Below are 262587 nucleotides of genomic sequence, written 5' to 3'. Positions count from 1 at the left end.
CAAAGAGCTTGTTAGCCAATAAATTGGGTGGAGCCCAGAGCTCTGGGCCGTGAGCAAGCAAGCCTCCAACGCTCTGGTCCCCTGGACCCACCTTTTAAACATTTATTCTGTCTCTTTCTAACTCCTTTGTCTCCGCCGGACTCGGGGTACCCGCTGGGTGGTGTGGGGCTGGTTTCCCCAACAGCTTTCTCTCCACCCAGCTTCATAGATGACACCCTGACTGCTAGGCCAGATGTTCTCCGGCCAAGAACACTATTATAGCTGCCTGGCTTCTCCCTGAGCAGCGTCAGGTGTGAGGAGTGCGCATGGCAGCTGCCCAGTGACAGGTAAGTCACCTGGACACACCTTGTACTGTCTCAGAAGTCAGAAGAATGCTTGCTCCTGCAGGTAGCTCAGGCTGCCTGGGTGAGAGGCTTTTCTCTATATATGTTTGTTTGATGTTTAATGTTCTCTCTCCCTGGAAAAACCACCTGGGAGACTCTGATAGGGCATGTAAGGTCTGGTCCTGTGGGTATAAGAAGGGGATAAATAGGATGAAGAAGAAATCACGAAGCAAGAAGTCTCTGTACACTTAGATCCTTGCTTTTTTGGAGAGCCGGGATCTAATATGTCTTTTTACCTAACTCTACAGGGTTTTGGACATAGTAGGTGTGCAACAAATGCTTGTCCCACACACTTAAGGAGAGACTTTCTTGCTAGTTCCTAGGACTTCACTGTCTAGAAGCAGGTGGAGAAGAGCTGGAGGCGGTGCCCGGGGTTGAGCCTCAGGGGATGACTCCGATTCACTGGTCTCTGTCCTTTGCTTGTCCTCTGCACAACTTCATACACTGGGCTTCTGCCCTGCCCCAGCTTCCAGTAACTCCTTTGCCTCCACACGTCACACTTATAATATGTTTTGGACAAATCACCAGTGATCATCATTGTAGAATAAACACTTAAAATTATTCCCCAAGGCTAAAAGTTCAAAGTTCTCAGTCTACTGTCAATCCCGTCAAAATCACAGCTTCCACCCCAGCCTGGCTCGTTGGACTATTTACTACGTCCCAAACACAGCACATGGTGACATGTGCTGAGGCGGACAGGTGGATTAAAGGAAAGTAATGTGGCTTTAGGAAAAACAGGATGAAAACGAACAAAATGAAAAGGAATTGAAAAGAGCCGGGCGCATTCCTCAGCCCCGGGCTCAAAACAAACAAGCCCAGTACAAACACCACCAGGAAAGTCTCCGATAAGGGGACAGATGAGGGGACAGCCGTTCAAAGTTTTACTGAAAGAGCGGGAACCAAAAGAATTCCTTTGTTCCCCTGTAACTTTCAGGCTATAAAAAGCAAACACTCGCATTGTTCAGGGCCCTCTTGTATGCTGTGGAATGGAGGGACCAGGTTCGAACTTGTAGTAAAGATCCTTGCCGCTTGGCTTTGACTCTGGACTCTGGTGGTCTTCTTTGGGGAACAAACGGTCTGGGCATAACAGAATCACTTCTTCTGTTTCACAGGGATAGAAAATGTCTCCCAGCCTCCCACTTGCAAATTAGACTCAAAACATAAAAAACGCATGATCCGGCCAGGCGCAGTGGCTCACGCCTGTAATCCCAGCACTTTGGGAGGCCGAGGCAGGTGGATCACCTGAGGTCAGGAATTCAAGACCAGCCTGGCCAACATGGCGAAATGCCATCTCTACTAAAAATAACAAAATTAGCTGGGCATGGTGGCAGGCACCTGTAATCCCAGCGACTTGGGAGGCGGAGGCAGGAAAATCGCTTGAACCCAGGAGGCGGAGGTTGCAGTGAGTCGAGATCACGCCACTGCACTCCAGCCTGGGCAACAAGAACAAAACTCCATCTCAAACAACAACAACAACTACAAAAAACAAAACAAAACAAAACAAAAAAAACGCATAACCCTTCTGCTTCTGGGACAAGAAGAAATACCTACATTTATCTTCTCTATTCCTTCCCACCAGGGCAAGTAAAAAGTACACATGATATGTAAAACAAACCTAAGAAGACTCTGAAAGGTAGAGAGAACAGGGCAGGCTGACTAGAGATCTCCAGATATCCTAGCTATTGTAGGAAATAGATTCCAAGTTGCTGGATGCTGGAGCAGTCAATAACTTGGAAATGCAATGGGCAGAGACAATAGAAGCCCCAAGAAAAAGCTGCTTTCTCTAACCAAAGAAACAGGAAATGGGAAGCCTAGCAAGACAGAAAATGTTTAGACAACAACTGCCCTACTCCAGCCAAATGCCAGTGAAAACCTTGCAATGCCATGCCCACCACATCCACAGAGGCCTCGTGGGGAGCCTAGACTTCCAACCTCACCCCAGCTGTGAGGGTTTGCCCCTGCATCCCCCACCTTCCCCTCCAGGGTGTGTCAGTGAAGGTCTCTTGGGGAGCCGGCATTTTTGGCATTGTCCCCACATGATATCAGTAAAGGAATAGTGGCCCTCCCCTTTTCAGCCAGTGTGGTGTCAGCAGAGGGCTAGTGGGGAACCTGAACTCCCTCCCTCACCCATCAGTAATGAGGCAGCCCTCCCCACCAGGTGTCAGTGGAGGCCAAGCATGGAACCTGGGCTTCCTCTCCCACCTGGCAGCGATGACATGAAATCTCCCTCTCCCCACCAGAACAGTGTATGAGGGGCCTGCTAAAACAGATTTACATAGGATCCAGAGTCTCATAAAGTTATATTCAGAATGGCCAAGATGCAATAGAAAATCACTTGTCATATCAACAACCAGGAAAATCTCAACTTGGAAGAGCCTATCAACAGACACCAACACCAGCCGGGCATGGTGGCTCATGCCTGCAATCACAGCACTTTGGGAGGCTGAGGCAGGAGGAGGATGGCTTGATTCCCAGGAGTTTGAGAGCAGCTTGGGCAACATAGTGAGACCCCGTTTTTACTAAAAAATAAACTTTTTTTAAAATTGGCATGGCATGGTGGCTCACACCTGTAATCCCAGCACCTTGGGAGGCTGAGGCAGGCAGATCACTTAAGCCCAGGAGTTCAAGACCAGCCTGAGCAACATGGTAAAACCCCATCTCTACAAAAAATTTTAAAAAATCAGTCAGGCATGGTGGCACATGCCTGTGGCCCAAACTACTCAGGATGCTAAGGTGGGAGGATCACCTGAGCCCAGGAGGTTGAAGCTGCAGCGAGCCATGATCGTGCCATTGCACTCCAGCCTGGGTGACAGAGTGAGACCATGTCTCAAAAAAAAAAAAAAAATTAAAGCAGATACCAGCACCAAGATAACACAGATGCTGGAATTGTCTGACAAGCATTTAAAAGCAGCTATAGTAACATTGCTTGAACGACTGATTATGAACATGCTTGAAACAAATGAAGAAACAGTCAGCAAGGAAATCAAATGTTACAGCAAAGATACAGAAACGTCAGGAAAGAAATTGAAGACATAAAGAAGAAACAAATGGAAATTTTATAAGTGAAAAATACAATAAACAAAATTTAAAAATCACTGGGTAGGCCTCAACTGTAGAATAAGGACAGAGAAAAGAATCAGTGAACTTGAAGATGGAATAACAGAAAATGCTCAATCTGAAAAACAGAGAGAAAGTAGACTAAAAAAATTAAACCTCAAGGACCGGCGAGATTACAACCACAGATCTAATATTCATGACATCGGAGCCTTAGAAGGAAAAGACAAAATGTGGGGCTAAATAAGAATGTAAAGAAATAAGGGCTGGCTGGGCACGGTGGCTCAGGCCTGTGATCCCAACACTTTGGGAGGCTGAGGCAGGTGGATCACCTAAAGTCAGGAGTTCGAGACTGCGGGGCCACAGCCTGACCAACATGGTGAAACCCCATCTCTACTAAAATTACAAAAAATTAGCTGGCCGTGGTGGTGCACACCTGTAATCCCAGCTATGGGAGGCTGAAGCAGGGGAATCACTTGAACCCAGGAGGTGGAGGTTGCAGTGAGCCGAGATCACGCCACTGCACTCCAACCTGGGCAAGAAGATCGAAACTCTGTCTCAAAAAAAAAAGAAAAGAAAAGAAAAGAAAAGAAAAAAGAAATTTCCAAAAGTTGGCAAAAGACACAAACCTACAGATTCAAGATGCTGAGCAAACCCCAAATAGGACAAACTCAAAGAAATTCATGATCATCTGATGCCCAGATGCATTATAATCAAACTTCTAAAAACTAAAGACAAATAAAAATTCTTAAAAGTAGCAAGAGAAAAATGACACTTATAGGGGAAAAACAATTCAAATGATAGAGCTCTCATCAGAAATCAAGAAGACCTGAAGAAAGTATCACAACTTTTCAAGTGCTGGAAGAAAAGAATGGTCAATCCTGAATCCTGTATCCAACAAAAATACCCTTCAGGAATGGAGAAGAAATCAAGACATCTTCAGATAAGAAAACTAGTAGAATTTGTTTCCAGCAGACTTACCTCAAAAGGATGACTACAGAAATTGTTCTAAGTAAAGAAATGACAAAAGAAAGAATCTTGGAACAAGAAAAACAAAAGAACAATGTTAAAATCTGAGTAAATACAAAAGACTTTCCTTTTCCTCTTGAGTTTTCTAAATTACGTTTGGCAACCAAAAATCATAACATTGTCTGCTGTGGTCTGAAAATATATGAAAGAGATATTTAAGACAATTATACTATATATGGAGGAGGGCAAATTAGGGACTTAAATAAGGTAACGTTTCTTCATTTCACGTGGACTGGTAAAATGGCAACACCAGTAGACTGTGTTATGTATATACAATGGTGATTACAGAGTTCTAAAGTATCTTGAGTGACAGTGTTTGCATGTCTACATGTAATATCTACATGTGATAAAATAGCATAGAACTATATACACACAGTATCAATGTCAATTTTCTGCTTTTGCTATTGCACTATAGTTACATAACTACATATATAATATAGGAGTGTCATCAGCTTCTTCGCTATTGCACTATAGTTACAAATGCAGTTAGATATCTTCGTTCTGGGAATACTAGGTGCCCTCTCATGCGTCCAATCACTGCTCAGTTATATAGTTATATATACAGTTATATAAATATAATATAATTGTAGTCATCGGGAAAAACTGGGTGTAAGAGGTATACAGAACTGCTCTGTACAATTCTTGCAAATTTTGTGAATCTGTAATTATTTCAAAATTGTTTTCTTTTAAAACAAAAAGATTCCTACCCTGTATAAAGTGACTGCTGAAGTAGATCACTTTCTAAAATTACAAAGTCTTTATTAAAAACACCACAAAAATCGTGGCTACCTCTAGAGTCGGCAGGCATTGGAGGACTGAGGGCTAGAGGTGGGAGGAGACTGCTTTCACTGTGTAATTTTTTTAATATATTCTACATTTTGTGTCTTATTACATGAATTATCCATTAAAAATAAATAAAATAATTTGATCAAACATTGCACCATAATCGGTGCCATTTTACTGCTGTCTAGAATAGGTCAAAGTTCACTCAGCTAAAGAGGCCAGCAAATACTCCTCTGTAGTCTTGCGTGCACTTGTCCTTCTCCACTAAGACGCTGACGAGACCCCTCTTTCTGGGAACACTGGGTGCCCTCTCATGCATCCAATCACTGATCAGAACACTGGGGCAGTGTTCTTCCAGTGTTTACTTCATAAAATTCACCTGGGTAGCTTGGTAAAAATGCAGATGTCCAGGTTCTAAGCCAAAAGATCCTATTCTGTAGGTCATTAGGAGACCCGGACGCCTGCACTTTTAACAAATCCCTTAAATGAACAGGTTTACACTCTGACCCGAAGGCGCCCACAAATCCATGGGAGAGGGGCTGATTTACAGTTAGAGTCAATGTGCTTACTACCCTGTAGGAGGCCCCAACTTGCACCAAGGGTCACGAAAGGGCAAGTGACCAATCTGCCTAGGGATGTGGCATCTTGAAAGATTTAGCGTGTGCATGTGTGTGTATGTGTGTGTGTGTCAGTTCCTCCAGCAAAGGGAGCATGTGTAAGGAAGGTTATGGGGACAAGAAAGTACAAATTTTTTTTTATTATTTAAAAAATAGTAGGGGCCAGGCACGGTGGTTCACACCTGTAATCCCAGCACTTTGGGAGGCTGAGGAGGGCGGATCACAAGGTCAGGAGACTGAGACCATCCTGGCTAACACGGTGATACCCCATTTCTACTAAAAATACAAAAAATTAGCCAGGCATAGGGGCACATGCCTGTTGTCCCTGCTACTCAGGAGGCTAAGGCAGGAGAATTGCTTGGACCTGAGAGGCAGAGGTTGCAGTGAGCCAAGATCGCACCATTGCACTCCAGCCTGGGCAACAGAGCAAGACTCCGTCTCCAAAAAAAAAATAAAAAACAGAAAATAGGGCTGGGATCTCACTTTATTGCCCAGGCTGGTCTCAAGCTCCTGAGCTCAAGCAATCTGCCTGCCGCAACCTCCCAAATAGCTGGGATTACAGGCATGAGCTACCACTCCCGGCCACAAATTATTTTAATGAAGATCAAAATGGATAAAAGCAGTCAGAACGTGGAGGCGGAGGCGGGGACTGCAATAAGATGATGATAAGAGCTGTCTACCTCATTTTCGTTTATCATAGCAAATAATAATAAGCTGACCTAAAGTTTCCAACCGCAAGTGAATAGTTAAATAATTAACAGTGCGTAATAGTTAAGTAAATTATGCCATCTCCACTCCACAGAATATTAGAATATTACGGACAGCAAGGAGATACTGTTGGAAAAAGTATAGATTTTAGAGCGAGGTAATAATTCTATTACTTACTAGCCAGGTAAACTAAGACAAGTTATTTCACGTCTCTGAACCTAATATACCTTATGTGCAATATGGGGATATATAATACTCTTCTTTGAAGAGCTGTTATGGGATATGGGATAACCTTTGTAACTTGTCTGGCATATTCAATAAACATTAGGTAATTTTCTAAAATTACAAACTCTTTATTAAAAACACACACGAAGTCAGGCAAGATGGTTCATGCCTGTAATCCCTGCACTTTGAGAGGCTGAGATAGGTGGATCCCTTGAGCTCACGAGTTCGAGACTAGCCTAGACAACATGACAAAAACCCATCTCTAAAAAAAAAAATACAAAAATGAGCTGGGTGGGAGGAGGTGGAGGGCACCTGTAGTCCCAGCTACTCGGGAAGCTGAGGTGGGAAGACGGCTTGAGCCCAGGAGGTAGACGTTGTGGTGAGCTGAGATTAAACCACTGCACTCCAGCCTGGAGCCAGACGTTGTCTCAAAACACATACACACACACACACACACACACACACACATACACACACACACGCATGCAAACACAAAGATAGTGGTTACCTCTAGAGTTGGCGGGGATTGGAGAACTGAGAGATAGAGGTAGGAGGAGACTAATTTTCACTGTGCAATATCACTGATTTTCACTGTGCACTCATTGCTGTGGTTTTTGTTTTAAAATTTTGAAAGCCATATTGCAACATGGAAAACAGCTTATAATAAAATGCTAAGTGAACAAAAAAAGGCTAGAAAATTGTTGAGCTTTCCAAATGGGGACTTACAGGAGTCCTAAACAGTGTCACAGTGCCACTAACAGCCCAAATTTATTGTACCCTTACCACATCTGCTGACATAGGATTCCAAGCTTCTGCAAAGTCTCCTCAAGTACTTCTCAAGGTCCTCAGAGGGGTCTCTGAAGGGGCCCAGCAAGGCTCCAGGTAGCATCTTACAGCTTTCTTTCTCAAGTTCCTCAGCAGTCTTGCCTAAGTTGTCTCTCCACCAAACCCTGCAGCCACTCACAGCCCATTCCTCTGTGGAATACCCAGGCCCCTACTGCCTCAGAGAACGGGCATCTTAGAAGTGCTCAAAACAATGAGACTGTCTATGACAAAGCTGGAAAAGCTCACCCTACTTTTCATGCTCCACGCAGTTGAGGGTGATAAGCGGCAAAGTCAATGTATCTTATAGTCCATTATCTTACAGTATGTAGTGAAAATGACTTTGAGTGTTTACCCACAGACAGCCATTTTGCTCCCTAGAACACAAACCCAACAGAGAATGGCAGAAATGTTAAGTCAGAGATCATCCAAATGTCACCTGCCACATCTAGTCAGAATCACTTTTCGCTCGGGGGATGAGGACATCGTATTTGACCACACTTGTCTGCCTGATTCCTTTCCTTAGCTTGTTTCTTTCCCAGGAGGCTCCCTAGGTCTTAGTAGACTCCTGGTTGCCTACCCTACCACCCTGCCAGTTGTGCCCATAGATGACTAAGCCCAAGCAATAAGCATAGCTTAGAAACCAGATGGAAACCTCACTCCCACTTCAATGCAAGACTGTGATTACAGCCATGTGTAAAAGAAAACCCAATGCCCAGATTCTTCAATACAAGGAACCAGTGTAACTTTGGAAACATGATTGATTCTAAAATCTGAAGCAGGCAAAATACAAGATGAACCCAAAGCATTTCATAGTACCAGAAAGTAAGGAAAAGCTCAAAAAGCTAAGAGGTGGTGTTGGGGGAAGAGAGACGAAAAAGGAAAGAAAACTAAAACAAGAAAACCAAACAGAAATACAATTTCTAAAAAGACTAGAAGGAAATATGTTGAAATTGCAAGAATGGTCGTCTTATGGTAGTTAGACTATAGGCAATTAATTTTCTTTTTCTATTTTTTATTATTCTGACATGGTCCTATCAGCTTTATAACGGAAACCATTTATAAATTAGTGATATTTTAAAGTAGAATCACTATTCGTGGTAGCCATTTGAAAACAGACAGAGGGGAAAGAAGTGATGAAGGAGGAACCGAAGGTCCAGCTTTTGCACCTGTGTGCTTGGTAGTGCCCGTAACAGAGGGAGAGAACAAAGGGGAAGAAGAGAGACGAGAGGAAACACCTAGGTCAACTAGGCACATGTTTCATCGGAAGGCCTCTGAAGATCAGATGTGTCCTGTAAGCAAATGGAAATTTGAGTCTCAAGCACTGGAAAGACACCAAGGACAGGGTAGAAAATTTCCTCAGAGGAAATGAATATAGTTGTGAGAGTAGAAGTGTACTGGAATTAAACATAACAATGGAACATTCAATAACAATGGAAAATTTTATGTTTATGTTGTCTTAAATCCTATTAGGGAAAAAATGGTGATTCGACCATTAATAATGCCTTTCTTTTCTCTCCCTTGCCGCAAAAGCCTCTAGTCAGACAGGAGACGTTTCAGAAAGGATTACTTTTGTTGATCATTATTCTGACCTTTTGTGGGAGAAACTCCTCCTTCATATTTCATCACTAAAATTTCTGCACATTCTATTCTTATTTGGGGATAAGATGTTCTCAAGAGATTAAGCTGTATTCTTACTAAATCAGTTATAAATATCTGTACAGAGCCGGGTGTGATGGCAGTCACCCATAGTCCCACCTACTTAGGAAGCTGAGGTAGAAGGAGTTCAAGACCAACCTAGGCAAAATAGCAAGACCCCATCTCTAAAAAATAAAAATTTAAAAAAGACAAGTATTTGTTCAACTTCAGAAGATTCATTCATTTTACAACGAGTAAGATTGATAATGATCGCTAAAAAAAAGCTTATTTATAGATTGTGAGCATCTGATGGAGGGGAAAAAAAGAAATAAATATTTTGTAAGCATCTTCTGAGGGCCATCCAGTGTTAGGTATATCGCACATGTGATTTCATTTGATCTTTATGATCGCCCTGTGATGCAGGAATTATTATTTCATTCCATAGGTAAGGAAACTGAGGGCAAGAAGGTTCAATAATATTCACTCTAGATCAGATTGCATCCTTATCTTTTTAGTGTTTTAGGTCATATTTCTTGGGGCTTAGTACAGACAGCCTGCATGTCATTTTTCTTTTTCATATAAATCCACTTCCTAGTGTCCTTCCTGATCACCTGGGTTGGTTGCCTATATATTTATCATTGTGCTGCTCTATACATGACACAGATGTAAGTGTTTTGACCCCAACTGCTCATCCAGGAGGGGAAAAAGAGATAATATGACCCAGGAAGAAATCATAAGTAAGTTTCCTGAGTAAAAAAGCTTTCAGGCATAACTCAGTTTAAACATGGTCTTTTCCACAAAAATCAAGAGGCTTTGACAAATCTCTCCAACCATACCAACAGAGGAAAAATAATCATACCGCAGAATTGGACAGCATGATAATACATAATGCAGCTGCACGTAAAGTATAAAGAGGAAGAACCAATGGTGTAGTCAATATTGTTGCTAAATATTTAACTTTGAGCAATGGCAGAGTGACAGAATTCTTTGTAATTAATGAATCATCCCACAGTACTGATTTTTGAAAAAGGGAATTGACCCAAGGAAAAAGATTATCCTGGAAAATAGGCCAATATAGATTGCAGAACAAGGCAACAGAAGATAACTGGGACCAGAACTAAAATATGGGGTCTGCATTATTTGTCTTGCTGTTGCTTTTGCTGTTGTTGTTGTGTTGTTGTGTTGTTGTTTACCATGCCTGCTTATGGGTTTCATTAATGACCTAGCAAGGAAGACTTGGCCAGTAGCATCAGAACTACTTTAGAGTAGATACAATTTTTATACAGCCCATACGTGTCCATGTAATTCAGTTTCATAAGCCTCAGTTCTTCGCATGTTATCTGATGGATAATGATTTGAAGCACTGCCTTACCTACCAGCTGCCACCTGCCAGCCAACAGCCCAGTTTCCATTTCATTGAGGCATTCTAGTGAGACGTTAAATAATTCAAGGTAGAACTAATCAGTTTACACAAAAATTGGAAGAAGCACTTAGGGAAAGATACTTTGGAATTTCAGGCAAGTAAAGGAAAAGTGTTTCTATTCTGTTCCATTTACCTATTTGTCTTTTCTTTTGTCAATACCACACTGCCTTGGTCATTGTAGCTTCATAAGAAGTCTGAAGGCCAGGCATGGTGGCTCACACCTATAATTCCAGCACTTTGGGACGCTGAGGTGGGCGGATCACTTAAGGTCAGGAATTCAAGCCCAGCCTGGCCAACATGGAGAAACCCTGTCTCTACTTAAAAAAATACAAAAAAATTTAGCTGGGTGTGGTTGCACACACTTGTAATCCCAGTTACTGGGGAGGCTGATGCAAGAGAATTGCTTGAACTTGTGGGGCGGAGGCTGCAGTGAGCTGAGATTGCACCATTGCACTCTAGCCTGGGCGACAGGGCAAGACTCCATCTCAAACAAAAGGAGTCTGGAATTCAGGTAGTCTGAGCCCTTCCATTTTTTTTTCTCCTTAAGTATTGTGTTAGCTAGTCTGGATCTTTTGCTTCTCCATATAAACTTTAGAATTAATTTCTCGATATTCACAAAATAAATTGCTGGGATTTTTATTGGGATTGCATTAAATCTATAGATCAAGTTGGAAAGAATGCAAATCTTGACAGTACTGAATCTTCGTATCCATTAACTTAAAATATCTCTCCATTTATTTAGTTGTTCTTTGATTTGTTTCATCAGAGGTTGTAGTTTCCCTCACATAGATCTTCTATGTATTTCACTGGATTTATACCTAAGTATTTCTTTCTTGGGGTGTGATAACATAAATGGTGTTATGATTTCAAATTCCAATTGTTCATTGCTGATATATAGGAAAGTGGTTTTGTATATTAACCTTGTATCCTACAAACTTGCTATAATCACTTCTTTTTTTTAATTCTATTTTATTATTTTTAAGAGTACTGTAAAAGTCCAATTGGATTAGAGAATGTTAGGGAAAAATTGTGTGTTTTTTTTTTACTTTTTTTATTATTATTATTATACTTTAAGTTTTAGGGTACATGTGCACAATGTGCAGGTTAGTTACATATGTATACATGTGCCATGCTGGTGTGCTGCACCCATTAACTCGTCATTTAGCATTAGGTATATCTCCTAATGCCATCCGTCCCCCCTCCCCTCCCCCCTCCCCACTCCCCCGACCCCACAACAGTCCCCAGAGTGTATAATCACTTCTTAGTTCCAAGAGGTTTCTGTTGGTTCTTTGGGATTTTTCTACAAAGACAGCTATACCATCTGTGAGCAAAGACAATTTTATTTCCCCTTTCCTGTGCTCCTTTTATTTCTTGCTCTTTTTTATTGCTTTACTTCCAGTACAATGTTAAAAAGAAGTGGTGAGAGGAGACATCCTTTTCTTGTTTCTGATCTCAATTGAAAACCTTCTAGTTTCTCGCCAGTAGGTATAATGTTAGCTGTAGTTTTTTGGAGACGTTCTTTATTAAGTTGAGGAAGTTCCCCTCTAATCACAGTTTGGTAAGTGCTCTTAGCATGAATGAGTGTTGGAATTTTGTCAAATGCTCTTTCTGTATCTATCAATATGATCATGTGATTTTTCTGCTTTAACCAGTTGATGTGATGGATTATATTACTGATTTCCTAACGCTGAGCCAGCCTTGCATACCGGGAATAAATCCCGTTTGGTTGTAGTGTTTAATTCTCTTCTTACATTGTTGGCTTCAATATCCTAATATTTTGCTGAGAATTTTTGCATTTATGTTCATGAGAGATATTGGTCTGTACTTTTCTTATAAAGTCTTTGTCTGCTTTTGGTATTAAAGTAATGCTAGCTGCAAATAATAAGTTAGGAAGTATTTCGTCTGCTTCTGTCTTCTGAAAGAGACTATGGAGAATTAGCATAATTTCTTCCTTTAATTTTTGGTAGAATTCACCAGCAAATTGATCTGAGCCTTGTGCTTTCTATTTTAGAAGAATATTGATTATGGATTCCATTTCTTAGATATAGGCTTATTCAGATTGTCTGTTTCTTCTTGTATGTTTTTGCAGATTGTGTTTTTCAAAAACTTGGTCATTGAAAGCTCATTGTTGTTTGTATTATAAAAACAACTGTGCGCTATTTGGAAGTGTTTTGTTTAATCTCCACGTTTTTAGATTTTGCAGATACCCTTCTAGCTTAATTTTATTGTGGTCTGAGAGCGTATATTTTATGATTTCCATTCTTTCAAACTTGTTAAGGTGGGTTTTATTGTCCAGAATGTGGTCTACCTTGGTGAATGTTCCATGTGAGCTTGAAAAGAATCTGTATCTTCTGTTCTTGGATGAAGTGTTCTATACATGTCAACTACATTCAGTTGGTTGATGGTATTATTGAGTTCAACTTATGTCCTGACTGATTGCCTGCTGAATCTATTACTGATAGAGTGATGCAGAAGTCTCCAACTATAACAGTGAATACATCTGTGTCCTCTTTCAGTTCTTTCAGTTTTTGTCTCACATATTTGATGCTGTGTAATTAGGTGCATATATAGTAAGCATTGTTACATCTTCTTAAAGTATCGACCTCTTTATCATGCCCCCTGTTATCAAAATACTCCCTTCATTTTTGTTTGTCTGAGAAAGTATTTATTTCTCCTTTACTTTTGAAGGACAGTTTCACAAAATACAGAATTCTAGGCAGATGGGTTTTTTTTTTTCTCTCAACACATTAAATATTTCACTTCACTCTCTTCTTGCCTCCATGACCTCTGAGGTGAAGTCAAATGTAATTCTTATGTTTGCCCTTCTATAAATAAGGTCTTTTTTAATCCTCCTGGCTTGTTTCAATATTTTTTCTTTATCTTTGATTTTCTGGAGATTAAGTATGAAATACCTAGGTGTAGATTTTGGCTCTTATCCTGCTTTGTACTCTCTGAGTATCCTGAATCTGTGGTTTGGTGTCTGACATTAATTTGGGGATATTCCAAGTTATTATTGCTTCAGGCATTTCTTCTATTCCATTCTCTCTTTATTCTCATTCTGGTATGTTCGTTACACATACATTACGCCTTTTATAAATGTCCCAAAATTTTTGAATATCCTGTTTTTTAAAATCTTTTTCTCTTTGTCTTTTAGTTATAGAAGTTTCTATTGATATATCCTGAAGCTCAGGTTTTTTTCTCATCCAAGTCCAGTCTACTAATAACCCCCTCAAAGGCATTATTCATTTCTGTAACAGTGTTTTTGATCTATAGCATATCTTTTTATTCTTTCTTAGAATTTTGATCTCTCTGTTTATATATTAGTCATCTATTTTTGCAAGCTGTCTACTTTGATCATTAGTGAAATTACCATATTAATCATAGTTATTTTAAATTCCTAGTCTGAAAATTTCAACATCCTTGCCATACCTCAGTCTGGTGCTAATGTTTGCCTTCTCACCTCAAACTGTGTTTTTTGCCTTTTTAAATTTAATTTTATTTTACCCCATAGGTGGGACAGGATGACTAGAGGTGTCTGGAGTTGGATATCTCTCTCCCTCCAGGTCTGACAAAACTCCTGGGTCAGGTTAGGGTCAGGCTTGTTAAGAAGAATAGAGTGGTCTAGCTTACTTCAAAATGTCTACTTTTCTCCCACTCTGGCCAGAGCATAAGGGGATGTTTGAGATTCACTGTGAGAACCTGGTTCAGCTCCTGGAGGTAAAACTCATAAAAGTGTAAGTGGCCCCCTAATACCTGACAGCCCTGGAGATTTTAACTCTCAGACTTGTCCACACTGAGTCTCTAGCAATTCATCCACTGCAGTTTAGGTTTTCCTATCCCTGCACAGGCCCCCTCATAGTTTTCTGCTTGTGGGTTTCTATTCTGATAAGTCGTGATCCTCTGTACCTGCCTGTCTCTCCCATTTTGGGGCAGTGGTTTGCCCTATGGCCTCAAATTTCTGAGAGATCTAAGAAGAGCTGTTGATTTTCAGTTTCCAGTTTGTTCAGTTTTTTTTTTTTTTTTTTTTTTTTGAGATGGAGTCTTGCTCATGTCACCCATGCTGGAGTGCAGTGGCACGATCTTGGCTCACTGCAACCTCTGCCTCCCGGGTTCAAGGGCTTCTCCTGCCTCAGCCTCCCGAGTAGCTGGGATTACAGGCGCCCACCACCACACCAGGCTAATTTTTGTATTTTTAGTAGAGATGGGGTTTTGCCATGTTGCCCAGGCTGGTCTCGAACTCCTGACCTCATGATCCGCCCACCTCGGCCTCCCAAAGTGCTGGGATTACAGACATGAGCCACCGCGCCTGGCCTGTTCAGCTTTTTACTGATTGTTAGGATAGGGTGATGACCCTTAAGCTTCTTACATGTTGAACCAGAAATTACACATCCAATCTGTTTTGGAAAATAAAATTTTGTTGGAATACATAAATGAATGAGTAGTTGTGACAGAGTCCTTCTGACCCACGAAGCCGAAAATATTTACTATCTGGTCTGCCACAGAAAACGTTTGCTCACCCCTGGGCTACATTAGATAAAAAGGCAAGGCTCAACTATATTCTGCTTACAATAGACTTTTTTTAATTTTATCTTTTCTTTCCAACTTTCATTTCAGGTTCGAGGGTGCATGTGCAGGTTTGTAATATGGGTAAATTGCATGTCACAGGGGTTGGTGTGCAGATTATTTTGTCACCCAGATAATAAGCATGGTACCCAATAGGTAGTACTTTGATCCTCACCAAGAGACTCATCTTAAATATAAGACACAAGTGTGTCAAAAGTAAAAGATTTGAAAAAGAAATACCAAAAAAAAACAAACAAACTCACTAAGGATAAGAAAATTGGTGTGGTTATATTAACATCAGACAAGAAAGACTTCAAACAAGGAGTATTATCAGAGATAAAGAAGTAATTTTTATAATTATAAAAGGACCAATTAGTCAATAGGACATAAAAATCTTAAATGTATACATACCTTGATAACCTTCAGGCCACATTTGACAATTTACTTAAAAGAGTCTCTCTCTTTTTTTTTTTTTTTTTTTCAGATGGAATCTCCCTCTGTCACCCAGGCTGGAGTGCAATGGCACAATCAGCTCACTGCAACCTCCGCCTCCCGGGTTCAAGTGATTCTTCTGCCTCAGCCTCCCGAGTAGCTGGGACTACAGGTGTGCACCACCACGCCCAGCTAATTTTTGTATTCTTAGTAGAGACGGGGTTTCACCATATTGGCCAGGCTGGTCTCGAACTCCTGACCTCACGATCTGCCCTCCTCAGCCTCGCAAAGTGCTGGGATTACAGGGGTGAGCCACCATGCTCGGCCAACAGTCTTTCAAAGTAACCGACCTTGGGAAGGTCTTACGGTGACATTCTGTCCTTGAATAAAGAATCTTACTATGAGTTCCTCAAATTATTGATGCACTGATTGATACATAACCTACTGGCATTGAAAAGGATGCTGATTTATTGCTGAATCATGAAGTTTTACTGATGGTCTTGCATGTAGACATTTTAACCTGTATGTTGTAATGTGTATTCGATGATTGTAATCTTTGTATTGAACCCTCCAATGAAAAAGGACAAGTTTGGTATAAGGAGTCCCCCTCCCTGCTCCTAAACTTTTCTATAAAAGCCTTCCAATTTGTAACAGACTCCAGAACATGAGCAACTTTGTTGGTGTGTTTTCCCAAGTCAGTCCTCACATTTGGCTTCCAATAAACCTTTATCAAATTATTTCTGCTGGCTAGGCACAGTGGCCCATGCCTGTAATCCCAGCACTTTGGGAGGCTGGGGCAGGAAGACTGCTTGAGCCCACGGGTTTGAGATCAGCCTGGACGACATAGTGAGACCCCATCTCTATTAAAAATAAAAAATAAAATAAATAAAATAATTTCTGTCTCAACAGCCTTCATTTCAGTCAACAACCACATAACAGATCATCAAAATACATAAAGCAAAAACTGACAGAACTAAAGTTAAATATACATATCTACAATTGTGGAGAGAATAACAAACAAAAAAATAGAACAAAAAGTAAGTATATTTATTAGTTTCCTATTGCTGAGTAACAAATCATCAGACAGTTGGTGGCTTAAAACAACACAGTTTTGAATGTCAGAAGTCTGGGCAGTCTCAGCTGGGTTCTCTGCTGAATGTTTATGGAGGCCAGAATCAAGGTGTCAGCTAGCCTGGGGTTTTATCTGTAGTTCCGGGAAAGAATTTGCTTACAACGTCATTCAGGTTGTTGGCAGAATGTAGTTCCTTGCAGTTATAGAACTGAGGTCCCCAGTTCCTTGCTGGTTGTCAGCCAGGGCTGCTCTCAGCTCCTAGAAGCTACCTGCATTCCTTGCCACCTGGCCCCCTCCCTCATCAAAGTCTGCAACTGTACATTACATCCTCCTCATGCTCAGGGCCCCTCTGACTTCCTCTTCAGCTACTAGTCAGAGAAAACTATTTGCTTTTAAAGGGCTCATACGAATGTAGCAAGTCTACTCAGACAATCTACTTATCTTAGGGTCAACTTAGTAATCTTAATTGTATCTGCAAAACCCTATTTTGCCATATAACATAATATAATCATGAGAGTAACATCAGGGAGTGGGGATCATAAGGCCCATCTTAGAATTCTGTCTACCACAGTGATGATATAGAAGATCTGAACAACATAATCAACATGGCTTAACTGGTGTTTCCAGAACAGTCATTCATAAAGTTAAGCATAGACCTACACTATGATCCAGCTATTCCTCTCCTAAATAATAAAGACTTTTATATGAATATTAGTAAGATTGCATAATTAACAAAATAGAAGATTCTAATGATACAATTAAAGCATGTGTCTTTTCAGAATGAGAAAAATAAAGGCAATGAGAAACTCCAGAAAAAAAAAAGTCCTTTTCTGAAATCACTGAAGAAATGCGAGAGAGCCGGAGAGGCTGCTAAATAAATGAAACAATTTCCTGGTGTTTGCCTTCTCTTTCTCCTTCCTTGGAACCCTGAGCTCTTAGCTATAGACTTTGGACCAGGGATAGCCCAGATAGGACTCCAGTTTCATCCAATGCTGGGATGGTGTATATCATCAGGGCAGGAAGAGGAATTGTGAGAGCAGCATCCACAGATAACAAGGGGCTCCATGCATGTGCAGTGGTGGTGGTGGTGGTGGTGGTGGTGGTGGTGGTGGTGGTGGTGGTGGTGGTGGTGGTGGAGTGAGTGAAGATTGCTATTTCTGTGAAGGGCTGGAGGCAGCCTGGGCTGTGGATGCTTCTGCGGCAGCTGTTGCTATTGCTGTGACTTCTGTTAGACATTCCTAATGTTGCCACAATGATCTCATTTGGGAGGCAGGGAGAGAAATGTGTTCAAAAGCTTATTTTGAGGTTTTATCATACTTCTGTCTCTCTGGGAATAGACTCCCATCCATGCCTCTGAGGCTTTAACATATACATTTTCTCACACCTTCTCAGGACGATAGCCAAAGTAAGAAACAGCCCATCATGCATATTTGTTAGGCGTGTGTGTATATGTACAGAGTTGGTATCTTGGCTTGATTGCGAAGGTAGCTGATTTATTCAGACAAGTGATGGCATGACCCTCCAAACTGGTGGAGTGGCTCTGCTAAAGGTTCTCTGCTTCAGGGCTGAGGCGGATCCTGGGAAAGAGCCTGACCCTCCTTCCCAGTGTTCCTTCTCCCACCCCAACACAGCTGCAGATGAAGGCTTTCTGGCCATCCTTCCCTTTCCTGGGCAGTTTGCCATTAGGAAACTCTGCTGCCAGTAACTAAGACTAGTTCTACCTTTCCAAGGAGCTTGGCTTTTTATCCCCAGTGCTCTAAGCCAGTGGTTTTTCCCATCATGCTCTGAGAAGCTCTAAGGACTCCATACGGATGCAGTGGGGATGATGTAAGGGTCAGAAGGAGAACAAGGAGTCAGCAGAGCACTAAGGCTAACGTTCGAAATGTTTATTAACTAATATGCTACATAGGAAAAAAAATCCCTTATTGTCATTTAAATTTGCACTCTTTGGTCACTAATTAGGTTTGCCTTTTTCAAACTTATTAGTCAAATACCTTTCTGCTTTTTGAATATTTCCATGTTCCACAGGTACCCTCAAAGTTTTGATTTTATCTTCTTCCCCTTGTAAATCTGCTTCTTCTCCAGTGTTCCACGCCTTGGTCAATGGTACCACCAGCCAGCAAGGTTCCCAAGCCAAGAACTTCGGAAGCATCCGTGATTCTTCATCTTCCACATCCACTTTATCACCAGAAGCACGCATTCAACTTTCTAAATATCCCTCAAACTGATCCACATCTTTCTATCCACTTTTCACGTCTTGCTTGAATGACTTCCCCAGACCCAGCCAGTCTCCCGCCTCCAGCTCTGCCCCCTTCTGACTCCCTTTACATGGTACAATCAGAGAGATCTTCCCAAAACACAAATCTGCTATCACTGCTTTGCTTCAAGCCCTTTAGTGGCTCCTATTTCCAGCTGGATGAGGTCCAAGCCTCTTAACATGCTGTACGCGTACATGCCTGACCCCCGCTACTTGACCAGCCAAGTTTCTTCATAGCGCTGTGTCTTTGTTCCTCCTGCCTAGAATGTCCTTCCCCTTTTCTCTCGCTTCATGGTGTGCCAAACTCCTATCCTGTGAGATCCAGCTTACACGTCAGCTTCCCTGTGATGCTTTTCCTAACTCCCTATTCAGCCAGTGAAGTGCTCCCTGCGTTCCCATGTGGCTTGTATCTCTGTAAAAGCTCCACAGAGCTGTTTTAATTTATCCGTTAATGTACATGTCTTCCCCACTAGACTTTTGCTCCTTAAAGTATCTCCTTCATCTCTGCTTTGCATAACCTAACAGAGTTCAACACATAGGAGTGTCTTAATAAATGCTGAATAAAATAATTAATAAATAAATGAAACAATACAGCAAACTGTTGATTCTCCAAAATGTTTTCTTGAAGAAAATGTGTTCTTCCTTTCTGAGCCCAATTCTATGACTTCTCACTTCATCCAAGATCTTGATCCACCAGGTACCAAGGTAGATTTTAGGTGTACAACACTGGACATTAAAAACACTATAAAGCTACAATAATTAAAATAGAATTCAACTTGACACAAAGTAGTCAGTGAAACAGTAGAGCTCCAAACCAGACCTAAATAGTGATAAAATTAGGTACATAACAATAGCCAACATATATGTGGCATTTAGTCATGTTTCAGGCATGCTTCAAAGTGCTCTAGATACATTATTTCATTCAATTCTCACAACCATCGTGTGAGTAGACACTATTAAAACCATTTTACAGATAAGCAAACTGAGGCACAGAGGGGTTAAGAAAAACTTGCCCAAGATCACCAATCCAGCAGTTGTTGAAGTTAGGATTTAAAACCAGGCAGGCTGCTTCCAGAATTCATGCATTTAACCTTTCTCCTATGACATAGATGGTATCATACATTATTGACTAAAGAAAAGGTTATTTGGTAAGCAACAGAAAAAGGACAGGAAGTCACAGATTCACTATATACTCTGTCCTGAAATAAAATTCAGATGTTTTAGAGTTAAACATTAAAAAAATAAGAAAATATGAGTAAGTATTAACTTGATATTGGAAAAGAGAAGAATACTGGAAGAATCCACAAATGAAAATCTTTAATAGATACATCTTTAATAGATTTCAACAGATAAAAATGTAAACTTCTATATATTAAAAATCAAGTAATCACCTAGAAAAAAAGTGTAACAAAAGTGTGATATTGTAAAATATATATTAATATTTGGTCTTTGGATTTATTTCCTGGCCTATAACTCCTAAAATCCTCAGAATCTTCAAAGCGATGTTTTTTTTGTGTTTGTTTGTTTGTTTTTGAGACAAGGTCTGGCTCTGTCACCCAGGTTGAAGTGCAGTGGCATGATCTCGGCTCACTGCAACCTCCTCCCTCTCAGCCTCCCAAGTAGCTGGGACTACAGGCGCACACCAGCATGCCCGCGTAATTTTTAGTAGAGACAGAGTTTTGCTATGTTGCCCAAGCTGGTCTTGAACTCTTGAGCTCAAGCAATCTGCCTATCTCGGCCTCCTAAAGTGCTGGGATTGCAGGCATGAGCCACTGCACCTGGCACAAAGTGATGTCTTTTTGTGTGCTCATGAGTTGACTGAGGGTTGGCATCCCCTGGGTGGCTTCAGGCTGGGGGCTGGTCACTGAAAACACCAAGTAGGATTAGAGGGTTAGAGTTTTAGCCCCATCCCTTGATCGCCGACGAAGGAAAAGGGGTTTAAGGTTAAATTGATAACTAATGGCCCATGACTTAATCAATCATGCCTATGTAATGAAGTCCCTATAAAAATGCGAAAAGACATGGTTCAGAGAGTTTTCTGGCGTAAACCAAAATGTATCTGAGACAGGTCTCAATCCATTTAGAAGTTTATTTTGCCAAAGGTAAGGACATGCCCAGAAAAAAGGAACACAAATCCACAGAAACAATCTGTGGTCCATGCCTTTTTCCAAAGACGATTTTGAAGCCTTCAATATTTAAAGGAGAAAAGCAGGCTGAAGAGGAAAGAGGGAAGGTATGATCACATTACTGAATCCACATGTTGTAAGAGAAACGGTACAGGTAGGGGAATAGTCAATTATGTATTTGTCTCACATTCAGTCAATCGGCACTTAAGGTGAACACAGAGTAGCTACCTGTGGAGATATTTAACATTTTATCTGTAGCTATCTGCTTAGAAACAAAAGGAAAGACAGTTTTTGCACAATCAGGTTTTAGCTTTTTTCCTTTTTGCATAGGGAATTGGGGTCCTGAGATTTTCTTTTCTTTTTTTTTTTTTCTTTTGAGATGGAGTCTCGCTTTGTTGCTCAGGCTGGAGTGCAGTGGCGCGATCTTGGCTCAATGCAAGCTCCACCTCCCAAATTCACGCCGTTCTCCTGCCTTAGCCTCCCGAGTAGCTGGGACTACAGGTACCCGCCACCACGCCCGGCTAATTTTTTTGTATTTTTAGTAGAGACGGGGTTTCACCGTGTTAGCCAGGATGATCTCGATCTCATGACCTCGTGATCCGCCCGCCTCAGCCTCCCAAAGTGCCAGGATCACAGGTGTGAGTCACTGCACCCGGCCTGAGATTTTATTTTCTTTTCATATTGGATTGCTGAACATGTGGAGGTTCCTGGAGGGTGGCACATCCAGAGAGAGCATGGACACTGCGCATCTCTTCCCCCATACCTTACCCTATGCATCTCCATCTGTATCCTTTGCAGTTTCTTGTATAATAAACTGGTAAAAGTGTTTCCCTGAGTTCTTTGAGCTGCTCTAGCAAATTAAACGAACTCATGGAGAAGGTCGTGGGATCCCCGATTTGTAGCCAATCGGTCAGGAGCACAGATAGAAAAACTTAGGGCTTGGGATGGACACTGGAAGTGGGGGGCAGTCTTATGGGACTGAGCCCTCAATCTGTGGGATCTTACGCTATCTCAGGTGGATAGTGTCAGAATTAAATTGAAGGACACCCAGCTGGTGTCCACCGCAGAATGTCCCCAACCCCGACACACACACACACACACACACACACAAATTTAATCACAGAGGTCTTATGTGTTGATTGTTGTGGTGTGAAAGCAGTCTAAATTCTTCCACATTCAATATGTCATAGGATTAATAGTTTTGCTATGTAAAATGTCACATGCCAGTTAAAGAAAGATGATCATCTCAATAAGAAAATATGCAAATAATCTTTATAAGAAGTATAATGACCAATAAACATAAGAAAGTTAATCATTCATGATCAAAGTAAGGCATATTGAATAAAAAATAAAATGTCCTTTACACCCTATTAAATAGAAAAAAAATTTAAAGGAATATATTTAGCAGTAGCAATGATGGGCTGCAATTGACAGGTATATACATTATCCAATCTTTCTTGAGGCCAGTTTCTCAGTGGTTAACTAGAACCTTAAAGATGTTAACTCCCTTTAACCCAGTAATTCCATTCCTTGAGGAAATAATCACAAATCTGGGCAAAGTGTACAGCATGTCCTTTGCAGAATTACTTATGGTGTTGAGAAAACACTGTTTGTCACACCATGCTGGATCATCTTCTCCAAACTGGGCAAAAGTAATTTGAAGATTTATATCATGCTAATTTACCTGCTTTCCTGGAACAAATTTTTATCCAGGAGTGGGAATAATTTATACCACTTGTGTTCAGGTCCTGGGGACCTTGATGCAGTACAGATGGTCCTGAACTTACTATATGGTTCGACTCACAATTGTTCACAATTTACAATGGTGCAAAAGCAATATGCATTCAGTAGAAGCTGTACTTCGAGTACTCATACAACCATTCTGGTGTTCACTTTCAGTGCAGTATTCAATGAATTACACGAGATGTTTAACACTTTATGATAAAACAGGCTTTGTGCTGGTAATTTTGCCCAGCAGTAGGGTAATGTAAGTGTTCTGAGCATGTTTAAGGTACACTAGGCCAAGCAATTATGTTCTGTAGGCTAAGCATATTAAGTGCATTCTCAACTTACAATATTTTCAATTTCTGATGGATTTACTGGGACATAACCCCATTGTAAGTCAGGGGAGCATTTGTATTAATTTTGCCATTTTCTTCAAAAGCAAAGGAACCAAGTGGCCTCATGCAGAAAGGATTTGAGGTGGCCATGCCAAGACCCTGGAGCCCTGAGAATTTCTAGATTATTCTCCAACATCCTCAGCATATCTCTACTTGTATCCCGTTTCAAGGGCTCTTCTTTCCCCTTGGACTCAGCATTGATGGTCTCCAAATCTGTACCTTCAGAACTAACTTTAGCCACAATGCCAGCTGTGAACTTTGAAACCCCTCCTCTCTGATTCCCCAGAATCACAAGTCCACATGTCTAAAATGAACATCATTATCCCTATTGAACTAAATTCCCTTTCTGATCCTCATTCCAACTCTGGCCCTGCTCAGGAGTTTTTACTTTATTATGAGAGAATCATTTAGCATTTTTAAATAAGGAAATAAAAATTCAAGCTCTTATGTTAAGGAGAAAATTCAGACAATGATGAGAGTCAGAATGAGTAGAGATCAAGGTAAAGAGACCAATTAGGAGGTCTTCTCTGGAGTAGTGTCAATTTCTTAATTAGCTTGGAATCCCCAACACCTAACACAACATCTAAAATGTCATGAGAGTTCACCAAAGTGAATCAAATAGGAAATTCTGCAATAATCAATGAAGGCAATTGAACCGGCATCGCAGAAAGATTTATCAGTGATTAGCATGTAATATAGTCTTCTTTTTTATTTCAGAGCATATAATTATGAGCACCACAAGACATACCGTTTAGAGCTCTGGACTTTGATGTTTTGCCACATATCAGCTATGCAACTGTAGGTAAATCTACCAACTTCTCCTTACCTGTAAGGATATATTTGGCAGGAGGTCAACAATTTTTTAGATAAAGGAAGGAATGCTTCATGTCATTAAACATATTAAGGAAGCTCAAGAGTGTGGAAGCTCTGTTTTTTGTCCACCCTCTGATTCCACCAGCTTTCCTAATAATTTATTTGTGGTGTTTTTTTTTTTTTTTTTTTTTTTTTGAGACAGAGTTTTGATCTTGTTGCCCAGGCTGGAGTGCAATGGCGCAATCTCTGCTCACCCCAACCTCCACCTCCCAGGTTCAAGTGATTCTCCTGCCTCAGCCTTCCCAAGTAGCTGGGATTATAGGCATGCGCCACCAAGCCCGGCTAATTTTGTACTTCTAGTAGAGATGGGGTTTCTCCGTGTGGGTCAGGCTGGTCTCAAACTCCTGACCTCAGGTGATCTGCCCACCTTGGCCTCCCAAAGTGCTGGGATTACAGGCATGAGCCACCATGCCCGGCCTCATGGTTTTGTTTTTATTTTGGTTTACAACCATTAGATTCAGACTCTCCCAGAGAAAGAATCTAAGTATTAGGCTTCAAAACCTAGTAATCACTGATAAAAGTCATTTGGATGAGAAAGAAAAGAAACTTTTATCTGAGGAATGTGAGCCTCCTCTAAATTACCTGGCTCAGAGGGCCCTTGAAATGAGACAGCAGTCATGTCCCACTCACCCACCTTGAGCTAAGTAATCACCTCTTGAAGCTGCCTGCTGTATGGACTCTAGACTGACTAACACAAGTAGCTCATACCCTGTAATTCAACAATGCATAGCCAATCACTAACCAATGTTATTTCTATAAACCAATGAGAATTCCTGACAAACAACTTTGTATCAGCTCACTCTTTGTTCCCCATTTTGCCTTTAAAAAGCCTGCTTTGAAAAAAAAAGCCAAATGGAGCTCACACCCAAGGTTACTTGGAGAACGTGGCGGGTTATGGAAGCTTCTTTGTAAATCCACCCATCCCACTCCGTTAAAGGATCTCCCAACTCACATTTCTTGTGACCTCCCATGGCTCGGATGTGGACTGGCTCCAGGCAACATTGTAAAGCAAGCCCTTTAGATGCCTCCTCCACCTCTCACCGCTCTCAGCAAAACTGCACTGGACAGTAAATCTGGGTCAGGTCCTGCTGTTGCCATTTACTCTCTGACACTTGGCATATGTGTGGCTGTCCTGTAAAATGGCATGACAATATCTACCTCACAAGGCTGTGGTGAGAATGAGAAAATACACGAGGAGTACTTGGTCCACTTCAGGTCAGCATACAGCACTTCTTAGATCCAGATGCCCTGTTTCCCTGACCCAACAAGGTGGCCAATGGAACAGATCCCACCACAGGTGAGTTTTCTTAGGCACGCTTCTTTTTTTTTTCAATTAGTTGCCAATATTGAAACATAAAGAAGTTTCACATATTGACAAAAATGAGATTTTTCAGCTTCCCTTGAAAAACTGGAGATCTGGCAACACTGGCCAGCGCCCTCCCCTGGTAACAACCACCTGGAGTGGGCAGCTCCGGCTGCCTAGTTCACCACCGTCCCTTTGGTTAAAGGATAATTTTGAAACGAAGGTAAAAATGCAGCTCTCAAACAGATGCAAAAGAAGAGCACATGCCAAAAATTTTATTTCATTTTTCAGTGAGGAATGTCCAAGGAGAATCCAAAGATCAAAATTACTGAAATAAATGTGCTAATAGAAGCAAAACTGGGGAAGGAGGTCGGGTGAATCTACGCTAAGACACAATGTACACGTCTATAGACAATAATTATTTTGCTCTGCTATCAGTTACCTACAGCTTACAGAGTTGCAAGATAGCTCCCATAGAATCAAAATCAAACAGCCATGAAGGAAGGGTCTTTGTCCAGAGTCTAGATTCCAGACAATGCATAGTTTTCCACTGAAGTACAATGGGATCTCCCCCTACACTTCCATTTCCAAGTCCTATTTATGGACTGTCTAGCCCCAGAAAAGATGTGTTTTTCCCCAATCAGATGCTATAAAGCTGTCACTTCTCTTGTTTTTTATTGTTTATTCAGTTATAAAATGTCGAGGGGAAACTAGATAATCTCGATTCCCTTACGATTCCTTAATTCAAATTTCTTACTACTGCTTCCACCCAATTCCCCCCTACATCCATAAATCATTCATCATTATTTAGCCATTCAGGTCCTTATCAGTGAGGTATAGCTAGTTTTAATTTGTGCTAAGGTGTTAATGGGCAATGTTTTATTAATATGATACTTCATCCTCAACATCTACTTCTACAACTTCAGTTACCATCTCAAACCATCACTCTCCTGAAAGTAGAACCAGATTCAGCTTTAAACACCTGCTGTCAAGAAGGCCCAGACATCTGTCAGCAAAGACCCTTGCCTGGTAAGACTGCCCTTCTCACCCCTGGCCCAGTCTTGGAGAGAGGATAACCACTGCTGGTAAACTGGGGGTGGAGATAAATGAAAATACAGGAGAGTAGCCAGCCACAGGGTCTTCTTGGACCCCAGCTGTGGGGCAGAGAGGAAATTTAACGCTTTAATTATTACACAACACTGGGCATCCTAATTATCAAATTGAGCTTATTATAACTTGAGATTTTATTATAGAATTAAAATTATTACCTGAACAAGACCAGAACAATTTGGGGTCCGATGGAGTTTTCATCTAAGTGTAAAGAAAGACTTCCCACCTCATTCATTCATTTATTCAACAGATGTCTGGGACTGTTTTAGGTGCTGTGGACATAGCAGCGATTATGACAGATAAAAAGTTCTGCTTCAAGTGCTTTATTTTTTTAAAGAGATGGGGTTTCACTCTGTTGCCCAGGCTGGTCTCAAACTCCTGGGCTCAAGTGATCCTCCCACCTCAGCCTCCCAAAGTGCTGGGATTACAGGCGCGAGCCACTGCACCCGGCCTAGTACAGAGGTTTTAAAGGAAAGCCTAGTCACTAAAAATAAAATTCTGGCCGGGCGTGGTGGCTCATGCCAAGCAGTTGTTAGTGCCATGCTTGTACAGCCTACAGAACAGTGAGCCAAATAAACCCCTTTTCTTTATTAATTACCCAGCTTCAGGTATTCCTTTATGGCAATACAAAATGGACTCACACACATGCTATCGTATACTATTGCTATCATATACTATGCTATCATATACTATTACTTGTCAGCCCACACAATCCCACCTATGCTCTGGATTCTGGCCCTTCCATTCCCTCTAGGGCTAGGCACCACAAGTTATACCCTCCCTCTCTGCCAACAACATCATCATCTGCTCGCATTAGGGTACTAAAAGATTTCCCCCATCAAGATGGCCTTCATGCTCCCCTCAGCCTGACTGCACTTCAGACAGGCTTCTTCCTAACACGATTAGGCCATTCTTGTATTGCTATAAAGAAATATCTGAGTCTAGGTAATCTATAAAGAAAAGAGGTTTAATTGGCTCATGGTTCTGCAGGCTGTACAGGAAGCGTCACATAGGCATCTGCTTCTGGGGAGGCTTCAAGAAGCTTCCAGTCATGGCAGTAGGTGAAAAGGGAGCAAGCACCTCACATGGCAGGAGTAGGAACAAGGGGTGGGGAGAGTTGCCTCACACTTTTAAATGACCAGATCTTGTAAGAACTCACTATCTTGAGGATTGTACCAAGAGAATGGTACTAAATCATTCATGATAAATCTACTCCATGATCTAATCGCCTCCCACTAGGCCCCAACTCCAACACTGGAGATTACATTTCAACATGAGATTTGGGTGGGGACATCCAAACCACATCACCAATATTAGGCACCTTCCCTTAGAGCATCAGAAAACTTAAAATTATAAATTATTTGAGTTCCCCTTTGAGACATACATCTTCCCTCAGCCTCTTGCCAGTTTTACAACCCAGGAATGTCTTTCTCAAGGACCCAGGGGAACCATTCTCTGAAATGTAACCTCAAAAGGAGATAGCACTCCTTTCTCCCACTTTCTGTGGGATGTGCCTAACTTTGGTGGGCACCTTGCTCCAAGCTGCAGGACTATTTCCTGTCATAAGGATGAGATGTTTACTCTTCCTTTGGATAAAGCCAATCAGCAAACACAGATGACCCATGACCCCCCCTCATCCTGGCCCTCACAGGATCCACATGGCTTCTTGTTCTCAGTACTTCTACACTCTCACACAGCCCTCAAAAACCCCACCACCCTCTGCTTCCAGGGAGGTGAGTTCAGACTTTCTTCTAGTCTCTTCTCTATTGTAAATAGCCCCTTTCCTTCTCTCACAAGAATCTTTTCAAGTTTAAGTCTCTCCTTACTTCATTCTCTTGGATTTTCCTTCACAGGAAGGGTTTCTTCAAATACGCCCTCCATTCCACTATACCTCCCATTCACTCCATGACCTTCTAGAGTGTAACTCTGGGAATGTCTTCCTCCTGAGCATCCTTAAATCCTTTCTGGAACAAGGCATCAGTTTTGTAGCCAGAAAGATCCAGGTTGGAAAACCAATTCAGCTACATACTAATGGGGCAATTTACCTTCTATAAGTCCCTGTTTCCAGCATTTGGGAAATAGGAATCCCTCCCTCTCAGGAACGGCAGCTATTTTATTAAGTCAGGAAACAAATGTATGGACTCAGATGGGCATGATATTCCCTACTTAAATGATAATGGCTCACATTTACTTAGTTCTTATTATGTGCAGGGCTCAGCATTTTACATGCATGATCTCATTTAATTCCTCATCACAATCCCATCATGTAGTTATTACTATCACCCCCATTTTATAAACAAGAAAACTGAGGCTGACAAAGAGAGGTCAAGTGACTTGTCCAATCTCACAACTAAGAAGTAGTGGAACACATATTCGAAGCCAAATCTGTATGGAACTCAACTGCTCTGCATCACCTCCAAGGTAAAGGTTAAACTCGCTTGTGCCCCTCCCAACTCACTGACTCTGCCTCCCACTCATAACCACCCACTCACTCATGCCCCACTGCAATTGCTCATGCTGTTCTCTTCCACAGCATGAATGACTGCTTCCTCCTCACCCCGGTCCAACACACACATTTCAGCAGGTTAACATCAAGATGCAGCTTTAAAAATCCGTTTTCTATGGAGTTTTTGCTAATCCTTCCAGAGACCTTTCTTTACCTTCTCAGAGATCTTTGCATATATTCCCATATATGCTTCCATCATGTACCTTTATTATTATTATTATTATTTATTTTAGACAGAGTCTCCCTCTGTCTCCCAGGCTGGAGTGCAGTGGTGTGATCTCAGCTCACTGCAACCTCTGCCTCCCAGGTTTCAGTGATTCTCCTGCCTCAGTCTCCCTCCTGGGCTGGGACTATATACAGGTGGACCCCACCATGCCTGGCTGATTTTTTGTATTTTTTAGTAGAGACAGGGTTTCACCATATTGGCCAGGCTGGTCTTGAACTCCTAACCTCATGATCCACCCCCATCGGCCTCCCAAAGTGCTGGGATTACAGGCAAGAGCCACCGCGCCCAGCCCATAGAACTTATTTTTGTCATTAGGATGAAGAATGTGAGATGATCTTAAGGCCTAGCAAAGCTGTGGGAAATACACAGGAGGGCCAAGGAAGAACATGAACGGAATTTAAAGTAGAATCAGAAGGTAAACAGATTTGCTGAATCACAAAGGTTTAATGATAAATGTAGGTAAATGAGGAAGAAAACATGATAATGGGATGGGTTTACAGTCTTGCAGGCTCAAATCAACTGTGAGAATCAGGTAATGTACAACCTGAATCCCTAGAAAAGTGTGGCTTGAAGTCTCTATGGGGACAGCCCCTATAAATGGAGACTCAGCCCATGCCTCCTTATGAAGAGAATCACCCTGGATATGAGTGTCCTAGATCTTATGCCCAGCTCCCAGTTACTTGTCATATGCAACCTCCATACACTGAGAGGGTGACATCCACTAGCTTAGGATGGTAAAATTGTTTCCTTAGTCAATGCTACGGCTTCAGCGTTTGTGTGGGGAGCGCCTCCGCCCAGCCAGCCGACCAGTCCGGGAGGTGGGTGGGCGCCTCTGCCCGGCCGCCCCTACTGGGAAGTGAGGAGCCCCTCTGCCCGGCCACCACCCCGTCTGGGAGGTGTACCCAACAGCTCATTGAGAACGGGCCATGATGACGATGGCGGTTTTGCGGAATAGAAAAGGGGGAAATGTGGGGAAAAGATAGAGAAATCACATTGTTGCTGTGTCTGTGTAGAAAGAAGTAGACATGGGAGACTTCACTTTGTTCTGTACTAAGAAAAATTCTTCTGCCTTGGGATGCTGTTGATCTATGACCTTACCCCCAACCCTGTGCTCTCTGAAACATGTGCTATGTCCACTCAGGGTTAAATGGATTAAGGGCGGTGCAAGATGTACTTTGTTAAACAGATGCTTGAAGGCAGCATGCTCGTTAAGAGTCATCACCACTCCCTAATCTCAAGTACCCAGGGACACAAACACTGCGGAAGGCCGCAGGGTCCTCTGCCTAGGAAAACCAGAGACCTTTGTTCACTTGTTTATCTGCTGACCTTCCCTCCACTATTGTCCTATGACCCTGCCAAATCCCCCTCTGCGAGAAACACCCAAGAATGATCAATAAAAATAAAAAATAAAAAAATAAAAAAAAAAAAGAAGTATACAGCATCCTGAGATGATACAAGTTAGAGATGAGAAATAGCATTGCTAGAAAATGAAGATAATTACAGTTAAGACAGAAGAAGTAAGACCTGGTGTTCAATAGATCAGTAGGGTAACTAGAGTTAATACTAATCTACTGTACATTTCAAAATAGCTAGAAGAGAGTAATTCGAATGTTACTAGCATAAAGGTAAATGTTTAAGGTGATGGATATCCCAATTACACTGATTGATTATATGAATATATCAAATTACCACATATACCCTGACAATATTTACATCTATTATGTATCAACGTTTTTTTTTAAGAATCAAAAAAAGGAAAGAAAGTGTAGATATTCTAAGAGAAGACACTGTGCATTATAGAATTATAGTTCCTTTTCAAATTAAATCCACCCATCTCTGTGCCTACTGGCTGGCTTATGGCCAGGAGGGGTGTCATCCAAAATAACAGACAGCATCTGAAGAAAAAACGTGAAGTTGGGTTTGTGTTCCTTTCCCTAGTACGCTGATTCTGACATACTAGTGTACAGGAGAATAAACTAGAATGTTTAATAAAACTAAAATTCCTGGGCCCTCCTTCCTGAGACTCTGATTCAGTAGGTCTGGGGTGGGGTCAGCAACCTGGATTAATAACAGGAATCACACTGAACTCTGATACAGCTCTTCTGTATGGCAGTGTTTCTCATACTGTAATGTGCATACAAATCTCCTGGAGACCTTGCTAAAATGCAGATTCTGATTCAACACGCCTGGGACAGGACAAAACCTAGGATTCTGCCTTTTTTTTTTTTTTTTTTTTCTGAGACAGGATCTTCAGTCCAAGCTGAAGTGCAGTGGCACTATCAGAGCTCACTGTAACCTTGAACTCCCAGGCTCAAGCAATCATCATACCTTAGCCTCCCAAATAACTGAGACTACAGGTGCGTGCCACCATGCCCTACTAACTTTTTGAAATTTTTCTGTAGAGACAAGGTCTTGCCATATTGCCTAGGCTGGTCTCAAACTCCTGGCCTCAAGCGACCGTCCCACCACAGCAACTCAAAAGCGTTGGCATTACAGGTGTGAGCCACTGTGCCCAGCCTGGGTTCTGCATTTCTAACAAGCCCCAAGATGATCCCAATGCTGGTGATCTATGGACCACACTTGGAGTAGCTCACTGTTGACCATTTTGGGATAAAAAGATTCTGATGCAGGCAGAAAGGGCAGGTGGAGAACTTACCTTCAACAGTGATATACCTTTCTCTCTGTAAGGAGACGGGCATTCCCTCATCAAACAGCGTTTTTACTGACATCCCTGTCCCAAATATAGATCAGGAGGCTGAAGTCCAGTGAAACACAATGACCAACCCTGGGTCACCTAGGATGGTGGTATGTTGGCTTCACCACAAATTGTGGGAGTTTTAAATCACACTGTACTGGTGGGATTTGCCAACACTAAACCAATTGTTCATCTGGGTCTTGGCTGCAATTTTAAGAACTTCATTAGAAGGTCCTAATTCCTAAGTGCTGGCACCGCTGGCATAGAAGCTGAAGCATCTCCTTTGCATGGGAACAGAATCTATCTCCACCTATGTGTCTGAAATAATCCAGATGTGGTACTAAGGGCATCGGGCTGGCCTCAGATAGCTCAGATCCAAGAAGACTGTGGAATTACTGCAAGGGGTTTGAGAATCTATGGACAATGTTTTTCTATATATGTACTACTATTTTTAAAAGGCATATGGACATTATTAAAATAAATTTTAAAAACACCTTCGGTGTAAACACATTCAGGTTAGGGGATACTGTATGCTCTCTCATTTAATGGAAATTTAAAAACAATCACATATCACTTGGGGTCTTTACAATACTTTGACATTAAAAAGGGTCCTTGTCTTCTAGAACGTATGCTAGAAGTGGTTTGTCATAGGAAAATTCAAACTCTCTGGCATTTCAGAGAATAAATAGTATATATATCATTATTAAATATGTTTAACAAAAATCATGCTCAAGTTCTAAGTGACTACATTTCTCATTTTGTAAATCAAGGAAGAAAATACTGCAGAATTCAACCTGAAATGTTTTAATAGTGGAACTGTGTACAGGATCCTCTAAAGAGACCGCCTGGCTGGGTGCTCAAACCACATGGGCCGACCCAAAAGACGCCAAAACCAAGAGCTGCTCAGGAGGCACTAAATGTTGACGGTCTTGGCCGGCTTCACATCCTCAATTTCAGCAGACAGCCAGCGGTAAGTGCGATGACGCCGCAGCACCTCAATGGCCTTGAGTTCCAGTGGTGTTGCCTGAATACCAAGGTCTTCTAAGCCAGGCAGGTGAGGCAATTTCATGTCTGTGATGTGCATCTTTGGATAAACAAAGGACCGCAGACAATGCTGAAAACTGGCTGAGAACAAAGTGCTATCCTAGCAGGCACTTAAACATTCAAGCTGGCATGAGTCCTATTATTGAGACTTAATTGCTTTCAAAGAATATGTGGCAATTTTCGATTCATGCAAATCACTATAAAAGCAGAACACACAAAGAGGGCTTAAGACAAAAGAGGGCGAGATCACCAAGTATCAGATCGAGGTCCCCAGTGGCAGCCGCGAGCACAGGATGTTGGCACTACATGAGCCATTCTATATACAGATTTCAACAGAAATAAATCTAGGGCAGGGAAGCACAAGTCATCACACTTGCCAGGGGAGGCTGAACAGGAGGGTTTAGGAATAAAATCAGGGCTTAAGCAGAGCTGGTCCATTCCTCAGTCCTCTCACGCCCCTGTTTTCTGAGCACGGGCGTTCTGACTCAGTTTTAACTTTGAATTTAGGAGATAACACAATATTTGTTCCTTGCCCATTAAAAAAAAAAAAAAAACAAGTAACTTTTTTTGCTCCGGCTGTACTCAACCTGGTTGACTAATGCTCACTGTAGAGCTAGAAAACCAAACCCATCTTGTTTATAGGGAAAGATAATGAACTGTAAAGTTTGCAAACATCCCAGATTATTATTCAAAACCACATAAATAGAATCCATTTGCACCTAGAGCAGCAGCAATCCCTCATCCTACCCACCTGAAAGTCTGCAATTCTTTTACCAGAGGGCTGTAAGCCAGTCTGCAAACCAAATCCAAAACCTACTCAGGCCACTGTATCAACACTTTCTCAAGTATAAATGTAAGAGACACTTTAGTGTAAGATAAACTGAAGTGTCTGACAACCAGCGATCCTGCCTGATCTTTCATAGACCATGTCTGAAGAAAGTATGTGAGTTGCCCACTTCCACATGTTCCCTAAGCACTACTTTCTCATCTTCTCTACACTTTAGCTTTCAGGCAGCATTCAGGGGACAATTTGGCTACTTCTTGCCAATATATGGTCCATAGGTCTTCCAAGGTAGATGTGGTATTGGTATAGTATTTTTATTTTATTTTGCATCCTCCCTAGAAGCAAATGCACAGGCACATGACATGAGGTCTGAGAACTGACCATTGGATGTGGCAGCAAGGAGATTGGAGATTGTGGATAACCTTGAAAAGAGCAATTTTAGGGGAGAAATGGGAATAAAAGCCTGACTGGAGTAGGTTAAAGAAAGAATGAAGAAACTGTCAACAGTTTCTTCAGGATGTTAGGAGGAAGTTAGGAGGAGTTAGGATGTGAAGGGACACAACAGGAAAGTAGCTAGAAGAGTGATGGGAGGAAGAGAGGCTTTGGCAGGGGAGCTATTAGGCAATTTTGTGTGTTGACAGGAATGATCAAGCAGAGAAAGAAACACTGATAATGACGGACAGAAGGTATGGAGGAGCCGCCCCCTGGAGCAGGGCAGGTGGATGAGCTTCAGTGCTAGTAGAGGGGCTGACTGCAGACAGCAAGAACAGCAAACAGACAAGAGCCGGGAAACAAGCAAGCAGGCAAACCAAAATAAGTCTAACGTCTCATCATCGGCCCAGGCAGATGCTTTCCACACATATACTCACCCGCTCCACTTTATCCCTTGTTATCCAGGGCTCAAATGGGCTTATTTCAAAGACTCTTGCTACCCATCTGGAAAAAGAAATATATATAGCACATGTGATAAGCATCTCTCTGCCCAAGATGTAAGCTAGCCTATAAGAACTACAGGAAGACAGACCGCTGTAGAGCAGTCTGAACTGATTTTTTTTTTTAAGAAAATAACCACCTCGACCTGTGAGGCTACCTCTGCTTTTTGGTCCATCTCCTCTCAAGCCAACCCAGTTGGCTGCTGTAACTGCTGGTACACTTTGTTCTCCTCCAAAGAAACAACAGATCTTAAACTTAAAATGAAATAAAACCAACAAACAACAAAGCAAACAGAAAAACTCCAATATTCAATCAAGTCTGTGAAATTCAATTTAATCTAAACCTCAGATATTCAAATATGCTGCCTTTACAGAAGCAGGGCAAGCTGAATGGTGTGTAAAATATACAACGTAACCCCTGAAAGCTGGGGCCCTTGAGGAAAAAAAAGATATCCAAAAGCAAGGAGAAGGCTAAAATCTACGGTTCAAATCAGGACGACAATATAAAACCCAAAACGGAAAAGGCCACCTATCTTCATTACTGCCATCTCTTCACTGCTAATGAAAATTGAAGGGCTCCTTACGTGCCACTTGAGCTCCCATCATCAGTTACCTCAGGGCAGTGACTTTTTCTTTTCTTTCCTTGTTTTTGTTCCACAGACAGGGTCTCACTATGTTGTCCAGGCCGGACTCACACTCCCAGGCTCAAGTGATCCTCCCACCTCAGCCTCCCAAGTAGCTGGGACTACAGGTGTACACCACTGTGCCCAGTAGCCGTGGGTTTTCAACTAGCATCTGAGGAACACTAGGAATTTGCTGGGGCCCCACAGAGTCCTGGGGGGCCAAGGGTTTGGGAGTACATGCGTTGAGTATCACCCATCACTGCAACCAGACCAGCTCTTTTATTGGATTTACCCAGCAGGACTTGACGTAAAACTTCAGTGAGCACAGGGTTCCACAGCTGTTTAAAGGCTTGAAAAACACCATTCTAATGCATAGTATAAATAAATGAAAAAGGAAGCTGGCTGGAATTTCTCCAGCAACATATAAAGCCTCAGATTCCTCAATGGCAGAAAAAAATAATTTATTGGGGCTAACATAGCTTAATAAAAACACTCATTACAAACCTCTAACTCTCTGTGCCCTCATTCTATGCTAACAGATTACTTCAGGTCTCTATTCTAGTGTCCTCAGTGGGCCATGTCATGGGCATACATAAGCCAACTCTAACTCAATTTTATATACAACCATGAAAGTGCCTCACCGCAATCTGGCTTATATCCCTTTCACGGCACTGAAGCCACGGTCACAATGGTCATTTGTAGACATTTTTTGGTCCTTTATCTTATTTGACTTTTCTGTAAGACTTCATTCTACCAATATTAACAGAGTGCCTAATGTGTACCAGGCATTGTTCTAGGGGCTTGAGATACATGTGAATGAACAGCAATGTTCCCCTTCTTAAAACATCGATTCTCTCCTGAAAACACTCCATTCCCTTTGGTATCTAGAATTCCAAACTCTCATTTCCCACTTAAATGTCTGATCACTTTTTGGCCTTCTTGTAAGTTTCTCTTACTCTGTGGCCTCCTCTTCCACTCACTCCACATACTCTCCTTACTTACTTTATAGATAACTGAGTATTAAAGGAGACAAAGTGAATAGTCTGAAAGGTGTAACACTCAATAAATATTGTTATCACCCTGCATTCTAGTGGTCTATTTTTCTGGTACCCCTGTTAGACCATAAGATTTTTAAGTTTTTGTTGTAACATTCTGACCATAAGATTTTTGAGTGTTTGTTGTAACCTTCTGAGTACCTAGTACATTATCTAAGACATAGTAGGCATTCAATAAACATTTGTTGAATGAATGGATGAAAACCCAAATGAAGATCAGTTTGTGGCACAATGGATGTGACAGTCTCCTTAACCAGACCACTAGGGTGTGACATGGTAAGTTCAAGATTTTATTTTATTTGGCTCAAATCAGGACAATATAAAACCCAGGACGAGAAAGGAGCTCCCATCAACAGTTACCTCAGGGCAGTAGGTTTTTCTTTTCTTTCTTTCTTTTTTTTTTTTTTTTTTTGTTCCAGAGACAGGGTCTCACTATGTTGTCCAGGCTGGATTCAAACTCCTGAGCTCAAGTGATCCTCCCACCTCAGCCTCCCAAGTAGCTGGGACTATAGGTGTGCACCACTGTGTGCAGTAGCAGTCACCTAGGCTGGAGTGCAGTGGCACAATCTCAGCTCACTGGAAGCCTTGAACTCCCGAGCTCAAGCAATTCTCTTGCATCACCCCACCTCCACCCCAGTAGGTGGGACTACAGGCAGATGCCACCACATCCAGCTAATTTGGTATGTTTTGTAGAGATGGGGCTTCGCTATATTGCCCAGGCTGGTCTCGAACTCCTGGGCTCAAGCAATCTGCCCTCCTTGGCCTCCCAAAGTGCTGGGATTATAGGCATGAGCCACCACTCCCAGCCAAGTCAAAGATATTTAACCCACAAAGAGAGGAAGTAAACTAAGAAGCAGGGAAAGAAGAGAAGGCAACCACAAATCCAAGTCTGAATTAGCCTGACTCCTTTCCCCAATAGCATGATCAGGTTGATTTAATAATGAGCGACATGAAACACAGGGGAACCTGCCTGCCCCTTACATATGTGCCTAGCAAGATATTTCTCCAAAATTAAACTCGATGGTTTTAAATTGGAGAAAGTGAAGAATTGCATCTTCACTTTTGGGAAGTGGGAAGATTCACTTTTGGGAATTGGGAAGATTTAATGTTCCAACACATTTTTTTTAACCGACACTAATCTATTTCTGCTTCTTCTCTATGCTAATGTCATTAACACTAGGAGATCTGGAGACCAGCCCTTCACACACCCTATAACCCTAAGGGAGAACATTAGGAACAAGTGTGTGGAGCTAGCTTTTTCAGAAGTCACACAAAAGGAGCACTCTACTTACCGATAGGCAAAAAGTGGCAAGGGGAATGGGAGGAACAATCTGTGAGCCACAGCAAAGATGTACTTCACCAGGTGGAAAAGGAGGTACCGACTGGGACTATAAAGAGACGATACACAGTTCTTTCAATTACACGCTTCTCACAAATTTTCCTTTATAACAAAATAACATTTTTCTTATAAAAAAGGAAACATATATGCACTGTAGTAGATACAGAATAGCACAAAGAAAAATCACCCATAATCCCATTAGGAAAGGTAGTTAATATATTTGATCTATATCCTTCTCATCCCCTTACATATATACATTATTGTGCTTTTAATAAATACACAATCCATTCTATTCCGTAATGTCTTTTTCATTTAACATTACATCATAATCGTCTTTCCACATCATTATTTTATTGCATGTTTCATGACAACATATTACACTGCATGTAATCACAATTATTTTATCAATTGCCAGTTTTGAGATATTTATGCTATTAAAAACTTTTTTCTTTTATAATGTTTTAATGAACATTCTTGTAATAAATATTTGTACTTATCCATGATTACGCATTTAGAATATATTTGTAGAAGTGGAACTGGGTCAATGTAGACTTTAAAATTTTAAGGCTTTTATTGAATACTTCTAAACTGCTTTTCAAAATGGTTCTATCAATTTATATAAAATGTTAAGTATATAACATTTTAGATAATTATACAAATTACAATTATATATATGTAATTATATATAAGAATGCCCCCTCCACCCGAAATGAGTTGTCATAAGAAAATAAAATTTTTGCCAATCTGCTAGGTTAAAAAAAAAAAGGTATCTCATGTTTTAATTATTATGTCTTTAATATGAGAGATTATTTCTTCACGAATTTTTGGTCATTTATACATCTATCTTTTCTTTCCTCCTGGAGTCCCTGTCTATAAAAATAATTTGTAAGAATTCTCTATATTTTAGTGATATTGTTGGAAATACCTTTTATTGTTTGTATTTTAACTTTTAGTGTTATTTACAGTGTTTTGTGCACATAAAATTTTAACTGTTTAATTTAACCAAAACTACTGATTTTCTTTATGGCTTGGATTCATAGTTAGAAAATTCCTCTGTAGTGACATAAATTTCCACATATTTTGTCTAAACCTTATAAAAAAGATTTTTTTTTACTATAAAGTTCCTTCTGTGACGTATTTTTGTACATTATATAAGGTAAACATGTAATTATATTTTTCCCAAGATGTAAGCCAATTGCTTCAATGCTACTTACAGAATCATTTACTGTACTGCCTCTTTCCCTATACTGAAATGTCACCCTTATCACATACTATATCCTTACATATAATGGGACTGTTTCTGAATGTTCCACTCTATTCCATTAATCTGAATAGTTCTGTACGATTTTAACCTAGCATTAATAAGTATCAGTGCTTATAATGCATTTTAATATTTCTTTACCCATTTCCTAATTCATTTGCATGCTTCATGACAGTAAATCTGTGACAACCAAGAGCTGAGTGAAGGTAATTCAGTGAGAACCTCATTATTCTGACATACTTTACTAAAAAACATGAAACTATCAGCCAGGAGAAATATCAGACAAAGGCCTTAGCAGGGTTCTTCAAATTCCAGAGGGATTTGTAAGGATCATTACAGGACATATAATACATGCTACACCAAGAGCAACTTGAATTTTTACGATGACAAACAAAACTGGTATCATGGGTTAACTAACTCTACATAATAGGTTTCCTCTTCAGCTGTTCTGAAGCACTTTGTGTTCCATCAAGTGCAACCGGAACACTAGTTTAAGTGCCCTTGCTCACAGCCAAAGGTACATTGAAGCCCGCGTCCTCCCAGCTTAGATTTCAAGGCTCAGCATCACAGTTATTCCTCTGCAAATATCCTCAGCAAAATCTTGTCTCCCAGGCCCCTACCCACTATACTTGCTAAGCAAAACTCACTCTGGTTGACCCAAACATGTGCCTTCTCTGAGCCTGAAACCCCAGAAGGACAAAACTGTAGACGAAATACAATTGAACTGATTGACTTCACCTTATTTTTTTATCAGTAATTTCCAATGGAACACTCAGTTCTGCTTGGCAATCCCACATGTTCTCCTAGGAAATGCTCTTTCCTGTTCTCCCAGGGCATACTTTCTATCTTCTCTGTCCTCAAATTTTCCACACACTTTTCTGACCCACTCCATCCTGCCTTTTAGCTAACCTCACATTCCAACAAGAAAAGATACTCCTAACATTCCCACAGCCAAACCTACCTGCATCTGCATATATCCTTGAATTCTTTTCCTTGTTAAAGTTGAATGTTTGCCTTTTACAAAGGTCAAACCCTCATTTGCACTCTGTATCCAACTCCTCTCAATTCCTGAAGGACTTTGCTCCTTTTCTGTCGGCCTCATCTCCTGAGTCATGAAGTGACATCTCTTTCCTGGACCATTCTTACCAATTTATAAACAAGATGTACCATCTTCCAAATCCAGGGTGGTACCTCCCTTGACAAGACATTCATGTTTCATAGCCTTCTCTTCACCCGTTTCCTTTGCTCCCTTTTACAGGGAAACTTCTCCAAATAGTTACCTAACTGTTGCCTCCACTTCCTATCCTGCCATTCAAATCTCACTGCAATCCAATCTGCCCTTTGCCTAATGTTCAAATGAGGTCATTAAGGTGACCATGAATCTCTATGCTGTCACTCACTCAACCTCCTGGCCGCATCCAATATAGTTGCCAACTTCCTCCTTCTGGTTTTCTTTCCAATTCACTGGACTTTCCTTTTCGGTCATTTATTTTAATTATTTTGCTTAATTATTACTTATGCATCTCATCACTAATCTATAAGCTCCACAAAGGCAGAAATCTTACCCATGCTATTCACTATTGTGGTATAATTTACATACATTAAAATTCATCCATTTTAAGCATATAATTCAATGATTTTTCATACATTTACCAAGTTGTACAATCATTACCATAATCCAGTTTTAGAATATTTTTCCTTACTCTAGTAAGATCCTCCACAGCCATTTAATCCTGGATTTTACTCCCAGGCTCAGGCAATCACTAATCTACTTACATTTGCCTTTTATAGATACTTCATATAAACGGAATCATACAACATGTGATCTTCTGTATCTAGCTTCTTTCATTTACTATGTTTTTGAGGTTCATACATGTAACATGTCAATATTTCATTCCTTTTATTGTTGAACTTCTATTATATGAGAATGCTACTATATTTTATTTCTCCTTTCATCAGTTAATGAATATGTGGGATGTTTCCAATTTTTAGCATTTATGATAACGCTGCTATGAAAATTCAAGTGCAAATCTTTGTGTAGACACATTTTCATTTCTTTTGGGTAAATATCTAGGAGTAAAATCGATAGGCCATATGGTAAATTTATGCTAACTTTTTAAGAAGATGCCAAACTGTTTTCTAAAGTGGCTATACAATTTTACACCCCTACCAGCAATGTATGAAGGTTCTCATTACTCCATGTCTTCCTCAACATTTGTTATTTTCTCTCTGTGAACTGGTATCTCATAATGGTTTTGATTTGCATTTTCTGTAATGACTAATGATATGGAGCATCTTTTCATATGTTTTTTAGTGATTAAGTACATCTGCTGGGCTGATATGCCTATTCATGTCTTTTGCTCATATTAAAAAATGGATCATCTTCTCATTGAGTTCTAAGATTTCTTTGTATATTCTAGATAGTAGTCCTCTATCAGATACGTAATTAACAAATATTTTCCCCCAATCTGTGACTTGTTTTTTCATTTTCTTAATGGTGTCTTTTGAAACACAAGAGCTTTAATTTTGGTGAAGTCTAATGTATCCATTTATTTTTTATTTTATGAAATAGGCTTTTGATGCCATAGCTAAAAATCTTCTAGAATCCAAGGTCTAGAAGATTTTCTATTTTCCTTCCAAAATTATTATAGTTTTATAACCCTTTTATTTTTTTACATTTTTACCAATTGAAATTTTTTTTTTAAATTATACTTTAACTTCTGGGGTACATGTGCAGAACGTACAGGTTTGTTACATAGGTATACATGTGCCATGGTGGTTTGCTGCACCCATCAACCTGCCATCTACATTAGGTATTTCTCCTAATGCTATCCCTCCTCTAGCCTCCCACCCCCAGCACGCCCCAGTGTGTGATGTTCACCTCCCTGTTTCCATGTGTTCAACTCCCACTTATAAGTGAGAACATATGGTGTTTGGTTTTCTGTTCTTGTGTTAGTTTGCTGAGAATGATGGTTTCCAGCTTCATCCATGTCCCTGTAAAGGACATGAACTCATCCTTTTCTGTATACTGGCTGCATAGTATTCCATGGTGTATATGTGGCACATTTTCTTAATCCAGTCTATCATTGATGGGCATCTGGGTTGGTTCCAAGTCTTTGCTATTGTGAACAGTGCCGTAATAAACATACGTGTGCATGTGGCTTTATACTAGAATAATTTATAATCCTTTGGGTATATATACTCAGTAATGGGATTACTGGGTCAAATGGTATTTCTACTTCGAGATCCTTGAGGAATTGCCACACTGTCTTCCACAATGGTTTACACTTCCACCAACAGTGTAAAAGCGTCACTATTTCTCCACATCCTCTCCAGCATCTGTTGTTTCCTGACATTTTAATGATTGCCATCCTAACTGGCATGAGATGGTATCTCACTGTGGTTTTGATTTGCATTTCTCTAATGACCAGTGACAATGAGCTTTTTTCATATGTTTGTTGAGCTGCATAAATGTCTTCTTTTGAGAAGTGTCTGTTCATATCTTTCGCTCACTTTTTGATGGAGTTTTTTTCTTGTAAATCTGTTTAAGTTCTTTGTAGATTCCGGATATTAGCCCTTTTTCAGAAGGATAGATTGCAAAAATTTTCTCCCATTCTGTAGGTTGCCTGTTCACCTGATGATAGTTTCTTTTGCTGTGCAGAAGCTCTTTAGATTAATTAGATCCCATTTGTCTATTTTGGCTTTTGTTGCCATTGCTTTTGGTGTTTTAATTACGAAGTCTTTGCCCATGCCTATGTCCTGAATGGTATTGCCTAGCTTTTCTTCTAAGGTTTTTATGGTTTTAGGTCTTACGTTTAAGTCTTTAATCCATCTTGAGTTAATTTTTGTATCAGGTGTAAGGAAAGGATCCAGTTTCAGCTTTCTGCATATGGCTAGCCAGTTTTCCCAACACCATTTATTAAATGGAGAATCATTTCCTCATTGCTTGTTTTTGTCAGATTTGTCAAAGATCAGATGGTTGTAAATGTGTGGCATTATTTCTGAGCCCTCTGTTCTGTCCCATTGGTCTATATACCTGTTTTGGTACCAGTACCGTGCTGTTTTGGTTACTGTAGCCTTGTAGTATAGTTTGAAGTCAGGTAGCATGATGCCTCCAGCTTTGTTCTTTTTGCTTAGGATTGTCTTGGCTATGTGGGCTCTTTTTTGGTTCCATATGAAATTTAAAGTAGTATTTTTCCAATTCTGTGAAGAAAGTCAACGGAAGTTTGATGGGGATAGCACTGAATCTATAAATTACTTTGGGCAATATGGCCATTTTCATTGTATTGATTCTTTCTATCCATGATCATGGAATGTTTTTCCATTTGTTTGTTTGTGTCCTCTCTTATTTACTCGAGCAGTGGTTGGTAGTTCTCCTTGAACAGGTCCTTCACATCTCTTGTTAAGTTGGATTCCTGGGTATTTTATTCTCTTTGTAGCAATTGTGAATGGAAGTTCACTCATGATTTGGTTCACTCATGGTTTGTCTGTTATTGGTGTATGGGAATGCTTGTGATTTTTGCACATTGATTTTGTATCCTGATACTTTGCTGAGGTTGCTTACCAGCTAAGGAGATTTGGGGCTGAGACAATGGGGTTTTCTAAATATACAATCATGTCATCTGCAAACAGAGACAATTTGACTTCCTCTTTTCCTAATTGAATACCCTTTATTTCTTTCTCTTGCCTAATTGTCCCAGCCAGAACTTCCAACACTACGTTGAACACGAGTGGTGACAGAGGGCATCCTTGTCTTGTGCCGGTTTTCAAAGGGAATGCTTCCAGTTTTCGCCCATTCAGTATGATATTGGCTGTGGGTTTGTCATAAATAGCTCTTATTATTTTGAGATATATTCCATCAATACCTAGTTTATTGAGGGTCCTTAGCATGAAGGGCTGTTGAATTTTGTCGAAGGCCTTTTCTGCATCTATTGAAATATTCATGTAGTTTTTGTCATTGGTTCTGTTTATGTGATGGATTACATTTATTGATTTGCATATGTTGAACCAGCCTTTTATCCCCGGATGAAGCCAACTTTATCGTGCTGGATAAGTTTTTTGATGTGCTGCTGGATTTTATTGAGGATTTTCGATTCAATGTTCATCAGGGACATTGGCCTGAAATTTTCTTTTTTTGTTGTCTCTGCCAGGTTTTGGTATTAGGATGATGCTGGCCTCATAAAATGAATTAGGGAGGATTCCCTCTTTTTCTATTGATTGGAATAGTTTCAGAAGGAATGGTACCAGCTCCTCTTTGTACCTCTGGAATAATTCAGCTGTGAATCCATCTGGTCCTGGACTTTTTTTGGTTGATAAGCTATTAATTGCTGCCTCAATTTCAGAACTTGCTATAGGTCTATTAAGGGATTCAATTTCTTCCTGGTTTAGTCTTGGGAGCGGGTATGTGTCCAGGAACCTATCCATTTCTTCTAGATTTTCTAGTTTACTGGTATAGAGGTGTTTATAGTATTCTCTGATGGTACTTAGTATTTCTGTGGGATCAGTGGTGATATCCCCTTTATCATTTTTTATTGCATCTATTTGATTCTTCTCTCTTTTCTTCTTTATTAGTCTGGCTAGCAGTCTATCTATGTTGTTGAAAAAAACCAGCTCCTGGATTCATTGATTTTTTGAAGGGTTTTTCCTGTCTCTATCTCCTTCGGTTCTGCTCTGATCTTAGCTATTTCTTGCCTTCTGCTAGCTTTTAAATTTGTTTGTTCCTGCTTCTCTAGTTCTTTTAAATGTGATGTTAGAGTGTCAATTTTAGATCATTCCTGCTTTCTCTTGTGGGCATTTAGTGCTATAAATTTCCCTCTACACACTGTTTTAAATGTGTCCCAGAGATTCTGGAATGTTGTGTCTTTGTTCTCATCGGTTTCAAAGAACATCTTTATTTCTGCCTTCATTTCATTATTTAGCCCGTAGTCATTCAGGAGCAGGTTGTTCAGTTTCCATGTAGTTGTGCAGTTTTGAGTGAGTTTCTTAATCCTGAGTTCTAATTTGATTGTCCTGTGGTCTGAGAGACTGTTATGATTTCTGTTCTTTCGCATTTGCTGAGAAGTGTTTTACTTTCAATTATGTGGTCAATTTTAGAAGAAGTGCAATGTGGTGCTGAGAAGAAATTATATTCTGTTGATTTGGGGTGGAGAGTTCTGTAGATGTCTATTAGATCCACTTGGTCCAGAGCTGAGTTCAAGTCCTGGATATCCTTGTTAATTTTCTGTCTCGTTGATCTTTCTAATATTGACAGTGGGGTGTTAAAGTCTCCCACTATTATTGTGTGGGAGTCTAAGTCTCTTTGTAGGTCTCCAAGAACTTGCTTTTTGAATCTGGGTGCTCCTGTATTGAGAGCATATATATTCAGGATAGTTAGCTCTTCTTGTTGCATTGATCCCTTTACCATTATGTAATGCCCTTGTCTCTTTTGATCTTTATTGGTTTAAAGTCTGTTTTATCAGAGTAGGATTGCAACTCCTGCTTTTTTTTTGCTTTCCATTTGCTTGGTAAATATTCCTCCATCCCTTTATTTTGAGCCTATGTGTGTCTTTGCATGTGAAATGGGTCTCCTGAATACAGCAAACTGATAAGTCTTGACCCTTTCTCCAATTTGCCAGTCTGTGTCTTTTAATTGGAGCATTTAGCCAATGCAAGGAAGCCATTTAAGGTTAATATTGTTATGTGTGAATTTGATCCTGCCATTATGATGCTAGCTGGTTATTTTGCCCGTTAGTTGATGCAGTTTCTTCATAGCGTCAATGGTCTTAAGAATTTGGTATGTTTTTGCAGTGGCTGGTATCAGTTGATCCTTTCCATGTTTAGTGCTTCCTTCAGGAGCTCTTGTAAGGCAGGCCTGGTGGTGATGCAATAGCTCAGCATTTGCTTGTCTGTAAAGGATTTTATTTCTCCTCCACTTATGAAGCTTAGTTTGGCCGGATGTGAAATTCTGGGTTGAAAATTCTTTTCTTTAAGAATGTTGAATATTGGCCCCCATTCTCTTCTGGCTTGTAGGGTTTCTGCTGAGAGATCCACTGTTAGTCTGATGGGCTTCCCTTTGTGGGTAACCTGACCTTTTTCTCTGGCTGCCCTTAATATTTTTTCCTTCATTTCAGCCTTGGTGAATGTGACAATTATGTGTCTTGTGGTTGCTCTTCTCGAGGAGTATCTTTGCGGTGTTCTCTGTATTTCCTGAATTTGAATGTTGGCCTGCCTTGCTAGTTGGGGAAGTTCTCCTGGAGTTTTCCAACTTGGCTCCTGGTTCCATTCTCCCCATCACTTTCAGTTACACCAACCAAATGTAGATTTGGTCTTTTTACACAGGCCCATATTTCTTGGAGGTTTTGTTCATTTCTTTTCACTCTTTTATCTCTTATCTTGTCTTTTCACTTTATTTCGTTGAGTTGATCTTCAATCTCTGATATGCTTTCTTCCACCTGATCGATTCGGCTATTGATACTTGTGTATGCTTCACAAAGTTCTTGTGCTGTGTTTTTCAGCTCCATCAGGTCATTTATGTTGTTCTCTAAACTGGTTATTCTAGTTAGCAATTCATCTAACCTTTTCTCAAGGTTCTTAGCTTCCCTGCATTGGGTTAGAACATGCCTACTTCTGTCAAATCGTCAAACTCATTCTCCATCCAGTTTTGTTTCCTTGCTGGCAAGGAGTTGTAATCCTTTGGAGGAAAAGAGGCTTTCTGGTTTTTGGAATTTTCAGCCTTTCTGCACTAGTTTCTCCCCATCTTCATGGATTTATCTACCTTTGGTCTTTGAAGTCAGTGACCTTCGGCTGGGGTCTCTGAGTGGACGTCCTTTTTGTTGATGTTGATACTATTCTTTCTGTTTGTTAGTTTTCCTTCTAACAGGCCCCTCTGCTGCAGGTCTGCTGGAGGTCCACTCCAGACCCTGTTTGCCTGGGTATCACTAGCAGAGGCTGCAGAACAGCAAAGATTGTTGCCTGTTCCTTCCTCTGGAAGGTTCGTCCCAGAGGGGCACCTGCCAGATGCCAACCAGATCTCCCTTGTATGAGGTGTCTGTTGGCCCCTACAGGGATGTATCTCCCAGTCAGGATACACAGGGGCAGGGATCCACTTGAGGAGGCAGTCTGCCCCTTATCAGAGCTCAAATGCTGTGCTGGGAGATCTGCTGCTTTCTTCAGAGCTGCCAGGCAGAGATGTTAAAAGTCTGCTGAAGCTACACCCCCAACTGCCCCTTCCCCCAGATGCTCTGTCCCAGGATGGTGGGGGTTTTATCTATAAGTCCCTGACTTGGGCTACTGCCTTTTTTTCAGAGATGCCTGGCCCAGAGAGGAGGGAATCTGGAGAGGCAGTCTGGCCACAGTGGTCTTGCTGAGCTGCAGTGGGCTCTGCCCAGTTTGAACTTCCTGGTGGCTTTGTTTACTGTGAGGGGAAAACCACCTACTCAAATCTCAGCAATGGTGGACGCCCCTCCCTCCCAAGCTCATACGTCCCAGGTTGAACTCAGACTGCTGAGCTAGGAGCAAGAATTTCAAGCCAGTAGATCTTAGCTTGCTGGGCTCTGTGGGGGTGGGACCCACTGAGCCAGATCACTTGGCTCCCTGGCTTCAGCCCACTTTCCAGGGGAGTGAAAGGTTCTGTCTCACTGGCGTTCCAGGTGCCACTGGGATATGGAAAAAAAACTCCTGCGGCTAGCCCAGTGTCTGCCCAAACGGCTGCCCAGTTTTGTGCTGGAAACCCAGGGCCCTGGTGGCATGGGCACCTTAGTGAATCTCCTGGTCTGCGGATTGCAAAGACCATGGGAAAAGCACAGTATCTGGGCCAGAGTGCATGGTACAGTCCCTAATGGCTTCCCTTGGCTAGGAGAGGGAGTTCCCCGAGCCCTTATGCTTCCCGGGTGAAGCGACACCCCACCCTGTTTTGGCTCACCCTCCTTGGGCTGCACCCACCGTCCAACCAGTCCCAATGAGATGAACCAGGCACCTCAGTTGGGAATGCAGAAATCACTCACCTTCTGTGTCAATCTTACTGGCAGCTGCAGACTGCAGCTGTTCCTATTCAGCCATCTTGCCAGCAATCCTTGTTTTATAACTCTTACACTGAAGTCTCTGAATTATTTTAATTTTTTCATGTACAGTGCAAGGTAGGAGTCGAAGTTCATCTTTTTTTTAATGTGGATATCCCAAAACCATTTGTTGAAAAGACTATCCTTTCCCCTTTGAAATGCCATAGCACCTTTTTCAAAAATCAATTGTCCATAAAGATTTATTTCTGAACTATCAATTCTGATTAATTCATCTATGTCAATTCTTATGTCAGTACCATACTATCTTGATAATTATAGCTATTAAGTTTTGAAATTATGAAACTTAATGGTTTTGTCTATTGTGGGTCTTTGCATTACCATATAAATTTAGAATCAATTTATCAACTTCTGCGAAAAAGTCTGTTGGAATTTCGATAGAATTAAGTTGAATTTGTCAATCAATTTGAAGGAAATTATCATTTTAATCATACTGACTCATTCAATCCATGAACATGGTATGTCTTATTACTTATTAGGTATAATATAATAAATTTAATTGTTAAATTTATACTTAAATATTCTATTATTTTTTATGCTGCTGTGAATAAAATTCTTAATTTTATTTTCACATTGTTCATTTACTAGTATATATTGATTTTTCTATGCTGATCTTATACATCGTGATTTTGCTGAATGTGTTTATTCATCATCACAGTTGTGTGTAATGTTGTATGAGTGTGTATCAATAGGTATTTTATGAATGAATGGCAAATAGAATGGACCAACATAATATAATTCATAATTACAAAAAACCTAGGAGCAAAATTATAGTCTTATGCCACTGCCTTAGCCTCAAAATATCAGAGAAAGAAGCAAAGTTTTTTCCTGGGGCTGAAGAGATGAGAAATGTGTAGATACATATCTACAATTTCAAGAGGAAAAATATCTACACTGCAATGTCTAGTATTATTTTTCCCATCATTACGCCGAACAAGAATGACTTACTGGAGCCCAGACAAAAGGATAATGGCTGGGCAAAGGTAAAAAGGAAAATGTGCAACTCATCCAGAGCTAGAGCAAGTAAAGTTCACAAAGCCATTTCCGCTCATTTATTCCCTGAAATCCTAGTCCATGTACCTCTTCACTGGAACTAATGTCTTTTGTGTAGTATTTTATGAAACCTGTATTGAATATATTGAATTGTAATTCTTATCTAGACTATAACTGACTGCATGCTAATGTACCAAACTGGGAACTGAAAAGGAGAAATATATTTTGCAGCTGCTAGTTGACATGGAAAACCAAGACTTTCACACTGAAAAAAATTATGTATTAAATAATAATAGTGGAACATAACAATGTATAGATTCAGAATTCTGGGAATATATTCTATGCCTCTTGGCTTAAAGAGAACAGTGTCATTTTCCTCTAGAGGCAAACATTTCTTATGAATTAGGCTATCCCTTAATTACTGAGCCAGATCCTTAACTTTCATAGATGTCAAGTGTCACTAGTTTGCTTCACAGAATCACAGGGTTATGAACCACTTGCCAGGTGAATTTGATACCTCTCAACTTGGCAAATGAAGTCTTAGTTTTTGACTTTTAGTTAATTCAGCAAAAAAATTCCTAAGCTTAGCTGTCATATGATTTAGTAATTTCAGGTAAGTCACATAGCTTAACTGTACCCCTTTTTTTCTGAAAGCAAATTTTAGCAAAGAGCATAAAAGAAATAATCAATCTCGCACAGCACTAGTAATTGTGCTATAAACCACCCGTTTTTCAGCCTCTGGGGGCATTGTGATACTCCATCAAAATTAATGTGGTTTTATAACCATACTCACTCCCTAAAAGTGTTTTGTTTGTGTTTTAGAATTTACAGCAATATCCTTTTATATATTAAAAACATCACTGGAGTAGTACAAAACCATCCCTAAGGGTGATTGGACTAAGTATATGTAATAGTCTAGGGCAGTGGTTCTCAGACTTTGGTAACAGAAGAATCATTCATTAAAGTAGATTCCAGGTTCCCTTAAATTCTGATTTAATGCAAGCAATGAGGAGATTTTGATATTGTAAAAGTGCAACAAATAAATCTGTTAGTAACTAATTTAGATATTGATTCCTTCATTATAATAGCACAATTTAAAATTCAAACTCTAAGCACTTACCCAACGAAAGCAAAGGATTTCCCGTTGGCATCAGGATCCTTAACTGCATTAACAATTCCTTTGGATACATCTACGACCTATAAGAAATTATAATATATGTTTAAGTAATTGTTGAAAAAGAGAGAGAATGGGAGATGGAGAGATAGAAAGAAAGGAAAGAAGATAAAAAGGAAGGAAGGAAGGAGAAAGGAAGAAGCCCACACTGATCTCAACAAAGAAAATGTGAAGTTAAAATAATGGCATTATCTATTCCCAGAAAGCTTCTTAAAAGAATGAGCCTTCTCAAGAGCTCAAATAATCACTGCTATCCAAGTATTTTCCAAGTACGCATAATCCAAGGCTCATCCAAGTATTTTCTGTAGTAGGAATGCACTTACCTTCAGATAGCTTGAGGCCCTTCTGATTTGCTTTTGCCCACAACTTGCCAAGCTCATCTCTTACCACTCCCAACTCTCTTATTAACCATCACAAGCTATTAGGCTTAACCACATGGAATTGCTAATATTCTACCATTTTGATTTTCAAAAACAGTAATAGTAATAGTGATTTTGGCCCCCAGGGGACATTTGACAACTGTCTAGAATCATTTTCAGTTGTCACAACTGAAGGGTGGTGTGACTGGCGTCTAGTGGCTAGAGGCCAGGAATGCTGCCAAACACCCTTTAACAACCCCCATAACGAAGAATTATCTGGCTCAAAATGTCAATAGTGCCACTACTGAGAAAACTTGGTTCAATCTAACATGGAATCCAACATGCTCTTTCACCTCTGGGCCCCTGTATATACTGTTCCCTCTGCACGCAATACTCTTCCCCAACTCCCTTCATCAGGCTTACCTTTAGTCATCTTTAAGGTTTTACCCTAAATGCCCTTCCTTTTGAAATGCCCAAGTCTAGATTAGGTGCCCTTCTGATGTAATTACATAAAACCCTCTCCTTATCATAGCACTCATCACGTTGTACAATAACTGCTTTATTTATCTGCCTCAGACTGAAAGCAATTTGAGAACAGCAATTTGTGTCTATCTAGTTAATATCTTTATTTCCCTAGTGACATGTGACATGTATGATGTGTCTAGCACATTATGAGTTCAATAACTTTTTCTTAAATGAACAAGTGAAAACACAGAGAAGGCATGTACCTCTTAAGTAAACTGAGAGGCAGCTAGCTGACACAAGTTGACAAAGAAAATGACAGAGTTACTAAATTAGGACAAAACCAGAAACTTGATCACTCAAATCTGAATTCATCAAAAATCCCTTTCTGACCCCCTTCATCCAAGTACTTACATATACTGGTTGTTTAACTGTCTTCCAGCCCAAGGAACCAAGGGGTATAGGACCAAATCGATGCATACCTAGCGGAAGAAAGAATAAGAACTATACTGAGAAGGCTTAAATTGCTGTAAGATCCAACAGTCTTAAGATTAACATAATTATTGTGCATAATAGAAATAATATAATGAATGTAGCTGACTCTGAGGAAGTGAATGCACTTACAAAAGGCAGTCATTAGTTTTTCAGATAATAAACTCGGAAAATAAAAAGGCCAAATGTTTAAAACCATGAAGAGCAAAGAAAAGAGGTCAAATGGCTTGACAACTAGTCTGCTCTGCAATGCTAAATGCATCGCTATGCCCAAGACTGGACTCTAGCTGCACCCATTCTAAGGAGAAACACAGAACTCTTCCTCCTTATGATACTCATCTGTTGATATGGCAACAGAACAGATGAGCTGTCTATCTAGTTAATATCTAGATGAGTTCTGCTGCTGTATCAACAGATGAGTGATACAGCACAGATAACCCAGAAAAAGGGCCTGATGGAAATATTAGTTGATATATGGTGCTGGCACAATTATTCTGCTATTTGGAAAAAAGGTGAGATAATGTCTTAGTTCTCACCATAAACTAAAACAAATCCCAAGTAGTTTAAATGTTAGGTTAAAAAAGTTTTTTTGTTTTGTTTGTTTTTTTTTTTTTTTTAAACCATTTAAGAGTAGAAATTAGGCCAGGCACAGTGGCTCATGCCTATAATCCCAGCACTTTGGGAGGCCAAGACGGGCGGATCACAAGGTCAGGAGTTTGAGACCAGCCTGACCAATGTGGTGAAACCCCATCTCTACCAAAAATACAAAAATTAGCTGGGCGTGGTGGAACACACCTGTAGTCCCAGCTACTTGGGAGGCTGAGGCCGGAGAATCACTTGAACCCGGGAGGCAGAGATTGCAGTGAGCCGAGATCGCACCACTGCACTCCAGCCTGGGTGTCAGAGCGTGACTCTGTCTCAAAAAAAAAAAAAAAAAGAGTAGAAATTATTCACAATAGTACAATAAAGAATAAAATACTTAAAAATAAACTCTATCAAAGTGGCAAAAGACACATATGCTGAAAACCACAAAACATTGCTGAAAGAAATTAAAGGCACAATTAAATGGAAAGGCATCCCAAGTTCATGGAATGGAAGACTTAATATTGTTAGGATGTTGCTATGGTTTAAATATGTTCCCTCCAAAGTTCAGATGTTGCCAATGTGATACGAACTAAGAGATAATTAGGCCATGAGGGTGCTCCCTCATGAATAGGATTAAGGCCCTCATAAAAGAGGCTTCATGCAGCATTCAGCTAGCTTGCTCTTCTCCTCTTCTGCCATGTGGGGACATAGCATTTGTCCCTTTCACCCTTCCACCTTCCACCATGTGAGCACACAGCAAGAAGGCCCTCACCAGATGACAGCACCTGGATCTTGAGATTCCCAGCCTCCAGAACTGTTGGAAATAAATTTCTCTTCTTTATAAGTTACTCAACGTTTGTTGTACCCCAAAATGGACTAAGACATATGTCAATTCTACCCAAAGCAATCTCAGATTTAATGCAATCCCTATTAAAATCCCAGTGGCTTTTTATTTTTGCAAAAATATAAAAAACTCCATCCTAAAATTCATTTGACATTTAAAGGGATTCCTTTAAATAGCCAAAACAATCTTGAAAAAGAACAAATTTTTGGAAGTCTCACACTTTCTGATTTCAAAACTTACTACAAAGGCACAGTAATCAAAACAGTGTAGTGATCAAAACAGTGGCATAGAGACAAACATACAGAGCAATGGAATAGAGAAAAATAACTCTTGCATATATGGTCAAATGATTTCTGACAAAAGCACCAAGACCATTCAACGGGGAAAGATAATCTTTTCAACATACTGGATATCCACATGCAAAAGAATAAAATTGGACCCTTACCTCATACCATATACAAAAACTAAGTCAAAATGGATCAAAGACGTAAACCTAAGAGCTAAAACTCTAAAACTCTTAGACAAAAATAAAAGGAGAAAGCTTCATGGCATTGGACTTGGCAACGACTCCTTAGATACAACACTAAAAGCACAGACAACAAAAGTAAAAATAGATAAGCCTGACTACATCAAAATTAAAACTTCTGTGCATCAAAGAACACAATTAACAGAGTGAAGAGACAAACTAAAAAATGAGAGAAAATTTTACAAATCACATATCTGATAAGCATTTAATGTTCTGAATAAATAAAAAAACTCCTACAACTCAATAACAAAAAATAAACAACCCAATTTAAAAAATTAGCCAAGGACATGAACAGACATTTCTCCAAATAATAAAGTAGCCAAAAAGCACATGAAAAGATGCTCAACATCACTAATCATTAGGAAAACATAAATCAAAACCACATTGTTGCCAGGCGTGGTGGCCCATGCCTATAATCCTAGAACTTTGGGAGGCTGGGGCAAAAAGACTGCTTGAGGCCAGGAGTTTGAGTCCAGCCCGGGCAAGAGAGCAAGACCTGTCTCTACAAAAATACATATATATTTTTAGCCAGGTGTGGTGGTACACACCTCTAGTCCCACCTACGTAGGAAACTGAGGCAAGAGGATCCCCTGAGCCCAGGAGTTCAAGGCTGCAGTGAGCTGTGATTGTATCACTGCCTAGGTGACAGAGCAAGACCCAATCTCAAAAACAAAAACAAAAAAACCACACACAATGAAATACCACCTTAGAACTATTAGGATGGCTATTATCAAAAAAAAAAAAAAAAAACAGAAAATAACAAATATTGACAAAGATCTGGAGAAAGTGGAAACCTTGTGCACTGTTGGTGGCAATGTAAAATGGTGCAGCCACTATGGAATACACTATGGTGGCTTGTCGAAAAAGTAAAAATAGATACACCATATGCTACAGAATTCCACTTCTCAGTACATACACCAAATAACTGAAATCAGGGATATTTTGTACATCCATGGTCATTGCAGCATTATTCACGATAGCCAAAAGTGGGAAGGAATCCAAGTATCCATTGATGGATGGCTTATTAAACAAAATGTGGTATAGACATATCACAGAATATTACTCAGCCTTCAGTAGGAAGGAAATCCCATCACGTGGTACAACAGGAATGCACCTTGAGCATATTATGCTAAGTCAAATAAGCCAGCTACGAAAAGACAAATACTGTATGATTCCACTTATATGAGGTGGTCAAATTCATAGAAACCAAAAGCAGAATGGTAGTTGCCAGGGGCTGGGGGGAAGGAGGGAACAGAGAGTTGTTTAAGGGGTACAGAATTTCAGTTTTACAAGATGAAAAAGTTCTGAGGATTGGTTGTACAACAATGTAAATATCTTAATACTACTGAACTGTACTCTTACAAATAGTTAAAAGGGTCTTAATCTTGTCTTAGTCTCAAGACTCTAAACTCCAAAGTCGCATCCAAATATTATCTAAATCAGATATAGGTAAGACTCAAGATGTGGGTCATCCTGAGGCAAAATTCCTAACTATGAACATGTGAAACCAGACAAGCTATGTGCTTCCAAAATACAGCCGTGAGACAGGCATAAGATAGACATTCCTATTCTAAAAGGAAGACATAAGAAAGAAAGGGTAACAACTCCCAAGTAAGTCCAAAACTTAGCAAGGTAAATTCTATTAGATTTGAGAATCTAATAAAAAACACACACAATGAAACACCACCTATTAGGGTGGCTACTAAAAATCAAGAATAATCTTCTTTGCCTAGATGCATTGCCTTCTAGATTCACAGAGGTGGTGGTCTCACCTTCAGGACCCACTGAAGCGGTAGTTCTAACTTCTAGGACCTACTGAGGCAGCAGCCCCACCCCAATAGCTCTGCTGGGCAGAGGGTCATACCTCAAAGGTTCCAGGGGGCTGTAGCCCCAAGGATCAGGCAGCTGTACCTCCAAGACTCTGGGTGGTCCCACCTCCAAGGCCTCTGACAAAGACCATGTGGTGTTTAAACTGAGGCAATGGCCCTATCCTTTGAAACCAAAGAGATAGTTCTAAACATCTCTGAACCCCTTTTGGGGTCATTCTTCCCTTTTCTTGAAGAATAGCTCAAATTCACAGCCAAATAGCTCTGTGGTCTGGTCCTGTAGGATATCAGAAGTCAGACAGGCTTCTTTCATTCTGCCCCTTCTAGTTCAAACTGGTGGTGACTTTGCTGATGTAATCTCATCTCTATTCCTGGCTTCTGCCAAGATAGCTTATTAGTTGGTGAGTCGCATCCACAATCTCTTCATCAAATGGTTGTTCAGCCACACTCTTAGTGTTCTCTTCAAAACAAGCTTTCTCATTTTTTGCAATGTGGATAAGCTGAGAATTTTCCAAATCTTCAGGTTCTGGTTCCTTTTTGCTTAACAAGTCCTTCTTCATTTCATCTTTCTCTCTTTTTCTATTCTGTTGTAAGCAGTCGGGAGGAACCAAGGCATTTCTTCAATACTTTGTACTTAGAAATCTTCTCAGCTGAATAAACAATTTCATCACTCACAAGTTCTACCTTCCACTAGAACACACATAGATCAGCCAATTTCTTTGCCATTTTATTATATGGATCACCTTTCCTCCAGTTTCCAATGACATATTACTCATTTCCATCTGAGACCTTACAAAAATCACCCTTAACGTCCATATTTCTACCAGGTACCTCAAAACTCTTCTAGCCTCTACCTTTACATAGTTCCAAAGGCACGTTCACATTTTTAGGTATTTGCTACAGCAGCACCCCACTTCTTGGTACCAAAATCTATTTTGGTCTGCTCAGGCTACCATAACAAAATACCATAGACTGGGTGGCTTGTACAATAAAAATGTATTTTCTCACAGTTCTAGAGGCTGGCAAATTCAAGATCAAAGTGCCAGCCAGTTTGGTTCCTGATAAGGGCTCTCTTCCTGGCTTGTAGACAGCAGATTTCTTGCTGTGTCCTCACATATGGCCTTTCCTCAGTATATGCACACAGGGAGAGAGAGATCTCTCTTTTTGCCTCTTCTTATAAGGTCACCAATCCTACTGAATTACGACCTCACCCTTATGGCCTCATTTAACCTCAATTTCCTCCAAAAGTCCTAACTCCAAATAAATTCACAATGGTGTTAAGGCTTCAACATACGAATTATGAGGGGGCGCAATTTAGCCCATAGCAGATGGGAAATTTTATACTATGTATATTTTGCCACAATTTTTTTTAAATAGAAATTATTACAGATGTTAGGTGGACACAAGCAACAGGGGGAAAAACAAGATGGAAACATCTAAATTGGATAAACCAATATCCAATACAATGGAATATACACAATGGAATACTATTTAGCTATATAAAGAAATGAGCTATCAAGCTATGAAAAGAAATGAAAGAACCTTAAATGCATATTGCTAAGTGAAAGAAGTCCACCTAAAAAGGCTACATACTGCAATGATTCTAACCATATATATAATATCCTGGAAAAGGCAAAACTATAGAGACAATAAAAAGATCAGTGGTTGTCTGGGGTTGGGGGTGGGTAGGAGGGTAAGAATCAATACATATAACACAGGGGATTTTAGGATAGAGAAACTATTCCATGTGATATTCGAATATTTGCCAAGGTCACAGAGTTAGCTGGGCCAAGACTTAAACTCAAGTCTCTGACTCCCAAGTTCATGCTCTTTCCATTAATCTAAGGTGCTTCTTTTGATATGGAATATAACAAAGACTACATTGACTATGAAAATATAAACTTAGGGGAGGAAAAGGCAACTGGGAAAGAAAAAATATATCCTTAGTCTGTCAATCAGAGAAAACTGTTAGCTTGAGCAGCTTCAACTTGGTTAATCAGTATCCCTCTCTTCTACCATTAAGAAAGAATACGTACTTGCAAAAGAATTAAGGAATCTATCCTCTCTTCCAAAGATGTCCGACGGCTTTATGATAATGGCTTCTGGAAATGCATCTCTCACTACTTTCTCTCCAACAGCCTAAACAATAACCAAACAAACCTGTTTTGAGTTTAGAGACAAGTGAATAAAGCATCCATTCTTTCCACTATTAAGACATGACTTGTATTTCAAAGGCGATATTTTCCTCCAGATAAAGGTAATCATGTAATTCATAAAACTCAGTTACACAGAACTTTTAAAAAATATAATCCACAAAAATGTCCTGCACCTTACAGATTTGGTTGGGTCTCTTCCAATTTTTTTATTTTAAGGGAAGCTTACATTGAAGAAGGAGAAAAATCAAAGTAGAATTTCTTCAGCCTCCATTTTTCCTTCTATTTACAGATTCTCTGGTTTGTGTCAACCATCTAGCAGCCTGTTAGAAAAAGGACAGTATGGTGGCAGCAGGCTGCAATAATGGAAGTGTCACCAGTACCTACATATCCAAAGGAGGTTGGGGATAGAGTCACTAATCCTCCTAATCTCAATTGCTGTACCATCCTTACTTGTTATCATCTACTAGCCTCCTAGGCAAGTCTTCTTGTTCGATGAAGATATCAGCACCTAATTCAGTCTTCCTTTCTACTTCCACCACCACTGGAGGTGACATGATATCCAACTGGGCTTGGACTTCTCAGGTTCTTGAGCTGCTCAACTCCAACGACCTCCTCTTCCTTCCACCTCTACCACTCTTAACTTGGTTACACCACCTACTGTATCAACATCTGGAATTGCTCTTCTTCTGAGGTATTAAATGAAGACATCCTGCTCTTGGATGTCCATTTCCTACAATTTCCAGCCTGCTTGTTCTTTGTTCATCTGCTCCTGGGATACCTGTTTCTCAGCCTTCTCAAGAACTCTAGTGCACTGATTCTGCTTCCCCTGTATCAACTCTTCCGACTGTTCCTGTCCTTCCCTCTGAATTCCAGATTAGGTTCCACAGACCATCTTCTCATCACTCTCTTGCCAATATTGTAAACTACCTTGTCCCTTTGTCCTTTACTCTAGCCACCAGGCAAAATTCTAATCCTAGAAGAACTCCATTGGCCTCCCTTGGGCCATGCACTCCCACTGTCTTGAGCAGCTGGCAGGAAAATAAATCAATAAAAATCATGAATTGGTACCACTATAAATTCATGCCTCCAATTTTAACCAGGCCCTCAACATTTCCCAAAAACCGTGTTTTCCTCTAATTAACTTACTTTCCCATGAGACAATTTGAAACATTTTCTATTGTATTCAAATTTCAGACATCCCTTTCTTTTCTCTTCCTTCCAGTAAATGACTCTGCCTTCTAATAAAAGAGAAAATGTAAGACAGTAGAGGAAAAACCACCTCAAGTTCTCACCACTAAATCTACAAACCCCGGTATATAAAGCACAATTTTCTCCTCCTCTCTTACCTGATGGGAGGAACAGTGCCACTTTCAATGCTTTAGAGCTCACGTCCTTTCACTTTTTCAGGAACCTGTCCAATTTACTCTCTCTTCCACATCCTCAGCCTCACTCTTTTTACCAGCATCTCCCTACCAGCATGTAAACAATGTAGATCCTCTACCTTAAAAAAAAAACATACCAACTCCACATCCCCCTCCAGCTTCTATCCTCTCAGTCTTTCATCTTCCTCTTGCCAGTCAAGCTACCTGAAAATGTACCTACCCTTACCATTCCCACTTCCTCAGTTCCAACTCACTCTTCACGCACCCGCATTCTGGATTCTGCTCCAACCACTGCACTCAATCTATTCTTGATAAGATCACCAATGACCTCCATGTCAGTAGATCCAAGGTGACTTTACAGTTAACATTTGCTTGACTTCTCAATGGCATTCATAAGTATTCACTTCCTCCTGTGAGACTGTCTTGCCATGGCTTCCCTAGCACTGTACTCTCCTGGTTTCCCTTCTGCCTTATCCCTTCCTGCTTAGTCTTTCTGTTTGACTGGTTTGGGTTTCTGCAGGTGCCTCCTTCTCTACCAGATTACTAACCATTGGTATGTTCTGGGCCCAATCTGAAACTACCTTCTCAATCTTCAGCCATCTTATCCCCTCTCATCACTTAAATTAACAACAAATGCTGGTAACTCCCACATTTCTGTCTCCAACCCAGACCTCTCTTCTGACCTCCAGGATCAGAAACCCTATATACCAGTTACCTGGAAGATTGACACACATCTGAAATGCACCTGAAACGTGAGTCCAAAACTCAATCATCTTCCATTCTCTCAAGTAAAATAGTGCTCCTCAATCTTTGCTGCACTCAGAATTACCTAGACAGAGTTAAAAAATACTGGTGCTGAAGTTGCAACCCCAGAAATTGTTTTAATTGGTCTGGAGCGCAGCCTAGGCATCAGAATTTTTAAAAGCTCCCTCAGTGGTTTTAATGTGCAACTAAGGCTAAGACTCACTGCCCTACAGCCTAGTCCCTCCCAAGCATTTCCCATCTTATTCAACAGTACTATCATCTACCCAGTGGCTTCAGCCAGAGGGCTGGACATCTTTGACTCTTCTCTCTTCCTCACCATTGACACCTCCCATTCCCTTCCCGTCATGAAATTCTGATGATTTTATGAATGTTTGGGCAGAGGCAGGCACAAGCATTCTCTCTCTTATTTTCTCTCTATTTACTACTGTAGCCACAGTGCTTAACACAATACGTGACACACAGTAGGTGCTTAATGAATAGTTTATCCAGTAAACTAATGTGGTGAGTCAAAAACTTGGAACCATTATCAAGGAACTCTCTTGTCCTTATCAGTATGACTCCAAACAGGCTTCCATATGGCAGAATCCAAATGGTAAGCGCACGGCCAGACACTGATATCCCTTCTGCGTCCCTGATAATGAACACGTTTCACTTAGGTTACAGACTGACTCCAAACTACCGTGGTCAGTCTCTAGGTATGGCATTTCTGGGAGTAAAAGGAGCATAAGCACTGTGTGAATAGGCATCTTCCCTGGCAAATATTAATCCCTGTCATTCTGAGCCTTCACATTGCCCCTTTAAGAGTGGCACAAAACCACTACAGTGCAAGGGGTGAGAAAGAAAGATGGTCCTTTAACCATGGTAGATGACACAGGTATGATTCCTTTGGCAGAAATCTGTGATGGTTTCTGTATAATTCAATGATGCCCCAAAGAAACTTTAAGTATCTGAATGCTAATAGTAACATGGTCTAGCCAACTCCGAAGCCCTGTAGCACAGTTCCCTGCAAACAGAAGGCAATCAATCAAAATGTCAAAACATCACACACACCCCTAGTTCTGGATGCAGGGAATCAGAAAACCTTTTAATTCTACATATGTCTGTGATAAACCCTTCTCACTGAAATCATGTTTCAAATGGCCCAAGAAACTCTGGCTCTGTGAACCACTTCCCAAATCAATTTGTTACTTACCTTATTTCTCAAATATCTAGAAGAGCTTTTAATATTCGCATTCAGATGTGAAACATGAATGAATTTTTCAACTCCAGCTTCCTTGGACAGTTGAGCAATTGCTTGGGGAATCTTCACAAAAACATCCTCAAAATCATAGTTTCTGGAAGAAAAAAAATAAAAGGATTGGTTAAGAACTCCACACACAGGATCTCAAAGCTTTACGTGATAAGATGGTTTTCATAACAGTACTGAAATTCATACTACTTAAACTTTTAAACAGCAATGATTTAACTTAAAGCTAAATTTGGCCAGGTGTGGTGGCTCATGCCTGTAATCCCAGCACTTTGGGAGGCCAAGGCGGGTGAATCATTTGAGCCCAGGAGTTCAAGACCAGCCTGCGCAAAACAGTAAAACCCTGTCTCTATTTCTAAAAAAAAGAAAAAAATTTTTAAATTTTTTTAAGCCAAAATTATTTTTTTTAAAAAGTTGACAGCTCTGCTGTCATTACTCTACACAATTTAAGGACTACTTTAAGTTAGAAATCCAGTATACTTCATGTTCTGCATTATCAGGGAATCCTGAGGCTGAGGCCCTTTAAAGAAACCTGGCTGTACTGGCTGCTGAAGTGTTAGGAATCACTTCTTACCCCGGGACTTTGTTTCCCGCAAGGGAAAAAAAAAGAAACTAAAAACAAGTCAGTCAACAATTTCATTCGGTAACGTTAACTAAATGTTTACTCTGTACAATACACTATGTTAATCATTAGGGGGGATAAAAAGTTGAATAAGACCCCCAAGTCATCAAAGAATTTATAAAATATTTGATGAGAAGACACATATTAAAAAACTAAGTCAAATTTTAACACTAAAAAAAGAGGTGTAAACAAAGTGTTGTGGACTATAGGATTGAAACATTATTTGTTAATAAACAATCCATACAAAGAACTGTTCAAATTAGTCCTCACGCCACCTCCAATTAACAATGCAGAAAAGACATCTAGAACACTGTCTACACAAGAAAAACCAAAGTTCAGCTTGCTAAACAGCAGAACAGGCAAAATCCTATTTCTTAACCCCATCCCATAGGGACTGATCCAAGTACAGGACCAACAGCAGCCACACCAATACCACCTACTGGCTTTTTATGGGCAGTATATCACACTGCTGACTTATACCAGACTTAAGGTCGGCTACATCTCCTCAGGGGTGTCACTGGGTATGCAAGTGGTTGTTCAACCAACCCTTATTCACTAATTGAAAATGTCACTGTGATAGCTGGCACATAAAAGGTGCCTAGCGAAGGTCCATTAAACCCTAAGAAAGACTTAAGCAAAGAAGAAACAAGAGTCAAAGACTTACTTGGTTTCCCAGTCTCGTCCAATAAGATTGATGACCACATTGCTGTGTTGTACTACTCGTCGGATAGAATCTTTATCTCTCGCGTCCCATTCCTATAATAGCAGAAAGCAATCGGATGAAAACATAGGGGTATACCTCAGCACTCAACACTTCTGCAGCCTCCTCAACGCAAGTTTCAAAATGGGCCATCTGCTGTAGTCATAATATGGTGCCATTTCATCCAAGCTCCATTTATTACAACAGAAATGACATCTCAAACTCCCTGCTGATTCCCTCACTCTTTTGGAGACAAACAGGTAACAGTACACTTTACTCAGGTAATCAAATGACAGAGCTAAAAAGGAGGCTATTGATTTTTAATGGAGCATATTAGTTTTTGTCCACCCAACTACTCCTAAGTTTGAAAAGAAACCCAGGAAACCAAGTCTCCAATCCTGAAATACAGACAAAGAAGCAAGGATCATTAGGGAGATAGACTTTCCCTTCTTGACAGCAACCACTTACAGACTGAAGATAGGAAGAGTGTCTTTTAAAGACTAGTGTTAGTTGGGGCCATTCATGACTATTTCCTTATTTCTTTTTAATTCTTTCCTCTTTTATAACCCCAGATCTAGTAATTTCTCCATTAACAACATAAAAACAAGAGTCAAAGAGAACTACCTAAAACTTCAGGGTGAGCCAAGGGCAGGTTTCTATAAGCATTTCAATGGAAGATAACAAGTAATAAGAATTTCTTAGCACCAAATAATAAGTGCACATGCATGAGTCAGTGCAATAGGAAGGAGACAGAGCAAGAAGGGAAAAGAGAAAGAAAGTGGGGATGAAAGAGAAAGAGAGAGAACTAGGATGTCTGTTTAATTTAGGAAAGAGAAAACAAACTATAAAATCAGATTCAAGAACAAAAAGATGAAGCCCCAGCAGGAAGAACCAGTTAGGACTGATGATAGAAAGTGGGTTAAAAGACACAGTCTAAACAGTGGCTTTGGAGTCAAACAGACAGGAATGCAAATCCCAGTTTGCCATATACTAACTTTGTACAAATTATCTCTTCAAACCCCATGTAAAATTAGAAAACACAACTTACCTCACGAGGTTATTATGACGATTAAGTGAAATATACATAAAATCTACAGCAGTGAGTGATGTAATAAAAGGAAACCAAATTTTCAGGGATAAGGCCCAAGGGCACACAGTCAGGTGGGTAAACCAAGTGGACATTCAGACAGCAGATGCAAACAAAGACTAAAGCGGGGAAATCAGCACCTCACACCCCAAACAGTCCTTCTCGAAAATAAACACATAAACAAACACTAAACATATAAGTCTCTGAGTTCCCTGTGGTCTTGGTCATCCAAGCGTGCTCAGAGCACAGGTCAATGCTAGACATTCAGGAAATAAATCTCTGGGGAAATAATGGAATAGATGTCATTTGGTTTAATTCCAATGGTTCAAAAGTTTTCACCTATCACTTTTTAAATACTTCAATTTTGAGGCTCTGACAAGGTGACCAACAAACTTAAGGGACAAAGAACTAGGAATAAGCTAAGCTTCTGTAACTTTAATACCAAGAATATACTTAATAGTAAGATTTTGGAGAAGAAAAACATTTTGGAAATAAGAAATTTCTGATACAAGTATTATACTTAGCTTGTGAACACTGAGTCAAGAATAAATGAAAATGTGAAAATGAAATGAAAATAAATCAAAATTTAAAGGGATTACAAATAATCTGTATGAATATTACCAGAGATAGTAAGAAAGTTTAGCAAGTATTTTTTAAAAGGGAAAATGTATAACTCCATTCCTCACAGGACAACACAAGTAGGAAGTCAGCTGTAAGATCAGTAGATTTCAGCATCAAGGCCCAGACAGTATCGCAATCAATAGCTTGGCTGCAGGCATTTGGGGCAGCACAACTCTTTGTGGAAAGACACTGTCCTGTGCTCCGTAGGATATTTAGCATCCCTGTGCCTGTACCTAATAACCAGGACAGCTCCCCAATCACTGTGACAATCAAAGAGTTCCATTAATCACTCCCTTAATGGCCCTCCTCTACCCTCTTTCCCCTGCCTCACCCCATTGGCAACTACTGCCCTAAAGAACCTGTAGATTAAAGAACGACAAAGGGAATGCTCAGAAAGGACTGTTCTAAGTTAAATCTATACTAAACAACCAAGTTATAAAACACCCTATTTGTGATTTTTTTATGTTTGTAGAGCACTATCCAATAGAAATATAACATGAGGCACATAGGTAAAAAAGAAACAAGTAAAATTCATTTTAATAATACATTTTATTTAACCTAATATATCCAAAATATTATTTTAATATGTAACAAATATAAAAAATTGTTAATGATGAATCGTATATTGTTTTCTTCATACTGAGTCTTTGAAATCTAGTGTATATTTTATACGTACAGCATATCTCAATTCAGACTAGCCACATTTCATGTGCTCAGTAGCCACATGTGGCCAGTGGCTACCACACTGGACAGCACAGGTCTAGAGCAGGGATTGATAAACTATAGTCCATAGGCCAAATTCAGCCTGCAGCCTCATTTTGTAAATAAAATTTTACTGAAATGCAGCCATGCCCATTTGTGTACATATTGTCTATGGCTACTTCCAGTTACGAGGGCAGAGCTGAGTAATTATGACAAAGACTCTACGACCTGCAAAGCCAGAAGTATTTACTCTCTGTCCCTTCAAAGAAAAAGTTTGCCACTGCCAATCTAGAGCTTGCATGACAAAGGAGATGCCGGAATCTAGCTGAAAGAATGACCTGGGAACAGAGGATGCCTTTGGTCCATTCTGGGAAGAAATTACTGCTTTATTATACTGCCTATCACTCCTAAAAATGATCTTAGTAATTTATATTTGTCAACTTCATTCAGTCATAAAGGCCCTTACCAGAAACAGAAGCTGGCCCAGGTCACCCATGGGACGAAGGTGCATGATGTCGTATTTATCACACCGATAGGGTATGATTACCTGTGACCCCATGCGTCCTAAAAGAGAATGGATTGAAAAAAGGATCAACATTAACATAATGTGGATATATTATACAATTGTGACTTGGCAAATATTTAAATTCTAGTATGGTATGTGAATTGATATTATATTTGACAAAAAGAATATTTTACCATGCTAAAGATGCCATAGCTTTTCAGAGTCCCTTATTCCTATCCTAATAATTCCTATATAGGAGCATGAGTGTGCTCTTCATGTCACAACAAATAAAAATTACACACATCTAAGATAGGAGTAATTCATAATACTGTTAAAATGAAGAGAAACATAGCTCATGCTTCTCATCAGGCAATCCTGATCAATGGCAATGGAGCATATGAACTTAAGGAACTTTACTTACCAAGGTGGTTGACAACATATCGCCCCAGGAATCCTGTTGCTCCAAACACAGTGGCCACAATCCCACTGACTGAGGAACGTCCACCTTTCCCATGAGGCATGAGGGCATGATGAAGCTGGCGACAGGGTGGGCCGTGACACACAGATGTGGCTATTGCAGTAATGGCAGAACCTTAAACAAAACCCCAAAGTATACAAGCATGGCAAATATTAATATTTTTAAAACTGTGAACACAAATAGCTCCTTTCTCTAAAAACTTGTAACATTATTTTGCAATCAGTACTTTAGCAATTTAAGTATCAAGGGCAATAATAAACACAAACTACTACGACACAGAATCCAGAGGACATGAGGAAATATACTCCCTACCCTATACAATGTAACTTACCTAAGAAGATAAGTCACATTTTTTAAAAAACACATTAAACAGTCACAAAGTAGGAAAGCATAAGCCTATACGGTAAAAGGAACTGAGAATATGTAATAAATGAGCAATAAATCACATTACCATGAGGAAGTATTCCTGGATAAAATGTTTTGAGGAAGGTCTTAAAAGAGGAAAAAAAAGGAAGGACAGAATCCCATGAGGAACACATCACAATGCAGAGGTAGAATGAATAAGCCTACAGCACAGGGCAACAGCAAAAGACTCTCCTGGAACAGAATCTGAAACTGGTGACTAATGAAAAATAAAGTTGATGATACTGGTCGGAAGCAGATGATTATTAGTACAGAACATTAAAAAAAAAAAAAAGAATGCAGTTCAATAGTTCAGACTTACTATAAAACCACTGAAGAACATCACAAATAATGATAAAAGGAGTGAAGTGCTTGAGAAAAGGTATTCTGACTTTTAGAAAGTTTAACAGCAAGAGACTTGTCAAACATTCCACCATTTCTTTTTCATTGACTGAGGTTCTTGGTACTAGAATGAACCCTCAAAGTTCATGTACCAATGCTTACATCTTCTCTACAGCATGTGTGCAAAGAAATCATCTGGCTTTTGCCTGAACACCTGTGGAGTTGGGAAACTCACTACTTCCTGTAGCTGCCCATTCTGCTTTGAGCCATTCTAACAGAAAGAAAGTTCTACCACAAGGGGAATCAGTGACTGCTTCCCAGAAGTTTTTATCCCTGTGTTCCTCCAGAATGACAAAGAACAAGTCTAATCCCTCTTCTACAATTAAGTGTAGCAATTATAGCCCCACTAAATATTTTCTTCTCCAGGTTAAACATTCCCTGTCCTGTCAAATATTCTTCATATGGCAGGAATGCGAATCTCTTTTGGATACATTCCAGTTTTCAAGTTACTTCTAACTCCTTAGAATAGAATTTTAGAGTTAGCTGCTCAACTTTCATGTAAGTAGAAACAAAAAGGTTTAAAGTGCTAACGCACTTCTGCTCCAATCAACAAACTTCGGAGCTTAGCATTCGTGCTTTGTACACTTGGGAGAGGTGAAAGACACAAACAGGACTTTCTTTAGAAAATCTGTGTTTGTTTCTAGGGATGACTTTCAGGTGGCATTCTGCCCAAAGGCCATTGTTCTTCCCTATCCAAAAGTATTGAATTGGAGAAATAGCCTAGCTCACTGATAGTGACAGAAATTAAAAGTAAACATCATGGACCACACACATCATAATAACAAAATAATAACATCATATTAACAGCTACCTTTACAGAGCTCTTGGCAGGTGTCCAGCATTATTCTAAGTGCTGCATAGGTATTATCTTTTTTAATGCTATCTTTATCACCACTTTATGGATAAGGTTAGTGACTAGCCCAAAGCACTAGTAAAGGAGATTAAAAAGCAGTCCCATGAGGTAGGAGAAAAACTCAGAAGGAAACAGAATCTAAAAACCCAAAATAAGAAACTGTTTCAAGGAGAGAATGGTTAACTTTACCAAATGCTGAAAGTGAAGTAGGAAGAGGACAGAGGACCACAGAAGCTGGAGGATGTGGCTGTAGGTGGCATAAATAAGAGCAATTTTATTGGATTAGTGGGACTGAAAGCCAGACTGGAGCAAACAAGAGAGGCTGTGAGGCAAGGAAGTAGATGAGGAGTATAGACAATCCTTCTGAGAAAGGAGAAATGGAACTAGAGAAAACAAGGACAGGAATAGGTTTGTTTGTTTGTTTTAAATATGAGTTAACATTTATGTGCTGATGGAAATGACATGATTTCCATGGTAGAGGTAGAAAATTACTGATTCAGGAAAGGGAATGAATAGTTGAGAGAGGATAAGATTGAATGCAAAGTGAAGGAACTGGCCACAGATTGGAACAGAAGGAGCTCACCCACTGTAACAAGAGAAAAGGCAAAGAATTATCACATATCAACTATTAGAGTTTATGGTGGGAAAATGACTGTTCTCATCTGATTCCTTTGATTTCTCTGTAAAGCTGAGAATGAGACAAAAGCACAAGTTAGAGGTTTTAGGAAACTCGCTATGTTAAGTAATGATTATGGAGACAAGGAAACCAAATTTCCTAGAAAAATGTAGCACTGAAAATCTACTTGAGATTTGTATTCATGAATTTAAAATAAGGCCAGTTAGTTTGAAGTTTTCCCTAGACCTGTTCTCCATTGCTCAGTGGCAGGCAGCAAATTACGTGGAAAGTTTTGTTTAATCAGGGTCAATGTTTTTTATGACAATGGGAGTTGGGCTGGGGAGTTGAGGATGCATAAAAGGGAATGATAAGAGTGATGAGTAAGGAAGTGAGGACATAGGATAAGACAGGCAAAAGATGGCAGAGTCAATGAGCTGGGAAGAATTACTTGAGTTGAGGAATTAATACCTCAAAGGACTGTTAAGAGGATTAAACATACATAAACCATGTAGCACATTACCTAGAGCACATTAAGCATTCTATGAATAATATTTGCTTTTATTACTTTGAAATTTCTCAGAAGGTAATGTCACACTAACCTCACATGGCTATTGTTTTTTTTAATAATTATGGGCCAAGAATTATTCTAGAAACTGTGACTATCACAGTAAAATACAAAACCCTGGCTTCATGAAGCTCACAGTTTAAAGGGTTGATGAGAATAACATATGGGCAAGCATCTGTCACAGTGCCTTGCAAATACTAGGTGCTCAATAAATATAAATTATTACTCTCTTTGGTTCCAGCCTCTCCACTTTCTTCCATTTATTATGAGTACTATTAGAAGAATGATATTCTTTATTAATTATATATTTATTATATTTCTCTGCTTAAAAACCTACATTAGTTTCCTACTGCAATACCCAAACCAATAGTCCAGACATATTTGCTTGCACACTGCATTAATTTTTTTAAGTATTTATTTAAAAAATTATATGCACGTTCTATGTAGTACCAATATGATATACACATTATAAATCATACATTACTTAGAATAGTGTGTGGCATACAGTTTAAACTACATAAGTGTTAGCTATTATTACTATAGAAAGCAATTTTTAGGAGTTCTAATATTATATTTCCACAACTTATTATGTCCTCTCGCACAACTCCCTTTGGAGACTACCGATCTAAACTCTGCTTGGCTTTCAAAGGTCTCCATTGTCTGATCCCATCTAACACATTCAACCTCCTTTTCCACTATCCCAGATATTCAGGTAGTCATTTCACTGCCTCTTGAATACCTCATGACTCCATTCTCACCCACTTGTCTTTGCCAGAGGACTTTCCAGATCATAACAGCCCTAAAGAGACCAGTGGGAGCACTACAATTCTCCACTGGTCTTCCAATCATCCCTCAGTACCTCAAATGATACTAATCTTTCCCTTTTATGATTTCCTGTGATATTTAATAGTCTTGCCACACTTAATAGTTGTCTTACACAGTTCTGTCCTATAGTGTGTGGATTATGTTACATACTAGACTTGCCTCTACAGAATTTACTCAAAAACTTACTTTACCAGACAATAACGCAGAGTGGTTAAGAACACAAGCTATGGTGTCAGTGAGAGGAAAGTAAGTTAAAAGAGAAAATTAATAAAAATACCTAGAACTGGAGATTGCAGATAGCAGGTACTCAATAAATAGTGATTACCATTCACAATCTACATTACGTCATACAATTGTAATAGTTTAACAAGAACCAGCAAATGTCTTTGCAAAGACATTGTGACTACAAAACCATCCACTATAAGTGATGTGCACCACCACCTTCCCAGTGGTATGCAGGAGTTCTACCCAAGATGGAAAACAACAAAAAAAGGATCCTCTAAACACTCCTAATTCTTGCCTCAGGCTGAACATCAAGCCTATCTGTGGTGCTTTTAAAAATTTAAGGTGCAAGGAGCTAATCTCACAAATTCTGACTCAATAGCTCTACACTCAGTCCTCATTTCTAATTTTTATAAAGCTTTACGAGTGATTCTGACATGAGCCAATTTTGAAAGCAAATGATATTCTGTAACGACTAAAATACACTAAGAAAAATACAACTTTGGGGGTTTGATTGGAATATGTTTGTGGAAGAGTAGAGGGTGAAAGGACAATGATGAAGTGTAACCGTATTTCTAATTTCCTTGCTTTTTAGTGAGTGGAAGGACAAATGTATGTTTTCAGTTTGAGGAGTGGGAGCAGATCCAATCAGAACAGAAGAAAAACTAAATAATGCTAACAAATTCTAACATAGCCTTCATTCTTCACTTTCCTTTCCACCAAGCTCCTGATTCTTCTCTCCTCAAACATCACTCTCTCCCCCAGACCCCAACGCACTTTGCCGAACACATTCTACATCCGTAGAGACGCTTTTGGGTAAAAGGATGCTTTTATAAATATTAGCTCATTTAATCTTATTAGAGACTCCCTGGTATTGTAATATTATCATTTCCATTGTGCTCATATGAATTGAGACCCATTAAGGGTTTGCACAAGGTCATAAAGTCAATCTAAGAAAACCTCTAGCCACTAGCCTTTTTTCCCTCCCTTACACATTTCTCCCCCCGCCCCATACAAATATTTCTCATAACCCTAAACCCTTACAACCATATCAGAATTCTGATTCTCTCGATCCCTAACGTGTCCCCCGCATTCTCCTCTTCGCTTACAGCTGCTTAAGATCTTTTGTCCCCTCCCAAGGTGGTGCACAATTGAATATGTGAGCCGGGGAAGCGGAAAGCGAAAGGAGAAACCAGACTGAGGCAGCTCCAAACCTAGAGAAACCAGAGTGTGCCTAGGAAGTTGGCGTGACCGCTGCAGCACGGTGCCACTTCCAAAACCTTAAATCCCCGTCTCGGAATCCCGACCAGGGGCCGCCGTTCCCGGTAACACTTACGTGACATTGACAGGACCCGGACAACCCGGGATTGTGCTGCAGCCGCCATCTTTTCCCACAATCCCCCACGACAGCACTCCCGGCTGACTACGGCTGCTAAGCTGGGTCAAAACTTACCTTTCTCGCCTGTCTGCGCAAGCGCTAACCAAGAAAGGACGGTTTCGGGTAGATTGTTGGTTAAGAAGAAAGCCGGGAAAGTGAAGGAGAGGGGGAAGAAAGGAAGTGAAAAGACTTTGGCTGTTGGAATCTCAGATCTGGAATAGGCTGTATAGGCTATTTATAATCTCTAATTGCCGAGGAACCTGAAGTTCAGAGTTAACCAGTGACTGACTCAGGACATGCAAAATGGCAAGACCCGAGGTAGAAGAGCTCACCTTTCCTGACTCTCAGTTTCCTGTTCCCTGAAAATGTAAGCTAAGCTGGCAGCCCTGGTGAGTCCGGAGGAAGAAGGAGGCGTAGCCCTCCGCGCTCAGGAGATCCAGGGCCCAGGAGAGAGAAAAAGTGGGACAAGAACGAAGGGAAAAGTGGAGAAGAGAAACCAAAATAGGGTGTGTCCCAAGTAAATAACTGTACGTCGAGCCCGCCAAGCACATTCTCTCATAGGGACCCTTGCGCCTGCTGTTCGCGTTTCCTGGAATGCACACTCAGGTGTCTGCACCAGCTCAAGTCTCTGCTCAAAAGTGACCTCTTCGGATAAAACTTCTCTGACCATCCTATCCAAGGTGGTAATTATTCCACCAATTTTTGGTTTAAGTTTATATACCAAAGCACTTATCACCAACTAGCATATGAATCTAGGAGTTCTTAACCAGAAGTGTGATTCTTGAGTGGGCTTCGGGAAATCTGTGAACTTCCTGAAATATTATGTAAATTTAGTGGCCATGTGTGCCATCTGAACATCTGTCTAAGGAGAAACTGCAGATGGCTCTCTCTAGCGCAATGGCTTGTAATTTTTTCTTTAACTGTGGTCACCTTTGAGAATCTGCATTGTTCTACAAAGAGCCATCTAGAAACTGAGGAAATTCCAGGTTAGACTAAGCGCTTGGATTTTAAAATACTTTATTCTGGTCAGCCTCTCCAGATTGCTGGGTAGGAGACGGCAACCAGTGATCCTGTGAAACATACCTTAGGCTTATCAGAAAACCACCTAGTTTGGGGAGGGCGGGTTCTTTCTAGACTTGGTAATCCTTCCAGTGCTTTGTTTTTTCAGGAAAAGTATGTGTTTCTGGGATAGACAAAAAGGCCTGTGATGAGTAGGGATGTAGAAGTTACTTATTACTAGGCTTGAAATCTTGGCTGTGTCCACTCTGGCTTACCCCTACTGTTTACTGAAGTGTCGCCTAACAAATTGAATTGGAAGAGAGAAAAAAACCTTGAATTTCATCGGAGAAGCTTAGTAGTAACGCTACACTGTCATATTTCTTGGCCTTATCCTATGTTCACTTAACACAATTTGCTAATACTTGATTTTGGGACCAATATGGATACTAACATACTTTCCTTGTTCGGATCAACAGATCCTGACTGTCATCAGCAACCTGCCAACTCCTGTATAACCCTGCCAATTATATAATTTAAAATCTCTAAGTTAAACACTGCCTCATGTTCTCAGTTCCAGTTTCAAGGTTGCATGGTGTAATTAAAAGAACACTGACTTTTTTTTTTTTCAGAGATGGGGTCTTACTGTATTGCCCAGGCTTGTCTCAAATTCCTGGGCTCAAGACTCCATTCACCTTGGCCTCCAAAGGTGCTGGGATTACAGGCATGAGTCACTGTGCCCAACTGAAAGAACACCGATTTTTAACACCTAGAATACTAGATCCCATTCCCAGTTTTGTCATTCATTAGTTGTGACCTGGACAAGTTTCTACACTTGTCTAACAGGGTAAATAAAACCTACCCTGGTACCTCAAAAGGTTATTATGAGAATCGGGTGACGTAATGGATGCAAAGATGCTTTGTCACCCGTAAAGTGCTATATGTAGGTCCATGCAGTACTATTCAAATACCACTGAAGTATCAAAATCATAGAATGTTAGAGCTGGAAGAGATTTTAGGAGCTCAGCAAGCCCCATTATTTCAAAGACGAAGAGGCCAGGTGCGGTGGCTCATGCCTGTAATCCCAGCACTTTGGGAGGTCGAGGCAGGCGGATCACTTGAGGTCAGGAGTTCGAGACCAGCTTGGCCAACATAGTGAAACCCAGCCTCTACTAAAAATACAAAAATTAGCCGTGTGTGGTGGTGTGCACCTGTAATCCCAGTTACTCGGGAGACTGAGGCACAAGAATCACTTGAACCTGGGAAGTGGAGGTTGCAGTGAGCCGAGATCGTGCCACTGTACTCCAGCCTGGGCGAGAGTTGAGACTCTGTCTCAAAAAAAAGAAAAAAGAAACTGAGATATTTTGACAAATATAATTTGACTAGTAGGTGCACTTTCTGTGAAAAGAATACAAAAGCTCTTGAGACAATATAAAAGATCCTCAATGGATAAATAACTTTTTTTTTTTCAAGTCTCACTCTGTCACCCAGGCTGGAGTGCAATGGTGCTATCTCTGCTCACTGCAACTTCCGCCTCCCAGGTTCAAGCAATTCTCCTGCCTCAGTCTCCCGAGTAGCTGGGATTACAAGCGTGTACCACCATGCCTGGCTAATTTTTTGTATTTTTAGTAGAGACAGGGTTCTGCCATGTTGGCCAGGCTGGTCCTGAACTCCTGACCTCTAGTGATCCGCCTGCCTCAGCCTCCCAAAGTGCTGGCATTACAGACGTGAGCCACTGTGCCCAGCGATAAATAACTTTTTTGAAGGAACCCTGTGATAAACCAGTCGCTTTTGAATCTGTTGCAATTTTCATCATTATCTCGTGGCCATCCTTGGAAGTTCTTTTTGCTCCATGGAAACTATATACTAGTCCTATATTTAATCATTAATTACAGAGTAGCTGAGGTAACATTTTCAGAGAATGTGGTAATAAAGCATAGAAAGAGTAGCTAACCAAATGCCTCTTGGTGTGATTTTTCCCACTACAGTTTCTCAGGTCAGGCATTGCAAATGATAAAATAGGGTTATTGTATCTCCGAGCGTCTAAGACAAATTATAACCCAGAGATGGTCAGTTTAGGCAAAATATCCTAAAAATAATTTTTTTACAGAAGGTAAGATGCTTATAAATAAGAAGAGTCCTGGCTGGATCTGACAGAATGAAGTGATTCCATGGGATATGCATAAAATTTAGACCCTCAATTCTTTTATTTCTCATTCTCCTCTGCCGTCCTCTAGATTTGTTAATACATAATGCTTACTCTGCTGCTTTAAGGGGAATCCATTGGCAAAATGTCCCCTTCCCGTATTCCCCCGCCTATATTAAACACTCTAAAGCAGAGGTCCCCAACCCTCAGGCCATGGACCGGTACCAGTCCATGGTCTGTTAGAACCTGGCCACACAGCAGGTAAATTGTGAGCAAGTGAGCAAAGCTGAGCTCCACCTCCTGTCAGATCAGTGGTGGCATTAGATTCTCATAGGAGCTTGAACCCTATTGTGGAAAGTGTACGTTGTGCACTCCTTATGAGAATCTAGTGCCTGATGATCTGTCGCTGTCTCCCACCATCCCCAGATGAGACCATCTAGTTGCAGGAAGACAGGACTCCCACTGATTCTATATTATGGCATAATAGTAGAAATAAAGTGCACAACAAATGTAATGTGCTTGAATCATCCAGAAACCATACTCCCACCCCACTCCCATCTGTGGAAAATTGTCTTTCACAAAACTGGTCCCTGGTGTGAAAAAGTTTGGGGACCACTGCTCTAAAGAGAGAATTAATCAGAATAAAGCCCAGTCCTTCTAAACTAAACATCAGCCCCTTGGAGTATATCTTCACCCCTCCTCTTTGTCCTTTTGACCATTCATTTTCTGGTAGCCTCACTACTGTTGCTATAGAGACAGCGATATCACCAATTGTGATTCTGATGTCACTCTCCAGTCCCAGCAAGGGGGAGGTACATGGAAGGCCACAGGAAGAAACAAGATCTTGAGCTGAGCAAGAACATCCCAGCATCTTCATTGACTTTAAAACTATATTCTGGAGTCTTCCGTGGTTCACTATTCCAGTACTACAGAGGTAGGTAATCTTACTGGACTGATAAAACAGCCCATTTTCTGATCCTCTGTGGTTGGAAGGGAGAATTCAGTGACAAGTGATAGGAAAATTGTTATGTTCAACCTAGCGTTGTTCTTCTGTCCAGCCGATTTTTTTTTGTTTGTTTGAGATGGAGTCTCACTCTGTTGCCCAACTGGAGTGCAGTGCTGCAATCTCGGCTCGCTGCAACCTCCACCTCCTGGATTCAAGTGATTCCTCTGCCTCAGACTCCCGAGTAGCTGAGATTACAGGCATCCACCATCTCACCTGGCTAATTTTTTGTATTTTTAGTAGAGACAGGTTTTCGCCATGTTGGCCAGGCTGGTCTCAAACTCCTGACAAAGTATCATTTTCTCTTTTTTTTTCTACCCTAACTCCAGGATATTATTTACCAGCTTTTAAACTTATAGCAGTTTATGAATCCATTCACTGACTTCATCAAACTCTTTAGATCTCCCTTCTTTTCCACTTTTATTATGAGAAACATTGATTTAGAAATCTGAATGTCATTATCATTAATAAGTATTAAAGTACCTCTTTATAGATGCTGTCATCTAGGACAGACAGGAAGTTTTAAAAGTCCAAAACAAGCTTCATGATGCAGATAAACCCACTCATAGGACCTAGAAAATAGAATTAAAACATTAGAATATATTTAAGTGAAGTGTTTGCTGAATATATTTGACTAGTAGTTATGCTTTCATGAAAAAAATACAAAAGCACTTTTAAGATGTTGATTTATTTGTACTAGTGGAATAGGAAGGTCTGTTAGTAAATCACTGAGTAAGTCTGTGCGGTGAACGTATCTCCCAAAGGAGTCAAGCTTCAAGAAGTCTTGAATATATGGATTACCACCATAGTAAATTTGAGCAAGCCGTCTCTTTTTTTGTCCTTGGATTCTCCAATCCAAAAGAAAAAATAAACTATCTGAAAATGGGCAGACTGTGCATATTCATTCTTCCAGCAGATAATTATTGAGCTCCAATTTTAAGATACTAGCTACTATGAGGCATACCAAGATGAATAGGAAAATGTCTCTCCCCTTATGAAGTCATCCAGTAAAGAAAATGAAATATATGGGAGCAATTAAAATACTAGATAGAATGTACACGTTGAAACAAAATATGATGGAAACTTCAATGAGGGAGCAATCACATTCATTAGCTATCTAGAAAATATTTCATGGATGGGGTAGCCCTTGACCTGGGCTAAAAAGTAAGGGTAGAATTTAGAGAGCCATTACTGGGGGGGCTGGGCGGATATTCAAGAAAAGAGTACAGTGCCCTAATGTCTTCCACTGAAATGTCTTAGTAGAACTAAAACAAGGAAGTTAATTAATCTGGAAGATATCTATGAACTCCCTTTATAACTTGAGGGTGTGTATTTCTCTCAAGTCCTCAAAGATGCTTGCAAAGTGTTTTGAGTTCCATAAATTCAGGGTGCTTATTCTTCATTCCAGCTATTTTTCTTCCAACTTCCTATTCAAGCAAATTTAAAATTAAGCTAAAAATTTTTAGGGTCTTCGTTGTTTAAAAAGACTGTATAGCAATGATTTGAAAGTCAGGAATAACAATAGTCATTTAAGAAATCATTGGCCCAAAAGTGCAACCTTTTTGTCGTCTTGGAACTGCTAGACTGCATCAAGAATAAGATGTGCGCTCATGAAATTTGAATGTCATTTTGAGCTCATTACTTAAATGCACACGTGAAAAATAATAAGTCAAAAACATTATTGGGTAATAAGAGCAATAAGTTCCATCTGTAAAATTAGTCATTTTTATCTGTGTCTTTCCATTGCAGATTCCTTATATTACATGGCAGGAGGGGGGTAAACTGAGGGATAGTGAAGACAACAATAAATTAATCAAGAGCTTTCCTCATATCTCAGAACCTATCCTCTGTAAAAGTAAGTGATCACATAATTTCTGTACTTTTTGTACATAATTGTCAGCATTTTAATTATATATAGCTTAAAGCAATAGATCCTATGGATTTTGTCACAATTTTCTACTAGAAGTAACTCATTTGGATGAAATATACACAGAAGATTAAGAGATTGTGTTTCTGGCTCTCACTTGTACTATCAATAATCTAGGACAACCTGCTTCCGAGTCTTCCAATTCTTTGGCCAAATAATAGTAGCATTCATTGTTTTCTTTATAGTAATGATGCAAGCATAAGAACATTTCTATGTGTGTATGTTTATGCAGAGGACATTACAGAGTTTAACTTCAAGGCATTAACAACTTCCTTGTTAAGATAACAAAACATTAACATAAGATACCAAAGAAAATTAGGAAATCTGGCCGGGTGCAGTGGCCCACACCTGCAGGCCAAGGCTGGCGGATCACTTGAGGTCAGGAGTTCGAGACCAGCCTGGCCAACATGGTGAAACCCTGTCCCTACTAAAAATACAAAAATTAGCCAGATGTGGAGCACCTGGTGTAGTCCCAACTACTTGGGAGGCTGAGGCAGGTAATCATCACATGAACATTTTTGAGGAACATTTTAATCCAATCCTTCTATTGGCCATGGGAAAACTTCACAGCTTCCAGGATGTTAGCAGGGCTGGAATATCTAAAGGAATTAGATACTGCCTGGGAAGGCGGAGGTTGCGGTGAGCATCCTGGGAGGCAGATGTTGCAGTGAGCCGAGATCGCGCCTGTAGACTCCAACCTGGCCAACAGAGTGAGACTTTGTCACAAAAAAAAAAAAAAAAAAAAAAAAGGAAGTTAGAAAATCTGTCTCAGAGAAAATTTTTAAAGAAATGGGTAAATAATTATCTTTCTGGACCTACCCATTCTTTTTCACAGAGTCTCTCCAGATAAGCCCTGGTCTAGGAATTCTCAATTCTTGATGTGTTTTAGAATCACTCAGGGAGCATTTAAGAATGTTAAGAATGCCTAAGTTTCCCCAACCCAAAACCATTGAAATAAGATTTTCGGGGGGTAGTAACTTGGATTCAGTATCTTTACACAGTTCTCTTGGTGATGCTCATGTCTAATTAGCATGGAGAACTCATTGTTTACCTAAGGAATCCATTGTATTTGAGTGCCTGGAAGATTAAAATAAACTGCTTCCTTAGCTCAGTAATCTGAGTTAGTGATTCCTGTGTGAAAATGAGTACAAATCCTTGTAGGAGCAAAGAATAAGTAGCTCTTAAAAGATCTTGTATTTTCTTTGTAATGATTATCTAAAACACCCTGTATAGCAAAAATGACATATCCACGTATATAAGTTTCAATGATGTATTTAATCTTTCTTTAATCTGTGTTGGTTTTATTCTGAGGGAGGACGTCTACCCTCACCACAGTCCAAAGTCCTTTCAAACAAATATTTCCAGTTAAGCAGATGTTCATGCCTTAATACTGCTTCACTTATTTCAAGCAATTCTTCATAAAACACAATTTCACTATAAAAAATTAGGATAAGCTGTTGAGCTTGATTATAACAGTATTTTAAACCAGTATTTTGTTGGAATCAAAGCACAGAGATATTCTATTTCATAAAGATGTTTGAGGCATTGGGGAGGAGAAATGGGCTATCTTATTCCACCTTGATAATTGAGAAGTATAGATCTGAGCAGAGTTTTTTCTGTTTGTTTTTAAATTTTTTAACGCCACCAACCCAAATGTCCATCAATGATAGACTGGATTAAGAAAATGTGGCACATAGGCTGGGCACGGTGGCTCATGCCTATAATCCCAGCACTTTGGGAGGCTGAGGCGGGTGGATCACGAGGTCAGGAGATTGAGACCATCCTGGCTAACACGGTGAAACCCCGTCTCTACTAAAAATACAAAAAATTAGCTGGGCGTTGTGGCAGGTGCCTGTAGTCCCAGCTACTTGGGAGGCTGAGGCAGGAGAATGGCGTGAACCCAGGAGGCGGAGCTTGCAGTGAGCCGAGATAGTGCCACTGCAGTCTGGCCTGGGTGAAAGAGCGAGACTCTGTCTCAAAAAAAAAAAAAAAAAGAAAAGAAAATGTGGCACATATCCATCACGGAATACTATGCAGCCATAAAAAAAGATGAGTTCATGTCCTTTGTAGTGACAGGGATGAAGCTGGAAACCATCATTCTGAGCAAACTATCGCAAGGACAGAAAACCAAACACTGCATGTTCTCACTCATAGGTGGGAATTGAACAATGAGAACACTTAGACACAGGGCGGGGAACATCACACACCGGGGCCTGTCATGGGGTGGGGGGATGGGGAAGGGACAGCATTAGGAGAAATACCTAATGTAAATGATGAGCTAATGGGTGCAGCAAACCAAGACAGCACACGTATACATATGTAACAAACCTGCACGTTGTGCACCTGTGCCCTAGAACTTAAAAGTATAATTTTAAAAAAGAAAAAATTAAATTAAATAAAATATTACTGCACCCCCAAAAGAAAAAATTTTTTTAATGCCAACCAAGCCTAAGGGATGAAGAGGGAAGGAGGGGTGAGCTGAGCAAAGAATATAAGAAGGGAAACTTCAGTGTGAAAGCCTGGGAATGGAAGTCTGGCATAGAAAAAGAGGGCAAAGAGAAGGTTCTCATACTTTTAGATGATCAGTGGATAACTCTCAGTCATCATGAGAGTTGGCCATGTTTTCAAAGACTAGCAAGTAAGATTCGATGTTGTGGAAAGTGTGTGAGACTAAGGCCAAAGCCCAAAGGAGTACATATAATAGGTATGTACATATAATACTCGTTTGCGAGGAGAATCAATGAAAGCAGCAGGTATAAGCAATATGTTTAAGAAAAATGACTGCAAATGGAAAAAGAGAGAAATAGTAGCTAGAGGGAAGCTTGGGGTGGAAGAAGACAATTAAAATGAATCTCAGTTTTCTGGCTTAGAAGACCAGGTAAATGGTGGTGCCCTTACTGAGATTAGGGAATAGAGCAAAGTATTGGGAAGGTTGTGAACGAATTCACATCAACAAGGAAATCACTGCATCCATGGACAAAGGCCTTTTGAATGGCGCACATGACATCTCTTTTGTCCTGACTGATACTCAGAAATTTAGCTGAACCATAGAGGCTGAGAATTCCCCCAGGATCCTTGGCTAATGAGGAGGGATTGGTCTTAAGAAAGAGCTACCAGACTTACTGCTGGTATGAGTAAGTAACAGCTTTAGAAATTAATTAAAAATGAAACAATTACTTAAAAGCTAAGTTGGTGGGGCAAGAACAGACAAAGGAGCAGTAAATTAATTCTATTTTGGTCACCTTGAGTTTTGAGTGTCTACTGAAAATCCTGTGAGTGCAGGGGGAGGGTCGTCAAGCAAGGACATAAAGGGGTGGGACATGGCTGCCTAGGTTCATTCATTTAACAAAGATGTGTTAAGCACCTGTCGCAGATACCAGGCACCAGCTTCTTCCTTAGAGTTACCAATATGTTTAAGAAATATTCCTTCCATTGAGAGCTGAGGATGAAGCTATTGAGGGTGGAGTGGGTCTGAAGTGGCTGTTGGGGAAGGTCTCTATTGAAGGCATTGTTCATCTTCCCGTGCTTTAACCCTTTACCACATTTCTTCTTACTTTCATAAAATCTGCCCTTGTGATGACCCTTTCTCATTTTTTTCCCCTACTTCCAGATGTCAGAAAAGGTTGACTGGTTACAAAGCCAAAATGGAGTATGCAAAGTTGATGTCTATTCTCCTGGAGACAACCAAGCCCAGGACTGGAAAACAGTAAGGGTCAACCTCTTGATAAACACTAGGTTAAGAATATGGGGGCTGTCATTAAGAGTAGCCTTATTCTCTCCACCATACAACCAACCTCTTATTTTTCAAGGTGGGATTCTTGAGGCAGGTGGGAAATCAGCCCTTATAGAACAAAACATTCCCATTTATAGTTTTCTGGAAAAAATTCCCATCCTATGGTATTTAATATGCTATAACTAATGAAATATGTATGTACATATAAGCTGTATAACATATATCATGTATGTATATATAAATATATATGTGTATGTCAGCTGTATATTACAGCTATAAAATTTTAATTTTCAAACAGAGAGGAATTGGAGATAAATGTCTCCAAGGCTTATAGAAAATATTTTCTAAAGTGTAGGATGCCTTAAAATTCTCAGAACTATAAACTCTCCTCTAAGTAACATTGTCATCCTGCCTTCATCATTCAACAAACATGTATTAAATGCTTACTTAATATCAGGCAATGTATCGTCAGGGTCTAGTCAGAAGATAGAAACCATACCAGTAACTTAACATTTAAAAATTATTTACTAATAAAATGTAGTTAACTACTAAAAGGCATAAAAGAGGACTCTAGGAATCCCAGAAATAACAAATGCAGAAAGCAGCTACTACCCGCAGGCTGAGAATTACATAAACAAGGAAGAAACTAAGTAAATACTCACAAGAGCTCGCTCTCCCTCAACCAAAGCTGCTTCCCATCTCTTTGGAGAGAATGTGGCTGCCATAGGAAATTTGCCAGAGGGAAGCCCTTTCCTCCTGCTCTGACCATGCAGTGTCCCCCAGTACCCTCTGTCGACAATGCCAACCGCAAAGGAGAAATGTTTAGGGTTCAGCTCTGGTATCACAAAGCAAGGCAAAGAAGGGTGGATTTGGAGTGAGAGACAGTAAGTCAATAACTGGCACAGACACTGTCCTGACTGTCAGGGTCAGAGATATAAAAATAAATTAGAATTCTCTCCTTTTAAGGATCTCATAATCTAATGGAATCACTATTTATTAATAGACTCTATCCTATTATGTCATTTGTCAGACTGGGCACAGTGGCTCACACCTGTAATCCTAACACATTGGGAGGCCAAGGTGGGAGGATTGCTTGAGCCCAGGAGTTGGAGACCAGCCCAGGCAACACGGCAAAACTCTGTCTTTACTAAAAAAAGAATTAGCCAGAGTGGTTGCACACGCCTGTAGTCACAGCAACTTGAGAGGCTGAGGCAGGAGAATCACTTGAGCCCAGGAGTTTGAGGTCGTAGTGAGCTGTGACCATGCCACTGAGCTCCAGCCTGGGCAACAGTGAGACCCTGTCTCAAAATAAAAAAAAAGTTAACATTTATCAAACATTTATTTGCATGTAATCAAATGCAAATGACCCATCTTCTTCTATTTGTCCAAATCTGGTCGATCTATATAAAGTTTTAAAAAGAAAATATTAACAAATCTACATAAGACATTAAGACATAAAGATAATAAATATTCAATTACTATAGAGTAAGGGCCAACCAAAACTGCTTCAACTAGATCTTTGATTTACTTCTGCCCTTTCATTTGGAGAAACAAAAGGCAGATCAGTTTCAATGTTAAATCAAATGAACTTAGTGATTTTTTACTAAGTGAGAAACAAAAAGGAATATAACAGTTACTGCCCCTCTGAACCTTATCATTCATTCTGGAAAATAAAAAGTACACATATCAAAGTAGAAATGTCGGTGAGGGTAGCGGCCCAAAGAGCGGATGCCACGGCCACCACCACCGCCATAGACACACTCTCGTCCTACGGGCCATGCCTGGGGTTTCAGCCCACAGCTCCGCTTGCCGCGTCTCAGGTTTCTTTACCTCCAGAAAGAAGAAAATTGACCGCTTGAATTCTGGAAGTTCATTGAAGAGTCTGAAATTAGGGACTTATTTCAAATGTGAACATGGCTAATCGAGGCGCAACCAAGACCCTATGGCTCAAATACTGGAAATAAAATATGCCAGTTCAAACTAGTATTTCTGGGAGAGTCTGCTGTTGGCAAATCAAGCCTAGTGCTTCGTTTTGTGAAAGGCCCATTTCATGAATTTCAAGAGAGTACCATTGGGGTAACTCTCAAAGTGATAAAAGCTGTTTCTTTGTGAAATATGGGCCCAAAAAGAAAACCAACTGCTAGTGTTGGTGATGGAAGTGAAGAGAAAATGGAGAGATCTAAGAGTGGTGGTTCTTAGCCAGAAAATAGACGTTTTGGATAAATTAAAGTGGTTTTACAGATTCAGCTGATTTTCTAACCCAAAATGTGTGTCTTGATGACACTACAGTATAGTTTGAAATACGGGATACAGCTGGTCAAGAATGATACCGTAGCCTAGCACCAATGTACTACAGAGGAGCACAAGCAGCCATAGCTGTATATGATACCACAAATGAGGAGTCCTTTGCAAGAGCAAAAAATTGGGTTAAAGAACTTCAGAGGCAAGCATGTCCTGACATTGTAATAGCTTTATCAGGAAACAAGGCTGACCTAGCAAATAAAAGAGCAGTAGATTTCCAGGAAGCACAGTCCTATGCAGATGACAATAGTTTATTATTCATGAAGACATCAGCTAAAACATCAGTGAATGTAAATGAAATGTTCGTGGCGATAGCTAAAAAATTGCCAAAGAATGAACCACAAAATCCAGAAGCAAATTCTGCCAGAAAAAGAGGAGTAGCCCTTACTGAACCCACACAACCAAACAGGAGTCAGTGTTGTAGTAACTCAACCTCCAGTTTGCACTAGCTAGAATAGTCTTCTGCTTCTTAAATGTTAATAACAATGGAATTGGACCATTTAACCAGCCCAGTATGACTTCCAAAAGAGACTTATGATAGAGTCAAGTTTCTAATGCAGAATTATTTTAAGTGTTTTGAACTTAATTTTTAATAACATGCATGGGTCCCTCTTACTAATGTTTCAGCAATAGGGAAAAATGAGAACTGTGTGTATACTTGTTTCATTGGAAGGTTAGGGGGAATAATTTCTCATCGCTAGCAATATAGACAAATGACTATCTGGACCCACACAGTTAACCAGCCCATTTCTCCACACTGGTGCAGTAGTCACCTGTGGAAAAAAAAATAGAATTTACTAATTTGGGCTTTTCAAAAAACATTCTTTTTGTAGAAGGAGATTCTAAAGTTATTTATGCTTAGCCATAGTATTCAGGCTAATGTTCATTTCTCCTGGTATCAGTATTTAAAATGAACATTCCATATTTTAATAAATGTACCACAAGAAAATAATCCCACATATAAAAGGTGGGGGCTGGAAAGAGTGTTAATGGCATCTAAATTATAGCCAGTCCTGTGTGTGGTTTTTTTTTAATGGGGTAAAAAAAAATCAAATGCAATCCCATCTTGTTTTAGGAATTTGAGAACTAATAAATGCATCTTAATAGATAGTGTTCCTTTCAAACATGTGAGTTCTTTAACAAAAATGAAATAAACCAGGTGTCTGTGATTTCTAATTAATCACTGCTGGCCATTACACAGGTTTTGTTGTTTGGTGCAGGGAGGGGACTTTTGTTCGCTTGTGACACAATGTAGTCAATGCACTAGCAATTATGTATATTTAAACTTGATTATTTTAAATTCGATCTTCAGCTGTACTGTCAATAGGGTACTGCATTATAGTCTCCATATATGTATTACTTTTCTGTAATATTTAAGAGTTGCTTAAAAGTATAGAAAATGTACAGTTACTAAAACAGCCAATGATTTCTCTCTCCCCCTTTGACAGGAAGGGGCTTCAGTTGTTCCTCCATGGCTAGAACCATAACGAACAATGTACCCGTAATTTGCAACATAAAGTATTGCAATATGTTAGTAACAATCTTGTAGCCTTGTTTTCCAGCCTTCATTTTATTTTGATCAATTCAGTATATTGCACTATTTTAGGTATTTTCCTTATATGAGAGCTACCATATGTGTGTCAGAGATGATTTAATCTGTTTAAGTGTTGGACTGTTAGGAGAACTTGTACATCTACAATAATTCAGAATTAGAAAAATCGGTCACCAGTGTTTAGTTTTATATTGAGGTGCTCAGGTTTGAATAAAGTGGTATAAAAAGGAAAAAAAAAAGAATATAGATATGTCACTTGAAATCTCTGAATAACTGTTGGACTAATGAAAAACAGTTCATGATTATTTGTCAAATGTATTTTCTAGACAATAATTGCTATAGGTGTTTAAAGAGTTGATCATTTCAAAATGGGAGGTGGTCAGAGAAAATTTTATAAGGTATGTTTAATTGAGACAAAGGTGGAGAAGAGAAATAGAACAGGGAGGTAGATAGCTGACTTAAAACTACTGAAGCAAAAGATGCTGAGCAGAGAAAATAAAACCCATGACCTCTTCTTATATTCTCCTTCATGGACATGAAAACTTACCTCAGGATTCAGAAATACTGAGATAATTTGGCATCTTCCTTCCCTAATTGCTCAGAATACTATTGCATAAGAAGAGGAAGGTTGCAAGAGGGCAAGGGGGTTTGAAGAGATGGATGTTTGGTTATAGACTGCATTGATAAGAAAGGAATGTGGGTACTTAGTCTTTCAGTCACTACAGTTGGATTAACCCCTTTTGCAAAATCCTTGTGGATAGAGGGGAGTAATAGACATAAGGTACACACATTTTAGGTTTAAAAATATATAGACATTAAAAACCCATAAACACAGCAACTTAACACAATTCTGTGGACTCCATTGTAAAGCTCTATTCTATGCTGTAGGTTTGGTTTTTCATTTTTATTTTTTTAAATTTTATTTATCTTTTAAAATATATTTTTTGTAGAGATGGGTTTTCACCATGTTGCCTAGGCTGGTCTCAAACTCCTGAGCTCAAGTGAGATCTGCCCTCCTCAGCCTCCCAAAGTGATGGGACTGCAGGCAACTGCACCCAACAGGTTTGGGTTTTTTGTTTTTTTTTTTTTAATTGAAAAGGGTAAAAGAATAAACTCCACAGCTGCACTATAGTAAGGCTTTCCTGTACTGTTACAGCTCAATAGTATGGAAACACACCTATCTGCAAGTTAATGTGCTTATTCGTAAATAACTAGGTAGTAATATATTATCATTTTCAAAAACCCCATTAAAAAGTGGGCAAAGGGGGCCGGGCATGGTGGCTCACGCCTGTAATCCCAGCACTTTGGGAGGCCGAGGCAGGTGGATCACGAGGTCAGGAGATCGAGACCATCCTGGCTAACATGGTGAAACCCCGTCTCTACTAAAAATATAAAAAATTAGCCGGGCGTGATGGCGGGCGCCTGTAGTCCCAGCTACTCGGGAGGCTGAGGCTGGAGAATGTCATGAACTCGGGAGGCAGAGCTTGCAGTGAGCTGAGATCGCACGACTGCACTCCAGCCTGGGTGACAGAGCAAGACTCTGTGTCAAAACAAAAACAAAAACAAACAAACAAAAAGCCCTCTGTTATTTACTGTCCTGAGATTAGGAAGTCAAGCCTAAGAAACACTCTCCACCAGGTTTCACCTGCAGTCCCTAGGAAAACAAGCAGGTATACACTTAGACTTCTCTGAAACTCTTGTTCCTAATTATAGTCTCAACCATTAATATTAATCATAACTGCTAACCCAAAGTTAACAGTTATGATTATGAAAGAATATACACTCTTTCTATATCACAAAAAAACTAGGGTGAGGGGTATATAATTGGGAACATCACACACCAGCTGAAACGCAGATGAGTAGAACTCATGACTACACATGACGACGACTTCCTACAGTCACATACACCCCTTATACCACCTCTCTGTCCTAAGTGGAGAAGATGAACAGACTCATTAACAGATTTAAAGATATAGCCTCTTTGTAAGTGATAAAAATAATAAGCAAAAGCATATAAACTTTACGCTTAGCCATCAATGTCTCAGTGTTCCATCTTACTTAGAAATGATTTACATATCCAGTGAATATGCATTAACTCAATGTAATACCACTCCAGTGTTTTAAGTTATATAAAGATGTTGGAAACTTATCATTAGGCTGACATACTATAAAACATAATAACTGTTGAAATAAAGGTTGTCAGAATGATTATTCAACTTGGTTAAATGCAAATTTACATTTTTCATAATCTTAAACATTAAATAGAAGTAATGCTGGCTTTTTTGGATCTGTAAACCTGTATGAGTTTATGAAAAGCATATCAAAGTAAAATAAAAGCATACAATTGTATAATATCTAACATTGATGAATAAGAAAAGGTATAGCTGTTTTTATTAAACCAAAATTATTAAACTAGTATGTGGCAAAAATAAACCATAAACATAAAACTCACCTGTCCGGACATCAAAGAGCACTTCTCCTTCCAAGTGAGCACAAACGTCTTAATTGATGAGCTTAAGATGGACGAAAAATGCTGTCAGAACAGATTTTCTGTTGCCTCACACCCAGCAGAGAATATAACTCTATAAATCATTAATCCATAAAAGAGATTACCAAATGGTCAGATGTAAAATCAAATTTCCAATCATTGCTGCCACCAATTGGCCATAAACAAACCGAAGTGAGAACCAAAAACAAAATTAGTAGAGAGGAAAATTAAAACTAGAAAAACCGAATGTCTGCAAACTTCTATTGCTACTCTGGGGGCTGAGAAAAGACACACCTAGTGCACCTGTCTCATGAGGACATTTATCTCCATTAGATGGATCTATTGGGCATCTTGGAGGAAGACTTCCAAAACCATTAAAAGATAATTTTCAAAGAAGGGCAAAATAATGACTCCCATACATATATAAAAATGAATATCTGTTAAAGATTGTATTTAACTCATTAACAAGGAACTGGTGAGGTTCAAAAGACACATATAGCTTGGAAATATTGAAGTGAACGTGCCATTGGAGGCAAACTGACCTTCTCTACAGTGGGAGAGGCAGTCAGTCGACCCTCCCCTTATAGGTGTCTAGACAAGAATTATATTGCATTGATGTCAGTTGTCTATAGTTAACAGAGTTGTAAAATAGCTCCAAGGGAATGAGAATCAGATAATGTGGAAGGGTATGCTATAGATGATGTGTGATTTTCCACTAAAGCACAAAATACCCCATAAAGTAGCTATTATTCTAATTAGGAGAACCATTTGGGAGAATTTTGAACCAAGCACAATGGATCTTAACTCCGACGTGATAACAAGCCACTTAAACCAGTCCTGCAGACAACTAGCACAACTGCTTTTCTTTTCTTTTCTTTTCTTTTCTTTTCTTTTCTTTTCTTTTCTTTTCTTTTCTTTCCAAGTAATCAAAGCACAGCAGGATATTGTAGACGTGGAGCGCCCAGATTTTAGAATCAGAATTGCATCTGAATACGAAACCCCACCATGGACTAGCTGTGAGACGCCTGGCAAACTATTTAACTTCTCTAAGTCTCTGTTTTCTTACCTGTGAAACTGGAAGAGTAAAACCTATCTTACTAGGCGAATATGAGGATTAAACAAAATAGTGCCTATAAAGCATTTAGCACAGAGCCTGGCAAACATTACGAGTACTTCACAAATAGTAACTAGTAACTATATGACACTTGGTAATAAAAATACCGAATTGTTCTTTAAAGGTGGGTAATATCTGTGGTCATTCCCAGATAGACATATGAACTCCAATAATTACAGTGATTCTTTACATTTGATAATAAATAGGAGACTTTCATATATATTATGTTATTTTATCCTGTGTTTCAGAGTTTTTCCCACATGCAGATTTTACAATTTATAAACATATAAACATGTTCATATGCTTATCACAGCTAGTGTCCATCAAAGAATCTAATAAATTGCCAATACATATTAACTCCTGAATTATAAATCGGATTGTTAAATGATGTCAGTCCATTGGAAGCCATTTAACATATCCAGATAGTGTTTGTGCAGCCTGGCAAAGTGATTAATTATCCACAATTTTCCCTGAGTTTTCTCATTTTTTTGGAAACTATACTTGTAATAAGATCGAAATAAAAACAGGTAAACCATAGAAAATAGCAATTAATATTAAAACAAGAAAAAATCTGATTCAGTTCAACTGCTAACTCTTCTATCTAGCTGATGACTGTCAGATCTGTTTTTTAACTTTTATTTTAAGTTCAGGGGTACATGTGCAGGTTTGGTACATAGGTAAACTTGTGTCATGGGAGTAGTTGTACAGATTATTTAATCACCCAGGTATTAAGCCTAGTACCCATTAGTTATTTTTCCTTGTCCTCTCCCTCCTCCCTACCTCCACTCTCCAAAAGGCCCCAGTGTGTGTTGTTCCCCTCTATGTGTCCATGTGTTCTCATCCTTTAGCTCCCACTTATAAGTATGGACATGTGGTATTTGGTTTTCTGTTCATGAATCAACCTAAATGCCCATCAATGATCAACTGGGTAAGGAAAATGTGGTATGTATACACCATGGAATACTATGCAGCCATAAAAAAAGAATGATATCACGTCCTTTACAGGGACATGGATGGAGCTGGAAGTCATTATCCTTAGCAGACTATCCGATCTTAAAGATATATGTCATTAGAAGCAACATAATATACTAGCTGAGAGCATGGGCTGTGGAGTCAGACTGCCAGGGCTGGAATTTCTGCTCCATCAATGGTTAGCTGTATTATTTCAAGTAAGTTACAGACTTAACCTCTCACTTCTTCAATTTCCTCCTCTGTAAAAAGAAGATAATAAGAGAGCTAAATCTCAGGTTTATTATGAGAAATAATTAAATGAGATAATAGACTTTAAATACTTGGAACAATGTCTGATACACAGTGAGTACTCAATAAATGGTTACTTTTATTGCCAAGATGGAACAAGCTTGAGAGGGCTGATGACATTTGTAACTGAACTTTGAGGTTGTCTTGAATATCCCATATCTTTACTTTGTTATAGTCAGATGAATCCTTGTCTATTTTTAAGGACACCTCCACGGATCCTGTCAGAGTGCTCAGCTGGCTCCGCAGAGACCTGGAGAAGAGTACGGCAGAGTTCCAAGATGTTCGGTTCAAACCCGGAGAATCATTTGGTGGGGAAACGTCCAACTCAGGAGACCCACACAAAGGTTTCTGTGTAGACTATTACAACACCACCACCAAGGGCACTCCAGAAAGATTGCATTTTGAGATGACTCACAAAGAGATTCCTTGCCAGGGCCCCAGGGCCCAACTTGGCAACAGGAGTTCAGTAGATGAAGTTTCCTTCTATGCTAACCGCCTCACGAATCTAGTCATAGCCATGGCCCGCAAAGAGATCAATGAGAAGATCGATGGCTCTGAAAACAAATGTGTCTCTCAGTCATTGTACATGGGGAATGAACCCACACCCACCAAAAGCCTCAGTAAGATAGCATCAGAGCTTGTGAATGAGACCGTCTCTGCATGTTCCAGGAATGCTGCCCCAGACAAGGCTCCTGGCTCTGGAGACAGAGTCTCAGGATCATCACAAAGTCCCCCAAATTTGAAATACAAGTCCGCTTTGAAGATCAAGGAGAGCACCAAAGAAAGACAGGGTCCAGATGACAAGCCTGCTTCTAAGAAGTCTTTCTTCTATAAGGAAGTGTTTGAATCTCGTAATGGAGATTATGCCAGAGAGGGTGGAAGGTTCTTTCCTTGGGAGAGAAAGAGGTTTCGAGGGCAGGAAAGGCCTGATGACTTTACGGCTTCTGTTAGTGAAGGGATCATGAGCTATGCTAACAGTGTGGTGTCTGATATGATGGTCTCCATCATGAAGACACTGAAGATCCAAGTGAAAGACACAACCATTGCCACCATCCTACTGAAGAAGGTTCTGCTCAAGCATGCAAAAGAGGTGGTCTCGGATCTCATCGACTCCTTCTTGAGGAACCTCCACAGCGTCACAGGGACCCTCATGACTGACACACAGTTTGTCTCGGCTGTGAAAAGAACTGTCTTCTCTCATGGAAGCCAAAAGGCCACAGATATCATGGATGCCATGCTAAGGAAGCTGTACAATGTAATGTTTGCCAAGAAAGTCCCTGAGCATGTCAGGAAAGCCCAAGACAAGGCTGAGAGTTATTCCCTCATCTCCATGAAAGGAATGGGTGATCCTAAAAACCGAAATGTGAACTTTGCCATGAAATCTGAAACTAAATTGAGAGAAAAAATGTATTCTGAACCCAAATCAGAGGAGGAGACTTGTGCGAAAACTCTGGGTGAGCACATTATCAAAGAGGGGCTTACCTTGTGGCATAAAAGTCAGCAGAAAGAATGTAAATCTCTAGGTTTCCAGCATGCAGCATTTGAAGCTCCCAACACACAGTGTAAGCCTGCATCAGACATTTCCTTTGAGTACCCTGAAGATATTGGCAACCTCAGCCCTCCTCCATATCCTCCAGAGAAACCTGAGAATTTTATGTATGATTCAGACTCCTGGGCCAAGGACCTGATCGTGTCTGCCCTACTTCTGATTCAATATCACCTGGCCCAGGGAGGAAGAAGGGATGCACAGAGCTTCGTTGAAGCTGCTGGCACCACCAACTTTCCTGCCAATGAACCTCCTGTAGTTCCCGATGAATCTTGCCTTAAGTCTGCTCCCATTGTAGGTGACCAAGAACAAGCAGAAAAGAAGGACCTAAGGAGTGTTTTCTTTAATTTCATCCGGAACTTACTTAGTGAGACCATTTTCAAGCGTGACCAGAGCCCTGAACCCAAGGTGCCGGAACAGCCAGTTAAGGAAGATAGGAAGTTGTGTGAAAGACCGTTAGCGTCTTCTCCCCCCAGACTATATGAAGATGATGAGACCCCTGGTGCCCTTTCTGGGCTGACCAAGATGGTTGTCAACCAGATAGATGGCCACATGAGTGGGCAGATGGTAGAACATCTGATGAACTCAGTGATGAAGCTGTGTGTCATCATTGCTAAGTCCTGTGATGCTTCGTTGGCAGAGCTGGGAGATGACAAGCTGGGAGATGACAAGTCTGGAGATGCCAGTAGGCTAACTTCGGCCTTCCCAGATAGTTTATATGAGTGTTTACCAGTCAAGGGCACAGGGTCAGCAGAAGCTGTCCTGCAGAATGCCTATCAAGCTATCCATAATGAAATGAGAGGTATATCAGGACAGCCCCCTGAAGGGTGTGCAGCACCCAAGGTGATTGTCAGCAATCACAACCTAACGGATACAGTTCAGAACAAGCAACTCCAAGCCGTCCTTCAATGGGTAGCTGCCTCTGAGCTCAATGTCCCTATTTTGTATTTTGCTGGTGATGATGAAGGGATCCAGGAGAAGGTAAGAAACAAAGGCAGAGGAATTTGGAAGCTTTATTAAGATTTAACTAGGGCTTTAAGTTCTGGTTTCTTTCTGAATGGGAAGATAGCCACAGAGAAGGTAAAATGGGAACAGTGGGATTTGAAGATCATGCCTCCTGGCAGAGATAATGGATAAAGTAAAATTAGATTTTGCCCAATACAAGGCGTATCAAAGGGGAACAGGGGGATAAATGATACGTTTCTGTTTTCTGCATTTAGGAGTAGGAGTGTACAGATGAGGAACCTCCAAGAGACCTAGTGAAAGAATCAGATTAAGGTCTGGGCTCTAGGCTGAGTTTTGGATAGGACAGCATTGCTCAAAGGATGAGATGAAGCTGGAAAGTAGCCCTGGGATGTGTTAGGGAAGAGGCAGAGTCTGAATTTATGACCTTTTCAAACATGCCATTACTGTCTTAGCTGGTTGTCTAGGTGGCGTTGGGGATTTGAAAGGATTCAGTGGATAACACCCCTCTTCCCCCTACCCTAAGCTCTGAATCAGTTGACAAGTAAGACTAAAGCATAAGGCAGATGGGAAATCAACTTATCACTGTTATTACTGATAAAGGTAAACGTGCCTGATAAGTTCTTGTCCTCCACCCAAGGTGCCCAGTAAGCATCAGAACTGCTTGCCAAAGGGAGGGTTTGAGTCTGGAGAACACGCACACTTACCCAAGATGCTTCACACTGAAGTGCGGGAATTAAAAAGACCATCCCTACAACCTTCTCTTCTCTCTCTTCTCTGCCTTCTCGCTCGCTTGCTCTCTCTCTCTCTCTCTCTCATTTTCTCTTCCTCAGTGCTTTTGATTGTCTCCTCTTGATTGAGAAGAGTGGACCAACTGCTGTTAATCATTAAGTAGCAAAGGGTGGCACAAGAGGCTAGAATTATTTAGAAAATTTCATCATCATAGGAATCAGAAGATAAGGAAAAACAGGCTTTCTCTGCTTAATTAAGTGGTATTTACATGGTATTAGCAACGCTTGCAACTGGGTCGCTACGTTTATCTGATGACTGGGAAAACACACGATTACAGAGCATCCAGATTAGGCTGTATCAAGCCTAAACAAGAAACCATATGGTCTTTGACTTTGGTCTTAGCAAGACTACACTTGCTACTTAAAGTGTAGTCTGTGGACCTACAACATTGGCATCACCTGGGAGCTTTTTAGAAGTGCAGAATCTCACACTTCCCTCCAGACCTACTGAATCAGAATCTTCAGCTTAGCAAAATACCCAGGTGAGTTGTGTGCACATTCAAGTTAGGCTAGAAGACAATGTGAACTTCCAATATTAGATCTATTCCTAAGGGTCGTTGGCAAGCTCTGTCTCCACGCAGGGTTTCCAATCCGTGAAACAGACAACTATTTTATAGTATATAGCAATTAGTAGAGGTGGGGAGTGGGAGGCTATATGCTGAAGAAAATTTAAACTGATGAAAAAAATCTAAAAGTAAGCATAGCCTTCAGGTGTGTAATGTGTGAGAAAGCCTTCTGTAGCCATCTTTGAAATCAAACCCCTCATATATAACATACATAATACATTCTGGCTTTAGACTTTTTTGTATTGGAATGTGTTGTTTTGGATTATTTTAAATTGAAACATGTATCTAAAATAGGACAATAGACTTGCAGTCCCCCACTTTTATACACACACACACACACACACACACACACCTTTGTCTACTCTAAAGATAAAGCCAGTCATCTATTTTATTGACTCCCTCTAAGAGTAGAAGGAATGAGAAGCAGCATGTTCAAACTTCAACTAATAAATAGACGCACTGAATATTAGTATATTTTTAAGAACAGGGATGACATAGACACCAAAGAAACTACCTAAAAATGACTTTTTGAAAAGAGATTAATGTATGCAAATATTCTCATACTGATTCAGGTGATTGAACCTGCTGTCACTGGGATGTCTGTGAGCCCGATGTCTTTAAATACATTTGTATTTATTTTTGAATAAATAATATGTGTGCATAGTTCAAAATTCAAAAGTACAAAAGGATGCATGGTGAAAATTAAGGGTTGTTTTCTCATTTGTGTGCTCCATCCCATTGCCTTCCCTGGAGAAAAAAATCATTTGGATCAATTTCTTATTTATCCTTCCAGCAATACACACACACACACACACACACACGCACACACACACACGTAAAGTCACAAATTATTATTTTTATATATATATATCCTCTTTTGCAACATATAGAGCTGCCACATTCTTTTTAATGGCTTTATATATTTTATAATATATGAAGCCATTTCATATATCATATATGTTTTATATATGTTTTATATATTTAACCCCTCCCCTATGTATGGATATTTCAGTTGCCACTATTCTGCACTGTAAGCAATGCTACACTGAATATCCTTGAATATACATAATTTTGCACAGATTCAAATGTATTCACATGTGCTATACACCTAGGAAGGGAACTTCAAGGTCACTGAGAATATTATTTGTGTAATTCGATACATGTTTCCAAATTGCCTTCCATAGAGCTTGTACCAATTAACACACCTATTAAAACAGTGTAAGAGGACTATTTCCTCACACTTTAACCAACAGTGCATGCTAAAATTTTTAATTTGCTAAGCTGCTTTACTTTTTGTCTTATTAGGAATGAGGGTGAGTATCTTTGCATATATTTAAGACCATTTCAATTTCCTCTTCTGTGGATAAATTTGTCATAACTTCTGCCCATTTTTCTTTTTTTAACTTATTTTAGGTTCAGGGGTATATGTGCTTGTTTGTTATATAGGTAAACTCATGTCACACGGGTTTGTTGTACGGCTTATTTTGTCACCCAGGTACTAAGCCTAGTACTGACCCAATAGTTATTTTTTTCTGAGTGTCTTCTTCCTCCCACCCTTCACCCTCAAGTGTCTGTTGTTCCCTCTTTGTGTCCATGTGTTCTCATCATTTAACTCCCACTTCTGATAACATGCTGCATTTCATTTTCTGTTCCTGGGTTAATTTGCCACTGGCAATGGCCTCCAACGGCATCCATGTTCCTGCAAAGGAAATGGCTGTGTTCTTTTTTATGACTGCATAATATTCCATGGTGTATATGTACCACATTTTCTTTATCCCATCTGCCATTAATGGGCACTTAGGTTATCTCCATGTCTTTGTTATTGTGAATAGTGTTGCAGTGAACATCCATGTGCATGTGTCTTTATGGTAAAACAATTTATATTCCTTTGGATATACACCCAGTAATGGGATTGCTGGGTTGAACAGTAGTTCTGTTTTTAGCTCTTTGAGGAATTGCCACACTGCTTTTGACAATGGTTGAGCTAATTTACACTCCCACCAACAGTGTATAAGTGTTGCCTTTTCTCCACATCCTTGCCATTACTTTTAATAATAGCCATTCTAACTGGTGTGAGATGGTATCTCATTATGGTTTGGATTTGCGTTTATCTAGTGACCAGTGATATTAAGCTTGTTTTTATATGCTTGTTGGTCACACATATGTCTTCTTTTGCAAAGAGTCTGTTTGTGTCCTTTGCCCACTTTTTAAAGGGGTTGTTTTTTTCTTGCAAATTTGTTTCAGTTCCTTATAGCTGAACATTAGACCTTTGTCAGACGCATAGTTTGCAAATATTTCCTTCCATTATGTAGGTTGTCTGTTTACTCTATTAATAGTTTCTATTGATGTGCAGAAGCTCTTAAATTTAATTAGATCCCATTTGTCAAGTATTGCTCTTGTTGCAGTTGCTTTTGGTGTATTCATCATGAAATCTTTGCCGGTTCCTATGTCCAGAATGGTATTGTCTAGGTGTTCTTCTAGGGTTTTTACAGTTTTTAATCTTACATTTAACTCTTTAATCCATCTTGAGTTGATTTTTGTATATGGTGTAAGGAAGGGGTCCAGTTTCAATCTTCTGTATATGGCTAGCCAGTTATCCCAGCACCTATTGAATTAGGGAATCCTTCCCCATTGCTTGTTTTTGTCAGCTTTGTCAAAGATCAGATGGTTGTAGCTGTGTGGCCTTATTTTTGGGCTCTCTATTCTGTTCCATTGGTCTGTATGTCTCTGTTTTTGTACCGGTACCATGCTGTTTTGGTTACTGTGGTCCTGGAGTATAGTTTGAAGTTGAGTAATGTGATGCCTCTAGCTTTGTTCTTTTCACCTAGGAGTGCCTTGGCTGTTGGCAGGCTCTTTTTTGGTTCCATATGAATTTTAAAATAGTTTTTTCTAGTTCTATGAAGAATTTCATTGGTAGTTTAATAGGAATAGCATTGAACATTTAAGTTGCTTTGGGCAATATGACCATTTTAACAATATTGACTCTTTCTATCCATGAGAATGGAATATTTTTCCATTTGTTTGTGTCATTTCCGATTTCTTCAAGCAGTGTTTTGTAATTCTCATTGTAGAGATTTTCACCTCCCTAGTTAGCTGTATTCCTAGGTATTCTTTTTATGTTCTGCCCATTTTTTTATTGCATTGTAGACCTTTTTCTTATTGATCTATAAGAGTTTTATGTATTACAAGGAATCAACCTTTATGATATTAAATACAAATATTTCCTTTGCCATTGGTCTTTTGATTGGTGTTTTTTTGTTGTTGTTGTTGTAGTTTGTTTCTGCCATACAAATGTCGTCAAATATGAGACATTTTTCTTTTATTTTTGCTGGGTTTTATGTTATATTTTGGAAAACATTCTCCACTTTATGATATTAGCAAAACTTTCCCATGTTTTTTTCTAGTCCACTCATGCATCGCTTAGTCATGGGGATATGCTCTGAGAAGTGTGTCATGAAGCGATTTACTCATTGTGTGAACATAATAGACGGTACTTACACAAACCTAGCTGGTATAGCCTACTACATATCTAGCTTATATTGTATAGCCTATTGCTCCTAGGCTACACACTTATATACAGCATGTTACTGTACTGAATACTGTAAGCAATTATAAGACCACAGTATGTGTGGATCTAAACATATCTAAATATAGAAAAGGTACAGTAAAAATATGGTTTGAAAGATAAAAAATGGTACATCTGTATAGGTCACTTACCATGAATGGAGCTCACAGGACAAGAAGTTGCTCTGGATGAGTGAGTGACTGAGTGGTGAGTGAATGCGAAGGCCTAGGACATTACTGTTCACTACCGTAGACTTCATAAAAACTGTATATTTAGGCTACAATAAATATTTTAAAATATTTTTCTTCAATAATAAATTAGCAGCTTACTGTAACATTTTTATGTTACAAAGTTTTAATTTTTTTAACTTTTTGGCTCTTTTGTAATAACAGCTTAAAAGACACGTTGTACAGTTATACAAAAATATTTTCTTTATATTCTTTTTTATAAGCTTTTTTCTATTTAATTTTTTTATTTTTTATTAAAAATGAAGATACAAACACACATATTGACCTAGGCCCACACAGGGTCAGGATCATCAATACCATTGCCTTCCTCCTCTGCATGTTCTCCCACTAGAAGGTCTTCAGGGTAAGTAACACTCATGGAGCTATTATGTCCTATGATGACAATGCCTTTGTCCTGAAGGACCTGCCTGAGGCTGTTTTACAATTAATTTTTTTAATAAGTAGAAGGAGTAGACTAAAATAATACTAAAAGTATAGTACGGTGATACAGAAATCAGTAATGTAGTCATTTATTATCATTATGAAGTACTATCCACTATATGTAATAGTGTGTGCTAGACTTTTATATAACTGGCAGCACGGTAGGTTTGTTTACAGCAGCATCCCCCCAAACAAGTGAGTAATGTGTTGTGCTCTGTTACGATAACGATGATATCACTAGAAAATAGGAGTTTTTCAGGTCCAGTATAAGCATATGGAACCACCATCATATGTACAGTCTGTGGTTCACTGAAACATCATTATGCAGTGTATGACTGTACTTTTATGATTTTTAAAATATATTTAAGACTTTAATACATTTTGAATTCATTTTTATATAAGGTATGAAGTAGGGTTACAATCTCTCTTTTTTTTTTTTTTTTTTTGAGACAGTCTCGCTCTGTCACCCAGGCTGGAGTGTAGTGGCACGATCGTGGCTCACTGCAACCTCCGCCCCCCAGGTTCAAGCGATTCTCCTGTCTCAGCCTCCCAAGTAGCTGCGATTACAGGTGCACTGTAATTTTTGTACTTTTAGTAGAGACGGGGTTTCACCATCTTGGCCAGGCTGGTCTTGAACTCCTGACCTCATGATTCACCTGCCTCGGCCTCCCAAAGTGCTGGGATTACAGGCGTGAGCCACCGCGTCTGGCCACAATCTCTTATTTTTTTCCTATTCTTTTTCTAAACTTTCTATTCTGTGCCATTGAATTGTCCATCTACTCTTGTACCAATAGCATCTATTTTAATTACTGTAATTCTATAATATTTTTGAATATCCGATAGGACTGGAGACTCTTTATTTCTCTGCCTCAGAATTTTATAGGCTATTCATGTTTACATTTCCCAGTTTTCATCCCCTATCCATGGGCAACCATTAACCTTTCCATCATTATAAATTTGCCTTTCCTTGACATTTTATGCAATGGAGCCATAAAGTATGTGGTCTTTTACATCAGGCTCTTTACACTTAGTGTAAGGTTTTTGTGGTTCATCTGTGTTGTAGCATGTATCAGTAGTTTATTTCTTTTTATTGCTGAATAGTACTTCATTATGTAGATACACTACATTTTGTTTGTCCATCTATCAGTTAATAGATATTTAGATGGTTTCCATTTTTGCTATTATGAGTAATGCGACTATGAGCATTCACATACAAGTCTGTGTGGTTATATGTTTTCATTTCTCTTGGGCAGATAATGAGGAGCATTAATGTAATGCAGCATGTTACAATAAGTGTAATTCAATAAATGTAATTTATTTTCTTTCCTTTTTTCTTATGTTTTTTGTTGTTGTTGTTGTTTTTGAGACAGGGTCTCCCTTTCTTGCCCAGGCTGGAGTGCAGTGGCATAATCATAGTCACTGCAGCCTCAAACTCCCTAGGCTTAAGTGATCCTCCCACCTCAGTCTCCCGAGTAGCTGGGACTACAGGCATCCCCCACCACGCCCAGTTAATTGTATTTTGTTTTAGAGATGGGGTCTTGTCATGTTGCCCAGGCTGGTCTCAAGCTCCAGGGCTCAAGTGATCTGAACACCTCGGCCTCCCAAAGTGCCAGGAAAACAGGCATGAGCCACCATGCCTGACCGGTTAAGTGTAATTTCTTAAGAAATTGCCAAACTATTTCCTGAAGTGGTTGTAGCATTTTACATTTTCACCAGTAATTTGCACAGGTTTCAGTTTCTCCACATCCTGGTCAATATTATTCTTTCATTTGTTGTAATAATTATAGTGGTATCTCATTGTGCATTTCATTTGGCCTACATACATTAAAATGATGAGAAATATTGAGCACGTTATTCCGTTATGTGCTCATTAGCCATTCATATATATTCTTTAGTGAGATACCTATGCAATCCTTTCACCCATAATTTGGTTGGATTGTTTTCTTCTTGATTAGAATTATAAGAGCTCTTTTATGTATTCTGGATACAAGTCCTTTATCTGATATATTTTTGCAAATATTTTCTCTCAGTTTGTGGCTTATCCTTTTATTTAATGGAGTCTTTTGAAGAGCAAAATGAAGTCTAACTAGATGACAGCCGATTTATCATGTTTTACTTTTATGTCTTGTGATTTTAGTGTCATAACAAATTTTTGCCTACCCAGTGGTTCTCAACCAGGAGCAATTTTGCCCCCCAGGGGACATTTGGCAATGTCTGGAGACGTATTTGGCTGTCACAACAGAGAAAGGGGTTACCACTGGAGTCAAACAGGTAGAGGCCAAGGATACTGGTAAACAACATGCAATGAGCAAAATAGCCCCACAACAAACCCAGAAGGCCAGGAGTGCTGAGAACTAGAAACCTTGTCCTATGCAAGGCCATGAAGATTTTCTCCTTGTTTTTGTCTACATGCTTGATAATTTTAGCTCTTATGTTTAGGTCTATGATCTACTTTGAGTTAATTTTTGTGAGGTAGGAGTCCAAATTCAATATCTTGCATATAGATACGAAGCTTATCTTGGCACCATTCATTGAAAAGACCACTGGGAATCTGGCCCCTCTGAAATATCCATCTCCTTTATTAAAAAATCCTATTGACCATAAATGTTAGATTCAAGTCTTCTTTTGATTGGCATTTTCATGGTACATCTTTTCTTATAATTTTAACTTATTATATTTGAAGTGAGGTTTTTGGTAGGCAGCATACACTTGGGTTATATTTTTTGTCCGTTCTGACATTTGATGTTTAGATATGTTAATCATTTATGCTTAGCCCAATTTATGGATATGTTTGAAGTTTACCATTTTATTATTTGTTGCTTCTCTTTTTTCTTCCTGTTTTCCCTTTGCTGCATTCTCTTGGGCTATTTGAACATGTTTTAGTATTCCATTTTAATTTATCTATTGCATTTTTGACTACATCTTTGTGTGTAGTTTTTTTAGTGGTTAATCTAGGGATTACAATGTACATACCAACTTCTCAGAATCCATGTAGCATCAATAGTTTACCACTTAAGCTGGAAGGTAGAAATATTACTACCATATAAGGTTCCTTTATCCTTCTCCCTTTATAGTTGAGTTGCTTTATGTATTTAATCTACATACTTAGAAAAAGCCCTCAATGTTACTTTTGCTTTCAACCTTAAAACTTTTTTTTTTTTTTTTTGAGACAGAATCTCACTCTGTTGCTCAGGCTGGAGTGCAGTGGCGTGATCTCGGCTCATTGCAACCTCCGCCTCCTGGGTTCAAGCGATTCTCTTGCCTCCGCCTCTCGAGTAGCTGGGATTACAGGCACGTGCCATGACACCCAGTTATTTTTGTATTTTTAGTAGAGACGAGGTTTTGCCATATTGGCCAGGCTGGTCTCAAACTCCTGACTTCAGGTGATCCTCCTGCCTCAGCCTCCCAAAGTACTGGGATTACAGGCGTGAGCCACTGCTCCCGGCCCTTAAAATATATTTTAAAGAACTGAAGAGGATAGCCTACTATTTATACTGAGTTTTACTGTTTGTGTTGCTCTTCATTCATTCTTAATGTTCCCAGTTTCCTTCTGATATCATCGTCCTTCTCTCTGAAGAACTTCCTTTAGCAATTCTTTTAGAACACATTTTCTGGCAATGAATTCTCTCAGTTTTATTTAATCTGACAATGTCTTTACTTGACTTTCATTCTTGAGTTATAATTTCTGCTGGATATAGAATTCTAATTTGGCAAGTTTTTTTCTCTTAGCAGTTAAAAGACGTGACACTTTCTTCTGTCCTCTATGGTTTCTGATGAGAAATTGGCTGTCATTTGACTTGCAGTTCCCCTATAAATGGTTTTCTCTGGATGCTTTTAAGATTTTTTTCTTTTTCTTTAATTTTCAGTGATTTAGTTATGGTAGGTCTTGGAGTTAATTTCTTTGGGTTTGGGTTTGGGTTTATTTTATTTTAGGTACCCTGAGCTTTTTGAATGTATAGGTTTAAAACTTTTTGGCAAATTAGGAAAACTCTCATCTATTATTTCTTCAGATATGTTTTGCATCATCGCTTTTCTCTTCTTTGGTATTCTAATAACATAAATGTTAAAGTTTTTGGTATTGCCCTCAAGTCCTTGGGCTCTGTTTATTTTTTAAATGTTTTTTGAAATAAGTTTAATCAATTTCGTATGTTGTTCAGCATGGATAATTTTTATTGATCTACCTTCAAGTTTACTGACTTTCCTCTCTCATTTACATTCTGCTATTTAGCCCATCTGACAGGTTTTTATTTTATATTTTGTAGGTAAGTTTTAGTTCTAAAATTTCCGTTTGGTTCTTCTATTTCAGTTTCTCACATGGATATTTCTCTTTCTGAAGAGGCTCTCAATATTTGGTGTGTTTATTTGCCTGCCCTTTGTTGTAAAAAGTCAAGAGCAAAATGAACAAAATAAAAATCTGATTACTTGAGAGAGTTTGTTGCCCTTAGGATTCCAGATAAATGACAGCGTTGTATTTATATTAGAATGGTTGCTTAACTAACTTTTCTCATTTTGTACTTGGAAAAAGAGCTAAAGATAGGCTCCAATATCTGCAATGAATTTTGGTTCTGCTAATTACTAGCAGTTAATTCTGACAAATCTCTGTACTTCTCTGGGAAACATTTTCATGAGGGTTGAATTGATCTCTGAGGTGCCTTTTTGCTCTAACATTTTAGGATTCTGTGGTCTATGGGGCATGGAAAGCAGCATCCACATTTGTCCACTGGACATTTTCCATCTTGCCCTGTTGGTCTTAGGACAATGATGGAGACTTTTATGATATTAGGGTGAGCTTAGAACCTTAGAATTCTTAGAGAGCAAGATCATGGGCAGGTGGGTGTTAACATCTCTTCTTTAAACTAAGAATGAAGTCACCAACCTCCTTCTGTTAAACAGGCCAGCAAACTTTAAAGTCTGTGTTGCAGTTTCCCAAGGTCTGCCTGGCCTCTCTGCTCTAGCCTTGGCAGGCTCCATCTGGCCTGCCATGAGATGCTGTGCCTCACCACTGGTGTTTTCTTTCCTTTCACAGCTACTTCAGCTCTCAGCTGCTGCTGTGGACAAAGGATGCAGTGTGGGCGAGGTTCTGCAGTCAGTGCTGCGCTATGAGAAGGAGCGCCAGCTGAATGAGGCGGTGGGGAACGTCACACCGCTGCAGCTGCTGGACTGGCTGATGGTGAACCTGTGATCGGCAACCCCACTGCTTTCCCCTCTTCTGGCAGTGGGGCCGGCCCTTATCCCCGCCCTTCTTTCTCACTTCCACATCTCCCCCTCTATATCCTCACAGAGCCCTAACATTATCTTCACACCACTCTCATCAAAGACATGTCATCTTGTGCTAGCCACTGGATTTTGCAGATTTTCCTGTCCATGCAAGCAAGGACGTAAAATTAAAAAATTACAATTAAAGGGCTCCACATGTTTTGTTTCCTTGGATCCAATGGGACAGTCAGGTAAAGAAATCCTAGGAGTGAAAAAAATAACCAGATGAATGGTAGAGGTACAACAGAGCTGGACTGAGAGGCCCTGCTGAAGGTCACTCAGCCTGTCCCCTGTCTGTGTCACAATTTGCAGCTTCCTTATTTAAACTATTCTCTTAAAATAAGCCACAGTTTATCAAGAATTCATTTAACCTTTTATAACCATGAAAATCAGAAGATACTTTCGAATATTCAATCAAAATCATCCTGATTACAATGTTGAAGACTTGGCTTCTTATTCTCTGTAGAGCTGCAGAACAGTGTCCACCTCCAACTTCATCCATGGTTGAAGATCGTTTCAAGAATGTTCCCAAGGATCTGAGTTCTATTGCTGGTTTTGTGGCTTTCTGGCTATAGAAACTGGGATAAGTTACCTGTTCTAACACTGCTCTGACTTAATGTCCATATCACTCCACTTAAGAAATATTTTCTGTTCCTACCCTGGATTTTCTGTGGAATTTTCTATCTTGACTCCTCTTTCCTTCTAGAAACTTCTCCATTGGCTTCTAATTTTCTTTCTGTATCTCTGGGTCTCTTGGAAGACCTCCTCAACTCTGGCAACTCCTTATATATTTGTCTTTCCTGGGACTTTCTCTCAACCCTCTGCTATTCTAACTCAAGATTTTTCCTGGGAGATTACATCCAAATCCATTGCTTCAATGACCTGGTGTCCCCCTTCATAAAATATTATGCAATAATTAAAATGAAAACTGTATTGGGGGGAGGTTATTCCAAATGGCAAGCAAAAAAGAAAACTATTTTTATATACTCTATGTTGTTTCTGATGTTATGATCTTAAGTTTCATGTAAAATTCTATCTGTCCTATGACAACCACATAAAAATTATGTATTTGTGTAGATGAGGATTAGAAAGGGAAGTAAGAAGACATACTTAGATTTGGCATATGGTAGATGAGTGAACATGTCCTGCTTGTTTACCTAGCTTCCCTTCCTTTGGGAAACCTTCCATCCCTTGCTCTAGTCTAGAGAAGCATCAGTCACAATTTCTGTGTCACAATCATTTTGGAGACTCCCTGTTGGCAAGGAAGCCTGTATCTTTTTGACTGGATGTTGGTGGTTAACTTCTGAGCAGGGCCTGTCATCAGGATGAAGTTAACCATAGTGAGAAGCAAAGCTAAAAGATGAAGAGGGAGTCTGAGCCCTACAACCTCATTTGAATTCCTGGATCCTGCTGCGCCTGAAACTACATCTACCTTTTCTGATTCCCCAATTATGTAAGTCAATAAGTGTCTTCCATTGTTTAAACTGCTTTTGAATTCAGCTTCTATCATTTTCAAACAAAAATCCTGACATAGGTTGGCAGTCATGGGCAAGAAGAAAAAAAATTTCTTTTGTTTGGAGTTCCATTAATGATGCTGTAACACTGACAGTTCAAAACTACCCGCCCCCTGTACACACACAGATGCATATGGAATGAGTTTAAGTACAAGGACATCCTCCCCCATCCCTCATAAGAGGAGTCATGCCAATTGGCCATGTTAATAGAGTTTTTTAAAATAAAGTTTTATGTATTTAAAAAAAACAGTCTGAAGTATTGTACAATATAAGTGCTGTCTTAATACAAATCACTGGTGGAAAGGAGCAGGACATACCCTCAGCAAAGATCATACAATAGGGGGTAAAATGTTTGTGTTCTTGAGGGAGGGGTTTTTGCTCTGTCCTGGGGAGGTCATGGACACCTCTGCCCCGACAGCTGCCTCTGACTTCTTGGGAGCTTCTACCAGTTGAGGCAGCTGAACAGTGTCAGCTCCATGCTGGAGACAGTCCTGCTGATCACCTGAATGCTGAACATGCTTCGTGGGGCCATCTTTTGTTTTCTCTGTAGTCTCTTTGGTGACCTCATCTGCTAAAGGAGAGAGAAGACAGAAGGGAACAAGATTCAAATGTGGATTATATGTTAATTGTCCTTTAGGTTGTACATCACTTAGTGGAAACGATGACCGTGATGATATAAAAACAGTTCATTTGTAAAGCACCTCCAGTGTGCCGGGCATTATTCTAAGCACTGTACATTTACTAATTCATCTGATCATTTCAGCTACCCTGGAGAATAGGCTTTATTCTCATTCTCATAAATGGAGATACTGAGCTACAGAGAGGTTAAGTCCACACCTGATAAGTGGTGGAACCAGAATTTAACCCCCAGGTAACCTGACTCTTGTGACCGTGTACCTAACCGCTAGGCTATATTGCATATAAAAATTTGCATAATGCCATAATCCGGCACTGACAGAAATTCTAAAGGTAATTATAGGGCATAAAGGGGTGGACGCAGTTAATGAAAAGGGGAGGAGGAGAAAGGAAATTGATTATAGGAGAAAAATGGAAAATCCTAATAAGGGGCAAAAAAGATCCAGGCTAATGCCAAATTTCCCTGAAAAGGAAAATCCCAAAGGTAAGAAATGGCAGGCTAGTCATGATGTAGCCACAAGAATTATCCCAGGTTGAGGTTAGAGAAATTGACATGCAAATCCTTCAGAAATGCTTAAACAGAATATTAAAAACAAAGATTTTAATTTCCAGACTACAGAACTGGGGCTTCAAAAATATCACAAGGAGATTTACAGAATTCTAGAATATTAATTCCTGGACTGTGGGACTAGGACTGGTTATTTGACAGGCTGTACCTTTTCTGCTCGAGTGATGACGGCCTTGAACCTTGTCCTTCCTTGTCTCAGAGGGGAAAAAGGAATTGGATTTCCTCAGGGTCTGGGGCCTGGGCTGTGGCTTGAGGTTCCGAGACTGATGAATCCAAGCATGCTTGAGGGCCTGGTCCGGCGTCATGCGAAGAGAAGGTTCCCATCTGCACCCCAACAAAGCCCCACATGGGTTATTGTTTTATTTCCTTTTAATATATTAAAACATTTTTAAAACCCAATAAAGATTTTTATTTAAGCTATGTTGATATCTCAAAGATATATAATCATAGAACAGAGATTATGGCATATAACTTAAAAGTACCTGGAAACAACTAATGGAAATAATCTTTTTAGAAGATGTGTATAACAAGCCGGGGAATATATATTACAGTCCAAGTCTTCCAGCATTCCTAGAAATTTCCTTATAAGAAATATTATTTTACAAAAGCTTAATCAATAGGATTTAGGGTTTGGTAAGCTAAGAATATTAAAACAAAGATTTCAATTTCCAGACTACAGAATTCGGGCTTCAAAAATATTGCAAGGAGATTTACAGAATTCTAGAATATTAAGATTTGCAAGGGGACTTGGATATAATCCAATCAAACTTGTAATACAGTAGCAGAATACATTGACTGAACTACCATCATGGAATCACCCTACAATTCTTGAGTAATTTCAGTGACAAGATACTAACTCACAGAACCATCTATTCCAATTCTGAAAAAACTCTGATTCTTTAAAAGTTCTTGACTTTTATTGTGCCAAAACTGGTTTGCTTCCCAGTAACTTTTACCCAGGTCCTAATTCATCAACGCATTACCATCACACAAAATAACTATCCTAATTTTATGGTTCAGTCCTTCAACCATCTGAAAATATTTACATCGCTACTAACTAATGATCATATGATATGGTTTTCACCATCTGACCACCTTCTGAAATAAGGATATTTTAGCAGTTGTCTAACTGGTGTCCATCATGGTGGGAATAGCTTCTATAACTGCAGGGAGGCAGTATTAACATTCTAGACTCATTAAGATCCTAAAACAGCTCAAACTCTCATTTCTGTGTCAAATGAATTGCTGTTAAACAACATCTCTCCTTTGCCGGACTTTTGGAGTTCGCCTACAAAGTCTAGACACAGGGCTTTACATTTATGCCTATTGAACTTGGCTCAAAACTTTTAGTCTCAAAGATTTTCTAATTAGCAATATATATATATAAGATAACAGTCCCCATCAGCCTGACTGCCTCTTGCAAGTTATGAGTAATCAGTCCTTTGCACTAAAGAAGAAAATAATGCCTTCCTTGGTGCTGAGCTGTGTTCTGGATGGTTGAGATTTCTGGATAACCCATCTGTCTCAGCAGTTGGTTTCTGTCATTTGTTAAAGTAGGGGTAAAGATGGGGTACAGGATCCTTCCCTACCTTGATTATTCCGATGAGTGAATAGCATGACCCCCTACGATGGGAATACTTTCATCACTACCTCATGGTTCACCCTCTGAGCTAGTACTGAAATTCCAGAGAGCACAGATGCCAGAAGAGTATTTTGATAATATCACCCCATCCAACTGGAAGAATAAGAGACTGTAATGATATGGTCTTCTAAAAATACTAAATTATAGGCCTGATAGAACTGGAAGGGAGCTTAGGAATACCGTATTTTATAGGAAAGAACACTGAGGCCCAGACAAAAGTGACGACTTGCCAAGTATCACATGGATAATCTACTTGCCACTCTGTGGAGATAGATTTACCTCTTTAATAGTCATAAAATAATAAGAATAGCTAACATTTTCTAAACACCTTTTCAACTGGGCACTGTGCTGGGTACTATGACTTAAGTACAGATCTAATTTCTAAGATTCAAAATATGCATATAGATTATAAAAAGTTGTACATAATAAATGGTTTACAGCTCACCTTCCCCCTAATTCCCTAATATAAGAGGATTTGGGTACTAAATCCTAGGGGGAGGGGGACAGGCCCTGAAACCAGTTTACACTGGATGTGTATGCAAATCATTACAACAAGCAGTCAGGGGGTTGGCTTCAGCTCACAGAGCAGAAGACATTTAGGACTGGCAAACAATCTCACTGCCAGGCAGTTTGAGGCCAGGAAGATGACAAACTCTACCATACACTGTGTATTCCAGGGCAGGTCACTTAATCTCTTTGAACCCCAACCTCCATACGTGCAAAACAGAGCAAATCATCTGCCCTGACAACCACACAGTAGGGAGAGAGAGATGTCTGATGAAACAACAGATGTGGAAGCAATTTGTAGACTTTAAAGCTCTATTGTTAGCATTTCTTGTTACTTTTATAACTATCTCCCAGCCTTAGACTTTCGCCAGCAAACGTGTGTCAAAGTACAGCATTTAAGAGGAAACCCAGAAGCAGAGATGTCCCAACAAACTCACACCAAACACCTTCTGAGAAAGTCCAGGAAGCTGGTGTCATAGGTTTTCAGCACCATCGTGAGGTCCTTGGAATCTGGGTATCTTTTTTTCCCCCTGTTGTTGGTTATAGTTTTAGGAAAACCTTTGGCATCTGCAGAGATACAACATTCTGTATTTAGTTTCAGGGGTAAATCTTTAGTGGTCACGTGATGCTGCTGCTTAGAGTGGCCTCTGTAGCTCTTTTGCTCTGTGTCTTACACACTCGCCTCATGCCACACCCCAATAAACACACACACACACACACTCAGTTTGAAATAACCATGTGTAGATTACCCAAGGAATGCAATTTACTTTAAAAATTGATTTTTTGCTACTATTCAGTATGTTCTGAACTTCCTTCCCACTACCTCCTCTCCAAATCAAAGAAATAATTTAAATGATTTAACACTAGCCAAGATAAAATAATAATGCTAGTCACATTAATAGCAACAGTAAAGTAAATCTTAAGTGACAAGGTCCTGTGAAATTGTACAAATATGCATTTCCTTTTGGATCACGGCCTTAGCCCTCCCACTTCATCCTACATTGTCCTTTTTACCAATGACCAAAGAAGAATCAAGCTCACAGTCTTATCAATAACAAAGCTCCTAAAGTCATGATCATGTAATTGTTTTTTCTCACTCTGGCCCTCATCAGTCATTCCCTCCATCCCCTTCTTACTACCTGAGCCACCTGGGCCACCTAAGTATAATATCTTACCAGCCTTGAGACAACACCATTTTGCTGCTAATTAGGGGTATTAACTAGGAGTCGCCAGGGGCAGAGGAGCAGTTGGCAGCCCAAACCTGGGAAAGGAACAGTCAAGAACTGAAGTGGACAACCGTGTTTCCCAAACTTATTTTGTCATAAGAATCACAAGGAGCCGTCATTAAAAACGTCGAATGCTGGGTCCTATCGCAATCTTCCCATAGCATAGCTTATAGAAGAGAATCATAGGAATTCGCTTTTTTGCCAAGTCCCCAAATGATTCTTACATTTGGATAGAGTTTGGAAAACACTGACGAAGATGCAGTTCTCAGCAACATTCCTTCTTTCACAGGAAGTGAAGACATGGATATTGCTGTCAAAACTCTGTCACCATCCTAAAGCCTAGTGCTGATGGTAGAAATAAGGAACTCTATGAAGTAGACGTGCCTATGTCTTTAGTACGTTCCTGCGAAGGTGCTCTGTGTTCCCTTCCTGCTAGTCCCCACCTAGATGCTATCTCATGAGTTCAGAGTTACAGGCTCAAGATATGTCTTCCCACAATGACTCTGCCTAATCCGAAAGGCTGAATTATTAAGTTGTGGGTAGAAAAAGTATATTTGGGATCCAAAGACCAATTCCCGTGCTCCATGTGTAAATTATACTGGGGAGCCAGCCAGATCCTCTGCCTACCGCCAGATTGCTCAGTTAATGTGTGGTCACCATTCTATGGCAACCAGGACACTGCCCTGCTCAGAGGCAAGGTCTCCAAAGCTCCAGCCATGATTACCAGATGATGTTTAAAAGAATTAACCATTGGAATGAATGGCATGGAACCAACTAATCAGAATGGAAGACAGCCCTGGCACTGGAGTAGGATCATAGAGCACCTCTGCTTGCTTGGCCTTCAGCTTTTAGGTTTTTGGATCATGGAGAGTTTAAGGAGTCCTGGGAGAAGGCCAGGGAGCCTGCAGTTGTAGCAGGGCTCAGGGCTGTGGCTTTTTACCAAATGGTACAGAAATAGACAAATTATAACCCCCACATGGCTGAATCAGTTCATACTGACCAGCATGACCCAAACCCTTTTATCCTAAAGGATCTCCCCACGAGAGTGTTTTGGACCTTCCTACTGATGGGGCAAGTTGTGAACAGAAATTGTGTGATTTGCATACACATTCAGAAGCTGCTCGCAGTTGAAAATCAGAGGTGGGAGTGCCAGGAACGTCTGGGATTGTGTGGTCAGAGGGAGTCCATGAACCGACCTGACAACAATGGCTGGTCAGAAATGTCACTCCCGGTAGCATGGAGTCCCTGTCTGTGGAGTTCCCTTTTCCTCCTATTTGGCTTTGCTCCACTTTGCTGACCTTCAGCCCACTCTGGCTGTTTCTATCTGGGACTCTTAGCTTCCTGTGGTTCTTTAAAGGGATTTTAGGTATGAGATTTGCTGCATCTTTTTGGTGCGTGTACGTTGAAAGCCCTGCCTCAGTTGATACCTTGTCGACCCATCCTTCCATCTTGTATAGGACCACTTAAATAGAAAGGCAGAGGATCATAAAAATCCAGAATTCTGGGAATTATGAGGAGAGGGGCAGCCTGGACTGTGGACGAAGTTTACTCCCAACAATCAGACAGATGACACGTACATAACTACCAGCCGCAACACATCAAAGCAAAACTAAGTCCTTGCTTAACCATTGGCAATGAACCTGGCACAGTAAGGTCTGGAGGATAAGAAGAATTTTAGCAAGGGAAACAATAATGCAGCAATGGAATTTTCCACTATTCTTGAAATGAAGCTTCTGCTCTTTGATTTCCCTGCACAGTGCATAGTGTGAGAGGGCAAGTTGCTTGGGAGAGTGGGGAGAACTTCCGGGAGAGGATGCAGTTACAATATTTTGAGGTTGCAATATTTGCTGATAGCTCTTCTGAGCAGGGACCTGGCTATTCTCCTCCTCCTGAGCATTTTTACTGTCAAGACCCTGTTCCCATTGTGACTCCCCCATCCCATCTCCATCATGCTATCCGATTCCCCTGCTTATTATCTTTTACGTCTCTGAAAGACGCTCTTAATCACAGCCCTTTGGTATGTGGCCAGGGGAAAAGAATGAAATGAGCCTTAAAGTATGGCAGGTGTCTTCAAGGCCTGTGACACCTCATTAGACACACTAGGACTTACCAAAGAATGTCTGTCTCCTGGAGGCTGTCTGAATGAAGCCGGCTGGCGGCAGACCCAGCACCTTAATAAGGATAATTCAATTGGTTCATTCTTTGTGGGAGCACAGATTCAAAGGCTGAGGGGTGGAGCGTACTTTGGCCAAGCTTTGCCTTCTACAGATAAGGATTCAAAGCATTAAGTAATAACATCAGGTCAGTAGCAGAGCAAACCCGGAGCCTGGGCCTTTTAACTCCTAATCCAAGGCTGGTTTCATATCCTAAGAATCAACACTGGCCATGTTATTCTACACAAACATCAGCACCAACTAGGGGTGGGCCACCACCCTTGATAGCAGCCAGATGTCATTGTCAAAGCAAATAAACTAGTATACATGCTGCCATGTCGGAATTAAAGAATGATATATCCCACCATGGAGCACTGGAAAGGGAGAAGAAAAGATGAAAATCACCGGATTAGCATCAGACAATTGTAAGACAAAATACCTTCTTGAAAAGAAAAGTGTTGCACCTACTTGTTCATCTTTTCCTACTGCAACTTAGAGGGGCACACAGAGATAAGGAAATTACAGTGTGGGTCACCTGCCCTTGCTGCTCGGTTCCCACCCATAATCCATCCATTATCCTGCTCTTCTGTTCCTCAGACCCTTTGACACTGAGGTCAAGAGGAAGCTGAGTCAGTTCTGGGGCTGTAGGAAAGTTGAAACATAGGCCCCGTTCTCTTTGGTATTGGAAGCAGGAGTGGTCTGGGGATGCTTTATAAAATCATTCATTACCAACCTTAGAAGCCATCTTCTCTGCTCCCCTCATTTTATAGTCCAGAGCCGGGAAATGACTAGTCAAAAAGACAGAGCCAGGACTAAGACTCCAGGTTTAATGACTCGCAGGCCAGTGTTCATTCCACCACAGCTATTTTTACCTAAGTTATTTTAATATTTTATTATTAGTTTCGATCATGAAATGAAATTATCTATGTTTAGTCATTCTCAAGGCTATGTGTGTTTCTCTGTAACTTTGAGACGATCTGGAAAATAGAAATTTGGCAAAGATAGATACAGATAGATAGATAGATAGATAGACACACAGACAGACAGATAGCCAGCCAGCCAGCTAGCTTGGTGTTTGCACACAAAATATCTTTGTTCACTGGGAAAATCCCAAAATGTAAAATTTTAAATTTTTAAGGTTATTTTTCTATTTTGTCTAATTTATTTCCATAACAAGATGGCTTTCAAGTGAAAGCATAATAGATATAATTAATAATCATATCATGAGTCTTGGTCAAGCCTTGCTATTAGGAGATAGTTTTCCCAGAAAACTGTCATTTCCCATAATGAATGACTAATGCCTGAACAATACACATATTTTGAAGTCAAATAATTTCCAATTCTTTGTTTTCAACATTTTAATCGGGTTGTCAGCTGACGGGTTGGTAAACATAATTTTAGATGACAGATCACCATTTGATTCTTACATAGAACTCAAAAGGAGTCACCGAATTAGACGACATTAATTAGAACAGGCTTCCTCACTGGGTTCACATCTACACCACCAAGCAATTGGAATCACATTGATCCCCAGCCCGGGCATTCTAGCAAGAAGCATTATTCACTTATGGGTATAGGCATTAATTTGAAGAAAAAAAAAAAAAAACCCAGCTCTATTTATTTTTCTAAGAGCTGTATGCCCAATAAGATTTCACATTTTATTTTCAATAATTATCAAAATTTGCACACCAGATATATTTTAATGGTAACTTACCAGAAATTTTTACACATGAAGCTTAACGGTATCAGGAAATTTTTTAAGCTATAATGATTGATAGAAGTTTCTAAACATAAACGTATATTAAATTAGAATAAAATTCCATGGAGGAAGTAGAAAAAAGAGTAGAAACAAAAGGGAAAAAAGAACAAAGTAAAATCATGGCACAACTCTTAAGAACCTGTTCACATACTATCAGATAGATTTTAATGGGTGTCATGTCCGTCTGGTTTTGCATTCTTTTGGATATTTTTGAAAGAGCGGTGTAATTTTATTTTAAAATGTCACTATGTACAATATGATGGAAATGACATCCTCTGCAACTATTTAAATTTATGATAAAATGTTAGATGTCGACTTGACAGGTACAAGGGAGTACACAATTTCAAAACTGCTTTTAGGGAATACTCAACAACAACAACAACAGAGTATGCAGGCCATGGTCCTGGGCGAGTCTGGTGCAGCCCAGTGTCTGAGGGCCAAGCCCACGGTCTCCGTGGGAGCCGACCGCCAGCCCTCCGCGTACCTCCATGATGCAGGCCAGCTGCTCCACCTCATTCTCCCCGGGGAACAGGGGGTAGCCCGTGTACAACTCCGCCGTGATGCAGCCCAGGCTCCACATGTCAATGGCCATGTCGTAGGGGTGGCCCAGGATCACTTCTGGGGACCGGTAGAACCGGCTTTGGATGTACGTGTATACTGCGGAGGCAAAGTAAGAGAAACCTCGTGGGACAAACTTCTTACTCTCCAGAACGCTCTCCCCCAGGACACCTTCTCAGTTAGACTGCGCCCCCGCTGGCAGTGAAAGGGAAGTGCAGCTGGCCAGCACTCAGAACTCCCATTACACCATCACAGCATCAAATCCGCACAGCAACCTGATTATAAAGGAGGTGTGACTGTCCCTGCTTTATTGATAACGAACTCCAACGTGGGCATTGTCGTAGGAAAGTGAATTTAAGTGAGCCAAGTTTATAACAAACAAACAAAACATAAGACAAATATAAGACTAAGTTTTCAAACTGTCAGATTGATTTGGGGTAGACAGCTTCTGAGTCTTGTGACTTGGCAAGGGAAGAGGCATATCAAGTTAGAAAGGGAGCATGCAAAGTCTATATTCAATATAGCATGTGCACTTATTGTATAGAAAGAAAATTCTCAACAGGTGGGGATGAATAGACTGAAGTCGAAGAAATGGAACACGGTAGTTATTTCCACATAACTGGGCTTTCTGGTTACCTGGGGAGGGGCAGGGATTCTGTAACCACTTTTCTGTTGTTTAAATTGGTTATTGTCAGAACATAATTCTGTGATTTAAAACAAAATAGAGATTTAATGAAAATAATGTTTATATCCTGCCTGCTTCCCAAATGTGTCTGTGCTACTTTGCAAAGTACACATGCACAGAGTATTTTAGAACATGGATTTAATGGTATTTACATTATGTTTAGTATGTGCCAGGCACGATTCCAAGTACTTTTATAGATAAGCCCTTTCAACCCTTACATTAAATCTGTGAAGCAAGTAGTATTATTGCCTCCAATTTAAAGAAGAGAAAACTGAGGCATACGGAGGTTAAAATGTCAAGGTTACTCAGCTATAAGTGACGGAGCTGGGATTTGAGAGTAGGCAGTCCAATTCTAGCATCAATATTAGATACTGCCTCACAGTTAAAATAAAGATAAAAAAGAAGTCAGAAAATATGCACAGGGGGAAATGACTGCTAGAAACCAAGGATAAAATAATTACAAATTCAGTTCCGAGCATCTTGGCAGCCAAGATAAATGAAAACTGAAAAGTTACACAGCTTTCAACATCTGAGAAGGGAAAACATACAAGTTCTTTGTGGGAAGCATTACTTTTTAGCTGGAATTTCTTATAGGATTCATACATAAAGACACAAAGGTCTTATGTCCTCAAAAATTGATCTGCCAGAGAGGCCCAGATGGAGGACACAGAGGCATGCTGTTGCCATGGCAGTGTGGTCCTGGCTGCTGTGGAGGCAGGTGCCAGGGTCTCCCTTGCCTCGATGTGAAGAGCTTAGAAAGCGGAGGAGAGGAGAACTCCCCTGGCCATCTCTGTGACCGCAGCCGCCGCATTTTACACAGACAGGAGGGAAAAAGAGGGAGAGAAGGGAAGGACGGTGTGGAGTGGAAATATTAATGGTGGGAGAGAGGAAAATGAATGAAAATAAAGAGACTGATTCAAAAGAAAGTGAAGAATACGAAGATGACTCTGAAAAGGACCTGGAGGGGTTAACTAATGAAAATGAAAAACGTGATGCCAGCATAATAGAGATGGCTTGTGAGAAGGAAGAGAATATTAACCAAGACTTAAAAGAGAATGAAACAGTAATAGAACACAGCAAACAGCTTTCTGATCCTGACAAATCTTTGCAGGATGAGGTCTCACCAAGAAGAAATGACTTCATTTCGGTACCGAGTATTCAACCTTTGGATCCCATATCAGATTCAGATAGTGAAAACTCTTTCCAGGAGTCCAAACTAGAAAGCCAGAAAGACTTGGAGGAGGAAGAGGATGAGGAAGTAAGGAGATACATTATGGAGAAAATTGTACAAGCTAACAAGCTTCTATAGAATCAAGAACCCGTGAATGATAAAAGGGAGTGAAAATTTAAGCTCAAGGACAAATTAGTTGATCTGGAAGTTCCTCCACTAAAAGACACTAATACTTACAAAAGTTATTTTGAAAATGAAAGAAATATATTTGGGAAACTGTCACAGTGATGTATTTCCAATGATTTGGGACAAGAAAATATGCTCCTGTCACTTACTAATGGAAGCTGTGAAATAAACAAGGATAGGACAATACTGGTAGAGAGAGATGGAAAATTTGAACTTCTGAATTTACAAGACATTGAAGAGTCAGGGGTATTTGCCTCCCATTAATAATGCAGATAGTACAGAAAATGACCCTCAGCAGGTGTTACCCAGATCTTCCAACTCCTGTGTCAGTGGCATCAAGAAAGAAGATTCTGCAGCAAAGATTGATGCTGTCACTCACTCATCAACAGGAGAGCTGTTGGCTTATATCCCTCCACTTATAAGTTGGCTTATATCCCACCACTCAACCGCAAGACTTGTCCAAGCTCTGCTGCCATCTCAGATCGAAGTAAAGGGAATGGGAAATCTAATCAGGACAGTCTGCACATATCTCATCAGTGACCTCAACATACTGTCTTTCCGCTTGACAGAAAGAACTACAAAACGAGAACAAAAGAGAGAAAAGCTGAAAAGAGAGGAAGAGCAACAGAAAATAGAAGAAGAGAAAGAAAAAAAGAGGGAGAATGGCATAGTATTTAAAGCATGGTTGCAAAAGAAAAGAGAGCAGGTCTTAGAAATGAGGAGAATTCAGCAAGCAAAGCAGATTGAAGACATGAATAGCAGAGTAAGTAAAACTTTTCTGAAAAATAAGTTCATACAGATATGAAAGCTGAACTTAATTACAAAAGAGAGTCTGGATATCAGCCTATGAAAGAAGTAGAAAAGTGGTTCAAGAACTACCCTTGCGAAAGATGCAACATGCAGATAACTTTCCAATAAGGTTCTAAGAGGCCTTGTGAAAATAAAATGATTCCTATTTTGTTCAGACTTTGAAGGAACAGAAAATAGAAAACGATCAATTCATTTTTTCAAGATGCAACTTTGGTATTCAAACAGGACAAAGATACATACACACACACACACAAACCCTACAGACTGGTCTGACTTAAGACTAGACATATGGAAATCTTATGTAAATCTTTAGCAAATTAAAGACACCAAATTATTTAATTTAAAAAATTTTTAAAAATTGAAAATCCAAGAGAAAATTTTGAAAATCATCCATATCCTTACTAAAAAAAAAGATATATATGTAAAGTAAAAGTTGAAAATTCAACCCTAAGCTCTTCCAGGCTCATCTCCAGTGATAACCACTTTTAACAGTGTGGTGCAAATCCTTTTATATCTTCTTTATATTTATGCATTTACATGTCAAAAGTTTCATTATTCAGTTTTTTTTCCACTTACTTCATCATGGACATCTGTCTAGGCCATTACATTTAAATCTTTCTTTTCAAATAGCTGCGTGGTATTACAGCGTTAATTTATTAAACCCTTCTTCATTTGTAGATGTTTAGGTTGGTTCCAATGTTGTGCTAGTTAACAGTGCAGTAGTGAAGATGTACATTCTATGAGAACATCTGTAATCTGTAGGAGAGGTTCTTCAGAGGGGAATTTATAATTTTTGAAGGTTTAGAGTGAAATGTTTGGTTAAAGATGCAAAAGTATCCTCCCAAAAGATAATATGAATTCACAGTTCCTCCAACAATGTGTGAGAGTGAATGGCTAACACTGTATGTGGTGCATTGACTTATTTTTTTCTTCAAACTAATAATATACATGCTTGTATATGAGCATGTGTGAGACATAATAAGAAATAGTTATAGGACTTTACCCGTAGTTTTTGGAACAGAGCTCCTAAAACCTTTTTAATTTCTTGAGTGATAGGGGTTCTACATGTATCTCTTGTTCTAATAATTGACCTTTTATCCTGGCTTCTGACACAGAGCTCCTAATCCTTTGGAACTTCTTAGGTGATAGGACTCTCTTTGTTCTAATGAGATGACTCTTGGTGGGCTCCTGAATAGGGGCTGGTTGCCAGAAAGACTAAGCCATGATTAGAAGCTTGGAACTTTCAGTTCTAACTCCTTTCTTCTAGGAAGGGGGAAGGGGCTAGAAACTGAGTTAATAACTTCAATGACTATGTGATGATGCCTTCATAGAAATCCCCAAGCTGCAGGATTCAGAGAGCTTCCAGGGTATGGGAAACATGGTGTTGGGAGGGTGGCGTGCCCCCAAGAGGGCATGGAAGCTTCACACCCCTTCCCAATACTTTGCCTTGTATATCTCTTCATCTGTGTCTTTTATTATATTCTTTATTAATAAACTTGTAAATGTGTTTCCCTGAAAAAAAAATTGATCCACCAAATATTTGGAAACATCCATATAGTAGTCCTGCCTTCAGCCTCAGGAAGCTTCCTCTGACAGCCCTTGCCACCTTAAAAGCTGGTCCCAAAGTCCCTGTGTTGTATATCTTTAACACAGCCTGTGTATATCTCTAATCATTGTATTCACCACATTATTTTTATCTTTCTGTCTCTTACATTAGATAGTAAGCAACCTGAGGACAGGCAATGTTCACTAATTGTTCCTGGTACCCAGGACAGTGACTGACACAAAACAGATCACAAATGTCTGTTGAATGGTACATGTTCTCTATAGCGAAACTGATAGAAGCCAAAAGAACACAATATTAAATAAAGTTCAGTAAACGCTGTGAAAATGTACTCCAGAGCTACTTTTTTGGATCCTAGCTTGAAAAAGAATAAAACCTAGAGGATCTGGGGCAGTGAATTCCAAACTTCAGAATGACTGTGGTTTCCGAAGTGCAGACTTCTAGCTACTTCCCAGAAATTTGAATTAGGAACAAACTACAATTTTTCAGAGCCCCAGAGCAATTCAGATACACAGTTAGTTAGTTTTGGGGCTCACTGTTCTAGGATAATTCCATATCTACAGAATATGAGAGCTTGAAAGCACCCTTATAGTATTTGGATACAACTTTCTCAAATTATAGATGAGGCAACTTGGGCTCAGAGAAGCGAAGCACCTTGTTCAAAATCATACTGGTAGTGGTGATAGCTGAGCGCAGCCTAGAAGGCAGGTGACCTTGTATGTGAAGGGAGAGAAATTGCAATAGGAAAACTCAGATGATGGGACTGACATGGGGCTCACCTTTCTGGTGTTCATAACAGCTTGATCCAAAGTCAATGACTTTAACAGAGGCTTGGCCCTTTTGGTATAGCACTATATTTTCCTAGAGAGAAGAAAAGACATATGTCAAGCTATAGTAATGCTGCCCTAGGCCCTCTACTTACCTAAATGCTCCTCATCCTTCAGGGCCCAGTTCAAATATGACCACCTGCATGGGCGTCCTCCCACATCCTCTCCAAAATCCCATCATCCTCCGCTCTGACTTTCCATTTGACTTGTGGTCGGCGTTTCTCATTCAGACCTCATAGTCACTGCTTTGCAGAGTTTCTTTTGCATATATTTTGTCACTTTCCCCCTATTGATTCTGCAACTCCTGAAGATAGTGACTTTGTTTTTATCTTCTTTGGCACCTGGTTCTAGGCCTTGCTTGCACGGCCTTAGAAATGCCATTGACTGAATTTGTTCGACATTCCCACGAAATGCCCTCCCTTGATATACTGCCATGACAGTAGAGCACCAAAAAAAAAAAAAAAAAAGTCAAAGGCAATGATTTGATTGGAGTTTGTGATTCTTACACAGCCTGGGGAATAGAATGGGTATTTCCAGAGTGTGTCCATGGCAGGACGGAGATGGTACTCACAGGCTTGAGATCACAGTGAATGATTCTCTCTACCGAAAGCATCTGCAAGCACTTCAAAACAGAGAGAGTGAAGCGCCGAACTATGGACAGACTGAAGCCTTGAAAGTTGTTATTCTTCATCAACTCATACAAGTTGATTCTGGAAAAGAGGGGGAAAGTGATGCATATGGGTGTAAAAAAACATATAAGGCTGAGTTTGAACCTGCAAACAATCTTGTATCACCTGGTTTCCGTCTAGTAGCAGGCAAGCCTCAGACCAGGAGGCAGGGCTTTCATGCCCTTATAGACTCAGCTTTCCCACTGAATCGTGGTGGGCACAGGGTGAAACTGTGTCAGACTCTCAGATGTCCCCTCATTTCTGATGTGACAAGGCCACTGAAGCACTTTGTTATGCAGGCAGGTTAAGAGGTTGGCCCAAACTTCTGAAATAGTCATAGTTCCTCGGGCCCTTGGGAGGGACCCAGGAAGCCCACCAGTCACTCAAACAAGCAGCCACTCCTGCCCAGGCCTAATAAGGGCTGTCTAAGGACATGAGGTTCCTGACAAGTAAGGAACAAGAGAGTGGGCAGATGGGGGCTGAGGCCAAAGGGAGCCCCTGCTCCACCCAAAGTGTGGCTGTTTGGTCCCACCTAACTGCTCCTTTGAGAAATGAAAGCTCGCTTTTGCCAGAGAATCTTAAATTCTCTAGGATGGCAGAAGCCTACTATATTATATGAAGTCTACAGACTTACGAATGTTAGAAACTAATATTAATACAATGCATTGACAAAGAAACATTTATTTGTGAGCTGCCAGTTGCAACCTCTGTGCAAGCTGTGAGATGGGGAGAGAAGGGAAAGAGCATGACCCCAAAATGGCTCTGCAGCAAACTTCTGCTGGTTCCTCCTCATCTTCCATTTCTAAGATCGTCTAGCTTTGGTATTACTTAGCAAGCCACTCATTCTTAATGTTTTCTTAGAGATGGGGTCTTGCTATTTGTCCAGGCTGGTCTCAAACTTTTGGACTCAAGTGACCTCCCAACTTGGCTTCCCAAAATGCTGAGATTATAGGTGTGAGTCACTGTGCCCAGCCAGAGCCATTCATTCTTTTTTTGTTTGTTTGTTTGTTTGAGACAGAGTCTCGCTCTGTTGCCCAGGCTGGCGTGCAGTGGCACAATCTCAGCTCACTGCAACCTCTGCCTCCCGCGTTTAAGTGATTCTCCTGCCTCAGCCTCTCAAGTAGCTGGAATTACAGGCACACACCACCATGCCCAGCTATTTTTAGTAGAGATGTGTTTTTAGTAGAGATGTGTTTTTAGTAGAGATGGGGTTTTTAGTAGAGATGTGTTTTTAGTAAAGATGGGGTTTCACCATGTTGGCCAGGCTGGTGTCAAACTCCTGACCTCAAGTGATCCACCCGCCTCGGCCTCCCAAAGTGCTGGGATTACAGGCATGAGCCACCATGCCCGGCCGCCATTCATTCTTGAGGGCTGCGATGGAGATGTGAGTCTTGGCTCTGGCCCCATCCTGACTAGTCACCTGGGCAACTCCCTCATCTCTCTGGGCTTTGGATTCCCCCTGCACAGCCCTGGCCCTCTGACCTCCCAGAGCTCTTTTAAGCACAATGACATCCTAACTGTGCACTGTGATTCATGGCCAAGAAAGGCAGACCAAGCTGTCCATTTGGCCACAGAGAAGATAATTTACCTCTGCATATCAGAGACTCGACCACGCTTTGTAATAACCAGAAATGGTGAGGAGAGTGTCACCTTACCTGCTAATTCAAATGTAGCTGGCTCCTAGAATTTCATCGTCAGCAATGGTGTCATGGGGGCACTGAGCTACCAGCTCGCTAAATCCAGTAACACTCTGAGAGCTCACCCCTGATTATTCTCCTTTGCTAAATGCATTCTGGGTTTCTAGTTTTATATAAATTGCATCAGATGGTCTTCCCAGGGAGAAAAATAATCAAATTAGCATGTCTTTGCAATTAGCATGCCTTGTCAGCTCCAATATTCAGCTAGGCCATGCCAATCTATTTAAGTCAGGCTCTGCTCTCTTACCAAAAATATCTGCTCTTGTCCTTATTTACTCAAAATCAAAACCCTTTTCCCACTCTGAGCAGCCAGCTGCCTGTTCCTTTGGGTTTCAGCCTCTGCACGATCAGGCCAGAAAGCCGATGAGTGGGGAAAATGACCGCAAAAAAAGAAATGTCCTTTTTGACTATGTCAGTTTAGCTCTTAAGGAAAGAGGCCTTGTTTTGGTCATGTCACCTGGCTCAGTACCCAGTACCAGGGAAGTACATCATGGGTATGCTGGCAGGTGACAGGCATACCAAGATGGCCTGCTTTCATCCCATCCTCCTTGCTCCTGGGCATTCTGGATAACCGAGTGACTGTCATGTCCATTCCAGTTACTAAATATTCACATCCAGAGAAATCTAGTGTTCTGACCTCAAACACTATCACTTAGGTAACTTTTCCAGAGAAAATGAGTTAAGAAGAAAAGGCAGCTGACCCCAGGAGCTCAAAGGTGATGCAGAAGTGATTGCGAAAGTAGAAAAAGTCCTTCATATGCACCACATTGTAGGTGTTGTCTTTGTCCTTCTTTCTGAGAGCTTCCAGGATCTTCAGCTCCATCAGGGCCTGCTGGTGAAACCTGAGGTGATTGGGAGTGGCAGGCAGGGTGGGAAATGGGGACAGAAACATCAGTGTCAGGTCCCGCTGCAGCAGTCAGCCCCTCCCCATGACCCCAACAAGACTGTCTAGTGGCAGGAAGCACTAAAAACACCACACTCTCACCTCCTCTTTGCCCCCTCATGGAATCAGATGGGTAGAAAGAGAAAAGGGAAAACAAAAGGGAAGATTGGAGGGAGAGGCACAGTCAGGAAGGGCTGGCATTCTACAGGGGCCAGAGTCACGCAGTCCCTCCTCTGTGGCCTATGTCATCCCCCAAGCCACACCTCTTCTTGTTCCTGATGATTTTCAGGGCCACCAGCTCATTGTTTTTGTGATCCAAGCACTTGGCCACCTGTCCAAAGGACCCCTTCCCGATCGTCTCCAGAACTTCATAGCGGTAGGCAATGTGATCATGCAGGACCTGTGGAAGCCAGGCCGGAGGTGAAGAGCAAAGCCATGGGCTCCCAGATCTTCCTGGTACATGGCCCTGGCATTCCCATCCCCAGATTATGGCTCACTCCTGGAGGAATTTTCTAACTACACTGGGCACTTGTGCGACTCTCGCCCTCATCTCATTGCAACTATGATGAGGAGCTTGTTGCCTGGATTCTGGGCCACCCATGTGGTGCCAGGGAAAGTCCTACAGGCTTGATCCATGTCAAGCAGCACAAAGGACATTGGATGGTTTTAGGAAACTTGGGATCTAGTCCCAGTATTGTAGTTCTAGTTCTAGTCCTCTAGTTTTCTGCATGTTTTAGGACCTATAAAGTAAGAGGGTTGGACAAAGCGGCCCTGAAAGTCCCTTTCAGTTTGGACATTTTATGAGTCTTGAAGTTAAGCAGCATCTCTGGTTTGGGGGAAGTTTTATTTCTGACCCCTGATGTGTCTCTATCAATTAGAGAAGGCGTTAGGTCTCCTCTCTGCCTCTTCCTGGCCAAATTTGGTTCTCCTTTGGGCTTACTGGGATTTAATCCTATCCTGGAGTTAGCAGTACAGAACTTGGACCTTTCTTGGTGAAGAGAAATATTTCAAGAGCCAGAATCACCCATGTCTCTCCCTATGCTGGAAACTAGGGAGCAGGGGGTTAATCAAAACCACAGGAAATTTTCTATTAAAAAGACTTCAGCTTTAGACAAGCAATTTATCCATTCTGAGCTGCAGTGCTATTGTCTGTAAACTGAAGATGCTGGATGAGATTATCTCTAAGGTCCTCAAGCTCTGTGGGTCTCTAATTTCTAGTGTTACACTCATGAGTTTGGGAGAGGCGAAGGATTAAGTGTTTGTGCACAGGTCCTGAGGATGTGTTTGAGAATGTGTGCCAGGGGTCTGTTCATACAGGAGGAATCAAGACTGAATTTGAACACGTACAACTTTCCTGATCTATGGATGTAGGTTAGTCTGCTTGTAAGGGTCTGTCATGAGAATGTATGGGAAAAGGACAGGGACAGGATCCACACACATGTTGCTATAAAATTACATATGTGTTTTCTTAGCATTTGTGCTTGCCTTCTGCATGCTACCACTTTGTGTCATAATTGTTTGTTCGCAAGTCAACTTTGACATTGATTATGGTTACTTGAAAGCAAGAACCATTTTGTATTCATTTATGATAGCTTCCTTTATATTTCCAGAGTCCAGTAGATGCCCAAGTTTATGATAGATTATCAATACATAGGCATTCAATTAACATTTGCTGACAAAATTAAGTGAGAATGCAGCTATGTTGCTTGCTTGGGAATTTGGCTGTGTGCAGTATGTATTTGTGTGTGTACTGGAATGCAATAAGGATGGTGATTCTGAGCTTACGGAGAACACACATTGTCCCTTTCTTCCCCACAACGCCCTCATCAAAAAAAAAAAAAAAAGGCTTTTCTAAGATTTGAGACTGAAGAACTGAGTTCCAATGAATTAACTTAAAAGTAGTACTGACACCCTTAGGGAATTCCCCAGAGACCCTAGGCTCAGCTAGGGTGGAGCAGAGGAGGGAGCAGGGAGGGAGGGGTTGAGGAGGTCTAGCTGAATCAGAGTTAAGATTTATACTGGAGATTCCCAGCCAGGCGCAGTGGCTCACACCTGTGATCCCAGCCTTTTGGGAGGCCAAGACGGATGGATCGCCTGAGGTCAGGAGTTTGAGGCCAGCCTGGCCAACACAGTTTAACCCTGCCTCTACTAAAAATACAAAAATCAGCCAGGCGTGGTGGCGGGCGCCTGTAATCCCTGCTTCTCTGGAGGCTGAAGCAAGAGAATCGCCTGAACCCAGGAGGTGGAGGTTGCAGTGAGCCATGATCACACCACTGCACTCCAGCCTGGGCAACTCCATCTCAAAAAACATATATACATATTTATATTGGAGATTCCTAACCGGGGACCCACTAACCCCCTGTAATTTTATGTATGTGCAGGTTGTCTTTTCTGAGATGAGGACCTATAGCTTTTATCAGGCTCCCAAAGGGATGCTTGACCGAAAATATTGAAAACCCAGGCTCTAGAAGGCAGCTGTGTGACAGAAACGAAATCCTTGCTTCTCAAAGTGTGGTCCCAAGGATCAACAGCACAGGCATCACCCGGAGGCTTAGGCCCCAGCCGCAGACCTGCTGGATAAGAACCTGCATTTTAACGAGCTCCTCCAAGTGGTTTGTGTTCACAGTAATGCTAGACAAACACAGCCCTAAATGCTGTTAATAAAATCTGCCTCTTCTGTGAGCCATCAGACTCATCCTGTATCTTAAATCCAAGTTGCAATGAAATGCTCCAAAGGGGAAATTCCTGACAGCCTGCAGCCTAGTGGACTAAGCAGCAGACACCCCAACATGCTCAGCCCTGGGAATCACTGCTCAGCTTTCACCTTAAGGCTGGGAAGAGGCACTGTCCTGGGGAAGCCAAGGGCTACAGTCAGAAGAGGGGGAGGAAGAGGAGCTGTTGGGATCGTTTTTTGAAAAACAGAATGAAATTAAGCTCTAAGCACCAGGGTCTACAGTGACAAAAGCTTTTTTGTCTGTGGGGGAGGTGACATCTACTATAAAATAGAAAAGAGTCCATGTATGGGCTTGTATTGAAGAGACAAAAAAGGGAATGTTGGGAAAACTGCTCCTTATTTCAGTCTGGCCTTTTCCAGTGGGCTATGCAGGGAAGGAGCCTGTGGGAGCTCACCCAGGATGCAAACCGGCTACCCCAACTATGCTTGGGGGAGAATTAGTCTTCCATTAGTAGAGTATTTTGCATACTAAATTGCATGTTTCCCCATTTTCAAACATGGTATTTCCTTGGTTTGGCACTACCAGAATACTTCAGGACATCTAGTCTCCAACATATCAGCCCCAAATACTACAAAATACCCCTGCTTTTTTCCTTTCTAGACTACCTCTTGTCCCTGGGCCCCTGCAGGTTCCCATGGCCCCCACCCCCATCACCTTCAGATAGAAGCCATGCTCATCATCAAAACTCGTCTTGCTAAATTTCTCAGGAGCCATGTCGAGCTTCTTGGCTTCAAGCCCCAGGAACCACAGCTCCGCGTAGCCCAGGATTTCACTTTGTTCATATGGAGACAGCTGGTTCTTAAAAAGCTTTAGGGCCTCTGTGTGAAAAACACTACAATTGTGAGTTAAGTTGAGGCGGCATGGGATTTGCCCAGGATGCAGACGATGGCATCCCTTCCAGGTCACGAGCCATCAGCCTGTTCCCCAGCTGGGTGGCTCACTGAGGACCCTGCATCTGGCATCTCACAAGATGGAAGTATGACAAGGATAAATGTCAAGGTCTTGTATTTATTTCAACAAATCAAGAAAAGAACACAAGGACAGGGAAAGAGAGAGCTCAGTCCCCAAACACCTGGGGGTTAGAGCAGCGCGGGTAAAAATTCCAGGAGTAAAATTAGTGTCAACAATAGTATATAGTTTAGGTGGCAAGTTGCCCAAGTTAACGTGGAATTAAGCTATAATTAGTCTGTCTTGAGAGGCTTTGAGAACTGTAATGTCTGCAGGGCCAGACAGGTAACATAAAGGCAACATTAAAGGCCCAGGAGGCTTCACGCTCAAATCTGCAGGTGGATCAGGAAGGACCTCAGATTGCAAGGAGAGATTATGAGTTAGGACTTCCCTACACCGGCCAGATCACATCGGCGCTCTCGTGCGTGGTCAGAGGTAAAATTCACAGTAACTGATGAACTAGAGCATTCTCAGAGAAAAGAAACTAGGATTAGGACAGGGGGCACCATATTATTTGACAAACTGCTGAAGCACTAGAGAGGGAACTGCAAGGAAAAAGAAAAAGACTTATAGGGGACAAGACTTCTGTTTTCATATATGTGAAGGGCAGTCAAGTAGAAGCTGAATAAGGCATGTTCTTTGCCCAGAGGACAGAGCCAAGGCATAAGATAGCAGGGGGGCAGATGGCAGCTCTGTAAAGGCAGAACTAGCTCAGGACTGAAATGACCTCTTCATGCATAGTTCCCGGAGTTGTTTAAGAACAACAAGCACCAATTTCAGTTTCTAAGCTGTGGTAGAAGAGCTGTAAAGCGTCTGATGATGGCACACATAGTGGATGCTCGGTGGATTTGGGCTCTCTTCCTTTGCATCCTAATAGGTTATGAGTCTCTGAATCCCACTGAAAGTCTAGCTACTGGCCAAAAACCCATGTGTAATCTTTCAGGCCTGACCACAAGGCAATCCACAAAGGCTTCACCTGGCAAGCCTCATGGGCAAAGCTGCCCTCCCTGCACCAGAGCTGGTGCACAGCCAATGCATTGCAATCTCTGGAGGAAGCTACAGCCAAGGACTGAGACCCCTGGCTGGCCATGCTCTTCTACATGTCTGCGTTTCTAACCAAGATCCCCCTACAGAGGCTCCTCTCCAACACCTCCTTATCAAGAGGAAGGGGCAAGCTTCAGCACCCTTTGCTCTGCTCTCAGTATTCAGTACCTTTCCACTCCTGGCTCTTCCACTCTCTCAATGCCTTCCCGCTGGCCCCTAGGTCCATAAAATGACAGGAGCCTTGTGTCTGGGCTCCTTAGGAAAATGAGACACTTCCTTCTGTCTGCATTGGTACATCACGCCCTTGCCCAGAGCCACTCCATGGGGGAAATTCAGCCTCCTATTCAGCCTCTTGCTTATACTACCACAGTCAGAGGTTCGACGCTTAACTTCTACTTTCCTCTTGGCTGGCTGCCTTCATTGATTACTCTGACACCTGGCAGCTTAGCTCACTCCAGCGCAGCTTAGCTCTTAACACCCCGACCTTCCATAACCACCTCCCCACCCTGCTACTGCCCCAAAGGCATACCTGCCGCTGTCAGAGTCACCTTTTGCTTCTTTGGTGACTTCTCCTCTGCCTTGGGATCCTGGGTTTTAATGCTAGGGTGGAAAGGTATTTCTGAAGCCTTGAGCTCTGAGGCCGGCATCTGATTGTGAGCTTGATTCTCCTGTCCAGGAAAAGAGGTTTGCAATAAATAACTACTTAGGACTCTCCTGGGGGCCATAAACCATTTATTTAACCAAAGACACTCACCTTCAGCCAGGCTCTTTACCTACCTCTCCAGGGAGAAAACACCGATTAAGAGACAGAAGGTTCTCCCTACCTCTCTCCCAAAGGAAGCATCTGTCTGACTCACACTATTCCTGGGGAGACCCCTGTACCTTACAGTATGCTGCTGACAACCCCAGCAACATCTCACTATGGGAAGAGATGGGAACAGTTTTTCACTGCTGCTCTTAAGAAGGTGAGCTCCCAACTAGACAAAGTGACTTGCCCAGGAGCACATGGACTTATGTGTGTGTGACGCCTCTTTCAGTTGGCACTTTCGCACATATTATCTCATTTGGTCCCTACACAAAAGAAGTAGGAGGACATGGGAGGAAACTAATATTTTGTATGGTTCCACCTTTTATGTACCAGCACTTCATTTTTCCTCAGTGAATCCTCCTGACAGCTCTAGAGAGGGCCCATTTTGTAGCTAAGAAAAGGTCAAGGACTTATTTGCTCAAGCTTATAGTCATTGTAAAGAATGAGAACAGGACTAGAACCCACCTCTTCCATGGCTACTGTGCTTTTCCCCACCATCCTGGGCCTTTCTAAAACTGGCTTTGGACTAAAACCAGGTCTTTCACCCGCCTTCTCAGGGTCCAGTCCGTCTGCACTCACCTGATACAGCAGGGATGACTTCAGCAGGACTTTCTTGCTAATGTGTGGGAAGCTTACCATATTCTTCTTCCCCTTGGTGTCCACAAAGGGGAGTGAAGTAACACTGGTGTTCTGTAGAAGGAGAAATTGCATGCGTTACATAAGCCTTAGGCAAGAAAACGTCTCCAGGGGTCATTTCTTCCAGCCTCCCCTCCCAATTCCCCAACAAGAATGAGCCTAACCCCAATCTGGACCTAAACCTATTCTTAAAGTTCTTGGCAAGAAATGCAGATTCCAGAGCAGCAGAGTCAACAAACACATGGGCTCTGGGTTTGAGTCCCTGCTCTACTACTTACTAGCTGCAGGCTTTCAACAGCTCACATTGACTCTTTCTCAAAACCTCAATTATTTCATCACTACCATGGGAACAAAAATGGGGCCTACCTCATAAGGCTTTTGTGAGGTAAATGAGTCAATATATAGAGAGTATTCTGTAAGTGCTGGCCATTATTATTATTACTCCAATATCTTACCACCCTAACGCAGGGAAGTTCTTCCTGTTATATCACACAAATCTTCATCAGTGCAACATAAGCTTCAGTTTCCTCTATGACTACATTATTGACTTGACCTACTCACTTGGATCCCTGCCCTCCTGCACTGACTGATTGACTGATTAATCAGGAGAGAGGACACAATAGCTAAAATTTGGAAACAACCTAAGTGTCCATCAACAGATGAATGAATAAAGAAAATGTGATACTTAAACACAATGGAATACTATTTGGTCATAAAAAAGGATGAGAACCTGTCATTTGCAACAATATGGATAGAACTAGAGATCATTATGCTAAGTGAAATAAGCCAGGCACAGAAAGAGAAATATCACATGTTCTCACTTATTTGTGGGATCTAAAAATCCAAACAATTGAATTAAGGGAGATAGAGATTAAAAGGATGGTTATCAGAGGCTGGGAAGGGTAGTGGTCAGGGGAGAGGTGGGGATGGTTAATGGGTACAAAAACATACACTGAATAAGACCTCGTGTTTGATAACACAACAGGGTGACTATAATCAATAGTAATTTAATTGTATTTTATTGTATGTAACACAAAGGATAAATGCTTGAGGGGACAAATACCCCATTTTCCATGATGTGATTATTACACATTGCATATCTATATCAAAACATCTCATGTATCCCATAAATATATGCACCTACTATATACCCACAAAAATTAAAATAAAAACATTTTTAAAAATCATGTGGAGGAGATGGGGCGTGGTGATGTGGAGATGGGGCGTGGTGACGTGGATAGAGTGCTGTCATCATGTTATGATACATGTTATGATAAACTGGCCAAAATTGCCTGTTCAAAGCTACCCTGGCCACCCACCTCTCCTCATTCTCTCCTAGAGAAAAGGAGCTGACCATCACTCCCTACCTTATGAAAGACTTGGGTCATTCTGGAGTTCTTGATATTGGAAGGTGGCTTCTGGACCTGAACCGAAGGTTTACTTCCAACCTGGATCAAGTGGAAGAAAATAGGAACAATGCTTGGCATGGCTTTATCCCACACTGTATATTTTTGTTACATTACAATAAACAAACTATGCTTGAGGCCAGCTCTCCTGACCCCTAAGCTGGGAAGAGCCAGGAGAGGCTCCAATAAGTACTTAATAAATGTGTGAATGGATGATTATCCAAACAAATGATCTTTCCCAAAGTGTTCATCCTGGATGGGCTTGGCCTATGGTTTTCATGTTTTAAAAAAACCAATATGGCCTTTTCTTCCAACAAAATCTTAACTAGAGACCCTGCTTACGGTAAGGAGTAACAGCTGAGCTGCTCTTGCTGTTTAGAAAAGAAAATGGCCATTGCCTTGCCTGGAAGTCTTTTTGCCCTGAGTGTGGCTCTGAAGGTGGCATAGTGGAACCCACCCAGTGGAACACAGGCACCCAGCCTGGACACCAGTGCCCTGATCAGAAGAGACTTCACACCTAGAAGGGTGAGGAGAAGAAGACCAAAATACTAGAGCAGTGTGTCCCAGAGGGCGGCAAGCACCCCGCAGAGGAAGGGGACGTAATGTGTACAGTACGCAGATAAAGAGCTATCTAATGGGTATGGATTTACTGTAATATCCATTTGAAAAACTGTAACAAGCACATTGAACTTGTAACGTTGTGGTTGTTATTATTTAGGATGAGATTAAAATTTAAGTTAAAAAAAAAGTAAGGCCAGGCATGGTGTCTCACACCTGTAATCCCAGTGCTTTGAGAGGCTGAGGTGGGAGATCACTTGAGGCCAAGATTTCCAGGTTACAGTGAGCTACGATCGTGCCACTGCACTCCAGCCTGAGCAACAGATAGAGACCTTGTCTCTACAAAAAACAATAATAAAATAAAGCAGAGTGTGAGGACTATGTAGGCGTAGGCATGGCAAAAACTGTGAAGCTGGCCCTCAAATGACTGAAGTTTAGCAAACAACAGGCTACAGCTTGAATCAAAGTTCTGGTCTTTGAAGCCAAACCAGGGTTCCTCCTTCTTCCAGACCTCCCCTATGGAGTTGAAGGATGTTTATCCAAAGCTGACACACAGCTGGTATCAGACCCGCTTCTGTAAACATTTGGCCACATTGAAATAACAACTGGGTACAACACTTAATATCATCCAGCACAGCTAAGTCCTGCACAGCACAGTAATGATGAGGACTATTTGGGACAGTCAATCTTGACCTCCTGGAATAGGGAGGTAGTCTGAGGGAGAGAGGGTTGCATAGAACATGGGGCATGGTCTCAGACCACGTTAATTCGCTAATGTGCTATATTTAGGATTCCACTATTGAATGGAAAATGGTATCTGAGCAAATATTGCAATTGCAAATCTCAGAGTCTCAATTTCTCATCAAGTAGGTTTGTGGGGATGAATATTCATTAGCATCGTCAATAACAGGCTGACATTGAGGATGCAGTAGGGAGACTGGACAGATAAATGAAAGGTACGTTAACAGAATACAGCCCAAACTAAATACGAAACAAAGGGCATGAACAGTGAGTATCAACAAAGAAGGAAAAGATCACTGTGAATGCAATCAGCCCAGGAGGATGGTGGTAGAGGGGGTGCTCTTCTGAATGGGTGAGGCTTGGTCTGGGCTTTAACCGAGAGGATGGGTAGAGAGCATGCTTGCTCAGTGAAACAACACCATCCAGGCACGCTCCAGGGCTCTTCCCTGCTCATGCTGGGTAAGCAGGAACAGGCGGTTGACCACGGGGCATGGAAAGCACTGAAAGACTAAGACGCTTGGTCTTTATCCCGTGGGCAACAGTGAACCACTAACAACTTGTATAGCTGGCGGTTACATGTGCAAAGCAGTATTTCAGAAAGACCCCATCAGCAGCAATGTGATAAAATAATGCTCATGGGTATGGACTCTAAAATCACACTCTTTCATTTTGATTCCTGGTTCCACTACTGATTGTTTGAACCTGGGCAAGTTATTAGCCTATCCTCATGTAATGTGGTGATAATATTAGTACCAACCTCAAAACACTGTGAGGATTAAGGGAGTTAATATGTGTAAAGTGCTTTGCACATGCCAAAGTTGTCTGCTAGAGTTCATTTTCCTTATTTGCAAAATGGAGACAGCGATCTTTGCTCATTTCCCATGAACAGGAAAACCATGGACTCAGAGCTTAGCTGACAGAGCAAAGGGGTGTGTGTGTGTGTGTGTGTGTGTGTGTGTGTGTATGCAGCCCAGGAGTTTAGCAGCCCCAGGTGACCAAGTGACCCCGAGGACTGGTGGCTTCTACATCTCTGCACACTTGTACTCCATTCTCAAATACCCACAGGTCACACAAGTTTATGAACTTGCTGATTGTTGGCTGTCTTTCAGCAGCTTCCTCAAGAGGCACACAGTGCCCCATAATAACACTTAATTCAACCAAGGGATCGCTGGGAGGCAAAAGGAAGCGGGTGTGCTCTCCCGTATTCACAGCTGCAAGACAGGATTTTTCTTGAAGAAAGTGAGCTTTCATGACATTGTTATTTCTAAGCCAATAAAACAGGAATCTCCTTAATAGTCCTGAGCTCTGTATCTAAATCTAGAATCTCCTATGTAACAAAAGATTTTATTCACAGGGGTCCAGAGCAGGGGGGTGCTTCCTGTGCAGTCTAAGACCTGGGCCCTGGAGAATGGCTGGGTGAAGCCTCTGGAGGGGACGGGAGATCAGAAGAAAGGGCATCAGTGAAAGCCAACGAGGCTCTTTTCTTGTTTCTAGAGAAGGTGTCTTGCCCTGTTACCCAGGCTGCAGCCTACACCTTCCAGCCTCAAGCAATCCTCCCACCTCAGCCTCCCAAGTAGCTGGGACTACAGGTGCATGCCACCAAGCCCAGCTAATTTTTATTTTTATTTTTATTTTTGGTAGAGACAGGATCTTGCTGTTTGCCCAGGCTGGTCTCAAACTCCTGAGCTCAAGCACTCCTCCTGCCTTGGCCTCCCAGTGTTGGGATTACAGGCATGAACCATCATGCCCCCAGCTAAAGCTCTTTTCAGTTCTCCTTTTTGTGACCATCATAGCTCTCAGAAGACTTCTAAACAGCCAGAACTAAACTGTAAAGTTTCTTTATCTTCCAAACTTTTTGTATGAATACGTACTGCTTTTATCATTAAAAACACCATTTTAAAAATTATTATTATACTTTAAGTTTTAGGGTACATGTGCACAACGTGCAGGTTTGTTACATATGTATACATGTGCCATGCTGGTGTGCTGCACCCATTAACTCGTCATTTAGCATTAGGTATATCTCCTAATGCTATCCCTCCCAGCTCCCCCTACCCCACAACAGTCCCCGGTGTGTGATATTCCCCTTCCTGTGTCCATGTGTTCTCATTGCTCAATTCCCAACTGTGAGTGAGAACATGCAGTGTTTGGTTTTTTGGCCTTGTGATAGTTTGCTGAGAATGATGGTTTCCAGCTTCATCCATGTCCCTACAAAGGACATGAACTCATCATTTTTTATGGCTGCATAGTATACCATTGTTTAAAAGCAAAAGATATTACAGCAGATAACTATAAATGGTTCCATGCAATGCAAGGGAGGAGAAGGCAATGATAAATGCAGCAGCACTCTCTCCATGAGACCCTCGAGAGAGTGGAATAGGCTCTAGAAGGAGGCATCAAGGAAACTATGCTGGGAGAGCCTCAGTCTATGGAAACAGCAATTGTGGGAATCAAGAGAAGGGACAGGAGATGCTGGGCTCACAAGTAGGCTGAGGCCATTAAGATTCACACGTAGGCCCACACTGGAGTCTTGGGATTCCCTGGGGTCTCCGGCTGTGCTTGCCATCACTAGGAGATAAACCCATAGGATCTGAACACTGCGGTGACATGCCACAGGCAGGCCGATGGCAGGTGAGGGGTGCTCCAGTCTCAAGTCCTGACCCAGGGCCCCTCCTCTGCCCTCTTGTGAGTCTGTGTTTTGAGCTAGCTAAGCACTTGGGTTCTCACACTTCTTTTGTTTTCTCAGAAGAAAAAAAAAAGCAAACTCCATCCTCATGTTTCAGCCAGCTCACCCTTCTCCAACAGAAACTGAGTTCAGCTTAAAAGCTGATTAGAGGCCGGGCGCGGTGGCTCATGCCTGGAATCCCAGCACTTTGGGGGCCGAGGTGGGTGGATCACGAGGTCAGGAGATCGAGACCATCCTGGCTAACACGGTGAAACCCCGTCTCTACTAAAAACACAAAAAATTAGCTGGGCGTGGTGGTGGGCACCTGTAGTCCCAGCTACTCGGGAGGCTGAGGCAGGAGAATGGCATGAACCCAGGAGGCAGAGCTTGCAGTGAGCCGAGATCGCACTACTGTACTCCAGCCTGGGCGACAGAGCAAGACTCTGTCTCAAAAAAAAACAAAAAACAAAAAACAAAAAAACAACTGATTAGAAAAGGAAGGGGGAAAGTCGAAACCAGTTTACTCACCCTGCCCCCTACTCTGCACCTGGCATTTATGCAAAATAACTACAAAGGTGCCAAACTGTTCCTTCCAGTTACTCAGTCCTGTGATCCTGCTCTTCTTCTTGCCTCAAAGATTCTTCCGGCAACACCTCCCTCCTGCTTCCGCAAGCCAGAAGGATGCACAGAATCACTGAGTTGCAATGGACCTTGGAGATGCATTCATTCTTAATGCATTTACTGAACATATCTGTGTGCCTACTGAGCAGTGTGCCAAGCACAGATCACACAGTCCAGGCTCCCCAGCAGTAGAGCCCAGAAACCTGTATTTTAAGCTTCCCCAAGTGAGTTCTGTGCAGGCAGATTTGGGAGCCACATTCTAATATAATCCCCTCCTTTGGAACTAGTCTCTCCCACCTCTTTGTGTCATTGATGTTTATGTATCCTTTCTAACTTTTTACAAATTTTTCTCATCTTCCCCCAGGAAATCCCATGGCAACAAACATTAGGCTTTCCACAATGTGTCAGCCCTGGAACTTCAAGACCAGTCCCACTGGCTGGGTCATCGGGCGGGGTGGTCCCACAGAACCTACCCTGCGTGTCAGTGTCCATGCCATCGTTACAAGAACGTGAAGTGAGCTGGGACCAGCTCCAGAGCCAATCTTGGATTTGCTGCATGTCTCAGGAGGGAGTAGAATTTCACTAAGTGTCATCTTCCCTGACACTGCTTCTTTGTATGATGTCACAGGGAAGTGCCTCAATTGCAAATTCATATTAATGAACACAAGCTGACAACCATCACACTTTCAAAAGTGAGAGTCAAGGCTGGGCACAGTGGCTGACACCTGTAATCCCAGCACTTTGGGAGGCCAAGGCAGGTGGACCATCTGAGGTCGGGAGTTGGAGACCAGCCTGGCAAACATGGTGAAACCCTGTCTCTACTAAAAACACAAAAATTAGTCGGGCGTGGTGGCAGGCGCCTGTAGTCTCAGCAAAGGTGCTGTGACTGAAGTACAGAGCACGGGGTAGCGAGTGGCTTACAAATATTAATACAAGAGGGAATGGTCACAGGGGCTTCCTGGAAAAAGTGCTGCTATGGCTGAGGCCCAAATGCGGGTGAACGATGGGGACATGGACTGGGTCACATGGCGTTGGGGTGGGTGATCGGAGAACATTCCAAGCAGAAACAGAGCAGGAGCAAAAGTGCTGAGATGTAGAACAGTGCCGTGTTTGAAAATGGCAAGACTTGCAATGGCAGGAGCCAAAAGGCAGGGGTAGAAGCTGAGGAATGAGAATTGCTTGAACCCGGGAGGTGGAGGTTGCAGTGAGCTGAGATGGCACCACTGCACTCTAGCCTCGGTCATGGAGCAAGACTGTGTCTCTTTTTCAAACTTCAAATTGTCACGATTTCTCACTGTGAGTGGCATAATTATGTGAGAATAAAGATAACCCTTCACCATTCTTTGCCCACCACATCCCTAGTTCAGGCACCTATTGCAATGGTCTCCTAAGCAGTTTTCCTGCCTCTCCCCAATCCATCCCATCCTCTACCCTTCCTCCTGAGTGGCCTCAGAAATTAAACATGAGCATCTGATCACATTAGTGAGTTGCCTCCATCTCCTAGCAACTTCCCAGGGAGCAGAAGTCCTGGCTCACAAAGCGCCCCCAGCCTCAACCCTTGTCATGGCCCCACCCCTGCCTTTTGGCTCCTGCCATTGCAAGTCTTGCCATTTTCAAACACGGCACTGTTCCACATCTCAGCACTTTCGCTCCTGCTCTGTTTCTGCTTGGAATGTTCTCCCATCACCCACCCCACCACCATGTCATCTGGTCCATGTCCCCATCGTTCACCCGCATTTGGGCCCCAACCATAGCAGCACTTTCTCCAGGAAGCCTCTGTGACCATTCCCTCTTGTATTAATATTTGTAAGCCACTCACTACCCTGTGCTCTGTACTCTATCACAGCACCTGCAAAGGCTTGTTAGACAAGGTTGTTTTACTGGTTTCTTCTTCTGGTCTATAAGACTCTTTTTTATTTTATTTTATTTCATTTCATTTCATTTTATTTGAGATGGAGTTTCGCTCTTATTGCTGGAGTGCAATGGCGCCATCTCGGCTCACTGCAACCTCCGCCTCCCAGGTTCAAGCGATTCTCCAGCCTCAGCCTCCCGAGTAGCTGGGATTACAGGCATGCGCCACCACGCCTGGCTAATTTTGTATTTTTAGTAGAGATGGGGTTTCTCCACGTTGGTCAGGCTGGTCTCGAACTCCCGACCTCAGGTGAACGTCCCACCTCAGCCTCCCAAAGTGCTGGGATTACAGGCATGAGCCACTGCTCCTGGCCAAGACTCTTTAATAAAAGACCTGGGTCTTATCTCAAAGCCTAACATGATAAGCATTACAGATTGAGCATCCCTAGCCTGAAATGCTCCACTTTTGAGTGTCGACAATGACACCATTCACGTGCACAAACTTTGTTTCATGCACAAAGTTATTTAAAATACTGTATAAAGGTGCCTCAGGCCATGTGCATAAAGTGTATATGAAACATAAATGAATTTTGTGTTTAAAGTTGGGTCCCATCCCCAAAATATCTCATTATGTATATGCAAATATTCTTAAATCTAAAAATATCTGAAACTCAAAACACTTTTGGTCCCAAGCATTTCGGATAAGAGATACTCAACCTGTAGTAGGCACTTAAATATTTGCTAAAGGAGGAAGAAAAGAAGGTGAGAGGGAAGGACAGGAGAGAGGGAGGGAGGGAGCAGGACGTTTCAGGACCCAGCAATTGTCCTGAAAGATCTGAGACAACTCTAGGCTGTCCAGGGAGACAGCTGAGCTTTGACTTCAGTCCTTCCCACTCCTGGTGGTCAGTCCATCCTTGCCCTGTTCTAGCCTCATTCCTCGCTCTTAGTGGCTTCTATTCCCACCAGGAAAGTGCTCCCGTGCTCCCCGGCCCTTCTTTTGGAAGGAAAGCCTCTAATCAGCGAATTCACACAAGAGAATCTTCTCTGCTCATGCCCCCTCTCAAAGGCAGCTGCAATTTCAAAGAGCATGCCTGGAAAAGGAAGCGCTTTCTTCCAAATAAATGAATTGCTAATCAAAGGAAACAAGAGATGGTTCATGGTAGGAAAGAAGAATCTGTCTGGGAGAAGCCTGTTCCCATTACAAACCGCACTGACCTGACCATGTAATCTCTCTGTCAGAGTGGATGAAAGAGGTACCCTAAGGGGTGGAATTCCCAGTCCCATGTCCCACTTCAGTGTCTTGTCCCTAGGTGCTCTGCCTTCCCCTCTATTCTGCATTCTCATCATGTCAGGCCCTGACCCCCAGCAAGCACAGGTTCTCTCACCTTGGGTATCAAGCTCAGTTTACCCAAGGACCACAGGGGAGTATATGTCCTGCCCTCTCACACCAAGACCCAAAGGATAATAGGACTGTTCCCTATTTAGGGCTAGTTAGAGCAGAACTCTAGAAGCCCTGGCTCATCTTATTACCTTGGACCGAACGCTGGATGTCCTCACCTGGACTGTTCAGGGAAGATAGCAACTGGACTCTCTGCAGGCCTCAGCCCACCCAGCCTTTTCGGAAAGGCACACCTCCATCACACCATCCCGCCTCAGTCATACTTCACAGGCGATTTTCCTGTTTTCTCAGCTGACTCCTCCTTGTCTCTTCCTCGTTCCCATTAAAAAAAAAAAAAAATCCCTAAGTGCCTGGTGGTTGGATGGGCAAATGAAGCTCAGCTTCTGTGATATCAGCTCACAGCTTCTTCCTTACAGGCTCTGTCATCCCTTCCCAGAGGCCAGAACTACCAGGAGTTAAAAATAAATGCATTCATGCAGGAGGGGGTGTGACCAGGAGAAAGAAACAAACTCTTTGGGGATTTTCTGCAGAATGCAACTAGTTAGACAATTAGGCTCAGCAGAGCATCACAAAGAACTGGGAGGGAGGGAGGTGGCTGGGCCCCTAAGGGTCCCCAGCTAAGGGATTAAGCTACCCTGGCTGCTACAGACCTTGAACAAATCACAGCATCTCTCCCACTGCCATTTGAAGCTAAGGGTCTGCCCTTTAAGTCCCTTTGCTGTGCATGAGGGAGCCCAGGATGCCTAGATGGGGAGGAACCGCCTCCAAATCACACCAACAGCCACAGCTGCACCCCGAGACCCATTAGTGGGACGAACGTGGCCAGCCTCTTGGGAGGACCAGATTTTCATCTCATTGATGTAGTAGCCTCCCTGGGGTCCTACCCACCAGCTCTGTCCCTAGTAGAGGTGGAAAGAGGAGGCCCTGCCATCCTTGAGGAAGGGCAAGAGCCTGGAGGTCCAGACAGCTGGAGTCAATTTCTAATGCATTCAGTGCAGGGCCTTGGGGAGATGCTTTGTTCTCTGGACTTCTGTTAAATGCACCTTGGTAAATCATGATAATGAATGTGACCTTAGGGCATGTGTAGTATAATGCCCTCATTTTACAGATGGAGAAAGGGAGGCAAAGGTTATCCAAGTGACTTGTCCAAGATAACACAATTAACAGCAGCAAGCCCGTCTAGAACGTAAGCCCTCTAGCGTTGTTTTACTGTCTCCTGCTGCCACCCAGTGATCTCCTCTGACCTCTTTGTGTTCTGCCAGGAAACCGGGTGACAAGGGATTATAAAGAACTTCCCCTCCAAAGGTCGCTAATTAAAAATAAGATCATGCTTTTATTCTGATAGTGCCTGAATTCAGCTGACAATAGAGACATTCAGAAAGCAAGCATTTATTCTATAAATTAGACACTAAATTTCCTATAATATAAAGTGGATTTATGCATCATGTAGGAGGGTTTGAGTCGATAATTTCTAAGGCTCTATTTCTATCGATTTAGATAGAATGCCTTTGCATGCTTTTGTATATGTTATTTCTTCTGCCTGAAATGCCCTCCCTCCAGTCCACATGCAGCCGCCTTGCATAACTCCAGGGGGAGCGATTCATTTAGATGAAAATAAGAATAAAGAGCCCTGTAACTCATGCCATGTGACAGTACTACAGTGACCGGCATGTCAGTGAAGCATGAAATGGTACGCTGGGCATTAGCCAATGGCTTAAGAAAACTTTGTCTAGACTCTCAGAGAACTGTTTCTACCTGCATGAGAGCACTCCCATGCCTCAGTATCACTTGGCCATTGTGTGTTTTATTTTTTATTTTTATTTATTTATTTATTATTTATTTATTTATTTATCATTATTATTATCATGATTATTATCATTTTGAGACGGCATCTCGCTCTGTCACCAGGCTGGAGTGCAGTGGTACAATCTCGGCTCACTGCAAGCTCCGCCTCCCAGGTTCAAACGATTCTCCTGCCTCAGCCTCTCAAGTAGCTGGGACTACAGGGCACGCCACCACGCTCAGCTAATTTTTGTATTTTTAGTAGAGACGGGGTTTCACCATGTTGGCCAGGATGGTCTCAATCTCTTCACCTCATGATCCACCCACCTCGGCCTCCCAAAGTGCTGGGATTACAGGCATGAACCACTGCGCCCGGCCCATTTGCGGTTTATGTCACACTAGACTGTGAAAGAAGGAGATGTGCATGTTTATTTTTGTATCCCAGCACCAAAAACAATGCTTGGCTCTCAATAATCACGTATGGGATGATTTGTAAAAGAGTTCATCAGTCAAGGGTCATTAGGCCTCACAGGATAGAGAAAAGTACACAGACCTCAGAGTCAGACAGATTTTGACTGGCATTCCTACACTGCCACTCGCTGGCTGTGTGGCCTTGGCAAACCATTCATACTCTCTCAGGCTCAGCCTTTTCCACAAAACAAGACTAGTAAAAAGTTAAAAGATACAAGACAACAAGGTGCTGTGGGTGAGAATTAGCAAAAACTATAAACACCAGAATCAGATCACCCCCAATATTTCCAAATACTTATATTTCCAAATATAATATCCAAGTATTGGAATTATCAGGTAAAACTTATAAATTAACTATGCATAACTTGCTTAAAGAAATTAAAGAGCCTAAAAATGTGAGTAAAGTGTAAGACTCCATGCAAATAACAGAACAGATTTAAAAATGAACAAATTAGAATTTTCAAAACTAAAAAATATAACAGTTGAAATTAAAAACCAGATGAATGGGCTTAATAACATATTATACATAGCCAAAGAGAGTATGAATGAACTGGAAAAGACAGGTTTGAAGAAATTAACCAGCAAACAGCACAGAGAGACAAAGAGATAAAAAAATCTGGTCAGAGATTATAGACGTAGAGGATAAAACAAGGTTTAACATACATTTAATTTGAGTTTCAGAAGAAAAGAAAGAGTATGAAAGAGATAATGACAAAATGGCTAGAAGTATTTTTCAGAACTGATGAAAGGCAAAATTATAAAACTTTTAGAAGGCAATACCTGTATAACTTCAGAGTAGGGAATGATTTATTAAGACAAAAAGTGCATACCATAAATGTACCTGCTTTTAATTAATTACTTCTGTTTATCTAAAAACAACATAAAGAAAGTAAAAAGAAAACCCAAGATTGTATAAAAGCTGCAGGATAAAAGACATTAATACACAAAAGTCAATTGCTCTCTTATATACAGAAATGAACCATTGGAATTTGAAATTAAAAGTGCAATACCATTTACATTAACACTCCCAAGAAATTGAAATACTTAACTATAAATATGACAAAATATGTATGAGATCTATCTGAGAAAAACTACAAAACTCTGGTTGAAGAAATCAAAGAGGATCTAAATAAATTGAGATATTTTCCATGTTCATGACAGGAAGACTAAATATCATTAAGATATTAGTTCTTCCCAACTTAATCTGTAGATTCAACACAATCCCAATCAGAATCCTAGCAAGTTATTTTATGGACATCAACAAACTGATTCTAAAATTCATGTGGAAAATGAAAAGACCTAGAATAGCCAACACAAAACTAAAGAACAGCAAAGTTAGAGGACTGATGACCCAACCTCAAGACTTACTATAAAGCTACAGCGATCAAGACAGTGTGGCACTGAAGAAAGAATAGACAAATAGTTCAATGGAACAAATAGAGGCCCCATAAATAGACCCACACAAATATAGTCAACTGATCATTGACAAAGGAGCAAAATCAATTCAATGGAGAAAGGCATCTCTTTAACACATAGTACTAAGCCCAGCATGGTGGTGCACACCTGTAGTCCCAATTACTCAAGGAGGCTGAGGCCAGAGGATCACTTGAGGTCATGAGTTTGAGACCAGCCTGGGAAATGTAGCAAGACTTATTAACAACAAACAAAAACAGTGCTGGCACAATTGGACAGCCACATAAAAAAATTAATCTAGACACAGAATTTATACCTTCCACAAAGATTAACTCAAAATGGCTCATAGACCTAAATAGAAATCACAAAACTATGAAACTTCTAGAAGGTGACATAGAGGAAAATCTAGGTGACCTTCAGTTCAGTAATGACTTTTTAACTACAATAAAAAAAACACGATCATGATGGAAAAAAATGGATACGCTGGGCTTCATTAAAATTAAAACTTCTTTGCAAAAGACTTTGTTAAGAAAACGAAAAGAGAAACCATAGACTGGTAGAAAATATGTGCAAAACACATATCTGAGAAGGGATTGTGTCTAAGTATACAAAGTACTCTTAAAATTCAACAATAAGAAAGCAATCCAATTAAAAATTAGCAAAATATCTGAATAAACACCAGCTCTCCAAATAAGATATATAGATGTCAAATATGCATATGAAAAGATGCTCAATATTATGTTATGAGGCAATTGCAAATTAAAACAATGAGATGCCACTACACACCTACTAGAACGTCCAAAACCACATTTTGACAACACCAAATGCTGGCAAGGAGGTGGCATAACAAGAATTCTTATTCATTGTTGGTGGGAAGGCAGAATGGTACAGCTTGTTTGGAAGACAGTGTAGCAGTTTCTTATGAAGCTAAATATAGCCTTAACATACAATCCAGCAATCATGCTCCTTGGTTCACCCAAATGAACTAAAAAAAGTATGTCCACATAAAAACCTGCACATGAATGCTTACAGCAGATTTACTTATAACTGCTAAAAAATTGGAAGCAACCAAATTGTCCTTCAGTCAGTGAATGGATAAACAAACTGGTACATCCATACAGTGCAGTATTATTCACTGATAAAAGGAAATAAGCTCTCAAGCCATGGAAAGACATGGAGGACATTACTGCTAAATGAAAAAAGCCATCTGAGAAGGCAACATACTGCGTGATTCCAACTGTACAATATTCTAGAAAAGGCAAAACTAAGGAGACAGTATAAAGAGTGGTTGCCAGGGGTTTTGTTGTGGGGGGAAAGGATGAATAGATGGACAATGGGGTATTTTTAGGTCAGTGAAACTATCCGGTATCATCCTATAATAGTAGACAAATGACGTTATGCCTTTGTCAGACTCCTAGAATGTACAACACAAAGGAGGAACTCTAATGTAAACTATGAACATCAGCTAATAATAATGTAGCAATCTTCGTTCATCAATTGTGCCAACTATACATGAATGTAAAATGTTAATAGGAGAAACTGTAAAGAGGAATGGGGTATATGGAAAATGTACTTCTCTGCTCAATTTTTCTGGGAACCTAAAACTGCTCTTTAAGAATTAAATAAATAAAAAACAGACAAGCCAACAACCAGGAGAAGCTGTTTGCAGCACATACAACTGACAAAGGATGAGTAGACAGAATATGTAAAATATTCTGTAAATCAATAAAAAAGGACAAACAGCACAACAGAAAAATACTTAAACAATAAAGGCATGACCAAGTATTTCAAAGAAGAGGAAACACAAATAGCCGATAAATATATTAAAAACGGTTCAATCTCATTAACAGTCATCATCAAAATGCACATTAAAATACAATAAATTGGCTAGGCACGGTGGCTCATGCCTGTAATCCCAGCACTTTGGGAGGTCGGGGCGGGTGGATCACGAGGTCAGGAGATCAAGACCATCCTGGCCAACATAGTGAAACCCCGTCTCTACTAAAATTACAAAAAAATTAGCCGGGAGTGGCGGCATGCATCTGTAGTCCCAACTACTCAAGAGGCTGAGGCAGGAAAATTGCTTGATCCCGAGAGGCGGAGGTTGCAGTGAGCCGAGATCGTGCCACTGCACTCCAGCCTGGGCAATAGAGCGAGACTCCGTTTCGAAAACACACACACACACACACACACACACAAAATAAGTTATTGTTAGTAAATTGGCAAACTAAAAAGTCACACAATATCGGGTAATAAAAAGGATGTGGAAGACTGAAATGTGTGCACACATTGGTGACAAGGTACATTTGCACCAATGTTTTGGAAAACAGTTTGTCATTATCTGGTAACGTTAAGCATTCACATATCCTGTTACCCAGCGGTTCTCCTCCTGGGAAGACACCTTAGAAATGCCTATACAGACACACTAAGAAACATCCACAAGAATGCTCATAGCAGCATCATTTTCAATAGCAAACATGGCCGGGCACATTGGCTCACGCCTATGATCCCAGCACTTTGGGATGCCGAGGCTGGTGGATCACTCGAGGTCAGGAGTTTGAGAGACCAGTCTGGCCAACAAGGTGAAACCCCATTTCTACTAAAAATACAAAAATTAGTTGGGCATGGTGGCGTGCACCTGTAATCCCAGCTACTGGGGAGGCTGAGGCACAAGAATCACTTGAACTGGGGAGGCGGAGGCTGCAGTGAGCCGAGAGCGCACCACTGCGCTCCAACCTGGGTGACAAAGCAAGACTGTGTCTAAAAAAAACTTTTCAATAAAAAATAAATAGCAAACGCACAAGAAAAAACAAAATGTCCATTAATTGTAAAACTGATAAAAAATGTAGTGTTCCCGTATAATGAAACATGGTAGTTAAGTTAACTGAGAACCAGTGTTCCTAGAACAGAGGTGATATTCATAGTCTTTAAAGACTCGGGGCACAGGTAATGATCAATCAGAAGAGGCCTAATCAATCCCAGTGAAAGCGGCCAAATGTTATACCAATGTACGCTGGCTTCGCACTGAGCATAAAAAGCAATCTGCAGAAGAACACTCAGTATGATTCCATATATTTTTTTAAAAAGCATGCAAAATGAGCCAATACATAGTTTAGAAGGTTTAGAAACAGATAAAGAAAATTAGTGGAATAATAGATGTAAAACTCAAGAGAGTAGTTATCTCAGAGGGGACAACGAACAGGACGAGATACCATGGGGAGGGACACACATGGAACAGCTTTCTTTCCTTTTTTTTTTTTTTTAAGATGGAGTCTCGCTCTGTCGCCCAGGCCAGGGTGCAGTGGCGCGATCTTGGTGCACTGCAACCTCCGCCTCCCAGGTTCAAGCAATTCTCCTGCCTCAGCCTCCCGAGCAGCTGGGATTACAGGCACCCGCCACCACGCACGGCTAATTTTTTGTATTTTTAGTAGAGATGCGGTTTCACCGTGTTAGCCAGGATGGTCTCCATCTCCTGACCTTGTGATCCACCCGCCTTGGCCTCCCAAAGTGCTGGGATTACAGGCATGAGCCACTGCGCGGGGCCTGGGACTGCTTTCTTAAAACCTTGTGTTGGGTACACACAAGGGTGATCATTGTATCATTCTTTATACCTTACACATATTTCTTTAATATTATTTTATATATACTCAACACTTAATAATAAAAATTATTTCTTGAAAAGCATTCATGAATTACAGAATAAAATCTGAATCCTGATTTCAGCTTTTATTCCCAGAATGACTTCAGGTGCCTTGCTACATAAATCTCTTTGGATCTCGGTTTCCTCCTCTGTAAAATGGAGGTAATGACCCCCTCAACATTGCTGAAAGAAGCAAACAAACACTGCTATAACACACACCGGGAGGGCAGGGATTGCATTCCGAACATCTCCTTATCCCCACCTTCAACGTCGAACTGATACTCTATTTGTCATGGCCTGAAGAAGCTTTCAATAGAAGTGACTATTGCTCTGATTAATTCTTGTACTCAGAGACATGCCCCCACCCGCCAATTCCTGCTCACTTCACATTCCTTTGACAGAAACCAAAGGTAATTTCAAATCTTTGTTCTCCTTTCTTTGATTGGAAATTAAAGCACCAATGAACACGCAGAACAAAGGAACTGGTACTTACCATGTAGATCTCAGAAAGAGTAGGGCCCTAGGAAAGAATGGGGAAAACTATGTAAAACTCTCCTTCAGGACCCCAAATCCATTCCAAATGTAGACATTATATAGAAGTAAATGCCTATCTTCATTGAGCCACTGATTCTAGATTGGCTGCTTACGGTTATATTTTAAACGTTTTAATGTTAACTTGCAATGATCATTACAAGTTCTTCTAGTTCGAGTCTTGCATTTGCATTTAACAGGTGAATGCATTACCATAAATAATAGTGTGCCAACCTAAAAACCTAGACAGAACTAGCAATTAACATCTCTGCTGTTTGCTGTCTCTTCAGCTTGAACTGATTTCCATTCCTTTGCCCAACACCAAATGGTCGGATCAGGATTTTGTTTTGTTCCTGCTTTTCGTATAGGAAGTGCTGATGAGACATGGAAATGAGACAATGAATGACCCTCGGATATCCTCTTCCACTGTGTGACACTCACTGATAAGCCCGTCTCTTACAGGAAGCCCCTTTCTGTTAAATGGAGAGACAGAGGGAAGATAAAAGCAACCAATACTTATCGGGCTTCCAACATGTGCCAGCCGGAGAGCTCACATTCTCTTACCTCCCTTAATACCACTGCAATCAGGGGATGTAGGAATAATTATTCCAGTTTCACAAACAGCAAAATGTCAGAGACTTAATGACCTGAGGTCTCACACCTGATGATGAAATGGACACCTGTCCCCACATGATAGAAAAGAACTTTTTAAAACATGTCCATAGGCCAGGCACGGTGGCTCACGCCTGTAATCCCAGCACTTTGGGAGGCCAAGGCGGATGGATCACGAGGTCAGGAGATCGAGACCATCCTGGCTAACACGGTGAAACTCCGTCTCTACTAAAAATACTACAACAACAACAAAAATTAGCCAGGCGTGGTGGTGGGCGCCTGTAGTCCCAGCTACTCCGGAGGCTGAGGCAGGAGAATGGCGTGAACCCGGGAGGTGGAGCTTGCAGTAAGCCAAGATCGCGCCACTGCACTCCAGCCTGGGCGACAGAGCGAGACTCTGTCACAAAAAAAAAAAAAAAAATGTCCATGACCCCTAAAGATTCTGATTTCAGTAGTCTTTAAAACTTCCCTGGGTGTTCCCAATACACAACCCAGGCTAAGAAATCACTGGTCTATTCAGTTCCAACTCTTTAACTGCCAGCGAAAATGAAGGTGAGTCATTACCATTCTCAGCATTTAGTCAAAACATCTGGTCTTCCTACAAAGAATCCCAATTTTAAGCTTTATGAGAGTTTTACGGCCTGTTTTGTTCTCCACTGCATCCCTAGTCCCTAGAACAATGTCTGAGATGAGTAGACAGCACATACTTGTAGAGGAAATAAATGAATAAACACACTCCTAGTTTTGATTCCACAAGCACACATCAAGTGCTAGTCTGTGGGAGGCACTGACCTAAGTTCTGGGGAGTTGGCACTGAGCCAGTCCAGTAAAACCTTTGCCATTGTGCAGTGTCCATTCTAGAGCAGCACTGTCCAATAGAAACATTATGTGAGTCATGAGTATAATTTTAAATTTTCTGGTAGCCACATTAAAGAGGTAAAAAGAAATAGATGAAATTAATTTTAATAATATGTCTTATTTAACACATTATATTCAAAATACTATTTTAACATATAAACATATAAAATTATTTTACAACTTTATTGAGGTATTAATTGGCATACGATAAAATATAAACTACAATACGATATAAATAAAATAAAATACGACAAAATATAAACCGAACTATAAAAATTACTAATACATCATTTTACATTTATTGTTTTCACACCCAGTCTTTGGACTCTGGTGTGTATCTGACACTCACAGCACACACCCAGTAGGATACATGCCAAGGGCCATGTGCCAAGGGCCACCATATTGGACAGCACAGTTCTGGAGGGCAAGACAGACAATAAACAAGTAAACAAACAGATGTGTAATTAGAAAGGGTGGGGAAGGAACGCCTCTCTAAGGAGGTGACATTCAGCAAGTGAATGATTGAAAGGATCTAAGAAATTAACAGAGAAAAAGTAGCTGTGCTTCTGGTGCTGAAATAGAAATGTGTCTTCAGTATGATTCTGGATGTGCTTTGTAGCATCTTGTAGTTGTTGGGGAGATCGTTATGTAATATCCTAAATTTACAGCTTCCCTCCCTAGGACTCTCTCCCAGGTTCTCTTCCTGGCACAGCCTAACCTGTGATCCTGGAGCTCAGCTAGCTCCTCGAGTCCCAGAAACCAGCTGAGGCAATGCTGAGATGCAGAAAAGCCAGATGTCCTCCAGCCTACTGCTTGAGATGACTGAGGACCAAAGGGCCTCTGTTTCCCCTGCCGGCAGTTACGACAAATACAACACAGAGCATTTTCCTGAGAGTCCTTTGATCCTTGCCAGCTAAGCAGAAAGGACAGGGAACCTCCACTGGCATCAAGGTTTTACCCCGTGTTAGCGAAATGAATAGGGCATTCTGAAAAGAACTCCAGATTACTAGAGAGAGCGCCACACTATTGTCTTAAAGTCCAGTGAAATCACATTTTAAACTTTCCCTTGGCTGAAATGTTACCAAGATCCAAATTAAAATATGTGAATACTTGATTGTTATAAATATCACACTTATAATCTATAATTTTAAATATTGTGAAAAACATAAATAATTATTAATTTATTTAAATAAGTTGTCCTCTCAACACCTGCTTGGGGCAGTAGACATGGTGAGATCCACAGCTCCCTCTTCTTAAGTGTTTTTTTAGATGAAGGGATTATAAGTCATACAATTCATTTTCTTTCTCCAATTAGTATCACAACTGTCCACTGAAACCCAATACTTCATGTGCAGAAGCCAGTTACTGAGTTGTTTGCATTTCCTTACTTAAACCTATTAAATTCAACTGGATGAGAAGTCCATTGAGGAAAGCCAATCGACGTTGAAAAGACATTTATTTAAGACCCATCAGAACAACTAGCAATACAAACACAGTAGTTTTAAGTTTCAAGAGTATTTTTAAATGTCATTGTGAATTTGCCAGTAATTACTGTAAAATACGACATAATCAAATCAATTTTGAATGTGACTTTTTTTTTTAATTTTATTTATTTTGAGACAGGGTTTTCTTCTGTTGCCCAGGCTGGATGCAGGGGCGCAAGCACGGCTCACTGCAGCCTCAACCTCCTGGGCTCAAGCGATCCTACTACCTCAGGCTCCCAAGTAGTTGGGACTACAGGCGTGCACTACCACACCCAGCTAATTTGTTATTATCATTATTATTATTATTATTATTATTATTTATAGCAACGGGGTCTTGCTATGTTACCCAGGCTGGTCTCAAACTCCCAGGCTCAAGTGATCCTCCTACCTCAGCCTCCCAAAGTGCTAAGATTACAGGTGTGAATCCTCATGCCCCGGACTTATTTTATTTTTGACAATTCCCGTCATCGTAACTGCAACAGAGTTTGCTTTCTTTGAAATTAATTGAAATGTATAAGGAACTTTACGGAACAACCCTTAACAGAGCTATCCTCATGCAACAGAGAGGCGTGGAAGAGAGTGGTTAAGCATACGGATTTGGTCGGGTGTGGCGGCTCACACCTGTAATCCCAGCAGTTTGGAAGGCTGAAGTGGGAGGATTGCTGGAGCCCAGGAGTTCGAGACCAGCCTGGGCAACATAGCGAGACCCTGTCTCTACTTTCAAATTTTTTTTTAAATAACAATTAAAAAAGAATATGGGTTTTAATTCCGTCCTCCACTCACTGGCATTATGACCCTGGGCTAATTGGCCTTGCTTGTATATTAATTTCCCCCTCTGTAAAATTGGGGATAATAATAGCACTTGCTGCTAAGGCGCATGTGAGAGTCACCCCAGCACTCAATAAATGTGCGCTCAAGTAGCTTAAAAAAGTGCAAGTTGCAAACCTCATGATGATTTTGCTAAAATAAAATCATAACCAAGACTGTTCTGCTTGCATCATAGTTTAACATTTGAAAAGAATGCCATCTTTATTATATTAGCATGTTTTGCTGCAGATTTATTATTTCAAATATTTTACAGTAATTTTTATTTTATCAAAATAAGTTTGTTTTAGGTATTAAAAATTGCACCTATAAATTGCAAAATAAACGTGTTTTGTTATACGTGGTAGTGGCACGGGTAGTGGGGTGGAGCAAAGGACTTTGTATTAGGGTCCATTTGTATGAGTTATAATCCCAAGGGGGACAACACTAGAGTTAAATCAGGAACAGCGCTTGGAAGAGGAAACCTAAAGTCATAATTTTAAGTAAATGTATGTGATTTATAGGAGGACGATTCTTGCTAGGCCTTGGGTTAGGCTGCTGAACTCCAGTTCTGCCAAACAGTGATGCAGGCAGGATTCAGAAGTCAAACCTGAATGCTTTGGGCTGAAGCTTGCTGTGAAACTTTCAGGAAAAAGACCCCAAACAATATGATCTTTTGAACAAACTAAGAAATTCAAACTGAGTGGTGTTAGATTTTTAAAATACACCTGATTTGGAAGTTGATCCCATAGATGGTTATCACAAAGTCATCCCATCACAATTTTAACTTCAGTGCAGTGGCATTTTACTAGTTTTTGAGGCAGAGTGAAAGGAAAGACACCATGTCTGTATTAGAAAAAAAGTAGGTCTTGGCCAGGCGTGGTGGCTCACGCCTGTAATCCCAGCCCTTTGGGAGGCCGAGGCGGGCGGATCACCTGAGGTCAGGAGTTCGAGACCAGCCTGACCAACATGAAGAAACCCCATCTCTACTAAAAATACAAAAATTAGCCAGGCGTGGTGGTGCATGCTTGTAATCCCAGCTACTTGGGAGGCTGAGGCAGGAGAATCGCTTGAACCCAAGAGGTGGAGGTTGCGGTGAGCTGAGATCACACCATTTCACTCCAGCCTGGGCAACAAGAGTGAAACTCCGTGTCAAAGAAAAAAAGGAGATCTTTTCTGGAAACGTTCTTCAACTATTCCAGGACACTTCCAGTAGGATCTTACATATATAGAGCAGAATAAAAGATACCATGGATGCACTCACCCAGGGCCTTCTGGAATACAGTTTACCTGTTAGATTAAGGCCTTGCCTTTCTGCAGATTTTCCCTCCACACCCACCCAGATTTGGCCCTGCCAATCAGCGTGATCCTCCACACCTTTCCCTTTGCGCTGTACCCAGAGGTGCTTGGGGCACAACCATCAGCACTGGGTCCTGAGTCCCTAGGTCCTCGCAATGATACCTCTCTTCCCCAGTGAAAATTCAAGGATCTTTACCTTCGCAGAGGTGAACTTTTGTTTCTTTCTTGCTTTCAAAACCAGGAAGGGAGTCAAATCACATTTCCTTGGCTTTTTAGCATCCATTTGAGTCCTGCATGAGGGAAAGTAAAAAATAAATTGGCAGGAGGAGTCAAATCTAAGTAATGGCCCACACACTCAGGGACAGAAGAAAGCAGGCAGGTTTGAAGAAAAGACAGCAACAGGCCTAAAAGCAGGAGCAGGGTCCCTGCTTCTCCCTTGCTTCCCTTCTGATGGTCACATGAGGTCAGGAGGTCAGACAGAAGCCAGGGAAGGAGGAAGAGATAATCAGGTGATAAGCAGTTTAGACAACCAAAGGGGAAAAAAACCATTTCCCCTAGTTAACTGGAAAGTAAACCTCATGCTTTGCCACAAACATAATATCCCCCTGCAGGATGGGCGTATTCATGGGCTACTTAGATAGTTTAATGCCTATAGAAAAAGAAAAGGGGAACAATTGGTAGAAACACTTCCTCTAACTCTCATTTGGCCATGTTTGCATCTTCTTCATTCACAGCACAGTTCTATTAATAATTAACTTACTGCAAGACAAAAAAAAACCTTGCACACATTTATGGAATCTAGTGTAAGCAGTAATTTCTATAAGTGGAAGGTGAGTCTTAGAGGGGTCTCAGGACACTTACATTCCCTGTTACATTAGCAGAGTACAGCTGAAACCGCTTGCTCTGTGTCCTTTGCAAGTCCCTTTTCAGCTTCTAGCTTTAGCCAAGAGCCAGGGGAATCAAGAATACAAGAAACAGGGGCAGAACAGGAACCAATGCAAATATTATGACAGCTTCTGCAAATCACTCCACTGGCAGGCTCTTGCAGACACCATATAAATGATGATGGCACCACAACTTTGAAAGTATTCGGAGGATTAAAGAAAAGTCATGCTAACATTTCTTGCAGTGTAACTATTGAAAAATCAGAACTTGTCCATAATGGGAAGTTAACAATTCATGGCACACATATGTTTTATGAGATATAATGCAGCCATTTAAAAAATAAGATAGATCTTTATATGTGCCCATAATGTATTGAGCAAAAACAGTAGAACATGTGTGTAATATAATTCTATATTTATTTAACAGAAAACAAAATGCTTGCATGTCTTTATACAGGCATATTGAAAGATCTAGAAGAAATGAACTGTAATAGTGACCTCTTCTCAGTAGGGCTGCGGGAGGTAAGTAGGAACATTAACTTTAACATACACACACATACATACAATATGAAAAAATCCTGCACAAAAGCAAACAAAAATTACCAGTAACTTCTCTGCTTAAGATCATAGTTTCACTTCTTCCTTCTCTTCCTTTCTATAAACATTTGCTGAGACAATTTCACTGATAAACCAGACATGGTCTCTGCCCTCAAAGAGAACTCCTTATCCAGGAAAGGAGGTACATAGAAGAAAGTAGATCATGACAATGCATGTGATCGATGCACTAATACAGCCTTATGCAACCAGCTCCCAGAGCATGCTTCCAGGTGTTGGCTAAGTCAGCTGGGGCAGCTGAGGAAGCCTTCATGCTTGAGCAGGGTAGAACCATCTCTGAAGAATGAGCAGGGCAGGCAGGAGTGTCAAGGGCAGATGGAGGAGGACACACAAAGAACATAAATATGAAAGAACATTGTCTTTTCCAGAAATTTTGAGCACTGTCCTTGGACATTGCTGATGGAGGGCCAGGGAGGTAGATTAGGTTGCAAAGGGGCACGTAGTCCAAGTTAGAGTCTTGGAGCCTGCGTGGCTATGCTAAACCTGGGCTGAAGATCAGATTTGTATTCTGGTACCATTTCTCTGGCAATATCACGAAGCACGATTTGGAGGAACTAGGAAGGCCTTTTGGGTGTCTAGATAAGAGTGAATGAGAGCCTCAACCAAGGCACTGACAGTGGTGATAGAAGTATGAACTTGGGAAAGATTTGGGAGACAGAACAGGTAGAATTGTGGCCATCAACTGGACATGGGATTTGTAAAATCGCAACATTGGGCAAAAATGAACACAAAAATTTTTCCTGCCAAGACTCTGTATCGAGTGTTGCCTTCCTTTACTTCACAGAGATGTAGGAGACTATGAAAGTACATGTGGGATGGGCATGGTGGCTCACGCCTGTAATCCCAGCACTTTGGGAGGCCGTGGCGGGTGGATCATCTGAGGTCAGGAATTCAAGACCAGCCTGGCCAACATGGTGAAACTCCATCTCTACTAAAAATACAAAAGAAGTTAGCTGTGTGTGGTGCCTCACGCCTGTAATCCCAGCTACTCGGGAGGCTGAGGCAGGAGAATCTCTTGAATCTGGAAGGCAGAGGTTGCAGTGAGCGGAGATTGCACCACTGCACTCCAGCCTGGGCAACAGAGCAAGACTCCATCTTAAAAAAAAAAAAAAGTAAATGTGAAATCTTCCAAACAGCTGGAGCCCTTTCCTCTGTTCAGCTCTGACAGTGCTGGAGGCAGAGAAGGAGCAAACACTGAAGGAAACGCTGAGGAATCATGGAGTCTCGTCTCAATGCCACCTAACACACAGTGCCATGATTTTGAATGAGCCATTTGTCCTCTCCGTGCTATTTCCTCATCTGCTAAATAATGAGACTGGAGCAGGTGACTTCTAAAGTCCCTTTGGGGTCTAAATTTCTTTAATTCTACAAAAATACTGACAGACTGAAAAAAAAATCTGTTGTGACTTATTCCAACTTTGCCATCCCTTGGATAATTCTGTGATTATTAAAGACTATTTTGTGCCTTTCTTTTTTTATGCATGAACTCTGGCTTCCAACAGTACAACTTAACCCTTGCTCAAAGCTTTGCAAGTGCTACCTTTTCATCCTCAAAATATGTGGTGAGCTATGTGGAAAAGAATTAAAATGCTTTTTATATTTCGTTTGTATCTTGTTACACGAAGGATTGAAGATAACTAATAAACTCAGCTCAGAGCTAGAGTGAATGTTCCTTTGAGAACTGAAACCAAAAGTTTGGCCATTCTCATTTCATCTTACATGCAGATCGGAGTTCTCCTTCCCCTTCCTCTCTTTCCTCGAGCGTTCAATCGTGTGTTTGCCTAAGAAACCATTTTTTCACTTGGTCAAGAGTTTTAGTGTCATTTAATTATCTTAGGTGCATATATTTTTTGTCTCATATTGATTGTTAGTCTTTTGGGGACATAGATGGTGATCCTGCATTTTAAAAAAATTCCTTTTGGGGTAAGGACAGTGACTTGTCTGTTGAAAACTTGGTACAAATTTGCTGAGGGAAGAGAAATCTAAAATAGATTAATTCATCAAAAAATTCCAGAGCATCAACTGTGTGCCAGCTACTGGGCTAAGCATGGAGGATTCAAAGATAAATAAAACAGAAGCCTTGTTTTCAAGGAGTTCGAAGACTCAAGGGCAAGGCAGATCCACAGAGGTGCCAGCCTTACTGCACTGCATAGTATTTTATATTAATATATACACATTATCTATGTATGGAGTACTTCAATATCCAGAAAGGAAACAAGTCTTTTGAGATTTACCTGTTATGATTTTAGGATTTCTACTGCAATTGCCAGTAGCTTGATCTTTATGCCCTGGGGGCTGTCTTTGGGGCAGAAAGTGTGGCAGTGCAGGGTTTGCAGGGATTCCGTTTGCATTCTGTGAACAGGTGATAATGCTTTTAATGAACTTAAGTTACATTCATTTTTTAATTGATATATAATAGATGTATATATTTATATTTATATAATATATAATCAAGTCAGGGCTTCAAATTATTCTCTACTAGCTATTTTGAAATATACAATAGATTATTGTTTACTATTGTCATTCTACTGATTTATTAAACACTAGGTCTTATTTCTTCTATCTAACCATATTTTAAGTCACACTCATTTCTGCCAGAGAATTCCTTGGACCCTCTGCATATATCCCTGAGACTCTTGAGGGTTCACTGACTCCCAGACTCTAAAGAGCTAGAAGAGGTTTTGGAGACCATGTCATCCATTTTCCCACCCTGGGGAAGAATCCTCTTTCTATGGTATTCCTGGCAATCACTCTGTCTATGCTGGAATATTTCTATGACAGAGTGCACTGTTTTTCTAGGCAACCCATTTCACACTCAACTGTTAATTTACATAGGGTTGGTACTTGATATTTCTTGGAAGAATAAACTATATTGAGCAAAATTTCCTCCACTGATCCTTGCTATCCTCTGCAGAGTACCAAGGAACAAATCTATCTCTTTTCTACTCAAGAGTTCTTGAATGTTCAAAAGTTGAGTAGAAAAAAGCTTTCTCTCCCCTGCATCTCCTCATCTCCAGGCATTCTGTGAAGTTTTTTCAAACCTGTCTTCATGTGATGGCACATCCAGGCCTGACAGAGAGAGCCTGCCTTGTGGTTGTTCCTATTTTCCAGTTCTTTATGATCTCAAAGTAGCTACAGTTTCTAGAGTCTGGATTATGTTCTACTCATTGCTAAGTCAGGCAGCACGACCATATCCTTTGATGTGGTCATTGCATTTCTATTAATGCAGCCTCCACCAGCATTTGCTCTTTGGGGAGCCATCACAACACACTCACGATGGGCTCAGAGTCAGCTAAAACCACTAACTCCCAGCACTGGGTCCTCCACACGCTTGAGAACTATGCATTTTAGCCAAGTTGCAGGCAACAATATGTGGAGTTGGAGAGGGCAAAGTCAGGGAAGAGTGGCTGGCATATTGCTAGAGAGTCCCTTCCGGTTTACCTCTGCTTTCTCCATAAGGACCAAAACAAACAAGAGAAACAACAGATTTAAGTAACAGAAACAATCAGGTAGAGTGCATGTTTGAAGAATTTCTTCGAACTCCTAGGTTTTACATACCGACCACATGTAGGTGATCAAATCGCTCAAGCAAGACAAAGGACATTTTCATTTGTTGTTTCCACGGTTTGAACTTTTCCACTAAATGGCCTCCTGCTTTTGCCAAGTCTCCACTTAAGCCTGGACAGTGAAGCTTGAATTAATATTGGTGATGCTGTCCGTTGCTTAAGACATGTCAGAGGGGTCACAATTTTCCTAAGCTTTGAGGGGCTGCTGGACATTTCAAATGCCGCAAATGTCACAGAATAGCCTTTAAAAACCCTCAAATTGTGCATTGTTCATCTCTTTTTTAAGGAAAGATTTGCTAATATTGGGAATTTCCTCAGAGTGGCAGCTCTGGGTGTGTGATCTACACACACCTTCGCGCGCTTTTGTGTCAGGGGCTGGGCCCTGGTTGAGCACAGAGGTGCCCAGGCATATGGGCTGGGTGGGAACATGGGTAATACCTGCCAGAGCCTCATCAACGCGAGGCGTGTGGTCGTGGACCCACTTACGACTACCAAGAGGACATGCAGTAAAGAAGAGAAAGAAAGGGAGGAAGAAAGTCTGGCGTCCCAGTGAGGGCTGGAAGCACAGTTCCAGGACAGGTCTGCTGAGTTCCTCAGAACCCCCCGCTCCCTGTCCTGCACTCAGCTGGAGTCGGCGATGCGACAGCATCTTAACATGGAAGTATACTGACGTTGGATTCCGGGGATGCAGCTGTTGCAAAAACTACAACTGTATTTTCTTGTCTGCGCACCACACCCCGCCTCTCTCTGACCCACATTCCCCAGTCAACTCTTGCATTCTGCACGCTTTTCATTCTCCCCCCGCGACCCCGTCGACCAGAAGCTTCGTCGCCTGGCTCGTACTCGCGCCTGACTGCTCGTGAAGTACGAGCCTCCGCGGCCCTTACTTTGTTCCGGTGCGGAGAGGCGGCGGGAGGAGCTGCATGAGGCCGGCGCTGACCGCCCGCCGCTGCGGGAGGCTGTGAGAGCCCAGCAGAGGGCAAGGGACGGCCACGCCCTCCTCCCGTCGCTATAGAAACGGCTCCCGCCCTTTTTATGACTCCAGAGCTGGAAGGGCTTTCTCAGGCTGTGGTCCCAAACCACCTTGCAGAGTAGCAGCCTAAAGAACATACTCCTTGTCCTCCTACTCGCATTCTCTTGCCCCAGTTCTTTAAAGTATAGGGCAAGAATTGAACAAAATCCCAGCATAAAGAACTTAAAGTTGGTTGCCCAGACCAGACACATGAAATTATCCCTACTCTCTCCCCTTCTTCAAGCGAAGCATGTGGTTATCAGAATTACATCACAAAAGTTCTGGCCGGGCGCGGTGGTTTTACACCTGCAATCCCAGCACTTTGGGAGGCCTAGGCAGACCACTAGAGGTCTGGAGTTCGAGACCAAACTGCTCAAAGTAGTGAGACCCCCCGCCCCCGTCTCTATTTAGACATTTTTTTCTGTAATCCCAGCACTTTGAGAGGCCAAGGCGGGTGGATCACGAGGCCAAGAGATCAAGACCATCCTGGCTAACATGGTGAAACCCCGTCTCTACTAAAAATACAAAAATAAGCGGGGCGTGGTGGTGCGCGCCTGTAGTCCCAGCTACTTGGGAGGCTGAGGCAGGAGAATCGCTTGAACCCGGGAGGCGGAGGTTGCAGTGAGCCGAGATCGCGCCACTGCACTCCAGCCTGGCAACAGAACGAGACTGCATCTCAAAAAAAAAAAAAGAAAGAAAGAAAGAAAGACAGACAGAAAAAGAAAAAGAAAAAAAGTAAGTACATAGCAAAAGTTCTGGGTAAAATCCATATATCAGCTGAACACTTTTTGAGTGCTTACTCTGCACCAGATTGTAGAAAGCATGAAAAGGGAAATTTGTAATTGAGTGGCAGTAGGTTGACCTGGAGGTGCACAGTCTGGTCCAGGCAGAAAAGACATTCAAATGAAGCTTTCCGAAAGAGCTGAGTTGAATCTGAGTCTTCAAGGACAGGTAGTAGTTGTCTACGTAAAGGAAGCAAGTCCTATTCTGAAGGCCAGAGCCATAGAAAAGCTTGGTACCATTGTGCCAGCACCCAGTTTAGTGGGGCAGGGATCAAAGGTGCATGTGGGCAGAGACAAGGTTGAAGCAGGAGGAAAGGGGGAGTCAGACACCAAGTAGCCTATGAACTCGACCAGGGTAAGGTGTATATGTGCGGACTGCAGAGGGGTGTTCATGCTGACTTTATTTTATAAAACCCTCTGTGGCAATAACAATGGAAGTAGGCCCGAGTAGGTTAAGAACCAAGGCAAGGATGCCTGTTAGAAATAGTGAGTGATGATGTTTCAGAGTAAGGGAGAGCACATGGAAGAGTAGTTTTGAGAAATTTAGGAAATGGAGTAAGACTTGGTGACTGGATGTGAAAGTTGAGAGAAGACTCAATCCCAGGATGACACCTTTGGCACCTGCAGTGATGGTGGTGCCATTCATTTACTAACAGAAAACACAGGAGAGATGTCAGGGGTAGGAGGAGACGTTGAATTTAACAACTGATCTGCTACATCAAATTGTCAGTGGACATCCACAGGTTCTGTTGTCAAGAGCAAGGTGTAGGGTAAAGATCCTGACTTGGCAGTCACTGTCACATAAGTGACCACTGGAGTTTGCATAGAACATGAAACTGGTAAGACAAGTAGGTAAAGGTGACACAACAGATCAGAAAGCTGCAAAATAATGAAGAGTAGGCATGGAGATGGGAAGAAATGACAAAGAAATGTGTCACATGAGCCAAGGAAATCAAATGTTTTCATCAGAGTATAATGAATAGGGTGTATAAGATTAGGTGAGAAAATTGTACACTGGGTTTGGCAACATAAAGGTATCAGTGCTTTCAGCCAGGCTGGTTTTAACATACTTTGAGGTAATTTTCAAATCCCCTGATAAACTATAAAGAACACGGCAAAAACAGGTTATTGAGCTGGTGCCAGATGATTAATCAATTATATCAGTACCTAATATACAGTAGGCTCTTATGTTTATTGTTGATCTACACCAAATAGAGTACCTCAGTGCTATGTAACTGAAAAATATGTTTTTAAAAAGGGGACAGGTGGGGCAGGTTAGGGGGCTGGTATATGACACTATAAAAATATATGTTAGATAAAAGAAGTGTACAACAGCAATAGACAAACGCTCACTTTAATCACAATTCTAAATTAATTATTTTCACATTAATATAGATATTTCCATAAACCAAGAAAAACTGAGTTAAGTATTATACATTTTTTAACAGCTAACATGATTTGAAAATTTTTTATTAAAAATTGATCAGAAGCTAGTTGAAATTCTCAATGTAAATATAAAATATTCATTACAATTGTTTTTCAAAGTAAATTCAGATCTAAGCTTCCTGAAAAGCTGTACTATCTCATATCATAATAGGGATGACTAAGTACTTGACAACTACTTTCTAAAGAACTTAACAAAAAGTGACTACTTGAAGATTATATTTACAACAAAAAGGCTAACATTCTCTGCAGAGCTCTCATTTTATCATGAAATGTGGACAATCAGGAACACGTGGATGAGTGGTATCAAGAAAAAGGGCATTTCAAAATATTTCCACTTTTATTAAAGGTTTTGACAATGAAGATTTCATAAAATGTCTTTAAATTCTATTTTCTAGAGAATAACCATCTAAATCGGAGACATATGCCATAAAACTGCAACCATTTTAGTGCGTAAAATAATTCTGAGTTTGTACTATAAAAAGATTTGGCTAAAATACAAAACATCTTTGCGATAAAACTGACAATGTAGCTTAAGTAGCTTATAAGATTTCAGAAATGTCTTCTGAAAGAAATAAGAATGTTTCCCTCTGCCAGATAAAACTGAACAGTTAAAGTTAAGGTGCTATAAACTAGACAAAGCTAGAAAGGCACATCATGTAACTAGAAAAGAACAGCATGTGATGTGGACTTCATGTCGAACTGACAGAAAAACAGAATATGCTCTTCACAAGGAAAGGTATGAGAAGATAATTCTTATAAACAAACTTCTCATTGAAGTCTTGAAGAGTTTTACAGAGAACATAATCATAAAATGGCTAGAGGTCATTTATAGGACATAGTAATGGATTCCTTTATATTACAATACCTGCCTCAAATATAAACACAAATCAAATATAAACACCCTTGTAAAGCTGTGATTCTCTCAACCAAACATTCCTCCGGTACCACACTCAGGTGCTAGTGGTATTTGGATGCAAAGGTTTAACTCGTGCTAATCTGGACAAGCCAAGGCGGAGACTCTGATTGGGAGACTTCACAGACACTACCACCAGTGGGCTGCTGCTACTTCTGCTACCTCCAGATGCCGCTGAAAGGAAACATATGATGTGATGCTGATGATGTCAGAAATCTCTTAACAAAGATTAATTTATAAAATAAGCAGCAAAAAAAAAGGTAGTTAAGCATTATTCTGCTTTCCAGGGTCTATCAAGCAATAAACTAGATCAAAAGAACAGAATGTTCTAAAGAGCAGAAATTAATACAGTATTGCCTATTTCCAAACATCCCAGAAGTCAAGGTAATGACACTAAAACCTCACCATGAAAGCTGAAAAAGGAAGGCTGGGAACAAATAATGCTAGTTGTAAAGGCATACAAAAATGCATATAATTATAATTTCTAAAGTAATAGAAAAAGCAAATGCATTTTTAAGGTCCTGCAATTTTTACAAGTAGTCCTTGAAGAGTCTATTTTTCAATTATTAAATACCTTTAAAAATGGCAAATATTGTTATTTATTTATACTAGTTTCATTATACTATTATCCTAATGTAGCAATTATTTCCATCTATTTCAAAATTATCCACATGAATGTTCACAGTTGATGGTGACTGTAGGTGCTCGCCTACACAACAGTATTATAAATTTAAAATAAATAATTATACCTGCTACCCTATAACTCAGACTATACTGCTTTATTGTTTTCTAGTTTGAAAGGTATAAAATAGTATTTTATTTTAATTTACACTTCCTTAATTACCAGTGAGACTGAAACTCTTCATATTTTCTTGTTGTATTAATAGTTCTTGGGGACACTGTTATATTTATGCCACTGGCTAATTTTACTTTTGGGGTCTTGGTGGTCTTCTCCAGTTGTATAAGATAGGTAACAAACTGGCAATCTGAGGGCCAAATCTAGCTCTCAGATGTATTGTTTTGGTTCACATGGTGCTAACAAAAAAAAAAAAAAAAAAAAGATCAACTTACAAAAATTAGCAGATTTCATATTAAAATCTGGATTTCTGGCTTCTCTTGAAAACAGCAATCAGATCTAGAAATACCAAGCCCATAATCTTGCATGGAAACAATATGATGGAGCTGAGTAGCAGCTGCTTCCTTCAAAAGGGTACGCGCTCCTGAGTCCAACAAAATTCCTACCCACGCAAGTCTACTGCATGGGCCCAATTCACTCATTTACATCAGTTGCCTGACTGTCACATGCTGACTTGATAAGCACTTTGTGCTTGATGACATTAACTCTTTATCCATCATTCCACTGTTTCCTTGTATCTTTTTGATTATGCTACTTTTAAATTTCTATAGTTATATCACTTCTTTTAAATTTCCTTCATTGGGGAAGCATTAATTATTTTTAGAAATATACTAAGTGTTACTCTTTGAATGATATGACATCAAGTAATTAATCTTCCCTCCTTTCCTTCTCCAAAAAGTTTTTAAGTCCTCATTAAAAATCTTAGAAGTTGTAAACCAGAATGGACTTTAAAGATTACAGTTGTTCCCAGTATTTCACATGACGAAATGAAGACTCTGTAAGTTAAGTAATCACGCAGCCTCACAGCTCACGTCTAAATCTATGAATAGTAATCAGCCAGGGAGTGAGCACTGTGGACCAACCAAGAGAGGCCCCTCAAAAGAAAAAGAGGAGTAGAATTGGAAGGGCTCAGACAAGGAGAGGGGACACATGAAGAAAGACACACCAGGCAGAGGAGGATTAAGAGAGGTCCTGAGAGAGGCATACATACAACATGTTTGAGAGACAAAAAGTGTTTCAATTTCACTGAAGTGGACGGTTCATGCAGGTGGATGAGAGAAAGTAAAGACAGGACTGGTTAGGAAAGGCAGCAACAATTTGGGCCTGGATTAGGGTTTTAGTAATGTCAAGAAGGGTGAAGGTCAAAGAATTCTTGAAGGATCCATGAGACTTGGCTGTGGAGCAAAAGAAAACAAAGAGAAGTGAAATTTGTAAAAGCAAGAGGTTGAGTTTGCTAGGGCATTTGTTAAATGCTAGAATTGCCACATATAGATCCCAAGGCTTCAGTCAGACTGTGGAGGTCAGCAGGTCCTGAGCAAAAGATTTGCTGCCAGAAATACATACTTCAGGAATCTCAAATGTTTACACCCTTTAACACTGTAATTTTCCTACTCGAAATTTTATCCTAGGAAAATAATCAGTAATATGCTCAGAGATTTCTAAAATAAGGACATTTGCACTTATTGCAATCTTACTTATAGCACTGAAAAAATCATAAACCTGGATGTCCAATAATAAGGAATGGTTAAATAAATGAATATATGTAGCAACCAGAAACTTTGGTTTTGAAGAATATGTAATATGGGGAAATGCTCACACATGACGTTTGTAACTAGGAAAAAAATTTACCAGTGATAATTTCCCAAGCTCCTGTCCTTGATGATAAATATGCCATACCTGGTGGGACCCATTTAGGTTTCTTGCTTTCAGCTGAAGGACTGCGTATTTCTAATGGTTTCCTAGTGGTATCTGAAGACAGAGAAACCTTTTTTGGCGAGGACTGAGATTCTGATTTGACGGCAGCTGGAGCAGAGTCCACCGAAGTCACTTATTTGAAAAATATACGTAAAAATGTTTGTCATGCAGGAAGAAAAAGTAAGTCTAGCATATATGTGTAAAAATTATAAAGTTACATAATCATATAAAAAATAAACTTATTAATCAACAAACATTTATTGAGAGCCTAAGAATAGCCATCTTTTATGAGCATTAATATGCCAGGCAGTGTGGTAGGCATATTACACACATTACCTCTAACTCTTTACAACAACTCCAATACAGATATTACTATCCCCACGCTCAGAGAAGGGAACAGAGACGTTAAGCAATCTGCCTGTAGTCTGACAGCTAGTAAGCATCTAAGCTTAGAAACCAGATTTTCCTCCAAAATCCCATCCTTGTAACCAACCATTACACAATAGTGTCTCGTGAGTATGTGTCAGTGAGATTACGTGTCAGGCTCTAGGGTTAGAAACAGTATCATTCATGGCTCCTGCTCCCAAGGACTTTAAGGTTTAGTCACTAGACTTCAGTGGGAAGAACAGGGAAGTAAAGATGTGTAAAATGCAGTGTGGTAAGGGATATGGCAGACTCTAGAGGTATGCCAAGTAGAAAAAGAAACTGCAATCTGGGGGTATGTGTTTTAAAGTTAGAGGGAGGTGAGTGAGGATGGTCTAAACCAAATCAAGATTGAAGAGTAAAGGTGAATTGAGAGAAGCTTTCCAGGCAGAGGGAGTACAGTGTGCAAAGACGGAGGATGCACCAAGTTCCAGAATCAGTAGTACTGACTGGTTCAGTATACGGCTGGAGCAGAAATCTCAAGGGTAGGAAATGTCAGAGATAGACACTGGGTGTAGATCACTTATGAAGAGCTTTGCAGACCATGTACAAGAGTCTGGCTAGTCACAATCATGCATATATTTTTCTCAGCAGTGATCTGTATTTTAAAAACATCTTTCTGGTGGTAGTGTAGGAGAAGTAGGCCACTTAGAAGGTTACTATGGTAATCAGGTAAGAGGAAATGGGGGCCTGCTAAGGTGGAGAATAGAAGGAAAACAGCACATTAGATATGTTTTGGCAAAAATAGGTGGGAGGAAGCAATGGAGATGAAGAAATAATCCATGACTTCCAAGTTCCTGTCATGGGCACACTGTTCGATGGTGCCATTTATCTAGAGAACAAACACAAGCTTGGAAGTATGTTTTGGTTCTATTTATTTATTTTTTTGGTGGTGGGGAGGGAGGAGAGGTGGCATTAAGTTCACTTTCAGATAGTGCTTGTTTTGAGATACCTAGGGGTATTTCAACACATATAAACATGAACATTTTCACCGTATACTCTTTCTAATGTTAACATCTGCATCCTCTAGATCAGCACTGTCTGATGGAACTTTCTGTGATTATAGAAATGTTTTGTGTTTTGCGCTGCCCAATATGGTAGCCGCTAGCCATATACAGTTACTGTGCACTTGAAATGTGGCTTGCAAAACTGAGGAACTGATTTTTAAATTTTACTTAATTTTAATTAATTCAAATGTAATATAGCCACACATGGCTAGAGGTTACCATATTGGACAGCATAGCTCTCAACATTTTTTCTATCAAGGGAAAATTATAACATGTGCTAGACACAATTCTCAAAGTTTACCCAATACATTACTAGTAGGACTAAAAATATAATCCATTTTTCCTAATTCCTAGTCCTATCACTTAATGGTTAAATTTCATTTCTAATATTATATATTAAATCTCAGTTGTGAAGCAACTTGCTCCAAGGGATAGAGAAAAGATTTTAAATGGTAAACTCCAACTTGGGAACTGAAGTTTTATTTTTAGTTATTAGTGTGTCTCGGTGAAGAAGCATAAACAAACATCTAAAGAAAATACAAAATATATTCATGGTGTTAATAACTTTTTCCTATTATAGCTTGTAGTAGGCAGAATACTGGCTCCTCAGATGTCTACATCGTCATTGCCAGAACATGTGAATATGTTACCTTACATGGCAAAGGGACTTTGCAGATGTAATTAAGAATCTTAGATGGGGAAATTACACTGAATTATCTGGAGGGGCCCAATGTAATCACAGGGTCCTTATAAGTAAACGTGAGCAGGAAGAAAGTCAGAGTCGAGTAACATGATGTGAGAAAGTCCCTGCCATTGCTCTCTGAAGGTGGAAGGGGCCACAAGCCAAGAAATGCACCCTCAAGGAGCTAGAAAAGGCAAGAACGTGGTTTGTCTCCTAGAGCCTCCGCAAAGGACCACAGTTGGGCTGACTGCTTGATTTTAGCCCAGTGAGAACCACTTTCGACTTTTAATACTCAGAATTTCTGGAACCCAGATGAAGTCATCAATTAAAAAAAAAAACACTCTAATTAAAAAACCTCATTAATTCAAAATACAGGAGAGAGAAGAATATAACTCAATCAGTACTTAATTCTCATTTAATTCTTAGGAAGTACTCAGCAACAGGCTACTGAAGGTGACAGCAGCTCCTATGAATAAATGGAAAGACTAAATAATGGAACTTTTAATATCAATAGCATATATATTAAATAAACCAAGACATAAAAATGATTATCAAGAAATAAAACAAACTCAGTTAATGACAGTTATATTTTGCAATAACCTATCATATACTATGAACTCAAACATATCCTAACTTCTTTTACACAAGAAACAGGTATTCCATGTTCGAGTCACCATAAATTTTAAACGTTTTATCATAAAAGTAGTTTCTAATGGAATTTGTTTTGGGGAAATAAAAAAAAAAAGGGCCCTAAACATGTGGCAAAAGAGCTCTCAAATCAGACTAAGTAAAGCACAAAAGCAAAAAATTAGAATTATGCAAACTTCCTTGTTTTGCCTGGAGAAAATATGGTCCAAGATACAGCTTAGACTCTGAATGGACAAACATGGGTTCAAATTCTAGCCCTTCACCTATTAGATGTAAGATTTCCAACAAATTATTTAACCTCTCTGACACTCAGTTTTTCACTGTAGAATGCAGGTGACAACAGCTAACCACAGAGGGCAGCCATGAGTACCAAAGTGAGGTCATATACAGTAAGTGCTAGCATACGTAGTGGAGTCAGCATTCTTGTCCGCTTTTCTCCCTTCCCCACCCCGCCTTCCTTTTACATATTTTAACGAGAAATGGACGTTAGGAAAATGTTAAAGAGAACAAAGGCAAAAATAAGAAAAATACGGCAAACAAACCACATACATTTCCTTTATAAAATTAAGTGTTTTGGACCAAGCTTACCCAAAGCATTACATTTGGATTTAGATTTCTTCTCTTTCTTTTCTACTGGGGATTTTACCTTCACTTCTTTCTTTTTAATTTCTTTAACTTTACTTTTTCTCATAGAGAAGTCTTCGTCATTATCCTCACTCTCACAAAAATCAGAATCATCCTCAGAATCTTCACCTAAAACAGAAGATTATATAGTTCATCTTTGCTCTAAAAAGTGAGGATTCTGTTGCCTTAACTTTATCCACAGCTTTCAGATTCTTATGCACCTTTGTGCTGCACTGTTTCCAGTAGCAGAACACTGCAGTGGTTGACATTGTGGGTGCCTGGGTTTGCATCCTCAGACAGGTCACTAACTTCACTGAGCCTCAGTTTCCTCACCTAGAAAATGGGGATAACCGTAAACCTCCATCAAAGGGTCGTTGCGTGGATTAAATGAGTTAATATATATATAATGCATTTAGAATAACATCTGGCATACACTGAGCAAAATAAAATTGTTTGCTATTACCACTATCACTATAAATTTCCCATCAGTAATCTTTACTTCAGATTTTACCATTTTAACTCAGTGACTTTTGAAAAGAATGGTAGGGTATGACAATAGCTAGTCTTTCAAAACAGTGACATTTATGGCAATAGTGAGCCTTCCCTTAATCACATAAACTTCAACATTCTGGAACAGACCAAATGAGAATTGAGATAACCATACCCAACAATCTTAGCAGATAATCCTAGAGCTGATTTCATTTGGGACAAACCTTTATTTCTCAAAAGTGCTTTTCTGCACTTCGTGCGAAAATATAAGCCAGTGATCTAACTTTGAAAGTGCTACAGCTGCTCTGGAAAAAAGCATGTCCTAACCTGATAGTTAAGCAATGATCTTTCTATTTTTTGAGGGGGTTAGGATCAGAAAACCATGCCTTGTAGATAAACTCTGAAAACTAAGTGTAAATAGGGTTAGTCCTATATTAATATAAAACTTTTTTACATTTTTGATATTATGGACATGCTTATTGCAGAAAATGCTTAAATCAAAAAATGTACAAATGAAATGAAAAATAAACAATACGTGCTTATTGTAGAAAATACAGACCATACAAAACTTTATTAAAGAAAATCTACTCTGTAATCTCACCACTCAGAGATAACCACTACTGTCCCCACATACTAATATCTACCTACCTATAAGAAATATTATATGTAAATAAAATCATAAGATTTTCAAACCTATACCACAGTAGACAGTAATAAACCACCACTCAGATTCAACAATTATCAACATTTTGCTCCATTTGTTTCATCTATCTCGCTCTTCTTCTTCTATTCCCTTTTGTAGTATATTAAAATAAAATCAAGGCATCACATCATTACATTCCTACATACTTCAGAATGTATCTCTAAAAACATGAGCATTTTCTCATACAACAATGCCACTATTACATCTAGCAATACCAACACCAGTTTCTTGGTATCATCTTCTATTCAGTCTACATTAATCTCTTTTAATATAGAGCAGTATCTTCTCCCTGTCCTCCCTTGTGTCTGACTTGCTGAAGCAGTTGAGTCAATTGTCCTGTAGAATGTCCTAAATTCTGGATTTGTCTGTTTTCTAGCTCACGGTGTCATTTAACTTAATCTTGCTTTTTTTTTTTTTTTTTTTTTTTGAGATGGAGCCTCACTCTGTCGCCCAGGCTGGAGTGCAGTGGCACAATCTTGGCTCACTGCAACCTCTGTTTCCCAGGTTCAAGCAATTCTCCTGCTTCAGCCTCCTGAGTAGCTGGGATTACAGGCACACAACACCACGCCCAGCTAATTTTTGTATTTTAGTAGAGAAGGGGTTTCACCATGTTGGCCAGGCTGGTCTCGAACTCCTGACTTCAACTGATCCGCCCACTTCAGCCTCCCAAAGTGCTGGGATTACAGGTGTGAGCCACTGTGCCCGGCCATATTCTTGCATTTTATGTGAGCTGGAATTCTGCTCTCAAGGCTTGAGTGGATTCAGGCTCACTTTTTTTGGTGGCGGGGGGAGGAAGGACGGCAAGAATATACTTCATAAGTATATTCTCTGTACTTCATATTACATCACATCAGAAATCATATAATGTGTGGTTGTCCCTCTCTTAGGTGGTTCAGGTGATGCCAGCCTGAATTCATCATTGTAAAGATCCTTATCAACCTTCCATTGATGACCTTTACCTAAATCAACAATGTCATTTATGGGCTGGGCGCAGTGGTTCACCTCTGTAATCCCAACACTTTGGTAGGCCAAAGCAGGTGGATCACATGAGGTCAGGAGTTCAAGACCACCCTGGCCAACCTGCTGAAACTCCATCTCTACTAAAAATACAGAAATTAGTTAGGCATGGTGGCGCATGCCTGTAGTCCCAGCTACTTGGGAGGCTGAGACACGAGAATTGCTTGAACCTGTGAGGCGGAGGCCACGGTCAGCCAAGATCGTGCCACTACACTCCCGCCTGGGCGACAGAGCGAGATTCCACCTCAAAAAACAAAACAAAACAAAAACAAAAAACAATGTCATTATGATCTTCAAATTGCAATGTCCTTATTCTATCATTGTTCCCACACACAATTTTAAAACTAATCAACTCACATGTTCACAGAATGGTTCCTGTGCTATAGAGAATTAGCCAAGAAAGGCCAGCAGGTCCCATGAGGGCTGTTAGAAATGCCGCCTACAAATTCAAGCAATCCTAAGAAGCTCTCCGCTCAAAGAAGGCAAGGGGTAGAGGAAGTTTCTCCAAACTTTCCGAATATATCATCTACAACAAAACTTTCTGTGTATCCAATAGTTCTGATACTGCATGTGTTCAGTAACTTAGAAGTCTGAAGGATTCTCTTCTTGGCTCAAGAGGATAAACAGTAGGAGCTGGCTACATTTCTGTTTAACAAGCTTGTTCAGAAATGGGGTCAAACTAATCTTCGTCAGTCAACTGAGAAAGCAATTTAAATAAAATTAGAGATGGGGAGTTGGAGTTCCCAAAATTCCAAGTCATTCGCATCCCATAGAGGAAAATCTGGAAGGCCCAAACACTTCAGTTACAGATTTTGGGAACTGTTAGAGAAAAGACTTATCTTCTCTGCAATTTTCTCTTTTCTTTCCCTAATGAAGGTCACACATGGTCCTTTCTATTCTCATCCAGGACAAGCGAATGCAGGGGGAAAACTGAAATGTCACTTTGGGGCTGCTTCCACTTCTTGGCTATTATGAATAATGCTGCTATGAACACGGGTATGCAGATATCTCCCTGAGATCCTGCTTTCAATCGTTTTGGATACATACTCAGAAGTGGATTGCTAGATCATATAGTATAGGCTGAGTATCCCTTATCTGAGGTGCTTGGGACCAGACGTGTTTCGGGGTTCAGATTTTCTCTGGGTTTTGGAACATCTGCATTATACCCAGTTGGGCATTCCCACTCCAGAAATCCAAAATGCTCAAATGAGTATTTCCTTTGAGCATCACATTGGCGCTCAAAGAGTGTCTTTGCATTTTCCTGTCTCCCAGGCCCTCCCAAAGTAAAATAAATGCAAAACAGTCTTTTTTCATGTATTTCCTTTGTTCCACAAGGACAGGAGCTGTTTGTTTTTTTCACTATTGTATCCCTAGTATCTAGAATATAATGCACATAAAAAGCATTCAAGTATTAGTCGAATAAGTGACGATGAGCAAATCTGTTATTGTTTGTTGACAGTATATCAAAATCTAAAATATGGTATCTTGATTTGGCCTCCATTTATGAATTTAAATTTTTAATTAATATGTTATAATGTTCTGTCAAGGTCACTACACTTTCCATTTGCCCAATTTCTAAATGACTCTAAAAACCATCATAATAAAATATAGATTTCATATCACTTCTGCCTCAGAATAATTCATGGATTTCTACTACCTCCAGGAAAAAAAAGCCTACACTTCTTCCAGTGGGTCTGAGACCCTCCCTGATTAGTACCAGCCTCCCTCTCGAGCCTCTTTCATGTTCATCCCAGCAAGCCTCAGTTAGAGACAAATAGAGCATTTGTCTATTCCACAGGTAATGCCTTTCTATTAGTCAGAAATGCTACTTTACACCTTTAGTTTGTTGAAACGCTACTCATTTTTCAAGGCATAGCTTAAAGGTTAACTCGTAGAAAAAACTTTTTCCCCAAATTCTATCACTGAATTGAACTGTTCTGTGTGTCCTTGAAGTTTGCACACCCCAAAGGTTTAACACAGTGCTTTGCACAATTAATGGCTTCCAAGAACTTTTTTGACTGAATTCCCATAGAATTAATTTCGAAGTAGGATAAAACCTACCAGGTGCAAAGTCTGGTTCAGTGTCATTAGCACTATCACCATCACTGCCTTCCAGAAGAATCTTCCTCTGCTGTACTGCAGCTTTAGATGCTGCTTTTCTTTTCCCTTGAACACGACCAACATCATCTTCCACAGTAATCTTATCCAAATCTTCAGGAGAGGCATAAAAATCAATGGAAAACTTTCTGTGACAGCTGATATTTCAAGAACTGCAGAGCAGACTCTATTACAGCTATTGTTTTTATTTGCCCAGGTTCATCCCTCCCATGCTTCCAGTAATAGACTATTTATTAGCCCAATCTGGGTCAACCATGGTACATCAGTGCCCTGGGAACACCTCTAGTTTTAGGGATAAATCCAAGACCCAAACAGAGATCATCTTTCCCCCAAAATTTTCAAACTAGAATTGGGAATATGCAGCCCCTTTCTTCAAAGGTCAGTTGCTCCAACTAGAAGCCACGGGTAGTTATGACCCTTCAGGGAAGAATGTGTGTCTGCAGTACGACAGAATGAGACTAAAACACAAAGAAATAAAGGCCATGACATCAAGAGAGTCTTGACAAATTTAAAGAACTTGCTTCTAGCCACAATCTCAGCAATTTAAACAAAAGTCAGAAAAACAGCATTGTTGATGAGAAAAATTATTAATATAAAAAACTTACCTAAATAATCACTGGCTACACTGCAATTAGAGATATGAGGAGACTTATTCATTGTTTCTATTTTACTACTGCCATGTTTTTCAATGCCTAAATATAAGGAATAAGAAAGAAAATTCAGATATATCTTAATCAATGTCTAGAAATAGGAAAATTAGTACTAAAATGTAATAGCATTTAGATATAAATAAATGATCCCAAACTCAAACTAGCACAATAATTTTATTCAGAGAGGTTAACATATGGTTAGAAGTCTGGGCTCTGAAATCTAACATGTTTAAATTCAGGCTCTACCATGTAAACTGGCTATATGACCATGGGCAAGTTGCTTATCCTAAGACTGAATTTCCTCATCTATAATGTGGAGATAAAAATAGTGTCTTACCCAGTGGTATTACAGAAGACCAAATGTGGATCTTACATAGGAATTGCTTATTATTGTGCCCAATGTGCAGGAAATGGTCAATAAACTATCAATTCTGTGTAGGCAAATCCATGCTTTTACTAACGTTAAGAACTCTCCAATCGTTATAATAACCTTAAAATGATCCAAAGCATTCTAAGAGGACTTTAAGACATAATAATTGGTACTATTAAATTCCAATGCTATAAGGTGCATTATTTAATAAGAAGTGGTATAATATTAATACTTCTAAGGAACTCCCCTTATACATTCTACAATGTCTTAAAAGAGAGAGATGAATTTCAGTGCCTCCATTTTAAATGTAATTCATGATAATTCTCTTTTGATGTTTCTTTGATTCTTGGTTACTAAAAGTCTTCCTAATCAAACTTTCATTTCTTTTTAAAGAGGAGGCAGCCGGATAAGGTGGCTCTCGCCTGTAATCCCAGCACTTTGGGAGGCTGAGGCAGGAGGATTGCTTGAGGCTGGGAGTTTGAGGCCAGCATGGGCAACATAGTGAGACCCCTCTCTACAAAATAAAAAATTAGCCAGGCATGGCGGCACATGCCTGTAGTCCCGGCTACTCAGGAGGCTGAGGCAGGAGGACTGCTTGAGCCTAGGAGGTCAAGGTTGTATTGAGCCATGATCATGCCACTGTATTCCTGCCTGGATGACAGAGCGAGACCCTGTCTCAAATAAATAAATAAGGAGGCAGTACTGATTTAAGAAACAAAGAAAAAAGCTCCACGTATACCCCTAAATAAGATAATAAGCTAAAATATCCCCCAACATAAAAACTTTAAGCCAAAAAGCATTTTAGCAGCAGAGTATCTTTTTCAGGAATAATGATTTCTGCCTCTCTAGAATATTAATATATTGCCAGAAAAATCAAAGGAGAAAATCAACAGAGAAATCCAAAAGCCATTCTCTTAAGTCTACTGAGCTTGCTAACCAAATTAATACCTTTGACCTTTGTAAGTAATAAAAATTACCATAATTAGGGTATGTTCAACTGATCTGGAAAAAATGGAGATGGATTGTTAGGACTGTACAGATCAAATCATTTGATGAAGAAATTAAATGTTCACTGTACAACAACATATAATTCGAACACTGAGGCTCACAGTCCATGCCCTCAAGCTTATTCTGGGTGTTAAGCAGAGATGTATGTCTGTTTGTATGAGATTTAGGCAGCTGAATTAAGAACTAAATCCAATCGTATTCTCTGCAAATGGGTCTATTTATAGTGCAAAGTATTCACATTTTACCTCTTTCCTCTGTGAAGGCCCACCCAAACAAATAATTACAAAAGCATTAAGAAGGTTTTAAAGCTAAATATACAGAAAATAAAGTTACTTTTATCTTGAGAGTTCTGCACATTAGTGGTGACTGTTGGAAGTTCCTTCACTGATAAAGCTAGTGCAACTTCTAAGTCTCTCTGGTAGAGCTTGTCATCTAAAGCCATCCTAAAATAGATACACAAGTAATAATGAGTTCTTCAAAATATCAATCTCAACTAAAGAGCAAAGTTTGAGATTTCTCCAAATTACTATTCAAGAGTTGCTAACTTCGCAAAAATGTTTTTAAACAATCATCATTAATAGACCTTTGATGATAAGATAAGACTCCTAAAATGTCACAGTATCATGTTACATACAGAATAAGAGGTTTGAAATAGGAGGACCATGTGCCTCTTTGCAATGACTGTTCCCTTTCATTGTAATGTGTCACCTTACTACCAGCTGTGTCCAGTTGGGAAACACCCTACTCAACCCAAAACAGACTTGGTTCAAACATCACTTCCACTTAAAACTCTTCCTTGACCTCACCCACTCCCCTTTAGCAGATATTATAGCTCTTACATTAAATTAAAATTATTATCATTTTTTTACATCTCTTCCTCCCAATCCAGACTTTAACAAATATTTTACCAAGCACTTACTTTGTACAAGGCACTGCACTAGCTGGAATACTAAAAGTACCTTCAGGGAGTCTGCAATTAAAGGAGGAGGGTGGGGAAATAAGACATGCTAATAATTATCCTATAAAAGGCAGATTATAAAGTCCTATTCAAGCTGGTCAAAAGTGCTATGGAGTATAAGAGGAAAAAAACATCAAAGACAGATAAGGAAAAGTTACATAAAGGAAGAAGCACTGAGATGTACCTTAAAGAATTTATTTTTTTAGAATAACAGTTTTCTTAAGATATAATTCACACATCATAAAGTTTACCTTTCAAAGTAAACAATTCAGCAGTTTTTAGTACATTCACAGAGCTGTAAAACTACCATCACTACCTAATTTCAGAACATCTTTATTACCCCAAAAAGAAACCCCATACCCATTAGCATCCACTTCCTGTTTACCCCTCTCCCCTCCTAGCAACCATTAATCTGCTTTCCGTTTCTATGGATTTGCCTATTCTGGACATTTCATGCAAATGAAATCATGTAATATGTGACCTGTATATCTGGCTTCTTTCACTCAGAATGATGTTTCCAAGGTTCATCCATATTGCAGTATATATCAGTTATCAGTTGTCATTTCTTTCTATGGCTGAAAAATATTCCATTTTGTGGAAACCACATTTTACTTATCCATTCATTAGCAGATAGACATTTAGATTGCCTCCATTTTTTTTTAGCTATTATGAATAATGTTGCTGTGAACATTCATGTATGGGTTTTTGTGTGGGCATATGTTTTCATTCCTCTTGGATACATACATAGGCTGGGTCATGTAATAACTCTGTTTAACATTTTGAGGAACTGCTAAACCATTTTCCAATTTAGCTGCACCATTTTACTTTCCCACCAGCAATATATGAGGGTTCAAATTTCTCCACATTCCTTGTCTTTTGTATTAAGTCATCTAGTGGGTGTGAAGTATTATCTCATTCTGATTTTGATTTGCATTGCCCTCACAGCTAATGATATTGAGCATCTTTTCATGTGTTTATTGGTTATTTGTGTATCTTCTCTGGAGAAAGTCTATTGAAATCTTTTGCACATTTTAAATTGTGTTGTTAGTCTTTTTACTGTTGAGTTTTACGAGTTCTGTGTATACTCTGGATATAGTCCCTTATCAGTTATCTGATTTACAAATATTTTCTCCCACGTGTGGGTTCCTTTTTCTATATATTTAAAATGTAATACAAGAAACTCACAAACAAAAACCAAAAAAAAGAAAAGCAAAAAAGAGCATGACATGAGGTAAGTTTCTCCAGGCTAACTCACTTTTCATAGGGAAACTTGTGGCAGTAAAACATTATATATGCCATGTTCCATTTGTTAATATTCCCCTTCCGCCCATCTCTTCTCCATACTGCAAGTTTTGGGTCTCTAAGGACTTCCTTCACTCCTTTCTGCCTCTTGATACTACCTAATGGAATTCCATGGTTAGTCTAGAAACTATGGGAACTTCTCACTGCTGGATAAATCTTAACAACATGGGGAGAAGACATCTTTTTCTGCAAGAAAATACATGGTTTTATATTTTAAAAACTGTCCTCATATTAAGTCATCTTGTGTCTTAATCATCTTAAGTCATCTAATGTCATTTTTAACAAAGTAGTCTCGTATGATTTGAGGAATTCAGAGATAAGTGCTGGGTCCTGTCAAAACCAGTCATAACTTCTGAATTCTACAATCATTATTGTCTTAATATTTAATGATACTTCCTTGTATGTTTGTGAATTTCTTTAAGTCAGAAAGTCGGAAAAAAATAGTACGTCCTGTTTTCTGACTGCACCTAGGAAAATAAGACCTATGACTCTGCTCAAGTTCTAATTTAAACCAAGCGTTCGAATCTGTGTCTCTTTAAAATGAACACATCTAATGTCATATATTTACTGCATGTCTTACCTCTCACCTTTTTTTAGGGGTTTTCTCTTGTACTGGGATTTCTTCTTTCCGGAGATTGTTCAAGTTAGGTTTTGGTTTATCTTGTTTTAACTCCTTTGGTGCTGTTCTGGATTTCTTGTTTAAAGGTACAGTTGCAGAAACAAAATCATCTATTCATGTGTGAATTAAAACCAAAAGAAAAATATTATTTTCTTCATAAATGAAAATCATTACAATGTGTGTTCAAGTTTTTATAGGCTAGGCAAATTGTTTAATTTCCACAATTTAAAAATCATTGTTAGTATTTTGTTTATCTTTATTCTCATTTATCTATTTCGACTTTTGTTTTTGTGCCCTTTATATTTAAAAATATCAGTCTGTCAAAAACCAATTCACTAAAAACTGCAAAAGCAATTAAGACAGCATATAAGTGTCAAAGAAAAAATGATTAAAAACCTGTAAAACTATTAGAAAAATTGGTAGAATTTAATCACATTGAAAAGTGGAAATAAATTATTTTTATGGGAACTTCACAATGTAGCCAAATATCTTTTTTCAAAGCCCATTACTTGGGCCAGGCACAGTGGCTCACACTTGTAATCCCAGCACTTTGGGAGGCCAAGGCGGGCAGATCACCTGAAGTGACGAGTTCAAGACCAGCCTGGCCAACGTGGTGAAACCCTGTCTCTACTAAAAAATATAAAAATTAGCCAGGCATGGTGGCGGACACCTGTAATCCCAGCTACTCAGGAGGTGAGGTGGGAGAATCGCTTGAACCTGGGAGGCAGAGGTTGCAGTGAGCCAAGATCGCGCTGTTGCACTCTAGCCTAGGCGCAAGAGTGAGACTCCGTCTCAAAAAACAGAGAAAAAAAAGCCCTAGTACATCAACCATGCTAGAGGAAATAAGAAGCATTATGGGGGGAAGAGAAAGTAGCTCCTACTTGAGGATTTTTACAATAGTAGTATTTTCTCTTTCCATTACCACAATGATCTTCCTAAGATCCTACCAAAGTAACTTCTTATTTTCTTGCAAAAGGATGTTCTTTTCCAGTCCATTACTGTTTCTTACAGGTTTTTCTGTCTTACCAATCCTCTGAACTGTTGTAGTTCTACTCTTGACTGTCAACGTAAAACTACTGCTGTGGCTTTTCCACATGTATACAACACATATATGCATGCTTTCAGGGTCTATGCAGTCTTCATCACATACTCAGCAAGCACTAATACTTGTTGTCTCTTATATGCTTCCCCATGTAAAAATAAGATAACTTAGGACTCCCCCCACCTACCACTACACACCTGGCAATTTATAAGTATCTGATGACAGACTGATGACAAAAAAAAAAAAAAAGCTAGATGTTATACTCTACACTCTTTTTCCCAAGTGGTAGATACAGTTAAGGCTGTGCTCAAGGCAAAAACAGATTCCTTCAAACCGAAGACTTACTAAATATTTGACTTACAGAAAACTCTAGTGGTCTAAGAAAGAAATATTAAATCCACTTCAACGTATAACATAATCTAATGCAATGTTCCTCAAACTTTTCAATCATAGCAGAGTCAAGTAAACGTATGACTAATGCTTAAAAGGCATAACATAAGCCTAACCTTTCTTCAAGGTCTTGTTTTATAGTACAATTAATAGGGATTTTATATACTATGCTGTAACATCTTTGTATCTCAAAAAGACAGTGTTTTCCTTCTTCAGGGATGGAATAGGAGACCAACCTCTATGTGACAACTATGGACTTAGAGTAGTTTAGATCTAAAGAGACTTTTCACCTGGCCTGTTCATTTATCACCTACTAACATAATTTTTATCAGTATAATTATCAGCATAATTATCCCAAATGATTAGAAAACTATCTTTCCAGACCTACCTCATATGCATTTGGGCAATTTAGTCAGTGTTTGAGCTATATATGTCATATAAATTCCGAGGAAATGAGTTTCCAAATCTTTAGAACAAAAATAAGAAGCTTTACTTACCATCACTGTCAGAGTGGTCAAACTGTGAGTAATTGACTGGTTTCTTATGTCTATGACCAAAACAGAATTTTTTCATTAACACAAATGTCAATTTCTCACCACTATTACTTAAGGCTATTAATGAATATTATTTATTTATTTAATATTATTCATTTATTAATAATAAATAATGAATAAATAAACGACATAAATAAAAATGTGTTAAATGAAATGTGTTTCAATAAATGAAAATGTGTTTGGGTTCAAGTAAGAATATTTAACTCTAAAACATGATTTGCATTTTACCACAGGGATTTATCATTAGCTAAAATAGTTACAACTATACCTGATATACCTGGGTATTGTTGGCTTTTCAATTATATGATAAAGGAAAAAAATTCAGGTAACTTACAAAGAATAATCTACATAATTAACATTTATAATTGCCATACTGTTTAATTGCTGTTGGGCATTTGTAAGTTCCCGTTGTACGTGTTCTTCTGTTTTGTGTGTGCATTCTATCTTCCTTACTAGATTATAAATTTCTTGACACTAAAAGCTACTTTCTTTTCAATCTCTCCACAATACCAAATAACATTTTTATGCAACGGACACTTAAAAATGGTGAGTGACCTTGTTCCTACCACCTGAGATGAGTATCCCTTATCTGAAATGCTTGGAACCAGAAATGTTTTGAATTTTGGATTTTTTCAGATTTTGGAATATCTGCATTATATACTTACCAGCTGAGCATCCCAAATCTGAAAATCTAAAATCTGAAGTGCTCCAATGAACATTTCCTTTGAGTGCCATGTAGGTACTGCAAAAGTTTCAAATTTTGGAGCATTTCAAATTTGGGATGCTCAACTTGTACTACTTCAGAGGGCATTAGAAGAAAATGATATTCAAAGTGAAAAAAATAATTTTTTCCTCCCTCCTCTAGGCACTAAATAAAATGTTTTTCTAGTTTTTATTTCTATATTTTTGCCAAATAGCTAAATGTGAATAACCTAATTTGTCAGCTGGTTGTTCTTTCAAGTAAAAAGAATGTTCTATGAAAAAGAGGTAAGCTCAGCTCACAACTCAGACAATCTCACAAGTGCTTTTCCTTGAGATAACTATCACGCATGAGTATACAAAAGTGCTTTATGTGTACTTCCTGTTTCCTCACGCAAAATATTAAAAAGTGCACTCATATTACTCTCTTACTCTTCAGAGTTAAAGAAGTTAGAGCTGAATAAAATGTGAAAACCCCTTTATAAATTCTGAACTTGAATAATAGTAAAATAAAATCAATAGCCTATTTTTAATTAGTATACTTAAGGGTTAAGCTATGATGAATATAATAATTTCCACTACTTCATCAAGCATATTCTTAACTGAAATGATTTTTTTTTTTTTACTTTTAAGAGTATGGCAGTAAACATTGCAAAGACTAGTAGTACAATTTAGTGCCACTGCCTTAATTGTTCTGAGGTGCCAGCAGTTTTATCGTCACTGCAGTGCAAATGACAAAGCAGCGAAAAAGGCAAATCATATCTTAGTATTGTTATGAAAAGAGTTTTGACCTCATAGACCTCTAGAGAAGTTTCCAGGGACCCCCAGAGGTCTGCAGACCATACTTTAACAACTGCTGTTCTTTACAAAGGGATTATGACTCCACTGCCTGGATGCTTAAAACCCATTTCAAATTCAGCATGTTCGAAACAGAAATCTTGATCCCTCACACCTCCTAACCTTCCTTTTCCTAGTCTTCCCTATCTTAATACAAAGATCATCCATCCTGTAGCTCAGACCAAAACTATTGTGGAGTCATCTCTGATTCTTTCTTTCCCTTACCTGTACATCTACTTCATCAGCAAGTTCTGTCCACAGTGCCTCCGAAATACATCCCAAATTCATCTGTTCCATTCCATGCCCACTAATAATACCCTATCCCAAACCGCTCTCCAGTGATATAATACCTGATTTTCCTGCTCCCGTTCTGGTCACCCTATCCATCATTTATTCTCCACCAACAGCCAGTGACCTTTATAAAAGCAAACTTAGATATCTCTCCCCTACTTAAAACCCTCCACTGACTTCCCATTGACTTAAAATAAAACCTAAACTCCTTTCTAAGACTTACAAGACCCTATCTGTTCTGGCACCTGCCTATTTCTCTGGCCTAATCCCCCTACGATTCTCCCCACTGCTTGTTAATCCTACAGCTTTAGACTGTCTCTAAAATATGGTCAAGGATGGGGCCTTGGTTCCTATTCCCTCTACCCTGATCCATGACTCAGTGCATGTATTATCGCCTCAGAGTCACATATTAACTACTATATTTAAAGTAGTGCTTTCCTCTTTCGCACTCTCATATTTCGAGGCTTATTTTCGGCCCCCTAACCTCACCTCCCACTAGAATGTAACCTCCAGCACCTCGTACATTAAAGAAGTGAATATATTCAATAACTTTACTAAATGAATGGATAACTATAGGCTTCCATGGCACTCAACTGTGTAAATAGAAGAATCGTTTCTAATACCACGATGGAAAGCACAGAGGATCTGGAGTGAGATGACTTAGGTTTGAGTATTGCCCTGCCACTTACTGGGCTGTATGACTCAGATAACTTACCCTCTATACGTAGAAATGTTAAATCAATACAACAGGAATGCTTACTCTTTCTATATCAAATAACTACAGTGATGAACAAATAAAATAACACATAATTGGGCGCTCGGTGAAATGTAAAGCGCTGTTCAAACGCTAACAAGGTCTTGGTGAAAGAAACGGCGACGGTTGTGAAGGGAGGCAAAGAGAAGGAAAAAGCTACGATGCTAGGATACTTCTGAGCAACGGGTGGCTCTCACTGGAGACTGGGTTCTTGATAACCGTCCATCCTAACCCCACCATCGCTGCCCTCCGGTCTTACTCGATCCTTTCCCCTTAGTCTCATGTCTTTTCCCTTAGTTTTCTTCCCACCCCCGACGAATGTCAGGAACTACCCACCTCACAGGCCGCACCATGGTCCCTTTCAAGGCTTGGTATTTACAGTTCTCAAATTCTTGTCGGCTTCAGCGGCGGTTTCAATTCCCGCCCAAAACCAGACTTCGGAGCCCTCCGCCCCCTGTTACCAGTCGTCCAATCATCACCAGCCATGCTTGCGGCGGCGCACGCGCTGTGGGGAAAGCGAATTTGCTCCCGCCCTCCCCAAGGCACCGCTTTTCCGTATCCGGTCCACGAGAGCCGAGTTTGTGCTTTGTCCCTGCACTTTCGTCACAACGGCGGATTTGCCCTGTCTCTGAACTACAGAATAACAATAGAAATACACCTTATTGCACCTTTCAAATGGTTAAATTGAAACACGTTGGGACATAGAGGCACTTGGACTGAGAAATTTTCTACAAGATGCCAGGAAATAGAAAAGGATGTGGCGAATCTACGTTCGCGGATCCGCGGGGTGGAAAAAGTATGTCGGCAAGTCAGCTGGTTTCCCCGTGCAGGACGCGCTGACAGCTCGAGTGAGCGGACTGCCCAGGACTTCGGAACTAGACGAGGTGAGTCCAGAACCGAGTGAGGATGCCCTTTCAGACTGACAACCGTTACAGAGGGATTAGTCCCCTCACCCGGCTGAAGTTTCTCAGCTCGACCGTCTGTCTTCCTTTTCCCTGATTAATGTGAGCCTCAGAGCCTCCGCTCTGTTGGCTGTGTGTGTTCGGTCCAGACCTCCTCCCATCCCATTTTCTTATGGGAAACCTTCCTGGATTTCACGGTTGCTAAAACTGAACCAAGGCTTCAGGATAGACCATTAGTCTGAAAAAAGAGCGAGAGGAGAAAGAACTAAAGTTATCAGTTTCTTGAAACACAAGTCTAAATGTTGAACCAGAGCTTTTGTGTCTGCCTTCTCTTTTTTTTTCAACATTCCTGATTCATTCATATTTTTGCATTTATCAGTGGTTGATTCTTTTTTGCTGTGTAGTATTTATCTGATAAAATAAACAAGTTTACTATTCTCCTACTAATACGCATTTTGGTTGTTTCCAGTTTGGGGTATTATAAATAAAACTTATATGAGCATCCTTCTGGGTGTACTTTAGCGAACATATGCGTGTGTGTGTATTTGGATATATACTTAGGAATGAAATTTCTACATCATAGAATAGACATTTATGTAGTTTTGGTAGTTTTCTAACATAAAAATTTGTATTGCTTTACGTTTAATTTTAATTCTTTCTGAATAAAACAAATACCCTATCTCTTTGCATTATGGTGAAATAGACGAAGATTTTTGTGTATAGCCTACATACAGATTTGAAAATATAGTCTGGATAATTCAACTTAGCCCCGCCCCACGACATGTACAAAAGTCCTTTGAGTTTTTTTTATATTTCAGGTGATATCTTTTTAAAGAACCGTATGAATAATTTTTTGTTCTTTATTTTTCCAGTGAGCACCATAAAATAAAAACGCCATACAATCCAACAATTATTTATTAGTTCTTGCCATTCGCAACATCCTGCCTAATATATGGAATACAAGACAGTATTCCTTCCACTTCAAGAAGACTGTTTTCTAGCCAAGAGTAAGAAATAGAGCGTGATAAGTGCCATGATTCAAATAAGTCCAGGCTAATATGAGAGCCTGTCGGGACCCAATCCAGTTTTAGGGAGTTGGATAAGTCTTCCTAGAGGCTTAACTGAGACCTGAAGAATTATCAATTGTTATCCAACGAAATTAAGATCAGTAAGAGTGCTCTAGGCAAAGGAAAAGGCATTCAAAAAGATTCGGCATGGAAAGAGAAGTTTGGTGTTGACAGAAGTTCAGAATGGCTGGAAAATAAGATTTGTGAATTTGTGTGTTAGGAAGGAGAGGTGCAGTTTCTGAGAGAAGAGTGGAAATATAAGCAGGGGTGCTGTAAACTGGGATAAGGAGTTTACATTTTATCCTGAGAGCAATGGAATGTCATAGAAAGTTTTTAAGCGGATGAACAACATGATCAGATAAGTATATTCCTTTTTTAAAAAGGAAGATTACTATAACTTCAGTGTAGAAAATAATGTAAGAACTGATTTGATGGGAGAAAGCCTAGCCATAGGAAGTCCAGTTACAAGGCTGATGAATAAATAAATCTTTAATTGATGTTGATTCTTACTGCCTTTAACTAGATTTTCTTCTTCCTTAGTAGTGTCTAGTTTGCCTTTGGGGTGTGGGCTGGAAGTGGAGGTCCTGTACTCTCCCTTTTCTGTGTATCTTCTTCCCACATGGAAATCTTTCTAACACTTTCTTACTCCCCTTCCCCCAGTCGGATCTCATGACCACAACCTCTAAGTTCTCCAGGATCACTCCTTGGTCCCTGATCTGCTTCTTTGACTTTCTTTTTACCAACGGTTTCTTAAGCTTTGTATTTCCCCACCCATGAACTCTCCCTAAGAATTCTCTCTGCTCTTCTCTCAATGGTCCTTCCCTATTATTGAGAACCCTGCCTTGGAATATAAAGTACTTTATGGCCATAATTTTTTTTCTTAAATCAAGTTTAAAACAAAGTGTCTTTTTTTTTTTTTAAGAAGCACTTTGTTTTCATCATGAAGATGGAAGTACAGGGATAAACACTTGGGAAAAACTAGAATAATTGGCTCGTAGACAAAATCTCTTCAATGGTGGAATGTTTTCTTAGAAGTGGGACAGCAATAATGAAACATAATTTCTTTATGGACTTATAACCTACTGCTTTTTTGTTAGTTCTGTAGAAATCCTGTCAAAGAATATGAAGAAAAACAGAGAAAGATTCTGCAATAGAGAGAGAGAATTTGTATATAAATTTAAAGTAGGAAGTCAGTGCTTAGAACTGAGAGTGCCACTCAGATTTCCTGTTCAAGAGAATGCCAGTCATTTACATGGACGTCTGATGCTGCTGCACAGTTTACCGTGCTTTATAGAAAAAGGTGAGGACTGATTTTTTTTTAAGTATCACCACTTTATTAGTTTCAATAGTCTGTCATTAGAAGTTTCATATTAGAAAGCATAAACCTAAGAAGCTTTGGAAACAGCCATAACATAGGAACTGATTCCAAGAATAAAAACATTTCTCCAGAGCTTTCTTTTATTGAGTGTTTTTTCCTATAAGTGGTAGTTGTTTACAAAATATAAAAATTAGATTTTATAATGAAAAATTAGCTACAAAGTTGGGAATTAGAGGAGCTCTTCTGAATTTAGTTGGGTGAAGTTATAAGGCAGTTTAGCTATCGCTAATTGTGCTAATAGAATTATAGTGCTAAATTGGTTGCCCTTTTAATAATCTGGTCATTAATTTCTGAGATGCCATAGAACAGAAAGTGTACTAATTTTTGAATAGTCTTTGCTTACCTAAATTAGTTTTATAAAGTTATATGTATTAAACCGTTTTTAAAGGTCTGTGCTCTATCTCACAGTCTAGGAAAAATTTAAAATTCAGAATATGTTAGATCACAGGTTAGAGTTATAAGAGAACCTAGAAACTTTATAGCCCAATCACATTGTACAAACAAGGAAACTGGAACATAAAGAGGTTAAATTATTTACCCAAGGCAGTGGTTCTTGAAATATGGTTTCTAATCATTTAGCAGCAACAGCATCACCTGCAAGCTTGTTAGACATGCAAATTCTCGGGCTGCATCCCATTTCTGCTGATTCAGAAACTAGGGTAGCATGTGGCAGTCTGTTTAAATAAGGCCTCCAGGGGTTTCTAATGCACATTAAGATTGTGAACCACTGTCTAAAGTCACGAACATAGTGATAATAATAGAGCCAAAGCCAGAACACAGGTGTCCTAACTTCTCTCTCAGTGCTCTTCCGTTATATCATTCTCTAAGTGGTGTCTGTAAAACTGAAATCGGTCAGTCATCTGAGTTAAATGTGTTAATAAGCTAGTCATTTAACTTCTCTTTCAAAGGATGTAACAATGTACCCTTTAAAGTTACATGGAAAACTCTTTTTAATGTAAATACAGTAATGTTCAGACCTTCAAAATCTGTAGCATTTTCTTTATGTCCTTATACCCACTTGGTTTCAAACTGAAATATCAGGCTTAAGAAAGTAACATTACTTTATTAGTATCAAGGGAATACGTAAGAGTTAAGACTTTTGACCTTTCTCTATGCAATAGCCTGTAATAGTAAAGGAAAATAATCATGAAATTAGTTAAATGATCCCCTAAGCTGATTTCATTTTAGTTGGAGATTCTATTAAGAGTATCAGCTTGATAAAATAAAATTTCATGTCTGGGCAAGGTGGCTCACACCTGTAATCCCAGCACTTTGGGAGGCTAAGGCAGGTGAATCACTTGAGCTGAAGAGTTCAAGACCAGCCTAGGCAACATGGTGAGACCTATCTCTACCAAAAATACAAAAATTAGCCATGCATGGTGGCATGCACCTGTGGTCCCAGCTACTCGGGAGGCTGAGGTGGGACGATCACTGGAGTCCAGGAATTCAGGGCTGCAGTGAACTGTGATCATGCCACTGCACTCCAGCCTGTGTAACAGAGAGAGAGACCCCATCTCTAAATAAAAAATAAAAATTTAAAAATAAGATTTCACATTGGAATTCTCAGCCAAGTAAAATATTCCCTATTTATACCTGGATTTTGCTGATGATGGTGTTTGATGTCCCTGTAACAGACTTAAAAGAAGCTCTGACTCAGTTTATAGAAGAAGAATCCCTCAGCGATTATGATAGAGATGCTGAAGCATCCCTGGCAGCTGTGAAATCAGGTGAAGTAGATTTACATCAGCTGGCGAGTACATGGGCCAAAGCTTATGCTGAGGTAAGAAAATAGGTCAGATTGTAAATTTCAAGGATATTCTGGATTTTGGTGAAAATTTTTAAAATGCTGTGGTAATCCTGAAATCGTTATAAGATCCTTTTTCTCCACATACAATATTCTATAATGTATATGTTGCTGCTTCTATGCTTCCTATATCAGGGTGAGCACATAAGACAAAATGCTATTTATGTAATACCTTTGTAAAACAAGAGGCTACTTGCATATATCTCACCAGCACAGGGTCTCCAGATTTAGTAATTAAAAATATAGGACACCCAGTTAAGTTAGAATTTCAGATAAATGAATATTTTTTAGTATATCAACATATTACATGGAACATATTTATACTAAAAAAAATTTTTCACTATTTATCTGAAATTCTAATTTAAGCGAGTGTTCTGTATTTTATCTGGCAACCCTAAATCAGCAATAGTATTCATTTAACCTTTGGTTTACTTTTATAAACTTATCTTCATTATTGTTGTGTAGTCACATCATATCATTTTCTATTTAAATAATATACCCTGTTTCATAAAGTCTAAGATGCCATTAGGTATACCACAAAGGATTTTATTTACTAAGAAAGAGCACTGCAAATTAAACTATGAGAGAATGCCAAGATGACATCAAGTATAAGAGGCAAAGAAAAGACTCAAAAATATCCATTGTATTTATCAAGTAATCTTGTCTGTGGCAAGATCAGTTTCAGTAAGTTGGTGGTGGTGGAAATGAGATTTCATTGACTTTAAGAATGTGGGAGTGTGGACATAGGAAGAATTAGTATACTAACTGAAGAAGTCTGAATATAAAGAGGTGAAGGATGGGGCACTGGCTAAATGGGAACACAAGGTCAAAGGTTTGTTTGTTTTTTAAGGCGGCAGAGTTTAGGACTAGAAGGGATAGAATCCAGAACTCAAATGGAGAATTAATCATAACTGGGAAGACAGATGGTTCTCCACTTATAGCCAAAGAGAAGCAGGAAAGGTTGGATATAAATTCAGATAATTTTATTAATTTGGTAGCAGGAAGTTGAGAATATTCTCTTCTGAGTGTTTCAACTTTAAGGAAAGACAGGTTATTTGTTTAGATGAGGCAGTAGGTATAATAAGATTGTTGGATATTTAAGGAGAAAACTGAGCAGCGAATGATAGGATTGCCAGGCATCGAGGCCAAGATTAAGAGTGGCACCAGTTTGTCACCATAAACTTTATAGAGTTTTGTGATTTTTCTGCTACAGCTCTCTAAAGCCCGACTGCAGGCATAGAGAAGAGGAATAAGATGAGGTTTTTGTTAGGTGAGTAATATAAGGTACATCAGTCAAGGGAGTTGAGGATATCGGCAAGACAGTGGTTGAATGCTAGATCACAAAATGTAAGCTACATAGGGAAGGAAGTGAAGCTAAGTGGCAGTTGATGGCTGATTTAAAAAAAAAAATGAAAACATTGAGAAACTTATGAAGTGGAGGTCCTGATGAGGTTAAATATCAATTACCTGGGGATTATTGAGTGAGAAATCTTGGGTGGAGGTTGTAGTCAGAGACTAGAATGTTTGAATACTGACGGACTGAGTTTCTGGTGAGGATACTAAATGGATGGCTGAGGTGGTGTGGAGAACTAGTAAATGTTGCAGGTAAACGACTATCTGGGCTGGTGGTACAGGGGTAAAAGAATTTACCAAGACAGTTGTAGATAAAGAAAAGTAGATTTATTAGAGAAAGTAGGAAAATATGTTGCGAGGAGGCAATGGGCAGGCCAACAGAAGAGAAGCTGACTTCAAGGAAACAAAGGCTTGCTGGAGATTTTATAGGACAGCGTTTATGCTGTATGCTGTAGAGTGCTGTGTGCAGTACTGATAACCCCAAGACTGCAGTGAGCTGCAGTCTTGCAGCTATCTTGCAGGTGTCTGGTGAAAGGTGAGTGCAGGAGGGCTACATGGCCTGGACCAGGGGTGTCCAATCTTTTGGCTTCCCTGGGCCACACTGGAAGAAGAAGAATTGTCTTCGGCCACACATAAAATACATTAACATGAGGGATAGCTGATGAGCTAAAAAAAAAAAAAAAAAATTCACAATTTATGAATTTGTGTTGGGCGGCATTCAAAGCCATCCTGTGCCACAGGTTGGACAAGCTTGGTCTGGACCATGAAGAAAGGCAGACTTATAGCTTATCTGCTTTCTCTTTTTGCTTTCCCCTGGTCCTGCCAGCCTGATTCCTTTTCCCTAATTGGGACTCCACAGTAAAGATTGTAGAGTTTGGGAAAGTAAGAAGGCAGTGCCTTGGATGGGTTTCCACATGGATATCCAAGTAACCCAGGTTGATGGCAGGATGTGGGGCAGAGAGGAAGTCTTTGAACTTGGTGCCAAAGCTTTACAGGAATGAGGGTGAGTGACAGACAGGTAGGCTGTTAGATAATGATGGCCATGAAAGATAAGGGGTGCTGAATGGTTTGAACCTCAAAGAAGTCAGGCGTTATGCCTGAAAGTGGAGGTGGAGAAATAATGGCCTGGACATTGAATCGCTTTCTCTCTGCAGTCACTTCCTCAGTGCCCCATTCCTCTCAGCCGTCCCAGTCCCCTTTCTAGTAGCATCTGTCCTGAGGGAGTGGCGTAAATTAGGTCAAGGAAAAAACTATGCTTAGTTCTTCTCACGTAGGTATCTTCTACCTATTCATAAAGCTTCCCCTAGGCTGAGTTTAAAATTAATGCTGCAGATTATTGTAGTTAGATGATCTGGTAGTGGGGCTACTGAACATCTGGTGTTATGTGTGGCCAAGCACATCCCTACAGTCTTACAGTAGCTCCTCCCTACAAAATTTCAACTTTGCCCTGAAGTGAATTTTAAACAGAAGTTAAGTCCCATAGGCTGGTTATAATTCCTACAGCAGTCCCACGTCTAAAGATGAACAGTTATCAGAACAGTTTTGGAGTTTCAGAGGCATAGAGTAGATGAAATCATAGTTCTAGGTTCAGCTAGTCTCCTGCCTTCTGATGTGGCAACTGATTGAAGTGAAAGAGAACAAATTAGAAAAGTTTTCCTGTTGACTGACTGAATTCAAGATACCTGTTTATGTGATGTGTTCGTTTGTTTTAAGGTAAATTATTACTCTTAAGTCATATTATAAATTCCAGTTTTTAATATTTTCGTGGGTAAGAAAAGGGAAGAATTTAGTTGTTTTTTTTTTTTTTACAGGTATCTTTTGCAAAGATCTATAATGGAAAAAACATCAAAATCTTTGTTTTATTTCCACTTAATGCCATTAAGTCATATGATCTTTGACTTCTCAGTGTATCAGTTTCCTCCGATGAGTTGAAGAGGCAGCCCTTGGGATAGGCATCTGTACCTCCCTGGATGTATTCGTGTGTGCTGAGGGCATTCCCATTTTGTTTCTCTCTGTTTCTGCTTTTCTTGTCTATCAGCGTTTACTCAGTCCCTTCATCATTTTAATAGCTACCATTTTTATATCCTTAAAAGCCTGCTGATATTTTAAAAAGAAAATGTAACACTAGAAAAGGTCCAACTAAATGCATAATTACACATTTATCTTGATAATAGGTATGCATGAATTTGGCTTTCATTCGCAGGTGACCACATAGTTCACCTTATTTTCTAAATATGTAACCTACTTTAACAGTATTTTTTTTAATAATGAAAAGTTTTCTCTGATTATGTAGCTAATGCATGAAAGTTATTTTACCATACAGTATGTTAGAATATAAATAAAGGCTATCAGAAATCCCACTGTCCTGAAATAGCCACCATTAGCATTTTGTTGATCATCTGTGTGTGTGTGTGATTTCACAGAAATGAGGTCACAGCATAAGCTTTTATTGTGGACACTTCCTATCCCTTCCTCCACATTAGTACCTCCTTCTCATTTCTGCTTCCAGGTAACTTATATTAAGAACTTAGTCTGTATCTCTCCACATTTTTTTTTTCTGTGCTTAGACAATCCTGTATAATACACACACATATATTTACACACACATATATATAAGAGGGTCTTCCTGTCATTGAAGTGCAAAAATGGAATCATACATACTTTTCTAGTAGTGTGTTAAATAAAAATACTAGATCATGATTTAAGAATGTCTGTATATTATCTTGTAGACCACGTTAGAGCATGCAAGGCCTGAAGAACCCAGCTGGGATGAAGATTTTGCAGATGTGTACCATGACTTAATTCATTCTCCTGCCTCTGAAACTCTCTTAAATTTGGAACATAATTACTTTGTTAGTATCTCAGAACTGATTGGTGAAAGAGATGTGGAGCTGAAAAAATTACGAGAGAGGTATTTCAAATTTCTTGCATTATCAGAATTAAATGTTACGTTGTCAAATAGATGGCCTGCAGAACAACTTGTTTTTATTTTTTACAAAAAGGATAAGATAGAAAAAAATACTTCAATATTAGAAATTAATTTTCTTGTATGTTTAAATGTGTAACTACAACTGGGAGGGTCCTCATAGGTTTATATACCTTCTAAGTGGTTTAACTAAGTAAATGATACTGGTGGGCCTTATATATTCTTATCTCTAATAAGAGGAATAGATTACTTCTGTTGAAGGTTTGTTTTGTTTCAGGCACTGTGCAAAGTGCTTTGGATGCCCTGTCTCATTTGATCTTTACCATAACCCTACTATTATTTCCATTTTACAGATGAAGAAGTTTTTGCTTAAATAAGTAACTTGTCCAAGGGCATGCTGGAATTTGAAACCAGGAAATCTGACTTCAGAACTGTTAACCACTGTACCATTCTGTCTCCCTATTCAGAACCTCTGTATTGCCCTGCTCTAACTATGTCCATGGCTCTTTCAGTTCATTTTGTACGCTCAAGTACCGTAGAAAAAAATAATAACACTAGTATTGTTCCAAGAAATTGTAATTAGATTTGAATTCCTGCTGTATGGATTACTTAACACAGTATACAAACAATGCTTTTATTATTTATCTTTTCTTCAGAATATGTAAAAAACTTCTAGCATTATTTATTTTAAAGTAATAAGTGGCTTCCCTGACTGCTTTCTAGTAACTCTATATAAATTGTGATAGGAATTCAGGATGTGTCCTTCTAGATAATCCATTGTAATTTAGCAGAATCTAATAATATTTATTATCTTAAAAACACTTATTTAAGACATTGGGTGTATATGCCATTAAGGTAATAGTTTTAGTGTTGCTTTGATTGTGAGAGTATATTAGGACTAAATCACCTTTGTGTGTGTGTGTGTGTGTGTGTGTGTGTGTGTGTAACTGATTTAATAGTCCCAAAGGAGTAAATTTAAAAAGATGTGCTGGTTTTTTCCTGGTTCTCATTAGCTTCCCGTTAGAATACAGTAAGGCTAGCAAGATGAGAATAATCTTTGGAGCATTGTCATGGTTAAGAAAATTTTAAGTACAGAAAAATAATAAGGAAATGTATTTAATAATTGTTCCTGAGGGATACTCTCTTCTGTGTACCAAATTAGCATATTTATTATATTGCATAGATTTGTAAATTTTCATAACAATTGTACTCCTCTGGACCACTTATTCTTATACTTTGTAAAATATTAGAATGATCTCTTTGTCAAAAAGAACATGCTGTTTTGAGATATTTGTCACTGTTTATAGGTTTGGTTTGTTGACCAGCTGTATTGGGGCAGTTTATTCCTTTTTGATGAGCTACCTGCAGTGAGTGGTTGCCACTAGGTATATAGTTGAAACATATTTCCCTGGGGAAGACAAAATTTTTTTTCTAGTTCTTTATTATGTAGCCTGTAGAATTGTGAATATAGCTTAAAAAGAAGAACAAAATATAGAATTAGGTTTTTAAAAATACGTAAAAGTAGAATTACCTAATACTAATTAATTAGTTTCTGTTGAACTTCATTTGCTTGATTTTTCCTCCTAGGCCTTCAAATAATATAACCTTCAAGTCATCCTGAATCTGTTATTAGCCGTCAGGTTTTCTGTGACTATACTCATTCTGCCTCTTTGGGTATATTGATAAATTCCCATTTTGGCTCCCTATACTTCCATTCCTAGTACTTTCATTGAGCTGTTGAGTGACTCTAACTTGCAGCATAGTTTGCTGCCTGTACCCCCTAGAAAACTATATATCTAGCCATTAATAGTCTATAATGCTTCCTTATTCTAAATCTGAAGATTTGTATTCTACATGATTCTTCATCTTTTGGGAAGTTCAATTAACGTACTAATTACCTGCATTTACTGGTATTCATACCTTTTTTTTTCATGGAATAGTTTTTTAGTAGAGGTTTGTTTTGACTTATTGTTTGAAATCATATTTGGCCATATTTCTTGATGGGGTTTGGCCTTCTTTTTTCTTTCTAAACATATAAATAATACTTGAATTCATCTAGTTTTAAAAGTTTTGTAATTTATTTTTAACCTGTCCAAACCGCTAGCTTGAAAAAGAAAAATAAGCTGTATTCCTCTGGTAGGTAATATTTATTGCAAAGGTGAACAGTATGACTTAAGGTAAGTTGAAATTCACTAGTGTCTGTGGAGGTTGACCCGAAATTTTGGTGCTTAATTTATTTATCCATTTCATGAGCAGAAGTGACACATTTTCTTATTTCATTTTAGTGCCATTGTACATCTTTAAAAGACAGTTTCTCGGCACAGCATCAATAATACAAGTTATAATGATTTTTTTTCTTTAAATATCTTCAAGATAATATACAGGTTGCCAGAGTTGTCACATCTGACATACTGAGCCAGGCTATATTTAGTATTTCATCTGAGATGTAATACAATTTTCTTCTATCTTAATCATAGAAAATATATATTGTATCATCAACTATATGATTAGCTAGTTGCCTTTTGGACATATTTAGGATGAAATAAATGTTCATGAAATTTTATTTGTTGAATTTCTATCTGTCTTCTTTTTCTTCACAAGAGATGTGCTCTTTTTTTAAGCAAACCAGATTCTAGATATTTCTTTAAACTTTAAAAATGGCAATGATACCTTTTATCCACTAGAGGGAACATGTGTAATGTAAAATAGTAATATATATTTATATCTGTTTTTGTATTTATAAATGGTTAGCAGTTATTTCTGTTTCTAAATAAGAATCTCACTTGCAAACATAATTTCCATTTGACCCGTAATAGTTATTAAAAGTTAATGGAGCCATCTGCCTTAGAACTAAGTGGGATTTAAATGATATTGAATATTTACTACCAGAAGGTATATATAGAAATGTATATATGTGTAACTTGCTTGCATTTAATTTATCATATATATATAAGTATCTTAATCAGTGTTATAAATAAGTATAAATTCACTCTTTTTTTTTTTTTGAGTTGCAGTCTCGCTCTGTTGCCCAGGCTGAAGTACAGTGACATGATCTCAGCTCACTGCAACCTCAGTCTCCTGGGTTCAAGCAATTCTCCTACCTCAGCCTCCCGAGTAGCTGGGATTACAGGCGCCCGCTACCATGCCCAGCTAATTTTTGCATTTTTAGTAGAGATGGAGTTTCATCACGTTGGCCAGGCTGGTCTTGAACTCCTGACCTCAGGTGATCCGCCCACCTCGGCCTCCCAAAGTGCTGGGGGTACAGGTATGAGCCATCGCGCCTGGCCAAAAATTCACTCTTAAGAGCAATTTACCTGAATTAACTAGGATGATAAAATCCTTTTAGTTTATATCTGTGTTTTGTTGTTTCCCAGTTTGTTAGAAATTTGTTTTAGAACAAACTTTTTGCATACATTTGTATTAGAAGATAATCTTTAATTTCAATTTTTTAAGTGAACTTATTTATTAAAATATAACATACACACAGAAAAGGCAACAAACTGTGGGTGTACAGCTCATTAAACTTTCACAAATTAAGCACGACCATGTAACCATTGCCCAGATCAAGAAATAGAATATTTCCAGCATTACAGAGTCCTCTTTCATGCCCTTCTAGTCCTTTACCCTTTCCCTCATAAATAACCATTATCTGTACTTCTAACACCATTGGTTAATTTTTCCTGTAGGAAAAACCATTTTTAATTTTTGCACATTATTTCTTTGGATAAATGCAGAAGGTGTGACTAACATCTTCAGACTGTATTTTACATCCCTCTGTAAATTTTATGACTTAATAGTAATTTGACTCAGGATCTAATTGTCTGCTTCTGGATATAATGTAAACTAACTTTCAGAGGTTGAAGTCACTTTAGTTCATATACAAATAGAAAATCCATTTAAGCTGAAATTGCAGAGCCTCTTCTTTGAGGAAATTTGCAGGTGAAAAGGGGTCCAGAGTTTTTAACATTAGCCATGGTAATTGAAAGGTAACTTAGATTTTGACTGCATTCGTCTGTGCAATACATTTAGATGAAAATTTAGCTGCACAAATGATGTTGATATTATATGACACTATCATCGTTATTGGCTAATCTCCATTCCCAAGGATTCTAAAGTACTTTCCAGTTACAATTCTCATTCCTGGACACATTTCTATAAAATAAATTTTTTATTTTCACTTTATAGAGATTGTTTGATGAATCTGAAGGATCATATACCTTGAAAGTTTGATGAATATCCCTGATTTGCTTATTTGTGTTTTAGACAAGGTATTGAAATGGAAAAAGTCATGCAGGAATTGGGAAAATCACTGACAGATCAAGATGTAAATTCACTGGCTGCTCAGCATTTTGAATCCCAGCAAGTAAGTGAAATACAGTGACTTTTAGGTATGCAGTTGCATTTTCTTTTGTTTTTTTTGTTTGTTTGTTTTTGTTAAAAAAATTAACCAGTTGGTATACTGTTTCTTTTAGGACCTAGAAAATAAGTGGTCGAATGAATTAAAACAATCAACTGCCATCCAAAAACAAGAATATCAAGAATGGGTAATAAAACTTCACCAAGACCTAAAAAACCCCAACAACAGCTCCCTTAGGTATTAACTATGTATTGTTCTTATTCATATAGTAGTCCATTGTTAGTAATGTTTATATTTACTACAAAGTTAAACCTTTTAGCTGTATGTCTTTTTAATTTGCTAGTGAAAGTTCAAGACAATTTTATGCTGTGCTTTTACCACCTTTTGCATTATAGGCTTTATGTGGATTATTTGGGGGGCAATGGTTATTGGTTAGTTTGAAATAGAACTTTAGTTTTATGTTCTAGATACATACACCTAAATACTTAAATACTATCTTTATTTCTTTAGTTTCCACTCCATGCAGTAAACATTGGTTGAATGCCAAACACTCTCTAAGCAGAAAAACAAACAAAAAAAACCCTGCCTATATGGAGCTTATATTCTAAAGAGACTGATCTATAAATAAAATAATACTGCATAGAGTGGTATGTGCAGTAACAGAAGCATGTAGAAGGTACAGAAATAGCATGGAGGATTTCTCATAAGTTATAACTTGTGTGGCATCTCTTGGCCTAGATAAATTGTATTTCACATATTCCCTTAGAGCTTGACCATACCTATGTTATTTCCTGGCTATGTATCTGTTATGTTTGAGAATTAATATTTTTCAAATCCTAAAGTATATTCAGTTGGAAATATACTGAGTACGGTATAATAATCCTATTTCCAGCATATGCCAGTGTATGCTATAAATATTTTTAAATAGCATTTTATTTGTATAATGTCAGTCTCATGTCTTTTTTTTTTTTTTCGTTGTATACCCAGTTCCTTGCCAAGTGTTTAGCTCTTGACACTAGCACATAAGACATGCTCAGTAAAAATTTATGGGATGAATGGATGGACAGATGGATAGGGTATTGTTAAAGTCTTTACCTGATATCTGTATCATCTCTTACCTAAATATTACAGTTTTTCATTTGCCTTACTGTTTTCCCCAAACTATTCGTTGCAGCCTGCTATGAACCATTCTACATCCCTTATTTTCCAACGAGCCTTTTAAAAATAACAATAGGAAAAAAATCAGGGTGCATCATATGTGAAGCTTTCTATAAATGAATGTGTATATTGAGCCAAAATGTAAAATATATACTGTATATTGTAGTCAGAAACATTGAAAGCCACTGATTTAAGGAAGCTGTGAAAGCCCTTTGCTGTGAAAGTTATTCCTTTATGATCATGCTACTGCACTCCAGCCTGGGTAACAAGAGTGAGAAACTCTTAAAAAAAAAAAAAAGGTTATCTCTTACTTTGCTGCTAGAGTTTCAGAAATTCAATCTTTAGAATCAATTTCTTTTTTTTTAAATTTTTTTATTATACTTTAAGTTCTAGGGTACATGTGCACAACGTGCAGGTTTGTTACATATGTATACATGTGCCATGTTGGTGTGCTGCACCCATTAACTTGTCATTTACATTAGGTATATCTCCTAATGCTATCCCTTCCCCCTCCCCCAACCCCATGACAGGCCCTGGTGTGTGATGTTCCCTGCCCTGTGTCCAAGTGTTCTCATTGTTCAATTCTCACCTATGAGTGAGAACATGCGGTGTTTGGTTTTCTGTCCTTGTGATAGTTTGCTGAGAATGATGGTTTCCAGCTTCATCCATGTCCCTACAAAGGACATGAACTCATCCTTTTTTATGGCTGTGTAGTATTCCATGGTGTATATGTGCCACATTTTCTTAATCCAGTCTATCATTGATGGACATTTGGGTTGGTTCCAAGTCTTTGCTATTGTGAATAGTGCCGCAATAAACGTACGTGTGCATGTGTCTTTATAGCACATGATTTATAATCCTTTGGGTATATACCCAGTAATGGGATGGCTGGGTCAAATGGTATTTCTAGTTCTAGATCCTTGAGGAATAGCCACACTGTCTTCCACAATGGTTGAACTAGTTTACAGTCCCACCAACAGTGTAAAAGTGTAGAATCAATTTCATTGTGTAAATATTGGCCTGTAGCTGATGCTGCTTTTAAAAATCAAGTATTCCTAGGAAATAATGTTTTTATTGTGACTTTGTTACTTTGCTTTTCTTTTTGATAGATGTTTCTTTGGGCAGGAGAGATCTCTTTTCAACACAACTATATATGGAACCCTTATATGTGATTGATAAAAGTGGTATTTTAAAATTTATTTTTGCTTTATTTTTCTTTAAAAGCAGGTCAGTGGAGGAATAAATTACATAAAGTTAAAATTCTTCTGTTTTAGGTGTACAGTTTGATGAATTTTGACAAACTTAGTCATAAAATCATCACCGCAATCAAAATACAGAATTTCCCTTTTTGGTAGTTTTATTTCATTGTAGTTTGATTTTTCTAGAATGTCACATAAATGGAATCAAACTGTATGTAGCAATTTGTATCTTGCTTCTTTCATGTGGCATAATACTTTTGAGACTCATTTGAGTTGTGTTTATCAGTGGTTCTTTTTATTACTCAGTACTATTCTATCATCCATTTGTTTATCCATTTACTCAGTGATGGACATGTTGGATATTTCCAGATTTTAGCAATTATAAAGCTGTTGTAAACATTCATGAACAGGTCTTGTGTAGACATGTGTTTTGATTTCTCTTTCATAAATATGCAATCCCTCTCCCCTAGGAATGGGATTGCTTGGTCATATGGTAAGTGTACATTTAACTTGAGAAGAAACTGCCAGACTATTTTCCAAAGTGACTGTACAATTTTGCGTTCCCACCACCAATGTATGAGGGTTCCAGATGTTCCATATCTTCATCAGTACTCAATATTGCTATTTAGACATTCTAGTAAGTTTTGCAGTGATATCTTATAATTTTACTTTACATTTCCCTGATGCCTAATTATGTTAACATTTTTTCATGTGCTGGAAAAATGTGTCTTCTTATTGAGTTGTGAGAGTTCTTTATATATTCTGGATACAAGTCCATCATCAAATAATGTATTTTACAAATACTTTCTCCCACTCTGTGGCTTGTCATTTCATTTTCTTAATAGTGTCAGTCAGAGAGTGAAGTTTTTCATTTTAGTTAAGTGCAGTTTATCAGTTTAAGACTTTATTTCTTCAAAGTAGTTTTAGGTTCACAGCAAAATTGAGAGGAAGATGCTAAGATTTACCGCCTGACCTACAAATGCATAGTCTTCCCCATTTTCAGCATCCCCCAGCAAGGTGGTACCTTTGTTATGATCAAGAACATATACTGACATCATAATTGAAGGGGTGGGTTGCCCCTCCACACCTGTGGGTGTTTCTCGTAAGGTGGAACGAGAGACTTAGGAAAGAAAGAGACACAGAGACAAAGTATAGAGAAAGAAATAAGGGGACCCGGGGGACCAGCGTTTAGCATATGGAGGATCCCGCCAGCCTCTGAGTTCCCTTAGTATTTATTGATCATTCGTGGGTGTTTCTCCGAGAGGGGGATGTGTCAGGGTCACAAGACAATTGTGGGGAGAGGGTCAGCAGACAAACACGTGAACAAAGGTCTTTGCATCATAGACAAGGTAAAGGATTAAGTGCTGTGCTTTTAGATATGCATACACATAAACATCTCAATGCTTTACAAAGCAGTATTGCTGCCTGCATGTCCCACCTCCAGCCCTAAGGCGGTTTTTCCCTATCTCAGTAGATGGAACGTACAATCGGGTTTTATACCGAGACATTCCATTGCCCAGGGACGGGCAGGAGACCGATGCCTTCCTCTTGTCTCAACTGCAAGAGGTATGCCTTCCTCTTATACTAATCCTCTTCAGCACAGACCCTTTACGGGTGTCGGGCTGGGGGATGGTCAGGTCTTTCCCTTCCCACGAGGCCGTATTTCAGACTATCACATGGGGAGAAAGCTTGGACAATATCTGGCTTTCCTAGGCAGAGGTCCCTGCGGCCTTCCGCAGTTTTTGTGTCCCTGGGTACTTGAGATTAGGGAGTGGTGATGACTTAAGGAGCATGCTGCCTTCAAGCATCTGTTTAACAAAGCACATCTTGCACCGCCCTTAATCCATTTAACTCTGAGTTGACACAGCACATGTTTCAGAGAGCACGGGGTTGGGGGTAAGGTCACAGAATCTCAAGGCAGAAGAATTTTTCTTAGTACATAACAAAATGGAGTCTCCCATGTCTACTTCTTTTTACGCAGACACAGTGACAATCTGATCTCTCTTGCTTTTCCCCACATTTCCCCCTTTTCGACAAAACCGCAATCGTCATCATGGCCCGTTCTCGATGGTCGCTGTCTCTTCAGAGCTGTTGGGTACACCTGCAGACTAACAACAGACAAAACAGGCACACAAGGATTAATATGAGATTTATAATTGTAGTACTTCCGATGGTCTTAACCCAATTGACAGGGTTAAGATTTGCGAGGCCATCAGCAACTCCTGCAGTTGCCTCAGTTGCTGGCACCAAATTTAAATGGGCTTTTGATGCTTCGAAAATTTATTCTTTTAATTTGGAAATGTCTAAAGTGAGATTATCTTCTCTTCCCTGTAGATGGCGTCTAACCATGTCCCAGTGATGCTCAGACTCATAAATTTGGGGTGTAATACAAAAATCTGACGTATTCCAGTCACACTGTAACTGGAAACGATGTTCTAAGCTCATGAGTCTGTCTCCCATCCAAATGACAGTTTGTCTAAGATCATTAATTTGATTTGCCAATTTTTGATCAATACTAGATTGTGAATTCCACAATCTTGTAGAATTTTTTTGCCAATCATTAAAAAAGTTTACCGACTGAACAGAAGAGTGCAATGCAGCTCCTGCTACAGCAGCCGTAGCTGTGACTGCAATTAATCCCATAATCACTGCAATTAAAGTAAAAACGAATCTTTTGGATCTATTTAAAACACCTTTTAATACTTCAGTCAAAATATGGACGGATGGCAAGGCCTCCCATGGTCGGTCCATGGACACAGGGATCCACACGCCCTCTCTTGCTCTCACCAGCAGAATACGGTGGTGCCAATTAAAAGTTGAATCAATGCAAGTAAACAATCTACAATTTTCACAGGTTATAGTTTGAGAGTCTGGTTTAATAACTATATTTCCTACAACTAGCATATAAGGGGGCTTTATGCAACTTTGTAAAGGAACCGTTGGATTGGAATATAGGTGGATAGTATAAAATGGCTTACGATCTCTTGTTTATAAAGTTTGATTTCCAGACCAAATTCTAATGTGGTGTGAGGCCACAGTAAGCCTCCATAATTCTGGATGTTCAGGACCAGAAACAGGACTTATTATTTTTGGTCTTGGGGTAGGGATTCCTTTTTCTCCCCATTCTCAAGGGTAGAAAGACTGCAATTTTTTATGCTTACGTTTGTCTAGACTTTCTGTTAAGTCGCTATCAACAGCTGGACTCACTTGTGCACTTGGACACGACTGAGTTTGTCCTGAGCAATTGTGGTAGAATTGACCTCGAGGTGCCCAATCTATAATAGTTCCGAATTCATTGTTTCGTAATATCACCACACTATTGGCCACACATTCTTCCCAAACTAAAACTTCTGTATTTTTTGATTCTTTGGGAATTTCCTTGGGGCAAGGTTTCCCTTTAGGTCTAAATTTTAATGATCTTTGATAAGAAAAGTCTTGTAAATAATTTACCCGTGGCCTGAGTGACATCCCGCTTACCATGTGATAAGTGAATCTACTGATGGGACTGACAGTAGGTACTTCTACCAACCAATTTTGGACTGCAGGCATTAAACATCCTGGTGCTCTCCCTAGGCAAATAGGAGGATAACAATACCCAATGGAAATATTTATCATCATCCCTTCTTCCTCAGGTTTGGCAGGGCAGCGATCATCTGTGGGGCCAGGTACGCATACTATCATTAACATATACTTCTATAGGATTATCCATCCATGTGACTGGTGTTACCATCTCTGTGGAGGCCCTTTTCTTTGCATCTCCGATGGGTTCATTGTAGAACTTCAAATGTTTAGTGGGTATCCAAACAGGAAGCTGATTTTCTCCTGGTGAAACACAAACAAAACCTCTCCCCCACGTTATCACCTTCCCTATTTCCCATGTCTTATTTTTATTATCTTTCCACCAAATTAGTTTTCCTTCATGTGGGCTGTTCTTTTTACCAGAAAGATGTTGTTCTACAGAAGTAGTAGTCTGATTTCTATAAATGTTTTAAAAATTTAAAGTATAGAGTGCTAGATTAAGTTGCATCTGAGGAGTGGTACACTCCTTACTGTCTCCCCCTTCTTTTTGTTTAACTAATTGAGTTTTGAGTGTTCTATTAGTTCTTTCAACTATGGCCTGTCCTTGGGAATTATAAGGAATTCCTGTTGTATGTGAAATTTTCCACTGACTTAAGAATTTTTGGAAAGCTTTACTACAATATCTTGGTCCATTGTCAGTTTTGATTTTTTCTGGAACTCCCATTACAGCAAAACAAGACAATAAATGTTTTTTAACATGGGAAGTACTTTCTCCTGTTTGGCAAGTTGCCCATATGAAATGTGAATAAGTATCAACGGTTACATGAACATGTGATAATTTTCCAAATGAAGGTACATGCGTGACATCCATTTGCCATAATGCATTAGGACACAGACCTCTGGGATTAACTCCTGCCTCTTGAGTGGGCAGGTGTAAGACTTGACACTGGGTGCAATGTTGTACAATATCTTTTGCCTATTTCCATGTGACATCAAATTTGTTTTTTAATCCTGCTGCATTTACGTGAGTCAAAGCATGAAGTTCTTGTGCTTTTATGAATGCAGATGATACCAGTAAGTCAGCTTGTTCATTTGCTTTAGTCAAAGGCCCTGGTAAATTAGTGTGTGCTCGAATATGAGTAATATAAAATGGGAAATTTCTTTTTCTTACAGTTTGTTGTAATAAATTGAATAGCTGGTTTAACTGATCATCCATGCTATATTTAATTAGAGCTGTCTCAACATCCCTTGTAGCCTGTACTACATATGCAGAATCTGATATAATATTGATAGGTTGGTCAAAATCTTGTAACACTGTAATGACTGCAACCAACTCTGCTCTTTGAGCCGATTGATACGGAGTTTTGATTACTCGTTCTTTCGGCCCTGTGTAAGCCGCTTTTCCATTGCTGGAACCATCAGTAAATACTGTTAGAGCATTTTCTAAAGGTTCACGTCTGGTAATTTTAGGTAGAATCCAAGTAGTCAATTTTAAGAACTGGAAGATTTTTGTTTTTGGGTAATGATTATCAATAATTCCCACAAAATTAGCAAGACCAATCTGCCATGCACCAGAATTGATAAAGCCTTGTCTAACTTGTTCCTTGGTTAAAGGGACAACTATTTTGTCTGGGTCATTGCCACATAATTTTATTATTCGTAATCTTGTCTGACCAATTAATGTAGCTATTTGATCCAAGTACAATGTAAAAGTCTTAACTGTACTGTGAGGAGGGAATGACCACTCCACAAGATCAGTATTTTGAATAATGATGCCTGTTGGAGAATGTGCAGTGGCAAAAATCAAAAGTTGGAGTGGGGCTAAGGGATCTATTCTATTTATTTGTGCTGACTGAATTTTTTCTTCCACTAATTTAATTTCTTTTGTTGCCTCTGGGGTTAACATTCTTTTACTATTTAAGTCTGAGTCTCCTCTTAAGATAGAGAACAAATTTGACGTGGCATAAGTAGGAATGCCTAGAGTTGGCCGAATCCAATTAATATCTCCCAGCAATTTTTGAAAATCATTTAGTGTTTTTAATGTGTCTTTTCTTATTTCTATTTTTTGTGGCTTAATTTTTCTATTTTCTATCTGCATCCCTAAATAATGAAAAGGAGTAGAGGTTTGGATCTTATCAGATGCTATTGCCAGTCCTGCGTTGGCAACCTCTGCTTGCAGAAATGTGTAACAGTCAATTAATTTATCTCTCGTTTCTGCAGCACATAAAATATCATCAATATAATGAATAATATAACAGTCTGAAAACTTGTCTCTAACTGTTTGAAGAGCTCGACCTACAAAAGTCTGACAAATAGTTGGACTAGTAAGCATTCCCTGAGGTAACACTTTCCACTGAAACCTGGTGGCTGGTTCTTTATTATTTATGGCTGGTATAGTAAAGGCAAATTTTTCGCAATCCTGCTCCGCCAGAGGGATGGTAAAAAAGCAATCCTTTAGATCAATTATAATTAAAGGCCAGTCTTTTGGGATCATGGCCAGAGAGGGCAACCCAGGTTGGAGAGGCCCCATGGGTTGAATTACGGCGTTTACGGCCCTAAAGTCAGTTAACATACGCCATTTGCCTGATTTCTTCTGAATTACAAACACAGGAGAATTCCAAGGCGAGAATGAAGGCTCAATATGACCCTTTTCTAACTGTTCATTTGCTAATAAATGTAAAGCCTCCAGTTTTTGTTTTGGTAGAGGCCACTGATTTACCCACACCGGTTTTTCTGTTTTCCAAGTTAATGGTATGGGTTTAGGAGGCTCTACAGTGGCCGCCCCTAAAAAGGATACCCTATTCCTTCTCTTTCTTGATTTATTTTAGCCTCAACTGGAACTTTAATGCCATCTTCATTTTTTCCTAGTCCCTTTCCTGGTATATATCCCATCTTGGTCATGATTTTTTGACTCGTGGGGCTATATAATGGAGCAGGCATGGTGATTTCCGCACCCCATTGTTGTAATAAATTTCGACCCCACAGATTAAGAGGAATTGAAGTAATCATTGGCTGAACAGTACTTTCTTATCTGGCCCTAAGCAATGTAAAATCTCAGTACTTTGATACACTTCTGAGGCTGTGCCTATGCCGACAAGTCCTGTAACAGCCTTTTGTTTAGGCCAATTTTTTGGCCACTGATTTAAAGCAATGATAGAGACATCTGCTCCAGTGTCTACCAACCCTTCAAACTGTTTTCCTTGAATAATGGCCTTACACACGTCTGTTCTTTGAGACCTGACTTGCCCAATATGCAGCCTTTCCTGTCGGATCAGTGCTTCCAAACCCTCCTGTTCTTTTTATTTCACTATTTCCAACCTTAATATATGGCAGGAGTAATAATTGAGCAATCCTGTCTCCTGGACTGGCACTCCAAGGAATTGAAGAGCTAATAACCAATTGAATTTCGCCTTTATAGTCTGAATCAACCACACCAGTATGAATTTGAACTCCTTTTAGATTTAGACTTGATCTTCCCAAGATTAGTCCTACAGTCCCCTCAGGCAGTGGGCCATATACCCCTGTGGGGATTTTTTGCGGGGGCTCCCCTGGAAGCAGAGAGACTGCTTGTATAGTACATAAATCTACTGCTGCACTGCCGCTTGTGGCGGGGGACAATTGTTGTATTGTGGTAACTGGCTTATTCCCTGAAACACTTGGGACAGTGGGGGTTGTTGTCCCTGAAAACCCTGAGGAACAAATGGCTGAATTGGGAATGCCCCAGTTTGTTGTGGGGCCTGAGGCTGGCCCCTTTGCTCGTTTCCTGACAATGGTTTCCCATTTTTGTCAAATTTAGAACGACATTGACTAGCCCAATGTTTTCCTTTTTTACATCTTGGACATAAGTCAGGTGGCTCTCTACCTGTTGTGGTAGTAGCTTGAGTAGTTATATTCTGTTTATTTAAGACTGGGCAATTCTTTTTTAAATGACCAATTTGACCACAATTATAACATTTTCCTCCAAATGTTCTAACTTGTCCTCCTAAAGCAACTCCTGTTATTGCTTGAGCCATAAGCATAGCTTTATGCATAGCTCCTCCGATTCCATCACATGCTTTTACGTATTCTGAGATTACATCTGATCCTGCAGGAACCTTTCCTTTTAATGGCTTAATGGCTGATTGACACTCAGGATTGGCGTTTTCATATGCCATCAACTCCACTATGACCTTACGGGCTTTTTCATTGGCAATTGACTTTTGAGCAACATCTTGGAGCCTTGCCACAAAATCAGGGTAGGGCTCTTTTGAACCTTGTCTTACTGTATTAAATGAGGGGCAGGCGCTTCCTGGGTCTTGGATTTTTTCCCAGGCTCTAAGGCGGATAGCTCTAACTTGCTCAATGGCCTCATTTTGCATTAATGCTTGTTGACTAATAGTACTCCAATTTTGACCTGTTCCTAATAGTTGATCTGCATCTATGTTAACTGGAGGATTGGCAGCCCTATTTCTTCGGACCTGTTCTTGTACCCCATCAATCCACCAAGTCTTAAATTGTAAAAATTGAGAGGGTGAGAGAGACGATTTTGCCAGAATCTCCCAATCATAAGGAATGAGTCTATGTCCATGAGCAGTGGAATCTAATAATGTCCTCATATAAGGGGAGTTGGGTCCATACTGTTTTACTCCCTCCTTCATATCTTTTAGCATTTTTATCGAAAAAGACTTGTATCTGGCCTCAACTGTGAGAGGCTCTCCCTCTTGGGCTTCTTCTCCAGGTGGCATCGGTTCTAACATTACTGGGAATTGCCACGCCTCAGTATCTCCTTCCTTTCTTGATTTATCAATAATTTCATGTAATTCACTACCCTGTCTACTAGGTGGTGCCGTAGGATTAAGTCTCCTAGTGGGTGGCTGAGGGTATGGCGCCCTGCCCTGTGGTGCTGGGGGCATTCCTGGATATCCATACTGACTTTCTGGGGGTGGCCGATACTGAAGTTCAGCCGGTGGCCAGTATTGATAAACTACTGGCGGTTGGGTCTTATTTTCTTTAACCTGCGTTTGAGGTTATAATGTTACGGGCACCTGACCTGCTGGAAGAGGACTTGGCCCTCGTGGTTTAGACTCTGATGGCCCCACTAATTCTGGACCTTTTCCTTCTAATTTTAACGTTTCAGGATATATCACTTCCTGTAATTGATTATAGTCAACATTTTGCGTTGAATGAGCCATTACCGGCTCTGCTACATATTCGCAATGTAAACTTTCCGTCTCTTTCTGGGATTTTTTCCTTGTCTTTTCATTACAATCTATTATACAGCTTCCAGGGGCATCAGAAACTGAAACGCTATCTTCTTCTGTTTGAAATGGTTCTAAAGCTGCTTTAATAGTGGCCCAATCATTCCATACTGTAAGTGGAATGATATTACCCTTCCTACCTGCTTGTTTTAGTTCCTTACCAATTCTTTTCCAATCTTTTAGATCTAAAGTTCCTTGTTCTGGAAACCATGGGCAAAATTGTTCTATTATTTGAAATAGCTTGATTAGATTTTTTGTAGATACTTTAACTTCCCCTCTTTTTAAAAGAATTTTAATAAAGCTGAGATAAGAGGCATATTTACTTTTAGTTTTACTTTTAGTTTGCCCCATTATCACCCTAGCTTCTTCCGAGCGCACAAGCTTACCGTACGGCTGACTGTAGAGGTACTCGGGATCTCTCATCGACTTGTCCTCAATGACCACGCTCGAGCGTACCTTCACCCTAGAGAAAAGCCTCCACGTTGGGCACCAGATGAAGGGGTGGGTTGCCCCTCCACACCTGTGGGTGTTTCTCGTAAGGTGGAACAAGAGACTTAGGAAAGAAAGAGACACAGAGACAAAGTATAGAGAAAGAAATAAGGGGACCCGGGGGACCAGCGTTTAGCATATGGAGGATCCCGCCAGCCTCTGAGTTCCCTTAGTATTTATTGATCATTCGTGGGTGTTTCTCCGAGAGGGGGATGTGTCAGGGTCACAAGACAATTGTGGGGAGAGGGTCAGCAGACAAACACGTGAACAAAGGTCTTTGCATCATAGACAAGGTAAAGGATTAAGTGCTGTGCTTTTAGATATGCATACACATAAACATCTCAATGCTTTACAAAGCAGTATTGCTGCCTGCATGTCCCACCTCCAGCCCTAAGGCGGTTTTTCCCTATCTCAGTAGATGGAACGTACAATCGGGTTTTATACCGAGACATTCCATTGCCCAGGGACGGGCAGGAGACCAATGCCTTCCTCTTGTCTCAACTGCAAGAGGTATGCCTTCCTCTTATACTAATCCTCCTCAGCACAGACCCTTTACGGGTGTCGGGCTGGGGGACGGTCAGGTCTTTCCCTTCCCACGAGGCCGTATTTCAGACTATCACATGGGGAGAAAGCTTGGACAATATCTGGCTTTCCTAGGCAGAGGTCCCTGCGGCCTTCCGCAGTTTTTGTGTCCCTGGGTACTTGAGATTAGGGAGTGGTGATGACTCTTAAGGAGCATGCTGCCTTCAAGCATCTGTTTAACAAAGCACATCTTGCACCGCCCTTAATCCATTTAACTCTGAGTTGACACAGCACATGTTTCAGAGAGCACGGGGTTGGGGGTAAGGTCACAGAATCTCAAGGCAGAAGAATTTTTCTTAGTACATAACAAAATGGAGTCTCCCATGTCTACTTCTTTCTACACAGACACAGTGACAATCTGATCTCTCTTGCTTTTCCCCACAATAATCATTCAAAGTCCATAGTTTATTTTAGGGCTCACTCTTGCCATTGTATATTCTGTCAGTTTGGACAAATGTATAGGACGTGTATCTGCTATTATAGTACCATACAGAATAGTTTTGTTACTCAAAAATCCTCTGTGCTCTGCCAATTTATCTATTTTCTATCTTGCCTAAGATACCTTTGCCTAATGGAAGATCACAAAGATTTTATCCTGTGTTTTTTCTTCTAGAAGTTTTATTGTTTTAGGTTTCACATATAGGTCATGATATATATTGTTTCACACAGATATATGTAAATGACATATATCCACCAACCTATGTATTTATGCATGTATGTTGGTCTATAGTTTGTTTGTTTGTTTTTCTTATAACGTCTTCATTTAGTTTTGGTGTCAGGTTAATGGGGGCATTGTAAAATGAGTTGATCTGTGGTTATCGGTCTGATACGATGTTTTGATTTCTAGTATTTCCAATTGTTTTCGCTCTTTGCTAAAATTCCTTGTGTGTTGCCTACCTTTCCACTAGATCTTTTAACATGTTGGTTATAGTTTTTTGAAAGTCCCTTTCTTTTAGTCCCAATATCTGGATCCTTTCTAAATCTGTTTCTGTGGATTGCTTTATCTCGACAGTGGGTTGGGTTTTTCTCTTGCTTTTCTGGTTGTCTCTTCTTCTTTTTTCTTCTCCTCCCCGGCCCCGAGACAGAGTCTCTTTCTCTGTCTCCCAGGCTGGGGTACAATGCCTACAGTGCCGCGATCTTGGCTCATTGCAACCTCCACCTCCTGCGTTCAAGCAATTCTCCTGCCTCAGCCTCCTAAGTAGCTGGGATTACAGGCGTATGCCACCACACCTGGCTAATTTTTGTATTTTTAGTAGAGACAGTGTTTCACCATGTTGGCCAGGCTGGTCTTGAACTCCTGATCTCGTGATTCGCCCACCTCGGCCTCCCAAAGTGCTGGGATTACAGGCACGAGCCACCGCACCCAGCCTATTTTTCTTCTTTTCTTTTTTTTAACTGATTACTGGATATTGTGGGTATTAGAAGAGACTGAGGTTAATAGTATTTATGTCCAGAAATGAACAATATTAATGTGAAGGTTGTGTACATCTTATCAGCAGTTGAGGTAAGTTTAGTTTCCTTTTTTTTCCCCTTTGCATTAGACTTTATTTACTAGCTTATTCACTGGAACAATGCTTGGAGAAATCTGAAAATGCATGGCAAGTTTGTTAGAGATCTTGCTTTCATATAATTTGTAGACTTTATGGCTTTCTTTTTTAAAAACTTTTAATTTTTTTATTTCAGTAGGTTTTTGGGGAATAGGTGGTGTTTGTTTACACAAATAAGTTCTTGAGTGGTGATTTCTAAGATTTTGGTGCATCCATCACCCGAGCAATGTACACTGTACCCAACGTGTAGTCTTTTACCCCACTTTTATCCCAGTTTGGTTTCGTGTCTGTCAGTACCTTCAGTGTACCACCGGCTTCATTTTCTACTGGTGCTACTTTGTGCTTAGAACGGCACTTGGGGGTCTAGGAGGATTTTTCTCTGTCTCTCTGCTCCATCCCTTGCTTTCAGCAGCCTTCGCATGCCAGAGCTGCAGAGTGGAGTCTGCCTCCATACTTTTGCTCTGCCTCCCAGCAGTGGGCTTGTTACTTGTTACTTGAATCTAGGCTCATTGTTGGGGGTCCGGAAGGTCACTTTGTTCAACTCTTCTCCATCTTTGTTGTCTTTGTCCGCTCCCGGTTTGGTCAAGCCTCATGTATCGTGATTCTCAGCATTTCTGCCTGTGCCCTTGAGAAGGCTCTCTTGTCTCCTGCCCTCAGTGTTTTCTGGAAATACCTGATGGAGGCCAGTGGAAAAGAGTTTGCAAGTTCATGTGCCTGTGGCTCCGACCTATTCTAACTTGATATGCTAGCCCACTTGGCCTTCAAGAATCTGTTAAAATTGTAGCTGCTTTCTTTTTACCCCTTGTATGACAGCATCCTATTTCAGCTATGCTGTAACAAAGATGAAACTCCTTATGTGTCCTGTCTGTCCTTGGAGGTATATGTCACGGTTTGGAATTCAGTTTACTAGGTTACCTTATTATCACAAATCTTTGATGGACTCCAGAAAAGTATGACTTTTGTAGATCAGCAGTCCTCTGAGCCTTTTTGGCACCGAGGACCAGTTTCATAGAAGACAGTTTTTTCCAGGAGAGGTGGAGAGGGTTTGGGGATGAAACTGTTCCACAAGGAGCACACAACCTCAATCGCTTGCATGCACAGTTCACAATACAGTTCACGCTCCTATGAGAACCTAATGCTGCCGCTGAGCGGATGGGAGGTGGAGCTCGGGTGGTAATGCTCACTCGCCTGCTGCTCACTTCCTGCTGTGCGGCCCGGTTCCTAACAGGCCTGTACGGGGAATTGGGGTCCCCTGCTGTAGATTATCTGGCTAGATTTAAATTTACCGTATTTACTAATGAAGTCAGTCATTGAGTCTAATGGGGCTGTTGGGATTAGCCCCAAAAATTTAGTCAGGGAAATGGATGACTCGTACAGACTTGTATCATCCTCAGCATATACCACTGTTGGAATTGAACGGTGATACAGTTATTGCTCTTTTGTGGAAGTCTTCTCAGGAACTATAAAGAGGAGAGCAAAGAGAAAGGCAGTTTAGTGGGAGGAGAATGTTGGAGGTAAAAAAGAAAACAAACAAGAAATGGTAAAAGTAAAGGGTGTGTATACATCAAAATGAACTTCATCTTTTTTATTATCTATTTTCTTTGACTTTAAATTTTTATTGCTATCACTTCATCTATTTTCTGATTTTGCCTAGGGCTAGCCCTGGTATAGAATGTATTATATATTTTAAAATACAATGTGATTTTAAAGTAATAAGTTAATCGCTTCATTTAATCATTCTCTTAGGCTGCTAAAAGTGTTAAATGGCGATATATTAATTGACATTATAATGATTGAAAATAATAATCTGCTTTATTTATTGTGAGGAAATGAAAGAACAAGTGGGAATTTTAGAACCTGTTGGTGCTTACCTGTCTTACTTGTCACCGTGGATTAAGGATGAGTTTAGGAAAAAATTAAGCAAGACTTTCAGCTGTTCAGTTTTCTCTCATTATAAAGCTTTCCTTTAAGAAAAGTTTTTGACAAACATAAAAGTATATCAATAATTTTATTACTTTTAGTGAGGAAATTAAAGTTCAGCCAAGTCAGTTCAGAGAATCTGTAGAAGCAATTGGAAGGATTTATGAGGAACAGAGAAAGTTAGAAGAAAGTTTTACCATTCACTTAGGTAAGTGTGTTAATTTTTTTGCAGTTATAATTTATTGTAACTTCTGAAACTATTTTTTAATTATTATTTTTTTAAAATAATAGAGACAAGGTTTCGCTATGTTGCCCAGGCTGGTCTTGAACCCCTGGGCTCAAGCAATCTACCCACCTTGGCCTCCCAAAGTGCGAGGATTACAGGCATGAGTCACCATGCCTGACCGCTGCAACTTTTTTTATATGCTGTAAGAGAAAAATCCCTAACATGTGAGTAGAGTGTACCTATGTTATTTTTAATTCCAAATTATGTTTTACTTTAAGAAAGACTATATTTTATTGGCTTTAAGTTTTGTATATTTATATAATGTTTTTTGCAGATAGATTAAACTGAAAAAGTCATTAAAATGGGAAGTTGCAAGGCCCATTTTTAATTATTTTGTGGTACAGATTTATCTGGATTCTTGCCATAGAGATTTGCATCTTGTTATACTGGACTTTCTGTAGCTGCTTAAATATCTTTCCTGGACTATTGCCTACCCCCAGGAGCCCAGTTGAAGACCATGCATAATTTGAGATTGCTGAGAGCAGATATGCTGGACTTCTGTAAGCATAAAAGAAATCATCGAAGTGGTGTGAAACTTCATCGGCTCCAAACAGCTCTGTCACTTTATTCTACATCTCTCTGTGGCCTGGTTTTACTAGTAGATAATCGAATTAATTCATATAGTGGTATTAAAAGAGGTAAGTTAACATCATACACATTTATTTTGTTAAATTTCATCCTGTAACACCATTCTTACAAAGAAAGGAATTACAGGGAAAATGAAAAAAAATTTTAATCACCTTGACATCCAAGTAGACCAAACAAACATACCCAGCCATAGTTATTTTATTTCAAACTGTAGCATCGATAGAGTGCTTCATGATATTTATTTTTCTTAAAATGCTATTATAAATAATGTTTTTATAGAATTCTCATTACAAGGTAAAACAAAAAGAGCAATCACATGTTTTCAGTTTAGAAGCAAATCCTGGCTTGGTGATTTTTAGCTCATCCATTTGTCTCTCTCTCTCTCTCTCTCTATATATATATACATTTTAATAACCTACCTCTTAAATTTGCTAGGTAAAATTCTACCTTCCCTCTTAGTACAACTCACTTTTTATGATTATTTCTAAATTTGTAAATATATAAAATGTAGAATATATAAAATATATGAAACGTATACTTGTTTTTGAAAGAAGCTTAAATAGAATTTATTTCCCTTCATAAATATATGAACCTTCTTATATTTTGTAGCACCTTTTGGGGTGGATTATGATGAAAGTATTATTTAAAGAAGACCTGGAATTACATTAACAAAGAAATGTCAATATAATTAACTCTTTTGAGTGTTCGAGAGGTTAAGTCTCTAATCAAAACAAAATTGCTGTGCCCTAACTTAAGGCATAATTATTTAAAGGACAAGTATAAGAAATCTTATTAAGAAAAATAAGTATTATTTTCTTTTTCTACTAAATCTCATTGTAAGTAAATACTAAATATTTGATAGTTCGCATTTAGAAGTTTGTAAATGTTTTGGGTCCCTTAGATTTTGCCACAGTTTGCCAAGAATGCACTGACTTCCATTTCCCCCGAATTGAAGAGCAATTAGAAGTTGTCCAACAGGTGGTACTTTATGCTAGAACCCAGCGCAGGAGTAAGTTGAAAGAATCACTTGGTGGGTAAAACTCACTTTTATTATATTCTGTCTGTAATCACTGTAATAGTATGTGGATCAGTATTAAGATCATATAGAAAATTATGTTGGTGGAAGATAGGAAATTAAAAACAAAATTTAAGATTTTTTAAAGTTTTTTTTATTTAAAAAGAACATCAAAATGTATTTTTGGTTTTTTGGTGTTTTTTTTTTCCTTCAACTTTTACTTTAAGTTCCAGGGTACATGTACAGGATGCACAGGTTTGTTACATAGGTAAATGTGTGCCATGGTGGTTTGCTGCACAGATCAACCCATCGCCTAGGTATTAAGCCCATCGTCTATTACCTATTCTTCCTGATGTTCTTCCCTTCTCCTAACAAGCCCGAGTGTGTGTTGTTCCCCACAATGCATCCATGTGTTCTGATCATTCAGCTCCCATTTATAAGTGAGAGCATGTGGTGTTTGGTCTTCTGTTCCTGCATTAGTTTGCTGAGGATAACGGTTTCCAGCTCCATCCATGTCCCTGCAAAGGATATGATCTCATTCCCTTTTATACCATGTATTCCATGATGTATATGTGCCACATTTTCTTTATCCAGTCTATCATTGATGGGCATTCAGGTTGATTCCACGTCTTTGCTATTGTGAATAGTACTGCGAAGAACATGCGTGTGCATGTATCTTTATATAGAATGATTTCTATTCCTTTGGATATATACCCAGATCTTCAGAAGCTTGGACTCTGTGCCTAATTTTCTTTTTTAAGAGGATGATTTTCTTCAAGGTTCTGAGTGAAAACTGTTGTTAAATTTCAGTACTATAGTTATACTTGAAGTAGGCACTCAGTGGAATGTTGGTGATCTTTTGATCCAAGTTCTATATCTTTAAAGTGGACGTAATTATTACTACAGAGGGGATTGGAAACGTAGACTAAAAGGTAGCACAAAATACACACGTTTTTATGTTATATCTTTGACTGGCTTAAGTAGCATGAAGTCAGTTAAATGAATTATTTTTGGTTCTTTTAAAAAAAAATCACTGTATTCTTGAATGACTGCTTTTTCTATATTTATCCATAACATAACATTCTTTCTATTTAGGAAATTTACAGGAAAAAAATTTTTAATTTATTGAGATGTATTTGATAATTAAAGATTGTATATATTTGAGGTATACAATTTGATGATTCAATGTGCACAGATATTGTAAAATAATTACTTCAAACGAATTAGCATATTTATTACCTCAGATAGTTACCACTTTTCTGTGTCCGTGGTGAGAACACTTGAGATCTGTCCTCTTAATGAATTTCAGGTATACACTAGAATATTGTTAAATATAATTACATTGTTGTACATTAGATTTCCAGAACTTAACCATCTGTGTGGCTGAAACTTTGTACACCTTGACCAAAATCTCCCCATTTCCCCCTGCCCCAGCCCTGGTAAGCACCTTCTACTCTATCAGTGTGAGTTCAACTATTTTAGGTTCCATGTATAAGTGAGATGATAAAATATTTGTTTTTCTGTGTCTGGCTTACTTCACTTAGCATCCTCCAGGATGCTTAGTGTCCTCCAGGTCAATCCATGTTGTTACAAATGGCAGGATTTTCTTGTTTAAGGCTGAATAATATTCCATTGTGTGTCTGTTTGTGTATGTGTGTACATTTAGGTGTGTTTTTAGTATCTTGATTATTGTGACTAATGCCAAAATGAAGTCTTTAAGAAACTAATTTCATTTCCTTTGGATATATACACTAAAGTGGAGTTGCTGGATCATAAGATAGTTCTGTTTTTAATTTTTTAAGAAACCTCCATCCTGGAAATGGTTTTTAAAGCTATTGAAAAAGTTAATGGCATCTTTCTTCAGAAGCTTTCTATCTACACGTAGGAAGAGGATTAAGGGAAGGCAGGTAAAAGAAAAATTTCTGGCTCAAATCCCAGAGTAATTCAGCTGTTTTTTAATTGAAAAATGAAAGTTTATTTTATTTTTTATTTATTTATTTATTATTATACTTTAAGTTTTAGGGTACATGTGCACAATGTGCAGGTTAGTTACATATGTATACATGTGCCATGCTGGTGTGCTGCACCCACTAACTCGTCATCTAGCATTAGGTATATTGGTTTCTTTGTAAATTAAATTGGTACCATAGGTTTGTTTAGTTAGGACCTAAATTTTTTTTTTTTTTTAATACTTTAAGTTTTAGGGTACATGTGCACATTGTGCAGGTTAGTTGCATAGGTATACATGTGCCATGCTGGTGCGCTGCACCCACTAACTCGTCATTTAGCATTAGGTATATCTCCCAATGCTATCCCTCCCCCCACCCCATCACAGTCCCCAGAGTGTGATATTCCCCTTCCTGTGTCCATGTGATCTCATTGTTCAATTCCCACCTATGAGTGAAGAATATGCGGTGTTTGGTTTTTTGTTCTTGCGATAGTTTACTGAGAATGATGATTTCCAATTTCATCCATGTCCCTACAAATGACATGAACTCATCGTTTTTTATGGCTGCATAGTATTCCATGGTGTATATGTGCCACATTTTCTTAATCCAGTCTATCATTGTTGGACATTTGGGTTGGTTCCAAGTCTTTGCTATTGTGAATAATGCCGCAGTAAACATACATGTGCATGTGTCTTTATAGCAGCATGATTTATAGTCCTTTGGGTATATACCCAGTAATGGGATGGCTGGGTCAAATGGTATTTCTAGTTCTAGATCCCTGAGGAATCGCCACACTGACTTCCACAATGGTTGAACTAGTTTACAGTCCCACCAACAGTGTAAAAGTGTTCCTATTTCTCCACATCCTGTCCAGCACCTGTTGTTTCCTGACTTTTTAATGATTGCCATTCTAACTGGTGTGAGATGGTATCTCATAGTGGTTTTGATTTGCATTTCTCTGATGGCCAGTGATGATGAGCATTTTTTCATGTGTTTTTTGGCTGCATAAATGTCTTCTTTTGAGAAGTGTCTGTTCATGTCCTTCGCCCACTTTTTGATGGGGTTGTTTTTTTCTTGTAAATTTGTTTGAGTTCATTGTAGATTCTGGATATTAGCCCTTTGTCAGATGAGTAGGTTGCGAAAATTTTCTCCCATTTTGTAGGTTGCCTGATCACTCTGATGGTAGTTTCTTTTGCTGTGCAGAAGCTCTTTAGTTTAATGAGATCCCATTTGTCAATTTTGGCTTTTGTTGCCATTGCTTTTGGTGTTTTGGACATGAAGTCCTTGCCCATGCCTATGTCCTGAATGGTAATGCCTAGGTTTTCTTCTAGGGTTTTTATGGTTTTAGGTCTAACGTTTAAATCTTTTATCCATCTTGAATTGATTTTTGTATAAGGTGTAAGGAAGGGATCCAGTTTCAGCTTTCTACATATGGCTAGCCAGTTTTCCCAGCACCATTTATTAAATTGGGAATCCTTTCCCCATTGCTTGTTTTTCTCAGGTTTGTCAAAGATCAGATAGTTGTAGATATGTGGCATTATTTCTGAGGGCTCTGTTCTGTTCCATTGATCTATATCTCTGTTTTGGTACCAGTACCATGCTGTTTTGGTTACTGTAGCCTTGTAGTATAGTTTGAAGTCAGGTAGCGTGATGCCTCCAGCTTTGTTCTTTTGGCTTAGGATTGACTTGGCGATGCGGGCTCTTTTTTGGTTCCATATGAACTTTAAAGTAGTTTTTTCCAATTCTGTGAAGAAAGTCATTGGTAGCTTGATGGGGATGGCATTGAATCTGTAAATTACCTTGGGCAGTATGGCCATTTTCATGATATTGATTCTTCCTACCCATGAGCATGGAATGTTCTTCCATTTGTTTGTATCCTCTTTTATTTCCTTGAGCAGTGGTTTGTAGTTCTCCTTGAAGAGGTCCTTCACATCCCTTGTAAGTTGGATTCCTAGGTATTTTATTCTCTTTGAAGCAATTGTGAATGGGAGTTCACTCATGATTTGGCTCTCTGTTTGTCTGTTGTTGGTGTATAAGAATGCTTGTGATTTTTGTACATTGATTTTGTATCTTGAGACTGCTGAAGTTGCTTATCAGCTTAAGGAGATTTTGGGCTGAGACAATGGGGTTTTCTAGATATACAATCATGTCGTCTGCAAACAGGGACAATTTGACTTCCTCTTTTCCTAATTGAATACCCTTTATTTCCTTCTCCTGCCTAATTGCCCTGGCCAGAACTTCCAACACTATGTTGAATAGGAGTGGTGAGAGAGGGCATCCCTGTCTTGTGCCAGTTTTCAAAGGGAATGCTTCCAGTTTTTGCCCATTCAGTATGATATTGGCTGTGGGTTTGTCATAAATAGCTCTTATTATTTTGAAATACGTCCCATCAATACCTAATTTATTGAGAGTTTTTAGCATGAAGGGTTGTTGAATTTTGTCAAAGGCTTTTTCTGCATCTATTGAGATAATCATGTGGTTTTTGTCTTTGGCTCTGTTTATATGCTGGATTACATTTATTGATTTGCATATATTGAACCAGCCTTGCATCCCAGGGATGAAGCCCACTTGATCATGGTGGATAAGCTTTTTGATGTGCTGCTGGATTCGTTTTGCCAGTATTTTATTGACGATTTTTGCATCAATGTTCATCAAGGATATTGGTCTAAAATTCTCTTTTTTGGTTGTGTCTCTGCCCGGCTTTGGTATCAGAATGATGCTGGCCTCATAAAATGAGTTAGGGAGGATTCCCTCTTTTTCTATTGATTGGAATAGTTTCAGAAGGAATGGTACCAGTTCCTCCTTGTACCTCTGGTAGAATTCGGCTGTGAATCCATCTGGTCCTGGACTTTTTTTGGTTGGTAAGCTATTGATTATTGCCACAATTTCAGCTCCTGTTATTGGTCTATTCAGAGATTCAACTTCTTCCTTGTTTAGTCTTGGGAGAGTGTATGTGTCGAGGAATTTATCCATTTCTTCTAGATTTTCTAGTTTATTTGCGTAGAGGTGTTTGTAGTACTCTCTGATGGTAGTTTGTATTTCTGTGGGATCGGTGGTGATATCCCCTTTATCATTTTTTATTGTGTCTATTTGATTCTTCTCTCTTTTTTTCTTTATTAGTCTTGCTAGCGGTCTATCAATTTTGTTGATCCTTTCAAAAAACCAGCTCCTGGATTCATTGATTTTTGGAAGGGTTTTTTATGTCTCTATTTCCTTCAGTTCTGCTCTGATTTTAGTTATTTCTTGTCTTCTGCTAGCTTTTGAATGTGTTTGCTCTTGCTTTTCTAGTTCTTTTAATTGTGACGTTAGGGTGTCAATTTTGGATCTTTCCTGCTTTCTCTTGTGGGCATTTAGTGCTATAAATTTCCCTCTACACACTGCTTTGAATGCGTCCCAGAGATTCTGGTATGTTGTGTCTTTGTTCTCGTTGGTTTCAAAGAACATCTTTATTTCTGCCTTCATTTCGTTATGTACCCAGTAGTCATTCAGGAGCAGGTTGTTCAGTTTCTATGTAGTTGAGCGGCTTTGAGTGAGATTCTTAATCCTGAGTTCTAGTTTGATTGCACTGTGGTCTGAGAGATAGTTTGTTATAATTTCTGTTCTTTTACATTTGCTGAGGAGAGCTTTACTTCCAAGTATGTGGTCAATTTTGGAATAGGTGTGGTGTGGTGCTGAAAAAAATGTATATTCTGTTGATTTGGGGTGGAGAGTTGTGTAGATGTCTATTAGGTCCACTTGGTGCAGAGCTGAGTTCAATTCCTGGGTATCCTTGTTGACTTTCTGTCTCGTTGATCTGTCTAATGTTGACAGTGGGGTGTTAAAGTGTCCCATTATTAATGTGTGGGAGTCTAAGTCTCTTTGTAGGTCACTCAGGACTTGCTTTATGAATCTGGGTGCTCCTGTATTGGGTGCATATATATTTAGGATAGTTAGCTCTTCTTGTTGAATTGATCCCTTTACCATTATGTAATGGCCTTCTTTGTCTCTTTTGATCTTTGTTGGTTTAAAGTCTGTTTTATCAGAGACTAGGATTGCAACCCCTGCGTTTTTTTGTTTTCCATTTGCTTGGTAGATCTTCCTCCATCCTTTTATTTTGAGCCTATGTGTGTCTCTGCACGTGAGATGGGTTTCCTGAATACAGCACACTGATGGGTCTTGACTCTTTATCCAATTTGCCAGTCTGTGTCTTTTAATTGGAGAATTTAGTCCATTTAAAGTTAATATTGTTATGTGTGAATTTGATCCTGTGATTATGATGTTAGCTGGTTATTTTGCTCATTAGTTGATGCAGTTTCTTCCTAGTCTCGATGGTCTTTACATTTTGGCATGATTTTGCAGTGGCTGGTACCGGTTGTTCCTTTCCATGTTTAGTGCTTCCTTCAGGAGCTCTTTTAGGGCAGGCCTGTTGGTGACAAAATCTCTCAGCATTTGGTTGTCTGTAAAGTATTTTATTTCTCCTTCACTTATGAAGCTTAGTTTGGCTGGATATGAAATTCTGGGTTGAAGATTCTTTTCTTTAAGAATGTTGAATATTGGCCCCCACTCTCTTCTGGCTTGTAGGGTTTCTGCCAAGAGATCCGCTGTTAGTCTGATGGGCTTCCCTTTGAGGGTAACCCGACCTTTCTCTCTTGCGCCCTTAACATTTTTTCCTTCATTTCAACTTTGGTGAATCTGACAATTATGTGTCTTGGAGTTGCTCTTCTCGAGGAGTATCTTTGTGGCGTTCTCTGTATTTCCTGAATCTGAACGTTGGCCTGCCTTGCTAGATTGGGGAAGTTCTCCTGGATAATATCCTGCAGAATGTTTTCCAACTTGGTTCCATTCTCCCCATCACTTTCAGGTACACCAATCAGACGTAGATTTGGTCTTTTCACATAGTCCCACATTTCTTGGAGGCTTTGCTCATTTCTTTTTATTCTTTTTTCTCTAAACTTCCCTTCTCGCTTCATTTCATTCATTTCATCTTCCATTGCTGATACCCTTTCTTCCAGTTGATCGCATCGGCTCCTGAGGCTTCTGCATTCTTCACGTAGTTCTCGAGCCTTGATTTTCAGCTCCATCAGCTCCTTTAAGCACTTCTCTGTATTGGTTATTCTAGTTATACATTCTTCTAAATTTTTTTCAAAGTTTTCCACTTCTTTGCCTTTGGTTTGAATGTCCTCCCGTAGCTCAGAGTAATTTGATCGTCTGAAGCCTTCTTCTCTCAGCTCGTCAAAGTCATTCTCCATCCAGCTTTGTTCCGTTGCTGGTGAGGAACTGCGTTCCTTTGGAGGAGGAGAGGCGCTCTGTGTTTTAGAGTTTCCAGTTTTTCTGTTCTGTTTTTTCCCCATCTTTGTGGTTTTATCTACTTTTGGTCTTTGATGATGGTGATGTACAGATGGGTTTTTGGTGTGGATGTCCTTTCTGTTTGTTAGTTTTCCTTCTAACAGACAGGACCCTCAGCTGCAGGTCTGTTGGAATACCCTGCCGTGTGAGGTGTCAGTGTGCCCCTGCTGGGGGGTGCCTCCCAGTTAGGCTGCTCGGGGGTCAGGGGTCAGGGACCCACTTGAGGAGGCAGTCTGCCCGTTCTCAGATCTCCAGCTGCGTGCTGGGAGAACCACTGCTCTCTTCAAAGCTGTCAGACAGGGACATTTAAGTCTGCAGAGGTTACTGCTGTCTTTTTGTTTGTCTGTGCCCTGCCCCCAGAGGTGGAGCCTACAGAGGCAGGCAGGCCTCCTTGAGCTGCGGTGGGCTCCGCCCAGTTCGCGCTTCCTGGCTGCTTTGTTTACCTCAGCAAGCCCGGGCAATGGCGGGCGCCCCTCCCCCAGCCTCGCTGCCGCCTTACAGTTTGATCTGAGACTGCTGTGCTAGCAATCAGTGAGACTCCGTGGGCGTAGGACCCTCCCAGCCAGGTGCGGGATGTAATTTCCTGGTGCGCCGTTTTTTATGCCGGTCTGAAAAACACAATATTCGGGTGCGAGTGACCCGACTTTCCAGGTGCGTCCGTCACCCCTTTCTTTGACTCGGAAAGGGAACTCTCTGACCCCTTGCGCTTCCGAGTGCGGCAATGCCTCGCCCTGCTTCGGCTCGCGCACGGTGCGCGCACCCACTGGCCTGCGCCCAGTGTCTGGCACTCCCTAGTGAGATGAACCCGGTACCTCAGATGGAAATGCAGAAATCACCCGTCTTCTGCGTCGCTCACGCTGGGAGCTGTAGACCGGAGCTGTTCCTGTTCCGCCATCTTGGCTCCTCCCCCCAGGACCTAAATATTAGGGTAATAGTCATTTCAAATATTTTTTAAGTTGTGTTTTTCTTATATTTCATGTATCATAGATGTAAAATCACAAACATCCTCTTGTCTGGCTTGAATGCATACACAGTATTTTATTATTTCTCCTTTTTTTTTTTTTTTTTTTTGAGACAGAGTCTCACTCTGTCATCTAGGCTGGAATGCAGTGGCACCATCTCAGTCCCTGCAACCTCTGCCTCTTGGGCTCAAGCAGTTCTTGTGCCTCAGCCTCCTGAGTAGCTGGGATTACAGATGTGTACCACCGTGCCTGGCTAATTTTTGTATTTTTAATAGAGACGGGGTTTTGCCATGTTGGCCAGACTGGTCTCAAACTCCTGGCCTCATGTGATCTGCCCACCTTGGCTTCCCAAAGTGCTGGGATTACAGGCATGAGCCACTGCACCTGGCAGGTATTTAATTATTTCTTATAAAAACCTGATATTGGTGCCCAGGAAATAAAATGTGGTAAGCTTTAAAATTGGGGCTGTTTGCACCTTTAAATCTGTGTTTGGTACTTTTGAATGCTTTTTTCTTTCTTTTCTTTGTTTGCACCTGCTGTGTTTAAAGAAACCATTGTAGTATTTTAGGTGCATATATTTTCTGTTGTACAGTAGCAGAGAGATATTATATCTTTGCTTGATATAAGGAAGACCTTTCTGAAGGGTCTTTGTTCCCATCTCCCATCTTCTTCTCTCCCAGAAATTACAGAATTCCTTCCTTTCTCCTGTAGCTAGAATGTGGCTATCTAGTCATAACTTGACTAGGGTTCACTGCAGTTTCTTTATCTATTCAATAAACTTTTAAAAAATGGTTTATATGTTTTTAATCATTTTTTAAATAGGTAAAACACTCTCAAAATTCACAATTCAAACTGTACAAAAGAGCATACAGTGAAAGTGTCCCTAACTCTGTTCCCAGCCATCCAGTTTCCCTCTTCAGAGGTAGCCAGTGCTATCTCACATGTACCTTCCAGACAGATGTTTATGTATGTGTAAGCAAGTGTATGTGTGTACTTATTTATTTTCCTTTTTTACATAAATGGCAGCTTTCTACATAACACTATTCTGTACTCTGCCTTTTTCACTGAGTAATTTATCTTGGAGGTCATTTCGTATCAGTCCATAAAGACCATCCTCATACTTTTATGCTGTTGCATAGTAGTCCGTTGCAGGATATCCTGTTATTAATCAGTCTCCTCCTAATAGACATTTGATCTATTCCTTATTTTTTGTTACTATAAGTAGTAATGACTACTAATTGTAAATAACCTTGCATATGAATAATTGTGCATGTGTGTGAGCAGTAAGCATATCTACAGAAGAGATTCCTAAAGATAAATTCCTGGGTTAAAGGACACATACGTTTATAATTTTCCGTAGTATTGGCAATTACTCTGTATAGTATTTCTACCAGTTTATATTCCCACTAAAGGGAGGTTTTGCTGTGGCAATATGTGTTATATATAACAGAGCCAGCTGAGTATTAGAAAATCCCTATAGAAGTATATCCTAACAAAACCTTTCAGAAAATCTCGGTATACCCTCTTATTCTTCTACCAATTGTTATTACTTTTATCAACCCTCGCAAAAAGAACTCATATCCATATTACGTAAAAATAGCTTCCTTCTTCTCATACAAACTAGCAATAATGTGATCAGAAACATTTTAACATTATTCTTAGTAGTGACTAAAAGCATGAAGATTGAGATCATGACAGGTGTGGAAGGAGGAGGAGGATTCTAAGTATATTTATGAGAGATAGAAAGTGTGCAGTCAATGACAGGAAGTTTTTAAACCACATACGGCTAAGGCAGTGCGTGTATATCATGATTTTATTTTGTTCTTGTTCAAGCAACTACTTTGTGGTTTCAGTGAGTCAGTGATGCAAGTAGGTTTATAAAAGACTTTCTTAAAGCTGCATGTTGTTACAGAAGAACTTTGTGAAAATACCTTCTCCATCTTTTTCTGTGCACGCCTACATGTGTGTTCTGCATGTTTACATCCTGATATGCAATTACTTGTTTATTCTAAGACATTCCATTATTTTTCTTACTATGGTTGTTATATTAACATCTTCATATTTCTGTGGTCCATGATAAAAAGCCAAAAATGTTTATGCACATTTTATATACATTAAAAAAAATAAAACTAGCCATCTTCTTACTATTACTAAACAAGGTATTGCCATGAAAACATGGAAAGGGAAATGGACTATGAACTGTTCTCTCTTGTTTACTTAACAGAGATTCTATTTGTTCATACTCCATGTGAACAAGATTAGAGTCCTTCTTTATTGTTCCTTATAATCTATGCTACGATTAGACATCTATTCAAAGCCTATCAAATCACATGGCTCTATATTAGAAACGATAATTCATTAAATATGGATTCTAGCATCAGAGCCTTCTATCTCTCTGACTCTTGATTTATAAAATATGTGCATTTACAAAGTACGGTGTTATAAATCAATTTATCAAAGTCACTGGATAAAAATATTGTTACTTTTATTCAGATCTCTTTTAAAACTATAATATTTTGATATTTGCTGTTTACTTGTTTGAAGGTCTGTTTTCATGTGATTTTCTGATGCTAAAGGCCATTCCAAAATAGATTCCAAAATAGTTTTTAATTGGAATAAATATGCAATCTCTTAAAGATAGCTACTTTGAAGGCTAATATTCAGTTTGCATTTGTGAGTTCTGATGGAATTCTTATAAACTTCAGATGTCTCTTTTATTAAAATATATATGTAAAATAATTTGCATTCAGTCTTTATAATGTATATTCAATCATAATGTTTATTTTACCAACATTTATTCTTCTAAGAAATAGCGTGCCTTCAAAAAAGAAGAAAAACTGTTAAATATCTGAAAAAAAAACTGTTTCATTTGAAACAGTTTCACCTATCTGTTATAATTGTATATAGCGTCAGGTAAGAAATAAATTTTAGGAATGGGGTGAATATACAGTGATTCCTGGTCCCACTAGCCGTTTATTTGTAGCCCTGAACAAGTTATATCAACAACAGTGACTCAGATTCTAAAAATAAAGATGGCCACACCACAACTATCTAATGAAGTTATTTTATATGTGGTTAACTTGATGCCCTGAACCTCCCAGATGAAAAATAGGATATTGGCATGTCTAATATGGGTAATACCATAGGACTTATAATCTGAGTATGTGAATTAAAGACCTGGCTCCACTACTTATCTGTGCATGCTTGGTTAAGTTAGTTAACCCATCCAAGCCTCTGTCTCCTCATACATAAAATGGACATAGTAGTAGGACTTACCTCCCAGGGCTGTGGTTTTAGAGGTTTTGTAAGAATTAAATGACATCATCCATGTAAAGCATATAGCAGAATGCCTGGCACATAGATGCCCTTAGTGAATTTTTGCTGTTGTTGTGATTCTTTTGGGAGCAGTCATAGTAACATATTCTCATATGTTGTTATGTTCTTTCATATTGCATTGTCTTATGAATAGATTCTGGAAACCAAAATGGAGGAAATGATGATAAGACTAAGAATGCTGAGAGGAACTATTTAAATGTTTTACCTGGTAAGTATTTCTTTTTATTTTAAATTACTGTTTTCTTATACCAAAAGATGTTTTATAATGCACACCATAGGCATTTATGTTTTAAATCTATGATTTTAGTATATGTCATTATATCACTTTGAAACAACACTTTGTACCTATATAATACACTTTCACGGACGTTTTCCAGTGTTAATTATTTCGTTGGTTTGTTTTGAGACGAAGCCTCGTTCTGTCGCCCAGGCTGGAGCACAGTGGTGCGATCTCAGTTCACTGCAACCTCTGCCACCCGGGTTCAAGCGATTCTCCTGCCTCAGCCTCCTGAGTAGCTGGGACTACAGGCCCACGCCACCACACCCGGCTACTTTTTTTGTATTTTTTGTAGAGATGGTATTTCACCATGTTGGCCAGGCTGGTCTTGAACTCCTGACCTCAAGTGATCCACCTGCTTCAGCCTCCCAAGGTACTGGGATTACAAGCGTGAGCCACCATGCCCGGCCTAAAAATTATTAATATTATACTAGTACTCACTTTTTTCTAGATCCATAAAAGAAAAATTGCTCAAGAAGTTGCATAAGTTTTATCATTGTTTGCTATTGCAAATTTTCTCTTATACACTATTTCTTAGTTTCTTGAGAAATAAACCAAAAAATAAGTTTTACTCTGAAATATAAACTATACACTTCTCAGCCTTATAGCTAAAATCAAGTGATATATGAACAGTAGTGCACAGAGATAGAAACAGTTGAACTTAAATATAAAGAAAATGGATCATCTCATTTATTTTATTTTCATTTCCCCTTACGTTTTTCTGCTTTCCATTTTTTTCCTTTATTATTCTTGAATATGTTGTTTAACAACTGAAAATTCAGTCTCTCAATCCTCTTTCTGATTGAATTCACTCTGATGACCCTTAGTGTTTGTATCACAGAGCATAACAAGGACTATTTGTACACTTTATAAAATTTTTTAACTAAGTGGTACATTTTACAGTTTCAGAAATAGCCATCTCTTGATGGTTTTTTATTCTCCTTTAAGGTAATTTTCTCACATTTTCTTCCCCAGATCTTTGACATGTAGATCACATTAACCTACACACGAAACCACTGTCACTCAGTCGGAACACATTACATTTAATCTAAACCAATATTATACCCATTTCTGGTATTCATCTTGTCAGGCCCCGTCTGTTAGCCTGTGGTCATCAGCCTCGAAATTTCCTCCCACCTTCAGTTATCCCATCTTAGTGGATAATGTTAGAATCACCACATGCTGTTTCCTCCACTGTGGGGAACAGGAAACCATCCTCCTCTTCATCTAAAAATACCTTCAGTGAAGGATCTATTGTATTTCTCTTCATGGATCCACAATTTAAATCGTCCAGATTTTGTGGCTTTCTTTAAATTTGCCAATCTTATTACTACTCTGGAAGAACTAATGTCTGGTTTTTTTTTAAACATAACTCTTTGTTGCTATATGTGTTTCCTTCCTTAGTCTTTTTTGGAAAAAGCCTATAGGTTGTTTAACAACTGGAAGTTCAGTCTCTCAATCCTGTTTCTGATTGAATTCACTCTGCTGACCCTTAGTAGTGTTTGTATCACAGAACATAACAAGGACTCTCTTATTTGTATACTTTATCTCTGTATTACAACCAAATCAGGAGGATATATCATAAGTCTGAGTTAGAAAAGGAATATTAAAGTATTCAGTTAGAGATAATAGCATCTTAATTTCTATTTAAAGTATACCTACACAACCAGGATGTTTACAGTAGATGAAAAAAATCTAAATCAAAAATTAATTTAATTTTTAAATTGCAAAGAAAAACAGTTTCATTTATATACTTGTAAGCCAGTCATAGTTTACTTAATAATGATCTAAGTATTTACAGTTTATGTCATCTAATTCTCATAATAACCTTGTAAGGAAAGCAATCAGCATTATTTTTCCCATCTCATACACTAAGTAACAGAGGATCAATAAGTTGAATTGATTTGCCCAAGATCACTCAGCCAATGTGCTAGAAATCACATCTTCTTAACATCCAATCTAGTCCTTTTTCTACTATATCATATTAATTTGATTACTACTGCCAGCCCCATGGCCCCCATTTTATTAATGGGTAAAATTAGGCCAAGAAACAAGTCATTTAAGGTCAAAGAAAGCAGTGCCAATTTGGGGATTAGGAGCACCTGACTTGTTCACTAAGTCATCCTGCTACACTCCTGGATCATGGCCCGTATCTCAAGCTATGACTTCCATCATCTGAATTATCAGTAGCAGTTTAGAAGGTAATACACTTCACTGGGCCAGAAGGATATTGTCTTATCATATAGTCCACTGAGTTTCTGATAAGCAGTCTGTGTCTTTTGTTGCCTTCCTAGAAAATTATAACTAAACTATTCCTCACGAATTTTCTTTTTTACTTTCACTTTATCCAGTTTATTGTGATATATCTGTTGCTGTCCTTTCTTTAATTTCCTTCTCTGTTTATCTAATTCCTTTATCTTGTTCAAGTTAAAATAAAAAATAAAAAGACCTTTGCCTGGGACCTGTCAGAGGCATCTGTGGATACAGCTGATGCACAGCGGCAACTAGAAATGTTAACCATAGGGCTAAAGTATATTCAGTATTTTAAGTATACTGTATGTTTATAAGTAGATCCTAAGATAATGATGTTGCTGCAAGGGCGAGCAGAATTTGTGAGGGCAAAGGTTAAGAGGGGAAGAGTAGAGATACGCAGACCTTTCCTAGAAGGACTTATCAGAAATTTCCAGTGAGGTGTATGTATTGGTAAGAACATATCCTTTCTATGTTTTCTATTTTATTTCTTTATATTGATAGGAACTACAGAAAATACAAGCTGATGAGATTTTTCTTGGCTTGTAGAGCTACACAGAAAAAAAAGTGATGGTAGGAAGCATGGATTTTAATGTTTGAGAAAGACTGCTCCAGTGTTCAGCCTTAAATACTCATTGATTCAACAAATATTTATCGAGTACCTTCTACGTGCCAGGTGCTATTCTACTTGCTAAAGATAGAACATTTAACAAAATAAAATCCCTATAATTATGGCATGTACACAGTGGTCTCTTTAACATAATATGTACATAAAAGAATTTCAGTGCTAAGAAGAAAATAAAACCGAATAAGGTGAAAGAGTAAAGAGTGGAGGAGACCACTAGTAGATAGGATAGTCAAGGAAGACCTTTCTGAGGAGGTGACTTTTGATCTGAGATGTGATTGATGAAAAGAAGTCAGCCCTGTGAGAATCTTGGAGAAGAGTCCTCCAGGCAGCAGCCCTGAATTGGGAACAAGCTCTGCATGTTTGAAGAACTAAACAAAAGCATATGTAACTGGAGTGAGGAAAGAGTGAGACAAGATGATGTTGGAGAGAGATGCAGGGTCCAAGTCATCTTGGCCTTCTAGACTAGTGGTCCCCAACGTTTTTGGCACCAGCACCAGGGACCAGTTTCATGGAAGACAGTTTTTCCACAGACCGGGGGTTGGGGAGGTTTGAGGATGATTGAAGTGCATTACATTTATTGTGTACTTTATTTCTATTATTATTACATTGCAATATTTAATGAAATAATTACAGAAGTCACTGTAATATAGAATCAGTGGGAGCCCTGAGCTTGTTTTCCTGCAACTGGATGATCCCATCTAGGGGTGATGGGAGACAGTGACAGATCATCAGGCATTAGAATCTCATAAGGAGCACGCAACCTAGATCCCTCGCGTGCGCAGTTCACAATAGGGTTCGTGCTTCTGTGAGAATCTAATGCTGCCACTGATCTGACAGGAGGCGGAACTCAGGCAGTAATGTGAGCAGTGAGGAGCGGCTGTAAATACAGATGAAGCTTCACTCGCTTGCTGGCTGCTCACCTCCCACTATGCAGCCCGGTTCCTAACAGGTGATGGACGGTGCCAGTCCATGAGGGACCCTTGTTCTAGACCACGATAAAGAGTATGGATTTTAAGTAGGGGAGAGATATAATATGATATATATTTAAGTCATAACTGCATGAAGAATTGGTTTGTAGGTGGACAAGTAGGGAGTAAGGAGATTGATTAAGAGAATGTTACAAAAACCTAGGTGAGAAATTACAGTAGCATGAACTGGGGTGACACCAATGAAAGTGGAATACTCAGATGTGGGCTGTTCTGGAGATAGAACTGAAAATAGTTGGTGGTAGATTGGATTGTGGATGGGGTGATAGGCATTGAGGGAAAGCAAAGGAATTAAGGACACCTATCTTTGTGTCCTGGGCAACTAACTGGACAGATTGGTCTCATAAGTTGAGATGAGGAACAGCAGATTTAGGGCATGTAAAAAACAAGTAACCTTTTTTACATGTTAAATTTGACATTTTAGGCCGGGCACGGTGGCCCACGCCTGTAATCCCAGCACTTTGGGAGGCCGAGGCGGGCGGATCATGAAGTCAGGAGATGGAGACCATCCTAGCCAACATGGTGAAACCCCATCTCTACTAAAAATACAAAAATTAGCTGAGCATGATGGCACATGCCTGTAATCCCAGCTACTCGAGAGGCTGAGGCAGGAGGATTGCTTGAACCAGGGAGTCGGAGGTTGCAGTGAGCCAAGATTGTGCCACTGCACTCCAGCTTGGTGACAGAGTAAGATTCCATGTCAAAATTAATTAATTAATTTGACATCTTAGGCATTTACATCAAAATAAAGATGAGTACTCATTTGATTTATTTACTACTTGGTGGTCACTTCATACCAATTTATGAACCTATTGCATAATTGGCTATTGTCTCTTATTTTCATTACCTTCTCTCCGAGAATTGAAGAGCAGTAATCACAGTTGCTTCCTGAATCCGGTAAATATTCGGGATACACCCCTACTAGTTCAACACATTGATTGCCCATTACACTTATTTATAAAGCCCATTGATGAATGTGACTTAGGCATTTGGTAATCATGATTGTATTTATTGTTCACAGGGGAATTTTATATTACACGGCATTCTAATCTCTCAGAAATCCATGTTGCTTTCCATCTGTGTGTGGATGACCATGTGAAATCGGGAAACATCACTGCTCGTGATCCTGCCATTATGGGACTCCGAAATATACTCAAAGTTTGCTGTACCCATGACATCACAACAATAAGCATTCCTCTCTTGCTGGTACATGATATGTCAGAGGTAAGCAGATAGAAAAATCCTGTAATTTTGTGATTTACGTAATCATAATATTGATTTAACCCCCAATATTATATAATAATCCACTTTACATTTTTTTAAACTAATGGATTTTTGCATCTGCGATCTGGTTAGTAGAATCGAGTGAAATATAATACAAATTGGTGAATAATCCTTAACCATTTATGTTCAGAGAGCTATAGCATTGTCCTATAGTAAAAAAACTAGAAAATCCAAATAATACTTAGCTTTGGATAAGGCATGTGCCCCTACACCTCTTTCTCCTCCTTTTTTACCTCCTCTTCCCTGTCTTCCTTCTCCCCTACCCCCTCTTCTTACCCCTCTTTCTTCTTTTTGGCTTAAGTAGCATTAGATTTACATACACATATATTTGGCTTAGGCTGCCATGAAAATTAGTCTGCATTTTCTGAGTTTGCATTAGTAGGTATTGGAAAGAGATGCTACATGACGGGAAGAAGCCAGCCTTAGTTTAACATTTGTCTCAAGGGTTCCTTTTAGCTAATACAGTTCTGCAGTGAAGATGTAGCATGATCATTCTTCCATTTTGTTATGGACTATAATTTAATTTTTAACAGTCTCCTTCCATGACTGGTTTTCCTCTTTCTTCCTTCACCCACATAGAAACTGGTTAGAAGGCATACATTATAGAAATAATATAAAGACTAAAATTCAACTTTACATAGTCTGGAGAAACAAATGAGCCTCAAGCCAAACAGGTCCAGACAAGTCATAGGAGAGCCAGTGCTTAACTTGGTGATGAAGGGCTCCTATCAACAACTCCGTGCCTGCTTATTTTGAGGAGGCATTTTTTAAAAAGCAGAATTGGCACCTGTAGTCCCAGCTACCCTCAGGACTGAGGCAGGAAGATTGTTTTAGCCCAGAGTTCAAGACCAGCCTGAGCAACATGGTGAAACTGTATCTCTTAAATAAATCACTGACTGGGAAGCGGAGATTGTGATTGTCAGGAAAGAAGTTTGATTATTGATTATAAATAGCTATTTACCAAAAGAAAAATGCTATATTGTAAAGGACAGTGTAAAAGATTTTATGTTGTACTTTTTAGACTAAGTCCCTACTTAGATTCATTATATTACAGGGGCCTCATTTTAAATTTCATATCCTGTATAACAGGGGTCCCAAACTGCCAGGCCAAGAACCTGCCACACAGCAGGAGGTGAGCATCGAAGGGCAAGCATTACTGCCTGAGCTCTGCCTCCTGTCAGATCAGCAGCCACATTAGACTGTCATAGGAGCGTGAACCCTATTGTGAACTGCGTGTGCAAGGGAGCTAGGTTGCGTGCTCCTTTTGAGAATCTAATGCCTGATGATCTGAGGTGGAACAGTTTTCATCCTGAAACCATCCCTGCTATCCCCACCCTCACCCCCAACTCCAGTCTGTGGAAAAATTGACTTCCGTGAAACTGGTTCCTGGTGCCAAAAAGGTTGGGGCCTGCGGCTATATAAACACAAAAAAATAATTCTTGTCCTTCCGAGACAGGGTGATTTTCAATGATTTCCCATTTATAATCTATGCTGGTATACTTTTACCAGGCACGTTGTTGTTTTGATTAGGAGAATCCTGGCACTATCCTATGAAAGCTTCATCAGACTTACTAATTTCTCATTCCATTCACTTCTGTAGCCTCAGTCATACCTAATATGGTATCAAGAGAGATGGACAAACATTTTTTTCCCCACTGTAGCTTTATAAAGTTTTAGTTCCATCAGGAATTTTTAGCTATTGTTAAATCATCATCACTAACTAGTCTATCTATAAAAGGGTCTTTGGGGAGTAACAAAGTTTATGATGAATTCCTACCACAAGAAATTCATCCAAACATTCCTGCAGCTGGACTCCTGGTTAGCCAGTTTATAAAAATGGTTATATGTAGGTGGGAAACAGCCTCAAAAACAGTGTTTCCAAAAGTCACTAAGTTCAGATTTACTTCCAGACATCTGATACTACTAGCATTCCCTCTCCCACAATGTTACAAAAGTTACATGTTTTAAATTGGGAAGGCCAGCTGCAGAACATTAAGTTTGTTTCCAAAGTGTCCAATTTAATTCACAAAAGTATATCGAGCTATGATTCTCCCATTTGTTGTATTTAAACATCCATTCAGGTCAAGAAGTTTACTCTATAAACTCAGACAACACTACACAGGATATAGAGGTAATATTGTTTTAGCTTTGGTGCAAGGATCCCGAAGCATTTTCAGGTGTCATTTTCCTCTTCTAACAGAATTGTTAGACACTCAGTTACCATGTTTTAGTGTGTGCAAGAAAATGAAGATGACTGAAACAGCCCATGTCCTATGTCAGATAAAAGAGCTATAGAAATTAATTGCAGTTTAAAAAGAATAAAGGAAAAATAACCTATCAGCAAGAAGAAAGATGTATCAGTTTTATCTCAATAGATCTTTGTGATCTGAAGATACTGCCTTATTGGAGTCAGTCTTATGGAATGAGGAGCTGCAAGCCAAGAATACTGAATTCTCAACTTCCTTTTATTTTTGCTGTTAACTTGTTGAATAATTTGGGGCTTACCAAATTATTTAGTTTTGTAACTGTTGGTTACTAGTGAAGATTTTGTTGTTTGTTTTTAACTTCTTTATTGGAGTACAACACACATATAGAAAGGTACACATAGGTATGCAGCTCAACTTTTCATAGACTGAACACCCATATATAACAAATATGCAGATGATGAAATGGAACATGACCAGCACCCAGCAGCCACCTCCCTTTTAGTCAGTTAAACCACACTCCCTCCTCAAGGGTAGCCACTGTTTTCATCTCAAAAATTATGGATTAGTTGGGCTTGCTTTTGCTGTTTATCTTATATCTGGCTTCTTTCATTCAATATTATGTTTGTGAGATCTATCCATAATATTGTGCATGGTTACAGATTGTTCATTGTTATTGTTATATATTATTGTGTGACTAGACCACAGTTATTTATACATTCTACTATTTATGGACATTTGGGTAGTTTTTCCAGATTTTTATTGTTATGAGTAGTATTGCTATGAACATTCCAACAGACATCTTTTGACATTTCTGTTGAGAATTAGCTTGTCAAAATACTTAGGGATAGAATTGTTAGGTCTCAGGGTATATTTATGTTTAGCTTTGGTAGATATGCCAAATAGTTTTTCAAAGTGGTTGTACCTATGCTGTTATATTGAATGCGAAAAATAAGAAATAAAGCCAAACTATTTCTCATCTTCTGATAAGGACTGTGAAACTTATTAACACAAGTGTTTCAAGTACCTCAGAGGCACATACTTGAGAAGTAAAGAATAATCTTGGATATTCCCCATTGGAGCATAAACTCAGATAATAATTCTTATATCTGAATTCCAAGACATACAGTGAAGACTTCAAAAGAACATACTGGCTAACTCTGCAGTTCAGGCTTACCCTAATGAGAGGATTCAAGTTGAGTAACAGTGAGCTTTAGATAGAAGGCGTTGTCTCAGTTATAGTCAGAACTGAGATTTCAATTTCATTTTCATAGGTTTAGAATCTCTTCTTTGCACATGTCATCTAAAGTGTGACAGTAGGGCCCAATTTTTGGCCAGTTATAAAGTCTATAGTGTTTCACCTGATCCTTCCAGCTTCATTGGATTTCTCTAACAGTGCATTCTCACAGGCATGTTACTAAGATTTAGTCACTTTTCCATTATTTAGAACTTATGATCAAAACCTTTCTGTACTGTTACCTGGCCCACTATGTTGTCTATACCATCTATTATATCATATATACTAAGATTTGTTTCCAGAAGTGAGCTCCTTGTGAAACCGCTGACCACAACTCATGGTGACATTGAATAAGTCATTCTTCTCAGGACCTTATTGAATTCTAAAGCTCACAGTTTACTTTTTCTAAGTACCCAAAGCCATTCTTTTTAGGTGCTGGTTTTAATCAGAGACAAAATGACAGGATTAAAAAACCTTGCAAGCATCTATCTTAAGCTAACGGTGGAGTCTCTATGGAGGCACATGGAAGATTTGAAAACAACTCAGACGTATGTGTGTGTGTGTTTGTGTGCGTGCACATGCATATACAGGTAGCCGTCTAGTTTCCTCTTAGAGTCATACGCTGCTAAGTGGCATTAAGTTAAAGTATACTGAATATGAGAGTTTATATCATCTGAGAATTAAATTTATTTTTAAAATATGTCCGTCACTTCAAAGATTTGCTGGGGTCCTGTAACAAATTGGTATTTTGGTATATTCTCTAAATAGCATTGATGAAATTTTGTCATTAATTCACACCATTCTGAAAACTGTGAAGTTCTTAATTCGTATCACAAATACTTGCTCTAGACCATGCTATTAATCACACATATACACAAAGCCAGAAAGCAGGGTATTCATGAGGAAAACGTGATGACCTTTGGACGGGTAGGACAACTAACTTCATCACTCTTCCCCTACCTACTTTTGGTCATACCATTTAACCCATCCCTATTTTAACTTGCGTTACAATCTTTCATTATTACCATTAGTATCCTAATTTTAATGCATTGGAATAATATGTATTCTATTTGTGGGTGTTCAAAACTAGCCCTTCAATAAGCTCTATGCTTACAGTTCACATTAGTTGTCCTCCTGTGACTAGTGGTGCTTAGACTTGACCTTAGCCTGAAATAATTCAAGGCTAATCATAGATGTCAGTAAATTCTGGATTATAAGAAAAGTTACTGTCAGAAAATGCTTTTTTATATTTCAAAATGAGTGCTTCATTAAAACAGTATAAATAGTACTAATTCCTTGATTCTGATTACTATCATAGTATTTCAAAAAATGATTGGTTTTAGAGTAATATTTTAAGATGATACAAATAGTCAGTTATACAGTAGTATTTATTCCTACATATGGGTTCTTGAATAAAATGTTTAACGTAAGTGAATAAGTAGGTCCTTAATGAAATTAGATGCCGTGAATGAGAATCAGCAGAAACAACTGAACATAAAAACAGATGCACAAAGACTTGAAGCACTGGAATTATAAAACACAGACCATACAATAGTTGATTACTGTGTTTAAAGAACTGAAGACAAGCTTGAAATGCCTTCAAGTAAAAAGATGTTATGAAAAGTGATCTGGCAACTATAAAACATTGCTGAGAGATATTTTAAAAGACCTAAATAAATGGAAATATATCCTGTACTCATGGATTGGAACACTCAATATTGTCAAGATAATAGTTCTAAAATTGATCTTTAGATTTAAATCTCAATTGGAATTCTTATAAGGTAATTTTGAGATTTTGACAAGCTAATTCTAAAATGTATATGGAAATGCACAGGACCTGAAACAGCCAAAACAATTTTGAAAAAGAACAAAGTTAAAGAACTTACACTAACTAATTTCAAAACTTGCTATGAAGTTACAGTAATCAATGCAATGTGATATTGGCAAAAGAATAGACTGTGGATCAGAAAACAGAATAAAGCATCCAGACATAAATCCATACATATATGGTCATTTGATCTCCAGCAAAGATGCCAAGGCAATGCAGTGGGAGAAAGGATAATCTTTTCAGTGTTGTTGAAACAACTGGGTATTCATATAGAAAAGACAATTGTAACCCTTACATTATATCATATATAAAAATTAATTTAAAATAGATCAGACCTAAACAAAAGAGCTAATATTATAATGTTTCTAGAGGAAAACATAAAATCCTGATGACATCAGGTTAAGCAGGTTAAAATTTGTTAGGCCACAAAGGCATAAGCCATAAAAGAAGAACGTAATAAATTATATTTTAAAATTCAAAACTTTAGCTCATCAAAAGATGCTATTAAGAAAATGAAAATTCAAGCTTCAGGCTGTCACATAAGCAATTCACTGTACCTCTCTGAGCATCTTTTTTTTTTTTAATTTATAAAGGTTATTTTTGTTAGATTATTTGTATTGTAAAGTTCCATGTAAACATAAGACATTATTATTGTAGTTTTTAGAGCCATCAGCATTGCTCCGTCGCTGTAGACATTTATTTATTTATTTTTTGAGACGGAGTCCTGCTCTGTTACCCAGGCTGGAGTACAGTGGCGTGATCTCAGCTCACTGCAACCTCCGTCTTGCAGGTTCAAGCAATTCTCCTGCCTCATCCTCCCAAGTAGCTGGGATTACAGGCGCCCACCACCATGCCCAGCTAATTTTTGTATTTTTAGTAGAGACGGGGTTTCACCACATTGGCCAGGCTGGTCTCGAACTCCTGACCTCAGATGATCCGCCTGCCTCGGCCTCCCAAAGTGCTGGGATTACAGGTGTGAGCCACCACTCCCGGCCAGCTGTAGACGTTTCTTAGTCACCTCGTTCTCTCTGTACATCATCTTTTCACTAGGAGGAAGTAAGAAAAAAAAACCAAACACTTGTCCCTCCATGCATGTGTGTACTCCATAAGACCACTGTAGCTCTTTTGCAGCAGCCTTTGCAGTTAGAAGGAAATACTCTTCTTTCTGTGAACTTTGAAGCCAAAGTGTTATAACTTAAAGTGGAATATCAGAAAATTCTAGTGAATTTTTAGAAGCCTCCAGAACCTAACCCAAGAGGATTCTTTACTTTATAGCCAACTAAAAAACTAGACCTTTCTTTAATCAATCTTAAAACAAAGTGTCTTGGACACAAATTTAAAAGTAGCTTCCTATTAAACCCTATTTCTGGCTACAGAGAAAGTCACACTCTTTTTAAATGTCCATGGATAAAAGCTAGTTCACTCAACCTATGTTTTTGAGCATGCGTGTTGCTCAGTATTATAGAAGGCATTGTAAAGGTAATAAAGGTGAATAAAAAGTGGCTTCTACCTTCAGAGAGCAGACAACTTAATCAAGAAGAGAAAGAATAAATCCCATCCTTCTGCCCATTCCTCTGCCCTCCTCCCCAAAAACGACAGGATAAAAATGTGAGCATTGAGATAAAAGAACAGTAAAGTACTTTGGGAGTTCAGAAAATAGAGACATATTTGTAGCTGGAAAAATAGGAAATGCTGTATGGAGGAGATGGCAATTAAGCTGGACATTGAAAAATGAAGATCAGGTTCAATAGATGGAATTACTGAGAAAGGCATTGTAGGTAGAAGAAACAGATTGAGGAAAAATGGAGGGAGGTGGGTGACAGGCATTGCAGACCATGTTTAGGCAAATGTGAGCAGATATACTTGAATGAAACCTTCATTTTTAAAAATTTAAAAGTCACAGAAGCTTAAAGTAGCTTTGGCTTTAAAGTATGTAGCCTTAAATAGTAAAAGAAAGGCTTACATATTATGTGTGAGACAGTAGGAAGCAATTGTAAGTTCTTAAAACAGGAGTATAATATGATCAGAAATGTACTTAAAATAGCCAAAATTAGTGGTTTAGAGGGGAAACACTAGAATTCAGGACACTAGATAGGAAGCCATAGTGGTAACTAGCCTTGAGGTCACAAAGACCTTCAGAGATAGGTGAAGAACTGGAATAATTTGATGCTATATCAGCCCCAGGGCAGAGGGGGGGAAAATGTCATGAAGAAAAGGAGTGGTCCTAAGGTATGTGAATTACAACAATAGGTAAACGGCAATTAGAATAAGACTGAGAAAAGGTTTGGTAATTAATAATCATTGATGATCTCACATAAAGAATTTTCAGTTGAGTGATGGGATGGAAGCCTACTTACAAAAGATGAAAGACTGAGTAGTTGGTAAGGAAGACATTATTTGCCTTTTTATTCTTATTCTTGCACGGGTGTCCAGTGAGTTTTTCAGAAGCTACGTGCTGTGTGATAATATAACAGATTGAATGCAGAGACAGATATCAGAATCCAGATATCTTCTGTTAGGCTAGGCCTTAATGAGATTTGCAGAAATTTAAAACATTATTACACTTACTAAAATTTTTTTTGTTTTAGAAAATAGTTATTTTTCATTAAAATGTTATTTATATTAACATGAATGGGTTTATTATTTTTAAATTAATGTTTTCTTAGTTTTAATTCTGAATGCAATAAATATCAAGAGACATAATCTACATAAAGAAAAGCTCATTGGAGTCCTCAGTGATTTAAAAAAAATTTTTTTTAGAGCAAGGGTCTCACTATGTTGCCCAGGTGGACTTGAACTCTTGGACTCAAGCAATCCTCCTGCTTCAACCTCTCAAGTAGCTGGGACTACAAATGTGCACTGTTGCACCAGGCTAATATTTAAGAGTGCAAAAGATCCTGAGACCCACAAAGTTTGAGAATCACAATAATGAAATAATCTACATGTTTTATAGTTATAATTATGAAGATTTAGGGAAAAACAATTCTGGTGTTTGTGAAGGGGGACAGATTTTTAAATGGCATACACGCTAATCATACTGTGGAAGATTATCAATGTTTTGGTTATAGACTAACAGTGACACTTATGTCCATATTTGACTGAAGATTAGAAAGTAACTTAGAAAAATGAATGCATTTGTTTTGTTAGGTGGCTGAGATGGGGCATTTGTTTATTTCCACTCATTTGTAATAATGTATTATACAGTAAAAACATTTTATTGCTTATGCAAATATACAGTGCAATAGAATTATTCATGCTAACATTGAGAGTAGTAGGTAGAGTTCCTATGTCATTTATATTTGTCTTTAGAATTATCCAGAAAAATTAAGGATATATATATTTTTTAATTGTATTTAGGGGGCTAACTAAATTAGTTTGTATTCCACAAGTATAGTCTAACAGCTGGAAGAAGCTGCATGCCTAAAAACTAGAGGAAATCCAGTTGGGATTAGCAAACAGTTGCCTAAATCTGTTCACAACATGGATAGTCAACATTATAGATAAAGATCTGACTTTATTTTTTATACAAAGTTCTATCAAAAACATATCTTATGTTTTGTTTCTGTTTTTAGGAAATGACTATACCCTGGTGCTTAAGGAGAGCGGAACTTGTGTTCAAGTGTGTCAAAGGTGAGCATAATCTTATCTCTGACAACCACCACCTGTATTTCCTCCCAAACATTGAAAGTAGAGCAACCCAGAAGAGAGAATGTGAAAGATACCCCTGTAATCTAGTGCCTCAGTTAGATAGTTTAGCAAGCAAATATTTCATAATAGACTTTTTTAGTTTTATTTTTCTAGTCACAAAATAAGTCTCCAGCCCCTTTGAAATACAAGGCTATTTGGACATTATTTACATTTTGTTCTGCTGCCAGCTTGCTATTACCTTTATTCTCTTAAAAAGAAAAAAAATAGAGCCACATATTTATTAACTTTTAATAAACTATCTTGGCTTCATTGTATGGAGACTAAATTTGATTTGAGAAATCATAAATAAGAGCATGTTGACAAAACTCTGTTAAACCTCTCTGGCATGAAGAATTAGGAATTGCAAACATTTATCTGTCCTTTAGGTGTAGCCTATCCTACAAGCAAATGGCTACCTAAAAAGTCAAGACATGAAGCCCCACAGTGAAAATTCAGTTAATTTCAGTAAGTGACTGGTAGGTTTGAAGGCCAGAACTTGTCATGCAGCAACATCTGTTTTTCTATTTTAGGTTTCATGATGGAAATGGCTTCATGGGATGGAGGAATTTCTAGGACAGTGCAATTTCTAGTACCACAGGTATGTTATCTGAATAGATTTCACCCCAATTTAATCTCTTTTATTAGATTTCTCACAGATACAGCTAGGCATCCTGCCCTAAAATCCCAAAAACAACACAAAAGGCTAATCGCTTTCTGTTTTTTAAGGAGAGAAGTATTTGGATGTGATAAAGGCACTTAGTGTATTGTCAAAGATATTAGCATCTACCACTCAAGGGATTTGTTACTTAACCCCTGAACAAAACTTGACTCATCATTCCTTTGTTTTTCTCCACATTTGTATTATATAGATTATAAAGGGTTCTTAAATAAGGACATTAGCAGATAATGATTCTGTATTCTGTGAAGAACTTAGCAAAATTAGTGGTTTTTTATTACTGATTACACTAGTGTTATCTAGAGGTTTTTCTATTACTCAAACGTATTATTTGACAGAAATGACGTAAGTTCTCAGAAGATGGAGCCAGAAAACCAGCCCTTGTCCATGGCCATGCAGTTACATCGGCCATGAAAGATAATTTTCACCTACTGCACTCACATATTCCTAGTAGAACTAGGTCCATATTTTAAAATACTTCTAAAATTATTTTTAAAATCAATGATGATTTAACAAGTGCAATTATTATTTTTTTGTCTTACAGAGTATTTCTGAAGAAATGTTTTATCAACTTAGTAACATGCTTCCCCAGATCTTCCGAGTATCATCAACACTCACTCTGACATCCAAGCACTAAACCCTTATAGATTGACATGCTGGCAGAAGATGATTGTTAAACTCTCCAGGAACTTGTGCTATGCTGGAATCTGTCAAGCAAAAGATGCCCAGAAAGAGAACTTGCAGCTCAATCCACAAATCAAGATACATGTGTGTGAAACCATTCCAAAAATTTATATACTGCACAAACTGGTGATCAACCCCTAACTTAAACACTTAAAGTCTCTTTATGAATTTCTCTTTTTTTCTTCTCTGTGTTACCTGTGAATATTAGTAATCTAAAACTTTTTATTTATCACACATGGACACTTGGGAAAGGAAACTTGATTATATTTACATGGAGGCATTTGACTTTTTCAAGAGGCTTGACTCGTCTCAGGTGCAATCCTTAATTAAACATACAAACAAAATTTTCCTTTTACTTTCTTTGCCAAAACAAAATGTAAAAGCACTGAAATATACATTGCAAGTACAAATTTCCTGTGAAAATCTTTTTATAGAAACACAAATGTATAAGACAAATGTGCTTGTTCTTTTAAATTCTCCTGTTTCAGAATCTCTTTTTAATCTACTCCTAAGGATGTACAAGTTAGAGTCAGAAGACGTTTTGGATTTCTTCCCTCTCTCTCATCCTCCCGCTGTGCCCTTGCACTTGCATATTAATAACATTTCATGGACTGGGAAATAGTGTTCTTTTTTGCAAGCTTGATGTCAAGTTAGTCTAAACCAGCACCTGGCAGTATTTTAGTGCTCATCAACATTGTGACAATCACACAAGGAAGATCATTTCTATATTTCTGTCCTCCCTGTGTTCTCAGCTTGCTTAACCATGCCTCTACCTCTTGCATTTTTTTGCGGATAAATGTATCCCCATTTCTGCTTCTCTGTTTCCCCTCCTTTTCCATTGTTTTTCCTTATGGTACTACTTTCTCAGGTGCTACATATCATATATTTGTCCCATCTATAACATATTTAAATGCTATAAGTAGTAACTCCATTAAACAAAGGCATTTACAAAAGCACACAGGTGTTTAGAAAAGCAATAGTTTCATCAATTCCAAGTTATGTAGATATTGTAACTGGCCACAAGAATGAAATGGAGGGCATTTGGTGTCATAAGATGGCATGTCTTGATGACAAGAAACAAAACGCCCTTCATTAATATGCCTCAGTGTAATAACTATTATAGAAACTGTTGGCAAGCAGAGTGCTTTCCTATAAGAGAATGTGTCTTAATTTTCTACTCGAGGGAAAGGTTTGTCCAGGTAACAACACTAAAGACAACCCTAAGAACACCCACTCCAGCAGTATGTCCATTAGACACTAAAACTCTCCAAATTATTTGTCAGGGAGCCTGGCGATTCTGCCAAGAAGGCAGGTGTTTTGCCCTTAGAGCCTATACAGTTCTCTTGGAGAAATTGTCTTTCAGGCACCACTGTTAATCACTGAGACTGATTCTAATGCAAAGCAGGGAAGACAGAGGCAGAAACCAGGGGAGTGGTAGATCAGTGCAGCCCAGGTATCGGAATGGAGGAGCAAAGTTTCATTCACGGATGTTTGTTGAATGCTGCTGCCCAACTCTTCCTTTGTCACCTCTAGGCTATTCCACTAAGTTACTTATAAACTGGTGGCTTTAACTGAGGGCTGTGTAAAGGTACTATTTGGCATGTGAAGTCAGGATAAATTTATCGAATGTCCGTTTTCCACATGCAACTGTGTTATAGAAGTAGTAAAATTGGAAGAATCATGTTTATGGTGTTACCACTGATGGAAACACACAAACACCAAGCTAATAATAAATATATAACTTAAAAAGCTAATTATATGCACTGAAATGGTGGGAATTTTAGTGATGCAGTAATTGAGGAGTCTGGAGTTTTGTATTTGGACCAAGAATTATGAGATGAGGATCTTTTTCTGAGTGTTCTAAAGGGCTTCTTGAGGGGGAGTGGTTTAAAGCACTTCATGAATGATGTGAAGAAGGTACCTTGGGCTGAGACAGCATTCTAGGTACAGATGGCACTCTGTTCAACCAACTGTGGATGGAAAATATTCTGAAAAAAAATACAATAAAAATTTTAAAAATACAATATAACATCTGTTTACATGGCATTTACATTGTATTTGGTATAAGTAATGTATAGACGGATTAAGTATATGGGAGGCTGTGTGTAGGTTGTATGCAATTACTACACCACTTTATATAAGAAACTGGAGCATCCAGGGATATTGATATTGGCAGGGGGTCTGGAACCAGTCTCCTGCAGATACCAAGGGACAACTGAGTAAGGCGCAGATAGGAGCAGAAACAGAATGGAGGCAGTGGTAAATGGCCAATAAGTTGAGAGGAGCTGACCACAAGAGTCTTTGAGGATGGGGAGATTAGCACAAACATTGACATTGGTGAGGATTGTGAGTTAGAAGTTTTCTATTTGTATAAACAGTTACATATTCCTAAATGGCCCTCAAGGCCTTAAGAGTGTGCTTTGGAAATCAGGCAGAGGCACTGAACCTGAGGTCTCCATTCTGTGCTGCTCTTTCCCCCCCTTCCCCCATTTCTGCTCTCGAAGCACCACACAAGCAAAGCCATTGATCTAGAAGTGTGGCACCAGCTGTTTCTCAGCATGACAGTGTGACCAGAATGGAAGAAATGCATGAAAAAGAATTTCAGCGGGAAGAAACTGAGCTTGCCTGGGAGTTGGCAGATCTCTTATTGGCACAGTACACACCATCATTTGTGTTACTTCAGTTGGATCCTGGCTAATTCTCACAAGAAGAAAACATGTTTCACAAAAGAAAGATGAAATCACAGAAACATTTCTTTTCTAGAGGCTCTAAGGGAGAATTCACAGAACTGTAGAAAGAACCCACTAAAGTTAGAGACGAGCCTCAGGCCTATTTTTCAGTTTCTTTTTATTTTCTATTTTTCAGTTTCTAGGTGAAAATGGCTGCTTTTCTGTGACTTAAGTTTTTCCATTTATATGAAGTGGGACTGATTTGCTCAGTAGAGTAATAGAAGTATAAAAATCATAAATGTGAAGCAAAAAGAATACAACACCTATTTGGAAAAAGTACCATGTTTTCAGGACCTTTTAAATCAGTGATTTTCTATCCTTTGTTCAAGAACCTTTCATTATCCATCACATCTTTGCCCGAAATGTTTTGAGAACATAAACAATTGGAATTATTTGAGCAATCTTTTTTTACTAAATCAAAGACAGGTATGTCTGGAGAGAAGCTTCTGATTAGCAAATTGTACATAGTATTATCACCTACAATTATCACTGTGCATTCTCATGCCTAGTATTACCACATAAACTGCATAGAATTATCATTGTGTAATTCCAGGCAAACTTGCAAAAACAAAGCCTTGGTGTTTGACTTAACCTGTGGGACATCATCCAAGTGAAATGTATTTTTTGAGAAATTCTTTAAATAGCTCAGTATCTTAAAGGATCACTAATTCCAGGAACCCCAAGCTGGGAACCACAACCTTGGGCAGAAATATTTACATGAGAGTATGTTACAAAGGGACGGCAGAGATCAAGAAAACATAAATAGCAGATTGACCCTGAGAATCTCGTTCAATAAACAGCCAGTGTTTACTGAGTTTCTTCTATACACAAAGGCATAGTGCAAGCAAGATTCAGCCCCTAGAAGGTTATACAAAGGCAATGGGACTTGTAAAGTCAGAAGACTTGGCAGGCTTTTCTGTAATCTGTGATGCTGATGATCTCTAATAACTAAAATAAAATTTCAGCTAAAGCAGGGGAAAGGAGGAGTAACCTCCTGAGGTGCCTGCAGGACCAATATGTGCTTATAATGTCCTATTTAAATATACACAGATAAAATTACCATATACTTCAGATCTCTCTTGCGGTTCATTTCCTGTTTTCCTACAGGAAAATGGTTCTGGATATGTCCAAATCGAAGACATATGAGGCTTTCTCATATATCCAAATCTAAGGCTGGCTGAACTTCATACTATATACAGTCAATCCTCATTAGTTGAAGATACCATATTTATGCAATCACCTATTCACTAAAATTTATTTGTAACTCCGAAATTGTTAAAGACATTTACAAAAGCATACAGTCATTTACAAAGACAATAGATTCATCACACCAAAGTCACGTAGATGTTGTAACTGGCCAATAGAATAAAAAGCAGGGCCTTTGGCAGCACTTTCAGGTTATCTGTGGACATGTTCAGAGCACCAAAATGTTTGAGTCGCCCAACACATATGTTCCCAGCTCAGATGGAGCAAGGTGATGCTCTGCTGCCTTATTTTAGCTTTCATAGTGCAAATAAATGTCCCTTTCATGGGTCTGTTTAGCACCATGTTTTTTTTTTCCATTGCTTTGTGGTGATTTTGTTGTTCAAAATGGTCCAAGTGTAGTGCTCAAGTGCTATCTGGTGTTCCCAAGTGCAAGAAGGTTGTGATGTCCCTGATGAAGACAATGCATGTCTAGATAAGCTTGTCCAGGTACGCAGTGTAGTGCTGTTGGTCAAAAGTTCGATGATAATGAATCAGTGATGGGTATTAAATAAGGTGTCTTTCAACAGTAGCACACATAAAACAAGATTATATCTTGATGGGCTGATGAGACTGTTGTGGTCAGAGCCTTGCAGGAATTTAACTCTCTGTCTCCCTTGGGAGCAATGATTTAGTATTCACTAATTCAGGGTTCACAGCATCTTTATCGAACATAACTACTGTGAACTGTGAGAGTCGACTGTATGTGTCTTCTCTCACCAGCAAGAGGGTGCAAGAGCTATTCGTAGATATTTTTGGTGCATAGAGAATGAAACCTGGAACACGTTACCAAAGAAGCAAACAGATCCTTTCTTGACATGTTCAGGAATTAAGCAGAAACTGTACTGTCATCTGTCATAGGTTAGGTGTGACATCTGCAGGAGGAGAATGTACTGATGCATGTCTCCCTCTTTCTCCCCCACTTTCTAGCCTTCTCTCCTTTTCTTTCTTTATAATAAATTCTCATTTCCTGGTATCAGCTCATCTGTGCTCAAAAGTCTCTACTCTGAGCAACAATATAACATCAGAGATCAGGAACATAGTCTCTAAAGTTAAGCCTGATTCAAATGCTGACTCCTCAGTTTATTTGCTGTGGCTTGTTACATCGGGCATATTACCTAATCCCGTTAAGCATGTTTCCTCATCTGTAAGCTAGGGAAAATTAATAATAGTATCTACCTCATTGAGTGGTTGGAAGGATTGCATAAGAAGTGCACATTACCTGGCATATAGTCATTCTATAAATATTTGCTGCTATTATCCTTCCTTCCTTCATTCCTTCCTGTCTCCTCCTTCCTTTCTTCCTGTCTGACCTTTCTCCTTCTTCCCTTTCTTCCTTTCACTAGATAGAAGGGATGCTAAGTCACTTAAGACACCGTGTCCTCAAGAAGCTTACAGCCCAATTGAGTTGGTAGGAAAACACACAGTAACCACAGTACCAGCTAGCATATACTAGAGGTATACAGTCAGTGCAGAAAAAAGCATACACAGAGTGCTATGGAAGTCAAAATAGAAACATTAGCATACGTTGGGCCAAGAGAGATGTTGAGCCTCTTGAAAGCAGACTGCTTATCCCTGCCTTTCTCTGGCACTGAGTGAGTATCCTCTGAACCCTCATTATTCTCAACAGGTGAAGCACAAATCCTCCTGGCAGATGGGAAGAATGCCACCTGTGCCAGCAATGGCAACAACTTCAGATACAAAGGATCTGAATGTCAGGAGGAAGTCACAGGGTAGGTGACTAACCCTGTATTTGAGTAGAGCAGGAAGGACTATCATATTTTCTATATGAAGTGAATCTAGATTTTAGAAATAACAATAGTATGAAGTACTTATGGAATTTAAAGTCTCCTACCCACATAGCAGCTGAATGAACAACTTGCCCCTGTAATGCTTTCCTGGTTCAACTCTTAGGACTCTCTTGTCAGCAAGCTGATCATGTGTTTGCTGTCTTGCAGATGAGCAACTGAGGCAAGAGGATTAGATGCTAGGAAGGTGTAGAGGAGATGTCCTGAGATGAGAGAAGAGGATCAGAACTCAGAAATCACTAATCTACTTAGTCTACTTTATGTGTGTGGTGATGGGGATGGGGGAGGGGCACTAGGATAAATACTTTTTCTTTTTAAAAATCATCTTGGCTGTCTCGGCTAGTGTAGCACATTGACTCTGCTATCTGAATTTCCTTTTATCGTGAAATACTTCAAAGATAAAAAGAAGTTAGAGAAATTATAACAAATAACCATGTACCTACTACTTGTTTTTGTTCAAGCTTAAAATTTTGCCACCTTTGCTTTAGGGCTGTCTTTTTTATCACATAAAAGATCACAGATGCAGGTTCTCTTTTGCTCCTGTAGCTTTAGCCTCTCCTTGTATCAGCTACTTCTGAGGAACAAACCACTCCAAAACTTAGTGGCTGAAACAATAAGCATTTATTCTTTGTGATTCTACGGGTGGTCACCTCAGCAGTTCTGGTCTCGCCTGGGCTCATTTTTGAGTCTTTGGTCAGTGGTGGGTCGAGTAGGCCACTCTGATTATCTGGGCTAGGCGTTGTCACATGTTTGGGGATTGGCTGGCTGTAGGCTGGTATAAGTGACCTCTGCTGGCACAGCTGGACTTTTCTTCACCGTGAGCCATCCTCCGTGAGGCTAGCCCAGACGTGTTTACATAGTGGTAGTAGAGCTGGAAAAGAGAATTGACACACCATCACTTCCACTACATTCTGTCGTCGATTAAATCTGGTCACACAGCCATCCCAGACTCAAGAGGTGGGGTAATAGACTCCTCATTTTGATGAGAAGTGCTAAAAAGTCACATTGAAAAGAGCATGAACACAGGATGAGGAGAAGAACTGGGAATATTTTTGTCTTCAATGTGTCATAGTCTCTCCTTGGCAGTAACCGCTATCTTGACTTTGTTGTTATTCATTCTTACAGGTTAATTTATAGTTTTAATGCATATCCACAGAGTGTAGCCATAAGATGTATATAGTATTGTACTGAAAGCTTTATCTTCTACAGATCATTCAACATTTGCATTTTTAAGAATCCAATATCATGCTTTTGGGATTTAATCATGCTAATATACATATAGCTACTTTACTAATTTTGGCTGCAGTATATTTGAAGACTGAATTATATGCCTATAGTCCAATTTATGTATTTACTCATTCTCCTATTTATTGACAGTGAGGTTGCTTTCACTTTTGTGTCACTTCATACTGTGCCACAGCAACTACATTCTTGTACTTGTATCATTGTGTACATATGTTACAGTTTTTCCATGGTTTATATCTCTGAAAAGAGTTTCTGGATTATCGACATCTTAAAATTTAAGAAATTCCAAATTTAACTCCATAGTTGTACCAAATTTTCCTTCTAATGGCATGTGTGAACACTTGTTTTTCTTCATATAGACTGGGCAGAAATTTTTGGAAATTTTAATTCTTACCATTCTGATAACTATGAAATAGTATCTCGTTACTGTTTTATTTTGCATTTCCCTGGTTAGTGGCGATGTTGAGCAGCATGGCACATTTGTTGGTCGTTTGGATTTTGCTTTTCTTTTTTTTTCTTTTTTTTTTCTTTTCTTTTTTTTTTTTTTTTTTTGAGACGGAGTCTTGCTCTGTCGCCCAGGCTGGAGTGTAGTGGCACAATCTTGGCTCACTGAAACCTCCGTCTCCCAGGTTCAAGTGATTCTTGTGCCTCAGCTTCGTGAGTAGCTGGGATCGCAGGTGTGCACCACCACGCCCAGCTAATTTTTGTATTTTTAGTAGAGACGGGGTTTCACCATGTTGACCAGGCTGGTCTTGAACTCCTGACCTCAGGTAATCCGCCCTCCTCAGCCTCCCAAAGTGCTGGGATTACAGGTGTGAGCCACCACTCCCTGCGTGGATTTCCCTTTTCATGAATTGTCTGTTTGAATCCTTTGTCCATTTTCTTCTCTTCCATTGTTTTCCCTTTCCTTATTGAATTTGCAGACATTCTTTCTATATTCCAAATATTAAACTTTTTTTTTTTTGAGATGGACTCTCGCGCTGTTACCCAGGCTGGAGTGCAATGGCGTGATCTTGGCTCACTGCAGCCTCCCCTTCTTGGGTTCAAACGATTCTCCTGCCTCAGCCTCCCAAGTAGCTGGGATTATAGGTACCCGCCACAACGCCCAGCTATTTTTTGTATTTTTAGTAGAGACAGGTTTTCACCATGTTGGCCAGGCTGGTCTCGAACTCCTGACCTCATGACCCACCCGCCTCAGCCTCCCAAAGTGCTAGGATTACAGGCTTGAGCCCCCGCGCCCGGCCCCAAATATTAAACTTTTATTAGGTATTCTTGAAAACCTCTTTTCTTTTCCCAGGCTATGGTTTGTTGTTTTACTTTTTATTATGTTTTATTTTCACAGAGGTCTTAAATTTTGATGTGACATATCAATCTTTTCCTTTATGGTTTAAACTTCTTATATCTCACTTGAGATACTGTTTCTTACCCCTAGTATCGTAGCTAAATACTCATATGTTTTCTCCTATGAGTTTTAACATTTTGCTTTTTCTTATTTGGGCCTTTAATCCATTTGAGATTCACTTTTGAATATTGTGAGGTAAGCATCCAATTTTATTAGGGGTGTAGACAGAAACAGGTAGAAGACAATAACAAAACATGACTAAAACTTTCCCAACACTGATGGACATGAATCTTCAGATTCAGGAAGCAGGTTGACATCTAAGCAGAAAAAGAAAAATAAATCTACAGCTAGACCCTTTGTGGTAAAATTGCAGAACACCTAAAACAAAGGTAAATCTTAAAAGTCTCTAAAAAATTTTTTAAGAATCAAATAAAGAGAGATTTGCATGACAATTTTAAAGACTACAAATTTTCAACAGCAACAATAAGCACCAGAAAATAATAAGCATTCAGAGAAAATAACTGCCAATTTAAAATTTTGTAACCAACTAACCTGTCATTTAAGCCCTACCCATCACTTTCATTACTAGCTGTGACTAGGACAAATTATTTTATCTCTTTGAATCTCAGTTAATTTGCCCATAAAGTATGATTAATACATTTTCCTCTAATTCATAAAACCACACAAGAAAAAAATAAGAATGCTTTACAAATTATCAAGTTACAAAAAGATATAGTTTACTTTGATCGTTGAGAGTAGGTTCATATTTGAATGTGACAATCTTCATATTTCTTGGGGGATGAGGCAGAGCATGGAAAGTTGGATGCATGGACGAAAGGAAGAATATAATTATGCATTAAATGAATATTTATTGAGCATCTTTTGTGTACCATGCATTGTTTTAGATACTGGAAACATTGCATAATACTGAATAAGACAGATAATCTCATCCTCTGTTGAGCAGAAGAGACATTAAAATCAATGAACAACTATATATGAAATTATAGATTATTATGGGTCCTGTGAGAAAATAACAAGGGGAATATAATGGATATGCAAATAAGACAAAGCTTTTAGGAGGAAATTATATTTAAACTAAGACCTGAAAAATCGGTAGCAATTAGCCAGATAAAGAGTAGAGGAAGATGCTTTCCCAGGCTGAGGAAACAAAACAAAACACAAACAAAACCAAAAAGCAGGAGTTACAGGATGAACACAACTGAGTGTGGGAAACTAAAGCCCTGGATTTCTGTCTAGAAAGCTGAAAATGGGAGACACAAGGTAAATACAAGGAAAATTATAGAAAGGGAGAGTTTGAAAGCCAACCCATAAAGTTGTTTATGAACTCCTGGGCTTACACTAGAGATGTGCCAGCATGAATCTAATTCTAAACTTCATACCAAAGCTTTTGAGAGCTTAGACTATACCCAGGTTTTAGACTGTCTACTGAGTGACACACATGCAAGACAAATTCAGATAACACTGCAAAGTCTTTGAAAATGGGAATGACATTGAAACCATAACCCACAAGAGGTCGGTCTGAATGTGTGGCCTGAAACAGACTGGTTGATTGTCTGCTAGAGAAAAATATCAACATTCTCCATAGGATTGAAAACCTAGAGTCTCATAACAATAGTAAAAATGACCTGAATACAAACTAAAATTACTTGCCTTACAAAGAATCAGAAAAAAATCTCAACTCTCAAAAAACAATCAATAGACAGTAATTCTGACATGGCAGATGTTGGGATTATAATACAAAGACTTTAAAACAGCCATTATAAAAGCCCTTTTAAAATTCATTTGAAATGTGTAAAACAATAGAAATTCTTAGCAAAGAAATAGATCTAAAGAAGAACCAAATGGAAATTTTAGAGATAAAAAATACAATCTCCAAAATTAAAAAAAAAAAAACTTGATAGGATCAGAAACACAATCAAGATGACAAAGAGAAGAGTCAATGGCCAGTGAACTTGGAAATAGATCAATAAAAAATTTCCACGTTGAATACACAGAGGAAAAAAAATGATCTGAGCCTCATGGTCTGAATGGGAAAAACAAAAAGTTCTAAATTCATGACATTGGAGTCCCAAAAGAAGAGAAAAGATGTAGTGATGAGAAAACATATATTTGAAGAAATATTGGCTGAAATTTCTCCAAATTTAGTGAATAATCAAAATACTGAAAACTAAAGACAAAGAAAATAATCTTGAAAGCAGCCAGAGAAACCCAATGCATTACTCATAAGGAAACACCAATTTGAACGACTGCAGATTTCTCATCTAAACTTGTGGAAGCCAGAAGGAGGTGGAACAATTTTAAAGTGCTAAAAGACTGTCAATCCAGAATTCTATATCCAGTACAAAAATTCTTCAGGAATGAAGGGGAAATAAAGACATTATCCAAGAAAGAAAAACTAAGAGAATTTGTTGCCAGCGAAACTGCTAAAGGAAGTATTGCTAGAGGAATTTCTTCAGACAAAAGGAAAATGACTTTCAGGATAAAAATTGGAACATGAGGAATGAAGGAAAAGGAATAGAAACGGTAAATGCCTGAGTAAATACAGTATTTTCCTCTTGAGTTCTTTAAAGTATGTTTGATTATCGAAAGCAAAAATTATAACATTATCTAACGAGATTTTCAACATATTTATGCAAAGAACAACTAGAACATAAATGGAAACCTATATGGTGACAAGGTTTCTACATTCCACTGAAGTGGTAATATTGAGTCTAAGTAGACTGGGGAAAAATAATATTGTGAGACAAGAAAGACTGAAACATTCATGTAAATGAGAGAAGTCTAATAGTATCATTGAACTATTGGGTCACTACTGCTTCTTCCTCATCTTAGAAAAATTCCAAATGGAAAGTTTGCCTGAAGTACTATCCCTCTCACACAATCCCAGAGCTGATCACCAAATCCTCATCTTTCAAATCTGTTCATTTATTTCCATCCCATTGGTGCCTTCATAATTGAAGAAATAATTGGTGCCATTATTTCTTGCCTATATGCCATCTTTCAAACTGGTTTCTCCAACTCCAGTTTTGCCTCTTCTTCTTTCTTAATCTCACCATAATTATCTAAAATTCAAATATTATCATGCTGTGTTCCTGCTTCAAACATGTCAGTTGCTCCTATGTTGCTTTTAAAATAAAGAGTGAACTCTTTGGTCTGTCTCCTGATTACCTCTCCAGCCTCATTTCTGGACACTCTCCAACTCCTTCCCCCAAACAATATTCTCTAGGCCAACATAGTAACTATTTTAGGATTTGAGGACCATGTGTTGTCCATTGCAACTACTCAGTTCTGTAGCTGTAGTGCAACAGCAGCCATAGATAATATGCAAATGGATGAGTGGGATTGTGTTTAAATAAAACTTTAATCACAAAAACAGATGGCTTGCTGGATTTGGCTCATGGGCTATTATATGATGATCCCCTGCTTTACACAACTGAACTACCTCCAGATCTGTGTAGATGACATTTTCTTTCATTTCTTGAGTACTGCACAATCTACTCTCTGAAATATCTCCCTCCTTGATTTGGTTACCTTCAATTCACCACCAGGCCTCAATTTGGATGCCACTTCTTTAAGGAACTAAAGAGTCTTTATCCCTCTACCAACATTGTTGCACTTACCACACTAATATATTTATCTTTTCATTTGTCTGGCTTTCCCTATTTGTCTATAATCTTTTCAAGGGCAGAAACTGCCATGTCTACACTTTAATCTCTAGTGCCTAGCAGAGTACTACTACCAGGCACATAGAGCCCTCAATAAAACTTACATTACCATTGAGTGAGTAGAAGCCCACTAGCCCTCTGGCTGACCCAGCCCTAGTCTTAAAACTTTAGGGTTGGCAAAACACTGCCTGACTGTGTAGTTGTATCTCCATGGAAGCTGTGATCTGTTTTGGGCAAGTCATCCCTTTCCTTTGGCCTGGACTTTTCTCCCAGGGCAGTAGAGGTCCAAAATTAAGGACCAACCACTGTATCTCTTCTTGGGCAGCACCCATCCCATCCACCAGGCAGCTCAGAGCCCTCAGCTCTGTCTGACCCCACTTCCGACAAGCACTCTCAGCCACTGACTTTAAAAATAAGCCCTGGGGGGGAAATTGCTACATCTCTTTCCAAATACTCTTGCAAATGCCAAAAGTGGTGGACAATGAACCATTTGTGGTTAAGGGTGGAGCAACCACCATTCAGCCAGGCATCCTGGGGACTCTCTCCGTCAGTTCAGTGTCCTCCCTTTTCAGTGCCCCACCAATAAAATGTCAAAGGCACAACTCTCTCTGCCAAGACATCAGGTAATTAAGCAGCTGAAGGGTCTAACTCACTCAGGGGTCAACCATATGTCCTGTTCTGAACTTGTGCTAAATCTCAGATAGAGACGTAGACCCTTCCTGCAGCACCTTACAGTCAAGTTGAAGAAACAAGACAAGCACATATGAACCATTTAGAAATTAGTAAAAATGCAGTTTATACATTCACTTTTCAAAGTGTATACTCAGTACCAGGCACTGTGCAGGATGCTGAGTTATAGAGATGAAAAAGAAGGCTCTCTTCATTCAAGGAACTGTCATTATACTAAAATTTATGCCAAAGTAGGAATACTATAAAAGCAAACAGGGTTTAGAGTCCAAAGAAATTAACAAAGACTAGTTTTCAGAAAAGCAGGGCTTGAACTGATCTTGAGGAAAGTGTGAGATAGAGATGAACGGAAGGAGAAAAGGATTTTAATTAAGAGAAATGACATGACCAGAGATGTGGAGGAGGACTGGGTATGGAGAGTGGAAAGGACAGCTGAATGGTGGGAGATGAAATTAGACTGGAGAGATAATGAAGGATCATATTGTGGAAGATCTTGAAGATCCAGAATTTAACTCCAAAGGGGGAGATGATAAAATACCTTTCCTCTTCTTCAAAATTAGGCTTTAATTCACACCATCAAACCCATCCTTTTAAAGTGTAAAATTCAGTGGTTTTTAGTATATTCACAGTTATGTAACCATCACCATGATCTAATTCCAGAACAGATAACATCTTTCTGAATATTTCTGAACAGAGAGTTCATGGGATAAAATTGTTTTTCAAGCAGATTACCCTAGCTACAAGAGCAGGAATGATTGTGTGTGATATAGAATTGGACATGGAAGCAAGTTAACAGGCTCAGAGGCTTGGGGACCCGGGCCAGAATAGGTCACAGTGCCACCTCCTTTCCATGATATTCTCACCTCATCCATGAAGTGGGATAATTTATTGAAATAATCATCTGTATCTTTTTCTTGTATTTTTCCTCACTCATGCCAAGAGCACGGCCAGACGTTTGTGTTCCCTAGCCTAAGCAGTACTGGAAGCTAATCTAAAATCCTCTCCTGACTTCTGTTTTAGGAATTCTGAACTCAGTGTTGGGATTATATTTGGGGAGAGGAGAAAGGGGACTATTTAGGAGCAGTGGAAGCTGAAGCTGAGAGAGCAGAGATTCCCCCAAACTGGTTGTATGTCACAGTGGTTAATAGAACAGATTCTGGTGCTTGACTATCTGGAATTGAGCCTTGACCTTGGGCATGTCACTGAACTTCTATCTGGGTTTCCTTGAAATGGGGATAATGAGAATCAATGATCTTGTTCTGAGGACTAAATGAATGAACATACATGAAATACTTATAACACTGCCTGTCATATAAGGAGAGCTATATAAGGGTTTGCTTGTTACTATTAATAAATGAGAGAAAAATAAATCATTGGCACAGGGTGGTGGAGTGTTGTCCTGTAAGGACTATTGGGTGGAAACAAGGGTAGGAAAAGATTTACGAGTAATGAAGAGAAAAACCTGAAAAATAGAGGGAATATTAAGGATGCAAGACTTTAAAAAATTAATTGTTATTGACAAAAATTATACTATTTATGGCCTACAAATGTTTTGATAGATGTATACATGGTGGAAATGCTAAATCAAGCTAATTAACATATTTATTACCTCATATACTTACTTTTTTGTCATAAGAACATTTAAAATTGACTCTGTCAGCTATTGCAAGTATGCAAGATGTTTTCATTAACTGTAGCCACCATGTTGTATAGTAGACCTCCTGAACTTATTCCTTCTGTCTAATTGAACATCCGCCTAATTCTCCCCCTAATTTCTCCAACATCTGCCTAATTCTTCCCCCTCACCCAGCCCTCAGTAACCACCATTCTACTCCCTGCTTCTATGAGTTCGACTTGTTAAGGTTCCACATATGAATGACATCATGCAGTATTTGCCTTTCGGTGCTTTGCTTATTTCACTCAGCATAATGTCCTCCAGTTTCATCCATGTTGTTGCAAATGGAAGGACTGCTGTCTATTTTAAGGCTGAATAGTATTCCATGGTGAATACAGGAATATATATTCCTATATTCCTCACAATTCTATGTTATGGCTGAATAGTATTCCATTGTGAATATGGGAATATATATTCTTATATTCCTTGCATTTTATTGTGTACAAGGATTCTCTTTTCTCCACATCTTCACCAACATTTGTTATCCTATCTTTCTGATACATAATAGACATCCTAACAGGTGTCGGGTGACATCTCATTGTCATTTCAATTTCTGATGTCATTTCTGATGACATTTCTCATGCCATTTCTGATGATTACTGATGTTGAGCATTTTTTTCATCTACTCGGCCATTTATATGTCTTATGTCTTTTTTTTCTTTTAGAAAAATCTACTCAAGTCCTTTTTAAATTAGATTACTTGTGTTCTTGTTATCTAGTTGTTTGAGTTCACTGTATATTTTGCATACTACCTATCAGGTGTATGATCCCCAAATATTTTCTCCCATTCTGTGGATTTTTTCTTTATTCTGTTGATTGTTTCCTGTGCTGCATGTAAGCTTTTAGTTTGATGAAAGCCCATTTTTCTATTTTTGTTTCTGTTGCCTGTGCTTTTGGGGTCATATCCATAAAATCTTTGCTAGGCCAATGTCAAGAAGATTTTTGGGTCTTACATTTAAGCATTTAATCCATTTCAAGTTGATTTTTATATATGGGGTGAGATAGGGGTTCAATTTCATTCTTTTGCATGTGGATATTAGGTTTTCCCCACAGCATTTTGTGAATAGACTGTCCTTTCTGGGTTGTATGTTCTTGGCACCTTTGTGGAAGATAGGTTCATCGTAAATCCATGGACTTATTTCTGGGCTCTCTGTTCTGTTCCATGGGTCTATAATGTCTATCTTTGTAGCAGTACCAAGCATTTTTCATTACTATGGCTTTATAGTAGATTTTGAGTTCAAGTAGTGTGATTCTTCCAGCTTTGTCTCTTGTGCTCAATCAAAAGTGGTGATTGAGGTCTTTTGGTGATAAGGGTCTTTTGTGCTTCCATGTAAGTTTTAGAACTCTTTTTTGATATTTCTATGGGGAATGCCACTGGAATTGTGATAGGGATTGCATTGAGTCTCAGATCACTATGGGTAGTATGAACATTTTAACAATATTAATTCTTCCAATCCATGAACACAGCATATCTTTTCATTTATTTATGTCTTCTTAAATTTCTTTCATCAATATTTTATAGTTTTCAGTGTACAGATCTTTCACCTGTTTGATTAAATTTATGTCTAAGTATTTAATTGTTTACATTATACATATTTTTTGATATTATTGTAAATACAATTGTTTTCTTGATTCCCTTTTTTGATATTAGTGTGTAGAAATGCTACCGCTTTTTTATCTTGATTTTGTATCCCACAACTTTTCTAAATCATTTGTTAGTCCTAAGTTTTTTGGTGGAGCTTTTAGGGTTTTCTATATATGAGATTGTGTCATCTGCAAATGGAAACAGTTTAATTTCTTAGAATGAAAGACTTAAGGCAGATAACCATTTAGACATAATAGAGAAAGGACAGGAAAGTAAAAACAGATGATCATAAATAGGGATAGAGAAATACATTATTTGACAGAGAATACATAGGGAAATAGATATGAAATAACAAGATCGAGAAGTAAATATATCACACAATGAAAATATAATAGAGTGAGAAGTAAATATATCACACAATGAAAATATAATAGAGCTAGAAGATAGTGGCAAAAACAAGCTGATGAAACTGAGAGAGATCAACTAATGTAGATAGATGATAAGCTCAGAATGATACATAAAAAATAGTGCTAAATGCTAAATGGAAAAAAGTCATAATGGGAAGACAAAACGGAGGGTGGAGGTAAGAACTAGGTCAGGGGGGATTAAATGGCTTCAGTCTGTGGGATGGAGGAGACTGCTGTCCTAGCCCTGCCCCTTCCTCTCTGCTCACCCCACCCCCACTAGCTCAGCTCTGTCTTCTCCAACTTCTGGACCATGTTGTCCTCTTCCTTCAGTTAGGAACACTCTGTTCTGAACAGTTCAGAAATCTGTTTTCTTCTGTCTGGTTTTCTAATGGTTTTGTGTATGCAATTCTTTGTCTTTATTCCAGAAGACTGTGTCCCCAGTGAGAGTGGATCTACCACTCCACTCTTAGTATCCTACTCAGTGTGAGGCTAAGAGAAGATGTGTTGCGAGACAGTCCTGGTATAGAAGTTGGACCAGTAGGGGCACAACAATCTCCAAATGCCACTGTCATCACCTGTAGAACATCACCAGTCACTCCTGGAAGGGTCCTCTCTAAAAGCATAAAATAGCAGAAACTTGTCCAGCCTGCCTTTGCACAGAAAAAGAAATATATGCAGTATGTGAAATATATTCCCCTCTGTGCTTCTTGAGGGTCAGACCTCTGTAACTCTGTATTTTCCCACAAATAATTGTCTCCCCTACAAAACGGAGAGCTCCCAGAGGACACGGACTATGTGGATAGAGTTGCAAAAACATTATAGAACGAGCAGGACCCTATAATCTGTACCCATCACTTCCAACCATCTGAAAGTTTCCACCATCTTGTAGTTTATGTACTTGGTCCTAAGGACAGAAATTGTGTGGTAAGGAGAAGGGAGATTTTGGTATAATAAAAGAGACATAAGAATTTCCATGACACATGTTCTCAATATAGGACAGAAACCCTGTTAGGATCCAGAGAGAGTTCTGGTCATCTCCGTCAAAGGAAACTCCCCCAGACTGATCTAAACCAGTTCCTTTCCTCCTAGACAAGAGGAAGGAAAAGTCCCATTCATAACCACAGAGAAATGAAAGTCTTCCTCTCTGATTATATGCAATTTACAACAGAGTATTTCATTTGGTGCCCAAGAACCTGTAATAGCTGGAATTACCCTTGTTCCTCTTCCTCTTTGAAGGGTCAGAGCTGAGAAGTGCTCTGTGATTATGTGTCAAGGGATGGCATCTCCATGCCAAACTCACCCAGCTCTGGTTTTGTGTGTGTGTGTGTGTGTGTGCATGTGTGTGTCCCACAGCCAAAATTTTCCCATCTCCTTGCACTGTTTCTCAATTCATCAGTAATGAATTCAAATGATTTTGCCATCTTGCCCATCCTTTTTGGGGAGAAGGAAGGCAGAAAGAGAGAGGAAAGAAAGGAAGGAAGGGAGAATAGAAAGAACCATGCCCCCATCCCACAACTTCACATGTGGAGTGGGAACTCTAGTATGAACAAAGCAGAAAAACTGAAGTGGGGTGAGTTGTGATACACCGATGGTTACTGTGGGCCAGAAAATGAGAACCTGGAATGACAGACTCCCCAGATTGTTAAGGTGAATGCTGCCACATGGAGATATGTTGTGCCCAGTTCTCCCCAGGAGTTTTGCCACAGAAGCCCCAGGTAGGCTGGTACACAGTATGAAATATTAGAAACGCTAACTCTGGTGGTGCAGACTTAAGTTTTGTGAGCCATATGGTTTCTGTTACCACTACTCAACTTTGCCATTGTTCTGCAAAAGCAGACATAGACAGTATGTAAACAAATAAACATGGCTATGGTGCAATAAAACTTTATTTACCGAAACAGGAAGAAGGTCCCACTTGGCCGACAGACTGTAATTTTCTGACTCCTGCTCTGAGTGATTGCAAGGACCTAGTTCTGAAAAATCTTGCAACTGTTAGAGTAACTGCAGAATCAGGAAGGATGGAGACAGAAAGGAAGAAGAGGAAGAGGCGGTCAGTAACTATAGCTGTTTTCAGAACAGGGACGCCCTGACGCATCTGGATCTATGGCCTAGCTACACAAAGAGTAAAAATCCTAGTGTGAGTAATTTTTTGGATAAATTTAGGAAAGCCTCAAGTAGGGCTTTGAGTAATTGTAAGGAAAACAGTTGTGACTTAGAACTGAGGAATAAAACGTGGGTCCTAAGATAACAGAACTTGCTACCTGTATTAATTATCTATTTCTATGTAACAATTTTACCCAAAGTTAGTGACTTAAAAATAAATATTTATTATCTCTAATAGTTTCTATGGGTCGGGAATTTCAGAATGGCTTGGCCAGGTGGCCTGGCTCATGGTTTCTCATAAGGCAGAGTCAGAGGTCAGCCAGACTGCAGTCATCTACAGGCTTGATTGAGCTGCAGGGCCTCCTTCAGGTGCCTGACAAGCTGGGACTGGCTATGGTGAGACGCCTCAGTTCTTCTCCACATGGGCCTCTCCACAGGTTGCTTGAGTGTCCTCTCAACATGGTGGCTAGCTTCCCACAGGGAAGCAATTCAAGAGAACAAGTAGAAGCTTCAATGTCCTTCATCAACAAGCTTCGGAAGTCACACACCATCACTTCCGCCATAATCTACGGTCACAAAACCCATCCCTGATTCAGTGTGAAGGAGGCTAACAAAGGATGGAAATACCAGTAGGTAAGGATCATTGGGGCCCATCTTGGAAGCTGTATACCTAGCACCATAATATCAAAGAGAGCTAAAAGATGTAGCTCTCAGTACAGCATCTGTCTATTAGGATGGCTTAGGAATTTGTATTAGTTAGAATGTACTGGAAGAAAGGAAACAACAAAAAAAGACCCAACTTAATGTTGCTTAAGTGATGGTGTTTGTTCACTTAAAAAAGAATCTAAAGGTGGGAGGATTCAGGGTTGGTAAATTCAGCAGCTTGATATCAGGTTCTTATTAAATCTTTCTGCAGTTTTCTTGGTTTTTCCCTCTTCATCACAAGATGGTTGCCACAGCCCACATTTCATACTTACGAAGTTGATTGTGAAAGCAGAAAAAAGAAAGGAATCTCTATGGGATAGCCAACTAACAGTCTTGCCACAGAAACCCAATATATGAACATGAGGCTGAATTCAGTCATCTGAAACAGTACACTTGTAACTTCCCTAGAATCAGAGGATCTTAAAGATAACCAAGTCCAGCCTCCATCTGATGTTTGTGTCCCTTCTAGCACATCCGGGGAACATAGCTAACCACCAAGATTCCCTTTCACTGTAGTAAGTTAGCATGGACTCCCTGCATATGTGACAGAGCCTTTTGGTCTAAGTACAGAATTATAAGAAATGTAAAAAGTTGAGGCCAAGCTATTTGGAGGACAATCCCTGGGCCTCTAACTGGTAACAGGAACTATGCGAGCCCAATGGGGGTTTTTTTACTGGGAACTGCCTCCGTCACTCTCTGACTGCCATGTAGATGGGCAGCTCATCTCTCCTGTCCTTGAAGTGAATTCCAGGAGAGACATCCCCCAAATGACTTTTTCTCATAACAGTAAAATTCAAAATTGGATGACTAAGATCCAGGGGTAAAAGTTACCAGGAGAAAAAGATTCCCAGTTTAATCCTATTAATAATTTGTTTAACAATTAGTATAATCCAATAATGGATTTGCTTTGCCGAGTGATGGCTTCAAGTAGATCTCCACAATAACCTAATAAAAGAGTCTGTAACAGGCATTCCTATATAGGATAAAAAGTTAGCATAGTATAACCGCCAAGCTCCCCACTCCAGAATCAGTTGTTCTATATTTATTGCTGGGATTTCTTCCTCATGTCAAGCCTAAACCTGTTTTCCTAGGCTTTCAGCCTCTTTCCCGAAGTCATGGCGTATCAGAGCCGATGTAACCTTAGAGACTATGTGCCCCTGTATTTCTCAAATATCTTCAGTCAGTGCTTCTAATTATATAGAATAAATATTGTCTGACCTTCCTTTATTATTTGGAATTTCAAAATCATATTTTAATCAACTTTTTAAAAATATAATTTACATAGAATAAAATATAGTCATTTAAGTATACTATGTAACACATTTTGAAAAATGTGCAACCATCACAACAGTCAAGATACAGATTATTTCCATCACCCCAAAATGTTCCCATATGCCCCTTTGCATTCAATTCCCACCACTCCTGGCTCAGTGCACCACTAATCTGCCTTCTGTCGGTATTGGGTTTTTTGGGTTTTGTTTTTTTTTTTTTCCTATTCTAGCATTTTATTTCTTAAGAAATTGAATCATAAAGTCTGAACTCTCTTGTGTAGCTTGGGCCCAGCAAATGGTTTTGAGATGCCTACATGTTACTGCATATAACAGTGTTATTGTTCAGCAGTTGTCCATTGTATGGATGTACCACATTTTGTCAATCGTTCTCTGGTTGATGTACATGTGAGTTGTTTCTGGTTCAGAGCAATTATGTATATATCTGCTGTTAATTTTCATGTACAAGTTTACAGTTTTTGTATGAAATGAATGTCTCGGGCAAAGGCCTAGCATGAAATTGTTGATCTGTATAGTAAGTATACTTGAAGCTTTATAAGAACTGCCAAGAGGTTGTACCATTTTACATGCCCACCAGCAGTGTTTGAGAGCTCCAAGTTTCTCCTCATCCTCATCCATACTTGGCATTCTCATATCTTTTAATTTTAGCTATTCTAGTGGATACGAAATAGCATCTCATTGTGGTATCGATTTGCCTTTTCCAGGCCAAATGCTGTTAAGCATCTTTTCGTGTGCTAATTGACCATTTTTATATTTCTCTTATGGAGGGTCTGCTCGAATCTTTTGCTCAATTGAGTTGTGTCATATTATGGAGCTGCAAGAGTTCTTTATATATTCTGAACATCAGTCCTTTCTCACATATATGTACTGCAAATATTTTCTCCCAGGTTGTGGCTTGTTTTTTTATTTTCTTAACAACATTAATTTTATCAAAATTAAAAACTTTTGGCTGAGCGTGGTGGCTCATGCCTGTAACCCCAGTACTTTGGGAAGTTGAGGCAGGTGGATCACTTGAGGCCATAAGTTCAATACGAGCCTGGCCAACATGGTGAAACTCCGTCTCTACCTAAAATACAAAAACTAGCTGGGCATGGCGACACGCACCTGTAGTCCCAGCTACAGGGGTGGCTGAGGCATGAGAATCGCTTGAACCTGGGAGATGAAGGCTGCAGTGAGTTGAGATGGTGCCACTGCACTCGAGCCTGGGCAGCAGAGTGAGACTCTGTCTCCAAAGATAAATAAATAAATATTAATTAATTTTTAAAAACTTCTGGTCTTCAAAAGACACATCTAATTTAAAATTATTTTCTTTTATAGATCCTGCTTTTAATATAGTACTTAAGTAACCGTCTCCTAACCAAAGTCATAAATGTTCTTTTCTGGATACTCTAGAAGATAATCTCCATTTCTTTGCCTTTCCAGCTGCTAGATGCCACCCATATTCTACTCCTTGGCTCATGTCCTCTTTTCTCCATCTTCAGAGGCAGAAACACTGCATTCCTCTGTGCCTTCCTCTTGTAGTCACATCTTCCTCTCTTTCCTCCTTGTTTCTCCCATGTTTAAGGACTCTCGTAGTTAGATTGGGCTCACCTGAATAATCCAGGATAATCTCCCCATCTGAAAGTCCTTCATTTGATCATACATGCGACATCCTATTTTTTCATATAAGGTAACATCCTCATGTTCTAGGGATTAGAACATGGACATCTTGGGGTGGGGATCGGTGAGCATCATTCTGTCTACCCCACCTGTGGATTGTTCCAGCATCATTTATTGAATTACCTTTTTGTTTTTGCTGAAAGTGGTTGTCTATGCATGTGTGAATCTCTGCCTGGACTCTATTCAGCTGCATTGATCTATACATCTGTGTTGCAACAGGATCGCGCCCTCTTGATTTCTGCAGCTTTATACAAATCTTCACATACGTTTTCCAACTTTGTCCTTCCCTTTCGAAATTGTTTTCACTATTTTTGGACATTTCCACTTCCTATACATTTTAGAGTCAGATTGTCAATCTCGATAAAAAGCTCTCCTGTGTTTTTAGACAGCTTGATTGAAGTATAATTTTGCATATTATAAAATTTACTTGTTTCAAATATAAAATTCCAAGAGTTTCAGTAAATTTACACTTGTGCAACCATCACCACGATTCAATTTTAAAACATTTCATCATCCCCAAAAGATCCCTCATGTTCATCTGGAGTAACCACCCTTTTTCACCTGTAGTCTCTGGCAACCACTAATTTACTTTCTGTCTCCATAGATTTGCCTTTTAGGGATATTTTATATAATAGAATCATATGATATGTGATTTTGGGGGCCTGGCTTCTTTAATTTAGCGTAAAGCTTTTAAAGTTTTTCCATTGTATAGCATGCATTAGTATTTTGTATCATTTATTGCCAAATAGTATTCCCCATAAGGATAGAGCACATTTTGTTCATTCATTCACCAGGCATTTTATTGTTTCCACTTTGGAGTTACCATGAATAATGTTGCTGTGACCAGTCCTATATAAACCTTTGTGTGGATACATGTTTTTATCTATTTTGGGTAGATATCTAGGAGTGGAAATGCTGGATCATACTGTAAATTTACACTTAGCTTTTTGAGGAGCCACTAAGCTATTCTTCAAGGGTGTGTCATTTTACCTTCTCTCCAGCAGTATATGGGGGTTTCAGTTTTTTCTTTTCCACAATCTCACAAACCCTTGTTATTGTCTATGTTTTTTATTATAGAGCCTTTCTAGTGGGTGTGAAAGGATATCTTATTGTAGTTTTTATTTGTATTTCCCTAATGACACCTCATCTATCACCTCATGCATTTATCATTTCTTTGTGGTGAGAACATTCAAAAGTCTCTCTTCTAGCTATTTTGCGATATACAGTATTTTACTATTAGCCATAATCACCCCACCATACAACAGAACACCAGAACTTATTCCTCCCATCAATGGTGACTTTGCTCCCATTGACCAACCTCTCCTCATCTGCTTCTTCCCCTTCCCCTTCCCAGTCTCTGGTAACCACTGTTATACTCTCTGCTTCTATAATATCAACTCTTATGTTTTTAGATTCCATATATAAGTGAGATAATGCAGTATTTGTCTTTCTATGTCTGGTTCATTTTACTTCACATGGTGTCTTCCACGTCCATCCATGTTGTCATGAATGACAGGATTTCATTCTTTTTATAGCTGAATAGTATTTCATTGTGTGTGTGTGTGTATATATATATATATATATATATATATATATATATATTTCTTTCTCCATTTATCTGTTGATGGACACTTACATTGATTCCGTATCTTCATATCTTGGCTATTGTAAATAGTGGTGCAATAAACATGAGAGTGCAGATATCTCTTTGGCATACTGATTTCATTTCCTTTGGACTTACACTTTGTAGTAGGATTGCTGCATAATATGGTAGTTCTACTTTTAATATTTTTAGGAAACTCCATGCTGTTTTTCATAATGGCTGTACTAGTTTACAATTCCACCAACAATGTGTAAGTGTTCCCTTTTCTCCACATCCTCACTAACACTTGTTTTCTTTCATCTTTTTTACAACAGCTATTCTAACTGGAGTGAGATGGTGGCTCACGGTAGTTTTGATTTGCATTTCCCTGATGATTAGTGATGTTGAGCATTTCTTCATATGCCTGTTGGCCATTGCTGTGTCTTCTTTTAAGAAATGTCTATTAAGGTCTTTTGCCCATTTTAAAATCAGACTTTTTTTGTTTTGCTTTGCTTTGTTGTTGTTGTTGTTGTTGTTTTGCTGTTGAGTTCTTTGAATTCCTTATCTATTCTGGATATTAATCCTTGACAGATGTATACTTTGCAAATACCTTCTCTCATTCTGTAGGTTGTCTCAACTCTGTTTTTTTTTTTTATTTTTGTTTTTGCTTTGGAAAAGCTTTTTAGTTTGATATAGTCTCATCTGTCCATTTTTGCTTTTGTTACTTGTGCTTTTGAGGTCTTATTTAAAGACTCCTTACCCAACCCAATTTGTGAAGTAATTCCCCTATGTTTTCTTATAGTAATTTCATAGTTTTGGGTTTTACGTTTAAGTCTTGAATCCATTTTGAGTTGATTTTTGTATATGGTCTTGTATACGTAGCTGGTTTTGTACATGTAGAGGTAGAGGTTTAATCTGAAGACCACCTGCTGCAGAATCCCTTCTTGCTCAGGGGAGGTCAGTCCTTTTGTTCTATTCTGGCCTTCCACTGACTGGGTGAGGCTCACTCACATTATGGAGGAGTGCATGCTTTATTCAAAGTTTACCCATTTAAATGGTAAACTTATCTAAAAACAGCCTCGCAGGGACATCCAGAATAATGTTTGACCTAACATCTGCGCTCCGTAACCCAACAAAGTTGACACAAAATTAACCATCACAAATGACTAT

The 262587-nt window shown here is 39.5% G+C and overlaps 5 protein-coding genes, 1 long non-coding RNA gene and 2 pseudogenes across 50 annotated transcripts; 4 read left to right on the top strand and 4 right to left on the bottom strand.

Annotated features, from left to right (window-relative positions):
- Positions 1 to 22502: 22502 nt before the first annotated feature.
- Positions 22503 to 25257, bottom strand: LOC134807457 (uncharacterized). The gene is made up of 2 exons (XR_010147943.1): positions 25078 to 25257; positions 22503 to 24078 (listed from the first exon to the last, which is right to left on the bottom strand). It is a non-coding gene; the product is annotated as an uncharacterized LOC134807457 (long non-coding RNA).
- A 7621-nt stretch (positions 25258 to 32878) lies between these two features.
- On the bottom strand, positions 32879 to 70851 carry NDUFA9 (NADH:ubiquinone oxidoreductase subunit A9). Its single transcript, NM_001079914.1, has 11 exons — positions 70803 to 70851; positions 65525 to 65695; positions 65065 to 65162; positions 62153 to 62244; positions 60813 to 60954; positions 57354 to 57456; positions 51459 to 51526; positions 50170 to 50246; positions 37696 to 37791; positions 34663 to 34729; positions 32879 to 33049 (listed from the first exon to the last, which is right to left on the bottom strand). Exons 1-11 carry the CDS (start codon positions 70849 to 70851, stop codon positions 32879 to 32881), a joined length of 1134 nt encoding a protein of 377 aa, NP_001073383.1.
- A 59-nt stretch (positions 70852 to 70910) lies between these two features.
- AKAP3 (A-kinase anchoring protein 3) lies at positions 70911 to 102866 on the top strand. 2 transcript variants are annotated; one of them, XM_054663980.2, is made up of 6 exons: positions 70911 to 71524; positions 74720 to 74920; positions 76739 to 76844; positions 80527 to 80622; positions 89567 to 91891; positions 102490 to 102866. In XM_054663980.2, exons 4-6 carry the CDS (start codon positions 80527 to 80529, stop codon positions 102643 to 102645), a joined length of 2577 nt encoding a protein of 858 aa, XP_054519955.1. In that variant the 5' UTR covers positions 70911 to 71524; positions 74720 to 74920; positions 76739 to 76844; the 3' UTR covers positions 102646 to 102866. The 2 variants fall into 2 exon arrangements, with proteins under 2 accessions (XP_054519955.1, XP_009422923.1); XM_009424648.4 differs by having other exon boundaries at positions 70927 to 71524; positions 74783 to 74920.
- Positions 82510 to 83437, top strand: LOC104001421 (ras-related protein Rab-5A-like; annotated as a pseudogene).
- A 1574-nt stretch (positions 102867 to 104440) lies between the features above and the next one.
- DYRK4 (dual specificity tyrosine phosphorylation regulated kinase 4) lies at positions 104441 to 156389 on the bottom strand. Of its 38 annotated transcripts, none has more exons than XM_063784841.1 (18): positions 156032 to 156149; positions 153813 to 153930; positions 150276 to 150369; positions 144985 to 145011; positions 137344 to 137497; positions 129312 to 129392; positions 127888 to 127998; positions 127030 to 127168; positions 125163 to 125326; positions 122037 to 122173; positions 121592 to 121732; positions 119097 to 119235; positions 118478 to 118559; positions 113209 to 113381; positions 110923 to 110983; positions 108024 to 108153; positions 105586 to 105761; positions 104441 to 104801 (listed from the first exon to the last, which is right to left on the bottom strand). In XM_063784841.1, exons 6-18 carry the CDS (start codon positions 129330 to 129332, stop codon positions 104563 to 104565), a joined length of 1713 nt encoding a protein of 570 aa, XP_063640911.1. In that variant the 5' UTR covers positions 129333 to 129392; positions 137344 to 137497; positions 144985 to 145011; positions 150276 to 150369; positions 153813 to 153930; positions 156032 to 156149; the 3' UTR covers positions 104441 to 104562.
- LOC104001420 (coiled-coil domain-containing protein 181-like) lies at positions 114860 to 116129 on the top strand (annotated as a pseudogene).
- A 1887-nt stretch (positions 156390 to 158276) lies between the features above and the next one.
- RAD51AP1 (RAD51 associated protein 1) lies at positions 158277 to 179593 on the bottom strand. 3 transcript variants are annotated; one of them, XM_063785409.1, is made up of 11 exons: positions 179370 to 179542; positions 176396 to 176445; positions 174435 to 174576; positions 173027 to 173120; positions 172507 to 172557; positions 171921 to 172030; positions 170165 to 170251; positions 169503 to 169652; positions 165197 to 165361; positions 161831 to 161980; positions 158277 to 159471 (listed from the first exon to the last, which is right to left on the bottom strand). In XM_063785409.1, exons 4-11 carry the CDS (start codon positions 173071 to 173073, stop codon positions 159335 to 159337), a joined length of 897 nt encoding a protein of 298 aa, XP_063641479.1. In that variant the 5' UTR covers positions 173074 to 173120; positions 174435 to 174576; positions 176396 to 176445; positions 179370 to 179542; the 3' UTR covers positions 158277 to 159334. The 3 variants fall into 3 exon arrangements, with proteins under 3 accessions (XP_063641479.1, XP_001157782.1, XP_508941.2); XM_001157782.7 differs by lacking the exon at positions 173027 to 173120 and having other exon boundaries at positions 179370 to 179590; XM_508941.9 differs by lacking the exons at positions 172507 to 172557; positions 173027 to 173120 and having other exon boundaries at positions 179370 to 179593.
- Positions 179586 to 239702, top strand: FERRY3 (FERRY endosomal RAB5 effector complex subunit 3). 5 transcript variants are annotated; one of them, XM_063784766.1, is made up of 14 exons: positions 179615 to 179917; positions 182108 to 182302; positions 184015 to 184160; positions 188267 to 188448; positions 192727 to 192826; positions 192936 to 193057; positions 208573 to 208679; positions 209198 to 209395; positions 210247 to 210375; positions 222066 to 222140; positions 227095 to 227297; positions 236199 to 236256; positions 236844 to 236911; positions 237534 to 239702. In XM_063784766.1, the coding sequence occupies exons 2-14, from the start codon at positions 182125 to 182127 to the stop codon at positions 237624 to 237626; spliced, it is 1659 nt and encodes a 552-aa protein (XP_063640836.1). In that variant the 5' UTR covers positions 179615 to 179917; positions 182108 to 182124; the 3' UTR covers positions 237627 to 239702.
- Positions 239703 to 262587: the final 22885 nt, after the last annotated feature.

This window comes from Pan troglodytes, chromosome 10 (assembly GCF_028858775.2).
Source record: "Pan troglodytes isolate AG18354 chromosome 10, NHGRI_mPanTro3-v2.0_pri, whole genome shotgun sequence".
NCBI classification, from domain to species: Eukaryota; Metazoa; Chordata; class Mammalia; order Primates; family Hominidae; genus Pan; species Pan troglodytes.
This window is presented reverse-complemented; position numbering and strand designations above follow the sequence as displayed.

Bases quoted from the DNA above. Each gene is read 5' to 3' on its own strand.
- NDUFA9 (NM_001079914.1), bottom strand. From the start codon at position 70,851: ATGGCGGCTGCAGCACAATCCCGGGTTGTCCGGGTCCTGTCAATGTCA. The intron at 37,792-50,169 runs GTAAGTGCTTAG...GTCTCTTTATAG, and splicing joins AAATCCTTTGCTTTCGTTGG to TCCCAGTCGGTACCTCCTTT. The intron at 33,050-34,662 runs GTGAGTATATGT...GTTTATCCAAAG, and splicing joins CAAGGGATAAAGTGGAGCGG to ATGCACATCACAGACATGAA.
- AKAP3 (XM_054663980.2), top strand. From the start codon at position 80,527: ATGTCAGAAAAGGTTGACTGGTTACAAAGCCAAAATGGAGTATGCAAA. The intron at 80,623-89,566 runs GTAAGGGTCAAC...TCTATTTTTAAG, and splicing joins AAGCCCAGGACTGGAAAACA to GACACCTCCACGGATCCTGT. The intron at 91,892-102,489 runs GTAAGAAACAAA...TTCCTTTCACAG, and splicing joins ATGAAGGGATCCAGGAGAAG to CTACTTCAGCTCTCAGCTGC.
- DYRK4 (XM_016922622.3), bottom strand. From the start codon at position 156,069: ATGCAGCTCCTCCCGCCGCCTCTCCGCACCGGAACAAA. The intron at 108,154-110,922 runs GTAAGTCCTAGT...GTATCTCTGCAG, and splicing joins CAGGAGACAGACATTCTTTG to ATGCCAAAGGTTTTCCTAAA. The intron at 104,805-105,585 runs GTACAGCCTGTC...TCTCTCCTTTAG, and splicing joins TCATCACTCGAGCAGAAAAG to CAGATGAGGTCACCAAAGAG.
- RAD51AP1 (XM_001157782.7), bottom strand. The intron at 172,558-174,434 runs GTGAGAGGTAAG...CTTTAATTGCAG, and splicing joins GAGAAAACCCCTAAAAAAAG to ACTCCCTGAAGGTACTTTTA. The intron at 172,031-172,506 runs GTAAGTGCTTGG...TATCTATTTTAG, and splicing joins AGTGCAGTGCCTTGTACAAA to GATGGCTTTAGATGACAAGC.
- FERRY3 (XM_063784766.1), top strand. From the start codon at position 182,125: ATGAAGAAAAACAGAGAAAGATTCTGCAATAGAGAGAGAGAATTTGTA. The intron at 188,449-192,726 runs GTATTTCAAATT...TTTGTGTTTTAG, and splicing joins CTGAAAAAATTACGAGAGAG to ACAAGGTATTGAAATGGAAA. The intron at 236,912-237,533 runs GTATGTTATCTG...TTTGTCTTACAG, and splicing joins TGCAATTTCTAGTACCACAG to AGTATTTCTGAAGAAATGTT.